This window comes from Hippoglossus stenolepis, chromosome 22 (assembly GCF_022539355.2).
Source record: "Hippoglossus stenolepis isolate QCI-W04-F060 chromosome 22, HSTE1.2, whole genome shotgun sequence".
Classification (NCBI taxonomy): domain Eukaryota; kingdom Metazoa; phylum Chordata; class Actinopteri; order Pleuronectiformes; family Pleuronectidae; genus Hippoglossus; species Hippoglossus stenolepis.
Window position 1 is genome coordinate 10,007,532 of NC_061504.1, and position 288,358 is coordinate 10,295,889.

The window sequence follows — 288,358 nt, forward strand, 5'->3', positions numbered from 1 at the left end:
GAGGAGCTAATTCAGATTCCTTTCATATAGGTGTGACACAAAATATCAATACTGCAAAATATTGTTGTCCTGACTCAAAAACATGTTCTGCTTTTTGACAATTTCATTATCTCTGATGATTATCACATAAATATAATTTAAATTCCACAGGATCTGTAATCAACACTTCCCCCCCTCTTGCATTTACCCACATGCGCCACGAGATGGCGCCATTGCACCGCGTCTGTCGCACCTCTCCGCAGCTGCAGAGCCACAAACATGTGGACATGTTGCGCGCGCTGTGACACAGGAGAACACACGGCACAGGTTCGATCGCCTGGCTCCTCGCTCCGCTTATCAAAAGTGTTATTGGGCAGCAGATGCGATGCGCTTCATTTGTTTAACCTCGCTCTGCGCTTTTTTTTACAACAGGAATCAATGCGCACAGTAAAAATGGATTGAAGTTGAAACAATTAAAGTGTGCGCGTGAGTGCGTGTGTGATTCTGATGACTTCTTAATGCGTTCAATCAACCGCAGCCCCTCCACTGTGGAGCCCATCGACCCCATTGATTGGTAATAAACTTGATTGAATGAGCGCGCGCACTCGCAATTAGCGGATGATTTGGTGATGGTGGCGCGAGGACACGCGTGTTTCCCGCGGAGTCGCGCGCTGTCCCTTTCAGCACCGGAGAGGAGAGGAGCGCGCGCGTCCGTGCCGCGCGGACTTCGGAGGGGCTTTATGCGCAAAGACGCGCGGAGGGGACGCGCGGAGAGAGTGTGGAGGAAGAAAGAAAAAGAAAATCAGGTGGGGTCTCGCAACGTTATTGACCAGGAGTGACGTGATGAATTCCTCTGCTCTCTCTCTCTCTCTCTCTCTCTCTCTCTCTCTCTCTCTCTCTCTCTCCCTCTCCCTCTCTCTGTATCACACACTCATTCTTGGGTATCGACTTCACTACGCGCAGTCTCCCGCTACTGCCTCCTTAAACATTTTTTATTTTTGCGTCTTTACGGGTAAAATCTGATCCGAACATTATCCTCCAATCATTTTTATCCCTCAGCCTCCTGCTCGCGGAAGGTCTAATATTCCTCTCATCGTTTTTCTTTCCTCGCTGCTGTTGTTTTGGAGGGGAGGATTAAAACTGTCTCACTCCAGGACAAGAGGACTGGTTTTATTGTTTGGCTTTTTTTGGGAAGCGGGGAGGAAAACTGCTGAGCTCCGCAAGGAAGTTGCCTGAGGCGGACAGGGAGCCCGAGGAGCCCGCGGTAGGAGGAGGAGGAGGAGGAGGAGGAGGAGGAGGCGGTTGGAGACGGAGCTTCTCAACCCTCCGCTCGCTGTGGGGTGAATTTCCCGAGGTATCACACAAGGCTTTCCTTTCATTCAGTCTGAGCCAATGCTGCTGCTCACATTCCTCCACTGATGGATTATTGTCTCAGGCTTTTCTTGATCATAACTCCTGACTCTTACTTGACATGGATGCTGTGCAGTGGAGGGTGTGGGTGAGTACATGTCTCAGCATCACATTGAGGTTGGGGGGGGGGAGCATGAGGACACAATCACTGTTGATGGCACCGTTTTAATTGGGGTGCAATGAGAGAACCAGCACTGCTGCACATGCAGGGAGAAGCTACATAATGAGCACATAGCCTCACACTCTGATCTGGTTCCTCAACCTGTGGGGCTGCATTTTTATCTCCAGCCATGGTGTCTCTTTCAGGCTGTGGGTTTTTATGCGACTCTTTCTAAATCCCAAAAGGTTGGAAATGAGGCAGAAATGGGGCCAAAGTGTTTCTGCTTGGAGAGAGAGAGAGAGAGAGAGCGCGTTTGTATACGGGGAAGGTTTTGGCAGATGAGTCCAAAAGAACAGAAAATGCATCTTATTAAGTGATGATTGAAGATTATAGTATTATTATTACTAGTGAACGTCATCAATATTAATGGTATGTCTCGTTTGCTTTATGTTCATCCACCTACGCATGTCACCCAACATGATGCACTGATTGGAGGATGAGAGTGTGTGTGTGTGTGTGTGTGTGTGTGTGTGTGTGTGTGTGTGTGTGTGTGTGTGTGTGTGTGTGTGTGTGTGTGTGTGCGTGCGGGCGTGCGTGCGTGCGTGCGTGTGTGTGTGTGTTGAGCCACGATCATGCTAAAATCATAGGGGGAAAAAATGCTGCTGGAAAACGTGCGAGAAGGTTGAAAATCCAAGCAAGAGGCAAGGAACAGGTGATGACAGAGGGGGCCGACTGCAATTGTTGAGAGACTCAGAGGAACACACCTCCTTCAGAGAGAGAGAGAGAGAAGGAGGGAGGGAGGGAGAGAAGGAGGACAGGGCTATCACTTTCTGAAAAGAGCAGCAGCACACTCCCCGGAGAGAGGAGGAGGAGGAGGAGGAGGAGGAGGGTGATGGTGACAGAGGAGGAGAGGAAGGCCAGGTGTGCGGCAGGGAGGAGAGAAGTGGAGAGAGACGAGGTGACGAGGTAAAAAAGAACCAGTGTAAGAACCGGGAGCGGGAAAAAGTCTCACCCAGGCAGGCAGGCGGCCGTGGGTGTAAATTAAAAAAGAGCGATGAGCCAGCCGCTGCAGCCTCCTGGGGTCCAACCCTCCTCATCCTCGAGCCACGAAGCAGCAGAGGAAACCTCCTCCTCTTCCTCCTCCTCCTCCTTCTTCTTCTTCAGGATGTCACACAGGAGCAGAAATTGAACCTTTGCAAAGCGTCATAAAGTAGATGGACACCCTTGGGAGCGTCTGGCTTCCATTAGGATTGAAAGTGGTTATTAAAAAAGCAAATCAGGTTTATTTCTGATTTGTGAACAAGATGTCAGTAGTTTTCACATCCTCGGAAATGTGATAATTCAGAAACCAGCGTGAGTGTAAACCAGAAGTAAAACTTTTACCGGCCTCGGGGCCTCGCTCGGGTCCCGAGACGTTCTCACGTTAGCCCTGATGTGAGCTGTTTTTTGCGTCCCCTCTCGAGGCGTTTGCGTGCAGCTACATCTTGAAACGGCTCCCCCCACGATTCAAGATCACCGCCGGGTCCGGGTGGTTCGCTCTGTTTTTGGGAAAATCCAATTTCAGCCAAATATCATGAGCCGAGAAGATGAAATAATTAGCGAAACCAGGGGAGCTGAGTCTGCGAGCTATATTGGACCCAATTAGTCTATCAGGTATTAAGAAGCAGATATTAATTCAATAGCGGCCTGTAGTGAGGCTTAATCACAAGGACCCGGATCCTCGGCTGAACCCCGCGCCCGAGCCAAGTGGAGCCTGAATCCAGGGAAAGGGAGAAAGTGTTGAATAAACAATATTGTAGAATACGTGGTGTTAGCGGATGAATCCGAGTTGGCTAACCTATATAAAGAAGGGTTTTTAATCATAGCGGGGGCTTGGCTGTGAATGAGTAGCTTTGACCTAATTCCATTTAGAGAGAGAGAGAAACTGATGAATTAATTGGGACGGGATCGAATTATAAATGGATTCGTCGAGAGATTCGCGGCTCACGCTGTGAGAAGATCTGAGCCTCGAGAACCTGTTAGTGTGCAGAATTAGACGAACCTGCTGAATATTTGGAAAGTTTTAAGTTCTTTTTTTAAAGTAAAGCTTTGCTTTCAGAAGTGGGATTCATTCCTATGGCAACCTCCATGATCTCTGATGTGTCGCGAAACTCCTCCCTTAAAAAAATGTCTGTATTTTCTGCCGCCATGTACGATTTTGGATTCCACGTGCATATACCGCAAATCACCCCAAAGAAGAATTAGCCTTTCTCCCATTACTGCAGTGGCGTTATGTATCTGTCCCGTTAAAGAAATGAATTTATATGCGTTGAACACAAGGGGGCGAAGTCCGTATATGAAACTTAACGATGAACACGAAACAAAATGAGCAGAAACGATGCCTTAAGATCTCAGAAAGCAGCAGGGCCGGATTAAAAAAACCAAATGACCCCCGAGTAAAAATGAGGTGGGGGCCTGTTGGCACAACACGGGGCCCCCAGATCATGTAATAATGCAGCTGCTGCCTTAAGGGCCCCTATCAGATTTATTGATCCATACAATATTAAAAAACACATTTATGAGGAAGAAGAACATGGAGTCGTTAAGCGCCATACAAACACATAACACGCATTAACGTCCAAAAATGGTAACTAAATTGGGTTTAATTTGTATATTCTCTGAAAGGAATAGTTTAAAATAATATAACAACTGAACATTTTACTTGGAAAATGAGCTAAAAGGCGAATTGACCAAACTGAGCCACCATAGCAGCTGAGCTCCAAACAGTATTGAGTTAATGGCATTAATGAGAAGAACAGTTGCAGAGTGCAGCCTGAACAATGTCATGAAATAACCAGCAGCCTTCAACAGCACTGAAGCAGAATTTAATATCCGCTGCAATTCTTCCATTCACATTTCATTACTATGAGCTCTACGTCTTTATACGAGCGACATAATGACGCAGTCTTTGCTAACGATGCATCTCGGAGAAAAACATCAAGAGTGGAAATCAACAATTAACCCTCTTTTGTGTCCTTGTTTTTCTGGGTCCAAATTTGCTTTCCTGACTCTAATAAGTCTCCGGGATTAAAAAAAAGAATACAAAATACAAAATAAAAACAGAGATCAGGGTGGCAAATGAGAAAATAAATCCCCAGGGCTGCAGCTAATGAAAGCACATTAGCACTTGTATCATGCAGGAACCAGTTAGTTTGTCACAACCAATTTCCACAACCTGGCCTGAACCGACTTCCAGCACTTTTTCTTTTTTTTTGAGGAGGTGGCTGCTTTTTAATGTGCAGCTCAGTCGGGCAGAGCGTGACATTGTTACCCCCGGGCGTGGAGGTGCGATCTCCACGCAGCGGACACGAGCACATTTAATGTCGTCTTTACCACTAATGCAAAGAAACAATATTCATCGTTAAACCTGTAGCTGTTGTGATTTCAGGCGTCGTGGAGCAGAGAGTTTCAGCTGCAGGGGGAAACCAGCAGGAGTTTGAGTGATGTGACGGCCGCTGTCTTTTCACCGTTTCCCCCTCGTGCCGTCTCACTCAGTTTCTCCCTCTGTCTCACCTCCTTCTCTCCTCTCTCTCTCCTTCTTCCCTCTGTTCCCTTCTCTCGCTCCTCTGCACCTTGCAGCCCGAGGAGCTCGCCGTGGCTCTCGGCTGTCATCCTAACAGCTGTTCCGCTCATTGATAGGCCAAGAGATGAGCGCGTGTCGAGGGCGTTTCGCAAACTGACAGACTTTTGAGGTTTCAATTATGGAATGACGGCCGCCTATTTTGACAGGTGTCCCGGGAAGACTGGGCCCGTGTGTGAGTGTGTTTGTGGCTTGTTTTTCTTTTGGCATGCTTGACTGCACTTCCGTCTTGCCCAAGGGTGGTTTACACATGTTTGTCAGGTGGACTGCACATCACACTGGTACTCAGACGTCGTCTCTGTCTCTCCTCAACAGGCTCCACTGAAGATGTGACTCGTGGATCACAGACTCAACTCCGTCAGTCGATCTCCAACATCCGCACCACGTTTCCACTCAACCACTCAACACTTTTTTTAATCTTGCTGTCTCTTCTGGATTATGATTCGCTCATGGGGCTCGGCTAGCTCCACGCCTGGGGTCCATTACCCCTTCCTTTAGGAAGGTTCAACTCTGAAAACCTATCCTCTGATTTTGGAATATCTATCTCGCAACCAACTCTGAGATCACCTTTCTGCGCTTGAATGTCTTATTCGCCGACCATGGAGCCGCAGTTGACTTCCCGCCCGCAGCCCCCCTCTGTCTTCTTCCTGTTCGTGGCTACTTCCTGCGCCTGGCTCCTTCCCGGCGCCTCGCCTCAGCGAATCCCCACAGACCCGCAGGGGGCACCCGAGTACGCCCACTCCATCCGGCTGGACGGGGACATCATCCTAGGGGGATTATTTCCAATCCACTCCAGGGGGGACCGCGGCACGCCCTGCGGTGAGCTGAAAAAGGAGAAGGGCATCCACCGCTTGGAGGCCATGATGTTCGCCATCGACCTGATCAACAAGGACCCCGAGCTGCTGCCCAACATCACGCTGGGGGCCCGGATCTTAGACACATGCTCCAGGGACACGTACGCTCTGGAGCAGTCCCTGACATTCGTGCAGGCCTTGATCGAGAGGGACGGCTCCGATGTCCGCTGCGCTAATGGAGACCCTCCCATCTTCACCAAGCCGGATAAAATCGTAGGGGTGATTGGAGCTGCGGCCAGCTCGGTGTCCATCATGGTGGCCAACATCCTGCGCCTGTTTAAGGTAAGATCTGACTACTAAATCAGTCTTGTTTCCCCATCTCTCCTCCTCTCCTCTCCTCTCCTCTCCTCTCCTCTCCTCTCCTCTCCTCTCCTCTCCTGGTGACACTTCCTGAAGGATGGGCTCGGCAGGCACATTTGGAGCCTTCCCCCTCCCTTATCATCACTGGGGGAGATAAAGTTCAATGATGACAACCAATTAAAATGTATTCAGCCCCGCTGCAGTGGCACGCCACCTCCACCCTGTCCCGATCAGAAAGGAGAGACCCTTTTTTTTAGCTGGTGTCTTTGTCTTCAGAGGCGTAAAGTGTGATTTTTATCTCTTGTGTTCAAATGTGTTTGTGTGTGAGAAGAGACGTGTCAAGATGTGTCAAGTGATGCTCATAAGGAGGCGCTTTGTGTGTATGTGTGTGCGCGTGCGTGCATGTGTGCGTGTGTGCGTGTGAGTGCGCTCCCTAGCTTAGATCATTCCTGGCTTGTGGTTGAGCCAAATAAAAATGGCTGCCAAACATGGGTATCAATTACTGCTGAAATCTGTCAACAGCCACTTCATTCACTTCAGCATAGGTTTGTGTGTGTGTGTGTGTGTGTGTGTTTGTGTGTTTGTGGCCTGATAGAACATCTCTTTGTGTTAGTGTGTTTTCTAGAACGTGTGTGGCCCTAATTGTGTGTCCCCATGAGTGCTCACTGCACCAGAGTGTCATGTTGTTTTGTGCTGTCTGTGTGTGTGTGTGTGTGTGTGTGTGTGTGTGTGGTGTGTACCTGCAGAAGCTTTTACATGTGTGACAGAGGATACTTCTCCGTGTGTGCGTGTGTGTGTGTGTGTGTTTGCTGCCATTGGTCATCATTAGCTGAACAGAGCTGATGTATAACTGAGTATGAGTCCAGTGGTGATGCCCATGGTATTACACATCCATTGTGTGTGTGTGTGTGTGTGTGTGTGTGTGTGTGTGTGTGTGTGTGTGTGTGTGTGTGTGTGTGTGTGTGTGTGTGTCCCTTTCCCCGGATTGTGTGTATGCTTGCCTTCTTTCAGAAATCCATACAGCATGTGTGTATGAGACTTTACGGGATTATGAGCATGTGTGTGTTTGTGTGTGTGTGTGTGTGTGTGTGTGTGTGTGTGTGTGTGTGTGTGTGTGTGTGTGTGTGTGTGTGTGTGTGTGTGTGTGTGTGTGTGTGTATATGAACGCACTTGTTAACAACCGGCTTGCGCGTTGAATGGAAGATTTGCATATTAAACAACAACAACAATAATAACTAAACATGATTTATGCCAGGATCTGTCACATCGACAGCACTTGAACCGAGCCCTTCTCTGGTTCCGCACTGCCTCGTTCTCATTTGCCTAATACGATTTAGTGCATTGTGTGTGTGTGTGTGTGTGTGTGTGTGTGTGTGTGTGTGTGTGTGTGTGTGTGTGTTTGTTGTATGTCACTGTGGGAGTGAGTCCATCGATATACAACAATATGTTTTGGTAAATGTGCCAGAGATTGTGTGTGGGTGAGTCTTAAGTATTTAGTGAAGATATTGGTGTGTGTGTGCGTGTGTGTGTGTGTGTGTAAGTGTGAGATGATATCAACCAGAGGCCTGTGGCAGTGGTGTTATATGACACAAGACTGTATCTCTCTCTGCAGGGTTTAACATGAATAATGCACCAAGCATCAGAGTCTGCAAATAGTATGGAAAACACACACACACACACACACACACACACACACACACACACACACACACAGACACACGTGCTGCAGTAAACATATGTCTTTTAAATGGGCTAATCTGACAGTGCCAGTCACAGCTACTCGCCCACTCAACACAAGGGGATCAGAAAGCAAATACAGCAGAGAGATAGTGTTTGTGAATGTGTGTGTGTGTGTGTGTGTGTTTCTTCTAATCTAGCAGCAGACAAAAGAGATTCCAACAACAGATTGTGTAAAACATTCCACGTCCAAATCCTCAAGAAAAACAGCCGCTGTTTTCTTCTTCTTCTTCTTCCTCCTCCTCCTCGTCCTCCTCGTCCTGCACCACGCTGAGCCGCAGAGGGAGACGCACGCTCGACAAACGCAACTCGTGTCGAACAAAAGTTGTTGGTGTTCCTTTTGTTTGGCTCCTCGTTTTGAAGATTATCTTTAAACCGTTTTTACCGCTTTGTGGAACGACACGGAGCGGAGAGAGAGGGGACGACACCAGATAAAACAAGATGGAACCTTGTTAATCCTCGTGGGGGGAAACTGGGCCGTCGTGGCAGCAGCGGTGTATTTCAGAAGAACAGAGAAAAATGAGGGTAATTTAAATCCCCTTAGGTGAGGATTTCACTTTCTCACAGGTCTTATTTGTATAGCTTCAACGTACACATTCCCTTACCGCGCTGATACACTTGTGATGCACCACCAGGATGTCCTCGTGGGAATGGACGGGCCAAACGTACACAATGTCAAACAAAGACGCAACGGCTGCATCCAAGTCTCTGAAGGACCAGAAATGAAGAATGGCCGCTTCTTCTTCTTCGAGGTTCATCACCACTTCAACATTCAAATGTAGTTCTGCAATAGATTGAATTATCATTAAAGACAGGGTTGGTAATCTTGGAAAAGCAAGAGCAGGCTGCACCCCAAAACACATGAACTAAGCCACCTGGCTACAAGTAGTCTTCAGCTGTGGGGGTCCCTGTCTTCTCTATTCCGTGTTGAGATCTGTGACGGTGTGGCCCAGAGGTGTAGACAGGGAATGACCTCGCTGTCACCATTCAAATCTGCTTCCTGTTTCCTCTGCCGGTCTCTGAAATGATTACAATATTAAGTTCGGGGACACTTTGACCCAAACTACGTTATTATTCGGAGATAAAACCAAAGGAGAGACGTCCCAAACTCCTCCTCCTCACTGACTCTTCTGCCTCGAGCTGTTTACAAAGGTTGCCTTGTTTATTTAAAGCCATTATAATCACCTACAATGACGAGGCTCATGTTGTGTTTGACTGCACACACCTCTCCTTTAAATAGTCATCATTTACAGCTGTTTTAGGGTGTGTGTGTGTGTGGGAAAAGCAGGTGTTATTTGTTTGCACCTCAGTTCTGTTTTCAGTGTGCGTTGGATCAGTTGTCGTGATGAAGACAACTTAGTTTTCTTCTCATCTTTTCTCCTGCATGTTGTCTTTATTTTCTAACCCTCTGTAACAACTGCTCCTCAGAACCCAACCGCTTCATCCCTGGGTATTGATCGTGTTTGTGCATGGTTGGTAATTACAGTGGCATTATGGATCGCTGAGCCCCCGAGACTTCAGGTCACCTCTAAAAATACCTTGAGGCGAACCTCGGCTCCGGCTCTCGGAGTGTTGCCCGGTGTCTGCAGTGGAAGAGCTAATTACACCTGCTGTATAAACAACAAAAACTAAAGCGGAACACTATTAGCTATGGCTACAATGACTAATTGCGCTTCTTGTAAAAGACGGAGGAGGTGATAGCTGCATTCACATCAATTCTATCACTAATGGATTTTCTGTGTGTGTGTGTGTGTGTGTGTGTGTGTGTGTGTGTGTGTGTGTGTGTGTGTGTGTGTGTGTGTGTGTGTGTGTGTGTGTGTGTGTGTGTGTGTGTGTGTGTGTGTGTGTGTGTGCGCTCTGTTACCAGGAAGTCCTCACTATCTTTACAATGAATTGAAAGGCGCCTTTCACTCTGTGACACCCACACGCTGCGTGTCGGAAGCTGAAAACGAAATTCAATTCATAAATTGATAAGTGGTGGCTGTCCCCCGGTGAGAGCAAATGGAATGACTTTGCCGCAGGGAATTTAGGAAACACTGCTCTTATGCACACACACACACACACACACACACTGAAGTCTCAACCCTTCATTCAATCGGAGTCAGTTCCACTTCATTCTGCTTGAGGCTTTTAAACTCATGCAAACACACACACACACACACACACACACACACACACACACACACACACACACACACACACACACACACAGAGTCTCTTGTTTCCTTTGAGGAGACAATTGCATTATCTGTGTCTCTGCTGGTGGTTTTGTATAAAGTTGTGCATTTCAAGACCGGGGTCAGAAGCAGAAGCTTTTTCCCACGCTCCTCCCGTACTCCCTCGCATGCATCCAGCTGTGTTAGTGCATGTGTGTGTGTGTCTGCGACTTCTCCACGGTTTTCATCTCAGGAAAGTATGTCTTACATGCACATACGTGTGTAGCCGTATGTGCATGAAGAATAGCGTTCCAGCTGCCTCTATAATTCAGCCGCAGCCTCCTGTCGTCTCAGAATTAACTGCTGCTCTGTGTGATGTGCAGGCTGATATATTCATCTGCTGTGTGTGATTGCTTTTCCTGAGCACCGCTCTCTCCGCATTGTTTGACGCCGAATTCCGCAGCGTACGAACATGTGACACAAATCTCCCCGCTGCCAGGAGGCTCTGCCGAACAGTGGGAACAGTCCAAAGATGAAAACTTCATTCAGACACAGCAAACTCATGCAAATGAATTCACGTGCAAGCGTCTGCTCAGACCCTCGGAACGTGCAGCAGGCCGGAGCTGTTTCGTGCACTAAAAAAGTCGTACGAGAACAAGCTGCTTTTTCACCCGCAGCGTCGTCCTCGCAAATTACAAATCTTCGTCTTCGCAAAGATGACAACAGCTGCATTAAAACGCAATTAGCAGGAAACGCAGAGATTTTATTCAGAAGGTCCAATTCCGACGGATTTGCTATTAATGCTCAAGGTCAGGCGCTTTTTGGTCGGCGGCCTTGTCTCAATCACGCAGACTGTGTGATGAAATAATGACGGGAACGATAGCGGAGAGAAAAGAGTGAAGGGGACTTTACAAGAGGGAGGGTGTGGGGGGTGGGGGGGCAGATAGGCTGAAAAGAAAGTTCTTAATGAGATACAGGTAGACACGAAGAAAGGGAAAAGTCAGATGGGTGAGAGAGAGAGAGAGAGAGAGAGAGAGAGAGAGAGAGAAAAGACGGTGGCTTCCTCTGGAGTGTAATGATGTGGTGTTGATTTCTTTCATGGAGGCATTATGCATTAAGAGGGGGATGATAATGAAGCCAGAGAGCAGGCTGAACAGCGAGCAGGAAAACTCATTAGGACGTGTGTGTGAGCCGGTGTGTGTGTGTGTGTGTGTGTGTGTGTTTGTGTATGCGACAGACAAATATCTTCAGACGGGCAGCACGCGATCAGCCAACCTCTGCTAACGAAGGCAGACTTAATGAGCAAATGGTTAATGAAGGGAGACTTAATTGTCCTTCTGAAATTATTTATTACTTTCATTTGTTAAGCGTCGCCTCGATGTGATTCGTTTACAACGCAAGGGTCGCACGGTACAGTGTGTGATGTGTGAACACAGACCTAATTGGATTTGTTAAAAGGTTGAATGGAGCCAATCATTTGATCTGGCTTTGACAAAGACAAGGTATAAATATATGTGTCAATGTGAATCTTTTCCTGTTTGTAAAGAAGAAACTCTTCCCTACACAAGTCAAGTGGGTTTTACTGGATAGTCCGAAATCTAAAATCATCATTTGTCTTCAAAGGACTTTACAATCTGAAAAATGTATGATGCTCTCTTTCCGCAGAACTTTGATAAGAAGGAAAACTCCACAAAAAGCCCCGAAAGAGAGAAATGTAACATGTTCTGGATTTATGACCTATACTGCAGCCAGCCACCAGGTGGAGATCAAGATGATTTCGCTTCACTTTCGGGGGAACTGTTATGTCGCAAAGTTTTATAAAACCAAAACACGTATAATTTACCGGTTCCCCCCTGGATTCCTAGAGACAATAACGGAATGTGAAAACATATGTTTACGCGACCTGCGGTAATTGATGAGATCGCGAGGCAATTTCAAGTTTAATCAAGATCTCTGATGAAGTCATTAGAAATGTGTTTAATGAAAGTGCTGACTGTGTTAATGTGTGTATTTATTTGTGTCCACTTGCCCATAAATGAATGTGTGTGTGTGTGTGTGTGTGTGTGAGAGAGAGCTTTTCCTGAAGGGTATAAATTGAATGTGTGTGTTTGTGTGTGAAAGAGAGAGAGCGATGAAAAGAGTGAAAGAGATAGAGTCTGTCTGTGAGTATTATCTGCATGTGTGTGTTTATAGAGAGAGCCGGTGTATAGAATGCATTAAAATGGAATAAGATTCTATCCGTGCTCTCCCTTTCATCAGGTCTGCGGCTGAATAGAAGCTCAGATAAAGGATAAGTGAAGCTATTATGCACACACACACACACACACACACACACACACACACACACACACACACACACACACACACACACACACACACACATTTAACACATACTTACGGACAGTTTTTACTCGTGATAGCAGGAAACACAGTGCACACATGAAACAGACCTTTCTTAAGCTGCTCTCACACACAATGAACTCCCGACATTATGCAGACATTTTTCCAGAGGGGCCGTCTGTGAGAAGCAAATGTCCGAGTCAGTTGCTATGTACGTCATGTCCTGCCTCCTGCATGTTCTCCCCAGACGCCCCCTCCCCTCCCCTCGCCTGAATGTTCTGGACATTTCCCTCTTCTGATCCGGACAATCTCCTGCTGCGTTCTTCACATGTCAAAGACAAACTCCCGAGAATGTCCCAGTGTTTCCGGACGGATCAAATAACTTTTCCATTGTTGCATTTGGGCTTGTTGCTCACTGGTGTATCTAATAATATTAAAGTCAATTTAATTTCCGACACAAAATGAAATGCAACCTACATTAATATCATTAGCTTCACCTCTAATCTTCCTGATATCCATCCCCGATATCAAGCCTGCATGTTTCTGGGGTGAGAGGATGTGCCCCGTCGTGATTTCACGTTCTGCGAGTTGCCAGCGAGCAAACCGCCGAGCCAACAATCGTGGCAAAACGCGGCGTGCCAGGAAGCGACGCCAGCGAGCCAGCATGCACAATACCAGGCACGCTGGCACACGCACACGGAGCACACACATTATCAGTGGTATTGGTCTCACCCCGGTTTGATTAGACAACACGTCCGCTGTGAAAAACTGAATTTGGGTCCGGCAGAAACAGCAGAAATTATTAACTGAAAAGAATAATAGATGGTTTCATCATTTTTCCATCTGTGTTTGTCTGTGTCTTGTATCATTGACGCTGCAATTGTTTTTTGTGTGAGTGAGCCTGGTTCTATGAAAGGATTCCATGGTTCAGGCACTTGGCTGAAACTCAAAGAGTCGTTCCAACATGAGTTTTCGTTGTAACTTTGGCTCCCAGATGAAGTGTTTTCACCACGCATGAGTTCACCGCTCCGCTTTGTGAGACAGTGGATCTGCGCTGGGATGATGCCGCTGTAATGGATTCTCTCATTGGAAATAAATGAACTCGACACGGAGGGAAAATGAGAGTGAGGGAGGACTCGCAGAGTTAGAGAACAGAGGAGAAAATGAGGAGTTAGATTAATTTACAATGTGGCTTAGTAAAGGATTGAAGTCATGTTGGTTAAACACTAAAAAATTATTCCAAATTATTACCGCCGCCAAGGAGGTTATGTCTCTTGGTTGGTTTCTGTAAACTACAAAACAGGTTACCATGAAACCTGCAGGAAGGATGGGACACGGGCCGAGAAAGAACCTATCACATTTTTTGTTGGATTCTGGTCAAAGGGGGAATTTTTATTGTTCCACTTTCTTTAACATTGCATAGGAGGTTATTTTTCTTTAAATGTTTTTTTTTACAGTTTTACTAATAAAGCATGGATAATGATAAAAAAACAAACATGCATAGATAAAGGCCTGATATCTTTGAGTGTGTAATTTGAGGCTGATGGGGTCTGTATTCGCTCTACTGAGCCATTGTTGTTGTTAAAGTTCATTCATTCATTCATCCAACCTTTATTTAACTCAGGAATACATTTGGGTAGAGACCCCATTTACAATATAGCAGAGAACAGAAAGTCGTAACAAACAAACTGTAACATTAGCAAAATAACAAAATCAGTAGCAAAAGTAAAAGCCTTAGGAATGAATACAGTACATACAATTTAATTTAAAGCAAATGAATCGACTAAAACAAATGAATCCACTGAGCACAGGGAAGTGAACTGTAACAAAGATTAGCCATGTGTCCCTCTCGATCTAGTATTTATCAGTTTTCATTAAGAAAAGGTTATTTTTGTTACAATGACGTCTTCTGTTTTGATGAAGATATAATATTTGGTGGTGCCATGCATTTGCTGTCTTTTACGACTACGTTCATGCAGTCTTATTTTGAAATGACAGGTGTGAGGGATTTTATTGCAGCGATCACTGTGATTGCTTAATGGGCGACTCCTCCTGGGCCCCGATTGGCTCCCAGCTAAGCAAGGATGAGGAAGTGTCAGTCAGACATGACAGGTGTGCAGGTGTGAGCATCACGTGGCCTGTTCTGTTCTGCTCCACAGTCTGTGGTTCTGCTCCTGTTCTGCTCCACAGTCTGTGGTTCTGCTCCACAGTCTGTGGTTCTGCTCCTGTTTAACTACGAACAACGGAAACTTTAACCACATCATGTTAATAACAGAGAAAGATGGCGGACAGTTAAAGCAGCTGGCCACTGTTGCTAATGATCAGGGATCCGTTCAGGACACGTGACCACAACAAGGACAAGCACCAAGTGAAAAGAAACAACAGGGAGGACGTCAATTACTGTGAGTTCAATATGTCGGTCTGTCTTACTGTGTATCTGTCTTTTATATGTCTTTATCTGTCTGTCTTACTGTCTCTCTGTGTCTGTATCTGTCTGTCTTACTGTCTCTCTGTGTCTGTATCTGTCTGTCTTACTGTCTGTCAGTCAGATAGTCTCCTCGTGTGGTGCTGTATCTCTATCAGTGTCTATCTGTCTGTCTTACTGTCTCTGTGTGTCTGTATCTGTCTGTCTCACTGTCTGTGTCTGTCTGTCTCACTGTGTCTTGTTTAGTTAAAGAGATGATTCGACTGGCCTCTCCAACATGTGACCTCCTCTCAGTCTGGCCGGTGTTTGAGTCTAAATGGCCTTAAATTGCTGTTGGAAGTGGAAACGTGAGCCCACAGCTGCTGATCTCTGTGCCAGGTGCATGGAAATCTGCTTACGTGCGTGTTCCCTCTCGTTTTAGATTAATTTGTTTTAATTTGAACGTAGAGAGGAGGACGGTGTGGGCCGAGGTCAGCATCTCCCGACTCAACCTCGTGATCGCGTCCTGACTAAGGGGAGTGTGTCGTGTTTGCTCTGCCAGAGTGCTGTGTGCTATATGTGACAAAACTATTTGGGTCATCTTTCAGTCTTGTTAGAATCTCACACACACACACACACACACAGAGACACACAGAGACACACACACACAGAGACACACGTGGAGCAGCGCAGCCACACACTTGTGACATTTGGTGGCTGCCTGAAAATTACCGGGGAAGGTGTTTGCAATAGGAAAACCGAGATTCTGTTTAATTTGTTACTTCCACTCCAAGTGTTGTGACTTGCTGTGAGTGTCAAGATGTTCTTGTTGTTTGTTAAAATATTTGTCAGCTTTGCCTCAGTCGTACGTTTGTGTGGAAACCCTGGATTGATCCGATTGGTGGCTTGCTGGTGTCACTGTAATCGACCTGTGCGGTTGCTACATGAGCTTGTTACTTTGCATTCTTACTGACGCAGTATAAACACTTGGGTGACAAGTTCCACACCATGCGCACAGCTACAGGGGAAACTATCAGTGTTGTGCTACCAGTGTCTGTCCGCCTGCCAAGTTAGTTAGCCGTTTCACTTCAGGCCCAGAAGGAGAAATTTGGTTTCATAACACGGCCCCTTTACAATTACTCCCACAAACCACGTCCCATGAAACAACAAACAGAGCAACGATAACGCACATGGATATTTCCTCCACATTAAACGCTGCTGCCACGGCTGCAGGTACTAGGCTTTTACTGAAGTGGGCGCTGTTGCACCTTACCGACCTCCTTATCAACCTGTGTTCTGATGGCATTATGGAAACGTGCTGGTTGGGGGGGGATGAGTGAAGTTCCGATGCGAGTGAGGGTATCACAACTGAGTTGAGAGAAGTTGGGTTTAAGGAGAACTATTATTTTGGCGGCAGTGTCGGTTACATGTGTTGCTTTTGTCCGGTTTCTGACAGTGAGCATGTTGCAGAAACATGTGGAAGAGCAAAGCAGGATTATTGGATATTTTTGTGCAATAGAAGGTTGAAAAATACTTTTTCTTTCTGAGCCACTGGGTCACAGATGCGGCACGATTTCTCCAGGTTCTCCCAGTGGCCAGTCAAACCACGATAGACAGTCTATTGCTCCGTCTGCACAACAGAGGAAAACATTAGATAAAGATCTCTCGTGTTTTTTATGAGAAGTGTAAAATCTTTTTGGGGTTCATTATGAAACCGTAGCGGGACAAATTGCACTGCGGTGGGCCGGCACAGTCTAGGTAATTAATGGCAAACACTGGAAGTGCTTCATTAGCTCTGCTTTATCTTCCAAGCGGCTTCCAAGAACATCTCAAGTACTTCCAAAAAACTACTTGAAAACACATGTCAGTACACAGCATTTTTAATAAATGTGAGCGGAGGAGGCGAGATGAAAAACAGAGTGGGGAAGTAGCTTCAAGAAAACAAGGGATTCTCTCCGAAATGAGAGATGGACCATTTTTTAATAAATGGCTGCTGTTGAGCTGAAACCCAGCGGATAATATCATGTGCGTATTTGATATGGAGCAATAAACATGAGGTAAGATTGCTCATGATGAAAGAAGCAGCTGTAAAACAAAAAGCGGACAGAAAAATGCTCTTCTCATTCCCCTGCATCTTCCTCGTCTTTTTTTTTATACCCAGATTCACCTCCTAATCTAGTTCTCCTCCACTGTGGCGTCATCATCTTGTTTCCTCTCATCTCTTTTTATTTATCTTTTTGGTTCTGCCTCTTTTCCATCTCCCTGAATGAGCGGGACTCGGACAGTAAAAAGTGACAGACAGTGAGAGGCGGGGCAGTAAAGGTGATAGATAAGACGAGCCGAGGCAGTAAAATGGTAATCGTCAAGAGGAGACGAGTTCAGCGGGAAGAAACTGGTTTGCGGGAGGTGTTTTTACATCGTGCTGCGATGTTACGTTGGATCTGAGAGAACAGGTGGGAGGAAGAAGGGAAGAAAGAGGTTAAGTGTTTGGTGTTTTTTCCACATCCCCGCTCTGCTGGTCTTGGCATCCCTCAATCCATCTTTTTTCTTCCTCTGGTGCTCACCATCTCCTGCAGCCCTTCCATGACCATGCTAATAGCACCAACGTATTATTTATGAAAGAAAAGGCGAGAAGACATGGAAAGAACATTAGCAGAAAGCCACTGTCTTCTTGCAAAAAACACAGTATCTGTGAGGGGACATTGACAGGATGCGTGCATGCACGTGTTTTAAAATAGATTTCCTCCTTTGGAGATTTATATAGAACATGACATATGCTTCACATGACAATCTTTATCTCTCTCATTCTTCTGTCTCTCTCACACACACACACACACACACACACTGTATTCCTACACCCTCTTTATGTATATTCAAATGTGAGTAATCAATGCAATTGATTTATGGAATGATGCAGAGTAAAATTGTAGCTTATTTATTGCGTAATGGCTTGTGTTGTCTGTTTATATGGGGCTGGTATTCCTGTGTGAGATTGGTCCACTGAGAGTTGGGAGTATTAGCATGTGTGTTTGTGTGTGAGGCCGAGGAAGAGAGAGGAAGACGAGCATTGAAGGAGAGAGAGAGAGAGTGCATTACTTGCAGGTTTTTGCCAATTACCCCCCTAAGCTCGAGGTCAAGGAGGAGAAAGACAGCAAATATTTCTTTCCTTTTTTTTTTTCTTCCCCTCCTTAATCCACATTCATTGCCTGCCAGGAGAAGTCTCCTGTGATTCTCCACTTTCCTTCTTTCTCCCCTCTCCTCCGTTTAACCTCCCTACTTTACCCAGCAGTGCCCATCTCGAGTTCAGGCTGACATTCATCTCTATAAAAGTAACATTTCTGATTCTAGTTTGTCAAGAAATATGATGGAATAATTGCTGTCGATCATTTCCATTTTGTGAATTCCTGACTGAAGTGTTGTGGTGTCTGATACTGTAATTTGTGTCACAAAAATAGACTTTACTTGAAACAAAATGCCCAGACTACAGACTGTTTAAAGACAGACATCACGTCCCCCCTCCCTATTACCATTCAGAAATTAAGCGCCAGTTGTTTTTATAGCATCAAATAGCTGGCTGATAGATACGAAACAGAGCATTACCAAACGGAAACAACGGGGGGCAGTGTAGCCAAAAGTACAAGCAAGACAACCATAGGACCAAGGAAGAAGATTCAACAATGGTAGAACGTTTTGAGAAGAGTTTATTGGAAACTACAGACATCCAATTATTTTATTTTGCCTGGGCACAGGGACAAGGACTTATTTTATGAGGTGTGTTATCACAACCTCTTCCAGAAACCCTTGACTCTGCACTGCCCTCTAGTGGATGTATTGGTTAACAGCCAGGCTAATGTAAAGAACGTGTGGAAGTATGTGTGCAGTGACGGTTAAGTTGCTTTAAATGGATGTTCCTCTTTTGGTACCTACAGGCGACATAAATTAGGCATAAGGTGTTATTGAGTAATTAGCTTGAAAGGAATTTTCACATGTCACAGTAGAAGGTGATTATACAAGAATACAAGAATATACGAATTGATTCCATTTAGCTTCTTGAGTTTTAGAGTGTAGGTATTTTGGAAACGGCCTCACTGTGACACTTGCGCTAACTCGTTAATGTCGCACCTTTGCTGTGATGCGTCAAAATGTCGGCAGTAAAGAGGCCTACGGAGACGAGGTGTCCTGGAAACGTTTAATGTGTCTTTAGAGATGGCTGTGAATCTTTCCCCGTTGGAATGTGCAGTGAGTAGATTAAGCCAGTAGCTGATGGATAAATGAGTTCTGTCTCTTCAGTTGAGTGACATAGTCCTCTGGGCTATTGTTGATGCTATTAAAATGAAGGGGTTTAAGCTGCTGTGTGATTTAAAGTGATCACCCAGAAGACAGACAGATGGCAGACACGGGTGATACAGGGGCCAAGGAACTCGGATATTTTGTTCATGACCTGTGAACAAAAGGACTGAACCAGAGCAGGGAGCAAGAAATAAGTCGAGGCTGAGAAATGGATGTGTTGTGGTACATTTTGCGGGTGGTGTTGTGAACTTTGCAGAAACTTGTACTGTAATTACTAACTCTTTGGATCGGAGGTCATGAATTCTCATATTGCTTTATGATGCAAGTGAGCCGTCCATGTATCTTTTTTGGAAGTGACAACGTATTGTCATGGGTCCGAAATGAACACCCGCCAAGTGCCGAATGCGATTGGATTTTAAGTTCGGTGAGTAAATCTCGGGACTATCTGCGACATTGGCAGGTAAATGTTTGTACCAAAAGAGTTGTGTAATAAAACACTGTCCTGATTTACAGTTGCTCTGCTTCTAGCGACTGTCTGTGTCGGGAGTCTCGCAGGCTCACTCTCCTAAGCCTAACCAACCGAGTGTAATCAAATAACAAGCAGTGCTAATGATATTAATAAACTTTATTTAAATGGCACTTCTCAAAACGGTTACAAAGTGCTTCACAATAACAGAGTCAACAAATCAAATAAAAGGACAGATGTCTAATTAAATCAAATTATCCAGATAAAATCGAAAAAGGAGTTTGAATTGCCATTTAAATACTGTATAGTACGTGCTGGGACTTTGTCTTTCGCCCATTGTCATCATCCATCGCTATATTTCACTATAGACAACATCATATGCCGCAGCTGCTCTCAGAAGCTAAGCTGAGTCTGGCCTGTATACCAGGATGGATGGAAGAACACCTTGGAAGACGTGGTCCTGAAAGCTTGGGCGACTTTGTTTGAGTGGGTCGTCCAGTAAACAGAACGTTGATGGTTCAATCCCCTAATTGCCCCTGTGACGGCACTGTATGAACGGTGTATGATAGATTAATCGAGGCATTAAAGCAGCGCTGTGTGAATGGTCGATGAGATCGGGAAAGTGCGATATGAATACACTCCTTACACCACTTACCTTTTTCATAGGTGGGTAATAAATAAATATGGAAAAGAATGTGAAAGCCAACATGCTAGAGTAATGGCTTTTCCCTTTTTCTGTTGGCCGACCATGCACATGTCAAACTTAGGAGCCGGGTGGAGAGCCAACTGAAACCAGAACCACAGCTTTGAACCTATTTGTCTTAAGTTCTTCGATTTAAAGTGAATATTTGCTGAAGGAAATTATGACTGCACTTTACCATCCTTTTCCTTTCTCCTTCCTTTCTTTAACTTACTTCTTCTCCTCTCTTCTGTGACCATCCACTGCTTCTCTTCCTCCTCCTGCTCCCTCTCACCTCCCTAGTTCTCTTTCCTCCCTCGCTCTGCCCCCGTTGCCCCGTAGCCGCCGGTGCTCCCCCTCTGAGGTAAGGCAGCACTAAACGGCCTCGGCGCAGCGTCCCCATGTATTTTTAATGGCCACGCCCGTCATGCTGGAATCTCGGCTTGAATTATGCATAGAGGATGAGTGAGAGAGAGAGAAGAGAGGGGGAAAGTGGCGAGGGAGGAGAGGGAGCGAGAGAGGGTATGAAAGAGAAGGAAGGATGAGGATAAAAGACGACGGGGTAGAAGATCATTGAGGACAAAATAAAATTGGGACAGTTAAAAAAAAAAAAGAAAAAGGAATGTGAGAGTGTGTGTGTGATTATTTTGGAATAATCACAGCTCTAAGAGAGGAGAGTTCAACCTCTCACCTCCCTTCATCATTTTATCTCCCCTCCATCCCTGGATCTAACCTTAACTCAACACCCTGCATCCCTTCATCTTTCTCTCTTTCTCTCCGGGGTTGCCTTTTCTCTCTGTCTCGCAATTTCATCAGCTTTTCCCCCTCCCTCTGTTTCTGTTCTCTCTTTTACATCCCTCACTCCATCGCCCCCCCCAAACTTTAACGCTCTTAAAACGCCTCTCGACCTTCCCTCTCTTTTACTCTTTCACCCTTTTCATCTCTCTCTCCCCAAATTATTGGCTTTTTTTTGGTGTAGCTGCGGTAATGGAGTGCTGTAGGGAAGGAGGGGTGGAGAGAGGGGCGAGATAAAGTGAGTGAAACGGGAAGAGGGCGAGTAAAAGGCTGGTGTGGATAAGACTTTAGACTATTGATTACCCTCCTGCACTCTGCACATCCTCTCCCAAAAACACACACACACATCTTTCACCATAATGGACGTTGGAAGGTGGCTGCCATGAGGGGATCCATCTGGCTTTGCTATTAATCTCCTTTATTTTTCCTTCCCGCTTATTTAAAGGAGCTGACAGTGTGTATCGGGGCATGTGAATTCACGTGCGTGTTTCCATGCACGGTCCTAATCCACTGAAAGTACAGTGATGTCATTAATGAATCCGACAGGAGCCGTTCGACCCCGAACGACTTGTCTTCCCGCCTGCACAGTCGCAGGAAAGTTCAGGTGCGGTGCTGCTACGTGGTGCATTTAACTGCTCTGCTCAGCCAGTTACACACAGTGGTATTATTTTATGTATACTCATTAGTTTTATTAATACAATATACTCTTATATGGCAGAGGGCTGTATCAATGGTAGTAAATGTGACGGAAGGAATAGATCACCATGGAATAAAGACGTCAGTCATGATCCGCTGTCAGTGAGCTAACGCCCCTCTGTTGTATTTAATGGGGCGGGTGAATACATTTGAACGATTTGTAATATCACATATTTTTTATCTTGATTTTTGGACATACGGACATCCTGTCCTTAGTTTAATAAAGGTGCAGAGATGTTAATCCTAAATTACATATTCAATGAATGGGTTTGACCTTTGACCTAATGAGTCTGACCTCTGCATTTCCAAACAGACGACTGAATGAAAAAAACGGGCCTGTTGTGATCAGAAACATTTTATACATTCAGTCAGTTTTGTTGTCTGGGTTGAAGTCCGTGCACGCCCACGCACGTGTGCACAGTCAGCCAGCTGATCAGACCTCTGCCCAGGCTGAGGCTCGGCGGACGTGTTGTGGGAGTGCACCTTTTCCCACTCGTACGTTTGGATCCATTGTAGCAGGACAATAGAGGCACCGGTATGACTCACAACGCTAATGATGGCCTTGTACCAGAGCCGGCATTCACAGGAAGTGCAGCTGTTCATCAATCACACCTGCACCTCTTCTGCTCTGAAATGTCAAAACGTGATCTGTTCATCTACTATTCACTATGCTTCGATATAGACAATTAGACTATTGACTGTAGCGTGTCACATGGAAAACAAACAAAAAATAATTTATGTCCACTAGATGGTACAATAAATTCTCACTCACTAAACATAACAAGCTCACTGTAGTGAAGGATTCTAGGCCTCTGTAAAACATTTTCAAACTTGAACTCTGAAAAATGCCCTTTTTCTGGACTTTGAAAGAAATGAATAGCGCAGACGGAAACGGTCAAAGTCAAGTTCTCAACAACAGGAAAATGTCCGGTACATCGAGGCGAGGGTGGCACCTGGGTAAAGCAGGCAAAAGGCCGGATATGACGTATAAATTATCGGCCCTTATCACCAAAAGCTCTTGAATCTCGTTGCCTTTCCATGTTGACTTCTTGTTCTGCATCTTCTGTGTGATGGAACCTGATATTTTCCTACTGTTTTCTCACAAAGGCTACCTTGGACATTTTCTCGGCGTGTTACTAGGGGGCTGGAGTTCTGGAAAATGTCCGGAACAACCGACTCGGACATTTGCGTTCTGAAATACAGCCCCTTTGGAAAGTTTCAGGACTTCAGTGCATGTCTGAAAGCAGCTTTCTCTTCGCTAGTCCCTAGTCCGTCCTGCTCATTTTTCTTTTTCAATGAATAATACCTTGAATATCCAAACCATAAACCATGAAGCCTCTGCACAAATTCACAGTCCATGCTTCATGCTGTGAAGGCCTGTGCCACGCAATCAGAGCAAAAACAAAGCTTCAGAGAGACATCAATCAATGTCAGTCTGTACACACAATCCTGAAAAGAGGTGTAATCAGGCAGAATAAGTGAAAACGCCCGCGTGAACGAGCCATTCAACCTGTCAGAGAATTAGGGGGTGAAGGTGAGTTGAAATCCCATGTTTTGTCAAAGCGCTTTTGTATAACAGATGAGAGAAAATGTGTGCGATAATCCTTAGTGGTAGTTGCACCAAAGCAGCTTGCTTGTGTTATAATTGTGTTAGCAGGACACCACTTGTATTACTGGTCCAAGATATCCTGGAGGTAGTTATTCTTTGAAGTCTGCGAAGTTTAGTTTTGGTCATCGCCGCCGTTTGTCAGACGTGAGTCACCGTGAATCACACACAGTCTGACTCGCGGTTGACTCCCCTCCAGTTAAGGGGTTACATGATGACAGAAACCTTGAGGCTTTGGTATTTTGGTGTCTTTATTTGATATTCCAGCACAGCGTCTGTGATAATTAGGATGACATTTAGAAAGCTTTGATGTGTTCCCTCTCGTCTGTCACAGAGCAGCTCCAGACTAACACAAAGAGACAAAAAGTATTTTCTCTCTATATGGTTTTAGCTTTGGCGCACTCTGAAATGTCTTCGCAGTTTTAAATGATTGATTATGTAGTTTTTTGACAATGCAAAAACATTAAAGGCCCATAGATATTCCCTTTATAAGTCTATTGGGTGTGATTGTCTGCAGGGGAACACGAGCAACAATAACAAAAACCAGCCTCTGCTATTCTTTTTATTAAGGTTTCTAATTTGAATAGATGAGCTTAATATGTCCGAAGCCAGACCAGACAGAAGGTAAACAGGCAACCACCCCTAGTGTCAACTACTGATGTGGATAATCTCACCACAGTGACTGCAAATTAGATTACATTTAAAAAAACATTATAGTGCCAGGAGAGCATTTAGCTGCTTTAATGTAGTTAATTACAATTTGTACGATAAGTTCACACTGGCCTGTGTGTATAGAGGAGGATGGTGCAGGAAAGGAATAGTGGAGAGATGCAACACTGAAGAAATATATTGAAACCATCTCTGAGAAAATGTATTTGATGTGTTCCCTGATTTTTAAGTTCTTTCCGTGTCCCATCATGAACATGGTGCGTTTTGTGACGTATACTGCAGCCAGCCAGCAGGTGGCGATCGAGACGCGTTGGCTTCACTTTTGGCCAGCTGTCATATCGTGCCTCTTTATATCCAGTCTACATATGGTTCAAATCAGTAGCAAATTGCTTACTCCCACACGTGTTTGTGCTGAAGAAGACCAGACTGCTGTTCATAATCATACCAACAGTCACACCCTATAAATAAACAGTTATCACACCTTTTTAATAAGCAACCATTAGCATTTCAAAGCCTCAGCTGATCTGCCGGTGGACTTGGTGTTAATTGAGTTTTCACCACTGTATTTCCTCCCGTGACCACTTTTTATGCAGAATGTGTAAATCACACCACAACACGAGGACGCTGTGAGATATCGCACGTTGACGATAAAGAGCAGCATAAAGGCAAGAAATGACAGAATGGAGCGCGCTGACATGCTGGAACACAACGTACCCTCTGGTTGAGTTGCATTGTCCAGACTTCCCTGGGAGGCGAGTTAATATCAAGGTGCGTTCTTAGCCTGCCCAGCTACGTCCCCGTAAGGGATGTCACTGTCTGTTCGTCAGTCACTCCACCCCTTTGGTCCTGACTGAAATACCTCAACAACTATTAGATGATTTGCCATGAAATTGGGAACAGACGATCCCCTGTCCGTTCTCTGAAACTTGAGCAAGGCATGTTTGTGCTGAGGGCTCTGATGCAGCGTGCACATGCTCGGAAGTATAGATGGCTGCCACTGCAATTCCCTTCACTTTCTGTCTTTCTTGTCTCCCTGCAGGATTCTCCGTGGCTCGTGTTATTTCTGTAATAAAAAGTGGCTTTAATGCAGCAAGGTTTCATTTTTATTAGAGACTAAGCTCTGATTTCAGTGCCTTGCTCAGTGGGATTTGATTAAAATTTAGGGTTATATGCCTCCTGTTGACTTCGCTCCCATTCACCCTATACTTGATTTTATCACTTTTTCAGACATTTTGAGGCAATTTCATTTTTTCTTTTGTTTCGTCCTCTGACTGTTAGATTCTGACATCGTGTGCTTTTATGCTCCATTCTACCAGCTGCTCTGAACCCTCGGACTGGTGACATTATGATTACATACTCGCTTGTGAAACCACTGAGGTGCTGACGCCCCCCTGTTGCCCAGTGTGACATGTGACTGTTTCCTGGTGTGTTACTTGGTTCCAGGTCCTCCTTGTGCCCCAGCGTGTCCTTTTAGTCAGCCTTGACCTTCACAGAGCATCATTGACAGTGATGGCTCCCTGCTACACACCCTCCACCTCTGTAAGGAAAGAAACTACACCTAAGCTCTTCCTCCAGTTCAGAATACGTGAGCGTATCTGTAATTTTGTTACATTCATTTATATTCATTGCATTCAGAAAGTGTTCACTTTTTCACATTTATTATTTTGCAGCCATGTGCAAAAACATTTTCCCTCATTGATGCGCTCAAAACCCCAAGTCTTTTAAAATCTATTCACAGAAAAGCTTGAATCTTACACTTGAAATTCATCTCCGGTTCCTCTTTTTTAAGATGTTTCTTCCCCCTGATTGGTCTCCATCTGTGGTAAACTCAGTTGATTGGACACTATTTGATGTGTCTGTTTATAAAAAGTCTCAAAGGTGACAATGTGTATTATTCAAAACAAAGCTATGAGGTTGTTGGGACTGTCTGCAGAGCTCGAAGACATTTTTGCCTCGAGGCACGGATGAGGCTACAAAAAAAGAAATATTCTGCTGCATTGACAGTTCCTCGGAGCACAGTGGCCTCCATAATTTTTAGGGGAAGAAGTTTGGAATGAGCAGTCTGGGGGGAAAAAGGGCCTTAGTGACCATCTGCCTGAAACACAGCATACTGTAGAACTGTGATATTGCGTACCGTGACCACCGCTGATTGTGGTGCTATTCAAACCAGTGTGAAAGTTTTAACCCTAATGAAGAGATAGGTCTTTAATCTAATTCAAAGTGTTTTGTTCAACCAACTCTAATGCGGTATACATCATTTAGTTTAATGGTAATCGCCTAATCCTCTACCAACAGTTGACGTAGCCTTTCTTCTGACGGTCTGTCAGTGAACCTAAGCCTGTGTGTCATAATACCTGTCGGCGAGGCGATTGAGAAAGCCTTTGGGGGTGCTTACCACTGCTTAACTCCATAAAAAGGCAGCTTCACAACAATACATAAAACTCTTGAAGCGTGTTTCACTCGTCGTCTCAGAGGGGATTTAAGCACTAAGACAAGACAAGTCTTTCCCTTCTCTCACTGAGCTCCGGCCAAGTGGAGCTGGACACCTGCCAAGGTTTATGCACAGAAAAATGAGTTTCGCACATGCAGGCTCACACGTACGTGCAGGGACACACACACACACACACACACACACACACACACACACACACACACACACACACACACACACACTCTCTGGCAGGGAGACACACATGGTACACATGTATCATGTTGTTGTTCAGGGGATAGGTTATAGAGAGATAAAACCTTCTGGTGCTGCTCCAGTAATCCAAACCAAAACATTCTACTTGTCATTTTACAAAAAATCTCTATTTAGAGTTTAATTTTTTGTTAATTTTGTGTCAAGGGCTCAACTGATGAAGGCAAAAATCAGTGTCATCTGGTGTTTTAGGACTAAAGAAACTTAAACTTGAGCGACATAGGGAAAGACGCACACTTCCTGCTCAGGAGCCATAAACTGATTAAATCAGTCAAGGTTAAAAGTGCAGTGTTATAAGAACTGTGCACATCTGAGCCCAGTGTTCTGTGAGAAAGTTGCTGCAATATACTCAACAATAAGGCACATAAAACAAACACAGTTGAATGAAAGGCTCACGATGGTTTAGGACTAATGCGCTCCAAGACAAAGGTCAAAGAGTCAAATCTAATATCTGAACATAAAAGAAAGACGTGCTCCTTTATTTTATAATTGGCAGCACCTGGTGTATTTAAGTACGTTTCCATGTCTCCGGGATTTTCAGCCTCCACGTTGCTGTGCTGCTGTCGGCTAAACACGATTTATATTGAGGTGGAAAATAGATTTATTTATGTTGGGAGCAATGTTTAAATGGAACTCAGCATTTGGGATTGCTCAGTGTCAGCCCATGTCTCCTGTTTTAAAACTGCTAAAAGGGCAAAGATATAAAATATACAAGTTTGTCTCCAGAAGAAACTCTGAACTGTTGTGTGTCCCATTGGGGCTTGTCAGTTGACTCGCTGAAAGAGAATTCCTGCTTCAAAAAGAGGAGGTGTGTTTTTCGTGGGTCTGTGATAAGTAATCTTTCTGCTATGATGCTTAAATATTTATTCAGTTTTGTTGTGCCACTAACTTAAGTTCCGATCTTCAGCTGCAGGTTTACTGAATGTGTGGTGTATGGAGATGTGTTGAGAGGCTACTACATTGGTCTTCTGGTCTACTTTGAATTTAGCATGCCTCCTTAAGGTATAATGAAATGCTCCGTAGTGTTCAAGTAGTATATCTGTCGAGCAAATCAATTTTTAATCTAAAGCATCTTGCTGCAGTCATGTTCTGCTACCGTGTTCTACCACACAATAAATCAAAGACTGAAACCATGATAACTTCTTTCCATTTAATGCCTCAGCACCAACCATAGCCAGTTGCCGGAAGCGCTGTTTTTGGGTTGTCCATCCGTTTGTCCATCAAACCGTCCCATTCTTGTGAAGCTAATGTCTAACAAATGCCTTGAGGAACGTTCTTCAAATCTGGTACAGATCAAGAACGCACAATTGTCAGACCGTCTCAAGAGGATCCTTTCAATTTTGACTCAATTCTCCAGTTAGACTCACAGATTAACTGATTTAGATTTGGGTGGTCGAAGGTCAAAGTCACGGGGGCCTCACAAAACATGTTTTTTGTTTCTTGACCATGATATATAAAGATATTTGACGGAGGCATACAACAGCATGGAGGAATTTCTAGTTTGTAGTTTGAATCCAGAGTTGAAGCTGTGCTATGACGGTCAACAAAGTAATCCGTGGTTGATCCAGAAGTCCCCGTCTCTGTCCATGTCCATAAAGTCAAAGTCCCCCTTTTACCTTTAATGAGGAAACAGTTTGACTTTCACTGTCCTGCCAAAGCTGTAAATCTTAATTCTCTCGTATCTCCCTCCTATAGTCTAAGGAACCGTTATTGCAGCCTGGTAAATGAGGCTGTGTTCAAGCCTCGTCTGTGCATATGGATGCGTATGACTGTTGTGCTGCTAATGGACTAAGCCCATTATGTCTAAGTGAAGAGTTGGTTTTAACAGTTCTCCTCCACGTGGCTGTTGTTGCTGTGAATAATGCCTGCGAGGAAAATGAAGAGGAATGGTTTACGAGCTGCTTTTCTGTACACAAAGGTAGACATTTAATAACTAAGCTTATGGAGGCAACATAATAGGCCATCTTGGGACCAGATGCAGATCTACCCATCCGCTGTTAAAGTGGTTTATGATAATATATGATGCAAATTTCTACCCTTGGAAGGCACAATTGCTCAAAGGATGTAATGGTTTCACGACAACATTTAAGTGCTTTCCAAATATAAAGGACTGGCCACATCGAACACATTTGATTTTAAAGTTTAGGAAGCTAGACAAGCACAAATAAAGTGTTCCTATATCCGAGGGTTCAATTCAGCTCTGCCTCCTCTCAGTGTGCGTGTTGGGACTGAAGGCATTTTGTGCGAGCCTCTGTTATTGAACAATGTACTTTACGAGAGTGCGGATGGTTGTATAGCTTTTGACTCTTCGGGGGGAAATAGAGGTGTGTGTTTCCATATATCTCAGTGCGTGCGTGTGCGTGTGTGTCAGAGAGAGGAAACAGGAATGGACGTTTCTCAGTTGGAGGTGCCATTATGGAAATGGGAATTAGATTTACTCTGCTGCATTGCGCGCACGCATGCACACACACAGATGCACGGAATCATAGGCATTTCACAGTTCCACTCTCCCAAACCCATGTGACCCAACAATGGTAGTCTGTGTATGTCTGTTCTACACACACGCACACGCACACAATCACCATGCAGTACAGTGTGATTAAAGCAGAATGTCTGTTCATTATATTTCATTCTCTCTTCACTGCAAAATTACAAACACAAGGAATGTTTTTTACAAAACTGTGGCTGTTCTCCTTTATTCTCGTGTGTGTGTGTGTGTTTGTTTCTCTGTTTGTGTGTGTTGGATATTTCTCACCTGTCCTCAATATTTCTCCGTAGAGTGCTGTTAGGTCTGTTTGACTAAGTGAGTGATGCCTCTGCAATATTGAGAAATGTATGACGTGTGTGTTTGTTTGTGTGTGTCTGTTTGTGTGTGTGTCTGTGGTCTGGCCAAGGGGCCTGAGGGGCACTGATTCATTTAGCAGGCTATTGATGATAACAGACTACCTTGAGGTATGACTCACACAGACACGCGCGCGCACGCACGCACACTGTAAAATGCTCATACATAAACAAACATCAGAATGAAATATTGACTGAATGAACACACACCCGCACAGGGAACAACACAACATCCATGCGCACAACGTTGCCCGGCAGTTCACTGTTTGTGTGCGTGTTCCTTTGAGAGCGACTCTGAGAAAGAACAACAGACAGAAAAGGAGAGAGAGGAAGATGTGTCAAGTTTTGAGGCCCTTGTCAGGTTTCTGCTGCCATAGCAGGTTTCTGGCAGCCAGAGACATCGGGGGGGTTGTGTGTGCATGTGAATGTGTGGTTGTGGAGCAGCAGCAGGTGGAGCGAGTCGCCACAACCAACATATTTCACAGCACTTACAATTTCACATCAGCTGTCACCTCAGCCTCACCTCTGTCTGGACTGTTTCCATATTTTAAAGAGAAACATTTTAAATCTCACCGTTGAGTTCAGGGTCAGTTCAGTTTCCAGGTCATTTAGGGCCAGTTCAGCGGAAACCAATTCCTATATCTTCAATTTATCTGAGTTTAGTCGCTACTTTTGCTGCTTTAAATAATAAGACACGTGTTATTATGCCATATATCCAGTGCTAAACTGCACAGTTCATATACAGCTCATTGACACAAGCTGACTTCTCCCTGAAATGAGTGCTGCCTAATGGATCGTGTCGTAATGACTGCTGAGTTTACTCCAACCATTCAGAAAAATCCCGAGTCGTATGGTTTGAGGCGAGGCGGCGTTCATTTGCAGTATTTCACAGTGAAGTTGGGCATCACATTCTATCACATGCATACAAAAAATACAGGGAAGGCACATGCTGTATCAGATAACAAGGTTTAATAAGCAGCCACCATCAACCTGCACTATCAAGTAAACATAATAGCTGCTCACTGAGCTGCTGCCATCGATCTTCGGTTTTGCTTTTTGTTTTCACACGTTCCCGGTATTAGAATGTATTGATTCATAGCTCAATTTATTTCAAATAAAGCTTTAAAAACCAAACGTCTGCATGTCAAACGATAAATGACACGACAGCTCCCGCAAAGTGAAGCCAAAATGTCTCGATCACCACCTGGTCGCTGGTTTCAGCACTCGTCCCTAAACCCTTTTTCCTCCATTTTGGTGGATGAGACATGAACCAAATTACAAAAGTCAAATTCTACATGAAATACATTTCTCTCATAGATGGTTTCATCCATTTTAGATAGTTCTTATCACAATGACTCGACTCTGTGCTGCCCTCTAGTGCATGTTTTGCTTAACAACCATATGTGGCCAGTAGCTGTTACATCGGACGTATCTCTTCCGTATATAAAGGCAGCGTAAATTTGCTTTTAGAGCCTCTACTGGGTTTTGCTGTCATTTCTGGTTATGCTCTGTCTGGAAGGAGGAGAGACAGGTTGACAACTTGTTGCATTAAGAATAGTAACAACTTTCCAACAAGTGTTTTATAAATCCCTTTTTAGATGCACAGACGCCGACTTCAGAATATCAGTGCTTTTTAAACACACCCAATCTGGTGAGAGTGGTGAGAGTTCTAGCTGCTCAGCTGCTGATGGCAGGGAAGCAAAAAACGTCTGGTTTACACTTCCCATAATAACATTAAAGATTTTTTTAAGTCTGGTGTGCTAGCCGTCATTGTTTCGCTACGGCGAGCTCATGCTATGTTACGTAATGTTTTTACTCTCCACGCAGACAATCAGATCTTAAAGTTTCTGCTGCAGTTGTGGCATAAATGCATAAATTCTCTCACGTAAAAAACTTCTCTTTCCCTCTTTTGTTTGTGTACCTGTCAGTTCGGAATCTGTTGCGCGTGAGCGTGACCTTTCTGCACGTGCCTGTGCACCCCCATTACTGTCACAGATTTAATTAATTCTGTGGCAACTTCTGCATCGGGTCAAAAGGTTTGAAGGATTATTCATATTTATTAATATTCTCAGTTGTCTGCGTTAGAGATTAAAGATATGTAATAAGTGCATGAATTTTTAATGGTTGCGTTTTGCTAAATTAACCGAATTGACCGCCACAGTCTTGCTCTCCCCATCTCTCCAACATTTCTCCATCACTCTGTCTCTCTCGTCTCTACGCTTCCCGTACTCCTCTCCGCTCGCTGTCATGTTTAGGGATGTAAATGCAATGAAATACCTAGTGTGGGTTAAAAAATGGATGCTGTTTTCTATTCCATCCACTCATTCCTGCCTGGCAGTAATTATGACAGTCTAATTGGGCCTATGGAGGACGGGAGAGAGAGCGAGGGAGGGAGTTTGTGCTTATGTATGTAGGAGAGGTTGTGCATGACTGGAGCTGCATACAAAGCAAAACCTCCCTCTCCACCGTAGAGAGGCTTCATTTCCTATACAAAAAAATATCTTATACGAACATATGCACACTGAGAATGAGATTCAATGAGCATACAATGAACGTTAGTGAGTGAGTAGGAGACGACTCTACTGTGAGCTCGCACTAATTATCTGATCTGGTCTTCTGTTCATTTAAACATAGTAGACTTGCCGACAATAAGACAATACATGACACGGATGCATCGCAGACGCTCAAAGTTTCTTTTGTGTTTTTATAAATTAGTCCCTGACTCCAGGGAGGTCATTAATTGGCTCTGATTGTAACAGCGGGTTTCTGTAACCGATTCCTGGCCTCTGGCATTATTCGAGCATTCTCCGCCTGCTGAGTATTTATAGACGGGTGAATGGATGGACGGATGGTCTGATGGAAGGAAAATGGCATATATGGAAAGGGAGGATTGTCTACACATCCTTTCAATTATTCATCCGTAATTCCCAAGTGCAGTTAACCTCATAAAAAGGCAAAGACGCGTGCCATATTTTTTTCCAGGCTTTCTCATGCCACTCTCGTCTTGCTCGTTCGTTCACTCTCCAGTGTGCAGCCGTGTTTCACTTCTAAAGGCACAAATGTAACACTTGTTCTCATTTGGGTGTCACAACCGATTGGATCAGGTTTTTCAGTCTGTTCTATTTCAAAAGGGACAAAATTAATGAGTAGAGCAGCATAGAAGTTGATAACAGTTCTCAGGGTTTCATAACATATTTTGTAACATATTTCATACTCCGTATTATTTTGTCTTAATAAAAATAATGCTTTTTGACATTTCAGAAATGGCCACCATTGAAAGTATGTTCTGATTGAGCTATTAGCAGCTCTTCCTCATGGCTGTACAGACTAGCCAAGCCCGGTGTTTTCCATGATTGCAGGCATGTGCAGAGTCAAAATCAACAGAACATGGCCCATTAGGCTCAAGTGCAGACAAATATAAGTGGACTTTGAAACTGAAGAAAACTTTAAAAAGGTCTGCACTTGAAGTTCAAAGCTTATTTTACAGATATCTTTTATTTGTGACAGAAATTGGAGAAAATATACAAAATCTCTGATATGAGACCAGTAACCATGTAGTTTTTCCTCTGTATCCAAATTGAAAAGAATGTTATATTAATTAGAGAAGGGGGAACAAGGTTTACTTAGAACTGATTTTGACATGCATAGAACAACACAAAATATTGGAAGTGGAAGAGCGATAAAGAAAAACATGAGGGGGTGGTTTGCTAAGGGAAGAGCTTAGACTCAAATTGTTGGCATGCACAAACAAAAACACACACCTACACACACTCTCACATTTAAACACTCTCCCAGACGGTAGTATACGTTGCCCATAGGCTGCCGTAAAGCTAGAGGGCTGGCAGCAAAGCCCACTGTCTGTGACACTAGTCTGGAGAGAAGGTCACTCTCTGCAGACACACACACACATGCACGCACACATATACACGTGCACGCACACACCATATTGATATGTGAGAAGGTCTGTCTGTGCCTACGGCTTTTAATTCTCTCCTCCTGTCATGCCTGACTGGCACCACCAAGGCCAACGCACAAACAGAAAGTCAGACACACACGCAGAACCAGAAACACACACACACACTGCTCGAACAACCTTACTTCTGTCACTCAGCAATAAAATGGATGATGGTTATATAGTCCAATTCAGAAACTAGTTATGCATATACATCAGACAGGCATTTAAACGTGTCCACACCCACAGAGAGAACTGCTATTTTGTACCCCAATGTCAAACTCCCTCGTACCGACTTGAACACACACATGCCCGCCTCACTAACTTCTCAGTCTGTGTGGCATTGAGCCTTCAACCTTCAGGCAATTGAGACTTATCAGCTCTCAGTGCGTTCATTCCGTCTCTATTGTTGCCCCAGACTGGAACCTTCAGAGGGGTAAGTAGATTGAGTGATAAACTTTAAACCTCTGTCTCTGTGAGAAACCATCTCGGTCCGATATGAATCTTGATGAGATAACGGGAAGGAGGAGGAGAGGGAGCAGAGGCAATTGCGATCAAAAGGTTAAAGGAGTGGGAAGTAAGTCAGTCAATGCGCATTTACAGCAACACGTCTAGAAAAGACATTTGAAATGACTACACTATTCTGAAAAGATAGTTTTTTAAAAAATTTAATATAAAGTGATTGCTGTGATCTTGACTCTTAGATCTTGACAACTGCTTAATTATGCCTCTGCACCAGCGACATGTTTTTTGTGTTGTCTTTCCATCCATTGTCCTTTTTCTTTTGAACATGATACCTCAGTAACACTTTGAGGGAATTTCTTCAAAAGTGGCTCAGACGTTCACTTGGACGATGAAGTGATTGGATTTTGGGCGGTCCAAGGTCATTTTCCCTCTGACATATCAAAAACGCCTGGAGGGAATTTAATTACTCCTTGAAACTGAGGTGATAGTTCAGATCTTCTGCTGCTGTGGGTCACAGTTTCACAATTTGGTAGCTTCTTTGCTGCAACATCCGATGTCTGCAATTATGGCTGCAACTTTGCGCGTTGTATCAGAATCGCTCCCACAACGGATGATATCGGCGGGTTGTCCTCCTCTGAGCTGAGCTTGTGTTTATCTGAAGCTGTTAGGCCGTGCACACCAACATCTCCCACTGCAGATGAGCCTTGAAATTCATTTTGGAAGAACAAGAAATATAAGTTTTTTTTCTTCTTCTTTATTTTCGTCCCTCCTTCATGTTTACCTCACTCATGTTTCTGTGTTTTTCTCTCCCTTTCTTTTCTTCTTTGTCAAACGAGAGCACCCACTTCCAGATATATACATTTTCCCTTCACTGTGTTTGTGCTCATGTGAATGTCAGTGATGTCTTTTTGTTCTTTCCTTTTGTTATAGCTTATAAATTTCCAATGGCAGAAAGGAGAGAACAAAATGGAATAGAGGGAAAGAGCGAGGGGATTGAAGGGCACCTCTACAGCAGGCAGGTTCAGTGGCACCTTGGTTTACTAGAAAGGCCGTAGCGTCGACGGGAATCACGCTCTAGCTTACCCTGGAATTTGGGTGGAACAAAGTGGCACCCTGGTGTACCAATTGGCACTTGTGTGTACAAGATGATCACTTGGTGACAGGCGCTCGGCTGCACCAGAGGGGAATTGTATTGTTTGGTGCCTGATGGGGTCTTGGGGAAAAGTACTTGGGTGTACTTATACTGGAAGGGCAAGACAGTATACTTACCAGTGGCATTTGGGTGCATAGGAATGGACCTTTGGCTTACCAGAGGGGTTAGGGTAAGTAGAGGGTGTAGTAAAGAGGCACTAGACGACGACTACTACTACTACTACTATTATATCTACACTACTTTTACTAGGTGACACTTTGTCTATTCCCTTTTGTAAATATTGTCAACATGCATCTATTACTGTTTCTCGTGGCTTTTTACTGCAGTGATAGTAGCTGTTTGCCAGCCCTGACAACGCTGTGGAGAAGAGGTCTGTCAAAAATGATGCCTGAAAATGAATATGCAGATAAGAAAACGGTTTCAAGTAGAAGGCATTCGTAGCGGAACAGCTGCACCTCCTCTACCCCTGTGTGCACCACTGGAGAGCATATGCCTCGACGCAGGAGGTGAGGGGTGTGTGTGAGAGTTTGTGCATCTGTTTTGCACATTCTGCAGAGGCGATTTGAGACTCGACGGCTGCTCAAATCTAATCTACACTTTCTATGCAGCTTCACAGGGCGGCGCCTGAGGTACACTTTACACAGTTGGTTTCTATGTCATGCTGTCACAAATATAGGCAGAAATGTACATGTACACATACATGGAGGGCAGACCCACACGCACACTGAAGGCCACTGCAGTGTTGCCAGCTAACATGTGGGCAGGGACTCTGTGGGGCTCATGTGTTGATTAGCTCTCTGAATCAACACATCACAGCTGCTGTGGTTTTGCAGGAAGAAAAGGGGAGAGGACACTAACTGGATGGCGTGTTGGTGAGGCAGTGTTGTACATGAGATGCAAGAATAGAAAGGGATGTTCTCCATTTAAGTGGATGTGGTGGAGAGTAAGAAATAGACCAGGAGGAGAGTGTGTGTGTGAGCGTCAATTATGCATGGCTGAAATTTTGGGCTGGGTGAGAGGTGAGAGCAATGCGAGGGAGTGTTTCCACAAATCTGTCTTTATAGTGCACATTTCCAAAGGCTTTTACTCGCCCACAAAGATAAATCTAGCAAACAAGATGAAATTGTCCTAATGCGATAAACTGCACCGCTTTGAAACTCAACCTCCAAATCTGTTGTCGACGGATAAGCGTATTGTTTGGAAGTCGGTGTGTTAAGTTAAAACCAGATACCAGCGTCATCCAATTTGCCACTTTTGTTTTCATGCAGATACTTGAGCATACGTTATCTTATCACAACAGAACAGTCTCTAATATATTACAAGAATGTATTAATTTACATGAACAATAATTGGTTGTCTTCAGTTATGCACAACACATTTCACAGCTGATTTTCAGATATAGATGGTTTAACTTTTTTTATTATAATAATTCTTGAAATTTATAGGTGAGACTTCAAACCAGTCTGCAAAACTCAAATGATGCCTGAAAAGCCCTGACACTGCAGGATCATTCAGGCAGGTAATCAGCCTCCAATCAGGAACGCCCCTGTAATTGTCGGGACCAATCCCTGCCCACAATTTCCTCTTGCGTGGGGCCAGTATTCACTGCATCCACATGGAGCAAATGATAAATAGAGGATTTCTCTGCCTGTGTTTACTTAAGATAAAGATAGGATGAAGATGGAGAGACATGAGACAGCAGGAGAAAGGATCCTGGAGTGCAACTGGAATTGGTCGCCCTCCGTTCCTCTTTTGTTCGATCACCATGACCTGTAGGACGGACAATATTTGCACTCAAGCAAAGAAGAGTTGTGAGAAAATACTCCTCGGTGTTGGAGCATAAATGATTAAAGAAAGAGTGTAAAAACAACTCTGATATTAATCAATACAATTTGATCTCCCCTATTCAATCCCCGCGGTCGCAGAAATACCAAACAGTAGCGGGTCACCACAATGCATTCTGCTCCCAGGCTGTATAAATTTATCAACACCTTAAAACGTGACCTTTTTAAAATGTCACACAGAAAGGCATAATGGATTTTATATATCGTTGGAGCAGGAGTTTACAGGCTCTCATATTGCTGGAACACATTGTGGTGCATTATGGTCGTAACAGCAGGAGACCAAACGGTTTAAAGCCGGCGAGGCCTCGCTTCTCTTTCACTTTGCTCGAAGGAAGCGTAATCACAGTTCGATGTAGATATCAGACGGTGGTTCGACAGGGTGTTTGTGTGTCTAAGTTTGCATTCATGTGCTTGTTCTTTATGTCTGGGCACAAACACGAGCATTGGAGGGCCGGAGATGCTGCACTGGGAAGATTACACACTGCAGTTTAGGAAAGGATCTCTGTCGAGTTCATTGTGGCAAGTCGAGGAAAGCAGACAATTACTTCTCCTCATTGCCAGTGTGTGTCTGTGGGTGTGTGTCTGTGGGTGTGTGTGTGTTCCGCTACGTTCGAAGTAAAGCTGTTCATTTCGCAGGGTTCACAGTTTGACCTCTACGCTGCTAATCACCTGCAGAGAGGGAGAGCCAGAAAATGAGATGGAGGAGAAGGAGGGAGGAGGAAGATTTCAAGATAGAGGAGGGTAAAATTAAAGGACGAGAGGACGTGAAGGTGCTCCTTAAGGTGGACGACGAGCAGCAAGAGCAGGTGGAGAACGTGCGGGTGAGGAAGAGATGAATTTCGATGAGGAGCAGCGAGGGGAGGACGGAGGGAAGCACACGAAACTGATAGACACGAGAGGGTGGGAGAGAAAGAGATGGAGGGAGAGAGCAATTAAAGATGGAAGAGAAAAGAAGAAGCGGTCAGGGAGGGAAATTGATAAAAAGAGATGCAAAGGAATAAACCTTAGCTGTCAAGATCTCATCAGAGGAAAGTACAGCCTCGGGGCATCACCACCTCCTACTAGTAACACTGGGTTAATCACTAGTTCTCTCTCACACACACACACACACACACACATGCTCACACACACACATGCATGCTCGCACACATGTACAAGTCCATGGGAAGTGGAAAGGTTTGTCTACCAGCACATTAAATGGGATCTGTGGGCTTATACGATGGATACAGCTCATTTGTATGTGTGTGTGTGTTGTACTAATTGACTGATAGACAGGCCTGGCCTTGTTTCTTGAAGGCTGGAGATTCAGCCCTGCTCTCTTTCCACAGTCTTGCCTGGAGCTGGGTATAAAAAAAACAGTTTTCTGGTACCAACCAAAATTAGTTTGTTGCATCAAGTATTGGAAAGAAATCTTCTCGGATTGATAATCGTGTTGACTTACTCTTTAATCAATCCCAATTTAAATCAGCATTACTCCAGTAGCCTCTGCAGTTCGTGTATATGTTGTGTGTAGACCAGAGCCTAATGATATGGATGTCTGGGGGCAGATGCTGATATTAGGAGAAATTATAATACAGATTTTTATAGATCTCAAAAAGTAAAGTACCAGTTTGATATTAGTACAAAAACGACACATGCACTGGCAGTGTCATGGCACGATGACACAATTAAATTATACTTATCTCACTAGTCAAGGGTGTGTGTGTGTGTGTGTGTGTGTGTGTGTGTGTGTGTGTGTGTGTGTGTGTGTGTGTGTGTGTGTGTGTGTGTGTGTGAGTGTGTGTGAGAGTGAGTGAGTGAGAGAGAGTGAGAGAGAGTGTGTGTGAGAGAGAGAGAGAGAGAGAGAAAGACTTTCCCTTTATATTGTTGACGTTTAATTTCTTTCCTCCTGTTACTGGTCGTGGCAGTGTGCACAGGAGGCCAACTTAGCCCAACACACCCGGGCGCACGTCAGCGCATACAAATGTGTGTGTACCTGCTGCAGCTCGGTATTGTTTGTTTCCTGACACGTCACGCTACTTGGCGCCGATAAAGATTTATCTAACACGGCGTGAACACAGAGGAGGGTAAAGAGAGGCGGTCAGGCAGGAAGGGAAATGAATACGCTGTCCCACAAGGCGACAGAATAAATTGTGATATTGCCGAGCAGACGTATCACTCGCCTGGTTCGTGGAGGCCAACGTTTTTTACTTTCCTCACAATGGGGTCCTTTAGTTTGAGGAGTCGAGCCAAAACTAATTTCTGCCTCGGGCGTTTTGCAGCTTTGTCCTTCTTGATGTCTTCTTCAGTGCTACTGTCATCCCTCTTCTGTGTCTTACTCACTCCTGCACATTCTTTTCACTCAAATGTCCTCTTGACTTATTTAACATCCCTTTCATCTTTGCTCTCTTTTCTACTCTATCCCTTCTCAATCTCTCTTTCTGTGATTACCTTAACACGGACTTTGAAGTTATATATAATGTCTCCTGTCTTTGATTATCTTCACATTTGCTCTGCTTTAATTGGCTTGACTACACCCTTATTTATATATTTATATAGTATAGAAGGACTGTATATAGTGCTGTATATCGTCCTTGGAGGAGATCCCAGTGTACGTGTGTGTGGTAGACTGTATATAAAGATGGACGACGCCTCTACACTTCTTCCTGTTGTACAAAAATGGAGCTAAAATATTCCAGATTTTGGTCCATGTTCCATCCACTAACATAGAAGAAGCTGGATTTATGACCACCAGGGGGTGATCAAGATAAATTAGCTTCAATTTTGAGGAGCCGTCACGTCGTCCATCTTGCGTTTGTGTGCACTGTGAAAGATATAGCAGGTTCTGACAGTAAATGTGTTTTGAATCTGTCATCCGTCAGCCTGTGGTTTTAGCCTGAAAGTGAAGTGACTTGTTTGACTAATGTAGTCAGCTCTAATGGAAACTCTTCCTGTCGACCAGTTGCTTGGTGTGTATGCAGCGTATTCACCTCCTCGTTCGGTTTGTCTGTATTTCTGGAAGACACAATCTGTTTTGCATCTCTCCAGTTGTCAATTATTCAATAAATGAATCTTTATTTCTGTTTCTTTTCCACTCTGTTTTCCTCACAGTGGCTTTGCAGAATACATTCATCCATCTGTGGTAGCTAATCTTATTTAGCCGTCCTGTCTGACACCTTCCCCGTTTCACCACTTTCCTGCCTGAACATAAGTTAAAGTTGTTGTCACGGCCCTGACACAGATCCACCGTGTTGCCTTCATGCACTCATGTCCCAGCTGTATTTGTTTCTGTCATAAACTGGTAGTGTCCTAAAAACGAGATTGAAATCGGCCCGGCCTCACAGGAAACATGATGCTTTTGTTTTTATTTTAAAGCCTTGCATTGGGATTCAGTCTGACAATAGACGGCATCATAAAAAAAGACACGTGGTTATTTATTTTTATATTATATACTTAACTGCACATAATCATCTGTGTTATATAGTGGGGGCCCAATACTGTACCTGTGTATATTGGCCTGATTTATCGTGGCTCTGCACACCACATTGACTCTGAGCTATTAAAGGACAATTGCCCAGATTAGGAAATAAAGTCTGATAACTATGGCCCCACTGCTTTATTGCTTTTTCAAGTTGATGGATTGTTTATCAGAATAATAATTTTACCAGGGAGCGAGGAAGAGCAGAGCTACTTTTGCAGAGCGTGTGCTGAGATGTGTGCCAGACAAATATTATTATTATTACAATCTAAGTAATAATGGTCTCATGCCTTCCTGTCTGTTCTGTTTCTGTGATATTGTACGGCCCTAGTCGAGTGTCTTCATGGAAAATATAGAAAGTCTTAGTAAACCAAATAAATGCAAGCTTTGATATATGTAACCATATATTTTTTAAACTGTTGGCTACTAAGATATTTTTATTCAGCAGGTTTGATGCATATTTTTGATTTGCACACAAGAAAACCTCTGCTAACACCAGGATTTACCAAAATAGGCTGAGGTCAATAAACGTTTCAAGTAACTGATTTGAGTTGCAGGACCGGTTTCTGCTTCCTCCTCTTTTCAATACAAGACAGTACTAATGCAGCTCAGTCTTTCATCAATAAACCTTGTCAATGCCCGGTCATATGGTCCTGGCTTTTAGCTGTTCATTGACAAGCCACCCTGTCTCTTGTCTGATCCCTGCATAATCAGAATGAACTTCCAATCAATCTAAAAAAAAAAAAACTGTCTGTTTCAGTCGCAACAGAGACGATAGCAAACCAACACTGAGTTACGTTTCTTTGCTTCTTTTCGGCTGATTTCACACGGACCTCGTTTGGTTCGGACATTTGGACTTTTCAGTTTAGCCAGAACCAAAATAACGGATGTGAAAGGGGCCTTTGAACCAATGGACCAAAATTCGGTCCAACCAAAAGAGGTGGTCTTGGTCCAGATCGCTTAAACATCCAGATCAAATGCAGGAAGTTGAGACGGCATGAAACAATAGAAGAGCCCAGACTCACAGGAGTGCTCGCCGTCTTCGCCTCTGACTATAGAACGCTTGAACGGCGAGGAATATTCATTTTCTCCATTCAACCGGAAAGACTTCTACCTGCCGAACTGACAACATGCCATCATTAGATGCAAGCTCATCTACAAACCAATCAATATGAAGTACAGGAAGATGCGGCGCAGAAAGGTGATAACAGGATGTATATAGGTCATACAATTCTATATTATTTCATGGTATAGGTTTTAATTTTTATGGCACGTCTGCACTTTATATCCCAAATATGCTCTTTTTGGTTTTATATTTGTCTCATATTTGAAGATGTCCTTCCAGGCCTGTGTGGTATTTCTGCAAGTTTTCCAGACAATTTTTAATATAAAGCTTTTTCACATTATGCAAATTAAAACGTACCTGGAAGGAAACTCTAAAGTGTGTGTGCAAAATGTTCTTTAGCAGTGTGGGGTCTAATCTGTCAGTGTATTTCACTGAAGTTTCAGTGTGCACAGCAAATAACGGTAAAAGATTTTGACAGCTTTACTGATCTGCTGCACAGCTGCTTATATCTGTGTCGCTCTCAATGTGAAATATTGTGTGTATGAACATGTGTGTATGTGTGCTGGAGTATGTGCGTGTGTCTGAATGAACACTTGGTATTTGTGTAGGAGTGGAGGTACATGTGAGCAAAGAGAAGTGGGCAGGTGTTCAGGAGATCCACAAGGCTGTGTGTGCTTGTGTGTCTGTGTCTGTGTGTGTGTTTCTGTGTGTCTGTGTGTGCAGAGGCTGCTCAATTAGCTTGGACCTACATCAGATATTAGACTGAAGTTCTGCCCTGAGAGCATCTATCAGGTAACATAGACACATGCACACAGCCCATCAACCTGCCACACACACGTTTTGCCGCAGACATACTTGGGACTTGGCTAATTGAACAGAGCTCATTGATTGGCTGGTTATCTGAGATGGGAAGTGCTTGGAAATCTATAGCTACTGGCCGCAGGGACATGGTAAAGGTGTGTGTGTGTGTGTGTGTGTGTGTGTGTGTGTGTGTGTGTGTGTGTGTGTGTGTGTGTGTGTGTGTGTGTGTGTGTGTGTGTGTGTGTGTGTGTGTGTGTGTGTGTGTGTGTGTGTGTGTGTGTGTGTGTGTGTGTGTGTGTGTGTGCAGGTACACAAATTCATGAGATTTTAGATATAGACAGTGTGTGTGTGTCCATTCCTACCGATGTATTTCATGGTTTCAAAGGATCCTGGTGTATGTGTAACTTGTAACAGGAGCACAACTAGCAGACACTATAGAGCCGGGGCGGGGAACCTTTTTCTACCGCGGGCCATTTTAATTATCACAACCTCCATCGAGGGCCATACTAAGTTATTGTTTATTATCAACACATAAATCACACCAGGGCTCCAGACTAACTTTGTACATTGGTTGCACTGGTGCACCTAACTTTTTCATTCCGCAATAATACACCTATTAAACCTTCTCTTGACGGGGTTAGGGTGAGGACGGCCTCGCATGCTAGTGTCCTCCATTGGCGTAAACAACAAGACAGTCAAACTGATAATGAGCGCCCCCTTCTGGATGAAGGGGCAAGCTACTTCAAAGGGTCTCATGTGCTCTCAGACTGTATATTTAGAATTAGAAGAGGTCATGAATGTTTAAATTTAGCCTAATGAGCTGTCAGCAGCTGGAATCTGACGACCATATGGTGAAAAGTCAAAGTCGCCTCTCTCTTAAGAAATTCTTCACGGCAAACCCCCGGCCAGTTTAACCCCTGCAGGGGTCCGCGGCTGACTGGGCCCCCTGCTGTGACTATATGGAACTGTGTTGATGTGATGCAAAAACAGTTGAACAGTATTCCTGACAGAGACACACTCTTATTTTGAAGGCTGCCCCCCGTTGAGTAAAGTCAGTCAGAGACCGAACGAGACAATCCCAAGTTTGTATTGACTCGTTCCTCCTGCCATCGAATGCAGTGTGACACCATCCTGACGTATTATAGCTTCTAGATAATCGACAGTTACATCTTTGCTCCCAGAGGGGGGGGGGAATTTAGCCCGTTGTCCCGGGAGTCTCGGTGGGATTAATGTCTAGTCTTGTTGTCTTGTGGGAACCCACCAGAAGTAGGACCGTGTTCCATTTTGAAAACCATCTCTTTTCTGCTGCTATTCCGAAAACAATTACGTTTGTTCTCAGCGTCTCTGAAATAGCTTGTTAGCGCTGGTGTTTTTATTTACTGAAACCTGCGGGTACAGATTTTCCACCCTGCTTTCTCGCTCTGTCATCAGCGTTTTACGAATCCGTCCATGGTGCCTTTTCAGTGTGAAGACGTAATATATAAGCCGTTGGAGGGAACTTCCTGCTTAGTGACAACATTAAAACATTCACTCGCACGCACACATGCACACACACACCTACCCACAGGAGCTCAGAGAGATAGATAAAAGAGTATCTCTGTCTAAATATCTGTAAGAGAGAGAGAGAGTGTGTGTGTGAGTGGGTGGTGATCTCTGCTGATGGGAACAAGGGATGGGAGCGAATGAATAGAGGGGGTGATGAGAAGCTTCTCTCTGCAGATTAGGACAGATTGTTTTCCCAATAAAAAAAGAACATTCTCTTCTTTCTCGTAGTTTCTCTCCCTGGGAGAAAGACACAGACTTTGAGGGTCAGTCGTGGGAGAGGTGTGTGTGTGTGTGTGTGTGTGTGTGTGTGTGTGTGTGTGTGTGTGTGTGTGTGTGTGTGTGTGTGTGTGTGTGTGTGTGTGTGTGTGTGTGTGTGTGTGTGTGTGTGTGTGTGTGTGTGTGTGTGTGTGTGTGTGTGTGTGTGTGTGTGTGAGAGAAACATCCTGCATTTGCATATTCAAAAGAAAGGGAGAGAAAAGGGATTTGTTTTGCCTCACACACATTAAAACAAGATGATAAAACTTTATTACAGTGAAAAAGCGACAGCTGTAGCAAAGCTCTCAAACAAGACACACAGCCACACACATGCACACGCACGGTATAATAGCAATCCGTACGTTTCTATTATTAGGTCGACGATTTGTATCTTCTAACAAAGACATGGACCCTGGGTATCTCCGTCACAGAGCTCCGGGACCCTCCTCTTTACATGCAGACAATGGCATGTGTGTACGTGTGTGTCTGTCCCTAGGGTCCCCAGGTTTAGCATGCAGGATGTGGTACTCAGCCGTTAATCCATGCCGAGGCCTCTGTAGATTTTGATTATTCTCTCAGTTACACACGCACACGTATGACCTGCATACTGAAGCATGTGCGGAGGTCTCTGTTGCCCTGATTACTCTCTCCTCTCCATTCCATTACTGTGCGCTGGGGGTCGTGACACACAAGCTCACCCTCCTAACAGAGCTTTAATCAATGCAATGATCAGCGTGTGTGTGTGCAAGAGATAGTGATACATACGATGAGGAAATAACTGCTTGTGCAGTCTGTTCACGCTCATGTAATCGCACAAGATGGACACACAGTTATAACAGTTTAGATCACAGATTATTACTCGCGGGGCGGAGGGAGACGGCGGTGGTTCGGCCGCAGGTGCACCGGACACAGACAGACACACAGACACAGACAGACAGACACACAGACACACAGACACACAGACAGACAGACAGACAGTATGGAACATGGACGTATCCATTACCTGCTTTATCAGTGGGGTCACATCAGCTCCTCTTTTTCTTGAGTGCAAATCCATCAGCTCTGCAGCACTTTCCCCAGCGTGACATACTGACGGGTCGGTAATGGAGCATCTGAAGGAGCTTCTCCTGAGAAATATTCTCATACGGGCCCTAGAGTTGCAACGACAAATATACAGCAGAGCAATGTCTGATGGGAAGGGCAGATGATATCTGTTTTGTTAGATAAATTCACATTTTTGCACATTATGAGACAATTGCTGTTGCAGGTGCTGAAAACAAAGCACATTTTAAGATTTGCGAGTCTGTGTGGACAGATTCATAAAGTCGAATGTGTTTTTAAGAGACGAGTGAGGACAGAATTCAGAGCGAGAGATGTTTTGAGGACACGAGGAAAAGAGTCTCCAGATTATAGCGAGCAGCAGGGTTCCCTTCGCTCGGTACCTTCAAAGTTCAAAGCTCTCCCACTTGTGTCAGTTTGATCGTGCAAATTCAAAGTGATTATCTGTGTGTGTGTGTGTGTGTGTGTGTGTGTGTGTGTGTGTGTGTGTGTGTGTGTGTGTGTGTGTGTGTGTGTGTGTGTGTCTGTGTGTGGTGTCTGTACTGCACACACATGGTCTCAGGAAGGATTTATGGGGGGGTTTTGTATTAGAGTTAGTGAGGTGTGCCTGATAAACTGTCAACTGAGTGTATGTATTTCTGAGCGTACACCATAGACTGTCTACAAAGATGGACGACGAGGCAGCTCCCAAAAGTGATGCCATAAATATCCTGATCGCCCCCTGGTGTATGACTACAGTATATGTCCCTAACCCCCGCCTTCTTCATCTTCTCAAGTGGGACATGGACTAAAGCAATAAGTCAGGCATTAAATAGATTTTTTTTTCAAAATATGGTTTCTGTCAAATTGCCTCGTTCTTATTAGGGCTGTCAATCTTCCTCAATATTCCCATTCGAATTTAATTCCTATATAAACATTTTCATTGATATGTTTTATATAATGTAGCCTTTTGTCTCTATGTACCTTGATTACATCAGCAACGCCAGTGACACGTGCCTGAGACGCGCTGCTCCTCAGGAGATTTGGAGTCTGGTAAACACTGTGACGTCAGGTTCTATTTTTCTGGTGCAGGACGTCTTGTGGTTGCAATGCACTCTGGTCTGCTGAGGGAATCTCCTGTCTGATGTATTTCTCTCTGAAATGTGAAGCGTTGACTCACACTGTGGTTAAAACACTGGTTAATGGTGGATTCCTCTTTATTTTTTAGAGTATATGCTTTAACATCCTTCCCCCTGTGGAGTCATTCCCCAGCTGGGGAACCATCCAGGGATCAACTGTTTAGTCGCTAAACACTGAAATGCTCCGTGGTGCCAACTAACAGGGAAAGACCTCAATTCACAAAACATTAGCGCTATTCTTGCTAAAACTGTTGGGTCAAATAAAGGGGAAGCACTTTTTGGGGGTTTCTCAGTGTTTGAGGATGCACTGCTCACTTTCTCACATTCATATTTTATCACCCTGCATCAAATATGGATGTGGTTTGGAGACTTCGCTACATGCCCACAAACAGGCCCGCTGCCATTTTAGTACCAAATCAGTGTCGACCTTTCAGCATGTGCTCCCATCTCCTGCCCTCTTTGTAAATGTTGAAATACGATTTATACATTTTCCCGAAATGCCACCTTTGAGTTAATGTTTTCACTTTTTAATCCTTGTTTGAAGACGTGCGTTTATTTCCAAAAATCATGAAATTAATTTGGTTTTGATGTAGGCGGGCAACGGATCACAAAACTCACACACACACACCCCCTCACTTTAAGACATGGATCAGATCATCCAAAAAGGGAGACAAGTATAACTTTGCTTTCAATTTATTCAAGAAGAAAAAAAGCAATTTAAAACAAGGAACTTTGAAGACCTGACAGAACTGCCAACTTTTACAAAAACTCAAATTTATCAGTAGCTGAAGGAAATAGAGACAAGAAATAAGAGCATTTGATAACTTAAACAAATGACTTTCATTCTCAATCATTGCCGTTAAACACAGCTAAACTTGGTTTTGAAAAACCAACAAAGCCGTCAAACTCGCCAAGATCCCCCCCCCTTTCTCCTCCTCAAACATGTCTCTTACAGACTTGTCTTGATCAGCAGGAACATCGTCTGGGTCTGAATCTCCTTCACTGCTCGTTGTTTTTATAATGAAACACTGCCGTGTCGCTTCAATCGTCAGACGTTGTCTAAAATGTTGAGACTGTGGATAAGATGCATGTGTCTTATCCAGCTCTGAAGGGAGAAGCATGCAAATGGCTCCCCTGGTCTTAAAGATACGTACAGGCATATGTTGCATCCACAATGTTTTCTTGTTTAATTGAATGTGCGCAGTTCACGTGAACACAACTGCATCTCTGGATGTAAATGTACGCAGTTATTTCTTTAAAAAAATTGACAGTAAAATGGTTTTAGACTCTAATATGGAAACTTTGCAATTAATCCGCTGTTATACTGTATATCTCCATCTTCCTTTTGTACACATCCTCTCAACTCTTTACAGCGTGAGTCCATTCTAACATTATTTTCCTCCTTTATTAAATCACACGATATCAAATGTAACATGGTGGCAGTAGACGGGCGGCTGATGCAACGCCAGCTCCCTGTGAATAGCATGTTGCCATTTATTTCGATGCCTCACCACCATACTGTTAATAAATAGAAAATTCCCTCACTTTATGCTGTTTGCTTTAATTAAACTCCATCTATTCCTGCGACGTCTGTAATATCTCCCTCGATGCCTGAGAAGAAATCCCCCTATTTTCCCTTTTTTATTAGTTTTCCTCATGAAATTTTCAATTACAAATGCTTGTAGACGCATCACACCGACATGTTTGCCAGGTTTTCGGTGCCAATCCCTTGTTTTTCTTGCCCGTGCGTGCCTCTCTTATGAAACTTTTTCTTTTTTCCTATATTATTTTTGCTTGATCCAAACTGCAATTATGTGTTTATATGTGGGCACAGGCTGCCAACGGTTTGCTGGCTCTCCTGCGCCAACATGACGGTGCCAATTTGCTCCGCTTCCCTCCCCTACTTGCACCTTTGTGAACGACTTTATTAGGTTTTTGTACTTTATGTTCTTTTATTATATCAAATATACAATTAGGCAGGTTTGTTACAGGCGTACGCGCCCCAGCACTGGCAAGTGTAGCAAGTCTGTGCCGGGCTAGAGGTGCCAGCCATTTGTCTGTGATCTCTCCGCGGACCTGTGAAAGAAATTGTTTTTGCTTCCTCACTTCACATGATGTTGCCTCAAAGAACCTCCTGTGTGCCAGTGTAGCGCCGCTAATCCTTTTTGTTTCCCCTCCTCTGCAACCCCAAACTTTCTCAGAGGCAGTTTTACTTTTTTAATCTTATTTAAGGAATGCTGTTTGGTTTCCTGCTCCTGCTCTTTCTATTTTACCATGTTCCCAAATGTGTTCACTCTGTTTTGAATAGGGAAATCTCTTTATCTCTATAAATGGAAAGAAAACATTTCACATTTAATGTCTTCAGTTTGCACGTGTGTGAAACTAACGTCCCGGAAGCGGCCCCTCACTTGCCCGCAGGAGGATTGTTGTTTAAAAAAAGCGAGAACATTCATGCATTTTGTACCCGAAAGCTAAAGCATGCGTCTTTCCTCGTACGCACGTGATTATGTCACCGCACAATATTCCGTTTTGAGTGGTGCAAAATGTGGTCACAACGGGTGCCTGCAGGCGATTGCTATCAAATCGATCAAAAATAAAAGTCATAGTTAGAACATTTAAGCCAATGAACAGTCTTAAAGAAATATTTTGTCTGCATTTCTATAATTAGAAATCTTTTGGATCAGCATTTTTTTGTGTTTATTTTGTGAAATTGTTAATGCAACTCAGCTTCCTGTCCGTGGCAAATAATCAGAATGTAGCAGGGAGCAACTCCCAGACGCCACAAACTGACGCAATAACAACTTATTCAAAGTTAAACAATGAGAGTGAAACTGTATTTTCCATAATTTACGCTGGTCGGTCCTCTTCTGTCCTCCCATTGCCCTCCTCACCTAACTCATCCGAGCAGTGTGTGTGTCTGTGTGTGAGAGCTGTGAGTTACTGCAGCATCTTCCTGCCATTAATAATCTCACCCTCATTATTTTCCCTCATTCTCTCGAGGGACCCCTCCACCGCCCAGGCTCCTACTTCTACCAGGTGATTAAGACTCTGTGGTGACGCTCAGGTGCTCTGCTGTGGAGGGCTGCTCTCCATGATCCAGCTGTCGAGCTTGAGAAAGATCCTCTGGTTGTGAGTGGTCGTACATATGAACTATTTCTGGTTGAGGCAGTAGCTTGCTTTTTAGTCTTTAATTCACCTTCTTCCTGTTTTTTGTGGCCATCTCAATATCCGATCTAAAAACCCTGGCATCAGGCTGTTTCCATTTATAATTTTAGCAGTTTCACAGATTCCCATTTCCTGCGCCAACTGTGTCTTCTCTGCGGCGTTCCCCCCTCCGTCGGCTTTGCACTTCCTGTGTCACGCACTGAGGGAGCCGTGCCAAGGGGATGTCCGGTTTTTGCCAGCTCGGTGACCAGTCGGTTAACGGTCACTCACCACAGGGTTGTCCCCACGCTCGCTCTCTCTGTCGCACACAAACCAACCACAGAGTTGTGTCAAAAGCCACAGGAGGTGGGGACACACACAGACAGACAGACACAAACACACTCAGTGGAGCCGGATGCAACTCATAAAGAGCAGATTTTGTTCTTGTGGGAAACTAATGTCAATAATATGAATGTGTGTGTTTTTGTGCAATTGGTCTGGTGGGGCACTGTGCTTTTGTTGTATTGTCGCGTTATCTGTGTCCCAATTAAGGGACCGCGTCCTACGGAGGCTGCATTTGAAGGTTGCGTCACAGTGGCGCGACTTAGCTGTACCATTTCAAAGATTAAAAAAAGCGTCCGACAAATGCGTCCTTTCATCCCAGAGCAACAAAGGTTCCAACGGGATGATCCTTCCTAGGCCAACATATCCCAGGATTCATTGCACTGTGGTGATGAACTGAGACAATGAGGCAGCAGCAAGCGACCAAAAGACCAAAATCAACCCATTAGCTAACTGGACACATGTTAGAAAACCAATGAGAGTCAAAACTGTCTCCAACTGCAGTGCTTCTGCTAGGGGACAGCCGGTGGGACAAGTTGGTGATGCAATTCGCTGAAATCCTCCGTAGATCAGACCTTCTTGTTTCGGCTCAGTCCTCTGAAGGAGACAGTCCCTGAATTGGGACACAGCTAATGTGTATATATATAGTTCTGTATATTGTCTTTCCAATACTGTGAGGATGGTATCTGTTTGAATTTGTGTGACTATCATAGGCTGCCATTGGAGACAAATTCCAGCCTGCACAGCCTCCAATGTGAATATCACCTTCTATACCAGCAGCTCTTTAGCTGTAGGAGGAGAAAACAAACAAATGAAAATAAAAGCAAAACAAGACCCAATTCATCCTTATGTCTGCCCTGAGTAACCAGCCAACACACACACACACACACACACACACACACACCTACGCACACACTCATTCGCTCACTCATTCTCTTTTGTCTCCCAGCCTGCCGGCAGAAGTGTTTGTCTGCAAAGGAAATGGAATTTGATGATGAAAGTACCCTTGAAGCAGACACACACACACACACACACACACACACACACACACACACACACACACACACACAGCTCCTAAATTTCACTGACATGGCAATATGACAGAAAATGTGTTTTTTCCTCTGCGTGGCGGCAGGCATCAGTGGCTGTGCTCTCACTGAGATGAGTGATGGAAGGGTGGGAATGCAAGTGGAGGAGAGAGAGGTGAGGCTATAGGGGAGATATTGAAAAAGAGAGAGGGTGAGAGATATCAGTGGGAGGAAGGCGGGGGGGTGGGGTAAAGTAGAATAAATGGAGAGAACTGACAGCAAAGGGAGGGAAATTGGGGAGGTCAAGAGGAATGGGTAAATGTTGAAAGGAAGGAGGAAGGCATCTTGGAAGTGAGGAATAGAAAGAGGAAAGTAGTTAATGAGATAGGAAAGGTGTGAGATAACAGAAGTGGTTTAGAGGGAGAAGGGTAAACGTAGGCAAACAACAAAGTATAGTGTTGGATTTAACCACGTCCGTCTAAATTAAACACGGAGAACAACATAACCATTCGTGCTTGTGGACAAAAATGCACCGTGAACATCAAATGGAGTTTATATGAGGCTTCAATAATCTGACTTGACAAAACAGATTGGGTTTATATATCAAGCATCCTACAGAACAAAGAGTTGTCCGCTCTGTCCTGTCGGCACACGAAGGTTTGTCACTGGCAATGAACCTATTTGCACCTGCAGTGATTGACACTTGGTGAGACACTCCCCCTTGGCCCTGATTGGTGTTTTAGAAATGATTGGAAATTGTGATGGGAATTATCTGTTGTTGTTTCAGACAAAACTGCAATTGAATTAATTGAGAAGATAATCATCAACTTGATGATGAAAATTGGAATAAATCATTAGTGGCAGGCAGCCCTAATTACAGTATCAACATGGGATTAAAATTATCACTGGCTTCACTGTATATCGTGGTAATATTACAGATTATAATTTGTTCCGTTCATCTTTAATTACTGTAATTACTGTGATGCATCAACACAAGTCCCCAAGATGCAGGACTAGCAAGCGCATCATTTGTTGTTAGCCATAATTAACAAATGCTAACATCCACTGTGGCCATTGCGTGCGTTTCACAAACACTGATATTTTGTCCCCACTCTGACATTTGGGGTCGATGTCTGATGACCATATTTGAAGGGGCGACCCATTAGATGGTAGTTGCTGTCAATGACATGGTATCAATGCCCTAATTCATATTTGTCTTGTTTAAGTCTCTGTGGGACCATAATTTACAAAGTGAACATCCTGCTGTTCTGAAGAAAACCAGCGATTTAAGACCATAAACTAGAATACATGTTTAAGGCAGGAATTAGCTTCACTTTCTGGCCTGGAGTCTATTTTTATATACAGTCTATGGTTTTAAAAATTCTAAACCTCTGTAATATCTTTTGAAAGCAGCTCCTACTGGTGGTAATTGTAAATGCTACAGTGTTGTGTCAACAGTGGCACAAGAATAGATGAGTTGTTCCCTACAGAGTCAGTCAGCGTCTCTTGTGATAACACATACAGTCTCACTTTGGCAAAAGAATCCTGTAGAGCAGCTATTTTAGGTTCTTATTTTATTACTATGTTACCTTGGTGGCCTACATTGTGCTCGCACGCCTTGTAAGTATATCTTGTCAAGTGCTTACACCACATTTTTGTGCACTTGCCTCCCCACAGATTAGGACTTGGGATAAAATACTAGAATAAGGCCGGGAATCCAAAGATAGCAGCACTCTAAGCGACGAGACAAGCTCCTTCAGTGTTCCGATTGCTAAGTGGTAATAACATGTTGTGCCAGAGGCGGACTCCTCTCCCTGTGTTGGGGGATTACGCCACTCAAGATCAAACTAGAAGTGGACAAGGTGATGTCCAGGCGACGACAGCAGGGATTATTTTGGGCTTGAGTTGTATATAGCTCATAATCAGCAGACGCACAGCCTTGCTGTACTCATTTCATTTGTGTCCTTCATCACGTATATATCTCTTCCGCTACATAACCTCGTAAGATGAAGAATGCTGTTTTGATCAATGGTACACTGATCTTAAGGTCAAGGCAATAATATAAGGCTATTATAAACTGTAATAAGATGTACGTGTTACTGGAGGGATGGGAAACTAAGCTCTGTGGGCAGGAAGTGGTGGAGCTGGAGAGAGGAGAGGGGAAGTGACACTAACCCAAAGAAAAAAACAGAATAATGAACGAGGGCAACATGCAGGAGACGGGAGGTGTTATTTCCTACTCGATCATAACACTGCGCTAGTGGCCGCTGGGTTTGTCCAATTCCGAAGCATCGGTTTGTCTTCGGTCTCTGTCCCTTTTGTCCCTCCTTCCACCACATATACATCTCTTTTATCAGCCCTTTTCTGACTCTCCTCGCCTGAATCCATCCTTACTCACTGTTCCTACTTCCATCCTGACAACCTGTGCGGCCTCACTCCCTAAGCAATCAATATCGCTACCCAAACACGTCCAAACACTATTGTTTTCACTAAATGAGCTGTCCTCTCATTTGCAAATCCTAACACCTCAAGGATCTCCTCAGTTGTCCGCGTTCATCGACATGCCCTAATTTTGTAAACAGTACAGATTTACAATAATACGGTAAATCTATGCGGGATAGTGGCATTGACCTCTTCAAACAGAACGACTGCTACATATTGCTATTACCGTCCTCATCAATATGACTATCAGCCGGCATGTTACCATTGCCTTTCCCAATTATGAGTGTCAGCTTCAATTAGCTGAGACAACAAATTGTATTGATCAAGGCGAACTGGCCGTTCAGACCCAGGCTTCCTCCTCGGAGGTCATACACTACAAGCTGTGCAGGAGACCACATTAAATACTCCCACACAAGCAGAGACAATTGTTAGTTAACCAAATTGACAGTGAGCATCAGAAACTTCTTATTTCTCACAAGAAGAAGCAGTGGTTTTCTGTAGATTGTTTAAATGTGTGTGTCCTAATAAATAAACAAATATGTCAGGGGCGATCCAATCAAACGCATAGAAATATTTGTTCGGAGGTCATGTTTTCACCCCAAGGTGTTTGTGAGCTTGTTGTCAAGATTAAACAGAATGGACTTCAACAAAATGGTTTGTCGAAGGGATGCGTTATAGCTCAGGGAAAATCCCATTAAAGTTTAATGCGGATTAACGATCCCCCTTCTCAACCTTCTCACCATTTACCTGTAGAACAATGCATTGGTGATCTCTCTAAAGGCTGAGTAGAGGAGGCAATCAGATGGTGCAAAACTCATGAGACAATTTCTCTCTGTTTGGCTAGACTGGCTTCACTAGTCTGGAATTTGTACAGTTTGAAAAAGACGATTTTTATTTATATTTTCAAGGTGTGTTCCAAGGAAATCCCTCATCCAGGAAATTAAACATCACATTTCAGAATCACACACATCAGACATCTCTCGTTAATCAAGCTGAGTTTTTCAAAGCTAGCTTGTATGAATGCAGAGAGGGAGAATGGGACTGTTTCAGTCACTCAGTTGACATTGTATAACAGCAGCCCTACAGCAAGGACAGCAAGAAACCAGAAGAACAAAAACAATGAAATTCATATTCCTTGATCCCGTTTAATGTGGAAGACAAAGGGTTCAGAACGCTCATATCGACTCTGTAGTAGGATCCGCTCTTCCGTGATGCACATACGTCATTGACGTCTGCCTGCGGCTGTTATACCAAACATGACAGCCGAGAGAATTAAGAGAAGGTGAGAAGGCTAAAAATATCAATCATAACCAATATAAATTGACAAATCAATATTGTTGACCACTGGGGCGGAAGCTCCCACTCGTATTGCCTGTGTAATAATGTCTTTGTTACATATTTCTCCTATCCTGGCATGGAATGTGTCACTTGTAACCTAAGATGGTGACCATGGTGATTCTAATCAGCATGTAAGCATATTCATTATGCGCATGTTAGCATTTAGCTCGAAGCTCTGGTTAAGTGTGACCTCATAGAGCCACTCATGTAGCTATATACTCTTAGCCCTGTTATTACTTTCAGAGGTTGCACCTAATCATTTTTAATATTGATTACTCTGTTATTTTTCTGATTATTCAGCTAGTCAGGGGCCAGAATCAGTTTTTATGCCCCGCAGTTCAAAAACCTAAAGATTTTCACTTTATGGTGAAGCAGGAGACGGAATGATTTTTGAATTATTTAACTTGAGCGATGCGTTATATGACATGTTTGATCGACTAAGTGATTTCAGCACGAATAAAACATAAGGATTGATTCTTGAACTTTGCAACGTAAATATTCTAGAACTCGTGGTCGAATTACGTTCTAACTTTTCCAAGGGCCTTTTTCAATAATGGGGGTCATAACCCCACATAAGCCACTCACAACATCCTAAGTAAGTCCTATTTGTCAATGGCAGCCTTGGAATACAGTCAGAATCTCAGGGAATAGTAACACACACTCAACCACAGACACCATCCTCCACCCTCCATCTCTCCAGAGAGGTCAGCAGCATCCTGCAATCCTCTCTAGATCAATAGGTCATGTCATTATGCTGCTGGTGGAGTCTCAGCCACGACCCAGCACAACCTCCCAGGAATATCTCTGCACACTAATGGCCACAGCCTCGCGCATAAGCACACACACAACTTAAGGTCGTATTTTGGATGGCGAGAATATATCTTTCCCCTGTTTTACTGCTCATAAATAACTGTTCTGTGGGAGATCATGATGGGTCAAAGTAACAACCACACACACCCACTCAAAAAACAAGTGTTTTTAAGATCATTTCACCATTTGGCTCATGTCTCTGTTGACGTCTTCTACAAGTCCCTCAGTGACATTGACAGCTCTAGAAATTCTTCACCCATGATGCATACCTCAGTTCAAGAAATGTTTATAATCTAGATAGAACAGCAGATGGACATTTTTTTGTCTGTTTGCCGATATTGATTGTGCAGCCTGTTTTGTCTTTTCATTGTCTGTCATGTGCTGGAAATATTGACTCGACATTGTGCGTTTGTCCCTCCCTTCATCAGTCTGCCTCTCGTGTCTGCTCCAAAGAGATGGGATTCAATAAGCCTATTTATAAAATATGACTTCCATTGTTAGGAAAGATCATTTCACATGAGCCGTGAGTCCTCTGACTGTAAATGTGATAAAGGAATTAGGCTAATATTTCCATAATAGCTCTTACTGCAGTTTAATTCAAGAAGAAGCAAGACGGGGGAAAATAAATATAATTGGAAGGGAGATGTTACGCTTATATGGCAAAAAGTTTTGTTTCTGTATTGACCCATGGCACTGAGAGAAGCGAATGAGAAAAAAGGAAAAACTTAGATACACACGTTGATATCTAATCTCTAGATGCTGGCGAGCTGAAAGAGAATAAGAATAACCCAGAGGCAGCTAAGTGGTCATGGACAGACGGCAGGATCGTGCGAGACAGAGAGGTCCGCCGTGACGTGCCACGGTGCGCTCTGGATGTTTTGCTTTTTAAAAGGTGTTTCAGCCCCCCTCCCCAGGGCGGAGCAGGGTCAGAGGGATTTCTGCCAGGGGAATCACCATCCAGGCTGAACTAATGGCCCCTGACAGGGAAGAGAGAGGCTGAGAGGAGCCGAGAGAGGCTGAGGAAGGTTTTGCGCCGCGGCCGAGTGGCAAAAAAAAGACGAGCAAGGGTTGGCTGGGAGGGAGGATGAAAAGATCGTGGGAGCAAAGTGCGAGTTGAGGGAGAGTTTTGAGTGGAAAAGAGAATCTGAGAGGGAAGAAGAGGACGGATGGATGGCAGACTAAGATATGCAGGAAGATGAGAGGCAGTAGCAGAAGTGGTTAGATTGGCAGTTTGTTAGCGGCGATGTGCAAAGAGGATTTGTGCGAGAGAAGACACTGAAACTTACAAAGTCATTGAAATTCCAAGAGGGATTTTACATCTCTCAGCGTCATCCCTCGGTGTGCCTGAAGAAACGGGACAGACAGGACGGGGGCTTGTTGATGGTGCTGCTGAGCAAGTCATCTGTCACTTTTTTTCTCCCCCCTCTATCTTTTGCTTCATGTGACTTTTTCTTATTTCTCTGTCTTCATAAGCCCCCTCTCTCTCTTCACATCTCACTCTCTCTGCTCCATGCAGATTTCTTTCTCGCTGAGTTTGACAGTCAGGTCTGATGACGCAGCGACCTCTCATCTGCCTCGAGACATAAGGGGCGCTGTGTTGCATATTTGTATGTGTTGGTGGAGGTAGAGCAGGTTTCTCCATACGTGTGCGTGTTTGTCCTCTAAAACACACGTGTGCATGTTTGTGTGACACTTCATGAGTCTGTTTCTTGTCCCATCAATCACTGTGTCGCTGTGTCAGCTGGACATACTCCACCCTTGAACCTTCACACTAGGGAAAATGGCAGAAGGGCTGTTGAATTTTGATTGTTACATTTTTTTTATGATGCTGGTGAACAGCTGACAATGCTATTTATTGATATTTATTATAAAGGTTGCAAGACTTAGAGGTTTTGAATCCATTCAGAAATGAGTACATGGTTTGTGAAACCACATTAAAACAAGTTCATCTATTTTTCAACTTTTTTGGCCTTGTAGCTTCCACCGGGCCCAACTAATCAGATGTTGTAAAGAGAGTGCATTCTCATGAATGTTGCATTGAAAGATCTCTGTTTCAACGCGTTACTGTCCAATAGAATCCCTCAGTTTGAACTTGGAGTTTTGTTTCTGTTCCCAGGAAATGTATTGATCACAAATCAGTTTTGAAGTGAATCACCATAGATGACGCATCTCCACTTCCTCTCACGATCCACAAATGAAGACCAAAAATATATGAACACTTGCATCTTGTGGCAATGACGTCATTTAAAGGCAGAGTCTTTACAGTCCCCATCAGGGGATGGAACCGCGGTATTGATACATGCGTTTGTCGGTTTCAACTGTCAATCATGACGTTTCATTCTGTTTTTATGGCATCAAATAGCCAATTAAAACCAAACTTGCTAGAAACATTAACACTGCTTGTGTTGAGAACTATCTAACATCACAGAAGCTACTAAAAAAAAAAAAAGTATGTCCCATGGACCATTTATAGATGCTTTCACGACTTTGTCAAACTGTGTATGTCGTTGTGTGTGTGCGCACTCGTGTATCCTCCATCCCTCAGCCTCCCTGAAGTGTTTTCTCTCTCTCTCTACCCTGTGACGGAGCTGTAGGAGGCTGAGAGGAGCACTGCCAGCTGTACGGCTGGAAGCAAAGATCTTTGTCCCGCACTCCTCCATCGCTGTCTCTTTGTTTATCCCTGTTTTCTCCTCAACTTCCTCTCTCTCGCTGTCTCTCTCTGTCGTCCTGCTGTTGTTCAGAGAGATGGATGGGAATTTCGAGAAACAGCAAACGCAGTAGAAATGAGTAGGTGTTTTAAGCCCAGAAATCCATAAAGGAAGCCCAGAGTGCTTCTGTCTGTCTGTCCTTAATTGTCTTGTTTTTCTCACTTCTGCTGTATATTCAGTTGTGGAGATTAAATGTCAGATTTAATTTGTCTTCGACTCTCTGGTAAATTCTGAACAGTCTCAGCTCAAACATTTTCTTACTGGAGTAATTTATGAGTTAGCCCCCTCCTTAAACAACTTCCTCTAGCTTTTATTTGGTAATCTAATTTTCTTACAGGAGTAGTTTTGTATCAAAGTATTGCAGCACCTGTTATCATCTTCACATGGATTATGAATGGATGTCAGATATTTGTCGGATTACTTCAGAAATAAGAGCTTTTCTCGAAAAGAAGGGGTTATGAGGGTTTGAGAGCTTTCGCTCTCGAGTGTGTGCACCTGCCACTCAAGCTCTGATGCCCGTGAGCATGTTGCACCCTGAACGAGCGGCGTTTCTGTTTAAGCCTCCATCGGATACATGCAAGTCCAGCTTTAGCATTTATGAGATGAATCAGTAACCATTGCGTGCCAGTATATATCCTCCTTTTTAAGGGGCTGATACCGACCTACAAGAAGGCAAACTGAATGAGAGGGAGTGATTATGCACTTGCACTTCTGACACGCTCCATCATCAATCCCATACAGACAACGTGCATCTGCCATTTGCAGGGTTGCCCTCATGACTGACATTAGGTGTAAAATCTGAAAAACGGTACGTCTCTTACCATAGATCCACACAGATCTCACACAGATGTCTATTTTCCACCAATCGCCAAACTTGCAAACCTCACACCCCCAAAATAAACAAGCTGTTTCAGCACAGCTCTGCCAAGAGAGGCAGTTAGTCAATTAGAAACGAAAAATGCATCCAAAAAAAACTCACATCTCACCTCAGCAGCAGCAGCAACACCTGGTGAATCAGAGGTTAGATCTGGAAACGTGACAGCCTCATCATTAGAAATGGTGAAGGGGTATGTGACGCGGCCGTGTTTGCAAAATCGAACAGATGGTTTGAGCGAGAGTTCAGCGAGTCTGTCATGTTTTGTCTTTTAAAGCCCAACCTTACAAACAACTCATTTAGCTTCTATAATTAGCCTCTCGCCTTCACTCATGTATTCCTCATTGCTTGTTTTGTTTTTCCTTCATCCATCAGACCTGTTCCTCCTCCTCCTCCTCCTCAGGCTGTTGTTGTTTTCCTTCTCTTTCCATGACACGGTCTCTCTTCTCCATCCCGTCTTTATCATATCAGCATTCTCCATTGTGACGTTTGCACTTTAATTAGGCGCTCCTCGCATTGTGATACAGACAGTGGAGCCTATTCTGCTGTTATTGCGGCGAGAAGCCTGAAATATTCATATAGCTGTTTCCACCGTGCCTCGTGTGGGTACGTTAGCAAGTCAGACGCCTTTTTTAAAAACTCGGTTCCTTTTAATATGCCGTTTTCAGAATTTATATTCTATGTTTTTCCACCATTAGGGATTAGTAAACAACTATGGGCATCCATTCCCATTTGATGCTTCCTCTCACCACCTGTCTCTCAGATGTACTTCATACAGCATCTCCCCCAAGTCCCCGTACCTCCCTCTTCTGTGAAGGACTTTAGCTTCAACAAAATACTCACCACTTAGGGGAAAAGGATAAAAAAAACCAAAACACGGCAAGTCTTGTTATTGTTCTATAAATAACCCAGTCGTGCTGATGAGCTGTGTGTGATGCAGATAATTTGACTGTGTGCATATGCATTGCTCTGGAGTGCGGTAGGACTTGCGTGGGAAAACATGTATTTCTGCATTTTGTGCATGCACGCAGATGTGTCTGAGGGCGTGTTCGGGTGGGACTGATGCACAGGAACATACAGTACTAAGGTGACATTGCAGCAGAAACCTACTGAAGGAGTACGGAACTTTGTCTCGGCCTTCACGTAACCTTGTGAGGAGCTTTGTTCTTTCCCTTTGGTATTCTCACCATCTGCTGTACATGGCATTCTGTTTCCCCCTCCAGAAAGGACGCGGCGCTTTTCATCTACGAGAATGGCTCCGTTCTGTTTTCATAAAGTGTGCACGTTACTTTCTCAAACACATTTCCACTTCTGCTTCAGAAGTTTGTCTTTTTTTTTTTAATGCATTTTAAAATCTGAGAAGGGATACGTTTGATAGCGCTGTTAGAACTCACTACACAGATTAAACCAATGCTTGTCAAGTTACGTACTAAATACTTTGCACACTACTTAAGAGTGAATCTAGTGGTGGGGCTGGGGGCATACCCTCCAGCAACAGCTTCTCTAAATATTCCACTGTTTCAATCTGGGAAAGTTCTATACACCTGATATGTGTAAGAACTGGAGTCGCAATCATATGATATCATCAGGGAGGGTCGGCAGATATTTGTTCATCTTTGGCATTTAAAAATCGTAAAAATGTTTATTTTGTTATTTATTATCCTTGATACATTTTACTTAGAAATCTTTAAACATTAATCTTTGTCTTTTTTGTGTTTATTTGTATTTGAAGATCTTGGGACCAAGTTTTTCACTTTTAACACGATTTTTGATATCATTTATTTATTTTCATAAACCATGAATAAAATCAATCCATTGATTCCCAGAGACAGTATGAATTATTAAATATACAGTTTAAGATTTTTAACAAAGAGGATGAAAATCTTAAAAAGTTACTGATCGATTACCAGTCAAGTCTCAATGCTAAAACTTTTAAAACTCATCCCACTGCAGCAACCAGTAGAAACAAGTAAATGCACTGGGGAACATGTTCATGGGTTATATTTGCAGCCGAGCTATTGGAGTCTAAAATGGCGAGGGGACAGGGTTCCAGATTGTGGATGCCAGGTGGGGACACAGGATACTGTATAACTGTGCAACCGTATAATGGTCTGCACACTATTATAATAAATAGTTTCCTCGGTCTGTTGACTTCATTCAGCGGAGCATCCTCCGTTCATAAATATTGATAAGCAGCAGCAGGAGGATTGTTCCCGATTTCCAAGCTGGCGAGGCAAAAGATTTTCCAAGATGAGGGCGGCAGGTGGGAATGCAAGCCAGGTTTGCTGAGTCGGCACAATATTATAATTAGTCACTTCAGTTTGCAGATGTATTCTCATAAATATTCATGTCCGGAGGAGACATCAGAAGGTTTCTCAGTGCCCGGTGGAGCCAAGCTGCCCAGCAGTATTACACTGGGCGTGAACCAGCGTGATCGGTGCTGACGGCAGGGAGGGTGAGCACCTGTGCACATATTCCGAAGGCTGTTGGGGGGGAAATCGTTTTCATGAGTCTTCAAAAAACCTCTTGAAGTCTCATGTCCTCTCCTAACACCTCTACTTTCCTCCTCCTCTTTGTGTTATTGAGCAGATTTAGTGGTTAGTGCTCACTCCAAGGTCCCCTATTGTACTGAAGCTGTGAGTGTTCAAGATACAAGATTTATTCTTTCAGATAAAAGCCAAATAAGTAAATGTAAATTGATTCACACGAGGCAAAAGAAAATCTGACAGAACACACACCGTCTGTCTGTGACCTTCTCTTTCCTGTCCGCACAGCCAGAACAGAAAGCAATCAGAGCGTGATACACACACCATCACACAGTCACGGTACAAGGCCACTCACACAGGTGACTCATCCCTGTTTGTTACCGCTCCGCACCTTGTCGCTACCAACACACTTATTACCACCCAGTGTGCACACGGTTTCATAGGTATACGTATGAATGAGCTTAGAAATTTTCAGTTGTGTATATCTCCCTCTCAAACTCCTACACACAGACACACACACAATGACATGGACCATACAAGCAGATAGAAGAATACGTCCAAAGGCTGAGGCCACCTTTCTTCAGAAATCTTGTAAAGGTCACGTTGTGTAATGAATGACCATGTCACAGCCATGGCGTCCTTGTCCTTTGACACATGCTGTAAGCACATTGAAGAAAGAAAAGTGTTCACACATCCACCACAGCTTTCATGCGTGTGAATCACCTGCACTGTACAATAGAGGAATAAGCGACTCTGATGTTCAAATCCATATTGCTGCACAAATTCCAGGGCTGAAATCCTTAATAATGTAATTATTTCCGTCTTTAATAGAGAGAGAAGCTATTTGTATTTTATGACGTGGGGTGAAAGTCTCTTGCTAATGGTTCTCGGCACTACACCGTTGGGAATTGGTGCTTTGAGAAAATGTTGCTCGCACTGTTTTGTTGAAAAGAAGTGCAGCATTTTTAAGTGCATTTTATTTGCGGCGACGACTCGGTAATAAAAAGCACTCTTCCACTAAACGGCTCTTAAACACTGGTTAAGCCCATACTGTCTGCGGCGGATATGAAAAACCCAGATGACGAATCTCAAATTACAGTAGATCGTCACGGCAATCGAGGGAGGTCTCGATCATCCTGAACGTCTCATTCCGCAGTAATGACCCCGTCTGCTCTACATTATCCCGCTGATGACACGGGTACCTACCATTAATCATTTAGCATCAAATTAATCATTTCAAATTGAATATTGTCTCGAGAAGAGCTGTTTGCACTAATGTGTTTTGGCACGGACTATTAAAGGTTAATCTGTTGTATATTTTAGAATTAATCAGTAAAGATATAATATGTGAGGAGGTGATAGAGATAAGTACTTCACATCTAGGAAAGCATAATCAAAAACATACCTCGGATACTCACCAACTGGTATGAAAACCTTTCTTACTTTTTGTTTGCTGAGTGAGAACTGATTCCATTTGTCCATCATCTATACCCCTTATCCTTTGAAGATCACAGGGCGACTACAGCCAATCCCAGCTGACATTGGGCAACAGGTGGAGTACAGGAGAACATGCAAACCCAAGTCAGGTTCGAATCCAGAACCTTCTTGCTGTGAGGCCACAGTGCTATAGGATATCAGGAGCTCCTTATACCAGGAAGTAGCGTCCATTTGAAACAACGTAACTGTCACTGCTTACATACTTACATGCGTCCTTTACTTTGGCGTGGTTGTTAAGCAATACATCCACTAGGGGGCAGCCCTGATTCGTGTCTCTGACGCAACAAAAACAAGACGCAGACAAAAATCATACAGAAGCCTGTAGTTTTTTTTTACCAACTCTCAAAGTAAAAAGTTCCACCATTGTTGAAACTTCTTTCCTGTTTCCTACGATCGTCTCTTTTTAAGTATTTGCTACACTGCCACCCAAAGATTCCCAGGGGTACTGCTCACTTTCGTCCGTTTCCATACGTTTTCAGACGATTTGCACAAATACGGATGAAGTTGATGCAGAGTACGGACAGACGGCTACGTATGCTTCTGTATTCATATGTAAAATTGAGCATAAATGAGCCTTTAGCTTCACCTCCTTAGTTTTCATATCAGTCAGAAGGTGTCTGAAAGGTTTTGTCCCACTCAAATATTTAAAAGTAGAAATAAAATATTTTTAACATGAGCATTACTCTTCTAATTTAATGCAAGTGAATATCATTAAGGCTTTTGCAAAAGCCCCAGGCATTAGATGGCGATCAGGCTTTCAGCCGTAAAAACTGCCTGTTACACGTTCCTCACAGTCAGTTGTTCACTGTCCAGTAAACACACACTCGCACACATACAGACACAGAAGTCCTTGAAAACATTTGACCGAAACCGATTTCTTTTGCCTTCAAGTGAACATTTGTGGTATTTTCCCTGGAAGATGTTATCATCGGGGAAATACAAACACACGCGCCCATTTGTCTCTCTGACATGTGGAAGGTGGCAGCCGAGCAGAAATCCTGCTCACCCAAGGGCATCTTCCTCCAGACGTCATGTTTGTGTGACCTCTGGTTATTGTGGTGTGTGTGCGCACATGTGTGTCATCTGTCAGTGTCCGTCTGCCAGGGATACCGGCCATGTTGCTCACATGGATAAGAAAAAGAATGATACACACACACACACACACACACACGTATCAGTCTAAATTACTGTGAACACATTTTACAGTTTGTGGAAGCGTCATCTCGAGCACCGATCAATTCAGAGCTGACCTAAGCTTTCCACCTTAGCGTGTGTATGATGAATTGTTTTTTTACCACGCGCCTCATGTGTCCCCTCAGCTTTGCACTTAATGCACTGAATAACGCAGCAACCGTTAGATATCCTTCGCCCCCCCTCACCCCTTCTCACATCTCCCTCATGATAAGTGTGTTTCCTGAATGAAATTCCTCTCCTCAGCGATTCGGTATTCAGTGCCAACCTGAATTAAACATGCTCAATTCAATATTCATCGCAAGTAGGACTTTGGTAGAACATTTGTAGTTTGTTTGCAACCACATCCCATGTGGCATGAGCAGCTTTTAGACGCAGGAATTCCGCTCTTTCAGCGATCACTTGTCATCAATTATTTGTACATTACTTAAAACGTCTCCTTGTACTTTTGTTCGACATGGAACAGAGGAGCTACAACTGCTGTTCGCTGACAAATGTCGAGGTGGCAGCTGATCTTCTGTCTCCAGGCTCAGCTCAGGCAGCCGGAAAAGTTTAGAGCTTATTGCCATAAAAACCAGTTCAATTAATATTGATGTGTTCATGGATAAACGGGCATCGCTTCTTCTGCAACAATGAAGTTAAACGTTTCACTGCGTCTTGTGATAATCTGCAGAAGAACTTCTCTGACGTGTGCGTGTGTGTGTGTGTGTGTGTGTGTGTGTGTGTGTCTTTTAGTATAGATCTAAGGCCTGGAACGCAAATCCAGATCGTTCCGTTCCACATTAACCCCAATGTCCTGGATGTGCACATCTCATTTTGCAGGTGAAATGTTGGATAACAAACAAAAAAAATCATAGTTGTGTCGTGCAACGCAATTCTTTTTCTCATACGAGAACTCTTTCACTCTTTAGTCTGTATCAGTCGCTCTGTAGCATGTTCAACAAAGTGTTGCCATAGATTTAATTAATTCAGTGGGAAACGCTGAAATATAATCAAAAACACAGTTTAAGCAAAAAGCGAGCAAGCAGCTATCTAAATTCTGTGCTTGTGTTAAGTTTGAGCTGTGTGTGTTTCTTTTGGTGACAGATTGTGTGTCGCTCTAAAGTTTCAAGCCAAGCCAGCTTGGGCCACAGGGCAAGGGATCACAGCTGCCTAATCTATGCATGGCTGGCAACCGTCTCCAGGATCGATGAGGCTGAGATCCATTGATTAATCCTGGATGGCCTGGGGGCCTGTGAGGTTTGGGCAGGGTTTGTAGCTACTTCACATCTTGGCAGTGGTGCCGTCCATCAGGAGTACGTGTGCTTCAATGCTGATGGACACTTTAAGGCTCAGATTGGCCGGCACACACTTAAAATATCTTGTTGTCCTCCAGAATTCAGTGTTTGTCACAGTCACGCCGATGGAAACAACACTTTGTGCGTGCGGTGTCCACACAAATCAGAGAGACTGTACGTTACGGACCTCTGCAAATGTTGTTTAATATCCGATTTTTTTGATGTTATCGTGCAGCTCAGATCACTCTGCGAGTCAGCGGGGGGGGGTGTTGAAGAGTGAATCTCCACAACCCACACACATCCAGATTAGCATCAGTGAGCGAACTCCGACTGTGATTGACAGGATGGACCTGAACGCTCCGCACTGGCCTGATAATACTCTGCTGTAAATAAGCCGAGAGAAAAGAAAACTGAACTAAACCCCTTCTTACCTGCACAGCTTGAGAAACAGATTTCTTCTAAGATGCCGTGTTTTCGTGCGACAAACCATCCAGCACTCCCACTTAGCGCAGAATTGCAGTCGTCGACGTCTGCAAACACAGTCAATTGTTAGCGTGGCACATAAACACACGTGGAATCACTTTCCCCGCAGCAGGCACGTAAACACACCCGCTCGGTCATCAGGACGCCGCGTTACGCACATACGCAGCTGTCACAAACAAATGCACCTTAAACAGCACACACACACACACACGCAGCCGCTCACACCAATCAGTCACTTACATTGTTGCGGCGCCCTGCCACTTGCTCCACAATGGTATTACAGTGGCTCTCAGCCTGTTATGATCTCATTCCAAAAGCATTCAGCAGTGCCACAAAGCAATTCCAAACACATTTCCAAAACACATTTTGCGGCGCCACAAAGTGTTACATCCATCACAGGGGGAATAAGGCGTAATGACCGACAGACACTGTAATAGTCGATTCCCCTGCCAAGTGTATGTGTGTGTCTGTGTGTGTGTGGAGATACAGCGTGTGTGTAAGCGACTTTGTCAATGTCTTTTGTGCAAGGGGGGCGTCCTTGTGTGCACAACGGCGAGAGAGGGAGAGAGAGATCTCAGTTGATCCATTGCGCTAAAGTCAGGGTGATTTCCCCTCGCTCTAATGCCCATATATATTTAATGAAATGGTGAGGGAATAAATTATACATCTCTTCTACCTCTTTTCACCCCCTCTTGCTCTCGTCTAGTTTTGCTTTTTACAACTCCCCCGATCAGCCTTTATCCTTTTTTTATTCTTCAATCCCCTCCCCATTTTCTTCGGCACACGCCCACCTTACCTGATATAAAAAGAACGTTTCCAGTATCCGTCTTTTGCCGCCGCGCCATCCGTCTGTTACACAAACCCAGCATCTTGTTAGTTTTTGATTAAAATGCGCGCGCTAACGTCTGCCAGTGCTCGGTTTCTTTTTCTTTTTACTGGGAAAAGAAAATGAGGGATCATTAGCGACATTTGCACTGCCAATAAATGAAGAGCTGCTTTTTAAAAAAATGTTTACAGATAGAAATCCAGAGAGGGGAGAGAAAAAGAAACACGCCCGATGTGTAGAGACCTTTTGAGAGAGAGCGCGAAAGAGTGGCGCCAGGAAAGATGAAACAGACAAACTGATCAAAGAATCTGAAGAGACAGCAATATATAACTAAAAAAAAAACGGGGAGGACTAATGTTTGTATGGAGGGAAAGAGGAGACTCGGAAATGTTGTTTACCTCCCTCTAACCTCACTTCCAGCCTCTTCAACTTTAAGTGTGCTAATGTGTGACTGATGGAAATGTGTGTGTGTGTGTGTGTGTGTGTGTGTGTGTGCTGCAGGTTAGTGTGACTCACCGGATCTAGACTGTGGGTACAAATCTGCCTCGCTCCTCCACTTCCATCGTTTCAAAATCCACTTCACTGCTCAAGAGGAACCTCCGAGCTGCTACCCTCCGAAAACGGGGGATGAAAATCGAGGAATCGCGCAATCGCACAGTTGACTTATGACTTTTATAGTTATTTTTTTGTGGCGTTTTTACTTGCATCACCTGCTCAACGCTGCAAAAAACAACTGTGATTGGTTAAAGAAACACTAAAAAGGCAGAGAATTTTTTGACCCCTGTAGCTGAATGATAATGGATGAAGCCTGATCCTTCCCGAGTGCTGACACAGCATTGTGGCTATGTGACGCTAACTGCAGGTGCGTCTGTCGGCGCCTGCGCACAACTCTGCCTCGTACTTTCTATCATTTGTGTGTTTGTACAGTTGCACACAGATATATTGGGTGTGAGTGGAGATGCAGCAAAAGGCTGTCAACGGGGAGCTTCAAAGAACACACACACACACACACACACACACACACACACACACAGGCAGATGCTGTCTTTCCTCTGATCTTGTAGTACATGCCGTAAGAGGAAGAGAATACAAAATAGAGTACAAGCGATTTCAGCATCCTCACTGCTCACCTGTGCTTGAGCTTTGAATGCTCCTGTGTAACCTTTGTGTTGTTTTCTTGCTGTATCTCCCCGACATGCATGTGCATGAAGCTGCACTTTTTATAGGGGATTGTCGTTAAGTTTTGATTAAATCACATGTTGATGACAAATATCAAGTGTTGTACATCAGTGTTGAGTCCAGTAGAGTGATTGTGGATAAATGACACTAGAGAAGCACAGAACCATAACTTAGGAAGTTGCTGCCTCACAGGACAGACAGACAGACGCATTTTATACCCCACATGCCAAACTTAGAAAGTAAAAGAACTGCCAAACAAAGTTAGTAGACTTTATTCCAAATATACTCTTGTATTGAAACTGTTTTTACATGCAGCAGATCAGTTCATCAGAGGTGAAAGTTTAAGCCTCAGAGACCGAATAACCTGCTGGATGCATGAGGAGCAAACCAGCCCAGGGAAGGGCCGAGGCAGCTCTCCAGAAAGTCTCCAGTCCACCTGTGTAGCGCAGCCATCTGTGTGTTGATCCACTCACATGATTGACTTCCTGCAGGGCTTCTCCAGCCCAGCTCGGTGCCACCTTCCAATCAATGTCAAGCTGGTCGCTTTAAATTTCCTAAGGATGTTATTCAGTGGCTCGTGCGCTCAGTTAAGCAGCTGCTTTCTTTAAATTAATGCCGCTGTTTGTGCAGCTAACGATAAATCACTTAGGAGAGTAACCGCGTTAGAGGCCAAATAATCTCCTGTCTGTCAAAATGACAAATAGCATTTTGATTGCACTTCAAAACGCGCCTGTCGTGTTTTAATGGCTCCCATGAGGCCTGGACAGAAAGACAAGAGGCAGTCAGACAGGTACGAGGGCCTTTGTGCATCTTCACATATAATATAATACGATGTTCCTGTCTCCCTCATAAAAAGAGACAGAGCGACAGATAGGCAAAACCTGTAGTCAGTTGAAAAGTGGGGCGTCCTTCCGAAGAAATCGTATTGCTGTCCCTCTCAGAAAAGAGACTGACGGATAGACTGAGACAGACAGCCGGGAATAACAAAGGAAACCAAGTCATCAGTCCTGGGGCAAGATGAGAGAGGAGAGCAGGGATGACGAGACAGAGGCGGGTTAGAGGACGCTTGAGGAGACGAGGGTTTTATTTATTTTCCTTCGACACATCTTTACTAGAAATGTTGAAGGTGTATTTCTTTCCCTTCAGTCTAAAATGAACGATTGTTTCATTTATGTGCTCACATGAGATGACTTTACATGGACAGGACAACATACTGAAGAAATGCACCAAATCTGACATTTTCCTGAAATCTTCCTTCCAGCCCCCTGGTAAAATGTCCGGTCTGAAAAACTTCTCAAATATTTCCTCGGGTTCATGTCTGAAAACATCCGTGATTTCCCCGCTGACATCAGATGTGAAACTCAAAGCGACTCACTGCCACGCTGAACTCTACATCTATCTCCAACTCTGAAGATCAGAGACACTCGGTGGTGATTCAGATAAGTTTGAGCGAGTTAAGACATCTAAAGTTGACTCTATAAACAAACCTCAGATTACATTTGTGGACTGAAACACCATTTACGAGCCAACGACGTGCTGAGCATGGGAGGTGTGTTTTACTTGAAGGTAATGTGCGAGTGTGTGACAGCAGCTCCATCACCTTTCATTACTGTCATCATTAAGAGAGCGAGATGTGACACGATGTGGACGTTTCTGGAGAAGAGACACACACACAGGTTATACACTGTGTACCCCCCCCCCTGTATCTCGTTCATGAATATCAAGCTCTAACCTGCAGTAGCTGACTTTTTTTATTGGCTCTTTTGGAAGCAGCGGAATCAAACCGAGCACTCATCTGACATATTATCACATAAATAGCCTGTTTACACATCCAGCACGTACAGTTGGAGGTGATCTCAGCATTCATTTGAAGCTGTGTTTCTCGTTCTTTCATTTTTTGTACATTGGAGCCTGTTAGTTTTGGTTTCACATTACAATGTAGGGAGCACAGGAAAGAATTTTGTATGGCATATGTACGTTGTGTCGTTATCACCTTGGGCTGCATCTACCTATACTTGACATTAATTGATTTATAGATGGGTGTGATGTCAGAGTGTTGTCAATTGGGCAGGTAGTCGTCTTTATGTTCGAATTGAGAAAATGAATATGGTATTTCTACCATCGTCACCAATTTCATGCAAAGGACACTAGTTTGAATGCAGCAAATGTTTCCTTGTCCTTCAAACATTATATTGTCAGAAGTGATATCATCAGAAGCCGCTTCCATCTCAACTTCCTGCAATCTGTCCAAAAAGTTCGATCTATCACACAAACAAACCAAAGCGTGGTTCTGTTTGATCTGAACCGACACCAGCTCTTTTGATTGTTCTTCATTTTAATCCACTTGCCCAGATTGTGTTCCCAGACACCTTTCACACTGAACAGCCTGAAGGTCCGGACCAAACACAGTTGGTCCAGAACTCCTGTTTTATCTCCAATCTGGTTTCCAAAGCTTCTGAGGTAAATACTTGAGGAGCTAAATGCTCCACTGTGGGTGTGAACAGTGGGTTTATCAGAGCTTTTTCACTGAAAACAGGGACTAGAACATGTAGACAACAGCAGTGAGATTGAACAAAGACACTAAAGTTGTGTCATAAAACCAGAATAATGAGGTACAAGCTGCATAAATAATCTATAATGCTGTTGAGTGGGGTGGGGTGGTAATTCTCAATGGGGTTGTCACCACAAAAAAACCCTTTATAATAACCTTCATCAAAATATTTGATCTGTTGTTGATTTATAATGATCAATCAGAGCAGCTTTTAATTACCACGTCCATGTATCAGAATATTAAAGCAGAAATGCTCTAGGACTGTTGAGCACTGGTTCCTTACGAATGCATGTTGACCTTTCACCGTCTCTGCTCCTTCAGGCATTTTATTCAGTGTTAGGTTACATGTCATGTCAGGGAAGACCGCTCATCAAGATATGTGACAATGTGTAGGGGCATGAGTATGATTGGCTGAGGGGGGGTGGAGTCAGAGCAGAATCCCCAAACATACTTTAGCTTCTCTATTATTTACATAATTCTAACTTAAAAACATGATTGCACTACAATCATTGTTTTATTAAAGGAAGGTGAATGGAGGTGGAATTACCTCAATTTCCTCTTGATTTTCATTTTGTGTGACTTGCAAAAGCCGTGTTGTGTAGAAGGAGAACGGCACGGTGGAACTAAAAAGTGTGAAAGTGCAGGGGAGTTGGTTAAAGGCGATGTGAGCAGAGGATGGAGGGTGAGAATTGGTGAGAATTACATGGGGGGAAATGGGAGATTGTGATGGGAGGTGGAGGCAGAAGGAGACGTGGAGGTGGATCAGTGATGTGTGAAGTGGTGACGACAATCTCAATTGTTTGAGTTACAAAAGATGTGGAACACGTAGCCGATTGCTCTTTCTTGAGGTTTCCTTGATTATCATTCCAAAAACAGACCAGACTAAGATGGAACACAGTATTGAACCCTCCATTCACACAATGCAAAGAATGGGATAGTTGCTTTCAGTGGAACAAATTCAGACAAGTGGCTGTTTTGGATTCCTGTCAATTTTCTCAAAAGAGGAAGACGACATTTGAGTTTCTCCGATGTTCACAAAAATGTCAACGGAAACCTTTAATTACTGAGACTGATCAGTACATGACCCATAGCGGGTCTGTGTATAGCACTCCACTTTAGATTGCCTTTGGATGAAGGTGAAATGATGCAAGTCCTTGGAGTTCATGTGTGAAGGGAGGAGACCTGCACTGGTGGAGGGGATTGGCCCTTTGAGGAGGGACGTGCCAGAACCCCTGTGAGGGCGGAGGTGTAAATAAGTGAAGAAGAGACTCTGCGTGGGAGAGGCAGGAGGGGAGAAAGGGAATAGAGATGAATAAGAGGGAGTATGATGAACCCGAGGTGATGATAGGGAGGAGGCCGTGGAGGACGCCAGGCACCTTTTGATTGCTGAGGGACAGAAAAAAATTACTTTTTCTTTTAGATTTTCTGTTAAAGAACTATAGGTTTCTTCCATTGATGTTGTTGTGATCAACTTTAAATTGTTTTGTTATAGTGATCTAGTAATCCTCTTACAGCATTTCTTCATTTTGGGTCTTTTCAGGCATGTTTGTTACCAGCTCTGTAATGTGTGTTTGGGGGGGGCACCGTTACCTTTCCCTCTAGTTCTGGGACTGATCACTACAAGTAGTTTCCACTGTACTTGAGTTTTGTCAGGAGGCGGAAATTGACAGCGACGGCTCGCAGGAAAAACCCTGTATTATCTCCCTCCATCTTCTTGACTCTTTGACATGTGATTCCTATAAATATTTATCAATGTTTGAGTCCATCTTTGTTCCGAGGCAAAACTATTATCTATATTTAGTGTATGAAAGTCAGTGAAACTTGATTAAACACTTTAACTAAAAGCTTAATTTCTTAAACGGATAGATGAGAGGAAAACGAAGCATTAAAAAGGAACTAGAATTTGTGAAAAAAGCAAGCTGGCAAGCAGAGAAGACATGAAAAGATAATCTTCCTTTGTCTCTCCTGAATAGATAAGAGAAATATAAAAGTACAGTAGATAGAAGTGCATGGGATTAAGGAAGCGAAAAAGCACCGGGTGTCAAAAGAAAGAAAACTGAGGAGAAGTGAATTTTAGAGTGTGGAGGAAAAGAAACACAGAAGCGGTGATAGACGCCGTTTGATTTCTTATTTTTCTCTCGTTTTTTTGGACCCAAAGGATGTGAAGGAAAAATGATAAAAGCAGTAAGGGAAGATGCTAAGCTGCGTACAATAGTTCAGCGGAGTGTACTTTTGTGATGACAAAGCTTTTGCGGGGTGGATCTGGGCCGATGGTGAGCGGAGAGGCTCATGGTCACGCTGTCATCTTTCCTAAAAATCAATTCCTTGCATTGCCTTTTAAACGGACCAGGCCCTCGAGGGGAAGCAGAGTAAGAGCTGAGAACAACGTCACACCTGATTGAATTCTTTACAATGCAAATTCTTTACAGTGATTTCTTTTTCAAAACGTTCAAAAAACACTTTAATTGGCCGATTGTTAGCAGGTCCATGATTTTTGTGTTTGCTTCCCGCTCATATACGGGGCCCCTGTGGATTTGTATGTAATGAGCCACTGTTCGGCTTCTAATCCTCATTTTTCACTGTTTTCCATTTTCCGTTTTACTTTGGATTAAAAGAAGATTTTGTTTGCTGAAGTGTTTGCTTGCCAAAAAAAAGTTTGTTCCCCCCACAACCATTTGGCTCAGGATGGTTTTTCACATTCATCACGTCTGTTCCCCAAGCGTTTTTTTTTGTTTCATCATTACTATTCACAAATAGCGATTATCCGTCCCTCGCTTCCACCCTTCCATCCCTCGCTTCCTCCTTTCCGTGCATCCCATAATAGATATTTTATATTGATCTCAGTATAACCTCCTTCCAGCCATTCCTCCACTCAGATCCTCCATCACCGCCTCACTTCCACCATCGCCCCCATTTCCCCTCCTCTTTCCTGCCCCAGTCTTCTCCCACCCACGGATTATATCAATATGATCCCTCCATCCCTCTCTCTCCTCCTCCTCTTTCCCTCTTAACCCTTTATTCTTCCCCTCCTTCGCTCCTCCATCCTCCTCCCACCCACCCCATTATATTAATAGGCTGGTGAGAGTGTGTGATTTCAGCAGCAGCTCTTTCTATTAGCCGACGCTGCATTAGTTTAATAAGTCTGCGCGGACTCTGCCGCCTGTTACTCAGTCGGACATGTTAACAGCACAATGGCGCCGCATCACATGCTCTCTGTCCATACACACACACACACACATGCCTGTTGATTTTTGCACACCCCCACATTATCATTAATTATGTCGTCAGACCTACATGTAAGCATCCATCTGCCTGGTACGCGCACAAAGCGACTAGCGACTGCAGGGGATGGAGTGAAACTATATGAATTAGTATTCACTGAGTCAGTCCATTACGCTCCCCGCATGCAAATGCCACAGCCGATGAGTCACTTACTTTCCAGCAATACAGTTTGTTAGAGCGACAATACGACACGAAGCACGTCACATTCACAGCGGCTTCAGAAGTTGTGTGGACAGCTCCACTTTTTGCACGTTATTCCGTTGTAGATTTTACGTTCCAAGCATAACATTGTCATTTCCCCCCCCATTAATCTACTCTCCAAACATTAGTGCATGTTTCCTCAGAATGCAACCGTCTAGAGCTGCAGCATATGGTGGTTGCCGTACCTAGCTCTGAGTTGTAAGTCAGCAGCCACATGAGCTGGTTCCACATTAAACCTCCAAACAAATATGTTCTGTTCCTTTTCTTTACTTTTCATCATGTCCACAAACCTCTCGACAATTTCTTTCAGGAGTTTTACCCACTTTTACCCAGCGTGTGCACATGTCATCGCAGGTTTTCGTTCTTGCAGAGTAGGAAACCTTCACGTTTTGCACTTCCTCGTGTTGAAGATTTTATTTTAGAGGGCTAAAATTGCCCATTCTTCTCCACAAAGTTTGTTGTCCAAACATTAGTGCATGTCTCTTCAGGATGCACAAACTGTTTAGAGCTGCAGCATAATGTGGTTGTCGTACCTGGTTTTGAGTTGTTTTGTTTTTAGGTTGGCTTTACTTTCATCATGTCTACAAACTTCTCACCAAGTGCTTAGAGACGTTTTACCCACTTCTACACAGAAAATGTCATCGCAGGCTTCTCTTCTCGCAGCTTGGGAAAATGCATGATGTTTGCACACAATGCAATGAGGCTCCCATTCAAATTCTCGTTGAGGTTTGCAGGCACAAAACTTTCCTGTGTAACATTGTCTCTGTCGGAAGGAGCTGTCTTGTGAAAGCTGCTTGTTGGACCCACAAACTCTGCTGACGAGAGTTTAACTTTATCCAAGAGCTTTTATCCTCCAACTCATCCAGTTTAACTGCGTGTTTCCAGCTGTAATGACGCTCGAGATTGGCCCTTTTCATCATGTCGAAGCTCACTGGCTCGTCTCCTACTTCTAACAAAAACACAAAACTTCTCCCTTTTCTCTTGGAAAGCTTGACATCTACTATTACTACTATTACTAGTACCTCTTGAGAGTTGGCATGATGGTTGTCAGCAATGACACGTAACAGCTAGTGCGTGTTTCATTCACCCTGACAGGCATAGAGTCAGACATGTTCCTTTCTTTGTATTTCCGAGTTGCTTTTGTTGTATTAACGAATCGTCTCACGGGTTGGATCAAATAGTCTCGCGAGCCTCATACAGTCTGGACACCGGGGGTTCCCTGCCCCTGTTCCAAACTCATGTCAAGGATAATTAAAGCAAACAGAAAGCGCCACAGCCAAGGCTCTGAATACTTAGAAGTAAATGAGAGATCTGAGTAGCGTCCAGGGTGAACGCCGCCTCTCACCCAAAGTCAGCCGGGATTTGCACCAGCCTCCCCATGACCCTTATAGGCTAAAGTGGTGGAGGTGATAGATGGACTTCACTTTGTCATTATGGATTATTAAGTGTAGATTTCTAGTGATGGGACCATTTTAAGTGACTGTGTGTGATGTTGTGAAAAGATCTTTAAAAGAACCGTTTTCTAGTTTGTTTGTGAATGTGTGTGCACATTTAAAGACTGGGGGGAAGTATGTGTGTAAAAGTGTAGGTGGATTGGAAGACACGGGGGGTATTCGGGAATGGAATTGCTTTCTCCCAGCAGGGTGTGCGAGTGGGCGCTCTTCCGCTAAAAATAAAACGATACTGCTACCCCCTCGAGACCATAAGGTACAGATATCGGTCTTGGAAACACTCCGGAAGAACCGCACCCCACTTCGGGAGTTTGAATCGAATTCATTGTAGCGACTCTTCAAAGTGGGGGAACGGTGCCTCCCCTTCCTTATAACTTTGTCTTTAATGGGATTATTGAGCTCTGATAATTCAACTGTAGCTGTTTTTCAAAGGTTACACATGTTACTCCATGTGAGCACTTTTACCTCCTGGGTTTGAACCCATTGTGTCGCATTAATAACGACTGACCAACTTCCTGAACAATAAAGCCATCCACGAGCAGACTCACTGAGTGCATTAATGTAATCACCTCCTCTTTTATTCGAATACGCTCCAACTTTTTTAAGTGCTAGCATCATGGGGCTTTTTTTTTTAATTATTTGATTAAAACCACTTCATAGTCAAGAAACGAACACTCACTCTCATTTTTCTTCCTAATCTTTAACGGCAGTGACCAAACTCTCCTGATGGTTTTCTCTAATTACTCCATTTACTTTACAGCCACTTCTCTCCTTTTCATTTAAGCACAGTCATCTCCTATATCAACGGCACAGTTGCTGTTTGAACTCGTCACTTCCAGTCCGACTGCGCTAACCTGTTGCATAAATGGCCGTTTAGTGATGCTTGGGAGCGCAAGAAATAGATGAGTGCAACGTCTTGCCATCTGCCGCACTGTTGTTTCAGCCCTGGAACAATTGTTGAAATGTCAGAATACATTTGTTTTTTGTTTTGTACATGCCTTGTGAAGACTCCTGGGGTCTAAGAGCTGTCTGAGTTGACAAGTAGAATGACTTTAATCAGCGGTACAATAAACATTTAGGGGCTTAATCCCGCCAGCGCTAGTGCGGAGGTGCTTTTACAACGCCGCGTGATAGGACAGCTACTGGCATGTGTGATGCAAGGAAATGGGCAATCACTTGCATTTTACTGGGGCCGTGAGCACGATAAATGCGCATTTGTTTATATGAGGTGACACAAATCACGACGACATGAAAGCAAATAGGTTCCAGTTTAGCGTTCCCCCTTGATTACTGTTGCCTTACCTGCCAAGTCTTCCCTTCTCGCTCAGCACACGTGCAGTTGATAATTACACTCAGTTGATCATGTTGGCAGATTTACCACTTGAGATTTGCACCTCTTTTCTTGTTTTAACCACAGGTCTTTGATTTTACTCCAAGCAGGCTATAATTTCTAACTGACGCTAATTATAAAAATGTGAGTTGGGAGATAACTTGGCCGAAGCTACATGATTTATTTAAAAGGTTATCCATATAGAGGACATGGTAATAGATGAAAATGATTCTAAACTCTGATTTCCCGTTCCAGTCTTTAAAAGGAGTTTTTCTAACGTAACCTGGGAGAATCCACTCAACAGTATTTAGCCGTTTTCAGACATGAACTCTGGAACATGTCCAGAAGAGCAGAGATTGTCCAGGTCAGATAGTTCACAACAACATGTTGGTAATTCAGGGTGTATCCCATTTTGGTTTCCAGCACATCAACACTGGCATCAGCCGTTATCACGAAGTCTTTCCAGTTTAACATCTTCATCGGTGTCTTCTACTTGTATGGCAACTCTTTTTCATTTAATTTGTATTTTTTCTTCCCAATTTGCGTGTTTGAAACATTATCAACACTAGGGGGCCGGCAGAAAAGGTTCCTGGAAAACGTACTCGGACATTTGGCTTCTCACATATGGTCTAACAGTAGGTAGAAAGCTAGTTGACTGAATATGCTCACATTTGCCTTGCAAGGGTTAAAAGAAAGCTATTCTTCAGGGAATCTGTTTTTCTATTACTTTAATAATTGATTTAAATGATCAATATACACATAATGCCAAAATCTTTTCATCCTTATTAACGTGGATGATGGCATAGCACCCCCTCATGAGTGCACAGGCTTACGGTTTGCCTTTCACACCAGCAATGCAGACAGTTTCTAAAATAGAAATTACAAGACACAGACAGTAACTGTCACTGTGTCAGCAGCTTCTGGAGCACACGATAAAAATTAAGTCTTAATAACATAACATCCAGGCCTGTAACCCACAGTAAAGGAAGCCTGTGAGGATGTGGCCCATCACCCCTGTTTTTCTCCTCCCACGCAAACCTTTCACATCCAGCAATGGCTCTGTCATCTATAGGTACACGGGGGACACAAACCAAAGCCCGGGCTCTAATAATGATGAAACACGGTACTTTCAGCAGATAAATCAAGCTGGTAAGTCTCTTACTTAACACAACAATGGGGGGTCAAAGCCGAGTATATGGCTGGAAACCTGTGCGTAGTTGGAAACCGTTGTTGAATCGCTGTAAATATCTGCTTTCAAAGGGAAATATCATCTGCTCTGCATTTGAATAATCCTGCTTTTACTACCTCGACCTTTTCTGACAGATGCCACATTTATATAACTTAAAGATTGTGTTTGTGCTGGATTAAGATGCTGAAATAGAAACGCACTGAGCGTTAGAAGCCAAAGAATGTCTTGTTTCGTGTGTCACAGCCATATACTCTTTATAAAGATGAGTTACTCATCTTCACTTCCTCCCACTATCAATAAATATCCCAAATATCCAGGAAATTAACGCTGCCATCTTGTGTCAATGGCCAAATTTGGAGCGGGTCTGTGCAGTAGTGATCAGGGGATGGGACGGCTGTAGAGATGTCCCAGCATCACACACGTTCGACCAATCACCAGTGAGTCTCAGCTGTCAATCATGTCGTCTCAACTCATTTTTATATCCCGGAAAAACTAATTAAATCCAAAGTTACACTTGAACTTTGATAGATCCAATAAGAACTAATTAGAATGACAGCAACCATCTTCGAGATAACGTTATGTGACGTGTATTTTGAGTTTTCATTCTGGCCCATGTCCCATCTGCTTACATGGAGGAGGTGGGGGGTGGCTGGCTGCAGCTGGATGCTTTGGCTTCACTTACAGGAAGTCATCGTGTCCTCAATCAGTCACCCAGCATACACCCTCCGTCTTGTTGAGGCTTGATCAAAGGCCGCAGTGTTTGACCGGCTGACTAATGGCGTCCCTGCAGTCAGACACACGACATTAGACTGACCAGTGGTTCCCTTCATCACTCAGTCAGTGACAGGCAGAACCAGGTCTTGCTCCTGCGTTTCAGCCAAAAACAAAAAATTTAAATGCAGCTCACGTCCACAAACTCCCATTCTGACAGAATCTGACATTCATTACTGAGTCATTACATTTTTTTGGCACTCGTGTTAAAGAGGACAACACCTCATCAGCAAAAATATTAATAAAAATAAACCTCACAAGCTTTTTGGAACCGTGATCTGCTTTCCCGGCCCAGAGGTCGACAGCAGCTCGGCCAGGCAGTCATTAAAAAAATCCTGATCTGAGAATTAATGCTGCTAAATATGACATCCCCTAAATATGAATGTAAAGAAACCTGTTTCTATCCATCTAAAAGAAAGGGAATAATAAACTGTCTCATTCATCTTCATTTAAACCACATTTTATTTGTTGCCTCACCACAAATTAATTCCACTTTATCGTTATCTTTTAGACGGTTATGATATTGAGGTCGTCTGTGCTTATGCTAAAAGACTTAATGGTGCAGTTACGATATCAGCGTGAGTATTGAATGATTTCGATGATTCACTCACACGTTCACACCCACATGCACGCTGATACTGATACATAATGTAAGATGCAAAACACGAGCCATTTGAAGTGGCCGCCCGCTGTGCTGATGATGGGTCTCTTGTGAGGGTTTACACACCCATACTGTGAATTGAATCAAAACACACACACACACACCCACACACCTTCGTGATAAAGCGGAGTCGAGCCATCTGTGGGCACGCACCGATTTCTGTCTCCTCCTGGGGAGATTTGTCGTCTCTGCATCATCCTATAAACACGTCCATGTGCCAAACGTTTAACCCAAACTTCCTTCCTAACCAGGAAATACACGCTCGCATGGTTTCTAAAGACTTCCTTCTAATTTGCTGCAAAGTTGTTTTTCATTTGACAGAATTAAAACGCTTCCCATGCAGGTCCGCTGCCATATCGTGTGATGTATGAGGCTCATTTACAAGTGTAACAGTGGGAATATGTGCCTAATGGGCTTGATGGCGGGGGAAATACCTGTTGGAAGACTCAGCCGTGCTCTGTGTCACAAAGCTGCAACACTGGCAGGTGTGTCTGTTCTTTTTTTAATGTGAGTGTGTGTGTGTCTACCCTTTGGCAACACTTACGAATTAAAAGAGACGTAAATCTGTGTAAGTTTGACTTTGCGTGTGTGTTTTGAGAGATTTACGACATATGGGGGTGCAGTAACGCAGCGGGGCGCAGGAACGCGTACAAGGAAGAGTGAATATGAATGTGGGCAGGTGTCATGTTGACACACAGACACACACCTGCCTGTGCACACACACTATCAAGTGCAAGACTCACAATGAAGCACTGTTGGAGAGCACTTTTGTGCAACTGCAGGCAGAGACAAACCGAGGAGAAGCTGCAGGTGGCTGGCTTGCATCAAGGAGTCGGGGGCCTTCCTCCTTGTGTGGGTGTACGCGTGCGTTTCGCTGCACACGAGATTCGGGTTTGCAGAAGTGATGCAACTGTAGGAGGAATATATTATTCAAATAACAGACAAACCGAGGGAAATGTGTGAGAGAGAGGGAGAGTGGAGTGAGAGATATTGATACGAAAGAAGCAGCCGTGAGGGAAGTGAATGGAGAATTTACAGGTATCTCAGGCCTGGTGTTTTTATGTGTGAGGGATGGAGGAGGAGACAGTAAAGACGTGAGTGAAAGCAGTAAGAAAGAATCTAAGGCTGTAAAACGAATGGTTTCTAAGGTGTAATTGTTTTTCTTTTCTGCAGTCAATCGTGAGTTAAAACAAGTCATGCAGTTGATTGTTTGGATATATGAGAGGAGCTGAGAGTCCCCTCCCCATCATAAATCATAATATCTGTTTCCCTCTCATCACAGAAGTGCCCTTAAAAATATGATTGATTTAATGCAGGTCAATGAAAGCAGTGACTCCCCCAATAACTATACTTCGATTCTTCATTTAAATGTCAAAAAATAAGTAGACATTATACATGTTAAGTTGTGTTATCCAAAACTTTACTAACTATGTTCAAACCAAGAGAAAATTGCAATTTGTATTTAAGGTAACATGACGTTTTGTAATATATCATGATTGTTCATTGCCGCTGGCTGCATAACATGAATAAACCTTTGGTACATTTCCTGTTTCTCTGAACATGATTTGTGTCTCAGTCGCCTCAGGTAGATTTTCAGATTTGAACAACAGTGTTCATTATTAGCGATAATTAAAGACAGGAGGAGGAAGGTGTGTGTGTGTGTGTGTGTGTGTGTGTGTGTGTGTGTGTGTGTGTGTGTGTGTGTGTGTGTGTGTGTGTGTGTGTGTGTGTGTGTGTGTGTGTGTGTGTGTGTGTGTGTGTGTGTGTGTGTGGTTGACTTGTGTGTTTTTCTGTTTGAGCACTTGATCTGCATTCAGAGGCAGGTGAGGACAGATGGCCATTTGTTTGCTGTGTGACAGTTTGTGGTGCCTCCAAAAGCTGTGATACAGGGCGTGTGTGTGTGTGTGTCAGGCTGTTGGGACCTAAATCAGTTTGCACAGTCACATTATGGCAAGTAACCAAAATGTTAATCATTCATTTTAAGGTGAAGACACGTTTTAAGTCAAGGATTAGGTTAATGTAAGTAAGTTTCCAGGAAATTGATGTAGCTCAATGTAATATCCTCTGAAGTCATAAAGATACAACGGCATGTGTGAATTTGTGCTTGTTTTTGTCACATCTGTCTGACCTTTTCCAGTATGAACACAGACCTTGTCAGGACCAGTAGACCTAATGGTTAAGGTTGTGCTAAGAGGCGAGTGGTGGTTAGGTTAAAGTTGGTGTTAGGCATGAATTGGTTAAGGTTAGAGAAAAGGTTGTGGGGAGGCTGACCACAATGAATGGAAGTCGATACACAATCCTGCACAAACACACATCGCTCCATTTGACTTTAATGGAGGTGTGGGGGTGTGTGTGTGTGTGTGTGTGTGTGTGTGTGCGCATGCACGTGCCCGCTTACATGCGTGTGTCTAGCATGTGCGAGAAGGCGATAATTATTGAAGGCTGTAGCCTCAGGTCTGTGCCCTCCAGCACTCTGGCTTTTCTTACTTTTCTGATACTGGCTATATCTATCTATCTATATCTATATATATCTGTCTGTACCTGTCGTCTGTTTGACGCCCACACCTCAATCTCCTGACATGCCCTGTCCTCCGGCCGACCCGGTGACCTTCTCCCAGCAGCAGCAGGTGCAGATTCATCGCCACAATTTGAATCTTTTCCACCTAAGTGCAGCCTTTAATAAGGTTCCTCTTGAAATTTAAATCGACTGAGGCGGCGCACTGGTATTACGGCTCCTGCCTCTCCGCCCGAGCATTCTGTGTCACCGCGGTTAATTCATTGTCAGCCTGGGCGTGTAATACCTGCAGGGCTGTGAAGGGTTCAAAATTAGGTTCCACCCTGTATTTTCTGTGTTCATGTTCTCTCTCAGTTACTGTGAACAGAATGTCTGACTCAATGTAAGTACTGTATGTCTCATGTGGGAACCAGCCTCCTGAACTACCTTCCACTGCGCAGGTATCCAGTTCTACAGCTTCATGGTGATGTTATTAAAAAATGAATTTCACGTCTTTTTAACAAAAACAGTGGGGCGAGAAGTATGTTTGCTGACAAAAATCTGAGTTTAGTTCGGCAAGTTAAGAAGGTTAACCCGGTCCTGAAGCAGATCTATAATCAATATCATAAACCTGTGAGACACGCCACCTTTAAGTCAGGCCTTGAAATGCTCCATTTACGCGGGGAGAATAAATATATATTTTTTCCCGTGTTGCCCACCATTTATTCAGAGCCTTGAAAATGTTTATATATCAACACATATTGAGCCATTTTTTAACAGCAGCACGAGTCCAGGAAAGGCAACGATTTTCTTATGGGATGAATAGCCATGTAATTTTGTACAGACTTTCCTAGAGGGTGTGAACGTTACGAAACTCGGTTGAGCTCTCAACAGCCATTGGATGAATTGTTGTTTGCTCTCCTGCAAAGCCGATAACTTTCTGAAAAAAAGGAGGCAGCAAGGAGGTGGTCTGAATGAGTGAGTTCCATGGCTTCAGTGGCGAGACACCTCCTCTGCCGCAGCCTGCACTGAGAACCTCCAGGGAATTAATGGCCCCCTGTGACTGTCAGCTCGGCAGCATTGCTCAGTGCCTTGCTTATGCTTGGACCTCCCAAATAAACTCACTGTCTCTGGGAAGCCTCTGGAGAATCAATGATTCAGCTCTCCTCAAGTATCGGTGGTTTAAGTTTGTGTGGCGTCGACATATCTGCAGGTAGATGCATCTATTTCCTGGACGACGCCACCGAGATTGCACACACGGCAATTCAATTTTTAGTGATTTTATCGAAGTACAGGATGAGAGCGTGTGGACGTGAAGGTGTTAAATGAAAGTCCAGTTTGCATTTTCAAAACACAGCCGGTCCACCTCATCTTCCTTTGTCTCGACACTCCGTCCATTTCAGTCTCATCTTCGTCACTTCTCTCCCGGTCATCCTCGTTCTGCGTCATCGTCTCGTTCTCTCCCTTTTGTTTTTCATCTTCTATCGGTATAATCTCTCGCCCTTTTCTCACCTTTTGGCTTTTCTAAACACTTCTGTCCCGCTTTCTACTCGCAACTTTCCTTTTTCCCCCCAGGAATCTGCATCGCTTTGCCTCCAGCTGCTATTTGTTGTTTTCCATCAATTATCCCGGTATCCTTCATTCATCTTCCTTCTGTCTGTCTCTCCTCTCGATTCCCGTCTTTTGCATGAATCCTCTCATAGTTTCTCTCTCAGATGTTCCCTTTTATTTTCACTTTCCAGTCTCCCCCTTTTTTTATGCTTTGGTTAACTTTCCCTTTCATTCTTTCTCTCTCTCATCCTCCCGTCATGCTCGCCCACTCCTCTCTTCATTCTCTCCCATTAAATGTTCCTCTGCCGTCTTTTCTCATGCCCTGTCTGTTCTGTTGTTTCTCTTCCCTCTTCACTCACACTCTCTCTCTCTCTCTCTCTCCCTCTCTCTCTCTCAAAGGGGCTCCCTCTTTACTTCCTTTCGCTCTCATGCCTTACTTTCATCCCGTCTACCTGTTTTTGTTTGCTTGTCAACAAACGGATTATTCTTTTCTGAACTCCCTGTGATGTGGGGAAGAGACGCGGGCTAAAACCAACACAGTAAAGAGAATATCACTGTTGTTTAGCGGCAATTAGAGGAGGATCTCTGATCCTGAAAGAGCAACAGTGATCTGAGATAGTTGATACTTTCTCTTTTTTGTAGCTGTGCTATTTTTACTTTCCTTTGGCTTTTTCTACCAAATGCAACATAATGTTGGAAGTACAGATCATTTTCAATTTTTTGAATGAAGTGTAAATGTAAGTACTAAGTTTACACCTTCCGTGAATTTGCTGGGGGGGGGTTGTTGTCTGCGTGAGTCTGTTTAAATTATTTAAATAAAGCCGTCACTCTGTCTTCCACTTCATCACATTTTCCACACGTGACAACGTCATTATGTATTATGTGGGGTGAAAAATGTGGTAGCAACAGTCCTATAAGCCGCGGGATTTCACCGACGTTGCCACGGTAGTTCGTTGTTACATAATCATTCTGAAATCGTTCTTAAATACAAACAACGATGGTTAGAACAGTAATTTTTTGCAGCTATTTGTTATTTTGTTCATATTTTTGAATTTAGCAATCTTTTGGATCAACATTTTCTGTGTGCTTATTTTGCTTAATTTGGTAAAAACATAAGATTAAATATTTTCAAAATTTAAAATACAATTTGAATACTTTTATCACTGATTATGAGGTATTGACTTTTATAACCTTTTAGCTAAGGTTGTACAGGGTTTAGCTGTATGAAGCATTTGATGATACTCCAAGAAATGTAAAAATACTATTCACATGATACAAGGTCATTTTGTGGAAAAGTGGCTGCCATGATATGATTTCTGACTTGTAACTTTGAAATGAAGTCATTCCGGTTTACAATTCCCAGTCTGTGCAGTACTGATGACAAGTTTCTGTGGTAGTTGGATCAAAGCGGCAAAATGGGAGTAAATCTGGAACAAGAAAGATGGGCAGACAGACTCGGAGGCTGGGGGCCAAAGCGTGAAAGAGGAAAAGAGAGACAGATGGCTCCGGAACGAGATGAGGTGGTTAGACAGAGCGAGACACACCCAACCGTCGGTCCCAACAGTCTCCATCCTGTTAAATTAACTCGCCGAGGTCCCACTGTGCCAGTCCTCTCCTCATTTGACACAGACCCTGGCTGGCTGCTGGAGGGTTGAGTCAAATTTTGAGCAAGTAAACAACTCTCCGGGCTGTCTCCAAACCCAGGGCTCCAGACGGACAGATCGATATACAGTATGTGCTCCTTCCCTCTCGTCTCAGGCTCCATGCTCTGGTGGCTCGATGAAAATTGTTCCCGCTCGGTCTTGCAAAAACCCCCAAAAAGATTTGTTATTGTGGCTACAAAGTGACTTCACGTTAGGATTTTGACGGCTTTCCTCTGTGTACAGTTCTTCTAAATATATACGTTATCTCTTTAAAAAAAAAGCGCATTTAATACTTGTACATGTGTGTTTTTGTACACTTCAGCATATGTTTAATTACTTTGATCCCTATCATGGATCATGTCCAGCCACTGTGCACTTTACATTTTGTGTGTGTGTGTGTGTGCCAGTCCTGCAACATATCCAATCCTCCCTCTCACTGTTGTGTATGAAAGGTTGTGTATTTGCAGTGGGGTTAATTAGCTTCTGATCACTGCCATCTATCAACCTAATGCTCAGATTCTGGCCCCAACAGCTCCATTCCTGCCAAACACACACACATATAACTGTGTTTGTGTGTACTCATGCTGTTCACACACACATTTTAATATATATTAGTTATTTACACATAATGGGCCTCTGAGATAAGCTCAAATCCGCTTTGTGTTTCAAAGGCCGTATATAAAGACATATGACAAGAGGAGAGCAACAATATATATTTTATAGCTCAACAGTTAATTATATTAGTTATAGATTTATTTGTTGATTAAACATTTTATTGATCGATTAGTTTCTTTTGTCCAAAAAGCCAAACAGTAATACTCAGAGATACCACTTTGCTGTTTACTCCCTTATATGACCAAGAAAAGCAGATCATTTTTCTGCCTCAGATACATATGATTTTGCCTATACCTTTTGAAAGGTTGATATTAGATACATCTGCAGCTCCATTTCTTTGTGCTCTTCAAAGTTCCTCTCTAAGAAGGAGTTAAACTCGATGGACTGGATTTCCTCGACTTTTGGTCCCCAGCTGGTTAGTCACACACATAAAAGCCACTGGGCTGGATCATTAGATCTTGGTCCAAATCCTACTGTTAGTTATCTGTTCAGCTCCCCGGTGGGATTCAGTGTGATCTATAGTGTGGGATGAAACTGTTCCCCACTATCACCAGAGTCATTAAGGAATGGAGGGGGGGGGTTCCGCCCTGACTGTCTTTAAAGTGGCAGGCAGTGGAGGCTATTGGTTTATATAAGCCTCACTCCCCCAGAGTTCACTTAGGAAACACAGGTGAGGAATCTAAGTGGCTATAAGGGGTATTCTTAAGTTTCAGTCAAGAATATGTGTAAAAAAAAACGAGGTATCATCAGCCTACTGGTGTGTATTGATTGTTGTCATGGAAGGAAAACAAATTAGTTTGTGCTCTTTCAATAGTATTCGCTTGGAGGGGGAAAACACTTCAATTAAGAATGAATCTGTTGTTCTCATAGCCGATGGAGATGTATTCAGTTTGCATTGTAATCAATTCTGACTAGAAGCAAGATTTAATATCATTGCAAGATTGGTCAATTGGTCATTCGAAGGCAGGCGCACGAGGGTTAGTGAAGAGTCACCGGGAATAAGAGCCGGTTCTCGAGTTGGGCGTGGCCTGAGAATCCTCAACTGTCCCCTTTGTATGTGAAGGAGCAGCGTTTCCTAGATGTCTGAACTCCTCACCTCTATTTCTAAGACTGAGAACAAACACCCCTATGGAGAAACACTCATTTTGGCTGCGTGTATCACCGAGCTTGTTCTTTCGATCACTACCCAGAGCTCATGATCATAGATGAGGCTTGGTTGTGTATATATTTGAAAAAATCAATGCACAATTTCATTGTATGGAGATTTGCAAAACGCCCAAAGACTTTCACCCAATAGCTGTTGATACATTTTAAAACCATTGATGTCAACCTGTGTGTGTTGCTGCAGGAAACATCTGTGAGAATGAGGAAGTCATTCTAGTCCTAATTGAAACAGCACACAGCCATACGCGCACACAATTTTTTTTTCATCACACACTCTTTCATTCTACCCTTCTTTCCCGCTCTCTCTCTCTCTCTCTCTCTCTCCCTCTCACATACACATATTCATTAGAGCAAATGGAATTAAGGGGATTGGAGGCATAATCTTCTTCCCCAGCGATGTGGGGGGGAACCGAGATGTTAATTCCCCGCCTCTAACTGCAGCTCCAGCTCTACTCGCTGCGGAAGAGGTTGGATTCGCTCGCAAACTCAAAGCCCGTGAATGATTTACGCCGCTGAAATGTCACCTGCCGTCAGACATGTCGAAGTCTCTGTGAAGACGCACGCGTGTCTGGGGAATCTGTGGTTTTGTGACCAGAGAAATGTCTTTTAGAAATTCAAAAGCAGGCGTGGCTGTGGACGGCACTATTGGATGTCGCTGAATGTGTTTGTAGTTCTCTTGTGTTTCTCCCTCTGCTTTTCGTCCCCTTGCTCAGTAATGATACAGGAAATGTGACAGGAGGACGACTGTGCGCTGAACACACGTGTGTATTTGTGTCTGGATTCGTCTCAGTTTCCCAGTTTGCAGCTGCGGAGTGAAATAACAAAAGATCAAAGTGCCGGGTTTACCCAGGTTACAGGGTTACTTCCACATTGCTGTCGTAAACAGACCAATATCTCATATTGCTGCAGCCGTGCATTCGTTTCCCTTTGAAATGGATATTCGCGTATTGAAATGCACATCGAGAGCAAAGGCACAAGTGAAACGGCGCAGTCACACACACACACAACTTAAATACACTTCCATATGCACATATATACAACTCAACACATGCACACAAGTTGTTTCACAGAGTGTTTGATTTCTTTTTTTGGCTCTCTCCACATCCTCTATGAATTATACATACACCCCCTGGAGTCTGTGACAGTTTTCAGTTCTATTCCCCCGACAGAGGAGACCATCCCCAAGTGTCCCAAACATACACTCGCACCAGGTTCACTGAGAGAAATGAAGTTATTTCACAATAAGGAAGAAAACTACATAGTTTTGTCCCAAACCTAAAAATCCACCCATTATCTTTCTTACTAATCCTTGTTTAAAAGCTATATTTTTGTCATTTGGCCTTTTATTATAAGTGTGAGCAAAGGGCCGGGTCGGAAACGAATCTGCAGGCAAACTGGGGAGCACTGAGAGGTGGGGTACGCCCTGTACAGGATGCCAGACCATAACAGAGCCAAAATACACAGAATTCTTCAATTGTCCAATTTGTACGTTTTGGGACTGTGGGAGGAAGACCGAGCACCCAGAGAAAACCCCCACAGACTCATGGATGACATGCAGACTCCATAAAGAAAGAATCCTGAACCTTCTGTCTGTAAGGTGAAAGATAAGTTAAATGAACAGTTGACTTAAAGGAGTGCATTAATCGCCGTTGCGGAGGTAAAACTTTATAAAGATATTATTGCTCATTTTGATACATTTCGTTTTTGCCAGGGCTGCCCTGAATTTTGGGGCTTAGAAGATGTATTAAGGCTTTCCGATGAATATTAATAGGATGTTGGATTACTACTTAACATATAGTCTACAGCGAATAACACAAAAAATCTCAAAGATTTGATTTGGATGTCGATCATCATGGCAAAACTTCAATACAGAAAAAGCTCCCGAGACAAAGATGCTCTGTCTTGAGATTCTATTTTTCACCCACTCACCACGACGCTTCAGCACCACCAAAGACGAGCCATTTAAGAAATCCTGCCAGACTCGGCATAGGTCCCTGACCTTTTAAAATGGCAAAGACAAGTGTGGATGTGGGGCGGTGGGGACCTCAGCTGACGCTCAGACAGAAGGAAGACAGTGAGTGATGGGCTTTAGAGACATTCAAGTCACACATACACACACACACACACACACTGTCCGTCTGATATCCCCTCATACAGCACCCGCAGAATTTGCTGTGCTCAGCAATTGCAGGCGTTTGTATTTACTTTGTGTGTGAGAAGACAGACAGCGGACACGCCTTATGTTTGGTTTAGTTTGGCAGCTGAGTCTTGCATCAACTGAATACTAATAAGTTGCGTGTCCGATAAGATGTCTGTCGTCCATTTGTGTGTGGGTCTTAGCTCGCTGTCCCTCTCTGTCAGGGGAAAAATCAATCTGCCTGTCAGCCATATAACACCTTCGGCCTGTAACGCCGCCTATCACCTGTAATACCTGTGTGTGTGTGTTTGTGTTTGTGCCCTCTGTCATTCTGTCAAATCCCCGGTCTCTCCATCCCTCCATCTGCCTGCTGTGCCTTTTGTCAGTCTGTCCCTCCCGTCTCGTCCCTGCCGTCTCTTTTGTGTCTTGTCTTCCTACATCACATCTTCCCGTCTCCTGCCCCTCGATATGTCGGCCGTGACATCGGCGTTGAAGGATGAATCGCACTTTGCATCACCATCATTTACCTTTTTCCGTTGTCTCCCTGGCTCTCTGTCAACCCCACATTCAGTTGTCCAATTATTCACCGCTGTTGTTTCTCTCCACCTGCACGTACCTACTTCTTTCACCGATCCAACAAACTGTCTACAGTTGAATTTCAACTTCCCCGCACATCCTAGAGAATTTTTAATCACGGATCCCACGGGGGAGTGAGATGCATTTATATATGCGAACGCTCCAGTGAAAAAATGCATGATGAGTGTAATATAGATGAAAGGATTATCGCAGCGTGACGCACCTATTTTTACTTTGTTATTTTTTACCTCTGGTAGCTGAAGAAATTGATTGTGGTGATGAATAGGAAATGAAGGGATTAGTTTAGAAAAACAGACCATCCTGCCATCTTACACATTTTGATATGTAGAATGAAAAAGTAAGGAGCTGAGGGGCAACCTCAGCACCCATATGAAAAAGGGATGAATATTGAGGTGATGCTGGCGCCTGCTTCCTTCTCTTCTCGCTGCACTTGGTTGCACTTCCTCCTCTTCCCTTTCTTGATTAGGGAAAACTCTACCTTTACCGAGGCTGCCGTCGTTTGTGCTGCATTTTACAATATGTCTTAACTCAATATTCTCTTTGTTCCTCCCCTTTTTCTTGTCCAGATCCCCCAGGTCAGCTACGCCTCCACAGCCCCGGAACTGAGCGACAACACCCGTTATGACTTCTTCTCCCGCGTGGTGCCACCGGACTCCTACCAGGCCCAGGCCATGATGGACATCGTCACGGCGATGGAGTGGAACTACGTGTCCACGCTCGCCTCAGAGGGCAACTACGGCGAGAGCGGCGTGGAGGCCTTCATACAGATCTCCAGAGAAACAGGTAGGAAATTTGTGTCCCTCAGCAGCTCATCGGCGAGGTGAGAGCGATGTGAACTGGCCGAAACTGTTGTGATTGATGGATGTTGGGTGGTTTGCTCCTGATAGGGAGACAAGTGGTTTTAAGTATGGTTCAGGGACTCTCAGGGGTCCACGGCGTGGCCACTCAGAAGTCCTCAGTAAAAACAGGAGCACTATTGTGAGTATGATGTTGACTTGATTTACTTGCTTGCATTTGATGAATAATGTAGATACAGGATTTTGACTTTTTGTCATCTACAAATCGTTCCCTGTCTCAGGCGTTCTGCGAAAACCATCAGTCAACAGCTTAACAGACATGCATTGGTTGTTTTGTACTCTGTCGTGTGTATTTTGAGAAGAACTATAGTGAACATGGCTTGGAGGCTTTTAGCAGTTCCTCACTTAAAAGTTGTTGAAGCAAACTTTACGACTCTCTCTTCTTCTTTCCTCTGTCTGCCACACTTTCAGAAAAGATTCGCTGTCACTGTTCAAGAATTCGAAGCCTGCGCTACCGAGAAAAAATCTGTAAGGAGGCGAGAATAGCATCGGATAAAATAACTATGATGTGATGTTACTTTGGAATATGATCCATGATCAGGGGCTTTTGCCTGTAATTTCAGAGCTGAAGCAAGAACAAGAGTGGAAAACTGTTTAAACCTCAGGGGGGAGTCTTCTGGTAAATTGCAGGCTGGAGATTATAGAGCTGTGAGTGAGCTGAGACAAAGTGTTATCAGCTCTTATAAAAACGAAAGGTTAATGTCAACATATTGCAATGTCAACGGTTCATGTGCAATCCATTCACTGTACATATTTCTTCCTGTCGTTACACTGTATATACTAGTTTAATTACATTCATATTTTTCTATAATTTTCCATATTTTTTTGTATTGCATGTTACTTGCTGATGTCTTTTGAGTCTTGCTGCTGTAATACTGGAAATTTCCCAATCGTGGGACTTATAGAGGATTATCTTATCTAATCTTAACATATTTTCTTGACGTGTATCATACATGACTGCAAAGCAACATGACTGCTCCTCAAAAGTGAAGCCAAAGTGTCTAAATCTCCCCCTGGTGGCTGGCTCCAGTGTAGGTCATAAACCCGGCCTCCTCCATGTTAGCAGATGGGACTTGGACCAGACTAAAAAGTCACAAGTAAACATCAAATATATTTTTCTTAAATGTGGTCTCTGTAGTCACGTTTGGTTTTGATTACTTATTTGATGCTCTCAAACCGAGGCGAAAACATCATGATTGACAGCTGAGACTGAATTGTGATGGGTATTGAATTGGATTGATGTACACTGGTGGCAACTTGATACGGTTATTTCTTGTTAGAAGGAAGCAGTGGAGACGCATCATCCATCTTTACATACGGATACAGATGCACATATTGGTGACAAATTGAAGTAGACACAGTGTTGAGCCACCACGAGTCTCCACCACAGCTGTAAAGCACTGAGGCATAGATTCTGCAACTCTACTGGAGGGATATAAAACAATTTTTCCCAGAATACATTCCGTCATTTGTTGTTTTGATGATGATGCAGAGCACCTTCTTCTTCTGCTATTTTAAATAGCACTTCTGAAACTGCTGAACTTACTCAGCTGATAACAGCTGTGGGTGGAAAACTTTTCATATGACACAGCAGGAAATTTGAACACAGCTCTGATGCAGCTGGAAGCCACCGTTTGAAATAGGCCTGCATCTGAAAGAACGAGCCGGCGCATACAGTCGGAGAGACACCAAACTAAGCTGCAAGATTAAAGTGGAGTAACCTGGGAAAATTGAAAATATGACTTAACATGCTGGGACAAAATCTGTAAAGGACATGAAATATGACTTTCTGCATGAAAGCATCTGACTTTGCTCATTTATACAGATGTGTCCTCTACTTACCCCCTGGTTATGAATGGACAAACAATGGCTAATACGCTGATGCCAAGACAACAACACAAATGGTAAATGTTCAACAATCATTGCATTATTAGGACGCGTGGCAGCGGGAGCAAAAAGTAATAAATCACGCTCGAGTAAATGAAAGTGACAGAAAAACAGCAGTGGAGAGAAAACACTGAGCGAAGGATCACTCGTCTGTTTTGATGTGAGACTTATAAGCGCGGTCCCTGTGGTCCTGGGAGCGGCAAGTGTGGGTGAACGCAGCCTCAAATCAGTTTATGGAATCCTCCAAGTGATGTTGACAGATAAAAATGCTGTCAGTTTTCCCTGTTTATGCCTCTAATGTTTGTTGAAAACGCATCACGCCGGACAAATATTTACAGACTAACAGACATGTAAAGAATCCATTTAAGAGCGGATCAGACGAGAGCTATTTTTACCGCTTTGGGTCGATGCTTTACTCTCGTCTTCTTTTCTCCCCCCCCCCCTGCATTGTTTGTGTGTTGATGCAGAGATGACAGCTCTTTGTAGGTCTGTGCCGCCGTCCGTTCGTCCGTCTCGGTCTCTGTGCGTGTCAGGAGCCAGCTCACCCGGGGCCGTGTGCTGCGACCGTCCGCACATAGATGTTAACTGCGGCTTCAGATCAGTGTGTGCGTGCCACTGTGAAAGGGTAAAGCCGTCCTCAGCAATGTGTGTGTGTGTGTGTGTGTGTGTGGTGTTCTGGGACTCGGCAGATCGGCTACTGTGTGTGTGTGTGTGTGTGTGTTTGGGATGGCTACATGCTGTGACAGCAGTCAGTTGTTTACTCTGTCGCTCTGCAGATGTGAGCAGAAGCAAGAAGATGAAGGGATGAGAGAGTGATGATAAAGGCTGGTCAAAACGAGGGCTGAGCCATGGTGAGACGTGTGTGTGTGTGTGTGGGAGAAAGAGCCAGGGGAAGACACAGAAGAATGGGACAAGGTAGCAGGGACAGCGACAGAATAATGATAGGGGCCCTAATAAAGATTCACATCACTACCTACCACTGCAACACACACCTACACACACTTACTGTACGTATGCATGCTCCCACCACACACACAGATGTGGACATACTTGTATGTATACTGCCACACTTTTGTGTGCATTTTGGACACACACGGACATGCAGGGAGCCACAGGGAATTGTTCCGTGATTGCAGTGTAATGACTGCAGCTTACAAGGCGCTCTGCATACTGATAACCGAACATCCATATTAATTGGTGTGTAATCGTTCGCTGATGATTCTTGACAGTGTGTGTGTGTGCGCAGACTCCGAGTGTGAGCGTGCATATTAATCAAAAAGTTCCCCACAATAGGTGCTGGATCCTTGTTAGCACGAGTCGGGGCGATACGAGGAGCATGAGTGGCTACTTACAGAGCAGGTTTAATTCTGCCCAGTCATGCCTCCCTGTGCATTTTCTTGTTTAATACACTGACAATGTTAAATATTTACTCCTCCGGTTCGACCCGCGAAACCGAATATGTCCCACTTTCCGTTTGCTGGCCGCTCCACAGATGCTGTGCGACTCCACTCCCAGGAGGAGTTGTGTAGGAAATTCTGCAAAACTAATTTTTCAGCCAAGTCCGCGCGGTAGTCAGCAAAATGTTTTTTGGTTTTGAAAAGGACCTGCTTCAGGGACAACTTTAAATAACTTTAGATTTGAGGCTGCAGCAATGGATGGAGGGAAACTCCAGATGCTGCTGTTGGAGACACTAACCTCCACATTATTGCTGCACTAAATAATCAGCACACTACTTTCTAGGGATGTTGCTTTTTTTTTCCGAAAAATCAATTTCTAACAGGTTTTACATGGCCACAACTGGATCAGGAGACAAACTACTGCAGAGGGTCTGGTGCTGTTCGGCTGTTTATTTAAACTGGTCGTTACAGTTCAGCTGTTGCTCTGAGGAAAAATGGAAATGTTGCTTCTTAGGCTCAAAACGTGATTCCCGAAGCATCTTGATCACCACCTGGTGGCCGGCTGCACTATGGGTCATTAACCCTGCCTCCTCCATGTTAATGGATGGGACATGGACCATACAAAAAAGTCAGAATACATGGTTTCTTTCATTTCAGGTATTGCTTTCATCAGACTGATTTGTGTTCTAAGTGTATTATTCACGTATGTTTGGTTTGAATTAGTTTTTCAATGGTATGAAAATGTGGATGAATGTCATGATTGACAACTGTGACTCGCTCACGATTGGTCGAGTGCATGTATGGGCGGGACCTTGCCTTATCTTTGGAGTCACGTCATCCTCGAACCTTTAGCATGGCAGTAGAGTGTTTGTCTTTACACGTCTAGATGACAAATAGTTGTTCTTTCTGTGTAATTATAATGATACTATTTCAACAAATAGCAGGTCATTCAGGATATACTTATGATATTTTGTGGCATAAGTTACACAAAAGTATCTGTAATGTGAAATCCCTCCCAACCACCTCTGCAATACTGCACTGGAATACAAGTTTGAATAAAACTTAACAAAAATGTATCTATAGTTGAAGTGATCTAGTTTCACTAACGCTGCAGCTTTACCAGAGTTTTTGCTCCAAAAGCCTCTTTATCCTGCATAATAAACAGACTAGTGCTAAAACATTTTTGCAGTTTGCTCAGCCATGCCCTGAGCCTGAAATACATTCGCCATGACTTTTCCAGTGTGTGTTGTCACCCCAAGCAACGGCTTTCCAGTCATGCAGAACCAGAAGCAGACACAGCTCAGTGAGCATGGGCCAAACGTGTTTACTCATCATTAGTAAATGTTCACAGTCCGGGTCCATGGCGAACATCATTTTTTCTTTTTGCTTTTGCACACAATAGGGTTAACGTAGCCCAGCGATCAAAGGTTAATAAACAAATAATGCAAAGGTCAACTTATGGAGGGGACATTTGTCAGGGAGTGACTTCAAAGAGCAAACATGAAGGCAGCGCTCCATTTCTGTTGGTCAAATATCCATCATGTCGTATTTTACATCAAAGACACGAGCAGAAATGAGAAATCTCCTTTTTTCCAAACGACCCATTGATTCCACGAGAAGACGTTTTTACGATTTCCCCCCCCACAGTGGAGCCCGAGATCAACAGCAGACCACCGTGTCTTGACCTGGCCATGTTTCATCCTATTGTTGAGTTAATGGAAGTTTAACCAGGCAGGTGCTCGAAGGGCGGTCTCCCTTTGTACACCGCCGCCCCGCTGTTGACGCACGCTGTGGTAATGGCAGTATACTGTGGCGAATCTTGTCTACATCCTCCTATGTTGAGTGGCGTTTCAGAGCGTATGGATCGCTGTGCTGTTAAAAACCAGAGGTGGCTGTGAACTTACGGAAGACATGTTTTAAATCAAGTCACGGCCCCCTTCTCTCCTTCCAGTACCCTTCCTCCCTTCCCAGTGGAACCCATCTGGGATTAAACACACTGCAGACAGAGAGAGGATGTGCGTGTGTGCAGGTCTGAAAGGGAATTCATGTCAATGAGAGAGAGACCATGGCTGAATCTGTGTGAATGCAGCGGCTCAGAGCAGCCACCTCGTCCCTGACACCGGCCGCTCTACACAAGCTCTGGAAGGCGGTAATGAAGAAGGGAGGAGAACGAGCAGGAGAAAAGAGAAAAAAGGGGCCAGAGAGAAAATAATTAAACGGTTATCTCCAGATTCATTTAATTAGTTCCCTGGCTCTAAACTAATCTTCCGCCTTTTTGCTTAGCTTTCCCTCTTTAGTTGGCTTTCAGTCCCCTCTCACCCTCCACAATGGAGGCGGCTCGTGTCATTATTCAAGTCTTGTTACTGACTTACGTTGTTTTTATTCAATGAAGTGGAATTACAGTTTAATTGAAATGCATTGTGATGCAAATTACATGTTAAAGTATGTATTTTTATTCATGAGGCGCAAGTAAGTAACTCTTCGACACAGCTGGAGAACAATGCTTACTATATAATGATCTCAGGAAATGAATTTAATTATACCACATAACGACTTATGTTAGGAATATATGAAATGATACTTAAATAACTTATTTGTGCTGAATAAAAAGAGTGTTTTATATTAAGGGTTGGACAAAATGTCGATTCTGCAATATATCGTCACCCTGACTCATGAGATATGATTATAGATATGTTAGCACCAAATATCGATATTTAGTTATATATAGTTTGGTCTTTTCCCAGTTTATGGTTATTTTACCTTGTAATGACGTCTCATATGGACTTTGATAAGTGACTGTGTGAGGTTAAAACTTAAGAGGCACTAAGATAAAACTTTAGGCACTATCTTGTTCATCGTTTCATCTCAGTTTGCGTCAAACTGTGAAACTGAAACCGAATTGCAGTGAATAGATACATAAATCCTGCGCTTAACCTCTTTACGGCATTTTGTATTCTTTTCTTTGGTCTTGCAATGTATCGATTATCGCAGAATCGCTGTATCACGATATTATCACTACTGTAGGCCATGTATCGCATATCGTTTCATGAGTTACCCTGCGATTCCCACCCTTATTTTACATATTGTAAGACTTCTTGAATGTAACACACACACGCGTGCAAAGATTCTCAAGAAGAAGAATCACACCGCACACAAGCGAACTCTCTGCAACTCACTCAACTGACAATGTGCGTCCCCCCGGTGGATTTAGCTCTCTGGTTCTCGTCCTTGATTTCACACACAGGCAGTGCAAACATCAGCCCATCCATTTGTAACTAATTACACCAGCCTTGGTTTTCATCTCAAGGTGAAGCCGTCTTTGTTGTCTTCATGAAAGGCCTCAAACTCTCGGGAAGCTCGTAGCCTTGTTTGTGCTGTTGGCTCGCGGTCGGCTGATCCTCGTAAATCTGAGACCTTGTACTTATAAAGCCTCCATATATGTATTTGTTGTTTGTTATTGTTGCTCGGAACGAAAATGTTTACGAAACAGTATTCGCTTCCATAGCCCGTGTGAAAATGAATTTTGATTTCACTGTAAAATATCTTCGAGCGCTCATTATTACTAAAAGAGAAAGTCTCCAGATTCTATTATAATCCATCTGATGTGAGCCTTATTTTGCCAATCTGTCACCTGGGTGGAATTGACAATACCTATTCGGAGTTAACAGCTCTCTGCGGATGACATTAGTTTTGCCAGAGGACATCTAGAGATGGTAATTATTTCCTGCGCAGCTCTGCGGATTTCAACTCATCCAGCTGAAATGGACATTATTTCCCCCAGCTGCCCCAGTATGAAGTCAGAAATTACCGACTGATTTCCCCCGAAAACTTGCAGGGTTGCCTGCGATGCTATTTTTTTTCCAAAGCGCCTCATTGTGTTCAGCTACGACTCGGTGATTACTAGTGTCTGGAAAATCAACGAATAATTAGATTTGCCTCATACAGAGCAGATTTGCTGATGTGCAGTATGTTACGTACTTAAGGGTCTGAAGCTGGAAACATAAAATTGTCTTGTTAGAGTGGAGTACACCAGCTGGTAGGAGACAGGGTAACACATACTTCTGGCTTCATGCTTTTTTTATGGTGTTCACTGTTCACCACACTGAAATGGACTTTTTTAACTATGTGGTGCTGCTCCACCGACACAGGGTCCTCGTATTCCCTCATGACCAGGATCCAAAAGTAACTCTTTCTCTCACCGGCCAAGCTGGGTGATGAATAAATAATAATAAGGCCAAAACATATATATTTGGTTTCAATATTTTATTTGGAAGATAAGTTAAGATTTTTCTTTAATAGTCCCACTATAGGGAAATGTACCTTGTTACACGCACAGGAAAGGAAATAAATAAGTAATGTATCAATAAAACTAGTTTTTATTTATAGAGCACTTTTAGAAAAGTTGATTTAAAAAGTCCTAAAATCATATATAAAAAAGAAAATAGTCCCCTCTTTTCTCTCTGTTTTCATTGGGACAACTCAGTAAGTCGAGCGGGTTGTCCACCAACCAGAAGCTCAGTCGTTCAATCCCAGTATCCTCAAGTCTGCAATCTGAAGTGCTCTTGGTCAAGAGGCTGAACCCTAAATTGCTCTGAGTGGTCGATAAGACTGGTCAGGTAAATAATGATAAATATCTGCACATTGTTTTAAATTTGCCTGATGGCAGTTTTCCATCACCCATATTCGCCTTTCATGTCCCAACTCTACTTCAAACTCAGACTCATCTGTAAATGGCACCTTTAAATATAAAAATGGGGTTCAGACTCTCAGTGTTTTAATAAATAACATTTGCCCATCTGTGTGACAGGTAGTCTTTAGAGATTTACTCAGCATCTCCCCACATTCGGCGCTTGGCAGGTGTTTATTTAGGACCCTCCTTAAGACGGAGCAGGAGAGGATCCTTGGCAGAGATGTACTGTGTGTGTCTGTGTGTGTGTGTGTGTGTGTGTGTGTGTGTGTGTGTGTGTGTGAGCAATCTTTTCTGTCTCCATTTGACCCCTTTGAGTCCACCAAGAGATTGAGGAGAGAAACAAAAATCTCATTTCATTTCAGTGATATTACATTACCAGTAGGTACATAGGTGTGTTTTTGTTTCTCTTCGTGTGTGTGTGTAAGGCTTATCTCTGTAGCTACATGTGTGTTTTTCCCTATGATATTTATTTTTACTTTCTTACTTCTTTGTGTGTTTTATGTGAGAGTGAGTCAGTGCGTGTTTGCGTGCTGTTTTCGGAGTCCATATGTGTTTCTGGGAGTAGGAATCTTCCTGCACAACTTAAAAGCACTTTCAAGCCTCTTCACCGTTCTGCTCCAGTAACTTAAGGTTTTTTCTCTCCCTCAATTTTTCATCCCTGTCTGTAGAAGAGCTCCGGGGGTCACAGTTAAAATAAATGACAGCGCTGCAAAAAAAATGACTACTTGTTTGGCTTTGAAATCTAAAGGTCCTTTGAGAGTTCTGCCCTAAGAGCTCCAACCCCCAAAATACATCTCCCTGTAAAAATAGGAGGGTGTGGAGAAACAGACAAGGGATTGAATATGGGTTTTAAATCCTGCCGTCAAACTGATAGACCACGCTATTGCAAAAAGAGAGGAAAGAAAACCCCAGTCATCAACACAACTATACCACGTATGTATGACCACAGTCATGCATATGTTAAGTTTGCATAAAATTGAACTTAAAGAATAAAACCCGTCTTCTTTACCACTGCAGAAAATAGAAAGGATGCATGATGGCATCACAGACAGAGATAAATGTATGGTTTTCAATGATAGAAGTGTTTGCATATCAACAGTATGCAAATATACTGGGCAAGGTTTAACTCCATCACACTAATTGAAGCCTATCTAATGTCAGTTTAAGTAAACTTCACGTCCTTTCATTTAAAAACGACCTGTTTCAACGCATCTGCTTAAAGGAAAAAAAGCACAGTCACCATTATACAAACTGTCAGAGGAATGATTTTTGGAAAAGGCTTAGCGTAGCTTAGTGGCTTTAAGCTCCAAGTGTCATTTGTAGAAAATTAGATTTACAGTCAGCGATCAAAGCCGAATTCAACTTTGATGTTGTCAGCCTTCTCATGATCACATCCGGAAACAGGCGAGACTGTGTAGAAAATGAGACTCCTTATTATCACTCAGCAAACAGAGGATGTAAATGAATACAAGCCAGGAAACCAAACACAACAGTAAACATTAAAAATAACACACAACAAATGGGGAAAAGTGTGATAGTTCGAAACCGGGCGTACCACAACTGCTGCTGTTGTTCTTTTTGTACATTTCTAAATGAAAAGGAAAGAACACAGTGAGCAGAACCCACAGAGCTAGAGACCTTAACCCCGAGCAACCATACCACTTCATTATTCATTTTAAAGGTAGTTTAAATGCACAGGTTCTCCACAATGGGTTGAAGAAATTGAGACAAAAATCATAAATGGCACATAGTAGGGCACATATTTCCGACAAGGCCCAACTGTCCCTTTTAAACTCAAAGAAGCCTTATGCCTAAGACCATGTAACATCATCACACCTGTACATCTGAGGTAGTAACAGGTTTGTAACACTATTTGTTACCATACAGCAGCTGAAAAAAGCCTCCACCCCTATCAAATGACATTTAAATCTGCTGTATCATGATTTATATTTGGATCACTCACAGCCATCATTTCCCCTTACTGTGCCAATTTTTTTTCTCATCAAGATCCATTAATTATTTTGTGAGAAATTGATCAAAATGTCAAAAAAAAACAAAACACCCCATCTTCAAGTGTTGAAGAAAATCATTAAAAATTCCTGCATGTTTCCCTGTTTCTGGATCTGCACCAACATTTAATGAGTTCTTTTTTGGCCGATGCCCCTTCCCTCCGACAAGTTTTATGGAAATCTGCTCAGTAGTTTTTGCACAGTCCACAACTGGACGGACGAATCACTCTTTCCGCATTAGTGAAATAATCTCAAGGTCACTGTGTAGGTCACCAGTGGCTATCGCATCAGATTTCGGTGCGATTGAAACAGTTTTGGTTAACTTTGAATGGCTACTAACTGCTCTCAACTTGTGACAGATCAACCAAGCAGTTCTTGGATGATTGTGGATTGATGAGAGAGCCTGGAAGAAATTTTGAGTTGGCAGACTTTGTGTGACTTTGAGATGATCTCTCTGTTTTCTGGTAAGAACATCGATGTGCTGAGGCTCTTGAACTGGACCAGACGAGGCTGAATGCACGAGGCCACATGGACAAAATGAGTCCTGCTGTCTTCCGCCTGGCACCATTGGCGATGGAGCGCCGGCCGATGAACTTCCTTTGGATGTCTTTCATTTCTCTCTGCCTTGCTGCTAATGAATCAAACTCTGGGAGCTGCACACACATGTGCCTGGACTTCCACTCGTATAGTACACACACAACCCCACACACACACACACACACTGGCCGACAGGCTTATTGCGGGTGAGCTGGCAGAGGCTGATTAGCTGGGAGTCAATGGGGGAGAATTACAACTCTTGCAGCACTTCGATTTCATTGTTGCTTCGACAACGATCCATGTCAGATTGCTTGAATGCCGGGATGCGGGAAGAGTAATCGGTGCTCTCCATCTGTCGCTTTGTCTGTGTATTTCTCTCAACCCCGTCTCTCTGATTCTTTCTCTTTTGTTCCTCTGTGTCATCTAGTCTCTTTCTTCACTCTCTCGCTCCCTAATTGTCCTGCCATCCTCTGCCCTTTTTCGCGATACCTTTCCCGGGTCGGCGCAACAAGCTTGTTGGGCTTCAAGTTGCCTTAATCACAGTAAAAGTGTTGGAGACACGCCCCTGTACTTGTCTTCAATCCGTATAATTCCTTCTCGTCTGCCACTGTTCACCCTCTCTCCTGTTGCTTTCGTCTTTCTCTGTTCCTCTTGACTAGCCCAGCCTTTGTCGTCTTTCTGTCTCTGTTCCAAAGACTTTAACGGCGAACATTCTCACACAATGGTACTGCAGTGTAATTACAAATAGAATTTCATGGATTTACAAGAACAACTGATGTTTATTTTAGCGTTTCATTTTTTTGAGAACACTCGTGAAAGAAATGGAAGCGGTACACCAGAAAAGTGGAGAGCAGACAGTATACACTTGCGCTGTGGGGCCGCCCCCACAATTTATTTCTTCCACTCAAAGTTCAACTTCAGTTTCGTGTTCAGCAGTGTCCAAGGATTCTGGGAGGATGTTGAAGCCGAGGTGAATCAACTAATGCAGCAAAATTGAATTTATATGGACTGTAAGGCTGCAAAAAGTATAAAGCGAACTGGAAGTTAAAGGAGAGCTGAACACAGAATGACAGACACACAAAAACAAATGAGTGCGCTGACATACATTTCCCCCCCAATCTCCTAAAGGAAAACCGCACTCACTTCATCTGATGCAATTCACTAGTCTGAACCCTACTTCCTCCACCGTACAGTCTCAGACTTTAAGTGCTTTATTTCTTTGACACAATCCCTTGTATGAAAGGCCTGTGCTTCCATTACAGTGCACGCTCCCATATTTACATCTAAATGACTGTTGATGGTGACAGAGTTAGGAGAGCCAATTATACAACAGAGCCGGCAGGGGAACTACACAAATGACGGGTAATCACAGAGGGTTGGAGGCATTTCCAACAATTGTAGCTGCGCCTCCATAGTTTGACTCTGGCAGAGTAATTTATTCCTACTCCGCCATCACGGAGCCACGGATTTAAAAGTTTCACCACTTACCCGAGCCTTCCCCAATTTTTTAAATCCAGAAAGAAACTGCTATTATTCAAAAAAAGGAAATGGGAATTTATGCAGGCTTAGACACAGCCTTACATATTCGCTTACTTCTTCTCCGTTGCCTCTGTTTGTATTCCCCTTGATGCCTTCGTGTTTTTCATTACACTGCATGTGTATGTTGCCTGGTTCTATTATGTGTGTGTCTAATTTGTCTTGTGTGAAGCACTGGCTGTGTCTGCATCTCTTTTTTTCTGTCTCACTGTACTGGAGGTGATAAATATGGTATATACATGAATAAATTAAATATATAAATTCCCCTTCTTGTGAACATGATATCTGAAGAACACATTGAGGGACTTTCTTCAGATTAGGTGCAACCGATTAAACTGATGCAATTTTTGTGGTCAAAGGTCAACGTCACAGTGACATCACAACCAGTTTTTTGCCTCATGAACGCGTGAGCTCAAGAACGCCTTGAGAGAATCCCTTCAAATTTGTTACAAAGATTTATTTGGACTCAAAGATGAAGTGATTAGAATTTGGTGTTAAAGGGTCAAAGATCAAGGTGACAGTGGCCTCCCAATTTATGCTTTTGGCCTCTTGATCATGATGTATCAAGTCTGCCTTTTGGGATTTTCTTCAAATATTGATCACTTGACACTTGGACTCGCGGATTAACTGATAATATTTCCGGGATTCCCCTAATCTGAATCGGGAAATAAAATGTTTGTCGACCGAACTGGTTACTGGAGGCACATAATCATAATTCTAGTTTTCGTCCATGCCTCTTTTACCCATATCTAAAGTTTTCTGTTTGCTATCTCCTGAGAGTGATGGTCATATGCTTTATGTAATTGTCAGATAACAAAAATGGGAATTTATTTGACATAAATTCATGCAGTGTTATCGCCACATCTTATTTATAGAGCTTGTTCTCACTTGTTCAGTAAAACTTTCCATTTACGTAATATGTGGAGAAGTGGTGTTGAGCCTTAGCAGCTGGTGGCGGCACCTGAAAAAGATATTCATAAGCGTGTTTGCAGTGTGTGTACACACACGGGCATCAAAGGGCTGAGGCACTGATGAGAAAACTCACACTGGAGAATGTTGCACTGTTAACACTTGATGTGAGTGTGAACATGTCAGTGATGAATTCACTGACGCAAACTTAAAATACCGTCTGTGTTTTATGTGATGAGAGAGAGAGATATGTTGGCAACGGCGGAGTGAGAGAGGAGCCCCGACAAGATGGAGAGGGAAGCATGAGAGGGAAAGTGTCTGAGAGAAGAAAAGATCAGATGAATGAAGCGAGGGGGAATGAAGATGAATGGAGTTCAGAGCTGAGGGGAAACGTAAAACGGAGAAGAAAGTCTTTAATGACAAAACAAGAGTTTTCGAATCAGTTGTGTGGTAAGCCCCAAACAACAGCCTTTGATTACTTTACTGTAGTTATAATTCTTTACACACACACAACCACACACACATACACACCTGCAGACAGAAGTAAACAACCTAAAATGCTTTCTAGGGAAGCTACAATATAATAGGACATTACCATCATCGAGGAGAGCTACATAAGGTGAAATAAAACTACACAGCATTGAAAAAATTACAATTACAGTAAAGAAGTACATAAGTACAAGGGAAGAAAATACACATGATAGTCTGAATATATTGCCCCTTTCCTGCTTCCCCTTCCAATTCCCAATAAGCCTAGTTCATGCTGGATGTTCCCATCCTGTGGCAGCGTACGTCAGAAATGATGTATCTACCGCTGGCACGCAGCATCGCTTCTGCTGGTCACGTACCTTTTTCAACCTTGCCCATCCGCCGCGTCTAAGTGCAACATGGATTGAGCTGCAGGCAAGATTCTACGAACTGATCCAATGCTACAGACATTTCTATGACCCCCCTCATTAATGACGGAGCATAACGATTCCCAGACGGCTCCTGGAGGATGATTGCAGAGGATCCGTGACTGTTTTTTCAAGGCGAAGAGGCGCACACAAGCCCTACCTAGTGCTCCTGGTGGAAACAAGCCGGTGCCAGAGTTCTGTTTGTGTTTATTCTTCTGCTTCTTTGGCTTTTTACGATAGTGGTGTTGTACTTTTCTTAGCGGCGACAGCTATCATTTAGGAGAAGACTCCAGCAAGTAACCACACTGTAAGTACGAGTATAAAAGCGATAGGCATTGATGTCTCATTTGCGATCGCGTTGACCAATCAGTCCCTTCCTGCCTTCTGCTTAATGGTTGACCTTAAGACCCCACGGTATAACTGTCACTCTGGGTCAGTCAATGGTTAATATGTTTAAACATTTACAAATTCCAAAATGACATATGTAAAAACTTTCTACAATATAATCTGGAGAAAGTTTTAGGAAATTACATTTTAGGACTAGCTTCAAAAAGCATTGACAGTGTGAGTGGATCTGAGGAGCAGGAGTCTTTACAGCATGAATTTTAGTTATAAGACTCAAACTTGCAGAGCTGAACGGCCTCCATACATAATAGGGTTAATATTTATAAATGAATCCTAAGAGAGACTGGAAGCCAAAATTGGGGTGAGTCATCCAACCTGACCCTCGCCTTAAGAGGTTTTGTTGTGCCGTAACTACGTCTCATTATATCCGCCTTTGCCTCTCCGAGACGAGGCTCGTAATTCAAATGGCGACAAGATGTCGAATAGTTAAAGAGAGGTCATTTTAGGCGTTCAATCAACTGACCGACGGCGTCATTTCTCAGGCGAGGACAGTCTGGAAATGATGATGAACGCCGCGAGAGGATACACTGAGGGATGAAAGAAGAGAGATCAGAGAAAGGAGATGAGAGGGAGAGGTGGCAAAGAAGAAAAAAGAGGAGTGCTTCATTTTTAGCTTTATCCACTGCAAAAGGGACCAGCACCTCCACAGCCCATACTGGGATATACGCTCATGTTTGCGCAAATTTCACTTAAACATTGCAGATCCTGAAAATGTTATGACGAACGATTATTAGAAACCGTCACCCCTCTTTCTTCATCATATGAAACATTCACATTCTCTCAATTTCATGCCAATACATGTCACAATATGTTGCTACTTCTTTATTAACCTTTAAATGTGTGAGAAAACGAGCATCAAGAAACGTGTAACAGCTTCTAAAATGGCTGCAGGTCTGTATTTCAAGGAATGAGCAATACAACAGAGTCATTAGCAGTCTAAATGGGTTCAGGTTGACGTATTTGTTAACAGATGACAGGAAGTGAAACTTGGACCTAAATAATTACCTGGCACCAAAATCCCAATTAAAATGGTCTTTTCAGTCCCTCATTGTGTTCACAAGCTGGTGGGAAGTTCCAAACATCTGGGACTTCCATGTTGGATGCCAAACCTGGGAGAGGAATGATAAACAGACACTGGCATCCTGTAGCTTCCGGTAATTTAAAGTCCACTCCAAAGCTTTTGATGCGCACACTTCTTTTGTAGGCTTGGAAAGTGGCTATTAAATGTTTTTATCTGCATCATAACTGTATCTTTACTTTGAGGGCAGCACCCTGTGTCCGGTTAAAACATAGACTCGCTACATCTTGACCTCCTGGTGGCTGCCTGCAGTATAGGTCATAAATCCTGCCAATTCCATGTTAACAGATGGGATATGGACCAAACTAAAAAGTCCTCCTTTCTAATGATGGTTGATAAGTTTGGCTTGAAGTAGTTATTTGATCATATAACAGTGAAACGTCAGCTTCACAGCATTTCACACATACTAACACCGTAGTAACACGTCCACAGACAGTGATTGGACAGTACTATGTGTACGACTAATTTAATGACAGAAGTGCGAAGAAACCGTAAAAACAACAGCGTTCACTACTGTCGAGTTACGGAGCGGCCATCTTGGATTTCAAACTCTGGGGTGGTGAGATTCCGACCTTCCCAGTCGAAATTCCGACTTGAGGGGGCGTTCCAGTTGCAACTACTGATGTGGGGGTTGGTAATTCCGAGCTCTGAGGTATAATGGTGTGTGTATGTAATCCGAGTGTATGTATTAGCCAGAGCTCAATGCTGTTGCTCCATCCTCTGGCAGGAAGTATTTACTTCTTTATTTACAGTCTATGGCCTCAACACGTTTCATGACTCCTGCCCAGCTTTCCCACTGTAGCATGTTATACACATGTTATACTCTGTAACACAGTACCAGCACCAATTGATTGTTTAGTTAGATGATTGTATGTTTGCTGACTCAAAGAAGTGTAGTTTCCTATATTCAATGTACACACAAGTTGTTAATGTGAAAGTCTGAAGGGGCTGTTACTCTGCTCTGCCAAAACTGTTTGTTCAGCATTGTGGGCCGTCATTCAATCTGAGCAGTGAATTTCTGCCTTGTTTCCATGGTGATATTTATAACAAGAATAGGACCTGGTCCTGAAGCGGTGATTTAAATTTCATCAGCCAGTCTGGAAGCATGTTCCTCTTGTTTGTTGGGAGAGGAGGTGGAAACAGCAGTGGGACCAGTGCATGTGGATGCATGCTGAACAGTTCAGCATCTAATTAATCTTTGCTGCACACACACAGTCTTATATGGTATTAGTCTCTTGTTTCATCGCAGGCTAGAGAAAAACGTCCTTCACTCTTCAGTAGCAGCAAGCCTCCTTCACAGATTCACCACAAAAACGTCTTTGTCTTTCAAAACATGTTTGTTGGACACAAAATCAGCTGAAGAGCATTAAGTTTATCAAAGAGCATTTGTCCTCGTAACTCATCCGATGTAGCTGCGTGTTCCTCGCTGTAATGACGCTGGAGATCGGCACCGCGTCCACTTCTCCTGACTGACACTCACCATGATGCTTGTCAGCGGTGACATGTAACAGCTCCCTGTGTCTCGCTCACCATGACCTGTGTGACCTGACAGCAGCACAGCCAGAAGGGATCCACCCTGAAGGACGCACCAGTCTATTATTTTCTTTCATCACAGAAGCAAATAATTAATTAGACTTTTTTTATACTGTTTTGTTTTGAAGGCCGGATCAAGCTGTTTCAAAACCAGAGTGGCTGCATTTTTTTTACCTGATACTCTCAGAGCCTGTGAGGGTGGGTGTCCACACTCTGTCCCCAGCCCTCGTCCTATATGCTGAGAAACGATGTGGATCGGTTTTTCTGCTCCAAACTTTTCATTTCTTATTAACATGCGACATTAATATGTGAATTCACCCTGCTCTCTCTCGCCCTCCTTCCTCCTCGCACACATATTTATAAACTTGGTTCCTCTTTGATGTGAGATTTTGAGGTTAATATTTTAATTTATGCAGTGGTTTAATTAAGGAAATACATGATTCATGTTTTTTTCCCCCCCCATGTAATTCCATGCACAAGTACAAGAGGTTGTTTTACTTAAACTGTGGATAAATTTACTTTCAGATATATAGCAGGATTTATTTATTGATGGGCGAGCGAAGAAGCTAAACACAGGCAGACATCTAGTAAAATATCCAGTTAAAATGAAAGGGGAGCATTACTCATGCATTGATTTTTCTTTTTTTTTCTTTTTAAATCCATTCCTCACAAATTATTTATTTGGTCGTTCGGTAGAATTCATTACTTTTTTTGTGATTTGGCTGCTGCGTTGCCATGGCAGCAGAGACAGAGGAGGTGGTGGAATTCATGCGAGGGAGCAGAGATGGAGCGGAGTTCCTGCGTGTGGAAGAGAAAGTTTGTGATGTCAGATTTGCTCTCCGGCGGAGTACGGGCTATTCCTCACTGCTTCCATGGAGGTTTCCTCACATTTAACTTCCCACACACAGAATCGCGTGTGCGTGTAAGAAATCTGGCATAAAAAAGTGTGTGCACCTTCCCCTCCGACCCTATTCAAAATTCATAAGACAGAAAATACAAATCCGCTGCTGCTCAACAAGCAGTGTTTTGCTACTTCTGCTACCTGCAGATGTGCACAAATATTTCGGACACGGGCTGCACGTGAGAACGCCTCTGTCCGAGTCCGCTGCTGCAAATATTTCTAGCAAACGAGTGGTCTTGTTTGTAACACGCAACAGACTCACAACTTGAAGAATATATCCGGATAAGAAAAAGGAGCCATAGACATGGAAAACGGCGATAAAGATTTGAGAAACTAAAACTCAGGTTCACGTCTGGATGCACTTTTCTAGACATTTTCCACAGTTCATGTCTGAAAGCGGCACACGTCTGCCTGTGGTTGTTGGTTTGAAACTATTGCGATGCAGATCTTTTTTGTCTGATGCCCTCAGCTACAAAGGGCTGTTAGTCGGTTAAGACTTGGTTCTAAGGTTCAGGGAAGAATTCAGTTCAGGTTAGGGTTTATGGCATCTATCCGTGATGGCAGAGTTTAGGGTTAGAGGCTAAGGCATCCTCACAACTGGAGTAAGACAAGTCTGTGGGTTTGTGTTTGTGTATTTGTTTGTGGTTCGATGCTGGACGCACGGCAGTCATACCTCCGGGCTGTTCTTGCAGCATTGCAGAAGACAGGAAACTTAAAGTAAAGTCAGAAAATATATAGCTTTGTTTTTCGTGAGCTTTCCGTCCTTCTGTGTACACACACACACACACACACACACACACACACACGAACAAACACTCACACACAATATGTGCATCTTAATGATGTGTTGGTTGCCTATTAAGAGAGATGATGAGATCTCATCTCAGCAGGTCACATTATTAACTCTCTCCTGTGGAGTACCTCAGGCAATTAACATGTGCGTTTGCATACCCAAGTGCAATGTGTGTGTATATGTAGCAGATTTGTATGTACGTATATATACGAGCTGCACTTCACATTATGCTGATTATCCTTCACAATAGAGGATTTATTGTTTTTGATGTAGAACCAAGAGCCTGAAACCAAATGAGTCTTCTCTCTGCAGGTTTCTCTGTAGTGCCCTCACCCCAGATCACACCTTTGGCGTTTTGTGTGCGTTTTTTCTCAACTTATTATCGCATTGCTAACACAGGATGTGGATTCCTCATCGCTCCTTTTGAAGACCCCTTGAATTTTCCCCACTTACACTTGTTTTCTGAGCCCGAAAAAGATGAAACGGATGAAAATGACGAAATGAGACGGATGCGAGGCAACACTGCGGCCATGCTAATTTGTGCACATGAAAAGTTTTGAGTGAGCGTGTGAATTTTGAGGAATACATGAAAGAGTGTTGGAAAGTGTGTATATCTGTGTCTCCCCGTGCTTATTGTGATGTCCTGATTAGGAGTGTTTATATTTAGATCATATTAATCCGCTCACAGAGTGCACTCCCCCGGGGCGCCGTCAAACACACACATGCACACACATGTGCACACTCTAACTCAGGCAAGCTCACAGGTACAGCTTCATACACCTGAAACAAGTTTTGCTTGTCTTGGGCTGAATTTCTTTCATGTTAAATAAAAAATTCCTCTTTTGGTTAACTTGTGATTTCCGACCTGATGTTTTTTGCAGTTTCTAATTGCCTGAGATTGTAAGAGACGACTTGCAGCTTGCAGATACTTTTCCACTTTTCCACTGGCTAAAAAAACCAACTAACACCCACTCAAATCTGGCTTTTGTCTGCAAAAGGAATGGAATCAATCGGCATTCACTCCCCGGTCAAATGATTCTGTAGTAGACAGGATTCAATCTTCATTTTGGCATTGGAGACACTGACGCTGAACCTTTTCTGGTTCAATGTTATGAAGCACATTGATGTTCCAGGCGTTGGCGAGTACAAGGCCACTGTGTACTTACTTTTTACATCATCGGAAGAACATGCAACAGTGCCTTTTTCCTTCCGATTGTACAGTGAAGGTTTCTAGCACATTTTGACATCAAACATTGCCACCATGACAAAACAGGAAGGTAAACTCCGGCACTGGCAATGGAAAACTCGCTTATACAGAGGTATGAGTCATATCAGAGTAAAAGGGGGGTATTGTTGTCATAAATTTTCGCTAATTGAAAAAGTAGATCAAAGAAGACCAGATGCAGCCTCTAGGAAATAAGTGGCGCCTTACTTAAGATGAAATCTTATAAAAATAATAATATTAATAATACACTTTATTTGTAAAGCACCAACTCAATTACAAGGTTAATTTTGTGTTAGTTGAGTAATTAGGTTTTTAACAAACTGATACACAGAGACGTCATGAGAACCTGGAAGCTCACTCTGTTAATGGCTCTATCACCTGATCCTGTGTGTGTGTTACTTTGCAAGTGTGTCATTCCTCCCAATGTGCACGTTTTTCTTTGTGCTGTATATGTCGATATGTGTGTGTGCTGGTGTGCGCACTGGCCTGTGTGTGTGCGTGTGCGTGTGCGTGCGCGCACATACTGCATTTGTGTAATAAATCCCTGCAGTGTGATGGCCTTAAGCCCTATGTTCCCTTGGAATCACTCTGAAGAGACAAATCCACAGGCTTAGGCAAATGACACACACTCACACCTGCCTACACACACACACACACACACACACACACACACACACACACACACACACACACACGCTTTTATTCTCCCATATCTGTCATGTCACTTTCTTACTTTCTCTTTTGCTGCGTCTTACACACACCTGCAGTCTCTCCTCTCCTCTCCTCTGCGCCATGGCTCCAAAGATGTCCCTCCTCCACACGTCCATTCTGTCTGTTTCACTGGTTTGCAGTCATAGCTTCACTGAGGCGTAAAGGCAAAATGGTCTCCTAGTGGAATGGACGGGTCGATGATTTCAGAAACACCATGCTGGGCAGTAACACTCACACACACACAGTAGTAACACGCAGACCCTATAACGTGCAGATCCTGCCAAAGCTTTCCTTGCTTATTGGATCATAGTTCCTCCCCTATGGTGGGAATGACCATATGTCTTCAAGAGGCCTCGCTCACAGGTGTGTGTGCGTCAGTGTTGGTTTGCATTTGCGGCCTGTGCGTCTGTGTCTGTGTGTGTGTGTGTGTTCTCTACCACCCTGCGACGTGTTATTTCCCAGTGCATGCATGCGTCTGTTCAAGCAGCGAGAGAGGCTGCTAGCAGGCTGTGATGCGCAGTTTGTAAATAATGCACATTCCTGTGAAACACATTTTCACGCAGGAGCTTTGAACGGCTTTCTCCAAAGTAAAATATCCACCGCTCAAATAATGTGATTCTAGATATCAATTTACCCGGCAGAGCGCAGGAGATGAGTTATTAACGCGGTGATTCACTTAAACCATTTGCAAAATACCCCGATTTGGAAGCACATAATCAGCAAAATATTGAGCAATTAACATTACTTAAGTTAATGATTGTTTTCCACAGAATGGCTGTTTCACAATGAACGCCCTCAACAACTATCCTTCATCTAATTAAACTGCTTACTTTTGAATAAGCTTAATTGGTCGCGCAGCTGTCTGTCCAACTGCCAGGCGCAGACAACTAGATAATCACTCTGACTGGAAGCCATAGGGATGTAAAGTGGAGCATCATTATCCCACTCCACTATATTACCGTTCGGCAGGCTCTCGCACAGACGGCTGCCACTGTTCAATTTTCTCTTTTTTTTTTTTTTATAGTAACGAACAGAGCGTCAAATTGTCTTTAGTGAGTCAAAACTTTCAGAATCTGTTTCATTAACAACTGAGCTGTGGATATTATTTTCAAAACCGTCATCAAGATGAACGCATCGATATTGCATCGATATTTTCACATTTCACAGTTTCACAAAAAACGTTTTTTCTCACAATATTCGTTTTACAAAATATCTTCAACCAGACTAGACCACCAACACAATTACAAGGGCTCAAACAAGCATGCCAGGCCAGTAGGTGGCAATAATGTTGACGATCCCAGTGTTTTCCTCAGACGCGCAACAGATTCCGAGTGACCGGTACACAGACTAAAGAGTGAAAGATAAGTTCTCTCTCGACATTTGTAAAAATCCCGGTTTTCGTGATGTGTAGATGAGATGCCCAAACGTTTATTTTGTACGATATCTGCGTTAGAGCCTGGTCACACATACACAAATATATCCAAAGCGAATGTGAATAAAACGTGGCGAATAAAACATTTGCTTCCTGTGAAGAAGTAAATCACAGTGTGGCTTCGCGTCAGGTTCAACTTTGGTGAACTTCGATAGGGCGGCAGAGTTGTATCATATATACGATATTTTGATTATCTCCCATTGATTCCTTCCTGGATTTCAATGTCATTCATGCAGCAAAGCTAAAGTGAGATGCAACATTTTTTTTCTCTCGCTGTGTATTTAATCTACAGCTTTTCATTTAAAATAAGAAGACACTGTAATAGTTTTCAGCTCGAGCCATTCATCACTTCAGATGACTTTTTATAGATGGGTGAATGGGGAGCACCTTTCCCCAAGTGATATTTCTCTGTGTATCCTCCTGCAAAACTTCAGTCTTTACAGGAAAACTTCACACAAGTCCAATATCTAATAGCAGACTCAACAATATCAAACAGTGCGCTGCATTCTTTTCTGCTGTAATGACTCAGTCCCTCTGTTGGGATCCTCGCCTTATCGTAAATATAACAAAATCCCCCCCAAAAAATGGTGAGCACATGGTCAACACTCCCCGGCCCAATTAATCACCAGAGCAGCCCTGGCATACACAACGAAGCCGGTCTGATCTATTACCAGGAGCAGTGGGATGTGGTAGGCGTTCGGCCTCGAACACCTGTGGATTTCCCGCTGCCGCTCTTGCGGGCGGCTGCTGCATTTTGTCTGACTAAACCCACATCTGAAAAAGAGCAACAGACATGAGTGGGAGAGAGAGCGGCGAGGAGAGACGGACACATGTAGAGTGAGAGCGCTGAACGGTGTGAGGCGGGGAGCAGGAATCTCATCAGGCTCCTCACTTTCTCTCTCGGCTTTTTTCTTTCCTTGCAGTGGAGGCAGACAAGCCCTGCAGTCAATTCCAGGATCTAGTCAGACTACAAATGGAGCATGGATGTAATGTTCCTCCTGCAGGAGAATACCAATGAACATTCACTCTCCAAAAAGTATAACGTCTGTTTCCAGATATCCAGATTCACTTGTCTCACTGACCCCTGATGGACCACGTTTACCTGAGGCATGTTCTCATCGACCTAAATTTACCTTTACATGGAATACTTTACATGAAATAGGATCACTTCTCATTCAGAGTTTCTAATAAAGTAATTCCGAGTCAGCAATTTAAGTAGAAAATTAGTTTTCTATTACAGTTTGCTGCATTTTCGTCTTCAATGGTGCAAAAGTGTTTTCCAGTTGACCATTAGCATTGCCACCCTTACTTAATTTAGCCTGTTAGGCTTTCTGTTTTCACCCAACATATTCATGTACGGTGGTGTACAAAAGTTTGAGAAAGTAAATGGGAACCCACAAACCAAAATTTACATTTATTTAATAAAGCATCTGACACATACTTTATAAATTGGCTCATGTCCCATCCACTAACATGGAGGTGGTGTTTATGACCTATACTGCCGCCAGCCACCAGGTGGTGATTGACGTGTTTTGGCGAGCTGTCGTGTCGTCCATCTTTATGCAGTCTATGGTTTTCACCCAACACAATAAATGTAGAGCGGGGTCCAAAAGTTTAAAGCCACTTTACCATTGGAATGAAAGGGACCCCAATGTAATGTATATATGCAAATTAAAATTCACAATTATTTAAAAAGCACATTTTCATATTTATAGCTGACACTATTTAAAGAGCCCAGTAGAAATGTCTTAAAAGGACGTTTTTTCCCTCTAATGTAACCTATAACCTCACAATGAAAGGTAGCCCCCCCGGCCTGAGCACTGAATGATCCCTTTCTCTTTGCCTCACAGTGAAATGGTTCCTCCACTGTCAGTGGAATTAGCTTCGGCCTTGACTGACAGCGAGATTAGCTTTGTCCTATTGATCTACAGCACTGCAATCTTTCCTCACTGATTCACACTCTAACTGCCTGTGGTAGGACATGCCCTATGATATACCGCAACTCCTAAACACTGTGGACAGTCAAAGAACACTCAAGAGAGGAATCTAAGAGAAAACAATTATCCCTGCTTGGTACCACTTATTGAATTTATGACACAGTAGAAGCTAAACAACGAGATTCTGCAGATATTTTATTTTAACTAAATACGAGGAAGATGTTTTTCGAGTCAGATCTGTTTAAAATCATTTTATAATCCCAGAGGAGAGTGGTTACTCATCTCCGGTGCACTACAGGTGTGAACCGGCACAGAAACTGAGTACCGACCCGCTGTTCTCATCAACAATGGGGAAAATACAACATTACATAATGATGGCAGTGCCCGCTCAGCCGTGTTCAAACTGAAGTATCTCTTCACCATCGCAGCTCTGTAGTTCTCACAGCTCTTTGTTGCTCACTCGTCCCGACCCACTCTGTTTTCTCTTTATTTTTATTTTTTCAAACTCCTGGTTTTAGTTTCTCTTATGGATTTTTTTCCCGCTTTGTTCTCCTCGACCTCACTGTCTCTTGCTTTCTCAAACTCGCTCACCCTCATCGAAACTCATGCCAGAGGTGTAACGCTAGTGCGATCGACCCCCAGGGCAGCGGAGAGTCAAGTGCCAGGTCGTGCACTTTATTTGAATGCCAGCATTTCTCAATGCATCAGCAGTTAGGCCGGGCTGTGTGAAGACGTAACCGTGACTACGTTTACATGGACGTAGATATTCTAAAATTGACCTAATAGTCTGAATAAGATGCTGCCATGTAATCAAACTGTGCTCTGTAACATGTAAACCACAAACATCATAATTTATATATCTTATTCCTATAATAATAATAATAATAATCACAATATTTGTCACCATGCAAACGTAGTCAGTGACGCTTCAGTTTCTGGTCTCGAAGGAACTACACGGCCCACATTTTATCTGCGGAAGTTGGACTTTCACAAAAGTGGAAATGCTGATTCTGAATTGTTATCTATGAAAAAACAGACAAATGTGATTTAATATAGTCACACCCAGAATACAAACAATAACCTCACATCTTCATTCAGTGTTTCATAGGACTTTAATAGCCCCTTGTTTGCAGGCAAATCCTGGAAGTTTGAGATTCCCACGGCACGACGAATGCACCACAGCAGCCACAAGTGTCAGATACACACACAGAACAGCCCGCAGCAGGATTTTGAGAAAAACCAAATGGGATAAAGCCCTGGTATAAAAAAAATGCATGAGCAAAGAAGAACTGTTGAATTCCCCATCTCTGTGGCCTCACACAGTGTGGCAGCATTACAGGGACAGCAGCTGTACAGCAGAGCTACCTAAGGCGCTTGTGTGTGGGCGTGATGCTACTGGGTTCAGATAGAAACTAAAATATGAACGAGGAAGTCGAGTTAGAAGGTTTAATCAAACTTCGAGACATTGATGGTTTGTGTTCCTTCATGGCTGTAAACCTCTGGGATGTTGTCATGGCAACATTGGTGTTCTCCTCCTCTTGGGTGGCTGAAAAAAAACTACTGGGACTTTAACTTGTCTGGCTCTCCTCAACCTTCTTCTAGAGGAATAAAGGAAATGGAAATAAACAGAGAGATTATTTGCTTCACTGTAGTGAATGAGTGTTTGAATAAGGAACAAAATGTACAGTTGCAGAACAAATAAATTGGAATCTTATATTCAACAAGAGGAGGCAGGTGTCCCCGTATGCCTCAACACAGCATAGGTGGGGGAGGAGGAGGAGGAGGAGGAGGCACACTTTGCAAACAGACGTCTCTGTGACGACAGCAGTGCATCATCTGTCCGTCCTTGGCAGCAGAAACTTACATTGTACACACTTCATTCTTTGCATCTGCGTTCTACATTACAATAACATAATAACTTTTACTACCCATTCCTGTGCCCTAGTTTTTCAAGCTGAACGCTTTCTTACACTGTATCGAACGGATTTCTTAAAGTCGATCAATAAAGTCTCACCTCTTCTCAAAGAGCCACTCCACATCCGTCAATGCTGCATGTGATTGGCTATTTATTTATTTTTTCATAAACACTGGCCCTTTCTTATGCGGGACAGTAACCAGTTGCGTTCTCAGTTGTCTTGTTTCAGCCTTTTGAGATGTCGAACAGAAAGCCACCACACGGTCTTTGTTGCCTGCGCACTCGCTCTTCACCGAGAAGCAGGCGGCTCGACATTAAAGCAGAGAGACAGGCAGAGCGCAGGCAGATGGTCGTCGAGCATCGCCGATGAAGAAATCACCAGGTAGCGAGGAAGCGTGTACGGCCGCGTGGAGGTCCCGGTCTTTTATTGCGAGGTGAAGGTGATTCCACGCTCCTCTAGTTTCACACCACAGGACGTGTGACACGACAGGGCACATAAACAGTTTGTAACACCAGCCGCCTCCCTGCAGGCTGTCCGTGGCGCACTGAGCCGAGCCACAGCGCACATCAGCGTCACCCTATGTACTGTACACACACACATTCATACGAACGTAAAATGCCAACAGCTGCCACTCAGTGTTAGTTTCCTGTCACTCAAACTTCACTTTAATGTCATGTGTTATTTTTTTCACTGGCATTCAACCTTTTTCAACAGAAATTTGATGACATGACTTCATTTCAGCCGCAGTGGGTTGCCTTTGTAAATACTTTTATAGCGTATATATGTTTATATCGTATAAAGTACGGTGGCCCTGAAGCGGAAATCACTATGGCACAAAGGCAAATGAAAAAAACATGACAAATAAGAAAACACATTGGCACAGATGAAAACGCATTGTTACGGGCAAAGATGACAAGTAAGAAAACACAACTGCACATGAGAAAACGCAACAAGAAGATTGTGAAACACCAACATTGATTAAGAAAGCAGAACAACAAATACGAAAAGTCAACATTGAATAAGGAAACGCAACAACAAATAAGAAACTGCAACGGCAAATAAGAAAACACAACAAATCACAAAAACAAAAGATCCCATCAGCAACAATCCCTGTCGATGGCAGGTTTGCTGTGTAAATCTGTAATAAAGGTCTGATATCAAACCACTGTGCATTGGGTTTAATTTCCACTGTGGCTGCTTCATGCTTCAGTAAAAGAGGAAAATAAGAATCTCTGAAAGCATCCGTCAAATGGAATCAAGTCAATAATTAATAGTGTAGATTATTTCTGAGATTGTGTTTTGGTTGGAATGAAGATAATAAGATTAGAATAAGCTTCTGATTGGTTTAACACTTGAAACGGAAGCCACTTCACATCAACAGCGCGGCGGCGGCGGCGTGTGTGTGTTTACCTCAGCTGTAAAAGAGCAGCGTAATTTTGTAGCCGTCCCGCATTGTTGGATTTCATGTGATCTTCGGAGAATCGCACCCCCACCCACTGTGGACTGTGAAGGTGGCTGTGAAAGGTTTAGCTCCTCGACAGAAAACAGTGGCTGTTGTCAGCTTGAATTCGCGTCAGTTTCAGTGGGAGCCAGTGGCGGGGGGGGAATGAACATATACTCCAGGACTCTGTGGAAACACATCGCCACTGGAATCCACTGAAGCTGACATGGGGGTGCGTTTCCTCTCGCAGCCCAGTGGAAGCTGTGGGAGTTTTTCCACTGCAAGCTGCTCAACCTGCAACTGTGCAAGCTGCCTCTTTATGATACACCAGTGCTGTGCCTGTTCTAAAAGGGCTGTGGGCTGTTCTCTGGTCCTGTGTTAATGCTCCAGAGCTACTTCAGAATTGTTCCTTGTCAGAAGTGAGTCCTCCTCAAACAGCTCAACAATGTATTGTCACTTTTTATTGTTTGTGTGCTGGGTGTTGTGCACAGAGCTTTTTACAAACAGTCTGTAGTTAGAACACTTTGCGTTCATCCTACCTGGTTTACAGCTGGATATAGAGCATTGCAGCCACAAAACAAACATTGTGCTTTTACTTTGAAGACAATTTGCCAAACAGGACGTGATTCTGTTGAATGCTGCTTTCATGATGGACACCAGCACCTGCCGCACCCCTTAAATGTATGTGTCCATTATGGAACTGTGTCTCCAAATCGCTCCAAACTCGGCACTGTACCTCCCATGACCTCTAAGAACACACATGTCCAGTTTGAAGTCGCTTAGATGAACGATTTGCGAGATATGCGTTCGATTGATACACGTCTGTGTCAGTGAATGCTAAGAAAGTGATGCTTTGCTGCCAAATAGATTTTACAGTTCTGGTTGAACCTCCTTTTGCTGAGTGTAAACTACGTGTGTGTGTTTGCACATGCAAATAAATATGTGCCTGCATATTTTTCATCTTTCGAGACCAGAGGTTATGCCTCTCAATAATTATCTAATTGCCTCAAGAGTTTGCTGTTTACGAGACTTCCTGCCTCAGTTGCTGGCTAAAATTAGTTATGAATGTTTGTGTGTTTTTTCAGGCATTCCTAAAAGACTTGCCCTAAATCGGGGCTGTGCCTCTCTTAACTAATGTGTGTGCCGTGGTTTTGTGTATGTGCACCCCAGCGCCTTCATTACTCGCTTGTGCTTTAGTGTTTTGTGTGCGCGCCCATGTGCCTCTTTCATGTTTATGTGTTTGTGTGCACTCATTAATAACCAGTCTGCTTGTATTGGGAGTTAAAGCCCATTGTGAGTACCGTCCAGCTTCCCTGTTTCTCTTTCACCCAGTCGCAGCTTATGTTGTTCTTTTATGGCATTAATTAACAACCAAGACACTGTGCGGGTTGTGAGCTTGTGTATGTTAACTGTGTGTGTGTGTGTGTGTGTGTGTGTGTGTGTGTGTGTGTGTGTGTGTGTGTGTGTGTGTGTGTGTGTGTGTGTGTGTGTGTGTGTGTGTGTGTGTGTGTGTGTGTGTGTGTGTGTGTACTGGGGAGCGTTTATCTCATGTGCCTGGCCTTAGTCTTTTGTTAACGCAGATGCACATCTGGCACAGAAATTAAACAGGGCTTTTTGTTGATCCCTATATGCGGATGATGCACACGTTCACATGAACAATATGGCAGGTGTTAACACTATATCTTTCCCCCTAATAAATTCCCCTGTGTTGCCACTGTTGCTCGTGTCACATATACCTGTCAAGAATTTTAATGTCAAGTGATAGAGAGAGTGACCAACGAGGGGGAGAGAAAGAAAGAAAGAAGGGGGGAGACGTATCTGAAGGCAAGAAGGCCGAGAGATTATTGCATTGCTGCGGTGACAGCTATAACAGAATGGACTGTTTAACATAGCGTCAGGCGGTTCTCCTGAGAGTGCTTAACCAGAATACCTGATCACGCAATTACCATAGAAAGAGCAACAACACCCTCTGGGCTCTCTGCATTTGTGTGTGTGTGTGTGCGTGTGTCTGTGGTAACCTCAATATCCAGATTGGCGTGGATATGTGTGGATGTGTTTGCACCTTTTTAGACTGCAGTGAGAAGCAGGTCACATCTTTTTAAAGTCGTGCGTATTCACGAGTGTTTTGTGTATAATTGTGTCATTGTGCTTTCCTCACTGATCCCTTTGTGTTCCCGTGTGTTACGCATCGACTACGACACATTGTGTCCTTGATCCCTGTATCAAGTGTGTATTGTATTTATTCATCGCTGATACAAGACACTTGAGCTGCTCTCAGACACGACCTGAACTGAACTCGTTTTCTGGAATTTTTTGCTGCCAACTCCCAAGAAAAACATCAGAGTGAGCCTGTGTGAGAAAACAGCAGGGGAGAGTCCTTGAAATTCCCAAAGAGCTGGTGGGCTTGTTGATGATGTTTCTAGCGACAAACATCTCAGGATGAAAACAAGGAGACATACACATAGTAGACGGCGACCAAGATGAAAACTGGGAAAGACAACGAGATTTGAGAGCTTTTGGTGATGAGTGCAGCCCGAGACGCAGTTTTCTGTCTTAGCCTTAGAGAAAACTAATTGAGCCTGACCCAAACCCGACAGGCATTCTGTTTTTGTTTTGTCCGAACCTAAGCCAAGCCAGATGTTTCCCCCGATTACCAGCCAATTTGACCAAACCCGACCTGAATATCATTTAAAACAGGTCCAAACTGCACTCAGGTTGGGTGTCCACATTATCTACTTCCCCCTGAGAACGCACAACTAATAGTGTTGGTAACCATCTGTGATATTGTTAAAGGTGTTGCTCATCATCCACACACTTTTTTGGCTGGACATTTCCCTTCATCTTGATTTCTGGACCTGGCCATTGTGCAACCGTCGTGCCCTCACACGCCTGATATGAAATGATCACAGCTTATTGTTTTCACGGCGCTTTATCGCCACCCTGGGCATTTTGGAGAAGGACAAACATGAACGAAAGGACACACCACCTCTCTGTTTTCTCCGATTCAGTGAAATGTAAGGCGAGGCCGAGAGATTTGGGGGAAAGAGACAGTGACTGAGGTTGATGGCCTGTGGAAAGAGGAGATGGGAGAAGGTGAGAGCCGGGACAGAGCGATCGGAAGAAGGCCAGGCATCGTTCTGCGGGATAATAAAGACCACAAGAGCAGAGACAGACGAGTAAAGACTGAGATGTAAAATGAGTCGCTGCGCTTATTTCAGACTGACGATGATGGCCTTTGGAAAACGATTAAGTGACAGAGACAAAAAAGAGAATGGAGTAAGGTGAGGAAGATGAGAGAGAACAGCTCATTTAGCCCGCTGCTGCAAAGGACAGCGGGACAGACGAGGATGAGAGATGGCGTAAAAGAGATAGAGATGAAAGGCTGATTAATTTGATGCTCTAATAGTGCTAACTGGGCTTTGTGAAGAGGGAGGTAGAGAGATGGAATTCATTTGAAGTCCCAGGTATCGCTGCTCCGGCTAATTGACGCTCTTAATGACCTGCAAGCTTTATGTGATGTCCTCCTTGGGCCTCGGAAAGGTCACAGGACTCGTGTTTGCACTCTCGTGTCGGTTAAGTGACTCAGACATGTTTTATTTGACCACTTTCCCATTCATCCTCCTTTTATATTCTCTTCACTCATTGCTATTGCAGCGGGGGGGGGGGGTCTGACGGGGAAAACAAATGCCGTAAACAAAATGAAACTGAAGTACTTTCACTCGTCTTTTCATTTCTCTCAGCGAAAAAAAAAAAAGATCTCCCTTCATTCTGCACAGTTTATGCATATTTTATACAGGTGATGAATGCAAGTGAGTCATGTTTTCTAAGGGCTTTACTCATGTGAAGTAGAAAAATTAACTGAGTCCTGCCTAGTCAATTATCCACAAAATCCATTTCACTCCAAGTAATTCACAATTTTGTGATGATGCCATTATTCACAATTGAAGCTTCGCGTCCTACTGTTGAATTCTTTACACAGATCAGTGAGACTTCCAGGTCTTTTCTTCTGACGAGTCAAATGCAGTTTTTGGAGTTGAAGACACCGATTTGATCTCGGTGTTCGGTGAAAACATGGGATGGAGTGAAAAAACAATGTGTGCGTGTGTGCGTGTGTTTGTGTGTTTGTGTATGTGTGTTTGTGTATGTGTGTATATGGGGGGTATATGGTTGTCTTTGGTGCGGGATGACAGTCTGATTCAGATGCTCAGAGATTCAGAAGCAAACAGGGTTCTGCCAATGAAGTGCAGAGGAGGCAGACAGCAAATCGATATCACATGGACATACTGTCTTCTAGAGAAATGTTGCGGTTGCATGTAAAGCCTTTGAAGCCTCTCAATACGAGCCCCCTTTTTTTTTCACAGCGTACACTTTATATTACCACTCGCAACAGGATTGAAATTCTGGGTACAACAATATGTTGCATTGAAGCAGGTCAACGCAGTTAGCTTGAAAAGTACAGCAACATTTATCCTATGAGATGAAATAAAGCCGCCCATTACACTCATTCTGAATGATCTATCAAATGCCCCTGTCGTATAGCTATTGTTATGACAGTAAATTTCCTTTGCTAAGATAATTAATTACATAAAATATGAAAATAGCTCATTTATATCAGAAGATTGTGTTTTGACTAATCCACTGAATAAGGCTTGTGACTGAAGAGACACCAAATGCCCCTGAGCTCCTGTGATTGGTGGAGACTGTCACTGATGCGCTGATGATTATGAATTCAGGGAATTAGTCACGGTGGATATAGAATATGAATTGGTGGAGTGGTGGATGAATTTGTTTTGAGGGAATGGAAATTACCCCCTCTTCGCCTGGGAGCGCTGGATGATGGGGCACTCGAGGCGTATACACACCGCAAACCTGTTGCACCGCTGAAAATCTGATTCACTGAGTCGGAAGCACATTGAGATTGAAAACTGCGAAACCGAAAGAGACAGAGAAGGTACAAAACAAGCCCGGGAGGAACAAGATTCCTCACTATGTCTCAAGTAAAGAGAGAAACAGAGAGGAGTGGTAAAAGGACCACAGCAACTTCGACTGAAATCTCTACTGGAAGTGAGGACGGGTCAGATTGTGTGTGTGTGTGTAATAGAGACAGATGTGTGGCTGTGATGCCAGTTAAGCTCATTGACACTGGAATTGAAAAGTTGAAAGTTAAAGACGTTCAGGGAAGGGGGTGAAGGGCACAGGGAAAGAAAGAGGGGAGGCTTTTGATGCTCTGCCAATATTGTCCGACTGTGATGCCAATGGAGGGCATTGAAATTGAAATTGAAAGAGAGGGAGAGAGATCACAGAATCCCGAGGGAAGGAAAATCCCCAGCGGGCGAGAGCTGAGACCTCGCTGCGTTCTCTGTCATGGCGGGAGGGAGGGATGAGCGACAATTTCAAGGTAAAGAGAGAGAGAGCGAGGGGGAGAGCGGGAAAGAGATTGAATCGCTGAAGGAGAGAGGGAGGCAGGGAGAGAAGTGGATGTCATGTGATGGAAATTATTTCAAGCACTTTTCCAGCGTATATTCCCCTGTCACTAGAAGTCATATTCATATTCATAGCCAGGGAAGCAGCCACGTTATTGACAGTCCTGTGAATCCCTTCCTCTCTCTCTCTCTGTACTTAATGTTTTAAATCTTCTGCTTCCTCCCGTCCTCTCCGACATTCCTCTGACTTTGACTCGGTGCAGCGCTGATTTGTATTCTTTCTTTGGTCACATGAAAGCAGGAGAGGAAAATGTGATGTAGCAGGAGGGAGCATAAAAACAAAGGTACATGGAGGTCAGAGAGAGAAGATGGAGGAGTGGGGGGAAGAGGAAGGGAAAGTGGGGGATTGGGAACGTGGAGCTCTCCCTCTCTTTTTTGTATGAACGCACTCACACACGCACATAGATAGATGTGCACATATTTGTGTAACTCAGAGCCAGAGTCTGCGGTGGTGATCGGGGAGTCGAGTCACGGTAGCGAGGTCCCGCTGATCCACCCGCCTGACCGACTGTGAGTCAGTCTCAGCTGTCAATCATGATGCGAAGGCCGCTTGGAGATTACATGGCTCCCCCCAGGGTTACACCCTATATCTCTGTGAAAACTGTGAAAATAAAGTCCTGGTTCCTCCCGTTTATTAGAATCTGCTCCAAACTTTGATGTTAATCGTTGCAGTTGTTTTTGCGAAATCAAGGTTACTAACAAACCAATAAACAAACAAATGCAGATGAAAAAATAACCTCGTTGGCAGAGGTAAATGGGTAGAGTAAAAACTATCAGGAGAAATAACACTTGATCAGCGTGATAAGAACTTAAAAAGATAGAAACAATCTTTGAGAAAAAGTTAGTATTTACTTTTTTAATTATCCCATGTGCTAACATGGAAGGGTAGCAGTAAGCCACCAGGGGGCAGTCCATCTTTGTGCACGGTCATTTTAATGATTACCAGAAGCTCCCAATCAGGTCTTCACAATTATTTAATCCATGATAAATTTGACAACCAACTGCCAGCCAATCAGGGGCAAGGATTCGAAATGGCCAACAACAAACATAATTGATGACAGGTTAACTATGACATTTTCCCACCAATAGTTATTTCAATATGTTTGTGTTAGTACATGTTGTAGGTCTTTGGCTTGTGCATCGTGTTTATTGTCTGTTTATAACTAGGTTTTTGTGAGCTTGTTTGTGTGTGTCACTGTATCTGTGTGTTTGTCTATGGGACTTTCCATGTACTTCCAGTGGTCCCCCCTTGTTAGCTTTGATGGCTGTTATGGATCTGCCTCATAATCTTTTACTGGAGCTGTTTCTGTGTCTGGGCTCGTCTGTGAGGTGATTGGGAGGAACCAATTGCACGCCGCTCCATCCAGAGAGTAAAAAAGGAAAGGCGGGCAGAAAGAGAGAAAGATGAAGGAAGGAGGGAGTTAGAGGAATGATTCAGATGGAAAGTGGTGGAGAGAGGAAAGTAGCTCCAGTGATGGAGGATGGCAGATGGGGGAGAAACAGAGGAAGAGGGGTGGAGGGAAATAAAGGAAACATAGGATGTAGATCAAAACTGAAGGAGGGAGGAAACTAGAATTGATGGATGAAGTGGACGAGGGATAGCAGTGAGAAAGATAGAAGCAAGGAAAAGCAGGAAAAAGATGGATAGAAGGGAACAGATGGTGGTCCAGGGATTGAAGGAAGGGAAGATTGAGTGTGTTAAATAGAAAGATGAGTGGAAAGACAAGAATCAGCAGAGCTGTAAATTGATTTGGAGAGGCCGCAGAATTTAGTTGGATCCCCCCCAGAGACGGTGATGGAAACAAATAGAACAGGGCATTTCTGCTGATAACTACATCTCATTAAATCAAATTATGATTTAAGCTTCCACTTCACTCACTTAGCACTTCAGAATAACTCTTCTGAAAAATGTACCCTCAAGATGCCCAGTTCTGTCAACACGTCACGAATCAAGGTTTTCCTTAACCTAAACAATAAATCAGAGGGAAATCGAAATTAGATTCTCATGAATAAGTCATGTACGGAGAGTAGATTGGACAAGAACGTGACAAGCGTTATAATTTTACGACATGACAGGATGGTGAGATAAAGTTTTTTGGAAGCAGCCGTTTTCTATTAAATTGAAAATGTTATTTTAAATGGAATTTACACTTGGATAAAATTGGACTGTTGGTCAGAAAATCCTCAGACTTTCTACAAAAATGGACGAAATAACAGCTCCCTGAAAGTGAAGCCAAATCGTTTGAGTGCCACCTGGTGGCTGGCTGCAGCATAGGTCATGAATCCTGCCTCCTCCATTCTACTGAATGGGATACACATTTCAGAAGAATAGTAATTTTAGGTAGATCGTATCACACTAATGTTAGTAATTGTCAATTAGTTTGGTTTTAAGGAGTGCCTTGTCACTCAGAATCTGTTGCCCATTAGTGACCTTTTTGTGTTCACCTGCACCCCCATTCCCGCCAACAGATTATATTAATTCTGTGAGGAACACTGGGTTATCCTACTGCTGTATTGAAGCTTTGACACAGCTAAATGAGCTCTGTGCAAGTTGAAGTCCTGACTTAACCTTACAATCTTAAATTCGACCTGGGAGTAGAGATTATACATGGGAGATTAGGGAAAGACGAGGCCGGCAACACAACCAGCCACTTCAAGAGTGTGTGCGTAAGACGGGGAGAGAGAATGGACATGTGATTGCATGCGAGTGGGAGTAATGTGTACGTGCGCTATATGACCATGAAGTAGAGATTTTCATGTAGTGTATGAGCCAGTACAAGGATTTTCAGTGTGTGCGTTTGTGTTTGTGTGTCATTCTAAGTCCGTTACCAGTGAGGTGCAGTCAATCACATTAGAGTTAAGTCCGACCTTATTTAGATAAGAGATAGTGAGACAGACCTAAAAGCCTTTGGGAACCACTGATAAGCCCAGTGTCAGTCAGTCAGTGTGTGTGTGTGTTTAGACGTGTGTGTGTGTGTTTCAGACATGTTCTCACATATATTCAGTAGATCAGTCCTTACAACACCTTCACTCTCGGTATTACAGAAACATTTATTAGTGACTAAGTTGATTCAAGATTTTCTTTGCAAGGTTTCTGATTGGTCCGTTGGGGTAATGATGAGGTAGATGCTTCAACACCACCGTCCTGGTGAGGATGATAAAAACAGATTTTCTTCATTTGCTTGGAAATATAGGTTTTGTTTGAGCAAGATTATATAAGGATACAAAAGCAAAACAAATATTTATATATACTTGAGTTATCTAGAGACAGGTTTTAAACCTTCGATATACTTCCTATACATTATTGTTCACGTACTTGATCAGCTACGTGTGTTAGTGGAGGATTCCAGTCAAGGCCACACCACCCAACTCAGACTAAAACTCTTTAAACATAAACAAAGATGGGGACACTCCGGGATTACATTTGACACTGTGCAGTTGCAATGACGCATCATACATGTGGGTAATTTAAAAGACTCGCTACTACCTCGACCTTTATGTGGCTGTTGCATCTCATGTATGCGTCACGTTAATATCTGAGGATAGACACAACCTACGTATGATGCAGAACAAACGAAGCAATCTTGTTTACACAAAGTTAACAGCAAGTATCTTCTGACCCATACAGCTTTAAGAACCATCAGTGGCTGCACGGCTATTAAGTTGTCAACATCTCTCTAAACTCCCCTGCAGACAGGGAGGCAGAGACAACTGAAAACTGATAATCTGCTGCCAAACATGCTCAAGTGAGTGATCCAACATGACTATCTTGGAAAAGATCAACATCAATTCAGCCATTTCACGCAGTAAAAATGTTTCCTTAAACTCTCTGATTCATAGATTGAAAGTGTCAGCCCTGTCTTTGAATGCAGCAGCTTTCGGGTCCAGTCCCGCTCACATTCGCAGCTTCATTACTTCACGGTGGACAACAAAACTAAAGGCAATGAACCCGCTCACTGTGATGGATCACCTATTTCAGGCGAGATTTAAGTGTCTGCGACTTGATTTCCGGAGTGCAAACTGAAATGTAGCGAAGCAGAAGCTGCCTGGAAGACAGAGATTCCATCTTAAAGGTTTAAAGAAAATGGTCAGCAGTAATTAAGAATGTACATATTTTATTTTTATGTGAAATGATAGATATTTTTAGAGCTCCGCAAGGGTTGTACCGTTTCTTGTGGATTTTTTAATTTCTTTATTTTTTTAACCATAATGGAGCTATTTCAGTTTTCATGGACTATCTGTGTCTTTATATCCTGTCTGTGTAAATGTGTCTGTTGATATAAAGATGGATGTTTCAAAGATTGAAACTAAATGCCCCCTCTGGTGGCTGACTGCAGTATAGCCTCCTCCATGTTAGTGGATGGGAGATGGACCAAACAAAAAGGTTCTAATCCCACTGATGAATGTTCAAGTCTCATGATTGACAGCTGAGACTGACTTGTGATTGGTCAAGCACGTCTGTCAGCGGGACCTTACCCTGGCTCCATCTCAGATTGCCGCTGCGCAAACTCTGGCTCCAAATGATGTCATGGGTGCAAGATGGCAGCACGGCACCCTCGGCTTTATTTCTGTATAGTGGGAGGAAGTGGAGACACGTCGTCCATCTATATGTACATGGTCTGTCCAGAAGGGGGTTATCAGGCTGGACTCAAGACTCTCCATTATGCAAACCGTCTGGCATACATGTGTTATTTTGGAAACATTCAGACACATTTGCACACACACACACACAAATGCACACTCATACGCCAACTGTCATGCACACAAGTGGCCAGTAAATGTTGCTGTTGCTAGCAACCCCCTCAGCTCATAAAGACCCGGAGAAGAGATCCAAGTAATCAGTGAACATGCTGTAAACCGTGTGTGTGTGTGTGTGTGTGTGTGTGTGTGTGTGTGTGTGTGTGTGTGTGTGTGTGTGTGTGTGTGTGTGTGTGTGTGTGTGTGTGTGTGTGTGTGTGTGTGTGTGTGTGTGTGTGTGTGTGTGTGTGTGTGTGTGTGTGTGTGACGGTGATAACTCAAACAGCCCTGTGATGAGAGGAGAGAGACTGCAGTGGCATACAGCTGGCATTTTATGGCACCATGACACTCCTCCTGTCTCTCTCTCTCGCCCCCTCTCTCCCTTTCTCTCGCCGCTGTCTCCCTCTTTCCCTCCACCATCCCTTCCTCTCTTTGGTTCCTTTCATCTTTCGCCTCTTTTTACTCACACACCCTCCCACTTCCCGTCTCCTGCCGCCTTTGCCCATATCTGCCTCTCGTATCCCACTGTTTGCTTCTCTTCTCTCTCACCTTTCCTCCCTCACTTTTCTATTCCTCCCCCACATAATTTGCCTATCCCTTCCTCCTCCTCTTCTCTGCATCCCTCCACCCCTGACTCTAATCCCCTCTCTCTTTTACTGCGAGGCATCAGCTCTCCAGTGCACAGTATGAATGTCTAATGAATCATATGTCTTTTACAATCACCCCCGTCCTCTCCCACTCTCTCTCCCCTCGCCCATCCTCCCGCCACTCTCCCACCTGTCTCCACTCCTTCACCTCCCCTCTTTTGCGTTATTTACTAGCCGGGAGCTATTCTGCTGGATACAAGGAACAAGAGCTGCCCAGGGGACACCGGAGTGAAAGGAGGATGATTTCCCTCTTCCTTTTAGTAAGGGAGTGTGTGTGTGTGTGTAGGCTCAGCACATGGTCCTGGGACATGCAGGGTTTCAAATTGAAGCGATTTTAATGTCACTGCAGATGTAGACCTGAAAAGTGTTATTACGTGTATGTTTTTTTTGTATCTGACAGTCTTTTCTGCTGAACGCCACAGAGATAGATTGCCTATCAACTGCTTTGTGCTGAGGGAGAGTATTGCTCGCCCTGCCCTCATGTTGCCAATATCTTCCCTGATCATCCTCCCATTGATTGGGGCTGTTGCAGGAATGGCCGGGTCATGTGTTTTCCTGTACCTCCTGTCTTCTGATAAACAGCCTTTATACCCAGACCACCAATAACCCTCAAAATTACTTTCTGATCAAGTTATTGATTCATTTTGTGGCAGAATCACTTCGCCGAATGGCCACAGCGTCCTCGTGTAATCAGTCCAGAGATAGAGGCATCCCCAGGCACCTGCCATCACGTATCAGGTATCTAACCTCCATCTATTGGCGTCCTGATGCAACTGCATTAATGTAGGATCACTTAAGTCTGACTTTATCTTTATGGCACTGCATTCCTTGAATTTAATACTCATATACAAACAGATCTGAAAAATGTGATTGGCATTTTTCATCATTTTTTTGGACATTGGACCAAACAGACAAAATGATTAATCTGAAATATCCTCAACAGGTTTATTGGTAATGAAAAGCTCTGAAGCTAAAAATGTACTTTCCAAAACAGTTTCAGTGATTAAATCTCTTTGAAATAACTCATCTTTGAGGATGATATTTGGTTGATGGATTCCTGAAACACCTTGATCAGAGAGGAGTGCTTTCATCAGAGCCTTAATCCTTAATTATACACCAAATCAATGCCTGCTAGCATTTGAATACAAACTGAGTTGTAGTGTCCTTCTCTTAGAAATATTAAACCACTTCATCAGAGCTCTCCTCATTTAACTCAGTCTACCATGAAAACAAACGTATAACATATTATTTGGAGGTTTGATGTAAGAGGTTCAAGTTTGGCACGAACATTCAGTTACAGTCAAAGTTATTAGATTTTCATGGTCGACGGTCATGGCCTCACAAATCATATTTTTGCCTTGTGAACGCAATATCTCTGGAACGCCTCCAGGAAATCCTTTCAAATTTAGAGCATATGTTCACTTGTACTCACCATTGAACCGAATAGGATTGGATGGTCAGAGGTCAAATGTCACCGTGACCGCAGGGTGATAATTTGGCAATTGTTGAAGTTGCTGGTGACTGTATTCTATTATCTCTTTTTGCTCTCGTTCACTCTGTGTGAGTGTCTACGCTGTGAATAGGGTTGTGAATGAAAAGAGGATCAGACAGTGGAACATTGTATTTTCGGTCAATTATGCTGATCCAGTCCGTGTCAGTTTAAAGCCGTTTCTGAATTTTGCAGCCACTGCTTCAGTTCGGAAGACAGAATTATACATTTCCTTCTCGTAGTTTGCCCACACAGTGTTTTATTCATCTATCTCGGACCAGCGGCTATTATATCTGAAACACTCTTCTGTGTTTGCTCTTTTTGCCGACTCTCATTCATACTGACTTTATGTAAGTGCAACAGCAGGTTTCTTATTCTGATTTAAATTTAAAACATTTTCTTCGGTGCAGAATGTCAAACGTAAATCTTTTCCTGTACTTGGTTGAGTCAAATACTCTGTAATGAAAGGTTTACCGGCTTTAGCTCTTATGTTCCTCACTTGAGAGTCTTCATCTCCTAGCTGGGCGTCCACTGTGCTACACTGTATGAGTAGATCATCGGAGAAGCCAAAGCTAACGATTTATGTGCCTCCGCTGGACGATCCGATTGTCTGACACAACCGTACTGCTCCCACTGTGCACTGTGTGGAGCCAGCTCTGTCAACAATTCAAACAAGAGAGAAACCTGCTGCCTTGTCATTCTTTGTCAAAATGTCCAAAGAAAGAGATGTCGGCATATGGACACGCAGGTGGCTTGGGCGTTTTGGGCATTTCGGTGTGTCTATTTTGCAGAAATCGACTATGTTGTTAATTGTTCACCTTCTTGTTCTTGTTTTTTTGCTTCCAGCCATAAATATAATTTCCTATTATTGTGTTTTGGCATCTCGTGCAGAAATCATGTCAAAATCCAGTTCAAATCACACAGTGTATGCCCGGCTTAACTTTTAACTTCAGGAGCTCTTTTTTATTCTAAGACAAATTGACAGAATCACTGATTGTTTTTGATCCGTCGTCATCAAGCGACCTGGGAAATTGCAGCTCATCCTCCGCACCCGGCCGGACAGGCTGCTGGCTGCTCTGCCACGGGCACTCGGTCAGGTTGCCTCCTCCCAGGATCCCTTGTGGATGTCCAGTCCCGATTGTCTGAGGTTTCTCTGTCATCTCTGTAATTGAAAGAGAAACAGTTGATATGCAGCCATGTCGAGCTGTCATCCACCCGTCTCTCTGTTAATATAATGTTAATGGAAAGGTTGGCCTCTGGAGGAAATACCTTCCAGGTCTGTGCTGTAACGATGATGCTTAATCTTTTTGCGGTGTGTGTGCAGACATGTATGTTTGAGTGTTTGCTTTGGGTTTAATAGTGTTTACTGTATATATATATGTATCATTCTTGTGTGCTCTTCACATTATAGTCTGTGTATTACTGGGGGATGGTCGTCCCAGGTCAATACTAAATCTTTTTTGCATGTTGACATATGGTAAAAAAAATCCCAATTTGTAAAAGATTTCACATGTCAACATTCCTCTGTGTGGTGCGTGCCTTCAACACATCCGAGCTGTGGCTCTGAAATGGTGTAAATTGCGTTAGCCTGCTTGTTTATTTGAAACTGCACGGCTGAGCAGAAATCCAGGCAACTCGCTCTCCCCTCTGAATTGATTCTCCTCCTCTCCGTCTTCCTCCTCCTGTCTGCCCGACGCGGTTATCTTCGAGTCGAAAATGACTTCCTGTGGCCCTCCGTCGTTTAGTTTACATTTGTTCTTCCACACACATTTACTTGCACCTATTTGGGATCATAATCATGTTTTGAGAGCAATCGTTGGACTTTCAGTTTATTGCTTTATATAGGAACAGAAGTATGTTCTAGTGCAGTTTTTGCAGTGTGTTTCTCAGGATATAGGTTAGCAGAGATGGTAAATGCTGGATTTGTTTCTTTTGATCGCACATTTGTGACTGATTGGGCCTTTCTCAACTTCTAAAAACTCTTTTGTTTTTGAGGCATTGTGACGCCCTCCTCCAAATAACTCTCACAGATATAACATGATGCTGCTTGTTGCTATTACTATAACTATTCACACATTAAACACACATCCTTTGCTTTGTGCACATTCCTCATTTTCCCTGAAGCCCAATAAGCACAATATCATATTTGAATAAAATGTCTATGTTGTCAAGTATATGAATTAATGCTAAAGTCAAAGCCATGTACTGCAGCCAAACCTGAGAGGTATTGATAACATGTTGAGTGTCTATCCATTATTGCTTTGTCTTAAGTCACCACAGTAAACCAGGGTTCGGCCCAACGAGCTGCTAAATGATTGAATCTGGCTTCCATGCTGTTAAAGCCTGATGGGACATCAATTCTGAAAAAAACTAACTTAAGTCGCTTAAGTTGGATTCTTGGTTCTCAGTGTGGTTCACAACACCACTGTGGTTAAAGGAGATGTATTCTGTCAGTTACTACAATTTACTTCTCGGTGTTCAAGCAGTATAGGGTATTTACTTCTATGCTTCGGAAATAAGAGGCAAACTACCTCGTTTACAAGCAACTCTTTCTGTTTAAGGACAAATCCACCGTCTTGTGATCATGTAGTTGCGGACTTGTTCACCAGAGCAATATTCTTTGGCAGTGTTTACGAGACGTGGTGCAGCAGAGCGGCTTGAGAGGCGGGTGTGTTTTGACAGAACTACATTAAGTCAAGGTCAGGAGGTTGGCGAACAAACTGCAAGAGGAACTGCTCACACTGAAATGGATGGAGGGGGAGAGGCGGAGGCAGGGAGGAAGGGAGAGTGAGAGATAAGTAGAGAGGTGCGGTGTTTGGGAACGAGATATGAAGACAGAGAGAGGAGGGAAAGGTAGAGACTCTGTGAGGAAGGAAGGCTAAACAGTAGCTGAAACAAGGGCATTGGCACCGCACCACTGAGCCCTTGTTTCCCCTGTTGCTGCCTGTATTTTTTCCTATTTTAGTTCCTTTCTGACAGCTCTAATCAACACAATAAGGCTTGCTGAGATTTCATTATGGAGCCATGGCCGCAAGGGCCTTCGAGGAATGGGTCGATGGATGCAGAGTTTCCAAAAGGAGGGTGGGGTGGCGAGGTCGGGATGGAAGGAGGACAGGATGGAGGCAGAGCGAATCGGATGGCCAAAGTTGTTGGCGGGAGAAAGTGAGAAAGAGTGGAGCAGCTAGGGAGGGATGAGTAAACGAAAAAAAGAAAGGCAGGGGGAAGACAGTGAGAGAGAAGAGATGAATATAGAGAGCACGATTAAAGAAGGGAGCGAATCGATGGACAGGCACAGACATCCCCGCAGAGGCGAAGGCTGAAATAATGGTGTTATGTGGCCACTTGATTGGCTCTCAGCAGCGTGGGGGCCCCACGGAGGAGCAGATCAGTCCCACTCTTCGGGACTGGTGGATTATGGTGTCAAAGGGCACCCAGCAGAGAGACGGGTCATTTCTGATGGTCTTTAGTCAAAACGCAGGGAAAAGAAAACACCTTAACCCTCACCTTTCATTTATAGTCTCGCTGAGGGAAAGATGGAGAGAGCGGGCACCGGCACAGAACTGATCAAATGGCCCCAGACATGTTAATACCATGTGCTTCAGCTTCAGCCTTCACAATGCATGTAGGTGCACAACTCACTCCTAAATTTACTGTAGAGCATATCTACGCTGAGGCCCAACAGTCTCCTTAAAGTCCATCAAGCTGCTGCAAATTGCACAGACTTATATCAGTTCCCTTAATATGCCAGATTTTTTTTATCATCAGGACTCATGAATCAGTCCCTGGGAAATTGTTGAAAAAACATAGAAACATCTGTTCATTAGTGTTTTTTCTGCTGACCGACGAACTAACCAACGAGCAAACAGTCGGGCAAAAACATAACCTCCTTGGTTAAACAACAAAGCAACGATCACAAGAAACGGCTGTAACCAATAAGCAGTAGATCTGCCAATATTTGCTTGGTTACAGATCTAATGAGAGCTGACAGGATGAGTCAATTAATCAATTCAAGAGAATTACGTTTTTTTAAAAACTGGTGAGTATTTTCAATTGTTTGTCTCCGAGAAATCCTGGAAACCATCAACGACGCTGCGCTCGCACTCCTCCGTATTTTCTGGGATGTTATTAGCTGCGACTTTAATGACAGAGCAGGAGCCATTGGACTTGATCCTGACTGTGGTGGGTCCGGGTTGATCATGACGTGTCTCAGTGAGTCTGACAAATCGTCTCAGTGAAGCGTTCACTCATAATGTCCTTTATTATGTTTGACACACAAAGCAAACACTGCTTCCTGTTCCCGACCCCCAGTGTCAATTTTCTTTCAACAGACACACACACACACTATGATTGTGTGTATTCGTTGCTCTGGTGTGACCTGTGCAAGCATGACAAACCGATGGATAGAACGATCCGGGAGAAAAGCCAGTCTGATCTGCTAGGAAATCGAATAGTGTGTTTCGTGCATGTGTTTGAAATGTGGAGGCACGGCAATGCTTTTTTCCGAGATTTTTTTATATTTCCTTTATTTTACGGTCTCCAGGGAAACTACCAGCTGGTGGAAGCTTTTCAAAATGTTGGCTCAATATCCTCAAATAAACCAGAGTAAGTTTTACAACCGCATAATTGGAATGTTCACTTCCATGACAACGTTATTCAAATCATGAAAAAGAGAAAGTCCTGAATTCATGGCTGGAGACGAGCGCTAATGATTTTCTTTCTCCTCCTCATCTTCTTTCTCTTCTCTTCTTCCTTTTCTTTTCAGTTTTTTTGTTCTTTTCCTTTCTTCTCCTCCTTCTACTTCTCGTCTCTCCTCTTCTTTCTTTTCTTATCTATTCTGTTTTATTATTTTCCTTTCTTCTTCTTCTTTCTCTTCTCTTCTCTGTGTGTGTGTGTGTGTGTATCTGGTTGTGTGATTTCTGTCAGGCTTATTTTTTAATACATATTCTGTGCATGTTTGTGTGTGGTTATTTACCCAGAGAATATTCCTGTCCTCTGTCACTGTTTGTTAGTGACACACTCACAGTATTAAGTGCTTAGTAAATGCCAATAGACTCTCCTCTGTCTCTCTAACCTTTTTCAACAGGTCTCACTGCCCTTTTCCACAACTCACTGTTCTGAGTTGTGGGTGAGGCCACTGAATCTGTGCCTCAGTGTGCGTCTACGTGTGTTTTTCTATATTTCTATATCTTTACCTCTCTTCATAGTCAGGTGTTTACCATAGGAACCGCGTGTTTTTAAGTTGTTTAGCTCAATGGCTCCTGAACAAATAACATCCCTGTGTAATTTTCAACAAGTGCATAAAACATTCAACACACAGACTCACACACACACACAAAAACTCACACTACCAGTGCAATTACATTGACAATGTTCAACCTTTTAGAGATTCATATTTAATTACTGTGCATTTTATTTTGTAAATTCTAATTTTTATATTTTGTGTTATTAGGACTATAATTGTTCTGTCTTAATTACTTAATAGGAGTAGTTTACGATCATATTGGTATTAATGCATTGCGTCAACTCTTGATGGTGACGTGATTTGATTGGCTGCTGCCTGACGAAAAGTTGAGCTCAACATCTACCTCACAAGTAATATGAAGAAATGGAACCACAGAGTAAATGAGCAGCTATTTGGGTGAAGCCTCAGTTGAGCGTAACTAGTGTGACATAAACTCTTTCATCTTGAGTCGATGCTCAGCGGAGGCTCAGTGCTCGGGGAAAAGTGCCACCTCAGTTTTAGCCTAATGGGCGACATGTTTTCCAATGCATGTCCCGACTGCTGTTTCTACAGCCAAGTGAATGAAGAGCCAGTGTTTTCTACATGGCCATGATTAGATGGGTAGATTGAAGCAGACGACGTCTATTGGAGGCTTTCTCTCTCTCTCTCACACACACACACACACACACACACACACACACACACACACACACACACACACACACACACACACACACACACACGCTCACTGTTGACTTCTGTTGTGGGAAGTGTAATTGAGAGCGCAGAGGGAGGGCAAGGGAAAAGAGAGAGAGAGAGAGAGGGTGCACAACAAAGCCTGCTGCTCACAGTATAAAGAGTAGACAGAAAGTCAGAGCATGGATAAACAGGCTCATAGATCATGTACCGACTTCTTGGCAGGACGGGGGGGAAGAGGAGGTGATGCATGCTGAGGGAGGGATGAGTGAGGTAGTGGATGTGCAGTGTGATGCTGATTGCACGGGAGGGGGCGGAGACGGAGGGACGGATGAAGACTCAATAAATGGCAGAGACACACAACATGTTATCGATCCCTCCCTGGGAGCCGAGGAGGAGGAGCTGGGGAGAGTTGGGAGGGAGAGAAATAATGATACAGAAAGGGAGACGCTGGGAGGGAGAGCGACGTGTTTGACCCCCGTTAGCTGCCGTCACTTAAATTGATAAAGATGGAGGGAGAGTTATGAATGGTGGGCAGGGTGATGCTGTTCATCACATGAGGTGGAAGGCAAAGAGCAAACCTCAGAAACGTGTATAGTATATCCAAGCTGTGCAGAACAAATCTATGGGATACTGGACATATATAAATACATACACACTGGATTTAATGGACTGTTGCGGTGCTTTCTAAATCTGCTGCATTATTATTATCCTGTTGTACATTATTGCACACCAGTTGCTTCTGCTGGCATTGAACAGAATAGACTGTGTATAAAGTTGGCCGACATGACAGCAACCTAAGGGAAGCCAAAATCTTCTTGATCGCTCCCCGGTGGCTGGCTGCAGTAAAGGTAAACCTCCTCATGTTAGTGGAAGGGACCTGGACCAAATCTAAAAATCTATGTAAGCATCAAATAATGGTTTCTGTCTTTTTAGGTATAGCTTGTTTCAATTGGCAGCTGAGACTGACTTACGATTGGTTCAGCCTGTTTATCGCCTCGATAACACAACTCTTTACCACGATCACTGATTTCAAAGATGGCAAAACCCATATTTGGGATATATTTTTCTACAACGGGAGCTGGGAAAGACGTATAGTTCATCTTTATCTGCAGTCTACGGTAATTAACTATTTGCAAAAGTCCACATAACACAGTCAAATTAATAGAATGGAATTCAGAGGGTGTTAACCTCCACCAAGGCCCAACAGTCCTCTAATGTAACCTCACATTCACAAACATGTATTACTTTTTTTTTTTCTGTGAAATCAACAAAATGTTGCAATGTTAAAGAGAATGAAACTCTTCCTTGGATCATTCCCCACCCCTCCACAAAATCTCATGGAAATTGTTTAAGTTGTTTTTGCATAAACCTGCAAACTATCAACCATCCCTCTTCCCGAGCATGAGCGTCACCTCTTCTCCTTCCAGTGCAGCTCATTCAATGTGCTAATGGCCTGAGCGAGTTCTCTTTGCTCACCTCGAATCACCATCCTCTTTAACACTGTTATCAACTCTGGTGCTTTATCACTGCTCACACTCCCCTGCTTTAGCTCTCCGCCTACGTAAGTGCAGTCAAGTTCAGCGATTAAGTCACAGAAGCTGGCTGACAAGAGAACAACCTCTGTGTCTGTCGGAAATGTCACTTCCCCAGCGGAAAGCCTCACCAAAATGGAGCCATCCTACTCATCTACAGTGGAGTCCGTCTGAAAGTCCATCTTAAGTTTTTTTTTTTTTTATCTTGTCGTTTAAGCTTTTGGCAGCAAACGCTGTTTCTATTGATGCTGCAAGAAGAAGAGCCCTAGGCCAAAGGAGCGCACGTCAATACCTGAAGAATTCTTCATGTGCACGGCGTATTGATCTGGTGAAATCTATGCATGAGGCGGCGCTGGCCAACTTTATAGTGCATCCACAGCACCTGGCCAAAGAATAAGGCATTCTCTGTGGAGAAAACAGCTAATTGTCCTGGATCCATTTGGATGAAGATCACAGAATGTTGCTGAGGCTGATATTTAAATAATTTTTTACTATCACTGGAAAAAATCACGCAATTTAATTGTTTGATAGCCGACAGGTTTATCCCCTTAATAATTCAGTTTGATAACACACTGATTAAATTATTTTCAAAGCAAATGAATTAAAATGTTCAATTAGAGATATCTCTTTTTAGAATCTGTCCTGAGTGGTCAAAAGCCAACCGGTTTTCTGTTCTTTTTAATATTTCATTGTGGTCTGATATTAATAAATCAATCAAAGTTTCTAAAAGGATTATTCCAGTGGTGCCCCAACTTCAAAGGGAATTCATCAGGATGACCAAACAGTTTTTTGACTAAATATTAAAAGGGAGTAGGTTGTTCTTACACAGGTCATTCGAAGGATTAAAGGGTATTTAAGTGTTAAGCAGGTGAGAAGTTGAAATCTGAGATTAACTCAAGACGTACTTTACTTACTTTAAAGAAAAGTTATTCTTTACGCGGGCAAAGTTCATTCAGTAAATGCAGAGACACAATCCTGACCTTAACTCAGAGTTTGACTTTCACTGATGAAATAGATATTTGTATTCCTCCATTGTTCTTTTTAGTTTTGCGTCCATCAAGTGCTACAAACGTCATCAACACGCCCACTCACTCACACTGAATTCTGCAGGAGATCTCCTGCTTTTTTATTACAATGGGTTTTTACTATATTACTATATGGGGCTGGGAGGAGAAGCTCCAGGTTCTCACATACAGCTCCTCCGTAGAATGTCAGGAAATTATCCAGAGTTCAGTACATGTTTTAAAGCAGCTTAAAAAATACACACAGTGATGACGAACTTCAGAAATGGAGGCAAATGGATTTTATTCCGCAACTGAATGGAGTCACACATAAACCTGCAAAACCAGAAGATTAAATAATTTTAGATGCATATGGGAAAAAAAATCCCACCCCCATAGATGTATGTTTGCAAGCCCCCCCGCCCGCTTGCATACATTCATCATTGTTAGGGGAAAAAAAGGAGAGAAAGTCCTTGGCGGTATTTGAAAAGCTCACACAGCGTTACCATTCCATCCATCTAACTGTGGCAATTCATTAGCGTAGCGCACAATAGCCTGCGCCGGCATCGGGTGCGAGCGCCTGTTGCAGTGAACCCACACAGTGACACATATGCAGAAACACACATACACACATAATGTATTCACAGATGGCCGAGATTCTGCTTTTCATTGCCGTTCGTGTGTCATGTCTGCCACCACAGATGCTATCAGCACCAATAAGCCTGTTGGTCTTTGCAATTCAAAAACCATAAATTCTGCTCATTAGATTCTAATAGGAACAAATTCCTGGCTGAAGTTTCTATTGGCCGTCTGATTGGCCGGCCGTGTGTGTATGGAACTTTACAATTGAATATGTAATGCACATGTATGTGCGAGTGCGTATTCCGTTCAACGCCGCAATTCTTACTTATGAATGATTAACTTGCTGATGCACAATTTCCATTGCGCCGTCGGCTCTTTGTGTACCACTGGGTAACTGATTTTGTTGATTTGGCGACGATAAACTGTCAAACTAATTGTGTGCGCCCCGGTGTGTAGCCAAACACAACTGCTCTGGATTGGGTTTCTGGTGTGTTTTGTGTGTTTGAGCCAGGCTGGATGATTTGTGGATGCCCGATTATTGTGAGAATGATTGTCTGGAGCTGTTGGGGAAAACTGCCTGCAGAATTATTTACCAGATGCAGAAACCAGGCTCCATTAGCTTCTGCGTACAGAGCATGTGCAAAGTGCAGCAGCTGTATGGGTTTCTTTCTTACTAGCAAACTTCACAGAGCTTGGCGGTATATCGGTATTATGAGTTATAATGATGTATTTTCAAAGGAGATGTGGACAATATCACATGGAGACAATATAATTCATGCTGATAGTGTTTCCCATTAAAAACCTTGAGTGTGGCGGCTCCCATAGTGTCACTTGTCCTGCCAGTGTCTCCAATGATCCAAAAACATTTACCACAACTTGTATAAAATACAGATAGACATTTTTCGTCGCAATTGATGCTTCATACTTTCTAATTTTCGTAAGAGACTGTAAACTACTATAAATATAACTCTCAGACTCTTGTTGGTTTCATTTTAGTGTCCGTGTCAAACATTTGTATAATCCAACAACATAAGATATTGCCATAAATTTAACATAAAAAACATAACAAAATCTCTAAAGCAATAAAAAAGCACATTTGGTATTTTCAAAACACTTTTTTTTCCCATGCTGATTTTTTTTAGTTAGTTAGCAGGATTACGCAAAAACTACTGAAATAATTTCCATAAACTTTGAGGGGTGGGGCGTGACCCAAGGAAGAACAATGTGCTCTACTGTGTGTCTAGTTTCTAATGTGAAAAGTTCAAACCTAGAATTGCACCCACTTGATTATCAATAACATTGATTCTGCCTAATGAAGGCTGATCACCCTTGATGCTAAAACCCATGAGCTCTGAGCCTTTAATGTATGATGAGTACTTTCAGATATTTTTCCCTATCTTCTCCCATCTTGATATGTTCGGCGGTCAGAAAGGTCACGGTAAAGGTCAACATTTTGAGTTTCCATTCATGCGTCAGGTGTGTGAGCAGCTCAGTAGGGGTGATGGAACCACGTATCCTCGGTAGGATCCCTGTTCTTCCCCACTGTGACTGTGTGTGAACTAGGATGTGTGTATGTGTAAGTGTGTAGTCCCCTTGCGTGTGTGTGTGTGTCCCTCTGCTTGATGATATATGGTATGTTTGCAAAACGTGTGTGTGAGTTTGTGTGTGCGTGTATGTGAGAGATGCTTTATCCCCAGATAAGACATGGACCGGAGGACAGCAGGGCATCCCAGCTTGGGGAGTAACAGGCATCAGCAGGGATCTGACACTCTATTTGTGTGTGTGTGTGTGCGCTCACGCTCACGCTCACATGTACACACATGGAACTAGTCTGAGGGCACTGCTGTAATTGGATGTCTGATTACTGTCAGATAGTGTGTCTGTGTGTGTGTAAGAGTGAGAGACTGGAGAAAAAAATGCCATAAAAATGAAAGAAAATTCTTCTCTCAGGGAACGAGAGAGTGAGTGTCGACAACAGTAGAGAAGAAGAAAGATAATCCGACACTCCGATGTCTTAGAGAGAGAGAGAGATTGAGGTGGGATGAGAAAGTCGCAGACAGAAGTGGACATGTCCTCTCTTTGTCATCTCCGAGCTTTACGTTGACCTTGTGCTTTTTATCTGTGGCCTGACATCCAATCATCCCTTTGCTTATCTCCCTCCTCCCTCGCCTCACGCCCCAACATCTTTCCATCCTTTTCCATTTCTTCCTCGCAGCCTTCTGATTCCTCTCCGTTTTCCTCTATCTCCCTCTCCATCTTTCCTCCCTCTCACCCTTCTGTCCTTCATTCCATCCCGTTTCTTCGGGCTCCTCGCCACCCATGTGGATCTTACCTCCGGCCTCCCACAGTCCAGCAGAAAGCAGTGGGATCTATCAAATAGATTGGAAGTATTGGGGATGAAGTTGCACTTGTCGGCCCACACCATAGCACTGATACTGAAGAGATATGAGAGGCAGTGTGCACTCTCTGTATTTCCTGAGACCACACAGTCACATCTGGAACATGCTAATTTATCTGCATAACGTCCACTCTCGCTTTATCTCTTTTCCCTCTGCACTCAAGCATCGATTCTCAAGGAGGGAGCTTGTCACTTGTGTTTTACACAAACTTGTATGGATGACACAGACTCATGCATTGCCTGAGTGAACAGATATTTTCTGCAAGTATGAAAGACTGAAGTGGAGTGACTCATAGACTCCTGTATATAAAGATAGACGGCACATCTCCACTTCTGCCTGTTTTACAAAAATGAAGCTAAAACATCCCATGTTGTAAGCAGTTCCCACCGACACTTAGCTGTCAATCATAGCAAATTCAGAGCAAACTTACCAGAAAAATGAACACTTGAAGAATCATGGTAATAACAACTACCTAAAACGACAGAAACCATCTTTGAGAGAAAATCTTAACTGTGTACTTCAACTTTTTAGTTTAGTTTCCATCCATTCCACTAACATGGAGGAGGCAGGGTTTGTAACCTATATTACAGCCAGACACCAGGGGGCAATCAAGATGATTCGGCTTCACTTTTGGGAAGCTGTCATGTCGTCCATCGTTATATACAGTCTGGTTGGACCACAGAAAATGCTGGCCTCTGGAGGACTGCAATTTAATTCAAACCCTAAAACCCTCTAACAGCCCTCTGAAGTTGTGAGGAGCAGCCAAACTCTGAACAACAACAAAGTGTTTGAACCAGAGTTGGCCCTCACAATTATATTGAGACAAGAATACACACCCACACGCGTAAACAGGTTGTCTTCTCTCAGTCGCACAAACACACACACACACACACACACACACACACACACACACACACACACACACACACACACACACACACACACACACACACACACACACACACACACACACACACACACACACACACACTATGCTACATTCAGTAGGTGTCCACCTGTCTCCCCTAAGACTTGAACAAGTGCTGACTTCAGCTAGACTACCTGACTCCTGTGGTGAAGACAGACCTCACGCCCTCTGCACCCCAACTTTCTCACACACACACACACACACAGACACACACAGACATTCCTCATCCCCAGCTTGCATTGGGTGGTATGGGAAGTGAGATGTCAAAAGGCCGAGATCTCCTGTCTCTCACTGTCTCTCTTCCTCTCTTGCTCTCTTACTCTTTTTCTCCCGTGTGGTATCTTTTTATTGTCTTTCTCCGTCTCTCGCTCCCTGTACTCGAACCTCCGAATCCTCTCCTCTGTATCTCTGTCTCTGCAGCACATACACTTGATCACGCAGAGGAATAACGTCTGTGTCGGGTCAACGTCCACTGTGCTCTGTCCAAGTTCAGATACCTGTGTCCTGGAAAGCCTTGCAGCTCGAGAGTGTAGCTGCAGAATAAGTCCTGCTTTTGGAAGCAATTATTCTGCACAGGTAGCAGCCTGAAACTTTACCCAACAGAGCTCAATTATAGGGACATTCAAATTTAGTCAAATTTACAGCTGTCATAGTGACAACTCTTAATACTGATCCTCATCAACCTCGGTGCTAAGGCATGAGGGATAACTGTACCATGCTCCTTGTTAAGCATTTAAAAGTTTGTAACATATTTAGTAGGTGTTGACAAATGCTTTAATAGACACACTAATTACAAAACAACTACGATATAGAGTCTTGTAACCTATTTAGTAAACGTCTGTATACGGCTTATAAATGCTAAATAATTGCGTTAAAGTAAAATGTAGACGAGCTGGAAAGTTTGAAAATCATCCAGCCCTCCCTCCATCCATCCATCTATCCCTCCATCTCCATCCTTCCCTCCCTCCACACATTCATCCATCCTCCATCCATCCATCCACTCATCCATCCATCCATCCTTCCTTCCCTCCCTCAGCACGTTCATCCTTCCCTCCCTCCACACGTTCATCCATCCCTCCCTCCCTCCATCCCTCCATCCATCTATCCTTCTCTCCCTCCACATGCCCACCCATAAATCAACCTAATCCCAATCTGCATGTCTTTGGCCTGTGTCAGGAAGCCGGAGAAAACATGTTGAAAAGATGCAAACTCCACCTAAAGTGTATTTTGTTGTATCTTGTCTGATCATCTCCTCTTTGACTGAGCCAGTTGAATGTAACTATGGGATTTACTCTATTACAGCGAGTACCACTGCATGATTTCTGCAGCGTCTTGAATTAAAATAACGTCTCCACAGCCCGAGGGATAACTCCAGCAGCTGCCACCGTATTATTAAACTCTACAACAATATACTGAGGCAAGGCTGCGAATTAGCTTTTTAGATAGACAACACAAATTATTGTATTTCGTGTGAGCACCACTTGAAAGGTTTTATTGTGTGCACAGTAGATCATTACAAATATCCAATACACCCATTCGCTTTTGCAAACTACTCCGATAACTCACAGCGCTGCGGAGACTTTCACTCATAATTGCATTCACACTGTGCAAACATTTACCAAAAGCTTTTCAATTTCTGTAAACTGAAACAACTTTTGCCCATTTTTTCTCTCCTACCCTTATCGGTTTTTCATTATCAGCATATTATGAGCAATTTCAGGCTTTAGATTGTCAGGGACTCACAAAAGCTTTTTCCTCCTCGAGCTGAACTCAGGTCTGAACAGCATCTTTTTTTGGTTGGGGGGGGGGTTCAGGTTATTGGACCGACCTAAATTTTCAAGCCCAATGGAAGCTCGAAGGCCCGCTTCCTTCCAGGCATATTTTAATGGGCGGAGGTGAATTTCCTGGGACAGCGGTTCCGTGGGTGTTGTCAATGATTCATTAGCAAGCCCGGGGAGAAACTTCAACTCGGAGCGAAAAAATGCAGAACGCTAATATTTACCGCACCACTTAATCCACACACAAGCAAAGGAGAAAGAAAAAAAATCCAGCATGTGTTAATGGAGAGCGCGCAGTTCACTGGTGAGCACAGACAGACTCACAAAAACACGCTTGAGCAGCAACACACGTGCGCAATCACACACGCACGCACACACAAATGACTTCAAAGGCCCACGATGCACTGCCCCCGAGCCATGAACAAAGCATAGAGAAGCAGAGGGCAACTTTTAATTTTAAAGCAGCGCTAATGAGGTTTGCAAGGGAAAGAAAAGTGTGTCAAAACCAGTGCGTTTGTGTGCGCCGTGTATTATTTGTGCTGGAGAGTTCTTCAATAGTAACAGTCCACTGGCAGGTATTCTTGTGGGGGCTGACTGCAGTGGGTGTTATTTTTTTTTTATCAAAGAAATGCATGCTAAGCCGGAGAACGAAATTAATTTCCTCCGTGTGGATTTGCTGGGCGCACAGAAGCTCAAATTTGGTCCAAGCTTATTTAATGTTAATAGAAACAACTGACAAGTCGTGTGTGTGTGTGTGTGTGTGTGTGTGTGTGTGTGTGTGTGTGTGTGTGTGTGTGTGTGTGTGTGTGTGTGTGTGTGTGTGTGTGTGTGTGTGTGTGTGTGTGTGTGTGTGTGTGTGTGTGTGTGTGTGTGTGTGTGTGTGTGTGTGTGGAAAGACGTGAGGAGGGTTCGGGTATGTTTAATGGAAGAGTCATTAAAGGAAAGGTTTTTGATTTCACCACCTTTCCTTCATTCTCCTACACTCTGACATCTAACAGAAATATGCATGCAGGCACAGAGACACACTTTAAAGTTACACTCATTACTCGTTCCGCTTTGCGAGAATCCACATCGATGTCGGTGTGTGTCCACGCTGTAATGCTTCTATAAATACATTACACGATGAGTGTGTGTGTGTGTGTGTGTGTCGGACTCCTGCAGTGTTGCATAGAGGGTCAGTGCCTCTATGATTGATGAGCTGATGCAAGCGACTCCTGTTGGAGACGTTGCTTTAAACCGTTTGCTGCAGCCAAATGTAAAAGTGTTAGGCTACATCCAAACTAAAGTTTTAAAATGAAAACAGTCCCCAACCACATGAGCGTTTTAGGTCTCTACGCACACTGGGCACATGTTAACAGGAAGCAGATTGTCCACTCTGCAGTTGGTTGCTTAGTTACAGAAAATACTACGAACGAGAAAACAAGAATGGTGAAAAGTAAGATGAGGGAGAACAAAGGTCAGACTCTACAACAGCAACATCAAACCTGTTATCCTTTGTGGCCTGGAATGCTGGAGCATAGTTAAAGGTGACATGAACAACATCAACGCCTTCAGCAATGGATGCGTCAGGAAAATATGAGTCTTCTGGAATAAAATGATCTCAAATAAAGAACTTTACAAGAAGACTAAGAGCCAGCATGTGGTGGTAGGGATCAGACCTCAGACCTTTTTGCATTCAAAGGTTGTAGTCAAGTTGGGACTGATAAGAACCAATCAGGAATCAGAATCATCATTTCCATTTTTGATACAACAACATAGCCACAGAGAGTTTTCAAAATAAAACCGGGGCCAACAGCGTTTCCAAACTTCTCCATTTTAGGCTCTCGATAACTACATATCAATGTGGACGTATGCTAAGTTGAAGATGGAGTAAGGAAACAAAGAGGAGAAAAAACAGAACAGATGTTGTAAAGGAGGGCTTTTTACAGTGGGTGAAAACAGATGCAGAAATGAGATGCTACAGGATTCAGGTGTCTTAGTTACAGCTTAAGCCTCAATGCATAGTTGATTTCCAGCACTAATTATGAAGGGTTAGGGTTAGCAGCCATTAGTTTCTCTTGATATGATAATTTTTTTGAAAGAGATTGGTGCTATTATTGTTCTGAGGAAATATTGGACTATGATAACTGTGACCTGCCTGAAAAGTCCCTGAAAACTTTTACTAGCTGAAGGTGAAAAGAAAGATGACAGAAGTAAGATCCAAATTGGGAGAGTAACTCTTCCTCTTTTCTCCCCCCGTCATGTCTCTTTTAGTTAACAGATGAAATGGTGCAGCGAGAGGAGCGTGTGGGAGGGAAGCAGATTGTTAATTAGACGTTGAGACAGCGGCGTTTCCTGTCCTGAAACGTAGTGAATTTAATCTCGCAACAGGATGGAGTTAATTACGACTATGAGGGGGTTTCATCCGCGGAAGCGATGGACGCACTTAACGTCAAATTCATCATCGCAATTTTTGCAGAGGGGATAGGCTGACGAAAATGCACGCACACACATAAATTAGTGCTAATCTGTAGCACTTCAGCACATGGGCTGCCACAAAAACTGGCATTTACGCACACACAGATATTCCCTCCTACACACTTAGACGCACAAAAACAAGTCACACATCTGAATAGACCAAGGCATTAGGATTCAGTCCCATTCTATATCACAGTGAAGCCTCAATAATCGAGTTATTAGAGATAAACAGAGAGCTCAGTGTGTCGCTGCCCTTGCAATTGCAGTGCCCGTAATGCAGTTAGCCATTTAGACACAAGCGTGCTGGAATGGGTGAATTATGTAATGCGCTGGCTACTCCTGTGATCCAGTAACGGCTGAAGCCATTCTTTTTATCTGAGATGAATAAAGAGAATTTCTGACTGGTGTCTCGTCGGCATGCCCAGGGTGTGATGTTACTAAATAACCAATTATCCCGTTTTTTTACACTATCAGCCACATTGTGAGCCGGCAGATCACTGAGCAGTGACGTGGGTCCACTTGTAACGGTTGAACATTGAAAACACCAAGAAGTCACCATCAGATGGGATTGGTGCCTGACCCATATTGCTCCTTTTGTCCTCACGTGTAACCTCCTGTATGTGTGAATGTCCGGGGGTGTCTGCTCTGTGGACTGTTGCAGAATGAATAGGGGTACAACTTCCTAGCTTGCGGCTTGTCTCCTAAATGATGACTCTCACCTTTTCCTTCGAGGTAAAGCAAGAACAATCTGTGCCACATGGCCCAGCTACAGCTAAGAGGTTTCTGTGTAGTCCAATGTATGAAACCACATTGTGACATTTGTACTCCTCACTGGCTTTGGACCATATTGGACATTTCTTGCTCGGAACTATAGTTTAAATGATGCATGACCAAGCACAAAGTGGAGGGATTTGATATGTAATTTAGCAGATCTTCTGTTGAAATAGGCTCTGTCTGTGTATGTATTACTACCCTGGTGGTTAGTAGAGGGAAGATGGGGTGGGAAGAGGGTTGAGGGAGGGCCTGGACAATCATATAAAATGTTTTTGCAACTTGAGGTTTCAGTTATATACTGATCTTGCAGTCAACAGTCAATGATAGTGTTCTGTGCATGTCTGAAAGCAGCTATACCAGGAGCTTTTCACTCCGTCTCCACAGACAACAAACAGGCACTGGCCTCAGAAATAGCTCACGTATATTGTGTACAAGTTTTTCTTTGCATTTTCTTTTTTTGTTTTGTGGTGTTTGATGGTTTTGATGTTGAAACTCCCGCTACCAAAGCCCCTTTTTGTTTAACAAAGCTGCTTCCTGCAGGACTTCTGAGACTGATAAGAACAAAAAAAGAAAGAGAGAAAAGAAGTATAAGAAGTAAATGTTTCTCATGACCGCCCCTCAGAGCTTTCTTTGTCAGCGGGGGAGCGAAGGTGCTCACTAATAACTAATGTTCGCTTTTAACAAGCTGCGTTTTTGGCACCAACAAAGTGTTTTAGGAGCAGCAGTGAATTTGGCTGAGACCTTTACAGTCAGACGTGGGTGTGTATCTGTATGTGTGTGTGGCTAAATGCCTGCACATAAACTCCCAGACATAATTTGATATTGTCTTTATCTGGGATGTCTCTTCTCCTCTGGGACATTTATTGATGACGGGCGAGAGGCTATGAAACAAATGATGATTTAATCACTCTTACACCGCTCCAAGGACAACGCAGAGCAATGCAAACATCAGCACTTGTGTACGTGTTCATACCGTATGCCATGTTTCCTCATCATCTGCCATCCGTGTGCACGTCTCCAACAGTGCATGTGGAGTTTGTGATTATCCTTGAGGAAGTGTTCTGAACTTCCACGTGTCTTGTGTGTGTAGGGTGTCTGTGCAGAGTTTACCACTTTGGTGATTATCCTTGAGAGGCTTTTAATTTGAGGCTAATGAGTATTTGTTTTAGCAGTCATGCACACTGCTGTGCGTGTCTGTGTGCGTACGGAGGCTTGTGTGTGTGTGTGTGTGTGTGAGATTAAGGGGTGTAATATAGTGAAAGCGACAGACTGTACAGATGTTCAATAAATGGGCTGGAACAGGCAGGGAGAGAAAGGGGACATCATTCACACTCACTCACACACACATATATAAGAAAAATGACAAAACAAACACTGGGTACATGCTGTCGATCATACGTTGTGCACTGACATTACAGATGGGATTTAGAACAATGACACAATCTTTCATACTGACACACACACACACACACACACACACACCTTGAGTGAAGCTAATGATCTAATAAAGAGCTAAATGTCAGTATACAGCTTAATTATAAATTCTGGATTAGTGCCAAACAGTGAGGGACTGTGTGTGTGTGTGTGTGTGTTTCTATGTTTCCATGGCTAAACATGAGGTGTTAGAGAAAGAATAGAAGTACAAAGGGGGGGATAGAAAGTATTAGAGAGAGCGAGAGGGAGAGAGAGTGAATTGTGGACAAGCTAGAGAGAGAGAGAATAGAGTACTAGAGAGGGGGAGAGGGAGAGAGAGAAAATAGTGGACAAATAGAGATGGAGAGAATAGAGAGTACTCGAGAAAGAGAGGGACGGAGTAGTGGACAAAATTGGAGAGAGAGAACAGCGACTAGTAGAGAGAGAGGGAGGGAGTAGTGGACAGAAGAGGAGAAAGAGGCGGAGGCGGAGTGTCCTACACAGAAGTAGAGAGAGAGAAAGATAGAGAGAACAAGTTAAAAATCCGCTTCTCCATTATCCAGGTTTAGATGAAGTAACGTTTCTGTGATGCTCTTCCCTCCTGAACAAGAGGAAATGAATGAGTGCGACACAGAGGATATTTCCTCACGAACACTGAACACAGTGACGTGGTGTTGATTCATCGGTGTCGCCCTATCCGTCTTCCCTCCTTGTTTTCTCTCTTGAAGTCAACACCCCCTTCCTCTACCATCACTTCTGTAGTCCCTCGCTGTCTCTTTTTATCTCTTCTTTACTCCTCACTATGCATCCCCTCCTCTTTCTCCATTTTCCATCATTTTCTTTCTTTGCTTTAATTCCTTTGTAGCTCCTGTTGTATCTTTTTTTTTCAGACCTTATCTCCAACTCTATAAATCTGTGCTTTATAATCTGACTTTTGTGCCATGAATGTTTAATGTGATGATTTATGATCCCTAGTGTATTTAAAATATAGTTTTTAAAGCTCTTGCCTTGGTGTTTTGGTATTCGACCAAAACAAACTTTGTCAGTACTTCATATTTTGTCTCGGATTTCTTCTCATAGATATTTAAAGATGACTGTCGGTGCTATGAGCAATAGACAGGGGTGACATTGCTGAAGGGGAGGGGGGGGCAAGAACGTCTGAATCCAATAGTCCACAGTAATGACATTGCCTAGCAAAGATGACTGCAATGAGACAATGGACAAAAACCCACCTAACAAGGCCCCTTTCCACTCGCTAGTTGGCACCTACTATTTACTATCATTTATGTGCCTGCAATGGTTGACATCTTGTTTGGTTAAGGTTGATAGCCCCCAAAGTCTGTTGAAACGCTTCTTGTGCTAAACTTGTCCCTTTTCAGCCAACTCAAAAGAGAGCGACTGAAAATGAGTGAATACAAAATAATTACTGACGATAACCAGAGGATAAATTCTGTCCCTCTCTGTTTCAGGTGGTGTGTGTATCGCCCAGTCCTTGAAGATCCCCAGGGAGCCCCGAACGGGCGAGTTTGACAAGATCATCCGACGCCTGCTGGAGACCTCCAACGCCAGGGCCGTCATCATGTTCGCTAATGAGGACGACATACGGTACGCGCTGTGCACTTTAAATGAGAGCCCCACCCCCACTGACCACACTGTCTCTGCTGCTCCCAGTTTTACTTTGGCTCAGTGACACAATCTGTGACATTTGTTTTGTTTTACTTTTAATGATAATGGCCAAGTGACAATAATAGCGAGATAGCAATACTGTCACAGATGTTAAAGCACAGGTGTATTGAGATATAATGGAAAAAGCAATTATTTAGAATTTGTCCTCTAGCAAATAAGTCAGCTGCAGCTGTTGCATTAAATATGAATCCTCGCTTAATCAAGTGTTTCTTAATATTTTCCTGTCTAATCATTTAGCTTCTGCTCCTGAGCCAATGTGACAGTTGCTGAGAAAGAGGAGGAGTTCACTCTTCCTCCAGGCAACTTCAAAACAACATTGTAAAGTCTGAGGCACCCAGCAGCCATCAACCCTTTTGCATTTGACAGTTTTTTTTGTTTACTCAAACAGACGAGTTTTGGATGCAGCTAAAAAGAACAACCAGACGGGCCACTTCCTGTGGGTGGGTTCAGACAGCTGGGGGTCCAAAATCTCTCCTGTGATTGGCCAGGAGAGGGTGTCCGAGGGCGCCATCACGATACTTCCCAAACGGGCTTCTGTGGACGGTAAGAGTGTGTGAAGATGATAGACAAATTCACTGATGCCATGTTATGACGTCACTCTGCAGACTTAAGGTGTGTGTGTGTGTGTGTGTGTGTGTGTGTGTGTGTGTGTGTGTGTGTGTGTGTGTGTGTGTGTGTGTGTGTGTGTGTGTGTGTGTGTGTGTGTGTGTGTGTGTGTGTGTGTGTGTGTGTGTGTGTGTGTGTGTGTGTGTTCAAAGTCAGATAGATCACATTAGGGAAGAGTCCAGACTCTGAAAGTGAAATACACTCATGTTCCCTCACTCCTGATCCCAGCGGGCAACAAGTTTATGCCATTAGGCAGGTGAGGATATCCTCATCTGCTCCCTGTCAGCGCTCCCTATTAGGTAATTGACTCCTGGAGGGACACCAAGGAGGAAAGATATCAAGACAGAGGGGGAGAGATTATGTAGAAGTTGAAATGAATCAAAGTCCTTGGCCGGCCGACGCGAGGCAACACGTTATTGGAGTCTCCAGAACAGATAGAGGAGGTGTGAGGGAGGCGGAGGATTAATGAAGAGCCCACATGCCGAGTTACCAATTTATGAGGTGCACATCGCGGTCTGATGCAATGTAATCCAATAATGCTGCAGCAGATCCTGCCTCTGTGAAGCTTAAAATGTTTTTGTTTGCAGTGTTGGAGAGGCATGGATTCATGCGCTCTATTCATATATGTATAATCTAATATTTTATTATTGTTGCTGTTGTACAAATCCCTTCTAAGGCCTCGATTTCCTTGTTCCCTCATTGAGGCGACTATCTGTCCTGTTCATATTGTGCTTAAAATGTTGCACAAATACATACGAACAGTTTGACATTTTGGTTAATGCAGCAGTCTGGGGACTGTTAGATTAGCTCACGGGAAAAGGAAACAGCGAGTCTGGCTTTCTTTTAAAAAAAAAAAAAGCTGAAGTCTTGTCATTTCTGTGAGGTTGCCAGGCAACCAGCAGGGGCTTCAAGAAGTCCTAGCAAAGAGAAAGTTACACACATGAATCCCTGCAAAATCTCACCTTCTCATTTTTACACTTTTCGTTCTTTGTGTGGAACTGGTGCAGTGCCCTTTGTGTTTGCTTGTGTTCATGCTCTGGATTGTCATTAGTGAGTCCTCCTCAAGCAGTTCAACAATATACTGTCACCTTTTATTGTTTGTGTGCTGGATGTTGTGAGCAGAGCTTTTATAAACAGTCTCTGGTGCAGAGTGTTGGAAACAACCTGGTTTATCTGCAATTAAGATTTCATAGACAATTTTTTTATGACTGAAACAGAATTTGTTTTATAACTGTTCACTTGTGTCGATTTAATATCAGTTTGAATTACTAACTTTTTTATACCGTGCTTGTCAGCTATCTCGGATAACAAGCTCATAACTTTTCAAAACAAAAGCACTGCAATTTAACTCGATTTTAAAGCATTACAGCAACAAAATGAACTTAGGGCTTTTACTTTGAAGACAACTTGCTAAAGAGGAAGGGATTCTATGAATGTTGTTGCCTTGACAGACACCAACACCTGCTACACCCGTGAATGTCTGTCAGTCCGATATGGTGAAATGAAAATAATGAGATTATCAAAATGATCTGGCGGGACAGATATTATTGGCCACAGGCTGCCAGTCGCCGACCACAGCTGTCGTTTAGCTCAGGACGTAGAAGAAGACACGGTCAACCCAGTCCACCGACTGAAGGCACACAGCCCCGCCCCCACTGACTGCTGCAGAGTGCTGGTCGCTTGTTTATTAAAATTTGATTATCATTTAATGAGTCACACATCCAAATTGCCCATAATTCATCCCTGCACTTCCTCGGGTCATAAACAAAACACATGCCAAGTTTGAAGTCAACAGGATGAGCGGTTTGTGAGATACACACAGACCTTTGTGGGATCAGTCGGCTGATGAACAGATGAGGAACACCACGCTACCTCACGCTCCTAAAAGATTTTAGTTTTTTCCTTTATGCTCTTTATGCTCTTTATGCTCTGCTAAGATAATCGTCCTATAAAATGTGTCACAGATGGTGGCATCAATCTTCTCACCTAACTTTTTGCAAAGACAGCAAAAAAACCCGTATGCACCAAAATGTCAAGCTATTCCTTTAACCGGAACACCACAGCGACGTTATTGCCCCCGAGGCTCCGGTGTTCCCACCTAATCGCCCACTCTGTGCAGAGCGTTTTCTCCCCTAATGCGAGACGCTTGCTTATGCTCTTATTTTTTTTTGTGAGCGTCACACCTGCGATCACAATGGGAAGCGTTTGATCCTTGATGACACACACACGCCGCCACCACTGTTCCCAGCAGTCTCAACCATCAGTTGAGCTGCACAGGTGCACGCGGCGCCAATTTCCCTGACAGCAGAGGAGATTAATAAAGGCACTTCCTGTCGGCTTTTATAGCGAGTCATGCTGTCCAAGTCCGTCTCATAGCACCCTGTGATGCCCCCCCCCCCATGATGTAAGACAGGAATAAAGCAACGTGGTGATAGAAGACGTCATTTATTTTGTTCTCACACACAACAAAAGCGATTTTCCCAAATGATCCTGATAAGAATCAGACTACTACAAGGTGTTTTTTTTTGTCTCCCTCATTTTTCTTTCCTTTCACCCGTCTCTTCATCTTCGCCTGCCAGCTTCTGACTGGTACTTTTTACCGGAGCAATGCATCCCTCGCTCGCCGTCTCCTCTCTCCGCTACTTATTAAATCGGACAAGTAGCTTACGTACTGTGAAAGCTCGGTTTAAAATGTTTGCTCTCGGTTGATACGAGCCGCAGCCCCACAAAAAATGGCTTTTTCAGTCATACCTCGGATCCATAGGCTGTTCGTAATGCACGGCTTTGTGAGTCAAAATGTTGGACAGCGCCGTGAACACCTGATTTTGTTAGTGCAGGCAGCATCTGGAGAAAAGAAGCTTTAACCTCTGCAGGGGGAAGTGCACTCTGCATACTACACCATTAAGCCTGTACAATGTTAAAAACAACTATATAGTCAAGAGTGATGATGAGTCAAACCTCTCTTTACTCAGTATTTACTGTCAATTCACCTTCTCTGTCTTTTTTTACAGCGTTTGACCGGTATTTCCGTAGCCGCTCGCTGTCCAACAACAGAAGAAACGTGTGGTTCGCTGAATTCTGGGAGGAAAACTTCAACTGCAAGCTGGGGATGCATGGCAAGCGACCCGGCAGCCTGAAGAAATGCACAGGTAAGATGCTACTGATTGACCCCTTCCTCCATTTGGACAAAAAGAAACTCAGAGTGGATGACAGGCTGCCTTTTCTTCTTGGATTTGGCAAACAACACCATGGAGTCGGTAATTAGGTGTTTTCTGTTTGGGTTGCTCACAGGTACGGAGACAAAGAGAGACAGAAGTGCTCCTTGTTAGAGTTGGGTCAGACGAGGTGTTTTAACTCCACGTATATTCAGCAGGGGCTTGTAAATTTTACCTTCCAAAAAATTTGGCAGGTGGTCAGTTATAATTGGTGTTTTCTCAGCCCCGCAGCACATCAAATAGATGCTTTCTTCTAGCTCAGTGTCATTCTCTGCTTTTGATTCAAAACAAGGACTTGATAAAAATGCATCAATGAGTTTCCAGCTCATGAAATCCCAGAGCCGTCTTGTTTTTTTTCCCCCACATCGCCCATATTTTCACACCAGTTTAGTTTACCCCATAGACTGAATATAAAGATGGACAACACGTCTCCATCTGCCTCTGTTGTATGAAAAAATCGAAGCCAAAAAGTTCTGGAAACGGTTGACGCCATCTTGCGCTTTGGACATCTTTACGTCCGGAATCTGCGCAGTGGCGATCGAGATGTGGAGCTACGGTATCAAGGTCCCGCCCAAACACAAGCTCGACCAATCACCAGTCGGTCTCAGCTGTCGATCTTGCAGCTTCACCCCGTTTTTATAGCATCAAATAATTCATCATTGTAAGAAGAAATACGTAAAGAACTACTGCTTTTGGTTTGGTCGTCTGCCATCTGCTAACATGGAGGCGGCGGGCCCTGTACTCCAGCCATCCAACAGGGGGCGATCAAGACAATTTGGCTTCACTTTCGTCGTCCATCTTTGTAAGCAGTCGACGCTTCACCGTAAAACTCACCTGTGTTTCTGGTCTTTCGCTGTTGCTCCGGCCAACAAATGTCTGTGCAGATCTACCACATCCCTGTGGATTGTCTGCGGCTTCATTGGCACATCCTGGCTGAGAAAATGTGTCAGCAGGGAGAAGCCCGGCGCTTTAATTAGTGTGTATATTATAGAGAGCACTGTTGCCTCTAATAGGTACCCTCAGAGCCCAGATCACAGAGGCTGTTAGGCTCCGAGGAGCAATACAACTCAACAAGAACAATTGTTTGTGTACTCAAAGCTAAGAGAAATTAGATAATGGCTGGGGTCTGTGCTCGTGGATATGTGTAGTGAATATGTGTGTGTCTGTGCTGTAATAATCACCTCTTTCTGTCATTTTGTGTGTGTGTGCGTGTGTGTGGAGGATTCCTGCTTCGACCCTCATTTCGCTTCTATATCAAAAAGCTACAGCTTGTTATTTTACACAAGGCCGAGCACCGCTGCTGATGTGTAACCTCTCTCTCTCTCTCCTCTCTCTCTTCTCTCTCTCTCTCTCTCTCTCTCTCTGTCTCTCTGTGTGTGTGTGTGTGTGTGTGTGTGTGTCCATCATCTCCATCGACAGTGCTGTGTGCACTTTCACAGTACCTACACCTTCCACTGGCAACACAACAAGTGTCACACGTACAGCAGAGGTAGCTACGTCATCTGCTGTCACCTGCACGTCTGTCAGTGGTCACAGACATAAGACAGTTTAGGCTCTGCGGGACCTCTGCTGCTGCGTCACGGTGCTTATATAGTAATAACTTTATTTCTGTGGCACTTACAAAGTGAAAAAATTACTATAATAAAAGGGAAGCAATTCAGTTCAATTTCCGGACCAATCAGGTCAAGACCTTAAAATGTATCGAGAAACCCAACTATTCCCACAATGAGAAACACTTTGACGACTGCGGAGAGAAAAAACTCCCCCAATAAGTGGAAGGAATGGTGAAATTAGTAAAGAGGGGAGAGAGGGGGGGGGAGACCAGGAACAGTGTAGCCATCACAGTTAAGCTCTGTCAGACTGGTTGTTGTAATGAAAATCATATACTTCAGTTGTACCTTGGCATCATCAGGCACTTCTGCCTTTTAATCGCAATGACCAAAAAGCCAAGCCTGAGGGCACGCTGAGGCTAAAGGTAAATCTGATTGGCTGCTGGCTATGAGCGCATGTCACAGCGGGTATTCCCCTCGGCTGACGTCTGCCATTAGTTCACATAATTAGGTTTGTAAGGGCTGTGACTCCCATTGACTGTCGATTACCGACCACGGCATCTGTGCATGTGGCCGTGTACGTGTCGACGGCCCCGTGGTCGTGCGACAGAGTCCATTAATTCCAAGTGGGGAGGTTCGCGACCTCCAAGTCATCTACACGGGAACCAATCAACAGACTGCTGCTCAAGGTCGCCGTGGTGACACAGCTGACGGGAGCATGTGGACGCGGGTGTGATTATTGCATATGATTGGGCTGAAGGGGGGGATAGAAAGCTAGATGCCAACAAGTGTAAGAAATGATGTACAAATTAGAGACAAAATGAAAATAAAATAGTATGTAAATGTAAAGTTTGTTGAATACAACACACTTGGTCATCTTCACCCTTGACAATCAACAACAAATACAAACAGCAGCAGAATGTGATCAATACCAGAGGTGGGACATTTTTCTCTCCAGTAAAATTAGTCCAAACTTTATTTCACTCCTCTGACCAGTCTCCAGATCATTTATTTCACTAAAACCAGCAATACTGCGATTTGAAGATACACCATGTCCTGTCAGTGTTGTAATATTGTATATTATACACGATAAGAGATGATATCATGTGATTGCTGCCACATTATGCTCCATGTGGTTCATGACACAATGGATGTAATTTTTCTAACATACAGTAGCATTCTACTGAGGTGGAGCTACTTTAACTATTTCATGTTCTCATTTTTATATAAGACAGAAGTTTTGTGTTCTTTCAATTAATAATATTGTATCAACATATAGATATTGAACACATTGTACTTTAAGCACTCAGTCAATGAGTCTCTTAGTGGCGGTGCAAAAATGTGTTAGTTTAACTGTAATACTCGACCTTTAAGAGATAAAGAAAGTGAATTCCTGAATACACGTCAAACCGCTGAATCCTGTCTCTCGGTGCAGAGCAGTTGTTTACTCTTCTCTGATGCTGAATGAGCGTGTCAGCGTTTCATCAGTCCGTCTGCAGCCTCTGCTTCCTTTCACCAACACTCATACATCATCTTCAAGACGTTTTACTGTCTCATGCATTCGTCTTTCAATCCCACCTGCAATATATTCTTTTCACCAGGAGTTAGATGCAGCTGAAGCGTATTTTGCAGACATGTATACCCGGTGCTCACAGACCGTATTGTAGTTTTACATGATTTCCTCAAAGAGTGCATGTGCAGTTTTTTCAGGTAGTGCAGCTAAAACCAGTGAGACTGGATATCTGTTCTCTAAAATTAATATTAATGATTCATTCACACCATGTTACTGCAACTTTCATCCTTCATCATTTCACAAAAGAAGAAAGCGAATCGAAGGCGCTCAGACTTTTTCAGGCAGGTCTCGTGTGCTCGTAGAAGCCCGTCACCCGGGACGGCTCCCGACACCGGAATAAACCTCTCCTCGGATGAAAGTGTGCAGTCAGGTAAAACTGATGCCCGAGGAAAAGCTGACGGAAGCAGACATCCAGATCACAGATAAGCCTACATGCACACTTTACATGCTCGCAAACACCGATGCGCCCTGCAGTGGCGGCGGATGAGATCGTGAATGGGTGCACACGCTGCGATTCAATTAATGTGAGACTTTGACACCTGATCCTCGGATCTCGCCGGTTTTGTTCTTATAAAGATAAAGGTTGATATTTGATACACTCTTCACACGATCTTATTCTCCTCCTCACGCACATCCAAACACATGTTTTAACAGGTCCACTAACCGAATTGGCAGTGAAGTAAAATATTAACTTTTTATTACTGAAGAACATAAACTAGAGTCTTGGGGTTTTACTGCACTGCAATGATTGGCTGAAATATAAATCAGAGAGCATAAAATGCACGACAGATCTCCAGGGTCCACTTGTCCCGGAGTAATCTGATTGGATTTTCGGTGGTCAGACCGGATCAAATCTTGAAAATGGATTGCATCACTGGATTCAATTTACAGTATGTGATTTGGTAGGATTTAGTAGGATCCTAATAAAATGATCATCCTGATCTCAGCTGAAAGGTGGATTCAGGGAGGATTTCAGGAAGAAACTGTGACAAAACCTGAAAATTGGGGAAAACATTGGGTCGGGTCTGGGAAGAAGTAAAAAAAAAAGAAGGGGCCAAACATGAAGGCCCATCCACACACACACACACACACTGCGTAACATCGGCTCATCGACACATCCAGTCCACCAGGGAAAAGCATTGGTTGTGACAGGAGCTCCAAGCCTCAGGTACAAAGAGGAATTAAAGTGCAACATGTTGTTGTTGTTACACTGTCAGCTGCTCTTTTTTCTATGTCTTTCGAAGGAATGATACCAACATGTTGTCTTTCCTTTTCTTAGCTTCACTCATCTTTCTTTTCTTTTTCTCAACTTCTCTCTTAACTCTTTACATTTATTCTTTTTTAGTCAGACTTAAATATAAAGAGGTTTATTGTTTATCTATCTATCTATCTATCTATCTATCTATCTATCTATCTATCTATCTTCACTGTTTTTAAATGGTGGCCAATATCTACAGTAAAAACATCTTGAACAAAGCAGACTGTATAATCAACAATCTGTTTTATTATTTAATTTCTTTTGTACATTTACTTTCAGGTCGAGTGTTACTTTAGCGATTCATTTTTTTTATTAGGTGACAGAAACTGTTGCTAATATTACTGTCCTCATAAATCCTCTGTGCGCATTGGGGGTCAAATATAATGAACTTGTTAAACTACATCTTCAGCCACTTCAGCGTCCCCCTCTTAGCCTCCTCTTCCTCGCTCCTCCCTCACATTGTCTCATTTATATTCCTACGATTACTTGTCATCACTCCCATTGATATGTTCTCGGCCGAAATTAGATTGTTCACACGGTCACGAAAAAAATTAAATCCGCTGTAATGTTTTAATTTATTTTGCCATAAATGTGGCAAATAAAAGGAAGCTGGATGTATAAACGATCCAGACTTTTAAATCAGTGCTTACATTTACATTTGCAGTCCGTGAATAGAAGACCAACTAATATGAAGTCATTATGGCAACAAACACTGTGCTTTTACTTTGAAGACAAATAGCCCAATGGGAAGTGATTCTGCGAATGTTGTTGCCATGTCATTAGCTGACGCTTTTATCAAAAAGGACTTTCGATAAGTGCATTCAACCATGAGGGTACAAACCCAGAACAGCAAGAATCATGTTGGTACATTAGCTTCAAAAAAGATGAACTGCAAAGTGCTACATGTGAGTGCAACAACATCAGAGTTGACAATGGTTATTAGACCATCACCTCCTTAACCAAACTGTTGTTCTTTACTGAACGGTGCACTCTAACTTCCTTCCTACTTAACAGGCGAACACAGAAGATTATCAAGCGTTTACCCTTGTGCACAAACACATGTCGGTTGGTTGCAAATAGAGCAAATCCTAATGAGGTTGATGGGGCAGGAGAGTTATTAGGCCAGCGGGCTGGATAAACTGTTGCGTCCCCAGTGAAAAGGCCTTAGGGTCGAACAGACGTAAAGACACAGACAAACACAGATGGAGAGCTTGATGGACAATTAGAGGCAGACAGGCACGGGCGGACGGATTTCAGCCTGTGAGACTGCTCGTTACAGACAGACGGTTGTTTATGACTCTGTGAGGCAGCATTAATATTCAGTAGGCAAGTGAAATGATCATTTTTTTTATCTATTTCCTAGTCGCACAGATGAGTCTGTGTTTGTATGACTGATAGCTGAGATGCATTCAAACAAATCAAAGGATGAATGAGAAGTGTCTTGTCTTACACAGAAAAACTCGGATTACATGGAGCGTCTTGCTTTACATTTTGGCGCCCATGTTATCAGATGAGAGCGGCCACACTGCCCCCGCCTATTTAGGAAATGTTTCACTTCCTGTACCTGTGTCAAAGTAAAAGAACTGTAGTGTTTCTGTAGACTGAATACACGTATTTGTGTTAACCAGGCTTTTATTGTGGAATATTTGCAGGACCTGTCGTTGACATAATATGTCTGAACAGACGTCTATTTAAACTTCATCAGGTCGTATCTTTGTCGACATACTTGTTTACAACTTACAGAGTAAAGTTTTATCACAGCTGATAAGAATGACGACCGAAGCTATGAAACTAGGAGCTATGTTTTAACTGTAATTTGCCCTTTTGTTAGATTCCATGGTATTTGTATCAGTACTTAAGGATGATTGAAGGGAAAATAGCCTCTTGCCCCCAACGTCTTTAGAAAAATACAACCCTACTGACAGTATTATGAGCCGGAGCCGCATTTATCACTTTGTTTACGTCGGTCTTTCCTGTCTCAGATTGTGCGAAATCGGTATTCAAATAAAAAATGTGTTGCAGGCGCTTGTGGATATTTGTGCTTCTCTGTCGTCGGAGCAAACACAAATCTTGGAGGGGTTGTCGCGGGTGAAAGAAAACAAGAGCTGCTCCACTGTTATTTCAAAGTTGGTCCCCTCTTCAAGAAATACCCGCTTTAGCCTCAGGTGCGTGTCTCCACCGTCTCCCCCCTCTCTTCCACTCTTCTGTTGTTTCTCTTGTTTCTCTCAACCTCCCCTTCCACGAACCTCCTTTCTATTTATCACCTCTCGTTCCCGCTTCTGTTTAGATGTCTTTAGTCCACCCTTCTGTCTTATTGGATCCAATTTTCTCCCTCTCTCCTCTGACTATTGTTATCACGCGCTTTCCCTGCCTCCTCTCCCGTCTCTTTTTGTTCCATCTCTCACCCTTCTCTTTTGTCTGTGCGTGAGGGTCTGCAGGTATTTGTGCTTGCTCAAGAGTGGGAAGATGGGAGCGCCGCTGACATAAAACACCCATTCCCTCCGTGACACAAATGAGATTTCTTGTTTATTTGTTCGTATAAAAGCTGTGCAGGAGAGAGATTACGCAAACAGCGGAATGACAAAATTGAAATTGAGAAAAAAAAGTTGACGGCATAGCGAGAGGACGAGCCGGTGAGCGTAGCCAAGTTGTGCCAGGACAGTGATTCAGCATAATATAAATAATGACTAATGAATAATTTATATAAGCTCTGTGTACCCTCGGTGGAGATATATAGCCGTAATAATGCAGAGATGTAATATATATTAGCCACATATGTCAGTGGCATCACATTATTCATGAAAAGTGGAGTACCGCAGCGATAAAGCAGAAAACATTCCGGCTGCCGTCTGATGGGAGGTGTGAGGAGAGGAGGGAAAGTAGATTGAGGAAGAGGATAAGAAGGCAGAGATTTAAACATTACACCCACCATTAAAAAGAAAATATGATTTATTAGAATCTATATTTTTACTTTCAGACACAATTTCTATTAGTAATATTATTATTGTATTCAGCAAGCTGATTACTGAGACCTGGGGACGATACACGATTTGGCAAAAGCAAAAAGAAGTCTGGTGGTAATATTGGTTTTAAAGAGTAATTTAACACCTGAATAAAAAGTGTTGCTCCGCTGAGTTTTGTTTGAAAGGTAAACATTTTTTTCGATAATCTTTGCCCAGAAATCACATGACTGATGGGTGTGGTCAGAAGTGAGGTCACAGTGTACTGACACGCCTCTAGGTTCAATTCTAAGTTTCCGCAACAAGGTGTGAAGTTAAAGCATAGTTAGACCAAAACAAGATTTTCAGGCGGTGTTAAGTTGATCTTTACCTTCAAATACCTGAGGCTAACATGTGATTGATCGCCACCTGGTGGCTGGCTGCTGTATAGCTTATAAATCCTGCCTCCTCCATGTTAGTGAATGGGACATGGGCCAAACTAAATCGCCGAATTTTGACTTAGTAAAAATGTTTGTTACGTCCACTGTTTTCTTTTGTACTTCTTTTGATTAATTGCATATATAAACAATTTTCAATTTACATAGTAATCACTTTTACCTGATCATCACCTAATGCAGAGCTTTAGATATTCTAAAGCAGCAAAGTACCTGATAGGGGCTTTCACACACACCTAGTTTGGAACATCAGCGTTTTCCGGACCTACGAGAACAGTTGAGTCCAAATAGAAGACGTGGTCTCAGTCCAGATCAAACTTAATTTTGAGCTTGTGTCACATTTTGCCCCTGAAGTTAGTGATGCTAGTTGAAATGTATGGTATTACCGTGGAAACAGAATGAATGGATTTAAGTGGTTAATTCATTTCCTCCATTAAATGGAAAGACTACTAACCGCCTAATTGAAAGCACCCGACATCATCTCTAAACCAATCATTGTCAAGTGTAGGTAGACACAGGCCACTGAGGTCATGGCAACAGGGCGTATGCATCTAATACGAAAGTCTTTGAAATTCTTTAAATTACAATGTGAACCAGATCTAATGTAAACAACATAACAAAGACAGGAACCTTGGTCCAGACTTTCATGTGTGAAAACTCCCTGACACCAGTTTCCCACATTGCAGCAATAGTAAGTCACATTTGACTAAGAAATGAAAATACCAGTGAAGTGGTAAAAAACTTGAATTTTCTTTGTAGAAACTTCTCCAATTATTTATTCCGTCTTAAAACCAACCTTTGAACTAACTCCTTCCACAAAGTGCCTCTTTATCTTCTAGCTGGAAAACTGATTTATTGCAGCAACATATTCTGAAGGTTGATGCTCGACTTGTTGACAGATTTTCTTTTTTTTCCCCCACACTTGTATTTTATTGACCCGGCCGTTTGCTCGACGCACATACAATAATACAAACATACAAACAAACACTCTCCGGCTGAATGATATTCAAATGATATTGGACATTGATCTCTGATTCTATGCACACACCAAATTTAGGCACCAATTATGGACACGCTGGCACACACACTCACACATTTGAATGCAATGGCTGGTATTTGTGCAGCGGTGTATTGACATAACCCTCGGCTTCACCGCTCTCTTGTCAAATCATGTAGAGCAGAATCTCTGTCTGATGCTCATTTCCTATTCTCCCTTATTGATTATTAATTTCTTTCCTGGTAGATTAGCCCTGAAGCCAACAGAAAGCCAGACGAGTGTGGTTTTAACAAGAGACCTGTGTGTGTGTGTGTGTGTCTCTGTGTGTGTCAGGAGGGCTCTTCCCACATTTCATGTTGTGATATATGAAGCGAAAACATAGTTAATCAAAACAGATGCGTGTGTATATATTGTTATCACAGTGATTTATTACATACATGACATGTGACGCGGGGGCAGCATCTCCCTATCCTGTCATCTCATGTTTGATTAATAAGGTAAAAGCAAATTAAGCAACATTTGTGGAAATGTATTCATCCCCATTTGAATTGAGTTTGCAATTGTTCAGTAATTCATCTAATCTGCATTTTAAACAGGTAAAAAAAATGTGTGCCTGTGTATGTATACGTGAGCACGGCTGAGAAAACAAAAATGGACAAGAAGTGAAAGAGGACAATCTTCTCTTCGGCGGCGGCGGGGGAGAACGAGGGAACTGAATGTTCTCATAATTGAAGTTTAATTAAGGAGCTTGTCCGAATCATTAGTCTGTCTGTCATCCGTGGTGCCATCAATCACTCGGCGTGTAAAACCTGGCTGGCACGCTGGTCCATGAAGGCATCCATCAAGGCACTTAGCCAGTCAGCATTCTTGTATTAGCCTCACCTCGCTGCCTCGATGCACTGCTTTGTGTTCGTCTTGGACACGCTGTCGCTTCACGAGCGAGGCATTATGTTTTAGAGGCTTCTCTCGCTAATCTCATCGCAGAGCCTCCTGATAAACGACCCGCGGGCGCGACTCCAGTGTTGGCGGCTAAACAAATGTTTGCTTGACCTGACATCATGACGGCGGGGGGGAGATTGAAGACGCAGCCTCCTGTAATGGAACATATTGCGATTTTATTTCTTGCTCAGTCAGAGTAAAACAGAACTTACTGCATCCAGATAATAAAGTCTGCTACACTGCAGACTGCACTACCACTGAACAAGGTACTTAACATAGTGGCTAAAACCAGCAGACTGAGGCTCCCAGGTTGGAATGTGATGAGATGTTTCAAGGTTAAACGGCCATAACGGAGGGGGATACAACTGCAGGGACATATTTCTAGTTTGTATTGATACACAATGAGAAGTAATTGGTTTATATAAAGTTGCTCTACTCAAGAGTTGAAAAAGCAACTTGCGGAACTTGTTTCTTGTGTAGATTTGGTTCTTTATAGTTTTATCAAAGTTACCTCGTCGCTGTGTGGTTACACAGAATGCAGGCGTGTGCAGGGACGCTGCTCGGGCATTCAAGTTTCAAGTACTTGTGAGGGACTCCAACAACAAAGACTCAGAAGACAGCTTGTGTGTGTGTGTGTGTGTGTGTGTGTGTGTGAGTGAGAGAAACAACTATATATATATATATCTGTAGAAGAAAAAGACATCCTGGATAAAATATGTATATATTCTGTAAATATGTATATATATATATATCTATGGCTCTCTGCTGGCAACTTCCGTGGTGCCCACTTCCTGCCCAATGTCAGCTGTGATTGGCTCCAGCCTCCTCTTTGACCCTCAGAGGATAAGCGGTATAGATGGATCTAACATGTGCATTGTTGTTGAAGTGCAAGGTTGGTGTCAAGCTGTTGTTTAAGCGATTTAGGCAGAGGTCCATTTCAAAATGCATTCTTCACTTTGAATGAAAATCACCACATCTTCATCTACAAAGGTCTCCGCTGCAGGACTCTTACCTTTTGTCAACCAAAGACCTTCAAGTCTTCACCGCACGTGCCTATTGTTTTTTCTGTATATATTGTTGTTTTATGTCCGATTTGTTGTTATGTCCAAAGGCACCAACCACACCAAGGCAATTTCCTGTATATGTAAATATACTTGGCAATAAAAAGAATTCTGATTCTGATGATTCTGATTCTGATTCTGAGTTGACATTTTCTTGTTGGCATTTAAATCCACAGGTGACTGGATCTACAGCAGCTTATCTCACTTTCACATAAAAACTTTCATCAAGAAATCACTTTTGAACAAAGTTTTCTTCCGCGCCCGTGGCTTTTATTAAGCACAACCCGAGATGACTAACGCGTTTGTAAAGATCTAGAAACAGATCACAGCAGCCGGCCGGTCCGCGTGCCTCTGGAGCGAGAGCAAATAATCATCCGCGAAAAACATGGAAATGACTTGGAGGCAGATAAGGAGATGATTGCATCCTCATGAAGTTTTGGGGTTTTTAGATTATTCTTTTTTTCTTCACGAGACATGAAAGTTGCTGTTCATCTCTTTTTCAAATGATTTTTCATGCAAATCGTCCCGAAACAAGCAGCCGACTAAGGAAGCTGCCTCTAGACTTCAGCGTCATTATAGAAGCAGGATTTAATTCAAAAGCTGCTGGCTGGAAAATAAATTAGAGTGTAATGTGTGTAAGATAGACAGGGTTCATATTAATACACAAGCATTTCATCCATCCATCTCTGTCTCTCCATCCTAAACTCTACCCCTTGTTATTGCTTCACACAGCAATACAACACACGGCAGCATTGTGATGAAGAATGAATATTATTTTTAGGCATTCAAATACTCCGTTAAATATGAGTCTGTATGTTGCACCTGCACAAATTAACGTGCAAAGATGAAGAGGATGAATTTGTGGCCGCTCCACCGACGTGACGAGCTGTTCCCGGCTGCCGACAATGGGCAGACACATCCAATAAAAGCCTTATTGTATTGTACTCACACACTCAGACAGAAACACTCGCGCCCCGGTTACATTTCCTGACGCAATCCCAGGAAACAGAGACAGAGTGTTTTCCCAGTTAGCAGCGCTCATAACAGCGCCAGCCGTTTAACCGTCTCAGGGCACGATTGCATTTGCTTGCGATATGTGCCGATCAATGATGCATCGTGTCATTTCACTTCCTGTAAGATGAGCAGAGGAGAAATTGTCATCAACTCTGACAGTTTGAACTATGACACAAAGTGCTGAGCTGTGTCGTCCCCTTTCTGTGAATGGAAACATACACACGTGCTGAATGCAATCAAGTGCAAACCTCTACTGATGCGTCGGGGAAAAAGAGATGGGAATCACACATTGGCTTTGTAAACACAAATCTGATTTCAAATAATGACTGCGATCAGCGATGCGGTATTCACGATTTAGTTTTTAAAGGTCAAGGCAAATTATTGTATTGATATTTTTATGTTGATGTTCTTGTCGTCTGGAACACATCATGTTCTCTCTCTCTCTCTCTCTCTCTTCAGTTTACTTCTCACTGAAAGAGTATTTCAGGGTTTCAGTTAAAGTTTGCATTTCTCTTAATTGAACATTCTAGTTGAATTAAAGTCGATTTTGTAAGTTATATATATATTTAGTTGTCCCTGACCTTCCTGTGTGTGCTTTGTGTGTCAAAGCACTTTGAATACAAATGTTTAATCACATATGTATATATATATAAATAAGTATAGTATTATTATTATACATTTTTTAATTGACCAATATTTTACATAAGTTTCCTGCAGAAATAAAGTGACATTTCTATGAGTGTCTTTTTTGTACTTCCCACTCTGCAATTCCAGCTCTGGACATTTCACAAAGGTTTGAACTGCTGTACAACTACAATAACAATAATTAGCCACTGTTAAAGCCACATTCATGTACATTTTTCATGCTGAGAAAGATTTACTGTATATGAGGTGGAACGTCACACTAAAGCCATCCCTGTGTTGTGTAAATGTACCTCGCTGTGGAAGCATTCACTCATTAATGTCCTGTTTCGCTTTATTTATGGACTATTAGCATAATTATGAGTGTGATTATGGTGGGACATTAGGCATTCCGCTCAAGGGCCCTTTGTGACTGTATCTCTACACAGAATGCTCTGTTCTCACACACTAATACGTCTCGCTCTCTGCTCTATGTGGCACAAATGACCAATTCCCTGGTACTTAAATGCATATTTTTTACCCGTGCTACTGGGATGCAGTGCAATAGAAATATGCCATGTTATTGTTTGAGGTTTTAGTGAATACGTGCCGTAGCTACAGGCCGCACTCTGCTCTGATGCTTTAATAGCAATGCAGATGTGAGTGTGCATATGTAATGTGGATGTACAGTGTGTGTTTATGTACTTGTGTGTGCCTGTGTCACTAGGCTTTCCTATGTGAATTTAAACTTTGATTATAGAATAGAAGTGTCCCAGTAGAGAACTCAGACCTCATGTGATCTGACTCCTGATAAAACAGTGGCATTATCCGTGTATTATACCACCTTGTATTATACGGAAATAGACGGACACCATATTTCTAATTGGCTGAGCAAACAAGGCCAAACACAAGATCAAGAGTCTCATTGCCAAAGAGAAACAACTTGTACTGTACATTTTGTTATGCTTCTGTTTTAGCACCTAACCCAGTGGAGGTTATTTATCACACAGCTTGTTACCAAAGATAGTATTTCTTTGTTGTATTAAAAGATTAAGTTCTCAACTGCAACAACAATGTAAAATGCAATAGGAATTGAACATCTCAATAGAAGAATCCACAACCTAACCCCATATATACCCCAGACTGGGAAACGTACAGTTTGAATCTGTTTCATACCGTCAGTCAGATCTGTGTCTTTCCCAGTTCTATTCTCATCGATATAATTTGTAACTTGCCACATTGTTGTATTATAAGGAAATGCGGCCTGGGAACACCAAAATGAAAAAAACTACAAGAGCCACAACGAGGTGCGTGACAACAGAGAGGCACATGGTGAAGCTGGATGCAGTCTTAACTGAGATGGGTCTGGTCCAGTTTTCGTCAGTTCTGCATGGATCTGAGTCCCAGAGTGTTTAAATAAAAGGCTTGCGTGTCTCAGTTCTGTTACTGCTGCATCCCCCGATATACACACACTGTGATGGGGATAGAAGTTTAAGTTTAAATTCTTTAATCCACATTAAGCACACCTCAGTTATTTCAGTCTATATCCTAAATGCTAGATTTGTACTGTTTTAATTGCTGCTCCACTTAGATTAAAGTGCTGGAACAAATCCCAGCGTCAACCTCCATAAACTCTTTATAGTAAATATATAAAATAATAATACGATTTGGCTTTGAAGTTAGCAAACCGGGTGTGTAGCGAGTATTTTAAAAGCTTGTGAGAAATTTGCTCTCCTTTTTTCAGCGACTATTGAGATGTGAGCGTGTGAAACTCAAAATGTTGAGCAGGTTGTCGCCCAAGGGTTGAACAAACGTACGGGTAAATAAATGACAGTTATGTGCACCTGTTTTTTTTATTTCATCTACAATTTAAAGGTGATGCATTAACCAACATGGAGAACTCTGATGAGCAACAAGTTATGTTCATGCCTGTTGCTAGGAAACAACTCTGTAGATTGTTTTATTTTTTCCACCCTCAGTCTCGGTCTGTTGCTTTAGAATACAGGTCGTATTTCACACGTACATTTTTTTTCTCACTCCGTAGCCTCCTGGTTCTACCACCCAGCCTGCGGTCATGAAATCATTACTGTATCGCATCAGTGCAGCCGGCTATCGAAGCTACAGTCAGTAATCTGCAGGTACAGGAAGAAAAGACGCAGATTAATATCTTCAGATTGGACGGGGAGGAGCTGCCCTTTGGTGCAGTGGCTTTTACTGGTTATCATAGGAAGAGAGAGTGATCATACAGGAGTGAGGGACATGGTGCTGCAGCAGATGAAGTGCTGTTAAAACCGGGAGAAAAAGTAAAGCAGATATCCCATCATACCTGACAGTGAGTGTGTGTGTGTGTGTGGCTGAACCATACTGATGTACACAATGTGCTGGAAGGAGCAATTTTCAAAATATATTCAATGATGTGTGGCTTTGAATCAAAGCTATAGAGCTAACAGTAAGCGAGGAATGACTTAAATGTGCTTCTTAGTGAATCAGGAATTGGATGCCAGACATATAATTGGCCCTTCTGTGTAAATTGTGGCCCCTTTATGGCCCCAGATTTACAAAACTCCTAGATCTACTGTAACAGATGTAGTTCACTGTTGAGAGAGAGAGTTGTACTTTCCTCTTGTTCTCTACTCCTTTTTCTCTCTCTGCCAAACACACACACTGAACGTGCATCTGCCTAAAGACACACACACACACACACGGAGAGCAGCCACAGCTCTGTTATCCAGGGATTCAGTGGAGATGAGTTCTGTGATGAGTCCGACATCGTGATCAACTGCTTGGTTGGACCACATGGCTCGGAGACACTGCTGACTCACCTCCTACTGGGGCTCCTCCCTCTCTCTCTCTCTCTCTCTCTCACACACACACACACACACAACACACACACACACACACACACACACACACACACACACACACACACACACACACACACACACACCCCATCACCACAACAAACACAGACACGCATACAAAGCACCTGAGAGCCGTCTATAACTGTGGAGCGGGTTTCATTCTCAGGACCCCATTAATTCCTTATAGATGCTGATATTGATTGAGGGGGCTGCGCTCTGCTCTTGTTAATTCAACTCGGCGCAGATGGATTTTGATTCCATTTGTGTTGCCTGAAGGTGACTGCTGCTCGTAAGAAAAGGGTGAATAACGCCAAGGGAGCGGCAGCACGGGGATGGGGAACGAGACGGGAAGAGAGGAGGGAGAGAGGGAATATGAAAGAGTGAGGATGAGAAGAAATGGGAGGAAAACATAAAAGATAAGAAACAGCACAATTAGACGGAATACATTACAAAGGGATGGAGACAAGTGAAATAATTATAGGGAGACGAAGGAAAGACAATGAATGTGTGATGTTTCTAATGGGGTTCCACTCCTTGAGCTTTTTGATGAAAAACAGAGGAAATGAATGTCATCATCAATTGCTGATTCCCCACTTAATGCATCAAGGAGGTTTTATTTTCACTCTGTTCTCTTATGATTAGCTCATTATGCTAATGAGCCATTGCACAAAACCCTCAGTAAATTATATTTTGGAGGTTATTTGTGCGCTTACGTACGTGTGTGTGTCATGCATGTGTAAGTGGCTCTTTCAGTGTGTATGCATGCATGTATACTATACTATATGTTTCGTCAAAAGCAGAAACACCACTCATTTTTATTCTATTGCCACTTTATAAACTTTAACAGTTTTTCAGTCAAGAATTATGCAGTTCAAAGATAAACCACAACATTTTAAGTATAACTTGACCCTTAAGTTTTGGCTAAAGTTTCTCCCTCAAAAGAAGCCTTCACATCACAGTGCTCAAACCCCCGCACACAAGCTGTGTCCAAATTCATGGACTGCCCCTTCAGAGGACGCAGTCTACCGAGCTCATGAAGACCGTGTCCTTCGTAGACCACAAAGGCCGAACTGAAAGGAAACACTTTGGTCTACAGAGGCTTTCTGTGATCGGCGTCACCAGCTCGCCCTGCCCTTATTGCTGTTGCCTAGCAACAGAGCTGAAACTGGACATGACAACAAAGTTTTCATGCCCCTTTGTGTTTTTAACGTGTACAATGATCAGTTTGGTTGATTTTTAAGCAGGATTGTCTTGGACGACTCGTAACTTGCCGTAAATGCAATGAATCCTGGGAAAGGTTGGGCTGGAAAGGATCCTCCCGTTGGAGCCTTTGTTTCATGGGGATGAAAGTACGAATTTCTCGGCCTCATTTGAAGGAGCCTTTGAAATGGGGTTGAAGCAACTTTGTATATTTAAATATTATGACGTAGAGATTTCCCAAATGGTCGACTCTACGTAAGCATTGGCCCTGCAAGGTCCCAGACAGTTTGAAACTCCCAGTGGTGTTAGTAGCCAGGTTCAACACATAAATATAGATATTTTATAAATGTAGTCATAAATGTAATAATATAACATTAATGTGTTATATAATTTAGTTTACAGCAAAAAAAACCCATTGTAATGAAAAGGAAAAATACAGTAGTCACAGCACCGAGCTTCTTTGTTCACTCTGACAAGTAACAAAATTAACATTTTGCATTCGGTCAAATCCTAGAATATAACTGCACAAGACAAATTGTCCTCTACTCAGACTTGTGACACGAGTTACAATGAGGACAAAGTCTCTTTTGTCGCCTCTGAACGATTTCTTACCTTCCCCTCATACAAGGAAACGCCATTATCCGTGCCTCAGAAGATGTAAAGGAGGAACATGTTGTTCTTTCCTCGCTAACTTTGCTACCAGGGTGACAATGGATTGAGCGGAGTTATTTGTCATTGTCAGGCTGAGTGCCCCGCTGCCTGTCACCATGGTCATCCTCTCTCGCTCCAAGTTCTTCCTCAGTGTTTTCTCGTCTCTCTCTTCATACCACCTTGAAGGTTTTATTTGCTAGACCCCAATTCTTCTTTTTTATTTGTTTCTCGCTCGCTGACTCTCATCCCAAACTCTTAAATACTTTCCTTCACTTTCACTGGTTGTGACTTGTATTGTGTCTCACGTCCTCTCTTTTGTACGTTCGTAGCTTTTCCTGACATTGCTTTCTTTATGATGCCTTTGTCACACAGTACTACAACATAGCTGGATCGAGTTTCTTAACATGATGCTGACTTATTCAAAATGTCTCTAACTGCATTAATGCCCTCTGTATATATTTTCTTATTATCTTCCTGTCTAACCATTCATTTTTCCCCTCTTTCAGCTTTAGAAAAAGTCGGTCGGGATTCCAGCTACGAGCAAGAGGGGAAGGTTCAGTTTGTGATGGACGCCGTGTACGCCATGGCCCACGCTCTGCACCGCATGCACCGGGAGCTGTGCTACGGCTACCCGGGCCTCTGCCCGCGCATGGCCAGCAACATCGACGGCAAAGAGCTGCTCAGCCACATCCGTGCTGTCAACTTCAATGGTAAGACTTGCACTGGACTCACTCGACGTCAATGTATTGATTTCACTCTGTGGCTGTTTTTCTTTCACCAGTGGTTCAAGTTAACAATATAGAAATGCAGAATATCTCTTTTTTCATTGAATCTTTTTGGATTTATATGTTTTAATACTGACATTATATTATATATAAAACACCAGAGCAAGATTTGTCTGAATCAATGTTATTGTCATTGTTGTTTTTGTCAATGAAACACTTAGATCATCACTCAGTCTTTTTTGCAGGCGTAGAGCGCTAACAAACCAACTGCATTTCCCACGATGCATTTCACCTCTGGAGTAATTCATACGATGTCACTGCCGATGAGACGCACATGTCATGTGACATCCGGTCTTAATGGGTTGAATCAAAAAATCTAGCGAATGCTTTTTACTTTATAATGGTATATAATAAAACAATATATATTACAAAACTGTAACACTCATGCCAGTCAGCATTCTCATTAATTTAGAAGAGGACAAATTCGAGGTCCACAAGTTTCTCCGTCACTGTCCAGTAATCCCGTATTTGTTTATCCACCCTGACTCGACACTTCCAGCTCCTATTCAAACAACACTAATCCTGACTCCTCTTGTAATTTGTCTAATCCTCATCAAACACAGTATACGTCGTGTCGCATTTCACCTTCGAAATTAACTTCAGATCTCTTCTGTTTATATTTGCTGACAAGTGGATAAAACCATTTACTTGTTTCCTCCTAACTAATAAGCCACCTCATGCTAATATCCTCTTATTAATCCCCTTTTCCCCTTGATGTGCTTATACCTGCTTGTCGATTGGCCTTTTCATTTCCTGTGTTTTCCCCCCCGTCACGTATTGTGTGGAATCTGTAATACCTGCTGGTTTAGAGCGTATGAAAGTGAGAAATACAGAAAGGGAGTCATTTTGTGAGGAGTTACAGAAGTGCTTGTCTGATTTTCGCTTTCCGAGGCGAGACTAGAATGAATGAGTCTGTGAGGGAATGTGTGCAAAATAATGTTGTTTCTTGTGCCGTCCCTTTCTCTGTTGTTTGCAAGAAGTGTCAAACACCGATTCACGGACAGGGACTGATTGCTCTCTGATACTGCAACAGGAGGTTTGTGCTCAGGTGCGTTTCTCTGTTATTGCTCTGCTAGAGGGGAGAGAAATGAACCCATAAGCACAAGGTCAGAAACCACTTACCCCAATGAATCACTGAATCCCTTCGTGCTTACTAAGATTTGCCCCGACACAACATGTGCTGCAACAGTTCCTGGCACCATTTTGAGAGAACATGAAATACCAGATTAGATTATTGAGTTATTGAGGTGGCACATTCCTCAGGATAAAAAGTTACCTACAGTAAAAATCTGAATTGTAATGTAATGTTTCCTTTCATAGTGTCTGTCTGCATTACATCGACAAATTCTATATTTCTATGTACTTGTGCAGTGGCCGTTCTAAACCTGCCTGTTTGGAATCGGCTGTTTATTTGTCCTGTGCTTATTCTCTGCAGCTACTTCAGAATTATTCCTTGTTATAAGTGAGCCCTCCTCAAACAGTTCTACAATATACCGTCACTTTTTATTGCTTGTGTGCAGAGTTTTATATAAAGTTTATGCAGCAGAGTGAAGTTACAAAACTTGTGTTCATCCTACCTGGTTTATACACAGGATATCAAAAATAGCTGATTCTATGAAGAAGATAAGTTGCTGACATAACAGAGATCAGCAGACACGTCTCCCGTGAATGTCTGTGTCAGTCTGGGATGAAATGAATAAAACAAAATAATGAAAATGATCCGGCGCCAATTCTAACCCACGGTGTGACTGCTGTCGTGTATCTGAAGACGGAGAAGACGACATGTTCGACTCGGTCCACAGACTGAAGGCACACTGCCACGCCCCCAATCATTGCTCGAAAATGTTATAAATATGGAAAGTATCACGTGTCAAAATCGCACCAAATTTGACACGACTCTTCCCTGGGCCATTAACAAAACAAATATAAAGTGAAGCTGATTAGATGAAGGGGTTCACAAGATATGCGAGCCACATACATACAGAGAGACAGCCAGACAGTTAGATGTGTAATTTACTGTTCAGTGACACCGAAGTCTTGAAATAACAAAGCTGTGAACAACAAGCATCACTCCACATGCAATAAAGCAAAAAGACAGGAAGCATGTGGTAGAAGTGTAATATCTTGTACCCGTTACTTCACCCCTACCAGGGATTTTTGAAGTCACGAAGATGTTCCCTCCTGGGACGTTTCCCATAGAGAACAATCCGCTTCCCTTTGATTTCTTTGCTTCTTTTTTCTTCTCGCGCAATATGGCTGCCTGTAAAATAGAATGTTTATTTTCTGAGCTGTTTTGTTTGCACAGTGATAAAACACATACGATAAATCACGCTGAGGGGCAAAATGTTGCAGCGGGGGAAAAAAAAGAGGGGTCTTTAATACCCTCATAATTTTCATTTTTCACTACAGAGCTTTGACACGCTGATTTATGGTGAACTGTAAAAGTGAACCCAGGTGGACTGGGGAATTTAGGCAGTGTCATCAAACAGCTTGTAGATTATTGGCACCTATATGTCATCTTTCAGTTGTCAAAGTGCAGAAAAAATATCTTCTGTTTCCGAGGCCGGACTCTCCGCTGTATTTGAGGAGAGAGAATGATGGTGTTCGCCATTTTAAAGATGTTAAACTAGTTACTTCTACCCATGTGTAAATCCCTTGATATATTTGTTTTCTAATTAAATGCAGTTTTATTATTGATGTGTTGACCTTGATATCCCGGAAGAAGAAGAAAAGGGGGTGAACATGCTGTGCAGCTTTATCTCTCTGTGTTTGTGGCACATAAATGGATCGAGGGCGAGCGAATAAGTTAAAGTTGCAGGAGCATGGATTCTCTTTCTCCCCGCTCGCTCTCTGGATCCATACCAATTCACCTCTCCAGCAGCGGCATGAGACAACAAGGCGGAGTGAGAGGGGAGGGGGATAATTTCAAATTGTCCGTGCAGTGATTGTTCCCCTGTTGGACCTGTATTGAGCCGCCTCGATTTACAAAGCGAAGCCTAACAGGCAGAATTGTCAGAAGAGGAAAGGAGGTCGGAGAAAAGCAAGACGGGGAAACAATGTGAGGGACAAGTAGCCGATTAGGACGTGTCCTCCTGCTAGACCTGGAGGTGAACGTCTCCTCGAATAAGATATTTATCTCAGAGACTTCCTTCGGTCGTTAGCTCATTGGTGGATCAATTAAGGAAAGTATTAGCTCCAACAATTATAAAATATGTGACAGTGAAACAGCCTTGCAGTTGTATCATTTTGCATTAAATAATGTATACAAACAGTGGCTGGGTTATAAATATTTATAGTTCTTTGGCTACATTTTCATTGTCTGCAAAATTGAAATAATACATCTTCATACACAGCAAATATTCAGAATAATGGCTTACCTTGAAAACACCTTCTAGATTTACCCCTGAAACACTGCGCACACACACACACTCACACACACACACACTCACACTCACTCAGACACACAGGTTGGTGCAGTGCAGAGCAAGTAAGGGAAACAATAAGGAAACGAACCCTGGAGCAGCAATGACACACTGTCCAGCTTTCATTTGTTGGTAAGTTGTTTATTGGCTTAAGCAATGGAAGTGTGATAAACAGGAACTATGGAACTCTGTGATTCTATCTGTTGAATCGGCTGCTTGATTAACTCTGTGTGTGTGTTTGCTGTTGATTACTATTAGAATGTTCTGTTTCCTCACCAACTCAGAGCAGATCTGTGCCATGTGATGGATGCAGATCCTCCCCTGGCTTTTCAAACATACACCTTGCGCCAATGTTTCTCGCTCCATCACTCTTTCTCTGTCTCGCTGCCGCCCCGTCCTTTTTCTCCTCCTTTCTTTCCCCATCATTCCTCTGTCTTTCACTTGTCTCCTTGATTTTCTGCCTCACTTTTTCTCTTGTTTGCCCCCACTTCTGTCACACTCGCGAGAAAATCAAGTTATTACAACGCCTTGCTACAGAAGTCAATACGTCTTTTTGGTCATTTAAATCCCACATATTAGAAAAAACTAAACCCACTAGGTAGTGTCTTAAATATTATGAGTCTAGTTTATTTTCTAACATCTTGTGGCTGTGTCATGGAGAGAAACTCGCCGGTAGCGATCGTGGCGGGAGCCAAAGTAGTAAGGTTCGGTTGATTCCTGCGTCCCCTCCACTAACACGGAGGAGGTGGGATGTATGACCTAGATAGCAGGCAGCCACCAGGAGGCAATCAAGATGCTTTGGGGAGCTGCGATGACGTCCAACTTGACATGCACCCTATGGTTTTGGCACATGCTGCAGTTTCTGCACCGCCTTATTTTAACAGTAAGGTTTTAATACAGTTACAAACCAGCACACCCGAAGTTTCTCAAACACCTGAAGGGGGCAGTGCAGGAATAGACGGGCCACACTTCACAGATAGTGACCACTTTAATTAATGTTCTTGTTTGTTCATTCTTTACTTTGACTTTTTCATTTATGAAAGAAGACATGAGTAAAACTTTTGCATACCTTGATGTGTCCACATTCATGATCATCGGGTGTGTTTCAGGCCCGTGATATGATTCTGGGTTTAGGCCTATTGGATTTTAAAATGAGAGAAATAAGAAAAGTGGGGACAGCAGCTACGTTTTGACTGCAAGTGTGTGTTTGTGTTTGTCATGTGAGATAAAACTCTCCTTGTCATCTCATCGCTGGCAGCGTTTACCTCCTGCCAGCGGACAAGATGGACATCACCATGGGAACAGACTTGCACTAATTAGAGGGGCTTGACTTTGAGATGATGAACTCTACACCTGGCTGAACAACCTCAGGGAGAAGAAGAGGGAGGGATCGCGGTGATGACAGAAGGAGAAGGGAGGACAAAGCAGCCGGGGGTGGTGGTGGTGATGGAGCTCACATGACCTCAGAGAGGAAGAGGGTCGACGCCCCTCGGAGATGATGAACTTGACCGGGCGTTTGTGAGCTAAGGGGGAGCCAGAGAGACAGAGGGTTATGGGAGTAGGGAGCCAATCTGACTATAATGGCCTTTGAGGGAGATGGAGGGATGAAGGTATAGAGGAGAGAAACGTGAGGGATACAGGTGGAAAAGAGAGGGAATCAGAGGAAATGGTTGAAGAAAAAAAAAACATGAACGGCAGGCTAGGGAAACACTCTCCAAGGCCATTATGACTTTGGAGAGAGCATGTTCTCAGGAAAGACAGAAAAAGTGGAAAGAACGATGAGAAGTAGCATGGGGGGGCAGAGATAAAAACTTTTCCTCTAGCCAATAACGGCACTGGCTGGAAGGGAACTTTATTAGAAGAAAGTATAATCCATAAAGTCGATCCATTTGGCAAGGCCAGAGAAAGGGAGAGTAACTCGGTTCGTGCTGAAAGTGAAAAAGATGTGCAACGTAATACTTCATGACGAGCGGAGTCAAATGACCTTTCAGAAGAAAGCAGAAACGGAGAAGCAGAAAGGATGCATATCAGACCTAACAAGAGCACCGTGACCCCGAGAAGCAAGAGAAACCATGAGATGGATAGATTTTACATTTTAGTGTTTGGCATTAAAGAAGAAAGACTCAGGAGAGCGTGTTCACGTTGGGAGAGAAATAATACCAGAGCCGGGCTGACGGGTAACTTCCTGGGTCAGGGAGACATTAGAGAGGGCAGGACGTTTGAGGAACAGATTTCTTCTCTTCAGTTTTTTGACTTTCATTTGTAATTTCCAGTCGTGGAATATGTTGGGAAATTGAAGGTGCAATAGTTTCAGTGTCAAACTTTTTAAAATTGATATAAAGACAAGTAGTAGGTAGGAAAATCTACCCTACCCACATTTGTAAGTATGTTGTATATATTTATCTGTACACAAAGAGAAATGTAGAAGGTATGATTTTTGTTTTTGACGTAGTTCTCTAGTTGTGAGGTAAACTCAAAGTTGCTCTTTCCCTCATTTCCCAGTATTTAAGCTAAGGTAAGCTAGTTGAGTTACATTGATCTTTTCATCGTACTCTTGCCAAGAAAGCAAATAAGTGATACATTTCAAACTATCCCTCCAAACAATTACTCCTATGAGTATTTTTTAGAACATAGAACACAATGGGGATTCTCCATAGAAGAGATAAAGACCTATGAGACCCTTCGATCATCAGATAATATCAAGTATCTGTCTCATAATTCACTGATAGTAGATAATTTGATTAAACGCATTTTGTGCAGGTCGTTTGTGATTTTACTCTCTCACACAAACACACTGACACACAATCTCCCTCTTTCTACCTGCTGCTCACTTCCAAGTAGCAGGTAGTAAATGGTGGATTATTGACGACCTTGCCCAGGCAGCATCCCCTTGTCTGCCCCGGTAGTGCTGCCTCTCAGTGAGCAACCCACGTACTGTATAAACAGCCTCTATGTTGTCTAATATTTATGATGGTATTATCTTTTCTTTTTTACAACTCATTTCGTAGTTTTACTATTTGCAGTAGCGGTGAGATCAATCCTGCCACAGGCTCATTGGCTGAGTATAATTTTAGATGAGTAAAGACATCCACACAAAAACAAACCCAGACAGGAGTTGTATCGAGTTCGAGGAAATGAGAGACGGGGATGATCATTTGTAATTGCATATCCTAAGACACCTAAATCTCACATCTGTGCATCTGTGCGGCTTCATTTATATTTACTGACACCATACAGTATAGTTAACGTTTTTAAAAAAAATTGTATTTCTGTGAGGCCTCTGTTGTTGAGAGATTAGTTAGGAAACCATGCGAGTCTGTCAACGGTAGAGACAGAAAAATACAACACAACTAATCTTCTGACAGACGCAGCATTGTGCAGGTAAACACACACGCACACAGACAGACACACACACCTGCATTGTTTTATTCTGATGCGTAGTTGCACCATCCTGTTTGCGATGGATGCAAAAACAATTGGAATAGTAGAATGGTGAGGAAGGACTTGGTAGTGATGGATGAATAACGAACAGTGTGAGCCTATAGATGTATTGATCTACATAGCTGCTGCCTTGTGTGTGTGTGTGTGTGTGCGTGTGTGCATACGTGCAAGATATTGCAATTTGCAGTTCAAAAAGCCAGAAAATAATTTGCACATTTCTGTTGCATGTACAGTTCACCCTCCATCATGTAAACACAGTCACCCACGCAATCATATACAGTAAAATATACTTTTACATACAGTGACTATAAGGTATCATATATCTCACAGGCTTCTGCAGAAAACTGAAACCAGTGTAACACCATTATCAGTCCTCCTCTCTTACTTTCTTTGGTAATGTGACTCCTTGTTTCTCCGTTTGCTTATTTCTGCCCTCCCTTGTTTTCATTCCCTCTGAATTCCTTTCCTCTCCCCTGTTCAGGGCTGTTTTGTCTCTTTTGATCAACCTAATAGTCGGAACTCTCCCTCGGTTTTTATCACCTTTGTTTTTCTGTTTAATCCTCTCCTCTTTTTCTCATTTCCTCCAAGACTGCATTGAATGCACATTGCGGTACAAAGAGCCAGTCGCTTGAATTAGTTTTTTGTAATTACTGGATTTTAGTGTACAAAGCTGGCTCCTGCTGTGTCCGCTTGTGTTTGTGTCCAAATAAGTTGGTTTTTGCATTTTGCATTTTTACAAGATACCCTTTAATTTCTTTATTTTTTTCTCTCAACAGTAGTTCCTTCCTTAGAGACTCTACCTCAACCTTTATCTCACTTGCACTATTTAACCGACGTGCTTTGTTCTTACACAGGTCCATTTAAATGTGAATTGTTTCTTTTGCCTGTTCCATTACCTGCACTCCTCGCTTGTTCTGTTTTTCTGCTCTGACAAGGCAAAGTGAGAGCAGAGCTGCTGAGAGGACGGGTGACGATCTTAGAGGGAGGGATGGATAGACAAAGTCCTTTGGAAATAGAGGAGATGAAGGGAGAAAGTGTAGAGCAGTAGGGTGAAGCGAGGCCAGGAGGTAAAGCGTGAGAAGAGGGGGGGGACGGAGAGACAGAATATGCTTTCAACAGGGGAGGAAGGAGGAAGGAGGAACAGCTGCTGTGGAAGGAGGCAGGGTTGGCTGTGAGGAGAGTTTTACAGAGTGAAGCTTGGAAACGAGTGCAGACCGACAGCAAATAGTCTAGAAATTCACAATGGAGGAGACACGAGTGCAGAAATAAGAAATGAGGCTTGGAGTTAACCAGCTGTTCAGTCATGAGTTACGTCTTTCACTGGAGTCCACTGTGAAAGTGATCATGTTGCTGTAGATTATTATTTGTGTGTCTTATTCTCTTTTTTGTATTTGTTTCACTTTCCATTTTTTTCCCTGTTTTTCTGTCCCTTCTCCCCTATTAGTGCTATAGACACACAGATGGGAGCCTGTTGGCAACAACACAAGTGTCTATGGTGGCCCCGAAGTGCAAATCATAAAATGAGAAAACACAACAGCAAATGAGATACACAAGACCGCATGGTAATGAGACAACACAATGGCAAATTAGAAAATATATGATGGTGCACGAGAAATCGACAGCCAATTACAGAACACAATGGCGAGTAGCAAGACAACAAAACTGCGAATGAGACAACAAAACAAATGAATGAGAAAACAACGAAACTCTACAGCAAATCACAAGATGTCCAAAGATGTACAGTGCGTTTGTCCAATCAGCGAACGCTTTGTCACTAGGTGCTTATCTTTTTCATTAGAGGGTAATGCCGTTGTGTTTTGGGGTTTCTTCGTTGTGTTTGGCACTTCAGGGCCTCCGTATACATCAGTAGTATTTATTCCCTAACTTTAATCACTAACCCAACAATCAGCTTATTCCCACTAAGGGACACAGCTTTTGTCCTCAATTAACTGGTGGATGGTCCAGAATTTGTACCCAAAGGAAGCCTATGACACACACACACACACACACACACACACACACACACACACACACACACACACACACACACACCCTCTCAGCCACATGTTTTAATAATGCATGCTGTGGTGTAGTTTTTGCATCTCCCCGTCACAAACACTTCGTCTCTGGTATGAAGACTTGCTATTCATCCTCGTTGTTTCTGAGGAGAACCAGCGAAGCCTCAGGCCTTTTTTTTTTCACTCCTTCTGTTTCTCTTGTCTCACTGCATCTGTAGTTCCAGCAACACAGGGAAGTCTAAGGCTATTCATATACTCCTCTTCCATCTGCCTGTGTCTATCTCTGTTTGCCGTGGAGGGTTTTAAGGCCCATGCTAATTAATATTCTCCCACAGTCGCGGGCCACTCTGTGCGCTGAGCAACACACGTCGAAACAGCTGTTTGTGGCTCGCAGCGCTCTCTCTCGCTCCAGCTCTCCCGCTCACTGACTGTCCATTCGCTTGGAGTTGAGGCCAAAAGTTGTATTTACAACCTCTAGAACGAAAAAGCATGAAGACTCAGATGTTCAGTCTGTCTGGCTGTGATCTCCTCCGCTCTGTTTCAGCCTCAGCGGGGCAGCTGTGTCAGTGTCGGAGGTGTTGGTTATACATGCGCAAATAAATGGCCTTTTGGAAATTGGGCTCGTAGCGATCACTCTCACCTCCGAGATAATCGACCCAAGCCCGATTTCACACATATTCTGTCTCCTTCGTCCTCATTTTCCCTCTTTCCTGCACTTTCCTGTTTCACTCCTATCCTTCCTCTGTCACTCATCCTTCCTCAATCATTTTTCACCCTTTCTCTTCTTCGTCACCGTGCCTTTTCAAAGTAGCTGAGGTTCGAAGCGCCTCTGCTTTCTTGATTGCTGTTATCATCGTATCCCTCACATTCCTGATTCGTCTTTTCTCCTACTCATCCGTCTCCTGGGTGACTTTGATTTGAATCGGTGTGACTGACATTGACTGTGTTTGAACTAAGCGTCGAAGCAAATCAATCGTTCATCTACTTTCTTGTGCCTGATCTTACTGTTTCACTCGGATTTCACCCGTATTCCTCCTCTTTAAGTTTGTCTCTGTCTGCAAGTCGATTCCAACTAAATTTATTCATTCATTATTACATCTCCTGTTCCATTATTGAAGCGTAAGGTCGTGACCTGTGAGCTGGAATAGCAAATCTCGATGGAAGTTGTGAGAGTTGTAAGTTTTCTTGTGAAATTCTGTTGTTGATCCCCAAAGGGAAAGCCTCTGACTGTGTGTGTGTGTGAGGGGAGGGGGGGGGCTACAGAGCGGCGCCTCCAGCAGGCAGAGGAATAGAAAGTTGCTCGAGGACACTTCAGCAGAGCCCTGTGCTGCAGCGATGCCTTGTTTCTCCTGCTTAGAGAAAACCTGGAGAGTTAAAACAAGTCTAATAAAACGTTTGCTTGCACTTAAGGGACGCACACTCCCACACACACCCTCCCCACGGCTTCAAGTGGAGGCATTAGCCATTCTTGCCACGCTTTAGCAGCCCAATTTCCCCCCAAATAACAACCTCAAGCTCCGCGGCTTTCGGTGTTGTGTTAACATGCTTGTGCCCTCTGGCCTCTCCGGTGTTTTCTGTGTCATTTAGGAGGTTGTCAGCTTGCTCTGGGTTATGCAAAATGAATGCAGATGAGACGGAGAAGAAATTAGCATCCCGAGAACTTACTTTGCCCGAGCAGAATGTGAATTTTCTAGTGTGAGACGATGTTGGTTCTGTTGCTTTGTTGTTTCGCTACAAACACAGTATTTGAAAATGTACATTTAAAGTATATATTGAAGTATGAAACATTAAGTGCTGTTGAAGACTGTTGTGTGACTCTAGCATACATGTATACAATACAGCGTGAACATTTCTGCAGTGCGGCATCTCCCTTTGAATAAATGAACATAACGGGTATCACTACAGGATGAGGTAGAGGTGTGTTGCCAGGGCAACAGGTAAATCACTTATTTTTCAAGGTCGTGCCCACTAAGGCGGAAGTTGGGAAAATCCACATGAAGATATGTCAGCGCTCCGACAGTCGTGCCTCACAGTGCAGCCAGAGCCCATTAACACATTCACAGGTGTGACGTGCAGTTGTTTCCACGTCTCTGCCTTCAATAAGACGAGCAGTTGAACTGTGTTTTAATGTTCTTAAAATTAAAGGATAAATCTACTTTTTTTTCCTGATTAATAATAATATTTTTATTTGTTTAGCACTTTTCAATACAAGTTTTAAAGTGCTTTGCAACAAAACAATATTTGTTAATTTCATGGACTGTAAATTCAGATGGTGACAGCTCCAGGAAAGTGAAGCCAAAGCATCTCGATAGCCCCCTTTTGGCTGTCTGCAGTACGATTCATAAACCAGCCTCCTCCATGTTAGTGAACGGGACATGGCCTCTACTAAATCCTCAATAAAATAAAATCTTCTCAAAGATGGTTTCTGTCATTTTAGGTAGTTCTCATCGCACAAACATAAGTTTAAATGTTAACTTTTTCAGCAACTTTGGTAGGGTTAGGGTTAGATTGCTAAATCGGGGGGAATTGGATATATCGTGGCTTCATTTCTGGATAGTTGAATGGAGATGCAATTCACCATCTCCCATATGTCCTCAGTTTGTCAGTTGTGAATGTTTTGATGCATAAACAAAGCGAAACCCAAATGCATCCCTTCAACCAAAACATTAATCACAACTGATGAGCGGTTGTCAGCGACCTGTTTTCCCAACACCTTGGCGAGATAATGCCGGCACCTGTCAGGCCCATTGTACGTGTGTTTGGGGTAATTGCGGCGCCTTTTTAAAAAAGTCTGCCGTCTTTATCCACCTTATTCTGAAATTTGCAGCAAGCGATGCAAACACCACGAGATTGAATAATCATTTCCTACTCAAGGTAACAGCATTTGATTTCAGAGCAAACCGTCTGCTTTTTACTTTGCATAATTTGAAGTATCTGTCAGCGTGTCTCTGCTCCAGACAACTGTTTTAGTCACTGCATCCTAACAAGCTCTGTGGGAGCACGATTGGTGTAAAGGGAATATTAGAGAAATGTCAGTCAGCAGAGATCTGAGGGAAAGATGAGAACTGGGTGAGAAATAAACCTTTTTTAATGTTTTACTCTTTTACTGGTGCCGGAGACGGACTGGCCAATCAACCCTGGCAGGTCCTTGTGGTGAAGCCTGCAGTGTACAATCTCTGATGTGATCATTTTTTTGTGATGTTTTCTTTCAACCAACCGTGAGGAATTGATGGAAATTAAGGGGAAAGAGGTGTTGGGTGGGGAAACAGAGCAAATTAGCAGATTAATTGAATCAATGTGAGACTGTGTGGTCAGTGGAAGGAAGGTGATGACAGCCAGAGCCGCAGAAGAAAATAGTTACTTTGGTCTTAGGAAATGGAAGAAAAGAAACAATGACATGAAACTGAAACTTTGTTGGTTGTAGTTTTCAGTCTAATGGATGTGAATGTTTCCTCTGGCTAACTCCTTATTACTGGGATGGAGTAAACAGAGAAACCCATTTTTACCCTCATTTAGCACAGAGGGTGGGAGAGAGTGGTAAGGGAGGATGGAGGGAATACGGAGTAAAAACAGGAGGACATTTGTAGGAGAGGAAGTAGAAGAAGTTGGAGATATTGGGAGGGGATGCTGGGGAAATGAAGCAAGTTGCAGAGGTGGATTGTAGAGGATTAACAATGCATGGATAGGTGCTTTGTGCTGCTACGTTGTGGCTATGTGGCCTCTAGGGTAATAGCTGTGTCCCAATTCAGGGGCCACATCATTTGGAGGCTGCATTTGAAGGCTGATTGCATCACAGTTGCTCGACTAGGCTGTCACATTTCGAAGGCTCCTTCAAATGTGTCTTGTCATTCCTGAGCAAACGGAGGATCCAACAGGTGGATCCTTCAGGGGCCAATCTATTCCAGGAATTCAATTTGTGCCCATGCTGAAGCTAACAAGCTAGCTGTGCGGGTTGCTGAGCTGCAGTAAGTTCAGCTCCCCAAGGTAGTTAACGATGTTATAATAAGAGTAGGACAAGCTGGTGACGCAAGAAGGGAAAACCTTCGAATACCAGACCACCTTATTTCGTCTCGACCCCCGGACTCCTCAGCCTATGGTCTGCTCCAAGATCATTGGAGTCAAGCAAAGGCAGTTATCTTCCCTCCGGGAGAATCAGGTGAAAAAGAAGGCAAAGCATTTTACCAGCCAACCTGATCAGGTTTTGTCTCATGAGTTCACGGTTGTCTTGTACCTCCGAGGAGAACTAACAGATAGTCTTTCATTCCTTCTGCTATCACGCTACTAAACTCAACTCATTTTAAATGCCATCTTTTATCAATGTCTTTTGTTGCTATTTATTTTATCCCTCTCTCGATGTTCTTCTCCGACCTCTGTTTGTTTGTTGACCTGTGCTTTTTGACACGTATCATATTGGATGCTGTTTGTGTGATCAACAGGGGAAACTGCAAATCAATTGCTTAAACGATCAATAAAGTTTGTTTGAATCTGAAACTTTCGAATGATACGACCCTTGAATTGAGAAAAAGCCATTATTGGGTGTCTTTCAGGTTTGTTAGGTTGTCACTAGTTGGTGGTTGCAGTTGTGCCCTGGTGACTACTGTGGTTGCTAGGCCAGTTAGTTGCCAAGGTGTCTTAGGGGGGGTCTTATGGTTTTTGAGGGTTGCATTGATGAATCGGTCGTTGGACGCTAGTACGTCTGTGTTTGTTGAGGTATATGAGTCAGTTAGCTGAACATGGTTGCTAGGGGGAACTGCATGGTTGCTAGAGGGTATTGTGTGAAAACGTCAATGACCCCATTCTGTGTATTTAACACACAGCAGGCACAGTAATTAGGTCTGTGAGCTGCGTGTTCCCTGGCAAGCACATTGATACACAACCAGCATATTCAGTTTTAGAATTAGAAACATTCTTTTCAAAGTAATGGAATTTGAAATGTGCCAATAAATGCCAATTAAACATCTCCCACTGTGGAACTATGGGATATCATGCCCTATTCCAGAACTGAACAAAAGGCTATGGTTTCAAAGATTTCAAACCTGGGAAACAAACTGGTGCAGAGTGATGCAGTGGGGGAACAGTGACTACATTGAACACTCAATGTTCAATGTAGTCAAAAATGAATAAATAAATAAAGTTAGCAAAGATTAGAAATGTCTGTCGGCCTGTCAAAACATTATGCAAGGCTTCAAATCTTAGTTTAAATCATGCACAAACTTTTTTAGATTTCAAGCTTTCAAATGGAGAGATTCAACTTTTCAAAGCCTTTTCTTCAGTTTTGGAATGTGGCCCGAAATTTATCCCACAGAAATTGGAGTGAAAAATAACTAATTGCAGAATTTTAACCTAGTTTGTGTTTTTTTTTAGTTACAGGCAAAATAAAAGACTGAGCAAGGCAAAGATACAATATTGTAAAGTATCAGTTGTTTAAGTCTGGTAATTTTTAATGATCATTTTTATAAATGATGTCTATGAATTAGATTTGTTTTCGGAAATTAATTAGGTTCAGACATACATTAGCTCTCAGAGAAACGAAGCTCATTCATAACTTGATAACAATGAGAGATTGAGACAACTAATTTTATCTCTTATCAATCGAGCCTTCCTTCATCTGTCTTTATCTCTCTCGATGAGACTCGTACTCGATCGTGCTCATTCTCTCGCTTCCACTCAATAAATGAATGTTTCATTACTTGTGGTCACAGTGAGAGAACCCTCACATTTCTCTCTTTCTCCCTCTGTCTTGTTTGTTCTTCTCTCTGTTCATCTTCATCACTTTTATTTCATTCTTATTTACTCCGACCTTTTTTTCTCCTTTTTTCAAATTACTTGTTTGTTTGTATCTAACTCATTCTTTATTTCTGTGACTTGTTTTCTGTTAATATTCTCTCCTCCTCGCAGAAGTGCATTTGTTCTTCTGCTGTGTCGAGTCGAGTTATTAGCCGTTCATTCTCTTTCACCCTCTTAGTCAATTTCTAATCTTCACCCTCGCGCCGTTTCACACTCTGCTGCTTTGCCTCCAACTGGTAACAGTTTTCATATATATCCTCAGCATCACCATATCAGTGACTTATAGCGCACAGGTAGAATTCCCACAATGCCCTTCTTTCCTCACATGTACACTGTAATTGGATTTCCTTTATGCTACGCCCGATGCGGCGATTTGATTGTATCGCTACATAAAAGAAGGCGAGTAAGACGGAGAGGGAGCAGGATACAAAGTTTGTGTTGAGCCTGATTGGCAAAGAAAAAAACCAGAGTAAACCATAGAGGACATAAACTTATTCATGCTTGTGCGTATCTAATCACACACACACACACACACACACTGAGTTACAATACACCACAGGATAGGGGGAATATCACTTAATAGATGTGTTTACACTATTGCTCTGTGTGTTGGCCTTTCTGCAGACGGATAATGATACTATATTAATAATCATATATTCAAGGTATAATGATTATTCTATTAATAATCATATATTAATAGTATAATGATGAATGATTTAGGTCCGTATCACTGTATTGTTTCATTTTAATTTAATCTTTTTCTAAAACCTGTGACACCTTAAGTGATGTTTGTTGTGATTTCTGTCTTCAAAAAGCTTTTTAAAAGCTTTGACTGAGGGCATGCAGCCTCTTTTGTTACCAAGTTAACATTCCAAGAGATGATGATTCAGATTTTTCTATCTTTCTTTCTGTGGAAGAGGAAACATAATATTTATCAAAGATTTTGTCACCAAATATCTAAAACCCTTTGTCCTTTTTCTTACTCTGCAGCAGCTGTGTGGTGATCAATAACAATAGAGCCATTTGAACACAAACCATCTTGTCATAGAGTCATATTGAAATATACCAAGTTGATCATCTCTCCACCATCTGCTGTTTCCAGGAAGTGCCGGTACACCAGTGGTTTTCAATGAGAACGGAGACGCTCCAGGAAGATACGACATCTTCCAGTACCAGATCACCAACAAATCTATTGCGGAGTACAGAGTCATCGGCTCCTGGACCAATAAACTACACCTCAGAGTAAGATTCTCACCCAGATGCAGAACGATCCATGCTGACACTAGCAACAAGGACATGAACAAACAATAACATGGCACCAGAGCTCACACCTCCTCCAAGGCCCAACAGTTAAATTCAATCAAGCTGCACCAAATCACACACTACTCACAGATATCAGTTACCCAAATGTGTCAGATTGTTTTCCATCAAGGATCCATGACTTGTTCCATGAGAAATCTGTGAACATGTTAAAAACTAAAGAAATCCTGGATCTTCCCCTGTGTCCGGATCTCCACCAAAATTCATGAAAATACAAAATCTGGAGCGATCAAGGGAATGGTTAGACTTAAGAACTTGCCAAAATATTTGTAATTAGATAGTTAGGTATTGCAATGATAAAAATAACTTTCTGACTAAAATTTTAGTCCAAAACATATGTTCTTGAATATGTGTTTCTAGTTCAATGCATGTTTAATAATCCAAAATGTGCAATGTGAGGCATTTTTCCACCTAACCTGCACAGAATCAAAGTTCAGCATCACTGTGACCCGCTGCTATGAATTAGAAATGCACAGTTTCTGGGCTCAGGTGATTCAGGAGGGAAAGTTAGATCCCGCTGAGCATTATTGTTCAAAAAGTTTCTTATATATTCACAATGTAAAGTCTTGTGCAGGGAGATACTCGCACACCCACCCACACAAAGTTGCACACCTACTGTAGATATAAACAAAACTCCACTTAAATGCTCGCACAGAAACTGGAGTTTACACCTGAGCCTCATGTTTAGCCGCACAAAAATGCATAATTTAATCCAGGAGCAGACGGAGATCTCATAGTTGTAGTCACGACTTCTCACTCACTGACTTACACACTCACAGCACATGTTAAAAATCCACCTGGGAGCAAATGAATAGATGAGAGGACTGCGGCCACATCCACGATGTTTTCCTGCTGCAGATATACCTGGCGTCCACACTACTCCGGAGTTTAAGAGCTGCTAAACAGTTCGGAAACGCTGCTAGCCCTGTTTTAGTTTGAAAACTCCGGGCTGTGTTTGAGTCTAGCTGCGCAGAAACGAAGACGTAGACGCTCACAACCGCTTCCTGATTGGGTCTCTGATGTGGAGCTAAAACACTTTTCAAACTAAAACTTAGTGGAAAAATCTGGTTAGATTTAAAGGCGCAGTGCAGGTTTAGCAGCAGGTAAAAGTTTTCCTTATCTTAACACCGTTTGCATGTTTATAAGAGAGGAAAGATTGGTGCAATGGTCTTATGGCAAATGTTTGGTTGGATGAACAGTATTTGGACACAAATGTACAGTAAAGTTAATGTTACTAATTAAAACAGAATTCCATTATAACTATTACACTGTCAGCAAAGTAATTAATGGAGGAGAAGTTCATGACCAGGACTATTTTGTTTTGCTTCGTGCATAATTCATGGTTATTGTTATAGAACACTGTGTGTGTGTGTGTGTGGAAAGTTTAAAATAATGCTTTTATGCACTAACACACACACACACCCATTCTTTGACTCCTATCTTAGTGAGGACACTCATTTGGCATAATGCATTTTTCCCCAACTCCATCTTAATCTGTTTTTAAAGGACATGGGGTGATTTAAAGGGAGTGATCATTTGGTGCACATGTTTACCCTAATCTAATTCGAACCCCAAAACCAAGTCTTACACCCTTTAACAGCCCTTTGAAAAACAAGTACACACACGCAAACACTTCATTTTCTTTCTAGTTCCTATAATTAGTGTGTTTCTCCTGCCGGATACATTTGCAGCACTTGTAACTCAATGGTCTGTGTGTGTGTGTGTGTGTGTGTGTGTGTGTGTGTGTGTGTGTGTGTGTGTGTGTGTGTGTGTGTGTGTGTGTGTGTGTGTGTGTGTGTGTGTGTGTGTGTGTGTGTGTGTGTGTGTGTGTGTTATGTAGTGTCTCTGTTTGTTTGTATGTATGTGTGTCAATGATCAAATCAAGTCCATTCACTCCGTCCCCCATGAGTTTTCCCTCCTAACTAGTTTCGGTTGGTACATTGTGTGCCTTAAAACTGTAATGCTCTATTTTTCTCTGCCCCCTCGGCAACGGGGGAACCTCCGGGACTCTAATGACCGAGTTTATTACCAGCACTCGCACACATAACGGCAAATTAAAATACACACACACACCCATACACACCAGACATATGTAGAGCTTAGGAGATTACTTCAATGCCAGCGTGACACAAGCACAAATCAATAAAAGGCGCACATGGAAGACATAAACAGACACAAAAGGAAATACAAATGGTGCCACTCTCGCTTGTGTTAGTTTCGTGCCCGGTGGCGCTCAGGAAAATGATCTGAGGATCCGCTCGTGCTAATTGCTCTCCTGTTTGCCCCGAGGAAACACTTTCTGCAGGTACAAGGGGAAAACAGAGCGTTAAAGGCCCGTTAACACACAGTAATGTCATCTCGAGCAGATGGCTGCCACTTCAATCTCCCAAAAGAGAGTGGAAAGTTTTGTTTTTGCCACGTAAACATAGTTTTTTATCCTGTTGCTCATCCGATCGTCTAGGTGGAGGCCATGCGTTGGAAGACAGGCGATCCATCTCTCCCACCATCTGTATGCAGCATACCGTGCCGCGCCGGCGAGAGGAAAAAGGTGGTGAAAGGTGTGCCGTGTTGTTGGCACTGTGAGCGCTGTGAGGGATACCACTATCAGGTAAATATATCTGGAGAAAAGCTGAGTCCGTCAAGATGTAAGGATTTGATCTAAATAAGCCAAACTGTGACTGATATGCAATGAAATCTGTTAATCTTGCAGAATCCTTCACATCACTTTGCTCTACAGGTCTGTATGAAATAGGTGATCAAACTTCTCTCCGTGTATGCAAGACCCTTTTACATTTTTTTTTTGCGGAACCAGCTTCTGTTTTATTTTGGTTTTCTTCATCCAAAAGTTCCAAAAACAGACACCGCTCTTTTAAAATCGTCAGCAGACAAATTTGCTTTGATTTCCCTGCGCTTGGCTCGGCTGTGGAAATGCTGGAGGCTTATAACACTGTAAGGATGTAAGTTCTTGGGGGATTTAAGTTGCTGAAACTTTGGGTTTGAAAAGCAACAATTGTGATTTTTCTCTAAAACATAATGTTTTATTGAAGCTGCCTTTTTTTTTTAAAGCTTGATGCCAAACAAGAAGCGGTCCAATGCAATGCTTTCAGGTGATCAACGGCAGGTTGATTTTGCAGAAATGTAGAAAATGATTGATGCATTTTTCATCAGTGCTTCTTCATTTTAGCTCTTAATTTTTTTATTTTTACAAAGTCACAAGAGGAAAATGTATTACCCTGATTTGTAGATTATCTTGAATATTTGTGTTTTAAAAGCAAAACCTCGAGAAGCTTTCAAGGCGCTTTCACGCCGAGCTTGTTTAATCTAGACGATGATGTGTGGAGGTGTGAAAGGCACCTGAAGTTTAGTCCGTCCAGAAGAGGTGACTTGGTCCGGATCAGTCTGAACCATGGTTCAGTTCATTTGCAGGATGAAAACACCTTTTTTTGACAGTTCAGGCCTTCGGACCAATTGCAGGAAGTTGAGACAGTTTTCGTATATACAAGAAGAAAAGAGCTTTCTTACAGTAGTAGTCAAACCGGATTGAATGTGAACACTGTAACAAAGACATGAACTTGGGTTCGGACCATGGTGCAGACTGAGTTCAAACAAATGTGTTAAAAATGTAGATCTTGACCAAATGTCCAATCTCAGGAACTTCCTGCTTTGCTCTGAAAGGTACTAGCACTTCAGCTGCTATTATGATACTAATACTTCAGCTTGAAGATCTGATGCAGTAACAGCTCTTTGAAATATGTCTGCTCTCTGACAGTATTTGCCTGCTTCCTCTTGCTCTACAGCAGAGTCCTGTCCCCCCTGTGTAATGAGGATTTTATGTTCCAACACATTTCAGGTCAACCCCCCCCAAAAAAAATGAGTACACTTTGGTGGCCCCATTTTACATTCACATATGCAGGACCAGACCCGCAGATGCAATTATAGCAAATGGGAGCACACAAATTGAGAGGAGGGAGAAGGGTCTGACCACACATGATGAAGATACACCCCCCGTGTTAATTACATCATCCTTCTTATGGAGTTGGGGGGGAAGAAAATCCGTGAGTAAGCCAGTGCACGTTCAAGAGCCCCTGAAGAAAAAGAGCAAATAGCTGCCCTATCAGCAGCAGGCGACGCTTGTCACCGAGAGCGATCAATACTCATTCTGCAGATACATGCATTTGCTGTAAAATCAATAATGTGGTGACACGTTTACTGTAGATTTGGGATTTTAGCAGATTGGAAAATAGTAAAACATGTGGACGAAAACAAGAAAGCGAACCATAGAGCAAGTGTACAATAAATGTGTAAAATGTGTGATTTATTTTACAGAGGTAAATAACTCACAATGTGTCTCGAGTGCTCGGTTTATAACTTTGCTGCTGAGATCTTCCTGGATGAAAGCCTGTGGGATTTACTGCATATTTACACATATAGAAGCTACATACAGATCTAACACAGCTTTGAGTTTTAAAACAAATTATTTGTGACAAAGTAAGGTTGCACTCTTTCAGATTTGTCTTAAGCTGCTTTCAGATATGCTACTGAAATGTTCCATAAAGGGCTGTATGTGCGAACGCAAACGTCTGAGTCGGTTGCTCCGTGCAATCTCCACGACATTTCATCCCAGCCGCTTAGAGAAATGTATGGATAATGTCCGTATGAGAATACATCAGGAAATTGTCTGGAAATTGATGATGCGTTGATGGCGTTTCTAACGTGCAAGGGATGAGAAACTGGAAGAATATTTAAGGATTAATAAAAAAAAAGACATGAGATTTCAGAGCTTTTGAAGATGAGGGACAATGCCAGCGTTATTTAGTTAATTTAAAGGAAGACACTTTTTTCCCCCTTAACATCACGTCCTGCCTCCTGCGTCAACTCTGTCCTGAACGTTCCAGATACTTTCCTGTTGTTGTTCCTCATATGCGAAAGGCAAAGGCAGCTAATATTGTCCTGAGCGCATGTGTGAAAACAGCTGTTTTGTTTTGTTATTCAACATCTGGCTCCTTTCCTGTCGACTCGATCCGTCTCACAAAGTGAAATTTCCGAAACTAATCAAGAAAACTGACAACTCCTATCCGCTAAATCATCTATTCAATATCTTCTTGCATATCCAGTTAAGTTTATGGTTCATACTTTATTTTACGAGAGAGGTGAAGTATTCAGTTTGATCCATATAAATTAAAACCGTTTTCCATCCACCTCTAATTTGAATGATTTAAACTGTGTCTCCTCCAGGCCTCAGAGTTCACCTGCGAGCTGTGTCCATACGAGATGCGGCCCGATGTCAACCGCACCGGCTGCGTCGCCATCCCCATCATCAAGCTGGAGTGGCACTCCCCCTGGGCCATCTTCCCCGTCTTTATTTCCATGCTGGGCATCATCGCCACCTCCTTCGTCATCGTCACCTTCGTCCGGTACAACGACACGCCCATCGTGCGAGCGTCCGGCCGGGAGATGAGCTACGTGCTGCTGACGGGCATCTTCCTGTGTTACGCCATCACGTTCCTGATGATCGCCACGCCGGACGTGGGCGTGTGCTCGTTCAGGAGGATCTTCCTGGGCCTGGGGATGTGTTTCAGCTACGCCGCCCTGCTCACCAAGACCAACAGGATACACCGCATCTTCGAACAAGGGAAGAAATCCGTATCAGCACCCAGGTGAAAACACTGCACACACTCTGCGTTTGACCCCTGAGTGGATGTGTGTTCAGCACAAACACAGATTTTGATGGGTGTAGCGGCACCGAAGGTCACTGTGAGTTTTTATTGCACCGAGATGTGTGTGTTCACATGAGGACTTAACCTCTGCCTCTTCCTTACGAAGCTGCTTGCAATCATTATTCATCATTTATCCGTGTCATACATTATGTATGAGAGTCATGAACTCGCACTCACCTATTGTACTGTTTTTACTCAGTGTGAGTGACGACGGGAAAGAGCATCAACTAAGTGACTCAAATGTTAATGCTGGATTTCAAAGTGCTCAGGTTCATGTACCTGCATCCATTTTTAAAAAGCACCACCCTGCTGTTAGAGTCGTTACTGTTGTACTGATATTACACATGCATACATTTCTACAATAGTTGATTTCCAAAATGTTCTGCCTGCTGTCCAGGAAGGCCAGGTGAAATCCTTTAGTACTTTTAGTAGTAGTCGATGACTCCTTTCCCATTGCCAGTAGAATAATTTTCCTCTCTGCTTTTTCCTGCGGTGCGTCATGTTCTACACCACAAACGCATGTTTCTATGATTGCTAATCAATGTTTCTAGCATGCAACGGACTCAAAACTGAAAAGTATGAAAAAGAGGTGCTATACTTGCAGAAGATGATGATGATGATGAAGATTATAACTTGGAAAGAGCTTTTGGCGATAAGGGTCGATGCAGGTGTCGATATGCTTTGAACAAAAACACTTTTTTCGTTGTTGTGAGCGCATCTGGACCCAGTCGTGGATATATGTTCTGGGGTTTATCTCCGAAAATGGCTTTGGTGTGGGTTTTCTCTGGGATTGTTTATGGCTGTATTTTCTTTTTTTTATTTCAAAACGCCTATATGATATTAAGAGCCATCTATCGTAGCAAAGGGTTCCTCCCAATTAAATTGAAACCCTGGCAGCATTATTCCCTTTGCGGCTCCACCTCCTCTTACCAGTAATATTCTCCTCCCCAGGTTCATCTCCCCCGCCTCCCAGCTCGTCATCACCTTCTCCCTGATCTCGGTTCAGCTCATGGGAGTCTTCGTGTGGTTCGCCGTGGACCCCCCGCACACCGTCGTGGACTACGGCGAGCAGCGGACCCAGGACCCCACGTCGGCGCGCGGCGTCCTCAAGTGCGACATCTCGGACCTGTCGCTCATCTGCTCCCTGGGCTACTCCATCCTGCTGATGGTGACGTGCACGGTGTACGCCATCAAGACGCGAGGCGTGCCCGAAACCTTCAACGAGGCCAAGCCCATCGGATTTACCATGTACACCACCTGTATCATCTGGCTGGCGTTCATACCCATCTTCTTTGGCACGTCGCAGTCCGCAGAGAGGGTGAGTTTGTGCATATCCGTGTAGTTTTTAAGTCAAGTACGTATATACTTTGACCTGAATCGTTTATTTTTCAACTTTAATAGTATCTTTTTGCAGTGTGTGTGGAAATAGTGGATGTCTGTACTTCATCCTCAACATCGTCAGGGTTTCTGCAGAGTGTGTGTGTGTGTGTGTGTGTGTGTGTGTGTGTGTGTGTGTGTGTGTGTGTGTGTGTGTGTGTGTGTGTGTGTGTGTGTGTGTGTGTGTGTGTGTGTGTGTGTGTGTGTGTGTGTGTGTGTGTGTGTGTGTGTGTGTCAGTTGGATTACCCTGTATATGGCCTGTATTGGATTTAAAGCAATTTTCTCTGGGACATCAAAGACTTTCAGGAACTATGAATGCAGAGTGCGCTCTGTATATATTGTGTGTGTGTGTGTATATATATATATATACACACACACACAACCCACACATATTGACTCCATAGAGGGAGTGAAGGATTTAGATCCGTTTTGTGTGACACTCTATGCCTTTGTGTAACAGAATAATTCACTGGGTTGTGATGGTGTGTTTTATGTGCCCTCTATGACCATAACTAAACTCTCTTCAGCCCACTTTGCAGCATTAAGTATTGGAATCACTTTTTTTTAAATCATAAATTTACACGTACAGCTTTGGCAAAAAAAATGCTCCTTCTCCCACTTGCTGAAAACGTTCCCCCCGGTAAAAACGTCACCGCCTGGCATCCGGAGACAGATGTGTTTTACAGCTGTAGCCCGGCTTAATGTCCAAAAACCTCCTGACAATTTCCTGTGAGTGCTAAGTGGATTTTTCTCTTTGTCTGATCGACTGGATCCTTGGTCTGAAGCCTTGGTCAGGTCTTGTAGAGCTTATCCCCCCCCCGCCCCCCCACCAACCCTTAGTCAATTATTGATGGCTGTGTGTGAGTGAGATGCAACTGTCACGAGGTGGAGGTGTGTGTGTGTGGGCAGCCTGTTCTGTACATTCAAGGCTCATGAAAAATAGGAACCTTGAATGAATGTGCAATAAAATACACACGATACAACATGTGGATATTTTTCAAGTTGCGTGTACATTCTTGTGTACACATGCACAGGAGAAGGAAGAACATCCGTGGATCTCTCAGAGAGTATGATGGAGTAACACGTTTTTAAAAAGGTGCGTTCTCAGTTTAGCACCAGAAGGTTTTCGAAGGGATACACACGCTTAAAACCAAAAGAAACACGCTAATCTTAATCATAACACTACACATACTAAAGCCCTGCGTTTACTGGAGCTAAAGCATCGGCACTATATTGATTCCATTTCTTGATAGTGTGACTATTCTGGTTCGTACCAATAAAACACTTCACACGCTCATTGAAATTCATGGCAGGTAATAGATTGCGGATTTCACAGTATGTATTTCACACAGCTGAACACACGTAGCTCTGTCGATCGTAAATGAGCACATCCGAGTCGGGTAAGCAGTAAACACACCTACACGCATGGTTGGGAACACAGAGATAGCACTCAGGTTTCAAATACATCACAGCATGCACGTGTACACCAAAGAGATACACATCTTAAACCCAAAGCTCTCTCGGAAACATTGGCCGTTATTTAATTGAATGTACAGGTCCACATAACTTGCGTAAAGCGAGGTTGCCTTGAGATAGTCTGAAATGGAATAATCTTGTCCCATTGGGTTTTCCATTTCTACATACAAGCTGCATGTCCACTAAAGGATCATGTCTTATCCCATCTTACCCCTCGAATAAACATCAGTTGTTTCCCGCTCTCAGCCCCTTCTCCTTTCTGTCGTCACATCAACGTGATCCTGACTCACAATAGGGAAACGACCCTTTTTACAGAATCTTTCATTGTTTTTTCCTGTGTTCGCTCTCATTTATTATCCAAATAAGCCATGGAGTTATAGAGTAGAGGAGTAAAGGTTTTAAGTAGACAGCTAAACAATTTGAATGGCTTTATGTTTCTAACCCTTATATGGAAGTGGTGATAGCTATCGGTGTTATATTGGCTTAGGTTAAACCCTTGGAAAAAACAAATACATACACAGAATAAGTTATATAGAACTTCTTTTATTATCGAGTCTGAAACAAATGACCTTTGTCCACGGGATATGACGAGTATATTAACAACTATTCACTTTCCCTTCACAAACATTGTAATCCAGCAGTGGGTTTCAAACAGGTGACCTTATGACAACTGGCAGCTTCACTGACACAGACCCCGCTCATCTTCTGTGACTCCATGACCTCGCACATGTCATAATGAGCTTTTCACCATTTGTGCATGCTGGCGCGGTTTGGCCCCTTCAGGCTGTGCCCACGCTGCTGCCTGTGCACACCTGCATGTATCTGACGCGCTGAAGCGTCCGGCCCTCGTGGATAGGCTGAGCGGCGTCCACGCTATGCTTGTTCAGCTAATTAAGAACGTCCACCAGCGAATAAACGTGTATCTGCATGCGAGTGCGTTCGTCTCGTGTGTTGTGTTTAATTGGAATATCCGCCAGTGCACATTTATGTCTCTGCGTATGTTGTTTCTAATTGGACGATCCTCTGGAGTATGTGGCAGCTGGCTGGCTAACAGAGAGCAGGAGACAGGGAGGAGAGCGTAGTGGAAGGAATAAACAGGTAATGATGTGACTCGCTGATGGGGCTTTAATGAGGAGAGCTCTACCAGGGGCATAGGTTCGCTTGAGGGGTGGGATGCCACTTGAGAAGCTCGCAGAAACTGCTCATTTGTTAATGCCGGGGAGGTTGCGTTGAGGCTCCTGTCAAAACAGTGGCTTCTACAGTAGCCAGGGCTCGGAACGCTTATAGGCACAATCCAGCCAGATGCCACCAGTCGTGCCTCGGGCCTTCTTTTCAAGGTAAAAGAATGATAGTGATAGCAATAGTCTGTGGGAGTATTTTAATCTTTTGCCTTGACAAAAGAAAGAATCCTGCCTGAAGGTCCTTCATGGTCCTGCCCTTTCACAGACCCCACTGTCTTTCAACAGCGGATGGAGTTTGATCAGTTGTCATGGGGATTAGTCAGAGAGCAGGCCGTCATTAAGGCAGCAGATGCTCACCAGGTTGAACTGGGCTTCCCTTAATTGCAAGGCTGACAGGTCCTCTCTGCTTCTCCCGTCCACATGTCAGAGTGTCGAGTGACGAGGCACCGAACCCCTAGTGTGGCTATGTCTGTGTGGATTGGGGGAAAGTGGCTGAGAGCCCTGGAAAATCATTGTCATTTTGACATGTAGTTAAGATATTTGTTTACTAAATGGACCAAGCGTTAGTCGATGTGCCCATGAGCCATGAGACCGTCATGTGTGATTGTTGATGCTCTCTGAGCTTTTGAGTCCTTGATAAAGCGTCAACCTTCGTCTGCCCAGGTCAGTTTCTTTGCACTGACTGGGAGTGTTGGATTTGTGTGTGGTGCAGTGAGAGCAGCAGAACAGTGTCAGTGGAGCAGAAAAGAGTGGTGAAGCCTATCGAGCCCATTAGAGGGAACAGTCTGTGCTCAATACATAACCTGCCACTTTCAGAAATACAAATTCCCACTTAGCTCCCCAAAAGTACTTGATCGTCCTACATCCTCCATGTTACTTGAAGGGACATTACCTTAATAAAATGATTGACAGCTAAGACTGACTGGCAATTGGTCGGATGCATGTTGGGCGGGACCTCAATACTGGGATAATGCAGACTCTGGCTTGAAATTACTTGAAAAGTGCAAGACTCTTCACATTCTCCAATGATTATTTCTCCACTAACCATTTGTTTGGTCGCTGCCACAACATCCACTCGTCTGCCCCTAATCTGGGTTTTCTCCTCCAGACTTAACACCTCTCCTTTCACCCGTCTCCATCGCTCGCGTCCTGTCCCTCACTCTCCTCCCCTCTGAATACTCAACAAGGCTCTGACTCACCACGGCGAGAGAGAGAGAGAGAGAGAGAGAGAGAGAGAGAGAGAGAGAGAGAGGAGAGAGAGAGAGAGAGGAGAGAGAGAGAGAGAGAGAGAGAGAGAGAGAGAGAGGAGAGAGAGAGAGAGATATAAAAACTGAAAGGGAGAGTTGCAGGGAGACAGTGTGACAGAATAAGAATGTGAGAGACGAGTCAAGGCAGGGAGGGAGGGAGGGAGGGAGGGATTCTTAGCCATCACCAGCCAGGGAAGTATTGTTTTGAAATAGGTCGAGCCACCATGCAGAGGCTGCCGGCTCCAGCAGCTTCTGCCGCACCCTGCTGAAATGGGGAATGGTTGCGCGAGCTGTGTTTGTGTGCCTCCCTCTGCCTCCCTCTCTCCTTGTTTTAAAGCAATACCCACAGGGTGCATCCTATCTCAAGCTCTCTCTCTCTGTGTGTCTGGACCGTCATATCTTCGCCCGACGCTATGAACAAAAGGCCATCTTCATTTTTCCTTTCATTCTTTTCTTTCTTCCTTGTTTCTCTACCTCTTTCTCTTTATCTCTCTCTGCCGTTCCCTCTCCCCGTGAGCCACCTCTCCTGTTCTACACATGTCTTAAATATGGTCAGCCTGTTATCTCCGGCCTCCAACAGAGGGAGAAGCAACCACCCTGTGTGTGTGTGTGTGTGTGCCTTTTCACAGCAACTGTGTTTTTGGTATGTTTGCTCTTCTATCACTATGTGTGCACCAGTTTCTTGCACATATTTGTGTTGACTTATTTTCGGTTGTTTCTTACGCTCGTACTGATGAAAGAACTGCTGAGAGGTGGAGGAGAGATCACACTCTAGCTACTTTCAGACATGTTGAAAACTTTTAGGCCAACTCTGGTGTCGATATGCTTTAAACAAACAGTTTCCTCAGTGGAATTTAGATGTTATACTCTACCCAGAAGCCCCCCCTTCAAACTCTGTGAAAAGCCTGGACCCCATTGTCTTGAGTTCATGCCTGAAAAATCCCTCTGTTAAAATGTCTCGTATGCTGCCTGCTGTTTCTCTCTTTCCAGAGGAAACTGACATTTTTATGGGAATCTTAAGCTTTCTTGCGATCCTAGAAAAAGACACGGCCACTTTGGTTTAGATTAGCAAGCGTACGATGAGACAGCCAGGTTTGCAGTGCAGCCTCAACTCAGCTTGGGGGGGGATTGAATTCTGCTGTGTCGTAAAAGAAGAACAGAGTCGAACTGTGTGAATCTGCTCGTTTAGTCATCGAAGCTGCTATTCTGTGCATTCTTTCCCTGAAGGCCTCCCACTCACTCTCTCTTATACACCCATCCATCCACACATGCACACACACACACACACACACACACACACACACACACACACACACACACACACGTGCTACTGCCAAACCTTAGACCAGAGCAAGACCCAAGAGTTTTGACCTCAAAATGGCCCCTTTGAGCAGTAAAGAATGGCAAATAGCCTCACTTTGAGTATCATTCCTCATTTTTTATCTTTCCCTGTGATTGTGTTTGGTCCTCAGGAGCATATAAACAACACACTCAATCCAACTACCTGCTTCACAAATCTATCTCTGCCCACACACAGACACATACATACTGTCACGGCTCACCGTCCTCAGACAGATTTATGGCGATGACTGTGGTCCCGCTGGAGAGCCGGTGGCCGCCCAGATCCTTACCACGAGTAACTGCCTGTGATCAATCTATAGTAATCTGAAGAGGTGGCGAGAGACGGAGGAGCGGAGAGACAGGGAGCCAAAATAAAAACGACCAGATGAAAGAGACGGAGAGAGGGAGCTGAGGGAGTAGAGAGATTGAGGATGAAGGAAAGAGAGGGAGTCGGAGGAAAAGTAAAATGAAGCCAAATGCAGCAAAGAAAAAAATGAATCGGAGTGCGTGGGAGCGCCGAGCGAGAGCGACATTAACAACTAATAGCAGACAGAGTCAGAGGAGAGTGATTTACACAACCGTCAGACGCTAAAGATGAGAGGAAGAGAGGCAAGCTAATATTAGAGCTAGAGAAGGAGAGATGGAGATCAAAGAGGAGGGATGTTGAAGTGCAGAGAGAGATACAGACGGAAGACGGGATGAAGAGGAAAGGCAGACACTGGAGAAAACGTCTGAATCCTTCAAGGATCGGACAGATGGCCAAAGGTGAACTTTGCGTTTGCAGTAATTATTGTGATCATTGGATTGTGAATCGAGGAGTGATTACAGTCACAAGTACAAAGCCTCCAATGCATCAAACTCAACTACAGTGTTATTTAAAGCAACGTGAGCATTCGAGTAGAAAAGTAATGTATGTGTGTATTTAGGGAATCGTGGGTATAGAAGAGCAGGTACGCTGTTTTTATCAAGAGAATAGAACTGAACCACCAGGGTCATAAAACTGCCTGAGCTACTGTTGTTAAATGCAGATTACACGTTATAGATATTCTGACGATTTGGATGTGAGTTGAAACCACCTTCAAAATCGTAACTTTCTTAGTGTCGGCTCAAATTGAAGGAGACATGCGATGTTCTTTCATGTTCCTGTTATTTAATTGTTTGTGTGTATAAAAGTTCTGCAAAGTTCAAGCAGCCCAAAGTTTTCCACCTCAGAGAACTCTGCTCCTGGAGCTCCTTGACAATGCCCCACTTTTGCATTTAATGTGCACCCAGCAGCTCGCCTGGCATTTGCCCCTAACAAAGCCTGGTAGAGCAAGAGCAAGTCCAACATTTATATTTACTGGCCTGAGCTTTATTAGGAGGGGGGGCTCAAAGAGACAGGAGCTAAAACCAAGCTTTTGGTGAGGAGCTGCAGTAGTGAGGAAAGTGATGTGTTCTCTGAGCTTCAGAGCTTTAAACCCTTTTCAGGCAAAACCCGAATTAAAATGATGAACCTTAATATGAGCGGAATATTTCTCCCTTCAAAAACACATCTATTCCTTTGTTTCTTTTCCAGAGAAAGTATCCCAGCAGGAAACGTTCAGATCCTCCCTGATATAAGCTCATAACCCCTGCAGTAGCACCGCACAGGTTCAGCAGAACTCGTACAGAGCGCGGATCACATCGGAACAATGTTTCTCTCCTCCTGCTGGATTTACACGTCATGTCGTCTTTACTCTGACAGAATTTACCAATCCTCGGGGTGATTATCTTCAACAGACTGTGCGAAGGGGAAATGAAATAATCAAACAAAAAAACCTTGATTCATTTTTGAAGGAAGAGGGTTTGCAATCTTTCACGGGGGTTCTGGAGGGATTTGGTCTTTTGGCCGAAAATGGGGAAAGACAGACAGCCTGTGTCAGATCCTGACATCAAACAGGGGGATGTTGAAGGATGGGGGGCACCCGAGGGGGCGCTCATGGGGGACCACACACACACACACACACACACACACACACACACACACACACTCTCTCTCTGTAAGCACATGCATGCTTGACAAACCATCCTCTTGGTTACGAAATAAATCCTGATTTGTCAGCAGAGTTTCCTTTGGAGGCCAAATGCAACAGTCAATGCGAAGGCCGTCACCTTTGCATCGGTGTATGAACACAAACGTACCAACCGTCAGACATCCATCTCGCCATTAGAAAATATAGCTCATATCTTTAAAGGGTCGCAACGGGGCTGGAGCCAATCTCAGCTGGCATTGGTTGACGTACCTCTGGACGGGTCCCCAGCGTATCACAGGGCCCGACATATAGAGGAAAACAACTATTCGTGCTCACACTCACTCCTACGTGCAATTTAGATTCTCCAGCCAACCTTACCCTGATGTCTTTGGACTGTGGGAGGAACAAATGGTCAATATGCTGTTGTTTATTCTTTCTTTTCCACCTCCACTCATTATTTCATCCTCGCACACAGCGACTTCAGAGAGTGTTCAGACCTCCACTTTTTGCTCATTTTATTGCGTCGTGGATTTTATGTGTTCGTGAATTTAGATGTGGCTATAATTTTTACAATCAATCGTCCATAATAAGGAAGCGAAAACATATTTTTTTTGAATTTTCTGCAACTGTATTAAACAGAATCTGAAATCTGTAATTTACAAAAGGAGCCCGTTCTTTGTAGAAGCGTCTTTGGCAACAATTACAACCTCAAATCTTTCTTGGTGTAAGTCCCCACGAGATTTGCAGACATGGATTTTGGCAGTTTATCCCATTTTTCCTGGCGGATCCTCTCGAGCTCTGACAGATTGGATGGGAAACGTCTGTGAACGACCATCTCCAGGTCTCTACACAGATGCTCTGTGGGGCTTTGGACTGGCCATGTAGAGACCAGCCCCAGAGCCCCCCCGGTTATGTATTTATTTTTGGCTTGCGTCGTTGTTGTCTGGCTGAAAGGTGAAACATTTCCCCCCCTTCACCAAAGCATGATGCCACCACCACCGCCTTGTTGAGATGGTCGCCTTTCCAAATAGCTTTCCCATGACTACAGAGGACTTTTTGGACCTCTGTGAAAAATGTCCGTCAACAGTCGCCACCATCGTCGTCACCACCGTCGTGCCCTGTGACTCAGCTTGGCCGGACCGTGAAGTCCTGGATGTTCCAAACTCCAGTTCTCATTTATTGAGCCCACTGTGCTTCTGGGAGAAATTATCGTCCTGATCTTTGCCTCCGCACAAGTTTATTGCGAAAGTCTACAGAGAGCTCCAGTCAATTCAATTTGCCACAGGTGGACTCCAGGCTAATTCTACATGCATTTCATGGATAATTAAAGCCAAGGTGATGCAACCAGCCACATGTTCGGTGCCACAGCAAAGAGACTGGGCACGTTTCTAAATGAGGCATTTCAGCTTTTGATTTACAAATTGATTATTAAAATCTAAAGCCTCAACACCACACTGGCTAAGTCATATTTGTGCCTGTCATTTATATATTTCTCAAAAACATGAATGCATCCTATTTTAAGTAAATCCTACCATATTAAGGATAACATAAAAACTGAACATTTGATTAAATGAAGTCACTGCAGATGCCTCCAATTTAATTGATGCTGTACTTCTCATCCCGAGAGAAATCCAAAGTGTGTTGCGTTTCAAGCTGTTGCAGCTCAGATGCAATAACCTGGCATCCAGTTGCTGGCAGTGGACAGAACACTCTTGGCCTGAGGATTTTGGTGTTGAGACAAACTCGTAGCTTCAGGCAACATCCAGGCCTAAATATTGACTTAAACAATGTGGTCAACAAAGAGTCGTGAGGTGGAGCGGAGAAGTTTGGATTTTTCTTCCACATAAACTGGGGAATTATGTCGGTGTGATGTTAAAGTGTTTTTCCTCATTAAGTGTTTTCCTACTAGAAACGAAATGCACACTTTAAATGACTTTTAGTGTATGTTCTGTTATCTGAGCCAAACAGATTTCAGTAGTGCGACTTGAAACAAATGTAATCCATCTGAGAAGTTTGCCAAAGATACACCCACTGTGCTGCCTATTGAAAACAACAGAGAAGAAGCCTGACCATATCAACAAAATCCCCGTAGTAACAAGCCCAACTTATCAGAGCCTGTTAAACCCCCCCCCCCCTTCATCATATTTATTTCATGATGGCGATTTCACAACATATATCACAAAACCAATATTCACTCTTTCAACTGTTGATTCAAACCGTAAGTCATCACTTGAGTCTTGAGGTTGGCAGCTATTGACTTGCTTTTTTTTCTTGTTTGGCTGCATATTACATTCTACCAGATATCAAATATATAAATATATATTTGATATATATTTCAAATATTGCTATCACTTAAAAAACTGTTAACTAGAGGAGCACTGAGTAGAGCACACAACTTCACCAAGGACCAACAGTCGCCTTAGATTCAATCAAGTTGCACCAAACTGCACACACTCATGGATATTAGTTCCCTAAATATGTAAAAAAAAGTGATACATCAGCCCCTTTATCCAGATCAATGCCTCAATTCAATGGCTTCTCTTCTTGGCCCTTGTACCGTCCTTCCACCAAGTTTTGTGGAAATCTGTTCAGTGTAATCATGTTGACGACCGAACAAACAAAGGAGCGTGGTGAAAACCTTCTTGGAGGTGATTAGAGCAGTTTAGAATAAAACTCTACAGAGGTGTTTTCATAAAATGCAATGTTTTTTTATTTCTGTTTCTTGCGTTGATATCATTAGAATTGCAAAACAGCGTTGGGCATATGTAGTGCGTAACAGAGTATGACTGCGGGAAGCTGTTTTTATATTTCCTGCTCAGTTTCTGCAAAGATTGCATCGACTCAGCTTCGCAGAACCGCTTAACATCCATGACAGAAGAGCGGTTACATACATTTGCTCCCCATTTCCCATGCTCAACGCGTGACAAGTATTTTTCCTCCCTACATTTTGGACAGTTCCTGTGTAAGTCCTCGCCAAGTTATTTTAATTGGCTGGAACTGTGCACAGCGGGGCCACAATCATGTTAGGTAAGGGAGAGAGAAAGAGAGAGAGGGAGTGCCTCACTAGAGGGCCACCCTCACAACGCTCATCACAATGAAACCTTTACGCACGGCTCAAATTTAGTTTGACTCCAGACTGCTGGCCGAACCTCTTACAGATCCCAGAGTCAATAAGAGCAACGCTAACAAGCTGTGGCAGAGCAAACACAGACGTAACATTTTATGAAAAAGCCCGTGCACTCATCTCTTTCACAACACACACACACACAGACATAAGGCCAGTATGGATTAGATGGAGGCAGAGGAAATAGTGGCTCGTAAGTACTGTTTTGTTGAAGATAATGAGGCACTCGTGGACAACACTGATCACGCCGGGGCCCAATTAAGCTGCTCTGACATAAAGTTAAAATATTCCTGCATCAGTGCTTTTTTATTTTATTTTTTTTCTCCGACAGTTTTTCATCAGGGCTCCATGTTTGAAAAATGTTTGTGTTGGAAGAATGGAGAAGAGAAACTCGAGCATTAAACAAGCTCTGAATATGAAGCATTTTTTGAGAAAGAAAGACTTGAAGACGAATCTAAAAAACGTCACTTTTTCACGTGAATAAAAACCACTCCTCTCTGCTTTAAATCTTATATATATATATATATATATATATATATTTTTTTTAAAGAATGGGTTTCTAACTGATGTCCCTCTCAAGTGCCACGGCTGCTGGTTTGAATTGAACACTTGCTGTAAAAGGTGTAACCACCATCTAGTTGTGGCTATGAACTGATGGTTCTCAGGTTTCTTCAGTCCAAAAAGTCTTTATGTAGTTGAATAATTGCAGTGCAGTATCTTCTGCAGAAATATTCACATTAATAATTCTTTAAGTAAGAAAATCCTTTAATTATATCCCTAGAACTCTAATATATCTAATCTCCAAAGTGTCATTACCATAATAATACTTAATTGTGAGCTCGCCTTGGCTTATTGTTATTTATTAGATGCGTTCGCTTTTATGTTACCAAACAAAAACAGTGTCTTATCTCGGTATTTTCAGGGAAAGTAATCACAGAGGCTTTGAGATTGTAAAACCAGCGAGACTAAAAGCAACTCTTTCATTGTCTACATGTGTTTATTGTTAAGCAGCTTAATATTGTCGTGATCCATCAGCAGTGATGCGTCTTTAGTCCTGGAGCTTGTAAAATAACTGTTATGACACTGAGCCTCTCCAATCTGCGTTAGTTTTAAGATTTTAATCTCAAAACCGTCTTTTTATTCTCAGGATCGTCCATTTAACTAAATTCAATTTATAGAGTCAAATCACAACACAGATTATCTGAAGTCTCTTTACACATTGATATATGTAGAGGAACCCGACAGTTCCCACAGTGTGGAATAAAGTTATCGATCTTCCTTGTTCTAATTGGCTGGACAAAATCCTCAAAGCTGAAAATTAAAACAAAGAGATGAACTTTGTCATTGCAAGAAAATCCAATGATCACAGAGATTCTGTTGAAATTAATAATTTTGCTACAAAGTCTTTAAAGCCTATATTGTTGTGACCAGGCCTAAGTATACAAAATAAAAGTGTTACATGTGTGCCCCTGGCTTTCGCCCAATGTCAGCTGCCTATAGATGGTGGATGGATGGACATTTTCAAAATATATGAAATATACACTATTATGAATGTAAATCCATCTTCCTAAAGTTTAGCTCACGGTAATGATCACATAGATGAAAGTGTAATATATTTTTAAAGATTTTTTGTTCCCTCATTCAGTAAAACAGTCAAATGTATATAAGCATACATATACACAACATATTTCAATCTAGGCAATAGGAAATATTGCCCAAATGTAATGTAATTTATGTTATTACTAAAATATTCATTTGTATTGAGAAAACCAAAAACAGAAAAGTAGCAGCAATGATGCTGAGAAGCGAGCGACACTGGTTTGGTCACGACTGCTTCCATTTTTAAACAAATAAAAATAAAATCCCTTCACACTCTCATGGCTCAGGTGATTAAAATGATGAGTGGTCCCATGGTGTGAGTGGAGTGTCACACACACACACACACACACACACACCTCCAGGAGGTTTGACACTAAACGGCGGTGTGAAGTTACGTCAGGATCTTCCGGCGATCTGAAACGTTACGACGCTCGTAAAAAGAGGTCTAGTTGGGACAGGGGCCTATCAAGGACATCTAAACTCAGTATCAACGTGCACAGATGGCAGCGTGTGAAATGGCGCAGGGCAGAGATGGATAGAAGAAAAGATGACAGGGAAGATACTGAGTTCAAGAAGGCAGAATGATGAAGGAGAAGACACTTAAGAGGCAGAAGTGGTGACGACACCTGGGAAACATCCCGGAGAGAGATGCTCAGTAGTTAAGGCTGCAGTGAAGAGTGCCAACCAATCATTAAAACTGAGCGTGGGCATAAGTGGGGGAACGACTGGAGAGACGGAGAGATGCAAGATGTCTGCGGGAAGGAAGATGTCACGCTCGATGCTTTCTCACCCCTCTGTTTTACCAATCTCTCTTTTGTCTCTCGCCGTCAGCCGCACCCGGGACGTGAAGCAAAGCGGCCGGTCGTCATTTATTCCAAATGAGCGCCGGAAAAAACAAAAGGAGTGATAGGTGACATTTGGCAAGAGATCTCTGTGACTCCGCAACAACAGGGAGTTGAACACGAGTTCAGCTCGATGCAAATGAGCGTCAAGTTGGTGCTACAGTGCCCGAGTGAATGGCAGATGTTCTGCATCTATTCAGCTGCGTCTTTCCCTGGGGGTGAAGACATGTTTTCTATTGCTCGTAAAAAATAACGTGTGTGAAAGGTTTCGTAGCTAGTGCGGATTCTTGGGGAGGTTAAAGACACGTCTACGGACAAAATGGCCGACCAACAGAAATTCTTAGGAACGGCTTTGCCAATAGTTCAAGCAAGATGATCGTAAGACACAAGGAAGGAAATTCAACGAATGGCGGCAAAAAAGCGAGGCAGAGACATCAGAAGTCTCTATTTTTTAAATGCAGGTACCCACACAAACAGCCAATAGTACACAACAGTACATCTTTTTCAACGTTTTTAATTTAACCGTAGAACTGTTTTGTCCGTAGCTCTGTTGCTAGGCGACAGCTGTCAGGGTAGGACAAGCTAGTGATGTAATAAGAAGAGTTTGGTTCAGCCGATGCAGGCTATGCGTTGTTTTTAATCCCTGTGGACTTGTAAAGTGTGATGATTGTGTTCTATATTTTTGTGCTGTATTTTGTAATATATATATTATTCATTTTCATACTGATAGGAACCTACTAATCGTAAATAGGGTTAGTTCACTATTTGAGCAGTGACGTTTACATTGTTTGAAATAGACACTTCTCTTTTTGTGCATAAAGAAGTAGTAATAAATTTGACTTTAGTGTAACACAGCCACATGCAGCAAGTGACAACAGGCAACTTGGCAACACACAACAACCCCCGTGCTGTGTTGAACTTTGCGGGAGTGTTAATTTAAACATGTGTGAGCTTCCATGTTAGACAAAATCACAAGCCGAGACTGAAAGTGCTTCAGGACTTTGTTCTTCACTTCAGTCGCCTGTCCTTTGTCATCACTGCCTTTTTTTTTCCTCTTCACTTCTCCATCCCTCCTTCCCCCTCTTCCTGTCAGCCGCTGATTGTTCTGACAAATGTTTATTTCCTCGTGTGTTGTTTGCTCGCTTCCTTTTTTTTATTCCTCCGCTTGTTCATACCCCCCACCGCCCAGTACATGCCCTTTACTGTCGTTCATATTCGCACCATCTGTGTCTCTCTCTTTCTTCTCTTTCTTCCCTTTTTCCCCCTGCATCTTTCTATCCATCCCTCTCTCTGCTGTTGGCGGAGTTCGCCATGTTGCTGGTGAGAGCTCTTTGATTTCAGCAGCCTCGTATCGCCCTGTGGTACATGTGAAACAAGTTGCAATAATCACAGGAGCAGTGTAATGACTGAGCATGATTCATGTCTGGGTTCATTGAGCATGAGACGTGTGTGTGTGTGTGTGTGTGTGTGTGTGTGTGTGTGTGTGTGTGTGTGTGTGTGTGTGTGTGTGTGTGTGTGTGTGTGTGTGTGTGTGTGTGTGTGTGTGTGTGTGTGTGTGTGTGTGTTCCTTATAACCCACATACGTCCTGAGTCAAAGTACGAATGTGTGCGCACTCACACCTTTTCAGGCTGCTTTAAATGTTCATGATTTCCCTGAGTCAGTTGCCTCTGACTCAGGGACTCCAGGTTTTAGAGACAGCGATCAAACTTAATCACTGATCTCATTGTGAGCGGCAGTGACGTTATTTGGCTGTTAGGATGTAGATCCCATAAGAGTTGAGCTGTGGTGTCCACAGGATGGAGGCTTCATTCAATGCACAAAGGATAAACTCCTCATTTATACAACATGTGTTTTAACGGCTTAACTTGATGTGAACATGTCACATGTGTGGCCCCTCTACATTTACTTGTGTGAGGAAATTACATTGTATGCCGACGATAGGTCTAATTTAGTGGACTGGTTTCTGATGTGGTCCTTATGTGCTGCATTGTCATTTATGGTCCCCTCAACCCAGACAAGCCATCAAACCTACCTGCCATGATTCCGCTGTCGTATGGGTGCACTGTTGACTCTTTCTCCCGTAGACTGTGGACAACATGAATCCTCCCAAAAAGTGAAACCCAAGTGTCTTGAGCGCCCCCTGGTGGCTGCAGTAAAGGTCATAAAACCAGCCTCCTCTATTTGACTGTAGGGGACATTGACCAAACTTTAGTTTTTTTACTATTTGATGCTATTAAAATGGTGGAAATGTCATGATTGACAGCTGAGACTGATTTATTCATGTATCTGCAGCACATCGATACTGTATCTCCGCTCTGATCGCCAAGTGCACAGACTCTGGCTCCAAAAGCACAGACCCTGACCCTCTATTGTCACCCTCTTATATATATGTTTGTATATTTGAAATAGGAATATTTAGAATTTGTTCAGTCTTCTCATAACTGCTTCTTGATAATAGATGTGTAATAAGAAACAATAGCACGAGGTATGCATGTTTAATTTATAATATAACAATCATGTATAAAATATCAACATTTAACAATCATCTAATATTGGAGTTGTATGCTCAAACTTAACATCAGGACAATATAGATAAAACCCTGGTAAAATGGCCTTTGCTTTACAACGAGCTCTTTCACAAACAGTATTTCTCATACCCTGTTTCATTCTGGGTATGAGCAGAGCAAGTGTTTGCCATTATTGTGATGTAGTATGTTGTAAAAAACATGAGGACAGAGTTGTTTTCTTCCCAAATATGTGGAATATGATATAAGTTTGCACAGGAGGGAAAAGTTACTTGCGAAGTTGTTGCTATCCGTGGTTATAAATGGTCGTAATCAACACTGAAGGAAAGTGTCGGTTGAACAACGGTCGACTTAATCTTTGCACGTTAATGGAGAAATAACAAGCTGCTCAGTAGAAGAAAACTCTTCCATCAGCGCTTTTATAATCAACACAAAATAAAACGAGTCTCCATGAAATTGCAAAGAAAAACCCTCCTGGGTTATCAGCACGGCTAATTCAACTCCTGGAACCATTATTCACTGACACTGACCAGCAATTTAGCGGAGGCCTCACTTCCTTTAACCTTAGCATTTATTCTCAGGATGGAGTTTTTCTCCTCTTTCCGTTTCACCCGCCCCTTCTTCCTTTTGTCTCCCCGTATGTCAAAGGCCCATCGGCCCATCACTCTATCCCTCTCTTCCTCTGGCTGTAAACGTTTTAAACCCTGAGAGAACACATTGAGCGCAGCCATCCGTCGCCCAATCACCAACTTTGCGACTGCGACCTTTTTGGGATAATAGGACCGCTCTTCCGACTCACACGTTTTTCAGCAGTTATCAGCTGTAGCCAGTGCGGTGGAGTGTGGTTTGTGTGCGTGTGTCTCTTTGTGTACATGACTGCTGGAAGCCACAACTTTGAACCGAAGGCTAGATGTGAGGGAAGCGGCTATCTGCAAGACTCGCTGCTGTTTTGATAAGAGCAAATTCGCCGCTTAGGGGGAATCTCTCCTTTTCTCTGTTATTCTGGCTTTTTTCCCCCGGTTGGTTATTCCTTTTTTCACTCTTTTCTTCATTGATTCTCTTTCACTCGTTCCTCTGTCTCATTTTCATTCCTCTCTTTTCTGCTGAAAACATGTTTTTGTCGTCTGTTCCTTTCTGATATAGACACACTCATCCACGTGTCAAATTTGTTGGCAGGAAATATGAAAACATGGCCAATTACAAATAAATCCACGCATTTTCTCTCTCGTGATCTTCTCCCCCAACTGTAGAAGTGAGTCCAGTGTTGGTGCGTTGTGTCGGTTGTGTGCATGTTTGTGTTGTACCGTGTGTCTGAGCTGGAAGTCAGCAGATGGGACTGGCGTGTAAACTGCTATCAGAGCCTGTAGGGAAGCTCCAGGCAGAGCTCTCTACGCGTCCCACTCTGTGATGCTGCCACTGGATTGTCCTCCCTTAAATAAATGACTGTGTGTTATCTTCCATTTTGAGTCTATTGTTAGTGTGTCCTCATATGTGCATTTAAATTCAAGGTCTACATTTAGTGAATACAACACGCTAACAGTACGTACTGGAGCATGCGTGTGCCCACATGCTCCCCTTTACCTTCGGCTGCTGTCTGTGTGATTCACTCACACCTTCAGGCAGGTGTGTGCTTTAGTCTTCCTCTATATCTGTATATGGACCAATGTGAGCTTGAGACTGAGGACATATGAGGATATATGAGGACACACTTTGTCTTCTTTAAGCTGTGTTTTAGGGCTTAGACTTAGAATATTGTGATTACACTTTATTGGTCCAATGCTGGGGAGACTCACTTGTCACAGCAGCTCAAAATGGAGAAGACAAGTGAACACGAGAAAGTATGAAATAGAATATACAATCAAATAAGATAAAAGTATTTGTAGTAGTAGTGGTATGAAAAATACAATTAAGTTAGTCACAGTACTCAAAAGTACACAAATATAAATGTGTATTTTAGTTTTAACCACCACACACAGTCATGATAGACAGTTTTCATGTATTTAAAGTAACAGCTTATTTAATTAACTGAAGTAGCTTCCTAATCATCTCTATAAACAGGTTGTGCATGTGGATGGTCTGTAGGTGAGGGACAAGTTGTTGGGCCCAGACTTTGATTAATCTCCATTCAGATGCAGATAGCTTTTAATAGAGATGAGCTCAAGTGTTGCTTTTTTTTAATGGAAGTATTCATATAAACAGAGTTAACTTTTCTATTATTTATTCTGAATGAAAGCAGGCTGCAGCCCGGGTGTGATCCCCTGTGCGAGGTGTGCAGCCTCCGCAGGGTTAACGGTGCAGTTGCTTTAGTTTCTCTCTGTTCTGCTGTCTGCTTCTTGTCAGGCTGCACTTACCAACACCGCCTCAATCAATGTCCGCAGTTTGTGACAGCACAGACTTGACCGCTGTCTGTGTTTCCCCTCCTCTTCCTCACTTGATTAGTGTCACCGCATGTCATCGGCCTCGTCTCTTGTCCTCACTTCTCCCCACATCCCATAACATGTCCTCCCTCCCCTCCCTTCCTCCACTTTGCATGTTTCTCTGTTATTTTCCCTTCCATTTTTATCCCGCTACACCCCCCTCCTCCGTCGACAGCGCTCGCCTGATGAGCCCTGTGTCTTGAGAGCTTGTCATCTGTGTCAGGGGTGTGGGTGAAGCCTGTCATTACAGCTGTCCGTGTGGGTGTAGCTGCTTGATTTCCTTATAGATATCGTCCAACTTACTTTACAGAACCAAAGAGATCTAGTAAAGTAATTTAGTGCCATGTACGTAACAATGTTGACTGTTTGCCGACAGTAAATGTCAATGTTTGTCAGTGATCTTACCGAGTCCACTATCCAGACCAGCATCTGTGCGTCTGTTAGAGTTTTTGGGGGAAACTCTGGTCCACCAACAGCTCAGTCGCTAAAAAAAACAATGTTCCTATTCCTGTGGGGTCTCATGTCGGCCAAGCCTCGTCGACTAGACTCTCGAATGTCCGCACAAACATGTCTGAAAGTCAATTTAGTGCAATTTCTGTCACCATCAACCCTCCCGACGCAATAAACCACACCCATATGGTATTTCATCCTGCCAAAAAAGAATGACTCCATATTGTTAGACAAAGAGGATGTGCTCCGCGGCACACGGGCAATTAAGCAACTTTTATCGGCTCCATTGTTTCATATGCCGTTTGAGCTACCTGTCGCCGTGCCGCTGTCACCGCGCAAAGTTTCCACTAATTTTGCTCTTGTTAGACCGTCCTTTACTTCCTCTCTTCCCCCCCACTCCCCATCTGTCCTCCTCCCCTCTCCCTCATCAGGCATATCTGCAGTCGGACGATTACAAAGACTATGTGTGACAACTTGAAATGTGATAAATGACTCTCTCTCTCTCTCTCTCTTCTGTGTGTGTGTGTCCCTCTCTCTCTTTTTCTCACTCTAGATGTATATCCAAACCACCACGCTGACGATCTCTCTCAGCCTGTCTGCCTCCGTGTCTCTGGGGATGCTCTACATGCCCAAGGTCTACGTCATCCTCTTCCACCCCGAGCAGAACGTACCCAAACGGAAACGCAGCTTCAAGGTGAGGAGGACCTGAGGAAACACGCCGAGTTATTCACGGGTTATTATTTCTATGGGTTTTGAGTTGATATGTTGGCTCATGTGAAGTGTGATTTATATGAATAAAATGAGGATCATTAACACACACTGTGAAAACACATCAACCCATTAAGACCGCATGCAAAATATGTGCGTTTGTACCTTTTTAAGACCGGGTGCAACATGTGTGTGTTTACATGTTTAAGACCTGGTGTGACGTCTGCGTGCATGTCCCTGTAGAGCTTGATGAGACGTGTGTGTCTCATCAATGATGTCATCGTTTTAAAGATTTGCAGAAATACTCCCAGGAAAGGCGTTTATCAGCCCTGCAGATTGTTTTTAAAGTAGCGTTTCACACAACAACTGATGTTCTAAGCGAGGTGAGCAATACTGAGGCAGATTCCAGCAGTTTTTTTATTGATGAAAACAAAGATTCAGACCAGGAGACCTTTTGAGGATGAGGAAGAACGGTTTTGTTTGCTGCGAGGCGGCCGGCTTTGTTTTGTTTTTTTAAATGTTTCATACCTCAAGGAAACAGCAACGACTGAGAAATTAAAGCAATTCTGTCGGCTCTTCAGAAAACACTTTGGGTGTCAGGTCATTTTCAAACAACACAACAGGTCATAGGGGGCGTTTTCACTCACCGGCTTAGCTCTTAAAGGAATAGTTCACCCGGAAATGAAAATTCACTCATCTACTCACACCTATGCCCCCTAAGTTAAACTGAGAAGGAAGCCAGTGCATTAGTAGATCCATAGCACATTGATAATCCTTATTTACATTTTTTTATTAATTTATTATAATTAATATACACATATACAGGCGATTGTGACAGCTGCCGCCATGTCGGGAAAACTGGGCCAGAAGGGAGGAGACCGGCCCAACGGAGAGGTGAAGACCGAACTGTGTGAGAGCATGGAGACCAACAGTGAGTAAGAGAACACCAAAGTTTTATACCTATACATATAATAAACTAATAAAACTAATACTAAAATCAGATATATAACTGTAATCTATACTCTGGAATAACCCCTAACTAGCTTTTAACTGCGTAACAAAGTCTTTACATAATAGAGACAATTTTATTTCCCTATACCTCAGATTGCAGATATATGCAGATATAAAAAGCATATAACACAAACACTATAATTCACATACATGAGAGACCCCAGGTAAGAGACGATCAAAGTAGAATACCACTCAGCAGAAAACATTTTTATTTTATTTGGATCAGTCCCCTTAATATGCCTGATTTTTTTATTTGTTTCAACAAGATGAATCATTTTCGGAGAAATCAAGTAAAATATTGAAACATCTTGCATTGTTAGAGAAAATGAAAAATTGTTAAAATGGAGTGGGTTCTTCCCCGACCCGTACGACATCCTTCCACCGAGTTTAATGGAAGTCTGTCCTGTAGTTGAGGCAGAATGTTGCTAAATAACAACGCAGAAGAAAACATAACCACCTTGGTAGAGATACAAAATCAAATTCCTGGCATGTGTGTATTTTAATTTCAATTTTAACTGCTTGTGGAACGGCACAGAAGCTTGCATACTAACAAACAAACATTTCCCTCGTGTACATTTACGTTTAGATGTACACTACCTTTTACATATTGCTATCGATTTCATTTTGCAGCTCCATCAAAATTTGAAATTAACTTCACGCCTGCCTTTTGTATGTTTGTGTGTCTGTGTGTGTGTGTGTGTTTTCTCTGAGCTCTGACAGTGAAGCACTGTTACATCCACTTCAAAGCTCTGTTTTGTGTTGCGCTGCTTCTCCTGTGTCAGCAGTCTGCAGATGAAACGGCTGCGGTGTGACACACGCTGCTGTGTCAGATTGCATGTGCACGTCACCGTGTGTGTGTGTGTGTAGTACGCATGCTTTTTTTGTGAGCCTCCATCGATCTGCTTTAATCCAGTCCTTTGCTGTTCATGTGTCGATTTCTCTCACGACTTGTGTTCACGTCTGTAATCAAATGAGCAAATAATGATCCACGTGTGTGTCTGTGCAGTCTGTGGATGCCGGGGGTGTATGAATGGTTTCAGACCGGCGAAGGCAAACTGTGCTTTTCTGTCAGCACTTTATTATGATCAGTGAAGACATGAGGTCGCAGTTCGCTCATTGAGTAGTTAAACTGCTTAGTCATCCCTTTACATAATTCACTTTTCCCGAAGTTTGCAAATTAGCCAGCTCCTCGCGATCCAGGCAACAGTTAATTAACACAACAGCGACGGGCAGAATGCGAGGGTGAGTGTCTCCACTTTTTCTTCCATCGCCTGACATTTTGCTGAAGAGCGCTTTTCAGAAAATATCAATGAAAAGCATTTTGCAAGTCCCAAATAAACGGGGAAGAAAAGACTTCTGTTTTCATCAAGGCCCTTTTTTTCTCCAGCGCTGTGATGGAGGAACAGAGGTGGAATAGAGAAAATAAAAGTGTTTGTGTGAAAGCGTCAATGTATAACAAAGGCGCAGTTAGAGGCTCGCGGTCGCCATGAAAACATTGACATTTACCATGGAATGCTTGAGGGGACGCGGGACATAATGGGTTTGACGAAAAAGCCCCAACTACTCAGGTAGACTGTGGATGTGACACCGTTACGTGAGCGTCTGTCGCAAAATCTGCTCCCGACTGCTTCCTGATCGCTTTCTTTCCCTCTCTTTTCCTCCTCAATCCATCCAATCTGTCTCTTTTCTTTCTTTTTCACCTCCCTCCCTCCTCTAAAACGTCCCCACTCCCCCTCCCATCGTCACTCAGCTTCATCAACTAAGACGACATACGTCAGTTACAGCAATCATGCCATCTGAAGGGACCACGGACGCCGGAGAAGGGGATTGGACAGGAGAAAAGGGGGCGTGACTTGGGGCAGGGCCGAGCGAAAGAAGACGTCACCGTTCAAAAGCCTGTTGGCTGGAAAACTGGCGGGAAAAGGCAGAGCGCCCAATGGAATTCAAGCATGAGACATTTTGTATTGTTCCGCATCAAACCACAGAGGGTTGGGACCACATAAACAGCCAGTCAGTGTGCCTGCTTCCCCGCTGCTCACAGCTCATTGGTCCTACCATGAACTTACCTGTTTAAAAAAAGAAAAAAAAGAAAAAAGAGGGTATGACAAAGGTGACCAACCACAGGACGCTGTGGTGGACAGAGTCACTATTAAAACTTACAAAAGATATAAAAAAAAAAAAAATACACATAAAATTGAAAATATAAAGAAAAAACTCCGAAACCATGTACACATTATATCTAAAAAGGACAAAGGTGGGGCCGGGAAAGAGATTTAAACAGATTACATTTTAAAAAGATATTTAAAAAGAGAAATGTAAGAGAAAAATCTATGAGACTCAAACATGTTTGTTGTTATTCTCTACTTGTAAGTATTTTTGTGGTCGTGACGATTTTTTCATTCTTGTCTCACCGTTGTCTGATGGATCGCCCTTGCATAATGAGATGAGTGTGTTTCCTCCTGCTGTCTTGGCTAACCAGGTCGTAGCCTTGGGTCGTGAACCTGTAAAATGCCATGGTTGAAGCATGCCAGTTTTTTATACAAAAATGAAGATTTATTTATAATAAAGGAATGTTTTGCAAATGTGTAGATTGGTGGTGGTGCTTTTGAGAAGTGCGGGTGACCAAGGATTCCCTGATTTCTGCATAAATGGATGGATTTATGTTTTTTTTCCAGTCATGTTGCAACATTTTATATGACGCATAAAACATTTAGACCTATTTAGCAAATCCCATGGTCGCAGAAAACATCTATTTCCAAGAAGATTTCTTTGCACAGTTTGTCCTATTTATTAATTTATGCCCATGAAATGCTCTTAAGTCTCCTCTGCCCTCGTCTGCAACTCCCTCTTAACCCCAAAAGTATAAACGTTGATGGGAAAGAAAGAAAAAAACCTGCTGGGAAGGAGAGAGTGAGCGTGAATGAGGGCGAAAAAGACAGGTATTGGACAAGTGGACAGAACTCCCCTCTCTGTGCACCGACAACAATCCGGCAGATGTCCAACCTTCAAAAATACATGAGAGCTAAGAAAGAAACAGTCAACTGCATCAGTGAACCTGTTCTTGTTGGAGAGGAACGATCAATAACGCTGAAGGCAAAGTGAAATGACAAATCACATCATTTAGAGGAGGGCGGCGTGCCCCCGACACTCAGGCGTCAGATGGAAGCTTGTAAAATCCGAGCGAGTCCGTTCTTGCGAATGTGTGCTCTCTGACTTTTCTCTCCGTGTTTGCGCTCTCTTCTGGATGCCATAAAAACGTTACCTCGATGACAAGGTTGATGTGTGATATAATCCCTGTAGAAAACGGCTTTTCTTTCCATAAGCATAAAAATCACAGGTACAATTTCTGCGGCTGCCATCGCATGTTCTCTCAGCCGTGAAATCTCCTCGAGGGGAAACACTGAAATCCGAGCCACTTATTTACTGGAAGCTGGAGGAAAGATTAAAATGTGTTTCATGACCCAAAGCTCCATGGGACTATTTCCTGAGCCAAAAGTGAACTGTCCTGTGTGTAGACATGATGACTGAGGACTTGTGCCTTACTGTGTAGTACATGTAGACCTACTGTTGTGTTTGTTGCAGTAATGCAGAATTCTATCTTTGTCTCATTGGTAAAAATGGAGCAAGGGAGACTCAGACGTCGGCTTTGTAACATGCCCACAATGACAATCCTGAAATGCTGATGTCTTTTTTTAAAAGTGTTTATCATGTTAGTGCGGTGTGGTGACATGCTAACATTTATGAATTAGCACAAAGTAAAGCTAAACACAAAGATTTAGACTGAAGAATTGTGCCAGATTTAAAAGAACTGACCTTGTGATGACTCTTCATTAAACGTTACCCAAAGTCATTAGAGTTTATCCGCAGGGGAGCATGACTTTCAAATCATACTCGATAAATGATGAGGAAAAGTCGCAGGAAGTCCAAAGCCATGAGCATTCCGTCAGGGTTCATCCTCTGCAGACCCCACATGTCAGTACAAATCTCCAAGGGGATCTATTCAATAGTTTGAGAAATTTCAGTCAAATAAACAAATGAGCTGGAGGAAAAGCCAGAGAATCATCAACGTCATTAGAAAGGCATTAGGGTTCCATTAGTATTCCATTAGGATTCCACCGGGGTTCATCCTCTGCAGACCACAAATGTCAATGCATCCAGTAGTTATTGGGATATTTCTTTACAGGCTCCCTTAGATCAATGTTGCTGTCATGTTTTAAACACATGATGCATTTCTGATACATCCTGAATTGATTTCTCTCATCTTCTGCGATTGATTAAAGACATCATCATCTGAGCCAGACGTCAATAACGCCAATTTTCTGTCTCGCGGCTGAGTCGTGTCAATAAAGCTCTTAACCGTCAAACACAGGTAATGAAACGGAGAACTGTCCAGGGATCCGTGGCTGTGACCTGTAACACAAATTTGTCATCGCATGTAAATGTGCTGGGGAAAAGTCCCCCCCGGTGCTTCTTGAAGGAAAGCAGATGGCGGACGTTTTGACCTTGTTGTCGAGCGGTGCAGCTGGTCCGTGTACGGGACGTGTTGGGTTTGATTAATTAGCAGCGGATCAGACTGACAGTGACGGAGCGCAGGTGTGGACGGCCGACACTCAGCCCACACTGACCCGCTTTACTTCATCTTATTTTACCTCTCAAGATGGTTTAAGTTTGTGAAAGTAAGAAGCATACAAATAGTTCAATTTGATAATAAAACAAAAAACTTTTTTGCATTTAAATTCACAAATTAAACCCTATTAGAAAAGAGGTTTATGTATATAGTGAAATAAATTGCCTGATGTATCGGCTTTTATTTTATTCTCTCAAAAGACGTTTTAAGTTTGTAACAATTAGACACATAAAAAAAAACTACTCAACAATTCATGACAGTTTGATAATGAAACAAACTGCTTTTGCATTTAAATGCACAAATTGAACCCAATACTCATTGTAATTTATGCATACAAAAATAAGATGCAAATACTTATAAACAATTCATGATCATTTGATAACCATCTATCTATGCTATATTTAAAATTGATTTTCACAAATTGAATAATAAAACAATATTACAGTGAATCAGACACGTTTTAATTACTGATCCAGTCTATATTGTGGAACGCAGGGGAGATGAAGTCTGGCCTTTTCATGCATTGACCTTAGCTCTGAATTATGGGATATCTGAAGGTGACCTGATCAGGCATCGTTTCCAGTGGGACCTTGTTAGGTAAAAAGTCCCCTAATGACCTTTCCCAATTAGAGAAAGCAGTTCCCTCACTGCACGAGCTGTAGCGCTGCACATACGGGTTTAACAGCTCAGAGGAAGAAACTGGTTCTTGTGGTTTTTCCTCACATAAAAAAAATAATAAAATGATTTCTTCCATCCCCATGTTTGGTTTTGTTAGTGTTTTTGACACCGCACTCTGGGCAGTGCACGACACGCTTTCCACCAGAGGCAATAATCCATGTCATCTCCAGCCCACTAATTCAATTACCAATCTCAGACCGCTGCTCGTGTGACCAGTGAAACAGAAAACTGTGGGCGGCTAGAGAAAACTGCTCTCTTTACAAAATCCCACTTCTTCCCACTTGAAGTAAAACTGTTAAAGTGTGTTTGTGTTGGAAGAGAAGAAGAAAAAAAAAAGCAGATGGTCCACCACTATGTGTCTGTGAGCGCAGAGAATTGAGACTTTGAAGCAACGGGGCTGATCTGGATCATATCATTAAACATCTCGGAATCATTACTAATATACCTGACAGATAAACTTTAAATTAATAAACTTCACTCGAGTATAGAATTTGAGAAATGTATAAAATGTTATGCCGGCAGTTTAATAAAGGGTCATTTTTCTTGTACAATACTAAGTTTGCAACACTAAAGCAAACCTTTTGGTTATGGAAGAGGTTAGATGAAGCTAGGGGGCGATATCAGTATTTCCGCTAATACGTAATTAAATTATTCCTCAGATGTTATTTTCAAACCCTAATGACAGATACATGTAACTGAGGCTTGATGTTTTTTGAGGCTTTGTGATAAATAACTATAAATGAAAAGTAAACACAATTAAAACCAATTATATAGAACTCAAATTCAGAAATTAAACGTTTTTCATTATTGTTAACATTGAGGACTGGCACGAGGACCCTATGCAGGGTTGTAGGTCTCTCGTAGTTTTTCAATTTCTCTTGGCTTTTGTTCTTCGTCACATTTTACATAAATATTTCATGACAGTGTTGATCCAGGAAAAAACCAAACAATATACACCTTGACTTTATTTTTGCAACACGACAGTACAAACCCTTGGTCCTCAACATGAACTGTAGCTTTAAACCCAAACTGAGTCTCCTCTCTCCTCAGACACTCTATAATAGAAAAGAATTGCTCTATGCAGATTTACTCTATAAGTGTCTTCCATATACCTTCAGCAGATAAGCATGTAATCTGGAGTTTAGAGGAAGATTGTTTTTGTATTGAATTTATTCATTTATTCAAATCTAATTTTTTACCTGATTTGGCCCGAGTGGAGGCATTTTTCATTTTAATTTAATTTTCTTTCGTTTTCTTCTTTATCTCATCAATAACGAGATTTACTGGCCCTGGAAAGTGGAAAAATACTTTTTTTTTTTAAGAGTCTTATTTTTTATAATTTTATTATTTCTACTTTAGTATTGTATATTAAAGTTTAACACAACACTGCAAACATGTCTGTTCTACACACACACAAACACACACACCTCTCTGTTATAACCCAAAAAAGCAGTTTCAAAATGTGACCTCAAATGTTGTCCTTACAGTGCGTCACTATGGTTTTTTTGTGCATTCAGGTCCCCACTACGATACAAGCACACAAACTTACCTCCATAAACACAGAAGTATTTGCACATATAACATCACATGTCAGTTTATGGGAGCTTCAAGACGCCGTGTATTCAGAAACGTTGGCACAGAAAACACACACAATCTAAATTAAATAGAGAATAATGGAAATGCATTGCTCTCCTTGTTTGTAGTGACGACAGTGACAATCAGTGACATACACTTCTACCTGTCACCCATTATATTGTCGGTGTCATGTCTTTTCACAGTGCCCAATTTTTACAGGTACTCTTTTGGGAAGTGTAAATGCAATAACAGCCCTGTGGCACTGTGTGCGTGCGTGCGTGCGTGCGTGCGCACGCTCACATCCACCCAGTGCTATTTGGGAGAATGCACACACAGTTGTGTCCGTCAGTCCTCCGCTCGTGTGTGTGAGTGCGTGCGTGTGTAAACCCCCCCGGTGAGGAGACGAGACACCTGGGAGAGACGCCAACGACAGAAAATGTCTCACCTGTCAATCAAGCGCTCCCCACACTGTCATGCTGAGGAGGAGGAGGAGGAGGAACGCTTCCATCCTCATAATGAGGAAGGCCTCTGTTGGGGAGTTGAGTGTTTAAGGAACGGAACAGTGGTTTGAGAGGGAAAACAAAGAGAGAGAAAGTGTGAGAAACAGCCTGTTCCTCTGTTTTTCGAGTTTTCTCAGGCAGCGTGTGAAACCTCCCAGCCGAGACTTTATCGTAATTAGCTCTGTCAGATGGCCTGTGCCAGGGGAAGCTATTACCTTAAATAGACTCACCAGTGATACGGATCCTGCTTCTTACAGATGTTTGCATGCCTGTTGAAGACACAGCTGGCTGGCGCCGGTGCGGGCACTTTTCCCAGTTCCGTGCGTCTGATTACTGATGCAGAATTAAAATAGATAAATTGGGAGGTCTCAGTGAAACCAACTGTAAAGTAATACCTCAGAAACTTCTGGTGTAATCAATGAGTTCTTTGAGGATTTAGCTGTAAATACAATTTTCTGTTTCCAATTCGATCCTATTCAATCTTTTAGATTTAACACTGATTACTCCTGCGTCTCATGGATTTTTAACTCCTGTTAATTCCACTAAATTGTTGTTGATTCCCGCGCGTGTTTGAAAAAAAAACTCTACAATGCAAGTTTTGTTGTTTGTCATCGTTCTGACTTCTTTGTGGGTTTGAATGAGAAAAGCTGAGGTGAATTGCTGTGGTTGGTGACTAAGTGTTTGTGGATTCTGTCCCTAAAGAAGCATGTATACGTCGTACCATTCTGTGGGATATGGACATGTGCAATGAAAACAGGATGATTCAGGTGTACCAGCTTTGAAACCTGACTCACAGGATGTGAATCACATCCAGCTGCCAACACTGTTTTTTATTTTCTTCTTCTCCCTCACAGAGGAAGCGTCATGCCCGGGTTAAGCTGTTACCTTTATCTCCACATTTCAGCCAAATCAAATTTTAAAAAACTTAACTTTCCAGTAGTTTTCGAGATGCTTTTCGACTGTGTCATGACGGGTTCAAAAACCACGACAAAGTAACATGAGGTGGCACGAGGAATTATCGCAGAAACCTGAACGTTTCCTCTTTGAAAGCCAAAAATACACGAGGAGTGACTCCCGTCGTGTTGGATGGTGAAATGCAAAACAAAGCAGCGAGCATGTGAAGCATCAGGGAATCGCTCTCGCTCTCTCTCACTCTCGCTCGCTCTCTCACCTTGCCGAACTGAGTGAGCTCTTATACCAGGCCCTGGTGTTCTCACCTGCTGGGAATCTGCAACAAAAAGACACGCAACCGTCTCTTCCCAGGTCCAGATGTTTTGACATATCCACGGTTCAGTTAATACAACTTCTTTGTACAGTTGTGGCGCCCACCTTCCTGTTCCCCTTTGCCCTTTGCTCTTTGCTCTCTGCTCTCCTCCTCGATCTCTTCTCTCCTCACAGGTGTTGTGGATCTGCTCGGTGTGGCCCTGCCCCTGTATTTAAGGTAGGGTGGAGGCTCAGTCTCTCCCAGCACCAGCAGCAGCCTGTTCAGTAATGTGGTTTCTGTTTCTTTTGTTTCTTTCTGTTTCAGGCTGGAGCTCTGGCAGTCTAGACTAGGGCTTTATTTCTAGTTTAGGTCTTCAAAGTTCGAGGTCCTGTGGGCTGGCCCAGACTTCCTCATCCTTTTGTTACCTCCAGACTCCCATAGCTTTGGTAACATCTTGGTAGTTACTTTCTTTTCTTTTTGCAAACAAACTTTGTCTGAACTCTGTACTTGGTTGGCGTCCTCATTTTATGTTGTGACTACAAGGTTGAGCCAGATTTTCAGTTTTTGGCCGTAACAGTGTGCAACAGGTTTTTATCTTTCACAATTTAACTGTAGCAGTGGAGTATCTATGCATCTAAATACAATTTTATTAAGTCTTCCATCTGCTAACAGGTTAGGAAAACTCTTTTTAAGGGGTGCTTCATGAATGAAGAAAACAAAAAGGGTTATTTACATGGAGAAATTTAGACCAAATGTTCCTGCTCTCCGACATTTGTCACATGTGACAGTTATATATATTTATGGCTTCATCCTTGGTACAAACACCACAATGACATGTTGTTTGTGCTCCCACTCAAAAATCCTTCCAACCAGTGGTGCGCTATCTTCCCAATACAGCTAAAGGCTCCATGTAACTATAAAACGGAGCAGGAGATAATCCTAGAATACCATGTCCTTCTCTTCTGGAATCATAGCAAGACATCTGTTGCTGAGGGGCAGAGAAGCTACAGGGATCTGAGGTCAGATGTTGATATTGAGGTGCGAGGGTGACAGGTCTGCGGCTGACACCTACAGAAGCAGCTGCCGAGTTGACTCACGGTGGTTAATAGCCCCTGTGATGCCTGCATGTTGTTAGCAGCTGGCGTACGGCTCGGTCGAGGATAGAGACTTTAAAGCCCGTGAAGAGGAGCCGAGGAGAGGGTGCTGTAATTTTAGCCCGAAGAGAGGAAGAAGAGGTTTGGAGAAGAACTGGAAAGATGACGCGAGTTAAAGATTACACGAGGGGAAGGATGCGTCCTAAAACCGTACATCTGTTACTCTGACTCTGTTTATTGCAGTCATGTGGTTTAATGCTCCCTGAAAGAGCATGGAAATGAGGTGACGGCAGGGGGAGGGAACGACGGCGAGAGCTCCTCATTTTATCGCTCGGTTACATGGAAGCCTGCGTAGCCTCTGATTAGAGCTCGCTACATGTGGTTAACATTTGCTCTAGCATGTGGCTGTATGAATATTAGCTGGGAGAGGACACGGTAAAGGCAGCTCCTAAGAGGCCCCTTCTGTATTGGGCTTTAACACACAGTTTCAGTTTTAGATTATATTCACACCTTTGAGGGAACTTTTGGACTCCTGATACGTTTGCTTGTGGAATTTAGATTTATCTTTTTGGATTTTTTGGGACTCATCATGTTTATGGACGTTTGCCTTGTGTCTGGTTTTTGGATTTCTTTTCAGTTTGAGTTCCGTTTTGCTTGAAAGCTTCTTTCCTTCTGCGAGTCTCTCCCACTTCCTGTCTTTGACTTACTTTCCGCCTTTTTTGGTTAACCTGTCCCGCCTTAATTGTTATAACGTTTGTTTTGTTCTCTCGAGTATTTACTCACTGTGAAGTCAGTCCTTCTGTAAGTGTTCCAGTATTTTCCCCACAAGTCAAATTAAAAAGACAGTTTATTGGATCTCATGTCCTCATGTGACGTCTTCATTGAGGTCCTCACCTGTTTTCAGTCCTGATGGGATTCTTTCATAATTGTTGTTTTGTAGTTACTCTTTTTGCTTGTAAAGAATGAATAGGATTCACCTGATCCACAATGTGAGAGCAGATTTGTCTTGGTCAGTGAGAACTGATGTTTCATAGGACGACAAAGTCCCCGTAGGTTAAAGGAACATTGGACATTGAAACTGCTGTTTTTTACTTTACAAACCAACAATACAAGATTGTTTTTTCTTTTAGCCTTAACCATGTGTTTATTGTAGCTGTAATGTCATTTTCAACCTAATCCATGATTTCTGTCTTCAACTAACCGAGTCATTCTTGTTTCTCAATTTGACCTCAACCATAGTCCTGCTGACAAGGTTGTCAGATTAGAGAACTACACACTCTTCAGTTCGCATGGCCCATAGCTTAGTCTGTATCTGTGTCTCGGACGTATGTGAATCCAAACTGTAATCACACCTTGTCAAGGTTTTGTGTGACAGACCTCTTTGTGCCTGTGTCAGTATCTTAATGCTCTTTCCTATTTGAAATATGTCCATTTAGGTTTCATGTTGGCATCTGATTATCTGTTCATGCGCACAGAGCAGGATAAACCTACAAACAAGTGACTTTTAGTAATTGGCAAATGCTGCTCTGCACTGAAGTCGACTTAAGCAGTGACTGGTGCCACATTCAGCTCAGTGCTGCAGACAGATGGAGGCTGTCAGAGAGGATGGATGTCTGGCAGCATTTTGAAATTTGACTCATAACATCGAATATTATGAATGAAATGGCACCAAAGTAAGTGGCTGTGAGGGGGTGGGGGTGGGGGTGGGGGGTGGGGGGGGGTGAAGTGTGTCAAACACCCATGGGTGTCATCTGCTGGGATGACTCATCTCTGGTCGTGGATGCTATAAATAGTTGCAGTGTTCTGGCACATTACATATTTTGGATCATAGGAAAAAAACTGTAAATTTCCACTTCACCGGTTGTGAAGAGTGCATGTGGAGAAAAACAGAAGAAAAGTTCTGACTGTCCACTGAGTTCAGATGTAAATGACTGTACGAAACAATATCTTTTCAAATGATGGTGGCAACAAAATGATAATAAATGCTCGGAGTGTTAACAACTAAATATAAACTGTGACAGATTGTTCAGTATGTGCGTCTGTAGACTGCGTCAGTGACTCATTCAAGCAAATAAGTAAAGAACAAAAACTGCTTTCCCCCTTTGGCTTGGAAATGGGAATTAATTTCAAATCACGCGGACGCGATGAACGTAATTGCTTTCCAGAGAGAGAGCCTTGACAGTGGAAGCCAAGGTGACGCGCAGTCCTGTCCTCCATTGTACTTGGGGGTGTGATGCACACAAGGTTTTTGTCAGTGATATGTCACAGCCCCTTTGTCCTGGAACAATGGGTTCCTTTGCTGCTGTTACTGGTGCTCACCCGAAATTCCTCCTTACAGTTGGGAGCAGTCGAACAGTAGAGGAGAGGGTAAGTAGGAGGGGTGAAAGGCTCCGAGGCTCTTTGTCTGCGTCATCTTGAGCTTTTATCACATTTTATTGAATCAACTACGAAGGTGTTTGAAGAGCGTACCTCCGCCAAGGCTAGCACCCGGTCTCGCCACGTTAAAGAAAGGATACGCCTGCACTTAAAAAGTGTAATGGGTTCTGTCTTGGTTCATGCCTCATCCCTTCAGGAAAGTTTATGGAAATTGGCCCTGCAGTTCTTGGCGTCATCCTGCTGACAAATGCCAAATCATGACCTCCTCGATGAAGGTAAAAACAATACATTGCTTTGGTATGGCACATTTCAAATTAATACAATTTCACACAAAAGATGCAATCAATAAAAAAACAAAGGCAGCAAATATGCAGCGACATAAAAGTTAAAACAAATTTAAAATAAGAGAGAATATGAAATCATAGACTATAAACACAGGCAACAGGGGACCTCAAAAGTAAAAAAAAACAAAGAACGAGCACAAAACATCTTGACTAACCGTCAGGCAAACAGCGATTACAACACAACCTCTTTGCCACTGTTAAGAATGAATTGAATTAAAGAAACAGTCAATGTTAATTCATTTTTAAAGAATAAGAAAAGTATCCAGCGTGTTCAGTAACTCAAGTCACTCACAGATAATCAGACAGAAAAAATAATGACAGCGGAGAGGAATGAATACCAACAAGTTTTTTTATTTTCTTCTTTATTTCTCTCCCATATTCATGTCACTCAATTTAACTTTCTAATAAAGCAGAAGTTGCTGTTGAATTAATATTTTACCATCTTACTTTATCAAATAGAAAGCTCAACAACATTTAGATGTCTGACACGGATATAGCCTCTAATGGATGGAAAAGACAGTTTAACTGGATTGAGTCAAAGGGAAACCTACATTTAAATGTATTGAAATTCTTTTTCAAAGCACTTAAAATAAAATGTAAAACACTGACAAGACGGTAAGAAGAAGCTCTTCTCCCGGAGAGGGTGTTGGAAACACGACCACGTTGAGCAGATTGTCAACTTGGCAAAGACATTTCTGTTGCTCACGAGTCTTCCTTTGCAGCATGATTCAAAAGAAAGACGTGTGTGTGTGGTGCCAGAATCAACTCACTTGGCCCAAAAAAGGAATTAAAATCTGCACGCAGGTCGAGAGCGGGGGTGGGGGGTGCGGCCACCTGAGAGAAAAACAATTCTCTCAGCTTGTGGTTTGGATGATGGAGGAAGGAGAGCAGCACTGTTTGAAGACGAGCTGCCATTGTGACACGAGGATAAAAGCACGATGGAAACCGTCTCTCGAACACCATCAGGGAAGCCAATGGACCTTTTGTCGTTAATAAACCTTCAATTACACCAATTCAAAATAATCACAGACTGCTCAAACACAGCGTCGGCACGATGCTGGAGCGAAGCCACATTCCTCCAAAGTCCACAGACCTGACAATCCGAGTATCAGATGGTCGGATTCCTTCAAGGTTTTTAACGGCCTTAGTTTGTTGCAGTTATTTGAGAACAAGAAATTCGAGGACGGGAACTTTGTTCGTAGCTCATGTCGGCCTCTCTGCTGAGAGCTGTAGGATTGTCACAACCCTTCTTCCTGCAGAGGATGGTTCAAACTTCCTGTGCCATGTTTTAAAGGGCTACTGATGTCGACAAATGTGTTTATGTGAGAGAGGGAGAGAGCTGACCACACAACTAGAGTAAAGCAACAGTGCAAAAAACTTAGATTTCATATAATAATGAAACGAAACATTATGAAATATTGCGTGTACGTATATGAAATGCATGCGCTGGTTACGCAGTGCGCCTCCTACGCTTTTCATTTTGTCACGGAACACTGCAACCGCACCTTTTGGTGTCTTGTACTCTTGTATAATGTAAAAATAAGTAATAAGTATTGGAAACATGCCTACACATGTTTTAGATTATATGTCAATAACATCATACAAACTGTTATCTTAGCAAAATGTAGGAATCTGCTTTTAGTTTGAAACCACACTAACGTACATGAATTAATTCAAGAATGACTTTCATTGAAGTTGAAGAATTCCTTTTGCTACTGTGATAAAAAGGTCTTTTTGTTTCACATCCTTATCATCACTTATCACTAATCATTTTTCACTCTGTCTTTATTCGGAACTTTTTGTCTTCATCACAAAAGATAAAATATCTATCATAGTATGCAAATGAGGGTTTTCTCTTTTACCATCTGTCCTCGACTGCAAGGAATGGGAGACACCACGTTTGGCTCATTCAAATGAGTATTGGATAAATTATTGTCGACGTCTGCATAATCCTATTCGACTGTTGAAATTATCTCGAGATGGTGACAACAGGCTCTGAGGCTGCAGCAGAGAAGAAGAAGAATTCAATTTAAATGGATGCCTTTGTGCGTGCATCTCTCTGTAACCATAGCAGCATTTAATAATGACCTTCTTGTGATATTCACTGCCATTGATCACAAAGGCTTCCCGAGGTGTGAGGGAACGCGGGGCTTTAAAAGCTGCCGACCACAGAGAGAAGGGAATAGCCACGGATGGAAGTGAGCTGCGTCTTTGTATTTCCCATGAATCAGTTGGATGGTGTGGTTCCCCCACTCTTTATAATGCACCTGGGTCGCCACAAGGCCAAGTTGAAAGGAGCAAAAGTTGACTTTCCTCCCTAAATGCACGAACTGGCCCCTTGGTGCCATGCAGCTACAGTTCCCATCAGTAGTTGAGCCCAAAAAGTTGTGATGATGTTTATATATCATATAATTCATACGTTTATGTGTGTTGAAGCATTTTCTGTGTATCTATTTGGAAGCACAGAGACACCTATATAGTCAGAGACTTCACCTTTTTTCTCTCATCTAAAAGCCCTGGTTCCCTCCTACATGTGCCCGTGAGGGTTGGTTCAAAAAGAGAGAATAAATACCAGGAACATTCAAGCCATCAGATGGGTTGTACCTTTAAAAGCCTCGACCCATTATCGCAGCAGTGTTTGATTCTGAAAAATGGCTTCCCCCTGAAGAATTGCCCATTGTGAGGCCACAATTTTACACATACGAGCTCCTTCCTCTGCCCCGCCACGTCAAGGCTTTTCATCTAATGGCAGAAATGGCACTCCTCCACTCCGCTTTTCCGGGGCGGCCATTCAGAAAGTGCCAGAAGGCGTCTCGCTGCTGTCGCGATGATTGGTCATGTCATGCCGTGCCCGTCGGTTTGCCATTGAGTTGGCTGCAGAGTGTGCACACACGAGAATACAAAAGGGTTGTTTCACTGGTTTGTGTGTGAAGATACATTACATTACTCTATTTGCAAGCTAAACAATAAAGAGTCGTAGATGATCCTTTTTTTTCATTTAACAGAGGGAAGGCAATGTTGTATTTAGTCCTAAAGGATCATGATTATGTAAAAAAAATAAGTCATATTTAACTTGGATACATGCAGAGCTCTGTCATCTTTCCTATTCACACACTGTATATGACATAATCGTATTAAATAAGTATTTAATATTTTAATACATGTATTTGTATTATGGATTATTTATTGTAAGCTTCTACTTTTTCATGTATCCTGCGGTGTCATCTGTTCGACTGCAGTTTGCAGTATCCATTCATGTAAATAAAGCATGAGGCTTGAATTTGAGAGAGACGCAAATTCCATTGAAGTTTTAATGAAAGCATTCCTCCACAGTTTTCCAGGCATGAATTCGTTGAAGGCACCGGGTATTACTTGAAATAGAATTCACAATACTTGTAGAATACTTTCTAATGTGACTGATAACGGTTTGTGTTCATTGTGGCTGCAGTGGCTCAGGAGGAAGAGTGGGTGGTCCACTCTCCAGAGGGTTGGCTGGCGGTTCGATCCTCGACTCCCGTGTGCAGAAGTGCCCTTTAACCCCCAACAGCGATGTTGACACTGTGTGAATTGTGTGTACGGGAAAAACTGCAGCGCATAGAAGTGCTGTATGAACGTGACCTGCAGCGTAAGTGGTCAATAAGACTCCAGAAGCAAATATAAATACAGTCCATTTACTAGTCGTCATTTATTTATGAGCAGCTTCTAGTTGTGGAATAAAATCTAAAACTACCCAAAGCCAAAAAAAAGATTTCCAGTCCTCTCTTAGCAACAAGAGAAAACCACAGCAGTGATCACAAAACATCAAGATATTTGCCTTCATATAACACATTTGTAGATTTGTACTAAGTAAACTCACTAGAGTATACTTTCGCAGTCCGCCCACGCACATGTAGAGGATAAATTATTTATCTTAGATAAAACACTGTCTGTATACCATGCATGTAAATGAACAGAGTTGTAAAATAGAGAAAAAAAAAGAATCATACCTTGCAGATTTGCCCCGACACCAATAATTTCTTCAGAGCAAATCTCCACGGCACCTCAGGGCATCACAAAGACATTTTCTAAATAATTTTTCGAACTATTCTATACGTGATAAAACGTTTAAGTCACCACGTGTGTTACACAGATTACTGGGTCCCAAAAAAGTTAGACACATTTCAGCATTTGTGCAATGCCAAACATTTAATTGTTTGTATTATGTAAGAGATTCCCAGTACAGCTACATCCCTGCATCCTTGATTATTGAAACCTTAAAAATAAAGGATATCTCCCTGCTCTCTCATCTCAAGAATTACGCTCACCCCGCTGCAGGAAGTCACCCAGTTTGCGGATGTGTCAGACTTCAAGGTAACGTCCATGAATCGTCCCCCAAATATCTTTGAAGCATTGACCCGATAACAACGAACAAACCAGACCATCGCTTGGGAAGTTTGTCTTCCTTTATCTGCCTCGTGGCGTGATTCACTGTTGGAGCTCTCCCAACAGTTGCGTCTGCGGTGTTTGGTTGGCTCATGGGAAAAGCTTTTTATATTTTAGCGAACGTGCTTATCGGCTCCCTTGCAGAGAATTAGTGGAGAAAATCGATTCCACTTGCATATCTGACGGTTGAATACGCAGCTTGGATCAAACCGAAACCATAGAACTTGTTAATTAATGATCCATCGAGCGGCCGGTCTGCAGCAACCTCCCCTCCTCATGTGTCTTGTTGACCCCCCGCCCCCCCCCCTTTGTTTTTCCTCCTGAAGGTGTCTTACTCTCATCTCCGATAATCCCCTCACTTTTTCTGCTCCACCTCCCTAACCCCTCCATCACTTTCACTCCCTCCGCTGCTTCACTTTATCAGCGTCCGGAACCTGCTCCAAGACGCCCCTGATGCTCATCGTTCCGTCTTTTTCTCACACACACAGACACACACTCTCTCCTCCTTCCCTCTCTAATCGATAATGGATAGAGCCACACAGTGATACAGCTGCTCTCCTTCTTTTAAACCAACTCAGATTCTGTGTGAGGGGGCAACATCTATCAAGAGTGTTACACCGTCGACCTCTGCTGCCTCTGCAACTTGATTAGAAGGTCTGGATCTGTGTGTGTGTGTGTGTGTGTGTGTGTGGTGTGTGTGTGTGGTGTGTGTGTAAGTGTGTGTGTGTAAGTGTGTGCGCTCGTTTGCAAAAGGGCAGGGCAATTTGATAACAGCGCGTTTAGGCCCGGAAGCTTTACGTTTCTATTTGTAACTCCCCTGGGGGACACCACTCATGCAATGTACTCAGTTCCACGCTGGCCCTACGTTAGAAAGTGGAAGTAAAAATGCCACCGTGATTATGGTGAGTTAAATCGCTATTAACACACAGCAGGTGGCGAAGCAGGACTAAGACCTGCGCTAATCCTCCCGGTGCTATCGCTGCTCGGGAGGAGGAACAGATTAGTCACTCCTACGTTTAATAACAGGTAGTCCACGTGCTTCTACATCCAGTCTCGTGAAACAAGAAACAGGAAAATGACGGACTGTTTTTCTTTCATACCTTGGACAGAAGCTTCTTTCAAGACATGCTCCTGAAGTCCACACCTGCTCCTGAATTTCTGGATGTGAGAACACAAATGTCCAAGTCAGTTGCTGTTGACATTTTAGGGACATTTTCCAGCCAGCCCCTGATATCCGCAAAATTTCCCCATGGGCCGAAGTGAGATTACAGCAGGAACCTTTTCTAGAAACAGGCGTGACTCTAAAATGGAAGTAAAGGTTAGATTAATAAAGCCTGTTATGTATCTCATTTTCTCTGTGACATATTTTTTTTCCCCTTTACAGCTTGAGTCATCAGCTCAAAAGTATCATGGACCTTAATCAAGCCCTTCAATGATTTTATGAAATGTCTTTACAAAAACTCTGATTATGAAACAAATTACAACAAAAGCAATCTAGCTCTTTAGCCCTGTTGTAAGCTATTCATTCCACTTGATTGAAAGAACTTGCAAAAGAAAATGCTCCATAATACTTTAAGAATTATATATCTGGAAATGATAAGAGTGTATTTGTGTCCAAACAGCATGTGCAAGTGTCTTTTATTTCTGTGAATAATCACCGGCTCAAGACGGTTTTGCAACAGAGTTGAACAAGTATCTTTAAAGTCTATTGAATATGATATATAAAAAATTATCTTCATGGCCTGTTTGAGTCTTTTTCTGTTTGTGCCTGTGTGAATCTTTGAGTGTCGGCATTACTGATCTACCAGTGGTGGGTCGACTCGGTGTTTCCCTCTGGAGACCAATGCAGTTGCCTTTGGCCTTTTCCTGCTGTGGGTCCATGGCTGCGCTCGAACTGAGGCTACAAGTGTGGGATGGAGGGATGCAGAGTAGGGGACAGAAATGAGTCTATATTAAAAAATAAAGTATGGACATTTGGGGGAAAAAAAGGAGGTGAGGCTAAAGAGAAAGAAGGAAAGTAGACTATTAAAGTTGCCTCCAGACATGCACTGAACTCCAGATAATCTCCTGAAATTAGCAGGAGGGGCTGTATGGGAGAACACAAATTTCCGGAACTTTTCCTGCCAGCCCCTGTGTAAGAGTAAGCAAACATCTCAGAGGTGTCATACACATAGGAGACACCAACAAAGATGTCAACTTGGACAGAGATACGAGAGCTTTTGGTGATGTCAATGTGCCGTAACGTTGTTCATATGTGAAAGGCAAACTCCGGAGAAAGTCCACACAATGATATCCTGAGTTTATGTCTGAAAACGGCTTTCGAGATATGAGCGGACAAGAGAGAAAGTATTAAAGTAAGAAGAATAGAGAGGGGGGGGGGGAGAACTAAGATAGACAAAGGCATCGGAGAAAGGAAGAAAATAAATGGTGAACATATTAACATGTCAGAAAAAGAAATCGATGACTATGTTAGAAATGAAATTGACCCTCTGTTCTGCTGCAGAAGAAGCAGCCATTGTACTCTGCTGAAGGTTTTTCTTTGATGCAGCCATTTTCACTTTTTTCCCTCTTATTGTATTATCTACAATCAATCATCACAACCTCCCACCCAGTGGTTGAACAATTCCTGTGTGTGTGTGTGTGTGTGTGAGTGAGTGAGTGCCTGCCTATTCATAAAATTGTGTGTGTGCGTGACCTGTGACAGTTTGAATGGATATTTCACATGAGGTTACGTTGTATGCTCCCCGTGGCAACAGAAATTGGCGTGAGGCTCATCTTGCACTCTCGTGTGTGTGTGTGCGCGTGCGCTGCAGCTGTCTTGCATGCATTCTTTCCTGCAACGTTGAATCATGCAGTATTGAGATGGAACAGGAGAATGATGGCTGGAGAAATTGGCTTTTTTAGGTGGGAATAGTGGTTGAAGGAAAAATGCAAAAGAACAAGCGTAGCGAGAGAATTGTAATGAGCAGAAAAATGAAAATGAGAATTGGAGAGTTACTGTGTTAGCCCCAAATTCTCGATAATGGCGTCTAGGTTGCGTTAGGTTAAATCATATTACAGAGCTCCATCAAAACCTAATTAATTCAATGTGAGTTCTGGCCCGAGCGTCTCTCTCAGTCAGGAAGGTACAGTGTGTGTGTGTGGCATCTATTCTCAAGCCTCATTTCTCTGGCTGCTATAAGCTTCACACATTTATAATCAAAGAATACGCGACACAGTCTTCGGTGCAACTGTGGCAAGTTGAAGGTATTCTGCCCTCACTTCACGGCACAGAACGGGATGTTAATTCAGTATGTAATATGTCATTTGTAGTTAAAAGCAATTTTCCCTCATGTTATGTCACAAGAGTCACGATTCACAGACACACTAGTGACACAAATGTCTGAGTTGAGGTTTTTTCCTTGTTCTAGGATGCTTTGCAGAAGGGAAATACCACTTAGACCCCCTGCTGACAGTGCGAGCAGCTGATGCTGCATGAGTGCAGGAGCTGGCAGTCTCTTTCCTCCACATAGCACATGTAGCTACGGTTCGCAAGGAGCACATAGCTTGACTCATTTTGCTCAAGTTTCCAAGGTGCAATAAGAATTCCTCCGATGAAAGAGATAGAGCGTGTTGAGAAGTGAATGCAATCACTACGCACACCGTATGGCTGATATGGGGAAAAGTGCCGACCAAAGTCTTGGTCCTTTTCTGGTTAAATTGTGCTGAAGTTGCCTTGAATGTTGAAACCTGCAATTTGAACCATTTTGAAAAAACTCGCTGTCATGGAATAGAAAGACATCACATGATTTGTCATTCATTCAGTTTGGGCTGTGGCTATGCTAATGCTATATGTGGCCAGCAGACACTCTGGTTACTGGGGGTTTACAGCCCCACCCATTACGTTTGTGGAATGTTTTTCCTCTTATCTTTCTACCTTAATTCCTCTGTTGTCTCTTCACTTACATTTCTAATAGTGATGGCATGAAGTGCTCTTGAAAAAAAGTCATAGCCTGTTTATAAAGGTGGAATATTCAGGATACAAGCCAGGGTCAATGCGATGGAGCCACTGTAGCGATATCCCATCGAAACACGCACTTAACATCATGCAGTGTGATAACTACCACAAATTAAAGAAACCATATTTGAGAAAATAATTATTTGACGTGTTTTTTAGATTTTTTGTTTGGTCAATGTCCCAACTATTACCATGGAGAGTGTGGGATGTATGATCTCTACTGCTGCCTGCCACCAGGTGGTGATCAAGATGCTTCGTGAAAATACTAACAGCACCATTTACAATTCAATGTTGAGTAGTTGTTGAAAAATCCTTTCTAGATCACAACACATTCTTATTGGTTAACATTGGATACAGGAATAAAATCCACCGTGCAGCTATTGGACCTCCATGTTTTAAAAGAGCTACTTGTAATTAATTTGTGTGACGTTGTAATAATATCTCTAAAGCACATATGCTTGTAATAATCAATCCAATTCAAAGCCCAATTCACTAGTGGTAGTTTTTGTTATTTGCCGGTGGGCTTCACGTTTTCACATGAACAGTGAGTCCGGAGAGCTTCATCCACGCAGGACGCCGAGCTCAGTTTACCGAACAATATGTCCCGTCATGTGGTTTTTAGTTGGCAGCAATGAAGCAGTAAATGGTCCTGGAAGGGATCTTGATAGATGTATCACATACAGACAAGTCAAATGGCCAGGTTTTCTGCATCTGTGGACTCATCCACTTGAATTTCATTCCACGGGGACTCACTAAGCCTTTCAAACAATTGCCTCTCAACATCCTCTGCTATTTCATCTATTCTCCTCAACTGTGTTAGCAGAGAGGGCAACATGCCCAGCCGTGTTAGCTGCCATTTTCCCTAAAGTGATTCAAGTATTCATCGTTGGCTGGTGGAAGAATTAATTTCTCTCTGATGTTCAAAGGGAGCTTTTATTTTGGCAAATGAACTGGCCGCCAAAATATGAGGCCAAATGCAGTTTGATTAAGTGAGGATTGCATTTAAACCCTTGCCTCTTTTTATCTTCACTTTTTTCCTATTGAAAATACGTCATCAGGTTGACCTTAAGAGCAGGAAGTTGTGTCTTTAAATCCCAATGTACTGTAGTGGAGTGGAGCTATATGTCTAACAGTTAGAACAGAGGAAGAACGAGCAGGAGGGCAGGCATGTATGGCTTTATACGTGGAAGGTATTGTATATGGATAAGAAAGTTACGGAGGAGAGGAGGAAGGAGATGAAGATCTTTGTCAGGGATTGTGAAAGCATAGTAAATAAAATGAAATGAACGTATTAACATAAGTCGAGCATATGGAGAGAAACAAAAGAATTTGAGATAGATTGCAGAGTGAAAATGGACAGAAAACTAGGAACAGGATGAATTGGCAGGGGGGTTCAGGACTGATAGTGAGAGGGAGCTGCAGGATTGTGAGGTGTGTGGTTGAAGTGTGGTGTGACGCTGCGCTAGAAAGACATTTGCACTCATCTACACCACCAAACATGTCATAATTCTGAGATGAGTGGGGAGGTCACTGTAATGTTAATGAAACTAGTTTGTGAAAACTTTTACTTGTGCATTATCATGCTGGAAGTAGCCATTAGACGGTGGCAAATTGTGGCCATGAATGGATGAACATGATTAGCAGCAAGACTCAGATAGGCTGTGCCGTTCAAACAACGATTGATTGGCTTAAAATGGGCCAAGAAAAACATTCCCCACACCACCACCACTACCACCACCAGCCTGGACCTTTGAGACAAGGCAAGTTGGGCCCACGGATGAATCCTGGCGACGCCAAATTCTGACCTTACCATCTGCTCGCTTTTGCCGAAATCTAGATTCACCAGACTTTACCGTATGTTTTTCCTGGTGAGCTCCTGGCCGCTGCAGCCTCAGATTTCTGTTGTTGGCTGACAACAGAGGAACCTCACGTGGCCTTCTGCTGCTGTAGCCCATCTGCCTCACGGCTGGAAGGGTTGTCCATTCTGAGATGCTTTTCCGTTCACCACAGTTGTAGGTAGTGGTTGTCTGAGTTACTGTGGCCTTTCTGTCTCTACCAAAATCTCTGCCCTTTTTTTTGTTAGTGAAAAAATAGGGAGACAAACAAGGACATGATCTAACTCTCGGGGGGGATGGGGTCATAAATAGGATTATTACTGAAGGAAGGCGGGGTCTTAGCTGGACTCTCGCAAGTTGCTTTGAAGACCTAGACTTTGCTGATGATGTTGGACTACTGAGTTCAACCAACTAGTTAATACTTAAAACTCACCCTGTCAAAGACACATCGATACTAATGTCTCTACCATACAGTATGTATATAAAAACCAAAGACAGTCTGCAGATGTGATAATTCTCTCTTATGGCTGTTTTCCAAAATCAATGGTGCTGGCCTGCTTCTTCCCTCCACAGCTTTCCAGTTGCTGAACTTTATTGCACCTTGTTTATAATGTTTGGTAACTTTTCATAAACCTGTAAATCCTTCAGCTTTTTCGGGAGACAGAGTGAGCTTGTATATCTAAGGTAGGACAGGATGCTGTGGTTTTAAGACTCGATCCCTCGGTAGGGCAGCGTACACTCAGGCCTTGGAGGACACATTGAATCAGTCCAGAGGTCACAGGAGATCTCTGTGGTTTGGTATCCGTTGCCAAAAGTGTATTACTAACATGTTTTGGATATCGTATGCTACAACTAGACATGGATGTCTTACAGCATCTGGAAGTGTGGTGAAGGGGCAGTGGACTGATGCTATTTTCTTGAAAGAAAACCCCCCCCCCGAGTTCCTGAGATGCTGCTCTGTATGCCGAAGCCGTCCCCTGAAATCTCATCTTCCTCGAAAGAGGAGAGGTAAACACAATCTCCTAATCGGGACTAATACACACTGCCACTACAACTGTCTTGATAGAAAGGCTGTTATCGTGCACATTGTTTGAACGAACCCGCGTCCGTGTTGCTTTTTTCCGAGGCTAATCCTATTTAATCAGTCAGTGCAAATGATAATTGTCGATCAATAATTAAATGCAAGTAATGCACTCCGAATGTTCCAGTTGCTAATGAATTGTGAAAAATGCAAGAAGTGGGTAATGGGCTGACCTTGTGTGCTCGCTGGGCTCGGCACCAAGCGTTTAAATGCAATCAGTCGTGTGTAGGTGCGTGCATGTGTGCGCGCCTGTACACCTACTTGACAGATGTGTGCCAGTGCATGTTCATATGTGCTTCTGCTGTGTGTAAATGAGTATGACTGCCTTCAGTGGTACTAGCTAATTGCCTATTTTCACAGTAACAGGCTATATCGCAAACGCTACCATAATTGTTCAATTGGTGGCAATTAAAAGTGATAACTGGAGTGAACCACTGACAACATGCATTAATGTCAACACGGTACAGAGGAGCACTAATTGACATTGAAATCCGAGCTATATGGCCCCTATGCTTTGGTGGTGCATTATAATGAAAAGAGCTTTAAATAAGTCATTATTTCCAAAGATGATGGAGGTCAAGTAGGCATCTGTTGCTAATATAAAAAGTCAGAGTATGTCAATGTGTTAGACCTCAAGCCACTGTTGTAAATACAAGAATATTTCATGATAAATGATACAACTTCGGATAAAATAGTTGTTAAGTTATTGTTTAAATTCGAGACATAAATATGGCAACACACTTCAAAACCTCGTTTTTTTAAACAGATATTTAAAAACAGATAATCTCCATCCACACAACCTTTTGATTCTGAGATGTCGCACCCTGGTGGAGGATAGGAACACGATGACAAAGAGCAGCTGTTAGTGTTACCTCTTACAAACCTACATGTTATTGCTTTGGATATTGGTCGGTATGGGTGTGTGTGTTATCAGCTGTAAATTGACTGTTTGCTGTAACCTTGAAGGAGAGATTTTATAAGTGTAGTTTCACATGAGCATCGCAATTTCTGAGCATTTTTATAAAACAGAAAGGTCCTTGAGGTCAGATATTAAAATAAAATGGGAACCGTGACCTGTGGTTTGCACAGTAAAGTAAAAAAAAAAGTGACCTTTTTTTATTTAAACTTTATTTGTATAGCACTTATCTAAACAAGGCTACAATACATGGCAATAAAAACAAATGAATAATTTAAAAGGTAAGCGGATGTTAGTGACTTGTTCAATTCTATTTTAAGCGAGCCCTTAAAAAGAAAAATAATCCAAACAGCTACCTCACTTAAAGAGGGAGGGAGGATTTTAGTGGTTTCTACTTGCAGTGTTTTTAAAAAATCTGTTTGGTTGGTTTCCCATCTGCTCAAAAGTTGACTTGACTCCTGTTCTTTTCCAAACTTTTTTTCCCCCCACTCATGTTGCATCATCGCTGAGGCCCCCGTTTGTCCGAAGGCGGCGAGACAAGACGATAGAGAAAGGAGAAAAAAAAGTGATAGATAAAACAAAAGAAAGAGGGGAAGAGCCAGGAGGAAGTATGAAAAGAGGAGCAGATGGAGGGAGGGAATGAGAGACGGGCAGTGGCGCCTGTCAAACTATTAACGTCATGGTGTGAGCCCGGAGCCTCTGGTGACACTAGGGATGAGTGGACATATTTAGCATGGTGCTCCAAATGTGCACACATGCACGTGCACAGCAACCCGACCTATTACAGTTTATAATCCCAGGTCTGAACTCAACACTGTAAAGCGCTCACACTATTACTTCATGGTCGTATCCAATGGTGAAGGTCTTTAGTCAGTCTGTTTGTTTTATGTTCCTGAAACTAACCCTTACATTTTATTTTTATGTGAGATATTTATATGAAAGCTGTAATTGGTAATTTTTCAATTTCAATTTCTATCCAAAATATATGATTAGTCTTTCAAATGTATAAAGTACTGAAGTCAAAGTAGCTTGTGTGAATCAGCTGAAAAATCTTGTATATGCAACGATGCTGTAAAAACAATCCAACAATATATATTACTAAAAAGAGTTAAGTATTGAGTATATTTTGTATTATTATTACGTCCTTCAATCTTTTGATGGATGATCTGTGGACGGATAACCATGATCCTTGGTGGAAGGATACAGTGTGGGTCCGTGAAGAATCCGTTAAATCTTGATGCGGATCTAGATCAGGGGGCGGATTCAGGATTACTATTTTATTTTTCATAGAAAATAATTCATGGATCTTGATGGGGGTTAAAAATCAGACTGATATTTACGAGTGTGTTCAATTCAATGCAGATTCAAATGAAAACCCAGTGAATCTAAACGTGGCTTCATAAGGGGACTGCTGGGCCGTGGCGGAGCTCTGCTCTCTATTGACTGCCATTCTGCTTTCCACTCCGACTATGGATTTTAACTTCTGGCGGCGTCTGCTCCAGCCGCCACTGAGCTGAGTGACATTTCACCGGGGTCACGGTTCACCGCACGTCTTTGACAACAAAGTGCGCGAAAAAAGCCTTTTTACGCTCTAATATGCCGCAATTACTTTGATTCATACACGACACTGCAAAGTTCACTGTCAAATTAATAATTCATCCTGAGTCACCGGCAAAATGTTACCGTTGTACAATCTCCTCGCTGATAAGTTGCTACGGCGGATTCCGCACAATGCAGCCTCCCTGTGTGTGTCCCAGATTCCTCACACTCGGATCCACAAGCCGAACAGCACATCTGTTAGCTTAGCGACTCCTTTAAAGTGGTCTGTGTCAAACCTGTCCTGGGTACTTTCTATTTTCTGTTACTTTCATAGTGAATCAAACCAAACAAATGGATCAGAACGTTTTCTTTTGTGCAGTGACGGCTTTGATACACACACACACACACACACACACACACACACACACTCCAGCAGGGTGTCAACGTGTGTGCGTGTATCCTCATTGTTCAGAAAGCTTAACATACAGTGAGTCAAGGGAATCATGATGTTTATTATAATGGTTAATGGGTCGCCACTGGTAACTGAAGACCCCCCCGCTTCGGCAGTGACGCTCTCTCATAATTAGTATTCCGGTCCAGACCCTGACAACCTTTCATGAGGTTTCTGTCGCTAATGGCTGATTTCACAATATCCGCATGAGTAATGGCATTTCAAACATGTTCGGCGCTGAGACGGCTAATTTACATTGGAAATTGGCTCTCGTAGCTGCCGACAGGTCATAGTAGTAGAGTTGATGCAGAGGTAGGGGGGTGTGTGTGTGTGTGTGTGTAGCTGTCGATCTAGTTTGCTACCGAACCTTTGCCCAGTGAGAAGTTCAAACCAGTCCCAACTCGCCAATATTCACCTTCACTTGAGCTCAATCGTGTCTAATCAAGATTCAGTTACTGCTCCAAGCAAATGTCTCCCTCTCTTTCCTTCCACTACTCCTCCTTCCTTTTATTTCCTACCCTTCTGTTACAGATAAACAAAAAAAAAAAACAGACATTCCTCCTGCCGTTCCTTTCTACAAGACTGTAAACACCCAACCTCAAGCTGCCCCACCAATCCTCTGACAACACGAATACAAATCCCATTTTGAAAGTGCGTCTGGCGTGAGTTTGCACTTCAGAAATATAACAAGCTAGCCAAGCAGAGGGAATTTGGGTATCAAGTACCGGATGCATATGCTGGCTGGTAGGAGGCGAGACCCGGGGTCCCCTTGTTGATTTCACTCGGGAACGTTTTCACGTTCTCCTCCAGAAAGCGACATAATCAGAGCACTTGTACGTACCGCTGTTGCTTTTGTTGTATTTACGAACCTTAGCACCTATTCTACTGCATGTTCAAATATTCAGAAAATAGAGTGTAAATAGGAGTGTTCAAATTCAAGGTTTGTTACTATGAAGGATAGGTCTTGTAATGCAGAGGCTATGCAGCAAAACAGTCTTCGTTTAAACTGAATAAAAATCAGTAGTTTTGTTTCCAGTGATTTGTTTGGAATCGGCGTGAGACTAATACGAAAATGAAATTCTGTTGCTGTGATATTTGCTTTTTGGAGACGGACACAGTCGTCCACGCAGGACCTCAGTAATATTGATGGAGATGGCAACCTGGAGTGGTTTTCCGCTGCCAGTAGAGCACTCACCATCAAGTCAGCGGCATGCAAGTCATGCTCCAGGCCACTTGCTGCCAGATTCCCAGTTAGAATCAAACCAGTCGCCAAGTTGTCCTCCAGCAGTCCACTAGCAGCCAGTGCCTACGAGTTTCCAAAGAAAATTCATCCCCCACAAATTTTTCTTCAAAGTGGCCCAGATGGTGGTCAAAGATCACAGAACGAGAACAGTCCACAAACCCACTGTTCACAATAACTCAAGAATGAAAACATTAACTATAACAAACTAAGAATTCAACACTTAGAATACTGTTATTCCAGTATTACATGTATACTGGGGATGCTGGTTGTTGAGAACCTTATCGTAAAAGCTGCATTAAGTATTATTTTCAATATACTGGGAATACACACTGAGAATCAACGCACACATTCACAGCTTGATTCAGATAAAGAAAAAACTACACATAAGTGCTGTACTTAAATACCGTTTTGAGATTCGTATAGTTTACTTGAATATTATATATGTAATACTTAAATATAGGCTAGATCATATTTTTACTCCATTACAAAATCACTTTCCTCGAACTCGGTGCCAATAATTGTGTCCAGGGTCCATTTTGAGCTTTTACTGTTACTTGGAAATTAGAATCAAACACTTCTGCTCCTACAAAATTGTTTAATTTGCATTCCTATATGAAGATATCCTAAATTATTTACCTAAAGTAATTTGACTGTGTATAATGGAACAGACACAGGTAGTGTATTTTTAGGTCTGATACATATCAACACTGGCTGCAGCCATTCAATCATTTTAAATCAGGCCCAGCTAACCCCCCCATGGAGGCCATATCTCTGCCAATGAAACTTTGCTGCTTTTACACCGAGACATGTGCTTCACTGGCTGGTGATTTACAGTGAGGTGCGTGTGTTTTTTTGATTTCTCGATGAGCAACGATCACACACATCACCTTGATTTGATGTAGATGGTCAGAGATGTGAGCTGAGCACCAGTCGAAGGGGAGAGTCTGGAATGAGCGATGAACAAGAGGCTCAGAAGCTCCAGCACACGAGTCCGCACTGTGAGCTGTGTGAGGAGTAATAATGATGAATGAGGGTGTGACGGATTGAGGCTTCATCCCAAGTTTGTCCACAGTGTGAGTAATGGCTCTGGAAGTTGTCCAAGCGTCCTGTGTTCTTTTTTTATTTTATTTTTGTCTCTCCTGATACTTTCCACTCCTCTTTAATCCACGCCCTTCCCAATCCCAAATTTGAATGCTGCATTTGCATATTATTGAGTCATACGAAGAGACCTGATGTTGATGATCACTAATGTGAAGTGAAGGGAGAAAATAAACCAGGTAGGATAAATGCAAAGTTTTCTAACGTCACTCTGCACCACAGACTGTTTCTAAAAAGCTCTGCACACAACGTCCACCACACAAAACTCCACTGAAATGTTAACTTTTTATTGACTCCTCCACAATTTGTGTGATGTTTTGATTTGAAATTCATTTTTACTTTAATTTACCCAGACACTGGACAAAAGGAAAACATGAAGGCCAACATTATCTTACACTTCATTAATTACGGATCTAACTTGTCTTCTATATACTTCCCTTTCTTCACTGTGTCATGTCACAAATATAAAGACTTCATCAACCATGAGCTTGTCTGTTTTGTGTTTGTGGCTCATTATGCCTCGTCGTGCCAAATCCCAGCTAAGTGACTGAATTAAATAGAGGAAAAGAAAATCTTGAGAATACCATGTTTGGCAATTTAGTTAAAGTTATAAATGTCAATGTAAAAGTAGAATATACATTTGAATAATCACTGTAGATGAGGCAAGAAGAAGAGTTTCATGCAAACAGATGCACACTTTTATTAATCTGCCCAGATTGATCCGAACAGACGCGTCACTTCACCTCCAAACTGTCGTCATTTAAAGGCAATCAAAATCAATTTGTCTGATTAGCAACAGACTGACACAAATGTTTCACACAATCATAGGTAATAGTAATAGTTGTAGTAGTACTAACAGTAGTAATGATAGTATAATAATAATAATCGAGGATATAAACACTTTTAAATCAATTGTCAAATTCTACATTAAATCACCTGTAGAACAGTCTGATTATTTTTTAATCAACAAATTCGAGGCAGACAACAATTAAAAATCTGAGGATTTAAGGAAAATCTAAAGTCTTTTATCTCCATCATCTTCACACATCAACACGACCTAATCCGTCACAAACGTCTCATCTATCAAGAAGCTTTATAACTATATCCTATTAGTTATTGAAAGAAATCTCCTCCTCACAAAGAAATGGGTGCTCGTGCAAACAGTTTTCATCCCGCCACTTGGAGTTCGTCACGTTGAATACGCCGCAGTTTTCAGACAAGGGCATCTCCAGCGTTTGGTTGTTCTCCCAGTTGCTGTAGGTCACCCACCTGTTGCTCCAAATCCAGAACCCGAAGACACGACTCTGACTCAGGCCGATCCAGTAAGGACCCTCGACGTTGAAGTTTTTTAAGATTTCAACAACATCCTCCTGATCGCTCTTATTCTCAATCTGCAGCAGGCCTGAGTGATTGGCAAGACAGTAATCCAAAGCGTTTTGCCAAGTTAACTTCTCTGTGATGACCACGATTCTCACTTTGCCTGAAAACCCAGTAAAAGACATATGTAAGATTTTCAGGAGATGACATATCTTAAACCACATCATTCAGTCTGTCTTATTGGGGGGGGGGTAATCTATTCCTGTGTCACATCCCGTTTCCCTTAGATTAATATTTATCTCATGTTATTTTTGTAAAACAGTATAAGTCTATATTTTGTTTGGCTTTTCCGTGGCTTACCTTTGGAGCAAAGTGATTTTAGTATATTGGAACATCCATATCCATACAATGCAGGTGAAGACCGTCCCTGAGCTGTACAATCATCTGATGGTAGGTATTCCCACGATCTGTACGTCGAGCAGCTCTCGTCCTGCCACTCCCATTCATCGTGCAGGAGTCCAATCCAAAAGGTTTTGTCTCGTCCTTTGTTGACCACTTGTGTTTTTTGGGTTTCATCATTGATGCTGACAAGGTCATCGAAGTGTCTTCTGCAGTACTGCTGTGCCTGACACCAGTCCTTTGTCAAATTTTCAATCAGGTGGTATTCATCTCCTGCAGAACCAAAAATAATGCTTTCGTTTTGTTGTGAAACACACAAACAGAAATGTAGCCGTAGTTAAGTTTCATCTGTTGTATATAATTTATTAGAAAAGCAATAAGGCTAAAGTTTCTAAAGTACCATTTGCTGTCATTTTAGAAATTAATTGTATTAATCATCAAACTGTCGAAACAAGTTGAGGAGGCCTCGGCATCTTTAACTATCACAAAATAGCCTGGACACACTTGTGTTTATATTCAGAGTTGTTATTTTGATGTAAACAAAGGTCAAGGCTGATATCAAGTAAAACCAGTATTTAGAATACTTAATTAACAAGAATTCTGATGAATTCCTAATTTTCCAATATTCACTTGTAATTTAAGAGGCATTTATCCAGGTTTGCTTCTTGAAAAGGAAAAAAGGAAAATTTTCAGGATTTGATACTTTAGTCGTCTCTGAGACAAACTTATTATTTGGTGTCAATTTGATATATTTTGATATATATGTTAACTCCACCAAGGAGGTTATGCTTTCACCCCTGTCCTTTGTCGATTGTTTGACTCTTTGATTGCACAAACACTACTGGACAGAAAAATGAAACCTTTAGGAAGGATGCGCTCAAAGTATAATTCATGTATCTTGAAACAAATCAGGAAAATACAGGCGGCTGATATTTGTGAGTGTGTGCAATTGGGTGCAGATCCAAATACAATTTTGGGTAATTTAAATGTGTTTCCATAAGAAGAGTGTTGGTGGAGGTAGATGTAGATGTTGTGTACTGACACTTACCCTTGTAGCACATGAAATGTAAACTCATGTAACAGCCCAAATCCTTATATTCGTTATTTTCGACAGCTCCACATCTTTGCTCCCCTGCATTTACAGCCACATTTGGTAGATTGAATGTATAAGGGTCGCCGTTCGACCAAGTGGTGACGTTCTCTCGAATCCTTCGAAGACCGAGCCAGGCGGTTCGACCTTTACGATTCGAGACAAATTCATAAAGAGACTGGGCATCCGCCTCATCGTACAGAGTTACAAATGACATATTATGATTTTTACATATCTCTAACGAATCTTTCCAAGTGTGTTGCTGTGTGTCAGTAAGGTAGAACCGTCGGAAACGATTAGCTGCAGCTGCAAAGTGAACAAATCCTGTAAAGATAGAAGACAAGACAACATTTTACTTATCACTTATGCAAGTTATAATGCATTGAATACAGTTAGTTACAGTAACTAAATAACCACCTGCCCCCACCTCTCAGATGCACACGTAATTAAATTGCACATCCATGAGAAAAGATCCTGGTTAGGGTTAGAAAGCCTTACCTGAACACAGCAGGAACAACACAAGGTTCATCCTCACAGATCTGATAAGGTCCCAATGATGAAAAGACTAAATTTAAAAAGTGCAGAGAAATAAAACATCACATTCTTAACAAGGGGAGGAATCGTAATCAGAGTAATGACGTCAGGTTCAAGATCATGAAAACATCTTGTTCTAAACTGTTACTCATGCACAACCTTACTGCATGTACTGGGTTTGTAAGATATAATGTAATTGAGCTAATGCAAAAGTGCTGTGGTGAATGACATTCTCTTTCTGCATGTGATTTTAGAAAGTCTCTTACCTGCTGAAGTCGGGTCGAGTGCTGTCAGCCTGGTCAATTTGATTTGGGGTGAAGAAGTATCAGGTTTATATCCTGTAACAGTTTCTTTTTTTTTTCTGTCATCAGCTGAACTGAGGTCAGTAGAGATGCATTTGTTTAATATTCAAATAATGATGTCTATGAACAGCCTTCTGTTTCCACAGAATATGCAGCATGCAAATTCAATTTTTTTCGGGTTAATGTTTTTCCCCCGTACATAGAATTTGAAAGGTCATAGTCTTTTTCTACCTCAGCAGTTCAAGTCCTCTGAATCTGGGGCAGATCCAGGGGCAGGGCAGGGGGGGCACTGGCCACAGCTTAGATTCTACTGGCCCCTAAAAAAGAATAAGCATAATTATAATTATAATAATAATAATAATAATAAAAAGTCACTTAGTTACAATACTAACAATAAATATGACAATTTGTTAAAATATTTGTTTTTTAAGTTTTTTTAAGTACATGTGCTGTAAAAGAACACATTTAAAAAATATATTCAATGAACAAATCTTTAGAGCTAACAGTGAACAAGGAATGGCTGAAATGTGCATCTTACTGAACCAGGAAATCTAAAATACACAGACATTTCATTGTCAGTAACTTGGAAATTAGAATCAAACACTTCTCATTTGATTCTGCTCCTTGACTGTGTATAATGGAACAGACACAGGTCGTGTATTTTTAGGTCTGATACATATCAACACTGGCTGCAGATCTTTCATGTCTTCTATATACTTCCCTTTCTTCACTGTATCATGTCACAAATATAAAGACTTCATCAACCATGAGCTTGTCTGTTTTGTGTTTGTGGCTCATTATGCCTCGTCGTGCCAAATCCCAGCTAAGTGACTGAATTAGATAGAGGAAAAGAAAATCTTGAGAATATCATGTTTGGCAATTTAGTTAAAGTTATAAATGTCAATGTAAAAGTAGAATATACATTTGAATAATCACTGTAGATGAGGCAAGAAGAAGAGTTTCATGCAAACAGATGCACACTTTTATTAATCTGCCCAGATTGATCAGAACAGACGCGTCACTTCACCTCCAAACTGTCGTCATTTAAAGGCAATCAAAATCAATTTGTCTGATTAGCAACAGACTGACACAAATGTTTCACACAATCATAGGTAATAGTAATAGTTGTAGTAGTACTAACAGTAGTAATGATAGTATAATAATAATAATAGAGGATATAAACACTTTTAAATCAATTGTCAAATTCATCAATGTATAACTCTACATTAAATCACCTGTAGAACAGTCTGATTATTTTTTAATCAACAAATTCAAGGCAGACAACAATTCAAAATCTGAGGATTTAAGGAAAATCTAAAGTCTTTTATCTCCATCATCTTCACACAACACGACCTAATCCGTCACAAATGTCTCATTTATCAAGAAGCTTTATAACTATATCCTATTAGTTATTGAAAGAAATCTCCTCCTCACAAAGAAATGGGTGCTCGTGCAAACAGTTTTCATCCCGCCACTTGGAGTTCGTCACGTTGAATACGCCGCAGTTTTGAGACAAGGGCATCTCCGGCGTTTGGTTGTTCTCCCAGTTGCTGTAGGTCACCCCCCTGTCGCTCCAAATCCAGAACCCGAAGACACGACTCTGCCTCAGGCCGATCCACAAAGTATCAGTGACCTTGAAGTTTTTTAAGATTTCAACAACATCCTCCTGATCGTTCGAATCCTCAATCTGCAGCAGGCCTGAGTGATTGGCAAGACAGTAATCCAAAGCGTTTTCCCAAGTTAACTTCTCTGTGATGACCACGATTCTCACTTTGCCTGAAAACCCAGTAAAAGACATATGTAAGATTTTCAGGAGATGACATATCTTAAACCACATCATTCAGTCTGTCTTATTGAGGGGGAAATCTATTCCTGTGTCGCATCCCGTTTCCCTTAGATTAATATTCATCTCTCATGTTATTTTTCTAAAATAGTATAAGTCTATATTTTGTTTGGGTTTTCCGTGGCTTACCTTTGGAGCAAAGTGTTTTTGCTTCACTGGCACAACTATAGTCATACAATGCAGGTGAAGACCGTCCCTGAGCTGTACAATGATCTGATGTGACTTGGTATGCCCACGATCTGTACGTCGAGCAGCTCTCGTCCTGCCACTCCCATTCATCATGCAGGAGTCCAATCCAAAAGGTTTTGTCTCGTCCTTTGTTGACCACTTGTGTTTTTTGGGTTTCATCATTGATGCTGACTAAGTCATCGAAGTGTCTTCTGCAGTACTGCTGTGCCTGACACCAGTCCTTTGTCAAATTTTCAATCAGGTGGTATTCATCTCCTGCAAAATCAAAAATAATGCTTTCGTTTTGTTGTGAAACTCACAAACAGAAATGTAGCCGTAGTTAAGTTTCATCTGTTGTATATAATTTATTAGAAAAGCAATAAGGCTAAAGTTTCTAAAGTACCATTTGCTGTCATTTTAGAAATTAACTGTATTAAACATCAAACTGTCTAAACAAGTTGAGGAGGCCTCGGCATCTTTAACTATCACAAAATAGCCTGGACACACTTGTGTTTATATTCAGAGTTGTTATTTTGATATAAACAAAGGTCAAGGCTGATATCAAGTAAAACCAGTGTTTAGAATATTTAATTAACAAGAATTCTGATGAATTCCTAATTTTCCAATATTCACTTGTAATTTAAGAGGCATTTATCCAGGTTTTCTTCTTGAAAAGGAAAAAAGGAAATTTTTCAGGATTTGATCACAAAGTTATTATTTGGTGTCAATTTGATATATTTTGATATATATGTTAACTCCACCAAGGAGGTTATGCTTTCACCCCTGTCCTTATTCAATTGTTTGACTCTTTGATTGCACAAACACTACTGGACAGAAAAATGAAACCTGTAGTAAGGATGCGCTCAAAGTATAATTCATGTATCTTGAAACAAATCAGGAAAATACAGGCGGCTGATATTTGTGAGTGTGTGCAATTGGGTGCAGATCCAAATACAATTTGGGGTAATTTAAATGTGTTTCCATAAGAAGAGTGTTGGTGGAGGTAGATGTAGATGTTGTGTACTGACACTTACCCTTGTAGCACATGAAATCTAAACTCATGTAACAGCCCAAATCCTTATATATGTTATTTTCGACAGCTCCACATCTTTGCTCCCCTTCATTTACAGCCACATTTGGTAGATTGAATGTATAAGGGTCGCCGTTCGACCAAGTGGTGACGTTCTTTCGAATCTTTTGAAGACCGAGCCAGACGGTATGACCTCGACGATTCGAGACAAATTCTTGAAGAGACTGGGCATCCGCCTCATCGTACAGAGTTACAAATGACATACTATGATTTTTACATATCTCTAACGAATCTTTCCAAAGGTGTGGCTCTGTGTCATTAAAGTAGAACCGTCGGAAACGATTAGCTGCAGCTGCAAAGTGAACAAATCCTGTAAAGATAGAAGACAAGACAACATTTTACTTATCACTTATGCAAGTTATAATGCATTGAATACAGTTAGTTACAGTAACTACATAACCACCTGCCCCCACCTCTCAGATGCACACTTAATTATATTGCACATCCATGAGAAAAGATCCTGGTTAGGGTTAGAAAGCCTTACCTGAACACAGCAGGAACAACACAAGGTTCATCCTCACAGATCTGATAAGGTCCCAATGGTGAAAAGACTAAATTTAAAAAGTGCAGAGAAATAAAACATCACATTCTTAACAAGGGGAGGAATCGTAATCAGAGTAATGACGTCAGGTTCAAGATCATGAAAACATCTTGTTCTAAACTGTTACTCATGCACAACCTTACTGCATGTACTGGGTTTGTAAGATATAATGTAATTGAGCTAATGCAAAAGTGCTGTGGTGAATGACATTCTCTTTCTGCATGTGATTTTAGAAAGTCTCTTACCTGCTGAAGTCGGGTCGAGTGCTGTCAGCCTGGTCAATTTGATTTGGGGTGAAGAAGTATCAGGTTTATGTCCTCTAACGGTTTCTTTTTATATATTTTTTGCTGTCATCAGCTGAACTGAGGTCAGTAGAGATGCATTTGTTTAATATTCAAATAATGTCTATGAACAGCCTTCTGTTTCCACAGAATATGCAGCATGCAAATTCAAATTTTTTTCGGGTTAATGTTTTTCCCCCGTACATAGAATTTGAAAGGTCATAGTCTTTTTCTACCTCAGCAGTTCAAGTCCTCTGAATCTGGGGCAGATCCAGGGGCAGGGCAGGGGGGGGGGCACTGGCCACAGCTTAGATTCTACTGGCCCCTAAAAAAGAATGATAAGCATAATAATAATAATAATAATAATAATATAAAGTCACTTAGTTACAATACTAACAATAAATATGACAATTTGTTAAAATGTTTGTTTTCTAAGTTTTTTTAAGTACATGTGCTGTAAAAGAACACATGTTTAAAATATATTCAATGAACAAATCTTTAGAGCTAACAGTGAACAAGGAATGGCTGAAATGTGCATCTTACTGAACCAGGAAATCTAAAATACACAGAAATTTCATTGTCAGTAACTTGGAAATTAGAATCAAACACTTCTGCTCCTACAAAATTGGTTAATTTGCATTCATATGTGAAGATATCCTGAATTATTTACCTAAAGTAATTTGACTGTGTATAATGGAACAGACACAGGTAGTGTATTTTTAGGTCTGATACATATCAACACTGGCTGCAGATCTTTCATGTCTTCTATATACTTCCCTTTCTTCACTGTATCATGTCACAAATATAAAGACTTCATCAACCATCAGCTTGTCTGTTTTGTGTTTGTGGCTCATTATGCCTCGTCGTGCCAAATCCCAGCTAAGTGACTGAATTAAATAGAGGAAAAGAAAATCTTGAGAATATCATGTTTGGCAATTTAGTTAAAGTTATAAATGTCAATGCAAAAGTAGAATATACATTTGAATAATCACTGTAGATGAGGCAAGAAGAAGAGTTTCATGCAAACAGATGCACACTTTTATTAATCTGCCCAGATTGATCAGAACAGACGCGTCACTTCACCTCCAAACTGTCGTCATTTAAAGGCAATCAAAATCAATTTGTCTGATTAGCAACAGACTGACACAAATGTTTCACACAATCATAGGTAATAGTAATAGTTGTAGTAGTACTAACAGTAGTAATGATAGTATAATAATAATAGGGGATATAAACAGCTTTAAATCAATTGTCAAATTCATCAATGTATAACTCTACATTAAATCACCTGTAGAACAGTCTGATTATTTTTTAATCAACAAATTCAAGGCAGACAACAATTAAAAATCAGAGGATTTAAGGAAAATCTAAAGTCTTTTATCTCCATCATCTTCACACATCAACACGACCTAATCCGTCACAAACATCTCATTTATCAAGAAGCTTTATAACTATATCCTATTTGTTGTTGAAAGAAATCTCCTCCTCACAAAGAAATGGGTGCTCGTGCAAACAGTTTTCATCCCGCCACTTGGAGTTCGTCACGTTGAATACGCCGCAGTTTTCAGACGAGGGCATCTCCGGCGTTTGGTTGTTCTCCCAGTTTCTGTAGGTCACCCCCCTGTCGCTCCAAATCCAGAACCCGAAGACACGACTCTGCCTCAGGCCGATCCACAAAGTATCATTGACCTTGAAGTTTTTTAAGATTTCAACAACATCCTCCTGATCGTTCGAATCCTCAATCTGCAGCAGGCCTGAGTGATTGGCAAGACAGTAATCCAAAGCGTTTTCCCAAGTTAACTTCTCTGTGATGACCACGATTCTCACTTTGCCTGAAAACCCAGTAAAAGACATATGTAAGATTTTCAGGAGATGACATATCTTAAACCACATCATTCAGTCTATGTCTTATTGAGGGGGGGTAATCTATTCCTGTGTCGCATCCCGTTTCCCTTAGATTAATATTCATCTCTCATGTTATTTTTCTAAAATAGTATAAGTCTATATTTTGTTTGGCTTTTCCGTGGCTTACCTTTGGAGCAAAGTGTTTTTGCGTTACCGGAACAACTAAATCCATACAATGCAGGTGAAGACCGATACAGAGCTGTACAATGATCTGATGTGTCTTGGTATTCCCACGATCTGTACGTCGAGCAGCTCTCGTCCTGCCACTCCCATTCATCGTGCAGGAGTCCAATCCAAAAGGTTTTGTCTCGTCCTTTGTTGACCACTTGTGTTTTTTGGGTTTCATCATTGATGCTGACTAAGTCATCGAAGTGTCTTCTGCAGTACTGCTGTGCCTGACACCAGTCCTTTGTCAAATTTTCAATCAGGTTGTATTCATCTCCTGCAAAATCAAAAATAATGCTTTCATTTTGTTGTGGGCATTTTCACAACAGAAACTCACAAACAGAAATGTAGCCATCGTTAAGTTTCATCTGTTGTATATAATTTATTAGAAAAGCAATAAGGCTAAAGTTTCTAAAGTACCATTTGCTGTCATTTTAGAAATTAATTGTATTAATCATCAAACTGTCTAAACAAGTTGAGGAGGCCTCGGCATCTTTAACTATCACAAAATAGCCTGGACACACTTGTGTTTATATTCAGAGTTGTTATTTTGATGTAAACAAAGGTCAAGGCTGATATCAAGTAAAACCAGTATTTAGAATATTTAATTAACAAGAATTCTGATGAATTCCTAATTTTCCAATATTCACTTGTAATTTAAGAGGCATTTATCCAGGTTTGCTTCTTGAAAAAGGAAAATTTTCAGGATTTGATCACAAACTTATTATTTGGTGTCAATTTGATATAGTTTGATATATATGTTAACTCCACCAAGGAGGTTATGCTTTCACCCCTGTCCTTTGTCGATTGTTTGACTCTTTGATTGCACAAACACTACTGGACAGAAAAATGAAACCTTTAGGAAGGATGCGCTCAAAGTATAATTCATGTATCTTGAAACAAATCAGGAAAATACAGGCGGCTGATATTTGTGGGTGTTTGCAATTGGGTGCAGATCCAAATACAATTTGGGTAATTTAAATGTGTTTCCATAAGAAGAGTGTTGGTGGAGGTAGATGTAGATGTTGTGTACTGACACTTACCCTTGTAGCACATGAAATCTAAACTCTTGTTACAGTTAAAATCCTTATATACGTTATTTTCGACAGCTCCACATCTTTGCTCCCCTTCATTTACAGCCACATTTGGTAGATTGAATGTATAAGGGTCGCCGTTCGACCAAGTGGTGACGTTCTCTCGAGTCCTTCGAAGACCGAGCCAGAAGGTTTGACCTTGACGATTCGAGACAAATTCATAAAGAGACTGGGCATCCGCCTCATCGTACAGAGTTACAAATGACATCTTATGATTTTTACATATCTCTAACGAATCTTTCCAAGTGGGTAGCTCTGTGTCATTAAAGTAGAACCGTCGGAAACGATTAGCTGCAGCTGCAAAGTGAACAAATCCTGTAAAGATAGAAGACAAGACAACATTTTACTTATCACTTATGCAAGTTATAATGCATTGAATACAGTTAGTTACAGTAACTACATAACCACCTGCCCCCACCTCTCAGATGCACACGTAATTATATTGCACATCCATGAGAAAAGATCCTGGTTAGGGTTAGAAAGCCTTACCTGAACACAGCAGGAACAACACAAGGTTCATCCTCACAGATCTGATAAGGTCCCAATGATGAAAAGACTAAATTTAAAAAGTGCAGAGAAATAAAACATCACATTCTTAACAAGGGGAGGAATCGTAATCAGAGTAATGACGTCAGGTTTAAGATCATGAAAACATCTTGTTCTAAACTGTTACTCATGCACAACCTTACTGCATGTACTGGGTTTGTAATATATAATGTAATTGAGCTAATGCAAAAGTGCTGTGGTGAATGACATTCTCTTTCTGCATGTGATTTTAGAAAGTCTCTTACCTGCTGAAGTCGGGTCGAGTGCTGTCAGCCTGGTCAATTTGATTTGGGGTGAAGAAGTATCAGGTTTATATCCTGTGACGGTTTATGATTTTTTTTTTTTTAAAGCCAACACTTGTTAATGATTTACAAACCCTCTGCTCCATCTGCAGAAAGATGTGATCGTACTAAAAGGCCTCTTTCCAAGTGGAAATAATAATAATAAATAAAAAAGATCAGCTCAGGCATGCAAACAATACATAAAATGCACAGTACATAAAGCACGATTTACAATATGTTTGAAATTCATTAATTTCCTCTGGGCTGATATCATTATTTATGTATTTGTTGACTAAACTCTGAAACTTATCCTGTGTTACTCAGTGAACTTTCATCTCTACACAGAACATCCGCAGCCACATGCAAATGAGCAGGGATCAGGCACATGAGGCTTGTTTATCTGCAAGCAGACGCACATTTGAATTTTAACAGCCTCCCCGTATACTTGGAAATAAGTCCAGCTCTTCCTGGTTCATAGCAAACAATGGCTGTATAGAACTCCTCACAGAAGGGGACTCATGATTTTTAGAGAACATGGTATCATAAGGAACCTGATGATGACATTTGAAACAGTTGCTTTTCAGTGAAGTGCAGATCGCACACATTGCTCGTCATCTGTGATCATATTCCCATCACGTTTTTGTGTATGAAATTGCTTCTCTGTGCTCTTTGCCCTGAAAACAGCACATGGCACACTGGTGGTATTTTTCCGTCGCTCACGCTCTGAGCTTCAGCTTCAGTTTTAAGTAAAAATAACATATACTCTATTAAAGTGCCAAGTCTCAGCTTTAATTTGCATCTGGGCTGAACCAAAAGCCCCAAAGATTTGTCTGTTGCTATGGTAATCCACATCCAAATCTGTATTGAAAATGCTTGTTTTTTTCCCCTACATTTTGAGTAATGCCCGTCCTAAACTTGACAGTTTGGAATGTGCTGTTGGCTTGGCCTGTTGAAGTAACCTGCAGGAATCCATCCACAGCAAGTAAAGACCGACTGCCTGACTCAGTCCACAGAACCACGAGGCCGCTCCACCGCTGCTGCACACACAGAACCCCCAACCGAAGAACCAGTTGACCTTGCCATCGACGTGAATGCAGCCGTTCCAGTGATCAACGTCGTCACTCATGTTGATGAGTCCGAGCCGCTGCTGCTACAGAGCATAATAAACTTTATAACATGTTAAACGTATCGAGTGACAACATCGCCCTTCCTTGGAACTTCAACAATATTTGAAGCCGATAAGATGAACGGTCCTCGAGAAATGCGAGTTAAACACAGACAGATATTTCTGTTATTATTCGATATATGAAAATTCCCACTATTCCATTAAGTAAGAGAACGTAATCTAACAATATTCACAATGCTTCAACATGAGTTATTTTTGTTTTAGTTTGGTGCATTCCAGCGAAGCAGGAAACCATGTTCGTGAGGCTTATTAAGTCAAAACTACGCAAGCAAGATGTTGGAAAAACTCCCGCGCCTGGAGTGACTTCAACATTTGTGAAGATAACCCCCAAAAAGTTGAGAGCCAGATCCGCCAAAGTGAACTCAAGTCACCATGTAAGTCAGGCGTTTTCTGAGTATTGGTGTGTGAATGAATGCACAAAGTGAGTGTGGGCATGTGTGTGAGCATTCAAGTGGGCAGTGTGTGTCCGCACAGCATCAACAAGCATTCGCAGAAATGGCACTGCCGACCGCGTCGTGTCGGCGAGAGGTCGCAGTGACCCGGGTTCCGATGCAGCGGTGGACAAAGCTGGTAGATGAAGGGAGATGTCACCGGGATTGAACAGCAGGGGAGGCCATTTTAACTACACGCATGTTGTGAGACATTAAACCATGTGTGTGTCTGTGTGTGTGTGTGTCTCTGTGTGTGTGTTGCTGTGAGAGGTAGCTTTGACTGAAAGCTGCTGATATGGTAAGGTGTGTCTCGCACTGCACACAACATGCACACACACCCGGACCCGTCACTGAAACAGTGAACAGAGAAGCTTGTATCACAGCACAGGCTCCAGTCTCTGCTCTCATTACTCCACTATATCTTTGGCACAGAAAATAGTTGTTGGCGGCTTTATTCATATTCAAAATCTCAAATGTTTCCTTTAATATTTCCTCACCCGCCCAACTGGAAGATATGTGGGTCATTTCGTCCCACGTCCGCAGCCGCAGACACAGTTTGGAGTCTCTGAGGCGTAACAATAGAAACTGTGAATGTTTGACTGCCCTGTGATTCCGTTTCTTCTCGCACTCCCTTGACCACAAGTTGTCAGACAGTAACTCCGTCTCTATGGAAACAGTGTGCTTTTAACCAGGCAGGGAACTGTAAAGGAGGAGGAGAACAAAGCAGTGAGGAGGAGGAGGAGGAGGAGGAGGAGACGGCTTAGTGCTTATTCATGCTTCATGCAGAAATTACATAATTGCGGCACATAAAGGATGGCCATGCATTTTGTATTGTCCTTCTGTGCAACCCCTTCTTACACTTCATGTCCTTAAACACTCCGTCCTCCTACACCTAACGTATCAAGCAATGAGAAACATCGGCTGTTAGTGCTGCAGTACTTGTTTTTCGGGAGGGGTTTAAAGTTTCCGAAAGTAAATTTTACGATCGTTGAAAACTATTATTTTTTTTTAGAGTAAATGCTGCAGAGAAGATCTGCTTCTCTGACAATGTTTTACTGTATAAACTTATGTGTGTTTTCTTTATTCAAGTTCTGTATTCTGCGGTTTTTTAGTTATTTATTATAAAGTATAAGGTTGAACTGAAAAATATCAAACCTTGATTACATTTCTTCGTCGTTAGGGTTTGATAACGACGTCTTAGGAATCCTTGCCAATTTGTTTTCGTGTATCAGCCGATTTATGGGTATAGGAATTTTTTTACTCCAGCTTTTCCCCAAAATCTAGATTGGTTGGGCTTAAACTCCGAATCTAAATCCTTTGAATATGCTTTGTTTTTACGTAATGATAATATAATGACACGTTATCAGATCTGAAGATCACAGAATACAGATCATAAGAAGCTTTTGGGAGTCAGCTCTCCATGACGGGTCCAAACCAGCCACGTGACACAAAAACCCAATCAGCTGAAAGGCCCCTGGGACAAGAAACGCAACAGATGAAAGAACGTTTTTTCTCCTACTTGTTAAGTCCCATATCAATCTGCAGTACATACACATTTACATCAATTTTCAAGTTCTATCTTGGCTTATTTTTCAGAGGAGATTTAATGTTCGCAACTAATCCTGAGTGAGTCGAAGCTTTGAAGACACTTAGTTGTTGGCCTGCTCCCTCAGCCCTTGAAGTCTTGTTCTCACCGAGGTTCCCCTGAGTTTTCAGAGTAATGGAAAGGCACTTAAGGCGGCAGCGGGATGTCCCTGAGGACATGTGCCCGGGGGGGGGGGGAGTGAACAAGTGTCACAGACGACAAGTGTGCCAGACTATAGAGGCAACCAGGGGCAGGGGAGGAAATCGGGTGGAGGATTCAGAGCAGCCAAAGAAGGCAGCAGTGTGAGGAAGGGGAGGAAAAGCAGGAAGACGGGTGGTGCGATGTGGAGGATCAAGTGCAAAATATCCGATTTCAGACAGGAAGCATCAGGCAGAAGAAAATGAGATGAAAAGCACAAACTGCCGAGCTCTCCCATCTCGAGCTGTATGGTTGTCGGCTGGGGAGAGAACAACACGCAAAAAAAACTATCCATTCAGCTTCTTCACGGCCCCGACATAAATCACTCTTTGAGTTTTTCATTTTTTTTCCTGCGAGCCAAACACAGACCTCTTACCGTGATGTGCTGTATTATATCAAAAGGACAGGAAGATCTGGAAATCAATGAGTCCTATTGCCTCAAACACAGATGCATCTATTGCATTGTCAAAAGAGGTCATTATATCGCTGCTAGCTGCTCAATTCTAAGATCCTCCGCAGCACATCTCATTGAATCTTTTGTAATAATCACAGAATACTGCAGAAATGCTCACTGAGCCTCAATGACGTTTATTATTTTATATTACAGAACAATAATTCTGTCAAATAGTCATTCTAAGCCTTTACCATTACTTTTTAAAGCCAATGAAAAGTGACATTTGAGCCAGTGATGTATTCGCCTCACCTCAGGTAGAAGCACTAGATCCAGAATAGGTTTTAAATGTTACAAAATATTGATTTTGCACTATTTTTTGAAAGAGTGCAGCCATTATGTGACCAATACTTTGAGATGTTTTTTATGATTACAGTGAAAAGAGACCATACAACACACCATCGTATTTAAAGGCAGTGTGCTAATGTTTAACCAATACATTTTTTTTAAAATATAAAGGTAAATCAAGTTTCTTCATTTCAGAACCACAGGTAGAAAATAGGGCAGGTTTGAGATTTCTGAGGTCATGTTTCACGCAGCCAGTTCCCGTCCCACTTGTGTCCAATCAAACGAGTCTACGCTTAATTGGCTCCCGCTGTCGAACCAGCAAACAGCGTGTGCGACTCATGCAGAGCGGCCCTTAACTCAGTCCTCTCAAGAAACAAGTCTCCCATTTCAGGGGAAAAGTTTATAAAGCTTCTAGTTTGTTCAACATACTAATGAATCGGTAGCACGTGCCTTGAGAGCTAATGAAACACGATAACTGTTCCTGCAGCGAATTGTTGTATTAAAAGACACAATTACAAATAGTTTGTGTGTCTGTGTTGTGAGGGCTTCTTTTGTTGCCTTTTGGCTCCTTTCTTTATGTGAATATAGTCAATTAGAGAAGTTTGCCATTTCAATGAAAAGGCATCCATCTATTATCAAAGCCGCTCATGCAGTGAGGGCTGTGGGAAAGTGACTTCAACATTATTTGTTTACCTTTTAAACAAAATTCGAGTGTTCGTTAGTTTTGTAGCAAAGTGTTTTGTTTAGTTTTTTTTTACCTTCAGCAAGCAAGGTTATGTTTTTTTTACCCCAGTCTAGTTATTTGTGTTTTTAACAGAATCACGCAACTGGACATATTTCCATCAAACTTGGTGGAATGTTGGGACATTAGACAACTTTTGGACACATTCGGGAATTTGTTCTCACTTTCTTTAACCTTGCAAGATTGAATTTCTTACCAAAAAAGGGACTAATTCCTGGATCTTGATGAAGAAATCCGGCCTTTTTCAGTGACAGACGTCTGTGAATGTGTCTAACGTGGTCTGGTCCATCAGTCTCTTTGTAATTAAGAGAAATCCCTGGTTCACACACAGTGGATATTGAGTTTGACAACAACAGGTCTTGAAAGTGAAGTCGCTGAAGTATCCTGGATGGATCTGTGTGTCTGTGATCGTGTGTACCTGACTTTCTTTCGGCTGTAGTTAGTCCCTCGGGTGTCATCCATCAATTTCATCACCGGCACACACACTGACAAATGAATATGACTCCCCCCTTCCCCCCCCTTATCCTCGGCCTCAGCCTGTGTTATGGCTCTGTTTGTTTGTTTCTGTCCTCTTTTATCAATCCACTACTTCTTCTCTTGATCATGTTCTGCCACCAACCACTTCTCCGGCCCTCAGTCATCCCATCAATGACTTTCCTGGCAAATCGTTTTCCCAATGAGATTCCCTGTCAGTTCATTTCCGTTTCTCTTTGCCGTCTCTGGCTTCTTTCCTTCTCAGTGTGTCTGTCTCTCAGACTTTGTCTCTCTGCCAGCAACCAGTGGCCAAAGGCATAATGTTTCCAGGCTGTCTGTCCGTCCGTCCGTCCCATTCTTGTGAACGCAATATCTTAAGAACGCCTTCAGGGAATTTCTTCAAATTTGGTCCGAGGTTGAACTGATTCGATTTCGGTGATCAAAAGTCAAAGATCAACGTCACCTTGACCTCACAAAGCACATTTTTTTGCCTTGTGAGTGCTCCGGCACATCTTGAGGGAATCCTTTCACATTTGGCACAAACATTCACTTGGACTCAAGAATGATTTTGGTAGCCAAAGGTCAAAAGTCAAGGTCATGGTGGCCTCACAAAGTATATGTATGTTCTTCTTGAACGTGATATCAAAAGATCAGATTGAGGGAATTTTCTTCAACTTTTGATCAGTTGTCATTTGGACTCAAAGATTAACTGGTTAGATTTGAATGGTCAGACGTCACTGTGACCTCTACTTAAATATGTTTTCTATAATATCACATTATTTGGTATAATCTTGCATCTTTTTCTTCCTTTTTCTTGGCTTGTTTCATTTTCAAGTTTTTCACATTGTCTCTTGCATGCAAGTAGCAGACGTGAAGATCAGGTGAAATCATTAACATGAAGGCACAGGGCAACATTCTCTCTGATCTGTTCGCTGACACACTGAAACTCCCCTAATCAGTAAATTTGCAGGTTTACAGATTTACAAAAGCGGTGGCTTATTATGCAATCAGCTCGCTACTGCCTTCCGGGCACATCCTGCATGTGAGGGAGAGCTCGGGCGGCAAGGTTCAGTGGTGGGATTGGTTTGAAATCAGAAAGTATTAAAGAAATGAAACTGAAATCAGGACCTTGTCGCCCCCAGAGCCACAATCACTAGTTTAGAGGTAAGTCAGGTCAAATCAGGTGTTGGATGTTCTATATATTCTAGACATGAACTCTAGAATCTCAAAATTTGCCTTTTACATATGTCCAACGCAGCAGGACAGTGTCTGGGACCGATGTGTTCACGACAACAGGAAAATTGGACTTTCTACTCGAAAATGTTCAGAGCAAGTGACTCAGACATTTGCCTTCTCACCAACAGCCACTCTGGAAAAAGTTCAGGAAAATGTTCCGGACTACAGTGAACGTCTGAAAGCAGCTTCAGTGACGCTGATGCAGCTGATGTTTCAGTTGAATACCGAGAGTAACGCCAAATGCACGTGGAAAAGTTGGTTTTAGTGTAATATTATGTAATATTGTTTGTGTGACTCTCTTTTGGATATCGACGTGATGAAGAAAGGAAAAACTAAATGCACTTTCACATTTTTGTCCCAGTTTAAAACGATCATCTTACATTTTGGGGTCATAAAGTGGAATATGAGGGAATAAATGGCCACTAGTTGATATAATTTGCTACAAAAACTCAATTCTTGATGTTTATAGTTCACAGTATGTATTATCCACACAAAATTATACAATGATGAAGTTTATTTCACGAGGAGTCACATGTCCACCTGTAATTATAAACCTCAGAACATCTACGTGCACGTCCACACATGCATTTTACATTTCTACCTTCTCTCGACTCAAACCCCTCTGTTCCCTGTGTGAACGCCTCTCTGTCCCGTTCTCTGCCGCTCAAACCTTTAACTTTCCCTGACACACATTCCTGCTGAGGCGGTTGGGTCTGGCAAAATTAAATGTGATTAGATTTGTTTAACTTTCATTGATTCACCCTTGCTGAGATGGTCACGGTGAGTGGTCGTGCTGAATAACACACATTCTCTGCGGCTGTGAAATCGATGCCCGGGGACTTATTGGAGTGTTTGCATCAGCATTGAATGGATGATGTTTTTCTTTTTCTTTTTCGTTCGTCTTTCACACTTTTCCTCCGGTGCATTTTTTCTATTTGCCAACACACCAGGCCGTGTTTCCTTCTGCCCGACTCCCTATCCTGGTTTCGTTTAACCTCCCTTGCTCTTTTGTGTGTCTTTTCACTCCGTACCTCTGCTTCTCTAAAGCGAGGTTAGAAGAGATCAGCATCCCTGCTTGGTCGCTGCTGCAATATCTGTGTTTAGAGCCAGATTAGACTGTTTCTGCAATATATTCCACCTGCATATCTGTGAGGTCAGGATCTACATTGAATGATGAGGTAATTCCCTCTCGAGCCGAATCTCTCACTCTCCCTCTCTCGTCGAGTGCACCTCTGCAACTTTATCACTCTTTATTGTCGCCATCTTTCTTTGTCTCGATCCGTCTTGCCTCTGTGTTTTCTCTCCATCACTGCACCTCCTTCTCCTGCTCATAATAATTCAGGTTCTGCTTCCCTGCCTCGCTACTCATGAAACGCCGGTGATCCAGGAATAATGCTTCAGAGGCTTCGTTGTTCTGGATGTTGAACAGCGCCTGTTCTGCCAGTCTGGGCTGCGTTTCTCTCTGCGAAGCCGACTTGGGCCGGATCTGCACCGGTCCCGGCTAATTTTGTGAAATGTAAATCTCTGAATCTCGTTTTGTCTTTGCCTTGTATCCGACTTTGTAACACAGACGTGTCTCTGGGCAACTCTATTCCTCTCATGGCTTTTTTTCTTAAAATTGTATCTCTATTTGTTTTGTTTTTCCTTCTCTCTCGAAATACTTGTCTCTCTACTTTTGTTAGTGAGAGATTGCATGAAAACAAGTTATTTTTCAATATTTAATTGTCCTCTATGTCCAGAGCGGGTCCGATGACTTTAAGTTATTAAGTTAGGACAAACTTACCTTAGATCCAGTCTAAAAAAAACTCAAACAGATCCACTTGAACTACCTAACAAACATCTTCAGAAAGAGGATCCACATATTGGCTAAGTAAATGTCACTGTTTTGATATGATACTCAATTGGACACCCCCTCAGCTGCTTTGTACAAACTCTACAAATGGCCTCACCTTTGTTTGTTACTTTGCCGTCTAAGGCGTTGAACACGAATCAGCTCCACGCGCTTCTCAAACGCTTCGGTGTCGTGAATTTCTGCTCAGGACGGCTTTTCCTCCAGCGTCATCCTAACTTCCTCAGATGGCCTGACGCACTAGACCGTACATTTTGAATTTTAATCAATCATTACTGTTTCAAACTAAACTGTTCCCCCGACATTCAAATTCATTTTTGATTTCATATAAAAAAAGTGACAACAACCCAAAGAGAGCTGGTATAAACTAGAGAGGTAATAAGTCTCTTTGCTTTCTTCACTTTGGCACAAACAACAATCTTCACCTTGCACATCTTCATTTGACCCATTGTGAATTTCAGTGCTGCTTTTACAAATCCACAACACACCGACAGGTCATCCCAGCACAGATATGTGACCGTCTCCTTTGGCAGCGCTCTGGTTGCTGGTGTGGAGAACGAAACGGCGTTCTGCATGTAGCGGGCTCTCATTACACTAATGATGATCATAAGTGATCCTGCAGGTGCACACGGGTGAGCACCGACATCACGAACACTCTCAAGTGCTCGTAAGTCAAGCGGAAAACAAGAATAATTCCGCAGTAATGAACATTTGTGCGCATGTCAGCAAGGGTGGGGGGGGGGTAATATCCACCCTGTGCATTCACTATGCTCCCTGTCATTTCACGCAATGTGGCTGCTTATCTGCCGACCAAATAAAACAAGTTTAAGATGTTAATCTGGCTGCCAATTCTGCTCCACACAGAATGACATTACTTCAAAGGTTCACCGATAATGATGGTGAAATGTTCAGTTTGTTTTTTCCTGATGGAACGTTATGATTTCACTTTTCTCATTACAGTCGGTAATAAAAAAAAAAAGTCCAAATTACCATTATCACGGAATCGCTCTTTCATCGTGTTGTGTGGCCTCAACTTTCGTTTAATTTTCAAAGCTTTCTGCGACTTATACTTTCAAAATAAAGGTCACTTCAGGAAAGACTGAAAAGTTGAGATTCTTTTCGCCTTTTTTCAGTTTTTCATTTAACTAGTGAAGAGCCCGTTGTAAACATGTGTTTGGAATGGACCGTTGTTCTGAGCCGCTTGTTCTGTGTTAATGCTCCGGAGCTAGTTCTCTGCATTAGTGAGTCTATGATGCAGAGTTAAGTTAGAAAACTTTCTGTTCATCCTACCGGGTTTCGTATAAAATGAAACAAAAAAATGTCTTGTATTAGTTTGAATGATTTACTAAACTGATGTTGTTTTCTGTTCAGCAACCGACACAATCGTTGGACCCAAAATTCACAGCTTTTCAAAATAAAAGCTCTGCAATTCAGCTTGATTTAAAGCATGGCAGAAACAAAATTGGACCTAGTGCTTTTACTTTGAAGAAAAATAGCCAAACTGGAGGATAATTGTATGAATGTTGTCATGACAGAGATAAGCACCCATGAATATCTGTCATTCCGATATGGTAAATTTAAAATATATTGCTATTGCGGATTTTCCCAGTTTGGCCATTGGGCAGCACTGCTATAGTTTATCTAAGGACATGGACACACAGGATGTTTAACTCAGTCTGCAGACTGCCTGTTGGCACGCTGCCCCACCCCCACTCACTGCAAGGTGGTGTTTGCATGTTTATTCAAGTTTTATTAATATTTAACTTTTGGTGTGATCAAATCGCAGCAAATTGCACTTCCCTGGGCCCCTAATAACAAACCTGCCAAGTGCGAAGCCAATAAGATGAACGTTTTTCGAGATATGTAAAATACGGACATGAAGAAAGACATTTGTTGAAATACCAGATTAAAAATGAGTTACGATTGAAGTTATCCTCAGAGCATTCCCTCTTTGTTACTTTGAAACCTTTTCCCAAACAATACGACAAAGACATATTCTACATCCAAAATGAGCGTGAAATGCCAAAGCATTTTAAAATGTCAACTTTTGAAGTGTCTCATTTGTTATAATGAATCCATTCTCATCATCATGATTTTTTATTGTTATTATTATTATTATTATTATTATTATAGCGTCTCATTTCTTTTCCCCCCTGGCTCACCCTCGTCCTCGTGACTCGCAGGCAGACAGAAAAAAAAAAAAAGAAAAAAGAGATGACTGGCTGTGTTTGAGACTGTTTTGTTAAAACCATTTTCATCTTTCCCCTGCGGTTCGCTGGAGTCTTGTGTCAGGCTGGTGCTTAGTTGGCTTTGCTGACTCACAGGGAGATGGAGACAAAAGCCCAGAGTCTCGTGGGGGGAACAAAGAAGACCAGAGTCTGCTGGAAAAACTTTGATGTGGTGTTCTTTCTTCTTGAAATTCCCGAGTCCTGGTGGAAGTGTTGCAAATAAGACAAGATCCAGATTATATATTTTTTTCCCCCTTACCTTCCTTTCCCCTGTATCTATTTTACCTTTTCTCACTTAAATTGATTCGACTGGGGGAGAAATAGAAGTTTGGAAAGGAAGCTCTCCCTCCAATCTAACAGCTTTCTCTCTCTCACCTCCCTCGACACCCCGTGTTCTGCTGAGTCATTCGCTGTCGTGCCACAGTCGATGCAGCTTAGAAAACCACCAACAATGCAGCGCAGAGCTGAACTCCTTTCCGGGGGAGCACGAGCACGCAGCGATTTTCCCTCTCCTTTTGAAAAGCACAAATCTAATCTCGTCCCTCGCTATCAAATTAGGAATTAAAATTGCAAACAATGGTGTGGCTGGTTTCACTGTTCTCTGCGCCACCCTGGGGCAAACTGGTCTGGCTTTTCCCCCAAAAAATGTAAATGTCACAGTCGAAGGAGTTGAAAAGATCATTGTTGGTGACATTTTCGGGTGTAAATGTGTGTGGCATTCGAGCACACAAACACATGCGTTTAGAGGAAATTGCCTTTTGTCCAATGCAAATACAAGACCTTGGGTTGTTTGAGATTAGTGTCTGCTCGTCACTTGTCCTCTGCATTTGTGATTATCGCAGCGTTTGACCCCAGTTCCACCGACTGTGGTAGCTGTTCCATTTCATTAAGGAAGACGGCCTTCAGAGACAAATGTATACAATCCAATCTGCAGCTTCTTCTGATAATGCACAGATGGCAAACGTGTGTGGGCCACTTCAGACAAAAAAAAGGAGATGTGAGCCTAAAGTGGTCCACTTATAAAATAGCAAATGTGTTTTAAAGGTGTAATCTCACTGTGAACCCAAAGTGGGCCCATGTGGTAAATGGTGAATACCTCTGGCACCTTTGGTTTACATTAAGACTTTCTTCAAACAGGGGTAGAACTCCCAAGTGCTGTTATTCCAGGGGGGGTGTTGTCCGGATGACAGCGTCGGCCAAATCTGGGCCAAAGCCATCTCTCATGTGGATAGTTGTCGATATGGATATAACATAAAGGGTGAAAAACACAGCAGGTGTTTCTCACTTGGAGTCGTACGTGTTTCCGTGCCACGGCCTTTTTGTCAATAAGTTATATTTATTTTCCAGTAGAGCTCGGCCTCTGAGTCAACACGGCCATAATGTCCTTTCCTGACCCGTCTCTCACTGTCATAAAGCTGAGGTTTGATTTGAGGAAGTGATACTGTCCCAGAGGCACTGGTAGGAATTATAGGGGCCCTTAACAAGATGTGACTCTGGACACATTAAAAACTCCATCAATCTCTGACTTTATGGTTCTCCCTCTGGAGCTCAGGGCTGCCCGACTCATTACTTCTACTCCACTTCCTTTATGTGTTGCCTTCAACCAACTGTAACACGCTGTACAGTATAACGTGTTGTCACTGGGGTACAGTATAAAATAGTGGGGCAATTAAATCCAAACATACATTTAGATTTTTAACTGGATTGAAGTCGTGGCTGAATAATGCCGCCTGTGGAGCCGGGGCTGGGGGCAGTCAGTTGAGAACGTGTAACCACACTTCTTGACTGTGAATGAAGTAGATCCTGGGGGGGATCCCTGAGGCACTCCCAGGCCAGATTGGATACACAATTCCTCCAGCATGTTCTGGTTCTGCCTGAAGGTCTCCTCAGGTGGACATGTCTGGAATACCCTCGTAGGAAAGAGTCGAGGAGGCATCCGGATCAGATGGCTGCACCACCACCACCTCGTAGCAAATATGCAGCAGTTCAACTCCCCACCCTGTCCCTGAAGACGAGCCCAGACACACTGAAGATAACTCGTTCTGACAGGTTCAAAATCTCATTCATTTGCTCCCTGCCCGAAAAAATGAGCAATGGAAATCGAGATCAGCAGCTAATTTGACAGTTTTATCTTTGGAAATCAGCCCAATCTTTGCCAGTTGATCTCCTCCATGCTTCATCTTAGTCTGACTCACAACTCAATGTTTTAACTTATTACGTCATGGTCAGCTTCACCCCAGACCCCCTCTAGAGTTGTTGCTTCCCAATAATATTCTTCTAATGTGCAGCAAAAAAAAGTCCAGGACCACCTTCCCATTCTCTTCAGACCTTATTGTCTGTGGGACTCTCGACTTGTCAGGTTTGAATGTGCAGGCTTTTTTTATTCAGTTTTATCAAATGGAAAACTATTTTTACTTTTAATACTTTTCGTCTTTGTGAGGTACACAATATCTTTCCTAGGTCTGCATGTTGTGGACTTCAGTGTACCCGCCAATAACAAATGTGCTTTGGGCCGAGAAACAGAAACAGAAGCTGAATTTGTACATTGAGTCTGGGCGAGATGGTCTGCTGCTTCCCTCACCTGCGCGATTCATCTTTAAACGAAAGACAAACAGCAGCCACAGCTTGCCCTTCTACTTCTTGCATGGCTGTCACCACTGCGATTTGATTTATTTCCCACATGCTCCGAATATATGGAAGCCGATCCTACTGCCAATGCATGGAACACGTTCCTCGGAGCGGGAATCCGAGCAGAGTGTAACACAAACAACTACACTCCGTGGCTGTCTGTGTACGCCTCCACTTTTCCAATGCAAGTTCTCAGTGTGAAATGCCATCAAAACCCTGTATTTTATCAAAAACATTGTATTCCCAGCACTACAGCCAGGTATTTACATCTCAGCAGCATCTAGCGATTCACTCACACCTCTGTAGAAAGGATTTAGCGCACACAGTCGTGATCTGCTGTCCGTCACCGTGAGGATTTACGGTGTATCCGGTAATAAGCCCACTGACCCACAGAATAGATATGTCATACCCCCAGTAATAAACCTGTAAACCACCAATCACAGGGGAGGAAAATAACAGCAATACTGTGTTGCATCAGCTGTGAATCAACTTATAGATTTAAAGCAGGAGGCCAAGAGCTACGGCACGGGGTGTAAATTCTGCAAATGAAAATGGATCACATGGGGGTGGATATGAGCGGTCGGGCTTGTGTGTGTGTGTGTGTGTGTGTGTGTGTGTGTGTGTGTGTGTGTGTGTGTGTGTGTGTGTGTGTGTGTGTGTGTGTGTGTGTGTGTGTGTGTGTGTGTGTGTGTGTGTGTGTGTAAAGCTGTGAATAAGGAAAAGGAGGATCCTCGGATGACATCGGGGCTGCTACGAGTCATCAGTTCCCAATACTGCCAGTCATGAATCACTTTAACAAATGGCTAAGAGAGTGTGTCTATGTGTGCATGTCAGAATGTGTGTGTGAAAAGAAAATGCTACACTGAAGTGTGCAGGTTATAGCCATAGCCATGCATCAGTGTCCTTCAGTAATGGATCGTTGTTCTCTGCGTGTCGACTTATCCGAGTCGTCTGTGAAACATCACATCTCTTATGATAACGCCTGAGTTTGGCGATTCTGGACGAAGGCATATTTTACGTATTTGAACTTTTTATTTGAAAGGATCTCAGACACATCTACAATTAATTGGCTCTGCGATCAATGCAACGTGTACATTGAGATAAAAGCGATTTTTTTTGTGAGTTTAACCTCTAAACATCCCTGAACCCTGCAAATGTCATTTCCAAGTCCAAAGAAATCCCTGAGGACTTCTTGATTGCTTAATTAAAAGTTGAGCCGACATTTTTGCCTGAAATTGTTGCACCATGTCAGACTTTGTCATTTTTTCCCGATATATAATCCCTGTAAATAGTGAGCGGCTTGTTTCCCTTAGACGTTGATGCGCTGTATGTTTATGCGGTTGCAGGGAGGGAGAATAAATCAATGGAGAGATGGAGACGGACAGATGAATTACAGGGCTGTCTGAAGGAGAGGGGGCCGGAGAGAGACGGAGGGAGACCTTAAATGACTTGTACTATGTAACACAACACGACCGATAAATGCATTGTACGTTGGATATTAACTGATATGCACAGCGTCGGAATTGTTGCAGTAATATTTACAATGTCATGGACAAACATCATCGAGAAAACAATCTTAGATCCACAAATCAGTTTAGGAATCACAGAAAAGAAGGCGGCGGTTTAACCTAACATCTTGTCACATACAATTTGTACGAGGGTAATGTAATCATTGTCTGTAGAGTGTGAGCAGGGAAATACTATTAGAACTCAACATGATGTTCCATAATGCAGACTGACCCAAGTTATACAGAAACGTTTTCATCAGTTTTCAGATTGCACTGGTCTTATATTGGTGGTTTTTATCGAGGTACGATATTGAACGTAGAAAATTAAAAAGTTTTGATCATTTAAAAAAACTTTTAGGCCCCACCCAATATCTAAGCTGTTTGGCTATGTCAGATGATGAACCGGCCTCTGGGGGCAGCAGTCTTCCATTCTTCTTACACTGTTAACAGTCCAACGAGTCCTCACAAGTCAAACGTTTCTGTACAAAAAGCACAAACAGCCATACTACCTGGAGGTGCTATAGCTAAAAATTATATTTTGGCTAATCTCTAATCTCTCCACACTGATTCCCTGTGCAAAACCAAAGTCTGCTCAAACTAGAAACGGAAACCTGAACCTTCTAGCCCTTGCCTACAGATTCTGCATATTCACATGTAGAATCTGTTCATAGAGATTAGGCTCCACAAACCTCATTTACAATTTTTATATATTTTTGTCAATTCAAACGTGTTTCATCACCAGCTTTTGTAAAATATACATGTTATATTGTTGGTTGTTTTATTTCCGACATGCTGAGGTGTTTACACACTATTCCTTCCTTCATTTCTGCAGCATGGCACCATGGGTAATTTTTGTACGCTTCTTATTTCCAGGTTGAATTTCTCTGGTGTCCACTGAATCACACCCGAGCGGAAGGGTAACAATAGCCTCGAGCTCCAAAGTAAACTTGCCCACAAAGTGACTTTGGGAAAATTGGGTGAGGGAAGTAAGTTAATTGTGCTTTTCACTGGGTAGTTATTAAACTCACTCTCGGGTGAGACAGTGAGTTGTTGACTCCCGTGCAGGTGGCGAGTGTTCAACAGAGAGGGAAGTTCCAGCGCATGCTGTCAAAGGGTGAAAACACAAAGCTGATTTACTAAAAGGGCAAATGCATCTGTCCCTGGATAATAACTGAACATCTCAGACTGAAAAGCCGAGGCGTCTGACTGCTGCTGTTCTGAAGTCGGTGTCCTGAGACCGCACACGGATCAGCAGGCAAGTGTCTGCACTCTGAGGAGAGGAGCTCTCCATGGTGCTGCTGCTGCTGCTGCTGCTGCTGCTGCTGCTGCTGCACACACTGCTGCTCCTTGTAAAATCACTCAACGCTCTCCAGTCAGTGGAGAGTTGCTGCTCCACGGCCCTCTCGCAGTTCAGAATGGAAGCTTTCCCCTGGTGGAAGCCGCGGTTTCTCTCTGCCTACAATGAACCTGCACGCTGGTGCACAGATATCTCCAACAGAAACGTATTTATTTTACCTTAAACAGTCGTCTTTGAACTCATCTGAGGCTTGAAATGTCCCTGGCACAGGCTCTAGCAGCTAGTTTACAAAGAAAGAAAGACAAGTTGGTTTATGAGATTTGGGAGTTTGAGAAGGCAGCAGGTTTGCTTCCTTTTTACTGGACTCGGCACAGAGCAGCGTTCCAGTCTGTTGCCTGTCAAAACCAGAATCATGTTTCCTTTATTGATCCCCAAGCGAGATGTGAAAATAATTGACGCAACGGTAGATTAAGAGACAGAAGGCATTTACATATTTTTGCGTTTCCAGTTCCTAGTTTCAGGCTACATCCACATTACTACGTTTCCAACTCTGCTGTGGATTCGCCTTCAGTACTCCAGAGGTTTAGAGCCACTAAAACTGAGGTGTTTACAAACGATGATGTAGACATGTCGTAGCCTTTGCCTATTCTTCACGAAGACACTCACAACTGCTTGCAGACTGGGTCTTTTCCATAAAGATGCAGCCTTTGCTGATTAGTCAGGCTCCTATCACATGACCCCCTTCCGTAAGAAAACTACTGACAACCACCAGTGTAGAGCGCAGCATGGATAATCTTTGTCGGTGTAGTTAAATTCTGCATTTTACAACGATACAACTGCTTACATGTGTAGGAGACGAGCTGTTATCCGAGCAATCTGCGACAATTCCCGTGTCCAGCGGAGCATGCAAGTCCTCCTGCTAACGCTGGCGCACGCAAGTCCAGTGTACGTGAGCGGTCATTTGTTGTGCGTTTGAAGGGATTTAAAAGTGAAATGCAGCCACGATGCTTGTGTGGACAGTGTTTTCCAACCGTATGGATGTGGCCTCCCAGTGGACGGAGCTGGAACTGAAAACCCGGTCTACATAAACTGTGTCCACTCCCTTAAAGTGAAGCAAACTAAGATGTGATATTAGCGGGGGACTCGCCCCATTAATAACAAGCTGCATATTTCCAAAGAGCTGATTTCCACTAGACAAACATGTTTTTTTTCTGCATCACTTCCATCGGCAACAAACAGCATAAGGCAACATCGCCCACAGCGTATTGAGCCCATATGTCGCCAACAGAAGTTTTCTCTGTCATTGAGAGTCATCAGTATGGAAGCAAAGTGCCATTTTATTGGCTGGGAGGAGGTCGGACTGGTTTTCTAATGATTTCAGGGATGATCTTATTCCCAAATGTGTTTTTCTTTTGTTTTCATCCTCCTCTTTTAACGGCACAGAGGAGGCCCGGCGGTGTTTGAGATCTAAAGGGGCCGGCTGAATAATGAGTCAACTCTGTCTGCCGTGCTCCTTCTTCTCCTCGCGTCTCACCTCCTCCCTCTTCAGCTCCTCTCCCTCAGACTTTTCTCATGTTTTTTTCGCTACAACTGTGTCGTTGGAGGACTATTTTTGATCTTCCTCTTTCTGTGCCTCTCCGTGTAGCGCTCTCATTCACACACATACATCGCCTCAGGAAAAAGACAAGTGATCGTCTGTTATTTGAGACAATAAGTAGAAGATAAACATAATTTTGTTGGATTTCCTCCAAGCCGTCTGTTTCCCTCAAGTGATTCCATTTGCTCTTTGTTGTGGAGTTGGTTCCAGGGCTATCCCTGTTAGCTGTGTCTTTTCTTCACCGCCAGTTCTTCACTCGCCAACAGGAGGAGGTGAAATGGTTTAAAACGAGGGCATTCATCACTTCTTATTTTCTATAACGAGTTTGATTTAGCAGTGTTCATCGAGGAGGTTATGTTTCGATCTGCATTTTGTTTGTTAGTTTGCAGAATTGTGCAAAAACTACTGAACAGATACGGACGAAACTTGGTGGAAGGATGAGTTATGGGTCAGGGAAGACCAATTTTTTGGGGAACTTTACAATAGAAAAGCAGCCAAAATGACTTTAGAAGCACAGAGTTTTGAATCTTTGCATTCAGAGTTTGTAGCAATAATGTGGAAACAATAGCTAGATGATCACAACATCTTCTTCATGCTTCAGGTTTCTTCACGGTGGATGAGCACAGAGCGGGAGGAACGAACTGTCTCTTTGCCCAGATCACTGTGACAAAAACTTCCATCAGTCTTTCACTTTACTTTGACACTTTAAGAGTTTCTCTGAAATAAGATGTGTTTTTTCCAAAAAGAGTGACACCCACTCTCAAAGCGATGTGAGGCTGTGAAATCAATTCAACACAGAGACTCAATAACCTTGTTAATGTGGCCTCGGTGAAAGAATGAGGACTATTTGGCTTTGGTTAGTGTTAGAAGTGTTTGATTTATTGAAGTAAAGCGTAACAAGTGATTTTAGTTAACAAGGGGAAATAGTTTCAGTCAAAGAAATAACAGGAGAAACTTTTTTACGATGTAGTCGATTCGTTTTAAGAAAGAAAATGCGATTGTTAACGGACAAAGAGTAACTTCCTGGCTCTCAGTCTTCACAGATTAACTTTGTACCAGACGAAAACACTTTGAATCAAAGGCACAGATTAAGCTGCAAGACAGAGGAAACCAGATTCAGAAAGTCACATTTTAACTCTAGTACACACACACACACACACACACACACACACTGGGCCTGCATGCTGAAGCAGAGATAACCTTCGGTGTCATTAGTGACGATGAAAAAAATACAAATAATTGGGATTTTTTGGGGGGGTTTCTCAGCTGGAATACAAATCGCTGCTTTGTGATTATTTAAAGAAACCACTTGAGACTGGCTGATCGGCCACAGAGGGGTTTCCTCTCGCATCGAAGCATTTGGAATTGAAAAGTGATGGTTTATTTTAGTAGGCAAAATCTTCACAAATGTTTATTTACAAGGGAAATATTTATTTGACCTGGAATGGCGAAGAGAGAAAAGAAAACATTTGAAAACCACTAAAACAACAAAAATGTTTTTTGAACCTTTTGTTTTCTTTAATCTACAAAATTTTGGTTGGACATCGTCTAACTTGAACATTTACTGATATTAAACCAGAAGAGAACAGTTTGGTGGAGCTTCTCGCAGCTTGTAGACATCTGACATGTGACCCTGACTCCACACCCGGAGGTCAGGAGGCAAAAAGGCTGGAAATGATGTGTGTAAACCCATGATTGGGTTCTGGGAGGAAACCACCAGGAGCCTGTGGCTTAATCCCACTCAACACGGGAAACCTCACCTGCAGGACACGGGAGGGATTAACAGGTTAATAGCTTCTTCTCAAATGCGTTTATTTTTTTATTTTTAAAGTAGTTAGTAAGCTGTTGATGTAGTGGAGTTTGACATACAGTATTTTCCTCTAAAAGGTACTGGGGTGCACGTATGAAGTATCATGAAATTAAAGTTAGGTACAAGTTGGGCTGTCGTTTACTTTAAACCAGGATTCAAGCTTTGTAAAATCTGCATTAACACAGAATACAAACCTCCTCTGAGCTCAGCCAATCACAATGCAGACGTAGCACCGATGGATGACTATGTACAGTACAAGGCCGCAGCCTGATAATGAGACTGAGCTGCTGTTTCCTTTTCTCTTCATTAGTCCGACTGACGTTCTGTTCATTCAGCTCTTTTCTTTCTTCTGCCCAAACGGAGACATATTCATCCCATCCGAGTCATTTTTCACTCAAAAGCTTTGAGTTGCATTTTCTAGGAACAGTTAATTTGGCTTTTGTTATGTCAAACAGAAAATAAAAGATGTTGCCACCGAGGAGCAAATGTTTTCAGGCATATTACCACAAAACTGGGTGAAAGGATGTGGGTCAGAAGATCCCATTTAAATATGGTGGATTCAGGATTTTTCTTCCACTTCCTTTAACGTCTCTAGACGGGGCGTTTTTCAATATTTCCAGTTTTCCAAGGACATAATTTATATATCTCAATTTCTAAAAAATCGTATATTTAGGGAACTGATAGTGTGTGAAATGTTCTGCAGCTTTATTGAATTTAAAAGGGCTGTCTGGCCTCGGAGGAAGCATGCGTTCTACCGACTGCCAGTCTAGCACCATCTGTGAGTTGACTTCAATCTATATCTGTATATCTGTGTCAGTTCTGTCTCTGCTGCAGGAATATGTCGTCTCCTACAAAACACAGGACTTATTTAAGCGGCTGAAAAAGAAACCTGCAGATGTGACAAGTAATTCAGACATTTGTATGATGTGAGGTAGCAATGCCTTTTTTTTAAGCTGGGTGTCAAATGGGATAGCAGCGGTTATGTAACAAGCGTGGGACTGTACATCGGGTAGACATCTTCCTATGTGAATCAAATCAACCCTGTCTTCTACAAACTGTGTTTACAGCATATATACATATTAATAACTCGCATTAGTGATGAAGTATTACAGGAGATATTAGGCTGGCTGACCACTTTCAACCATACAGAGATTTTTTATATTGAATGAATCACCTCATGCAAAATGCAAGAACGTGCATATTTACCCTCACTCTCAATATATTTAAACCTGAAACTCAAGGCAAAAGCACGATAAGAAGAATGTCATGGTTTTGATGCCGACTCGTCCACCCCGACCTGCAGAATGAGCACATCACATTTCCTGCATTTGGATGAAAAAAAAAATGAAAACCAAAAAAACATTGCCAAAGAGCATAATCGAGGCGGCAATTTCCTCCAAACTTCGTCTGGCAAAAGCCAAATAGTGCTTAAGAAATGGGTGGATTTGTGTTGCCAGGATACACCTATAGACTAAAAACACAGGCATAAAAGCATGCAGCCTACACACACACACACACACACACACTCAAACCACAGCATCCACAGCTGTCCTCTCTGTCTCCCAACACACCAGGAAATGTTTTTCAGCCTAAGTGGAGTGGTCCACTGAAGCCAGCCCTATGTAATTAACTGTCACAACGCTTCAAAACTAACAAATGGACTTTGTGTCAAGGAGAGCCCATTAATTTACTGGCCTCCACTCATCGATTCCGAGCCTATTATCTCCATTACGGCAGGCTTTCACGGCCCGGGCATCCTCTCCGGCTCACCCTTGATTTTTCTGTCTCTCTTTTGCTCAGACTCCCAGGAACCTGCAGAGGGGGCCTTGTGGACAGTGTCTCTCGCCCACCGTGTTTCGAACACTTAAAGGCACGTGCACTTTACAAACCCGCACATACTGTTGGCTTCTGGACACGAGGACATACTCTCTCCATCCCCTCCCCCTCACTCACTGCGCTAGTAAGTAACAGCAGCACGAGTCGTATAATAAGCAGTGATGCTCGGTAAATAAACCCTCAGGCGACGATACGCTTTGACACGACCGCGCACAAATGATCAAATTCTCTCACACACTTCTGTTTCCCTTCCAGTCAAAGGCATGAGAAGAAAAAAAAAAAAACTCATACTCCACTTCCACATTGGCATGACAACCTGAGGGGGAGAAATCTCCCACATGTGACACTAATAAGTGCCGCTCGGAGAGGAGCGGAGCGGAGAGCCATTTCCTCCACGAGGCATAAATAACTAAGTAACACGCAGGCTGTGGCGTCCGTGTGATTTGTGGCACGGCTCGCTTTTATTGCTCCCCAACGTGACGTATCGCCCATGATTCTGCGGAGGGAGAGAGGGTGTGAGGCCGCACTCCAGCGGCTCTGAGACCCGGTCGCTCTTTTTTTCCTACTGAGACCAATGCATTTCTGATGCTCTTCAATGCATTATCAGGTTTGTATATCGGCGTGCTCTCAGGCTCAGGAAACGTTTCCTGAAGTCAGTTCTGCTCTCGATTGCATATTGAAAAATTTTGATATTGAGATTCCATTTTAAACGCCCGGTTGACCAAAAACGAATGCAGAAAAATCATGTTGTTTTTCTTTTCTTAGTCTTACTGCAGATTGTTTCGGTTTTGTTTTGCATTATTTGGTTTAATATACAAATATTCACCCCCATACGTCCTCCTATACCCATTGCTCTAAATCTGAGGTTTTCAAACTAAGAGCTTTGCCTCCCAAGGGGTCATACGAGAGCTGAATGGGGAGAGTTGTGAGGAAACAGTAGGTTAGTTATTGTAGTTTTTTCTGTTGGTTCTACCCACTTACCAGCACCACAGCTGCAGTAGCAGTGGCTCGTATCATTTCTGATAACTGCAATTTGTGTCAAACCGAACTGAAATCTGATCTTTGCTTATCTTTGCTTATGAAATCACAAAAAAAAACAAGCTCCCTAAACAGAATCAGCCTGAGGATCATCAGGTTTTTCCATCGCCAAAGTAAATCAGTGTATTGCAAAATTAGTTAGCGAACAACTTATTCAGCAAACCCTTAATATTTCCAATTTGCCTGAATGCCAACACATTCAGACTAAAAGAAATGATGTTGCAAACAACAACTTACTTCCTCCCCCAACCTGTCAATGGAGAGAGAAGTGAAATAAGCAGAGGCTGCCATTATGTTGTATTTATCTGAGAAGGTGTGTCACACTGTGTAACATTTTAAAAAACGTTGTCCTGAATAATTTTCAGACCCTGCTGTAGACTGTTTTTATTGTAACTATTGTTGGAGAATACTGAGTCATTTAGATTTTGTTCAGTGCTATGAGCAACACAAGCAAACTTCCTCTCCTACTTTTTATTCCCGTGGGAATATCGGACATATTGACGCACGAGTGTATAAAACCTCACTGGAATGTTGTGTGTTTGTCTTTATTCAGCCTTTGTAAATCACTGGTGCTACTAACAAAATACAAACACAGCCGCTTGTTTATCTTATGGAAGAACACAAATCCCAAACCGGGTCCTGTGAGGCCGGACTACGGCTGGAGGAGCAGAGGTGGCGTCAGCGAGGCAGATGTTTTCTTAATGGAAGCGGTATGCGATGCAGCGCTGGTGCATGACGAGGCCCGGGGCCTTTGGTCTGGGATCATTTCGGACTGGGTCGGATCTGCAGGCTGCTTCGGAGCGATCAGGCGCACAAATGCTAAAAGTGTGTCCCACATGATTTTGGCGGGTGTGAGATCATCATTATCTTCGCCATTAAGAGCAGATGCAGTGGGAGCGATTGTAGCTGATGTCCACAAACCCCCAGGAATTCTTTGGAGCAGTTACTGGTTTTGTGTGTGTGGGTGGATTTTATGTTGCTGTGTACATTCTACGTGTGTGTGTGTGTGTGTGTGTGTGTGTGTGTGTGTGTGTGTGTGTGTGTGTGTGTGTGTGTGTGTGTGTGTGTGTGTGTGTGTGTGTGTGTGTGTGTGTGTGTGTGTGTGTGTGTGTGTGTGTCTCGAGGTCAGTGTCTGAGTGACTGCTCCTCAGGCCACGAAGCCACAGTCAAATCTACTCACTGTGATGAGATGTAGCGTTTGTTTTGCATATAGACGCACACACATGTTTTGCATGTAGGCAAACTGTGGGTTCGGTGCACTACACCAGTACAGAGGGACAAGTGTTAGGACATTTTTTTTTACATTCAATACAATTTGAATTGAGCAAATATAACACTTCCAAAATCCTAAAACCTACTTATACAGTGTAATACTAAAGTGCAAAATGTTCTGATGACTTAAGGCCGTTTAGTTTTTCTGGTAAATAAAATCCCTTCCAAGTTTAGAGGTTAATTATTATTTAAAAGACTGAAAAAAGCAACTCAACTAGGATTTTTTTCTTTGTTTGTGTTGAAAACAGAGTCAGAGTAATTATTTTGAGTACAAAGTGAGAAGATGCAACTGTGTGCCAGTGGACGAGACACAGACTGTAAATAAAGATGGACGTCTCCACTTCCTCCCGCTGTCCAGAAATGAAGCCAAAATATCCTGGATACGAACACGGCCAAAAGTTTGAATGAGCGTATTTCATCAAACCAACCAGAGGAGAAAGATCGCCATATCCCTAGAGAAACTGTAATGGTCAGTTAACGCAGGTCAGGGCCTCCGTATCAGTTCATGGAGTCATGATGATGCTTCCTGATCGTTTCAAACGTCGAAGTCAGGGTGCACACGCATGCAGGGTCAGGTGTGCATGCAAATGATGGTAACACACATTAGTTCAAACAAGGTGCACATGCAAAATCTCTCCCGGCAGCAACAACACATTTCCTCGGAATGACGCAACTCTTTGAATGTGTGAGATTTTTGTCACGTTTCCACTGTGAATGTTTCGTCTTAACATCCTTTTTCAGTCCTGGTTGAAGGGAAGATGAAAAAGTCCAGCCACTCGGCTCCTGTTCAGTGTTGCACAGGGAGTATAAGAGTAAAAGCAACACTTCTCTACGCGTCCTTGTCAGGTTTGGATCTGTGTTGGATGATTTGTCACCGGGATGTGACAGAGATTCCAGGTAATCCTCTGAATATGAATCCGTGGTTGCCCGCTGCATTTCTCTGCCTGAGATTTGATACTCATACTCTCCTTGCCGGTTCCTCACTTTCCTCCCGTTGCTCCTCTCTGACACTCTCCGCCATCCTGATGCCCTGTGAACGGGTTCATCAGAGGATGGAGGGAGGACAAGTAGGGGGGGTGGAAGTCAGGGAGGGAGAGAGAGAGAGAAGAATACTGTGCGAGTAAAGAAGCATAAGTAAAGACATCATGCTAATTATCTGGCACCTTTACCCCCCCTGTGGCTCTTTGCCTTTCTCATTTGGATGGAGACGTCTATGAGACTGTGCTTAATGTGTTAATGTGATGAGTGCACAAAGTGTGTATGAAGTTTTCCTCTGAATATGTGTGTGTGTGTGTGTGTGTGTGTGTGTGTGGCTATATGCTAATACCTATGTAGGGCTCTTTCCACCAGACCATCAGAGGGGGAATATGGGCTGAAATCACACCTCAGGGGAGATCAGGGGTCCTCTCATGTCAGGATTATACTGCAGCTGCCCTTCTTCCTGCCTGAATCAGTAATAGACCTGTAAATACTAGATGAATGTGCCTGGAGCCTTGGAGGTGTGACAATGAGAAATGATGGCTCTGGTTTGCTTTAACTGTGCGAAGCAAATTTATACGTCTTTTATGGCAAAATTAGCAAGTATATGCGAGTTTGTTAAGACTCAAGGCGCTGAATAAAAACGCCCTCTTGAAGCAAAGCATTGTTGAGAACAACCTCCAGAAACCTGGGGGCTGTCTGAAGAGGCGACAGAATTGCCAACGTTTAGAGAAACATTTATTTTTCAGCCTCTGAAGCAAATAGACATGAAATTTAAAAAATACACGATGGAAAAGTTGCAAAGACCCCCCCTCTTCTTTCACTTCCTTTTCAAACATGTCTCTTACAGACTGAGCCTTGGTCAACAGGTCAGTCGATGGGTCTGAATCTTCTTTAATAGCTATTTTCTTTGTTGTTTTCATTAATGAAACACGCCTGTGATCTGCTTCAATATGGCTCCACTCACTGGCATCGTCAGCCATTGTCTGAAATACAACTTACAAACAAACTACACTGGATTTCAGCAAATCAAGATGTATTTCATTAGTCATAAAATCAATGACATAGAGGACATCTGAGTCTCATCCGGCTGTAAAGGTAGAAGCATGCAAACGCTGCACCAGGTCTTAATGGATTTAACACCAGTAAACTCACAAATCAAATTGCCGACGTTCCTTTTTCTCATTACCAGTAGGGAACTTTCTGTTTATTTTCCCACAGTGAGTCACATCACGTCACATCTTGCACGATGCAGGAAAAAAAATCTCTGTTGTACATTGTTCCCAAGATGCTTAAAAAATAATAAGTACACACTAACGTGCAGAAGGTCAACGCTCATCGAAGCATTGGGCCAGAAAAGCTGCAGAGTCGGCGTCTAGACAAAATACAGAAATGGGCACATTCACCTAGGTGTCATGTTTCCATCACTGCCGGAGTCATTTGACCCCACAGTGAACGCAGATTGGATCCATTCCCACAGCAAACAAAATCCTGGTGTTAGAGGGCGTTGAAGTTATTCTGTGAATTCTACCGTATTTGAAGGAGATGTAATTTTTTAAATATAAAAACTCTCACAACAGTAAGTATGGAGAGAAATCGTGAGCCAAAGCTCCACAAAAAAACAGCGACATCTGCTCACACTAGTGCATCCATGAGTGTTTTTGTGCAAAATGAGGCCCAACAAACATCCCTCACACACACACGCTCCCACTGTTCTTTATATGCATCATTAGTCTGTTCATGTGGTAACACAACTAGTGTCTTGCATGCTTGAGAAGAAGGCAGCCACCGCGGCCGTATGGTGAGGGACCAGGGGTTGGGTTAATGAGCGAGATGGTCGCGGATCAAATGCTCCTGCTCTTCTCTCCGCTGTCTCTTCTTCATGATGGTTTTCCTTCAGGGTTCCCCACTGAGAGAGACTCTCTTATTCTGTTTGTTCCTGCCCTCACCTCACTCTGTGCTTTTTGTTCTCGATTCACACGGTTTCTTCTTCTCCGTCCACTTCTCGCTCAGCCACCCAAAACTCTCCCTCTGTCTGCTCGTCGGAAAGCCGGAATACCAATAGACTAATAGATCTTCAGCCCTCTGTCACCCTGTTGCCCAGACCTTGTCTTCCTGTCTGCAACACACACACACACACACACACACACACACACACACACACACACACACACACGCACACGCTCACGCTCACTGACACATATTCTCATGAATTCATGCAGGATGACACACATCCACAGGACAGGCCACACTCCAATAGACACACTGCGATAGTAACTGCTGCAGGGACATTCATTCACAGGTGAATAGTTACACAAGTTGTGTTTCTTAAATCCAAAACCGCACAATACTCACAGAACACAGGCTATAAAACACACAGAAACTCACTTACATGTGTATTCTTTAAACCACTTGATGTGATCAGAATTTAAATATAAAGTCATGTCAGCCAATCAGAGGCTTGGGATAAAAGTTACTACTGATTCTGGTTGGCTAACAACCACGACGCCATGAGCTGAAAACTCATTGTTTTTCCTGTAAACACTGAAAAGAGGGAAGGAATTTAGCAAAAGGTCAATTTTCAGTGACATAAAGTTTGTGTGGACAAGCTAAGAAAAAAAACTATGTTTTAAAAAATAGCTGTGTACTTTCTGTTATTATTGTGTTGTAGATCTAATTTAAGATGAATGACATCACCCTACACTCAATAATCCACAACGACAAAGTAAAAAATAAAAATTGACATTATTGAAAATGTATTTAAAAGCCAAAACGACTTCCTCTTATTAAGTATTCACACCATTAATTTGGCAGAAGAGCCTTTGGCTGCAATTACAGCTTTAAATATTCTTCACTCCTCAGGTTTGGTTTTCTTTATTTTGTATTGGTCCTCTGTGTGAAGGTGCTGTTTCGAAAGGTGCTATACAAATAAAGTTGTTATTAATAATACAATAATTATTTAGGCTTAGCTCACATGGATTTGGAAATGTTATCCATTATTATTGTCCGATCCTCTCAACCTCTGCCTGAGTGGATGGGACTGGTCTGTGAAGTGCTATCTTCACGTCCTCAGGTGTAATCTGAGCTATTGAAAAGTCACAGACTTGTCCCAGAGGCACGCGTCATTTTCCTGGCTGCTCTCGCTCATTCGGTGCTGACAGGTGAACTTATGCCCCCGGTCTGTAGCCACGTGCACCTCGGAGCAGGTTTTCTTCCAGGACCTCTGTGTGTTTGGCTGACTTCATCCCTCCAGCCTCCCTGAGCAGCTTCCCTGCTGTTGTGAAATACTGCCACCTTCATGCTTCACTGTAGGGATTGGGGTGATGAGCAGCATCTAGTTTTCACCAGATGTAGTATTTGGAGTTCTGCCCACAGATTTACATTTCTGTCTCATCAGCCCAGAGACATTTTAGAACTCCTGCTCACATACTACTTAAAATGCAAGGCGACAAACTCCAAACAGGCTGTCATGTGCCTTTTTACACAAAGTAGCTTCTGTTTAGTCAGTCTGCCCTGAAGGTGTGACTGATACTGGTGTTGAGATGCTTGTCCAGGTTCTCCCTCCTCTGCAGAGGACTTCTGAAGCTCTGTTGGAAAAGACTTCTAAGGTTCTCCGTCGCCTCTTTGACCAGAGTCCTTCTTGCCCTGTTACTTTGACCGAACAGGCCATTTCCAGGAGGAGCCCTGGTGGTTCCAAACTCAATTTCACAATTGTTAAGCCCACTGTGCTTGTGGGAACACTGGAGGCTTTAGAACTGCTTTAAAATGATTGCCCTGATCAATGCCTCTGCACAGTTTTTATCCAGGAGGTCAGCAAAGACTTCCATGACGTCATGGTGTTTGTCCTGGCATGCACTGTGCACTGTGGGACCTTATATACACACATGGGCCTTTTTTAAGTATATGTCCAAATCCTATCAGTTGAATTTATGGACACAAGTCAACCTCTGTCAAGGATGATGCACCGGACCACAGCAAAAGCCCTGTTGACCTCTTTAACTGAGATGTTTCAGTTTTTGATTCTTAATAAATGTGCAAAAACATCTGAAAACATGTTTTCACTTTGTCGTTATGAATTGCAACTGTTGCTTCATGCACCAGAAACAACAACCTGCACCATGGTGGCCAAACACCGGTCGACAGGAGAATAAGCTCACTGAGCATGCTCACTTCTTCCCTGGTATTTAACGGGTCATTGAAGTGAACTATATCGCCACCTACTGGCAGGACATGCTTGATTGAGCGTCTTTGGGTTTGTTTCGAGATGGAGGTATTTTGTTAAACGAAGGTCGTGTGGATGGAGGGGAAACAATCTGTCTAAAAAAAAAGTATCTGCAGTAGTGTAGACAAGGCAACATAGACACACTTACAGCTGCAGGCATTTCTAATCAGTTTGCACTTTAAGAGACTTCCACCTTTCCCTCTGGCGTTTTCGAAACCTCCCTCCAGCTCCTCTTTCACTTGTCGTTTGTTCTACTATCCCTCTCTCTTTCTCTCGCTCTGAGTCTTATCCGCTTGCCTCTGCTGCAACGGCTCCTTTCTTTATCACTTCTTTTTTTCCCGCACAATAAAAGCTGCATCTCTACTCAGCATTATGGGGTTATGAAACACCTTTATGCCCTTTTTTCAGTTGCACATCTAACAAAGCCTTTACTACCACCTTAATTTCTATTTACCTTTCACAGTGGATGGAAAACACCGACATGATGACTGCGCGTTCCCCTAATATACAAGAAAAAGGTTGATATAAAAGAGAGGATGAGAGTTGGACCGGAGGGGAAGGTGTTAACGATGATGCGGCAAGAAAGATTACAAATTTAATTTAGGCATCAAACTCTCGTCTCCCACGCAACTCCCCAGAAACATATCAATATGTATGTGTTGGTTTCTTCGCAGAGAGATGAAAGCACGACAAAAAAAAAAAAAACACACCTTAAGAGCTTCAAGCTGTCACTGTAAAAAAGTGCTTTACCAGCGTGAACTCCGCAGCTCCATCAAACACACGGAGCAGCCACCTCTGGCAACTCGCTCGCTAATACCATTTTCTGCTGGCTGTGAAGGAATGATGTATAATGTATGGTATATATAATGTATGTTGTTTGTTTTTTATGATGCTGCATTGTTTGTGGGAAGCGTCAGACATTGTTTAGTTGGCTACAGCCCGGTTGGAGGCTGCACGTGTCAACGGCGGTGGACAGGACAGCAGACCATTCTACGGATTTTGAGAAATTCAACTTTTAAAAACAAAAGGCTGTAGCTACCGAACCCCCCAAATACATCATATTGTCTCCACTGGATTCCATCCAATTTGTTTTCAGAAATTGCTTCTATCACCGCACTTAGCTGTTGATTATTTCTCACTCCCAGCCCTTTTCCACCAGGAGGGGCCAGAGGGACCTTGAAAAGCCGCCGCTGGTCCCGACCTCTGCTTACTTTCCATTTCGGAGAGTTACTCGTTAGAAAAAAAGTTTATTTCGGTTGAAGTTGTTCAAGGTAGAAAAATGTCAACTAAATGTCAAAGCCCTCCGCAGAATTCCTGCTGAACCAAACTGAAAACAAAATTATTTAACTCCGCATTAGAATAAATGTATGTCGTGCGTTAAAGGGCATGAGGAAAGATGAGTAGATGCACGTGGTCCGACCCTCATGTCCATGACCACTGTGAAAAATGTCTTATTCTGCTCATTCCAGCCACAGTTATGTTTTTTTGATTGGAGCCATTCAATTATAAGCTTAAGAACTCCAAATGAAGCTGGAGTGGAGGTTCTGACAACTTTAAGTCCCCGAAATCTGAAACTAAACGGTGTCAGTCTCCTCTTCTCGTCTTTTCGCACATGAATTTGTTATATGGGAGGAAAATTCACTTTTCTGTAAAGCTGCTGTGTCGACCAGAAGTGCTGCCTTATTGTTCCTCCACCTTCTTTTTCATTCACTTTCACTCGCGTCCTCGAGAATCATATTTTGTCAAATCACATAAAACCCAACTAATATTTGTAGTTCCCTCCCCCACCCTCTTCCTCCTGCTTGGCAATTTCTTTCCACCGTTCATCTTTTTTCCTAAATGTCCACAAAGCCTTGTTCAACTCAGAGCGTTCCATATACCAGAGTGTGACGTGTCTCCACTTCCTTTCACTATCCAGAAATAAAATCAAAATATCCCAAATACTGACTCTGCCAGATCCCTCACAGCAGCAGGAATGGAGTGGCAATATCTGTGTTCCGCCAATACACGCCCTCGACCAATCGCGAGTCAGTCTCATCTGTGAATCGCTATGTTTCACCCCGTTTTATAGCATAGTCCTTTGGCCCACGTCCCATCCACTAACATGGAGGAGGTCTGGTTCGTGACCTGTACTCTAGCCAGCCATCAGGGGGCATCTCTATTTTCAGTCTACGGGGCATTCTCAGACAAGTTGGTGCCGCTCAAAGGAAAAATAAATGGTTCCCAAAAAATGTTGGTTACTATGACTACATGAATATTTCCGTTGCTGTAGCTACTGTATATCTTTCTTTTTTCTGTCTCTCCCTCCATCCTTACCCACATGTATCTCCCCCTTTTTGTCATTCTGTCTCCTTCTCTTTCCACCTCAGTTTCTTCCATTCGTTTCCATTTCTTCTGTATTCTGCCCAAAGAAAATCCACCTTAGTGGCTCTTTGAAAAAAAAAAAAGCTTCAGACTTTCATATCTGATATTTTGCTTCCTCAAAGGTTAAGTTCAGTGGCTCATCCTGTGGCTCCTCTCCTCTGCTTGCTCTGTTTCAACTTTCAGAAAAGAACAAAGAGAAGACAAATCTAATCCACCCTCTCTCTCTCTCTCTCTCTCTCTCTCTCTCTCCCCCTCTCCCCCTCTCTGTTCCTCTCCCCTCTATCCCTTCCAGTGGCTGTGGGGCTCTGTTAGCATTCTCTTGAGGTGCATCCACTAAATGTCACCGAGCTGGAGACAGAGACAAAGGGGGGGATAACTGGGTGGCTCCATTTTCTCTTTATGTCTCTGACGCTCTGTGCACATCTGCAGATTCCATATTCTCCTCTCTGTGACAGACTGCGACTGACTTAAACACACGTGTGCCTGAGAAGTAAAACTCCCAGCACCGCCCTTCGTCCGTTTCTAATGTGTCCGGCTTCATTGCTATTCTGCACCTGTCTACGTGTAGTTACTCGTGTTTTGACGGATTGTTTATTAAGTGGAAGTTAACACGAGGGTGTATATGTCCACACAGATGCCGCGGAGCTAATGGACAGACGCTGACCTTTCAGTTAATGGAATTAAAAACTGGCCTCTGTACTACTGATGCTGTGTGTGACAATGTGTGTGTGTGTGTGTGTGTGTGTGTGTGTGTGTGTGTGTGTGTGTGCGCGCCTTGTGTGTATTTAGCCTACATGAAGGTGAAGGTATTACGTTGTTTAGCCTTGACAGAGAAAAAGCTGACTGCCTGGAAGAATGTGACTGCTGAAAGTGCCTGAAACGAGTAGTGTGTGGGGGTGTATGCGTGTGTGTGTGCGTGTTCTTGAACTTATATATCTTTTTGAGCATAGACCTTACGGAGTGAGGACATTTTAGCCATTTGGCCTCTTTAGGTTAGAGTTAAGCATTTAGTTGTGATGGTAGGATTAGGGTTAAGGGTTTAACAGAATGCATTGTACCAATGGGTGTCTCCACACAACACAGAAGAACAAGAATGAGTGAGTACATTTTGAGGAAAGTGAGGAAGAAATTGGAATTGAAATGTTTCAAATGAAAATGAAATAAATGACAAAAACTAAAAGTCCCATAAAAGTTGGCTTTTCACTCTGAGTAGGTGGTGATGTTCTTTATATGCGATTGTTAAGGTTGTATTTCTGTGTATATTTATTCTATCTACCCTGATTTGTACACATTCTGCTTTGATGATACATCACGTGGTTTGTTAAAAATGGGAGGAAGAGCCTTGAGG

The 288,358-nt window shown here is 42.8% G+C and overlaps 3 protein-coding genes across 7 annotated transcripts; 1 reads left to right on the forward strand and 2 right to left on the reverse strand.

Moving 5' to 3' along the window:
- The first annotated feature begins 653 nt into the window (after nt 1-653).
- On the forward strand, nt 654-217,838 carry grm8a (glutamate receptor, metabotropic 8a). 4 transcript variants are annotated; one of them, XM_035148145.2, is made up of 14 exons: nt 654-1,477; nt 5,424-6,244; nt 90,186-90,402; nt 150,319-150,454; nt 150,924-151,078; nt 154,153-154,290; nt 171,982-172,185; nt 188,031-188,170; nt 190,710-190,856; nt 193,484-193,905; nt 194,917-195,283; nt 214,091-214,231; nt 215,071-215,176; nt 217,007-217,838. In XM_035148145.2, exons 2-14 carry the CDS (start codon nt 5,690-5,692, stop codon nt 217,054-217,056), a joined length of 2,778 nt encoding a protein of 925 aa, XP_035004036.1. In that variant the 5' UTR covers nt 654-1,477; nt 5,424-5,689; the 3' UTR covers nt 217,057-217,838. The 4 variants fall into 4 exon arrangements, with proteins under 4 accessions (XP_035004036.1, XP_035004038.1, XP_035004040.1 ...); XM_035148147.2 differs by having other exon boundaries at nt 654-1,333; XM_035148149.2 differs by having other exon boundaries at nt 658-1,477; nt 215,071-215,180.
- Nucleotides 217,839-244,906: 27,068 nt separating this feature from the next.
- LOC118101586 (macrophage mannose receptor 1) lies at nt 244,907-248,180 on the reverse strand. Its single transcript, XM_035147498.2, has 6 exons — nt 248,110-248,180; nt 247,843-247,952; nt 247,541-247,607; nt 247,001-247,366; nt 245,914-246,225; nt 244,907-245,716 (listed from the first exon to the last, which is right to left on the reverse strand). Exons 3-6 carry the CDS (start codon nt 247,569-247,571, stop codon nt 245,346-245,348), a joined length of 1,080 nt encoding a protein of 359 aa, XP_035003389.2. The 5' UTR covers nt 247,572-247,607; nt 247,843-247,952; nt 248,110-248,180; the 3' UTR covers nt 244,907-245,345.
- A 652-nt stretch (nt 248,181-248,832) lies between these two features.
- Nucleotides 248,833-255,522, reverse strand: si:dkey-61f9.1 (macrophage mannose receptor 1). 2 transcript variants are annotated; one of them, XM_035147049.2, is made up of 5 exons: nt 251,766-251,857; nt 251,464-251,530; nt 250,924-251,289; nt 249,851-250,165; nt 248,833-249,654 (listed from the first exon to the last, which is right to left on the reverse strand). In XM_035147049.2, exons 2-5 carry the CDS (start codon nt 251,492-251,494, stop codon nt 249,284-249,286), a joined length of 1,083 nt encoding a protein of 360 aa, XP_035002940.2. In that variant the 5' UTR covers nt 251,495-251,530; nt 251,766-251,857; the 3' UTR covers nt 248,833-249,283. The 2 variants fall into 2 exon arrangements, with proteins under 2 accessions (XP_035002940.2, XP_035002941.2); XM_035147050.2 differs by lacking the exons at nt 251,464-251,530; nt 251,766-251,857 and adding an exon at nt 255,455-255,522.
- Between the last annotated feature and the right edge of the window lie 32,836 nt (nt 255,523-288,358).

Bases quoted from the DNA above. Each gene is read 5' to 3' on its own strand.
- grm8a (XM_035148145.2), top strand. From the start codon at position 5,690: ATGTCTTATTCGCCGACCATGGAGCCGCAGTTGACTTCCCGCCCGCAG. The intron at 188,171-190,709 runs GTAAGATTCTCA...CCGATCGTCTAG, and splicing joins CCAATAAACTACACCTCAGA to GTGGAGGCCATGCGTTGGAA. The intron at 195,284-214,090 runs GTGAGTTTGTGC...TTCTCACTCTAG, and splicing joins CGTCGCAGTCCGCAGAGAGG to ATGTATATCCAAACCACCAC.
- LOC118101586 (XM_035147498.2), bottom strand. From the start codon at position 247,571: ATGAACCTTGTGTTGTTCCTGCTGTGTTCAG. The intron at 247,367-247,540 runs GTAAGGCTTTCT...CTATCTTTACAG, and splicing joins GTTGTTCCTGCTGTGTTCAG to GATTTGTTCACTTTGCAGCT. The intron at 245,717-245,913 runs GTAAGCCACGGA...CTGGGTTTTCAG, and splicing joins AAAATCACTTTGCTCCAAAG to GCAAAGTGAGAATCGTGGTC.
- si:dkey-61f9.1 (XM_035147050.2), bottom strand. From the start codon at position 255,485: ATGAACCTTGTGTTGTTCCTGCTGTGTTCAG. The intron at 251,290-255,454 runs GTAAGGCTTTCT...CTATCTTTACAG, and splicing joins GTTGTTCCTGCTGTGTTCAG to GATTTGTTCACTTTGCAGCT. The intron at 250,166-250,923 runs GTAAGTGTCAGT...TTGATTTTGCAG, and splicing joins AGATTTCATGTGCTACAAGG to GAGATGAATACCACCTGATT.